Source organism: Stegodyphus dumicola, chromosome X2 (genome assembly GCF_044657685.1).
Source record: "Stegodyphus dumicola isolate Sdum_Otavi_A_Nest chromosome X2, ASM4465768v1".
In the NCBI taxonomy this organism is placed as follows: Eukaryota; Metazoa; Arthropoda; class Arachnida; order Araneae; family Eresidae; genus Stegodyphus; species Stegodyphus dumicola.
This window is the reverse complement of record NC_140781.1, coordinates 68,904,491-69,192,848: the sequence shown is the minus strand read 5'-3', so window position 1 is coordinate 69,192,848 and position 288,358 is coordinate 68,904,491. Positions and strand designations below refer to the sequence as shown.

Here is a 288,358-nt window from a genome sequence, read left to right as displayed (position 1 = left end):
GTTAATTTTCAATTGAGAAACCTACAGTTTTGAACATCTGTACATTCGCGTGATTTTCTTAAAGCAGTTAAAGAAATGAAAACAAAAACGTTATTAATTAAAGACGATTTAATACTTGAAGTGAGACAGAAAGATTGTTTATACGCATTTTATATAGTTTCAGCTTTTTATTATTTCTTTATATTTGTATACTCATAATTAAATAAGCCTTCAAATAATAAATCATTATAATGGATTGAAACTAATAGCTTCATTAAGCTATTTAGTTTAAAATGTTATGCTTTGAATTTAACATTGGTAGGAAAGAAACACAAATAAAGTTTTGCAATAAAAACATTTACTCTATTATATCCAAGATCTCTATAAGCTGCATGCCTAATAGAAGGATTAAATTAATATCGAATCCGGCGAATACGTTAGCTGCATGGGAGACTTCGTGGTTTTTCACTTATGTAACGTGAATAAGAGCCAGTTTCTCTTAGAACGTCCTGAAAGAAGACAGTTATTTTCTATTAATTGTAATTCTAAATATATAAAATTGCAATTAAAATTTTTTATAAGAGTTATAGTAGATTTAGCATAATTAATTATTTTTTTTAATGTGAAATTGTACAGATATAGTTAATTTGATTTTAAGGGGTGCACCTTGATCTCATTACCTCAGGTGATAAGATACCTAGGCACGGTTCTACACTGCTTATTTGTATTTTCGGTATATTTAAAGATGTTTCGTTCAAAAAGAGCATTGTGACCTTGTGTGTTAGTTTTGGGGTGAGAAAATTTGATATCTAAAAATTTTTTGAAGAGTATATTCACTCTTCCTTAGCCATTTCCCCGACACTGATAAAGGCGTAACAAAATTTAGCGAAAGAAAAAAGTTTACACACCGAGAAACCAAATATCTCAGAATCTTAAGTCATTACACTCAATTTATAATTTGCAGAAGACTGCATAGCTATAAATAGGAAGCACATTTGTATACCACAGCTTCGTATGCTACATTTTTAAGGTTTATTTAACTAACACTTTATTTCTTATGTTAAAAATCTGTCCTGCACTTCCATTATTTTGTCTACAGTAGCAGAATATGTGAATAAAACAGTTTTAAATAAGAGCGGCAATCTAAGTTTAGGAGAGAGGTTTGTCAACATTAACTGCCTTGATGATGTGCTTATACAATTTTCTGTTTTGAGTTCTGTTGAGTTCTGCTGTTTTGAGTTCTCTTTTGAGTTGTTTTGAGTAAATGGTGAGTTTTCTTTCATTGACACATTTAAGTTAGTATTTATAGAATAGTTAGAGCCATGTTCTTAGGCTTTAAATTAAAATTTTGACTTTTAAATACTCTAAATCACTGTCGTTTGTCAATTGTACAAGAAGCGAAAATTAATTTTGTTATTTGTTTTCGTAATGTAGGTCAGGCGAAAGTAAATTCTTTTCTTGCTTTGCATAGTTGTATTTATGTAGTGTTGGTATTGAAATGCAAAGACAAGAGAATATAAATCCCATGCTGTAGGACACACGGTATAAAAATTCGTTCGACGCTTCCTTCACTCACGTTTGGACTAGTATTCAGATTAGGGCAAACTGACTGGCCCTTAAACATTTAAATGAAGTTCTCATGCTTCTTCCAGACCTAAAATTAATAATTATTCTTGTTACGCAAAGAAAAAGAACCGACGGTTTAAATCACATGGAAAGTTGAAAAATTCAAACGTCTGAGATATATAAGAGAATAAATTATGTTATTTGTGTGAATTCGTAGAATTCGATGATCCTGTTCTTTCTTGCTACCGTGTGATAACTCGTGAGTTAATTTTCCACTTGTAAGTCACTCGAGAATGTTCATCAACAATGAAGGCTCTTTTCTTACGCTTTAATACCCTGTTTTGAAAACTTTTAATTACTATCGTATTGGCAAGCTACAGACAGCAGAAGTTTAATCTGTTATTCTCTTTATTTGTAAACGTCAAGCTGAAGTAAGAATAAATATTGAATTATTTTTATCCGCTTGTTACATCAGTTTGTATTCTAATACTCCATATTAAGAGGAAACAAAAGGTCGGCCTCCCCTCTAGTGAGGTTACTCAGTTTCGTTTTTAAGTATAATAATAGTGCAACCTTATCAGTTATGCTAAATAATGTACTTTTGGGAGCGCTCAAGAATTTTGGAGCACCGTACGTTTTAGTAAATGAAACAGTTTGCTTATCTATGTATTAATAAATCAATAGTTTAATACTGATAGATGAAACACAGCAAAGCCGGTGATAAAAGCATCGTTATAAGGCTGAAAGATTTCATCGAAACAGTAAGAAAAGTCCACGACGATTTCCATTGCTTTCCAATGCAGATGGAAGTGTTCATATGACCTTGTTTAGAACTCAAAATAATTAGCTTCCAAGAAAGTTGAAGAATGCTGAAAGGAAATGAGAAGGGAAAAGAAAACCAAAACACAGCCTTAAAATAGGCACCGCATTTATTCAGTCAAAAGAAATTTGTTGTATTCTGAACTGAGGGTGCAATGACAAAAAATGCTGGCTAAATATCTATTATTTAACTTCAGGTGACATAAAATGCGGATCGTTATGACCCTTCTGCTTAATTTTAGCTTCCAAGAAGATTGAGTTTCAGCAGGATGCAAATCCCATTTAAATCAGGATGTCTTGGTAAACGCTTGGGGTAGCGGATTGCAACTGAATACGCCTGCTTTACACACATTGCTTACGGTGCCGGACGAAGATATTTTTGTGCCCCCGAGCAGAAGCCATTATGACATCCTTTAACGTGCCCGTTAATTGGCATTAAATTTTGCCTTCGGATAGAAAGAAATCTGTTTCTGAGAAAGATACTCGTATTTTGTCTTAGTTATGTACTAAAGACGGTTGTTATTACGGGATTTTGGCCGATCGATGGAACGTTATAGTGAAAGAAAGTTATGCAAGTCGATCTTAAAATATTAACAAAACTATAAGTGCAATGCTGACTTCCCACTATCTAAATAATCTTAAAGAAAACACTGCTAGTTCTTATGTATTTTAAAAACCTGAGTCCTACATATTGGTAGCGATTTTTCTCGGAAGTGCTGCTACATTTCTGGAACACTTATTTTATATTCTTAAAATATAGTGTCCCAACAACTTTTTTTTTAACATGGCTCAATGCGGCATATTCTTAGATGCAACTATGATATTAAACTTGTGAAGGTATTCTGTAGATAGTGAATAAAAACACTTAAAAGCTATTAGGTATTTAGTGCCCTTGCACTTCAAAACAAGGAAAAAATGGTGACAAATGAAGACTTTTAAAATGCATTTTATACACCTCACAAACCATGCACAGATTCTTACTACAACACACGCAATAATATATCTGAAAGAACATGCTACTTGCGCGTACTGAATATCATATTTGTGAGCATGTTTTTAGAACATTAATTTGAAAGTTTATAATTACGTTCTCTTTGAACAGAAAAATGAACGTACATGCAGTTTGGTGTAACTTGTGTGAAATGTCGACTGAAATGATTTGGTATTTTTCTTGTAAATGGTGCGTGACTGATTATATGCACAAATAAGTGACTGCTTTAATATTTGTTTCAATTATTCAATAATTGTTTAAGCAACCAAATTTTTCAATCGTGTTATTGGCCATTTGCTTCCCAGTGCTTTCCTATTGCCCCTCGGACTATTAACGCTTTCCTAGATCTCCTCAGGTCCCACCGATGGGGAATAACGCCCACGCTGAAAAACTTTACTCTAAAATAGCGGCTCTCAACCTTTTTTCTTTCACGTACCCCTTAATGAAACCTAATTTTCGAACACACTTTAATGAGACCGACTGCAGTTATAAAATACCCCTAACCTCCTACTTAAGAGTCTATAAGTAACTGGCACTCCCTCAGTAATCTCACAATATATCTTACAATGCTATTGTTTTAATACCATAAAATTAATAAACTACAAGTCAGAAAAGTTAATTTTTTTTCTTCAGCGTACGTTAATTTTGAGACTGTTTTAAAGGAATTTTTATCGATAGGACCGGAAGTTGAATTGTCCTTCTCACTTCGCTTGGGCAAGCAATTGTTTGAACGACACTTGGCGGTTTTTTAAGTAACTTCTTAAGCTCCTTTCGTTTGTAAACTAAAGCTAATTTTTCTTTCAAGAACTTTTAAAATGTCTCGAATATTTGGTCTAATTTTTTTGAATGAATGATTCCCAGATGTCTAACTTTTTGAGCATATTGAGCCAAGAACTAATTTTACCAGAAGCTCTGAAAGTAGTTATGGAACAGTTTGGTAATCCCAAGTTCAGTTTATTTAAATTTTGAAACATATCGGGTAGTTACGCAAGTTGAAGTTCCAAATCATTCTTCATTGGAAATTTTCGAGATCATCCTGAAACGGGTGGTCTCTTAAAACTTGCTAGGCTGAGATACTAAATCTAGATTATTTGCGACAAATATTTTCTGTCCTGTGTAAAGATCTCTTTCTTAATCACTATTTATCCATTTTTACATAAACAACACTTTACAGTTCAAACTTTAAAAGAACAAGAATTTAAAACAAACCTCCCCATTGGTTTACATATCACAGTAAAAAAAAAAAAAAAAAAAAAAAAAAAAAAAAAGAGAGAGAGAGCTACGTGACTGAATTGATTATTCACTAATTGCTGAAAAAGGAATGCATATGATGCATACGGAATCGAGTAATTATGAGAAGTGTGGGGTAAATACTAAGTGTAGCTAAAACTCATCGCATTGCCTTCAAACACATTTCGAATAGTAACATTTACACCGGAATTAGTCAAATTGAGTTTTTTTCCTATTCAATGCCAAATTTAAACTTTCTGAATATTTTACTTTTTAATCAGCAATTGCTATAACACTTTGTTATTTTCCGCCGTTACCGAAGTTAAGTTTTTTACCTATCCCTGACTCTATGCCATCACGCAGGCCCAGAGATACGCATACCACAGGTGGAGAACCGCTGCTCTCGAAGCTAATGGCACGTCTTTTTGCAGAGCTTTTTATGGTAATTTATTTTAAAATACGGAACAGTGTTTCCATAGTTGTTTTAATGGCAAATGGAACATTTAACTTGCTGTCTGCGGGTTTAAATACAAGAAGTGTACATGTTTTATGGAAAAATATTTTTACTTATCGCATTTTATAAATTCATTTTCCATGTCTGTTAAATTGTGTTAAGAATCCATTTTCAATAAAGAATTTCATTAGTTAGAAAAAAATTGCATGCTTCTGTCAACAATGCTTAGAAATGCATTCATCTTTCTTTTATATGCTTACATGAATAGCAGTGCACTTTTTAAAATGATAGCGGTAGTATTTTGAGTAAGCAGTAATAAGTATGGCGCGGAATACATTTTATCTGAACAATGATTCTAAGTGCTAGATAAAGCAATGTTACATTGTTAAGTTCTTAATATTTCAAACATAGTGAGTATTCAAAATGTCATATTTATCACTCTTAGGAAACATTTATGCTAAATAATTACATAATATCGGTGTATACGAATTCAATGAAATATACTTCTAAATACTTGGGGTTTCCATCGACAGACTATATGAGTCATTACAGCAATCTAATTTAATTGTTTGAATACAGATTGCATTGAATATAGAATTTTTGTCTTCATCACAAAATGTTTCACTGTTAGTGTTCTTTTAATTGTAGAATTTAATGATGTATACTTCCAATTATTGTAAAGATCTTAATGGAGTAATTTTCAAAGCTTTTCAATTTTTAGCAACACATTTCACCTCTGAATAAGATCATAGTTTTGTACTGTATACAGTCATATGAAGCAAAAGGTGTTACAGAGCAGAATTGAAATAAAAACTTACAAACCCTAAAATATAAAAAATCTGCAAATTTATCTCGCAAATCTGTCATGGCGAATTTTATTCACATTTCAAATGCAACATCAACTTAGATGTACTTGAATTTATGAAACATTATACTTAAAAGTTTCATTTTATCTGTATTGATGAACCTTATCCGTATCTTTAAGATGAAGTTTACTTATTTGTTTTTTTTTTGCCCCCATGCTAGTAAAAAATATTTATTTTCATATGCCTGCTTGTCTTACATCGCAGTGCACTGATAACTGGCAAAGTGTAAAGCTTTTTTTTTTTTTTTTTTGGAATAAATTTAGTTTATCAGCTCTACGTCACTTTGATTATTTTAACGCAGCAGAATTTACTGACTCTTTTCTGTTTTGCATTAAACTTAAATCAAGTTTGTTTTTATTTAATTTAATACCAGTTGGTATCTGTTACTGCATGCAGCGTAAAAACAATGCAGAAAATAGCGATTAATGTTCTTTGAGTGAATCAATGCTCAACAAACAAAACTTGTTATCAAAACTTATATCAGAAAGACAAAGAACAACAATTAATATTTTACTAATAAATTTTTATTATGAGTAAGTATATATATTATATAAACAACAATGCATCTTCTCATTTAAACCTCAGATAAAGTAGGAAGACAAAGTCATATAAAAGCAGTATCAAAAGTTGCTACAACCCTGCTTCTTCTTTCTTTTAATTCACCTCACTTTTCAAGTTCCGTAACATCTGCAATGTAAGTAAAAGCGGAGTTCGTTATTAAGTTCACACGTAGTTCACAAAAATGATATATACACAGCTTAGCAATCCACACTGAGACAATGGTGATATGAACAATCTGACCCAGCACCGTGAAAAATGAACACACACATGGATACACAGACACACACATCATAAAATACATTAAATGAAATGCCATTTTCTATAATACTTTTTGAGGTAATACTGTTCGAAGACTTGACTGCTATTAAATGCTTTATCTTTGTTAAATTGTGTCGCCCAAAGTCTGAGAAGTTTCGTACTAAACTGCCTCATGATCTCTTACCTATGCATTTTTGTTACTGTTAATGTTCCTTATCACCAACACCGCCGCAAATTACAATATATCATTCATGAAAATAGTGTTAGAATATATAACGCTTAAATTTGCTTTAGCCATGATTAAGTTTTTAACACAAAGCTAAAACTACAGGTGAAATCACAAAAACATTTTTTTGTATTTTTTTCAACATCACAAACTAAAACTAAACGGCACTTTGAAGGTCAATGTGACCCATATTCAGAATACTTATGTATGCATAAGATTTTGTAATTCGAGCTCTTAGAAGAATCTTCATGCACATACATTTTATAAATACTGATTTCCAGTTATGGCTGATGTTTATTAAGTTCAGTACATGGGTTAATGAAAAAAAAATAACATTTATCTGATGCCTCAGAACTCCTCTTAAAAATTACAAGCGAAGCAACGTGATCTACAATCATAAATAATATTCTATGCATGGAACACACCATCTTTTTCCTCCTTCAGTTTTCTGAGGCAAACATAGTTGTTCATTTTCACATAATCAACTGCGATAACGTCACAATAAAAGTTCGAAGTACTTCTACTATCACAAAGAGATTCGTAAACTTTTTATTGTTTTATATAAAAAAATAATTTTAAGTATTTAATTTTGCCTTGAATTGCTAAGAAACAGAAAGCTCTACTCTAGAATAATATGCAAAATATAACTTTTCAGTTCTCTCAGCTAATGTGACAATGATAGTAAAAATTAAACTAGAAGTATAAATGGCTGAAGAAGTTCTTACAATGAATTACAAGATTGATGGAGAAATTCAAATTCACAAATGGCTGAAGAAGATTTTAAAATGAATTGCAAGATTAATGGACAAATTAACACTTCTACGAGTTAAGGGAAGAAAGATAGTAATATGCTAAAATAAAGTAGCGCGAATATAGTGATATATTTCATCCATAGAATGCGAATAAATTATAGATTATGGCTTGTTTTTACTAGTAGAGGTAGTTGATGGGAAATAGTTACGCTTTCCTGAAACGTTCGTGAAGTTCAAACCGTTTTTTCCTCCACAAACACAGAGTCTGGACCATAGGATACACTGGGAACAGAAGTGACCAGAGATATTGTGGTACGCACCCCTGTAGAATCGTCATGTTGTTGCTGAGGTGGGCTGCCACCGCTGAAGCTGAGCGCTCGAGGCCTTCTGCACAGTAGTACTGTCTTGTAAGCTTGCCGGTACTGTTTGTTTGTTATGCCATAAATCACTGGATTGATACAAGCGCTCAAGTAGATCAGTAGGTAACCAACAATATGTAACTCTGGACGCTGTACATGCTGGTCAGAAACCTAAAATCATTGAAAAAAAGAAGAAAAGATAAATTTTTGGATTAAATGTTGTTGCACTCCAAAGAGCACAACTTCTCAAACAACATGGTTCGCGTCATTTATTTCTCATGTCAAGTTTTTAAGAGGCGCGATAGCGTTGAGTCGTCTTACTCTAATGGATACAACCATGGATTAGTTTCTAAACAAACAAACAAAAAAAAAAAAAAAAAAAAAAAAAAAAAACACCCTGTTTAATTCAAGCATAGCATTGGATTATTTTCGTGCTGTATTGCTCGAGTTGGTAAGAGTTTGACATCTACTTAAGTATGTTAAAACAGGCTGATTATTGTCACAATATGATAAATGGAAACAAATACTTTATGAGGAAGCATAGTGATAGCTTAATTTGGGATTTAGTTCTTATATAGGCTTTTAGAAGGAGAAATATTCCCAGATTAACATGAAAAGCGATTGCTTATATTTCGCCTTTCCATGTTGTAATGAGAAAATAAATATATATTGAAGGGCCTTATTTATTGGTTCGTTTCATTTATATGAAATCATTAAGACTTTAATAGTATTTTAGTTGGATGAGAACATGAGTACTTTTTTCTGAAGAAAGGAAAATATTATGCTCCCGTCTTTCTTCTCCCTTTTACTCACAAAACCTGTTTATCTCCAGGTGTAATTTTCTTCAGTTTTCTAATAGAATGTGCACAATTTGTGAGTGAATCTGCAGGTGGCTGCCAAATAAAATGGTTAACTTGTGAGAGCAAAAGAAAGATGGTGGCAATAAATTAACGCTTTTATACAACTCCTCGGCTGTAAGATGTAATCAACGTACCAAGAGCGAATAACACACACAGCTCTCACTATAAATGTGTTTTATTAGCATTTTAATTGGAAAACTTTAAATTCAGCAGGGAAATTCCGATTTCTGTTCTGGAAAAGAATTAAATTAGGTCGCTAAATTCAAACGTATTTACTACATATGGTTGGTTTCATTTGATTTTGATGAAATAGCATTGTAGAAAATTTCTTGCTTTAATGATAAGTAATTCTTATAGAGTAATTATTATAATTTCTTATTTTCATAAAAGGTTGCTTTTTTGCCTTTTTGATTTCGTATTTTCTATATGTTTACAGCAAATTTAAATTGTTTTAATTGAAAACAGATTTAAAATGATGTTAATTAAAAACAAATTTAAAATGATGTTAGTTAAAATGAAAACTTAAATATATTTTTCAATTTCTTTAAATTAGCCATAGCTAAATGCAGTAAAACTGTCATTTTCAATTGCAAATTAAAGTGATCACACGATGGCGCAGGACAGCCCCACATCTCAATGAATTGTTGCGGCTTTAAGATATGATCTGAATGATGTTAAGCCTTATGTATACATTTCCGGATTTTGTAACTACAATTGACATCAATTTCGTTAGTGTAGTTCTATGCGACTATGAAGATATTTTTGTGGAATCAGAAATATATTCAAAAATTAGATAATCGCGCCTTCCAGATATAAGTTTCCGAAAGCTTGAAAGGTCCGCAAAAAAGTATCGTTTACAAAAATACTTCTCGATTTCTATTGCAGCTGCATGAAAAATGGATAATGAAATTAAATTGCTAAAAAAAATTTAAAGGAATAAACTTTTGAAAGCAATGTAGAATCCATAGGTGGAAGATAAATTCTCTGATAACACATTAATCAATGAATACTGTATTTAGAATGATTTTAAATACCTGAAAAATTAAACAGTGCTCTCTTAGAACTGAAATTGAGTATAGAAATGATACTGAGCGAAATGGAGAGAGATTTTTCCCATGATCAGAACAATCGTGCTTCTTTCAAATTTGTAACATTAATTACTAAATTCCACTTATTGGGAACAGTTATAGAAATAACAACGTGTTATTTCGATAATGAATGCAGTGAAACATCTGATTGGCAAGCACCTCTAAAAGTTGACGTATTTCTGAAAACATAAATATATTCTGGCATTCAATATCACCGAAAACGAAATATTTAAATAATTAATCCACCTTCATTTAATCTTTACTTAACCTTATTTATTTATTATTTAATTTCTTTTAATCGTATCTCCAAATCTCAAAATGTATTTACTACTTTAAAGTTGGAATTATTCTCTACTGTTTAATTCTTCTATTCTCATTCCAATGCAATTCATACGATAGTGAGTTTTACGCGTTTGCTTATTTGATAGATTAGAGAACCGGGGGCTTGCTGCTTTTCTACAAGTTGGTGAGTTTTTTTTCCCTTTGCTATTAAATATTAAGTAGTAGTTCGCGAAACTGAAAGGAACCATGTACTAGGATTGAATTTTAAACTTGTGAATTATAAAAAATTAGAAATTCTGTTACCCATTATTCATTACGAATGTAAATTTTTGTTCATTAGTTATGTACTTCAAATTTAAGTCAGCAATACATTTTTAGTTAATTTTATTTCTGTTACTTTCACCTAGTGCTCTGATATTTTAACAAATGACGGAACGAAAATCTTTTAGGCTAGAAGGTTAGATTAGTTTTAAAGTAAATTGACTTTAACCTTATTCATGTAAACACTAAATACGTTCTAAATCTGTGACAGAATACATTCATACGTCTGTCAGATTAAAAACACAGGGAAAATTAGAATGAAATAATCATAACGCTTAAGTGTCGGAGAAAAAACATCTAGAATACCTCACTGGAAGGTAAAAGTTCGATGCCCAATAACAATAATACAATATTAGCCTTGCTCTTAAAGCATTACTGTATTTCCTAATATTTTGATCCATTACTAATAATTTTAATTCAAGGTAAGGTAATTGTTGGAAATGGGAATTGTCATGGAGAAACTGTATACAATATTACTGTCACCATGAAGTTAAACTTTAGAGACTTTCAAACCTCTTGAAATATTTGAAATAAGATTTTACATAATATGATATCCTGTGTGATTCTTTTACGGCGTTTAATAATTTATTTATTCACAGTCATAAAGGTACTTTTTGGACAGACTGTAGTATTTTTCAAATTAGGGATTTCTAGATTGAAGAATTACCTGAAATTTCTCTGAGCCTTCACCAGGAATTCAGCCCAGATCTTCAGATTACCAAAGAGAAATACTGATTACTATTAAAAAAAAATAAGAGGGAATGTTTTTGTCTCTTAACATTTTTTCTCACAAGAGCGACTAGGCTTCTGACGCATTATCGTTCACTACTTCCAGATCACATCTAGTCTATGACGAAGGGCCGTTTATCAATTTTGAATTACAAAAATCGTGTGACAGCAGAAGTTTTGGTGTGGTGATTAGAGGACTTAGAAAATTCACTGTGCTTTAGTCAGAAATCACATCTGAAAGAATTAATGTGCTATCGTCAGGTATTGAACCTAAATCTTTCATGGATTCAGATTACCGGGTTGGCACACAGAAACAGTCCTGTAATCTGAGTACATACAAGAAGTAAATACATTGCAGTAAAACGATCAAAGTTTGTTATTTGAAGAACAGGGCAGTTTTAGTGGAGAATTTTTTAACAGGATTTATACAAGATAATTCGTTGCTTCGTATACGCCTTGAACGCAGTTGGGTCAAGACGGTTCCATACAGACAGCCATTTAAGTAGCCGGGATAAAACTACTACTGTTCAAGAGGTTTTATTGCTTCGGCCACTGATGGATCGATAATTTGTAAAGCCAAGCTTTTCAGTTAGTATTTCAGCCTACCTTTGTGTCTATAATATTGATATTTGCATAAATTAAAACTTGTAAAATCGGAATAAATTTATATTATTTTTTGAATAAATATAGTAATGGCCAAAACTGTAGAAACCTTAATGAAGATACATGCTTTAAAATTTGAATGCATAGCTTTGTTAGTTTTCAAGAGAATCCTAAGAAGTTGTGAGTCACTACAAAGATAATTTTATACAAGTTATAATGCAGTTGATTCTTGTGAATTATTTCTATTATACTAATAGTTATAGCTAAATTAAAACAAGGAAACTCAGCTATTCTAATATAAAGAAAGTGGATATTTTAAGCTCAAAACTGTAAGCCAATCATTTGCTGCAACGCCACAAAATGGATTCCGTCAGGTATTGGGAGAAGTGAGCTCACGTCTTTCGCTGCTACAAATAATTGTAAAACATCTTATTTACTTGTTTAATCATCAGTTAATTGATCAGCACATTTTAGTGTTTTTTTCAACTGCTATTTCTTTAGAGAAGGTGTGTAGTTTGTTTAGAATGATAAAGAAATTAAAAAGAGTTCGCATGAATACAGACGCAAAACTGTTTTGTTATTTGACATTTTTATGACATTTGGTATGTATGACAAAATTACTGGAAATATAATTAAAGAAAGAGTTTCTGAGACATGGAGTAGATAGTGAAACACTCACTTTATTGAAAATTAAACTAATAATGGTAGAAAATCCACAACAGCATGCTACAGAAGAATTAAAAATTGTGTTTGAGTGGCAGAAGACAATGTTTTATATGAAAGCGGTGTAAACATAAATGCCAATACTGTACGATTCCTATCAGTTTAAATGCCAAAATTTCAAGGAAAAACAATTCTTTCTCAAGATAGGTTAAGTTATTCGAATGTGGCAAAGCCACGATAGCTATCTGCCCAAGAGAAGGGATGTTTTCATAGAAGATTTTCTAAGGGAAACTGGCTCGTACTCACGTTATACACAGTAAAAACTGCGAAAACCAACCATGCAGGCAGCCAGTTTTCCTGGGATCGAACCCAAGCCAGGTCGAAGTGCCAGTATTCAGCGGTTTTAAATTTCGCAGCAATTGATGGGGCCCCAAACAAAGCCAGGATAGACTAGAATGACTAAAGGCATTAAAAAATGGTCTTTAGAACAATGGTACAGAATACTTATATATTATAGTGATGGAATAAAATGTGTTTGAATAAGAGAAATTATGCTTTCCTGATTGCATAACACCTACTGTGAAGCATCTAGTTAGTGTTACGCTGTGAGGATGTACTACAGAAAAGGTTGTAAAGGTTGAAAAGACTTTCGTATTTCTACAGGAATGTGTGGATTTTCAAGTGAAAATTTTCGGAGGCGGTTGAAGAAGTTTGTAGGCAGAATCCATAGACTAAAGTAGCAATTATACAATCACATATCGTATTTATAAAGCCTGATGGTAAAAAAATCACTGGTTTACCTGGTGAGACATCGTTGTCAGATTCCAGTCGGAGCAAAAGATTATCCAACAAAGTATTAATGGAAATTGTGCGAAATTTAAAAAAAAAAAATGCCTTCTTGCAGTTGAATGCAAGTAACTTTTAAGAAAATGTTAAATTATTTAATAAAGTGCCTTGTATCATGCTCCAAATCAAGCTGCTAATGTAATAATGTAGCGTTTTAGCATAATACTAAAATGCAACAGTATTATAACATATTAAACTTAAAAAATGCATACTTTTTTAAAGGTTTCTGCAATTTAGCCACTGATGTATGTCATATACTAGGGACCAAATTTGGGCAATTTTTCGGAATTTGAAATAAAACTCTTTTGGAAACAATTTAGAAGTAAGACGGTATGTAATATTCATCATCACTTCTGCGGATGAAATTGTCTTAGTCTACATCAAAGGAAAATTTGAGTACTAAGAGAATGTAACATTAGCTTAAAAATAAATATTTAGTATTAGCAAAAGAATAATTTACTGCTTCATATTAAAACAAGAAGTATGATATTTGATTTCTTTAACTACAGTACAAATTTTGTACTTACAGAGAACAACTTCTGTTCTTTATAAATTTAATCTAAAAGAGAAGGTGAAACATTTCGCGTTGCAGTTTGCACCGTCGGTATGTAATAAAACTTAAATAAAGATAAATTTTAAATATCGGAGCTGGAGCATTTATTTTCAATATGTTTTTCTCGAGTAATTTTATTTCATACAAATATATCTAAAAATAGCTTGAAAATTTACAAAACTTTTGAAACTTTGATGACTGAACATAACAGACTTAAAATGTTGGGGGGGGGGGATGCGACTGAGAGAGAACATGTATGTGCTATCAACTAAAACGTAAGAATGCAAGCAAACAATTGTATGGGATCGCTACTGCAATTCTATTGTACCCAATTTCAAAATAACCTTCGGTCAAAATAAATTAAAAAATAATGGTATTTTCAGAAATAGAAATGAAAAGAATACTGAGGAAAATTAAATTGACTCTAAAACTAATTAGATAGATTTCCTGAAAAATTTCTTTCCTACAGTCACTTTGATGTTGACGTTTCTTTTGACATTTGGTGTTACATTTGAAGTTTCGTTTTTATCTCATTTTATTGACAATATAAAATCTGAATGTCTACAGCAGCATTTTAATTAATGCAAGAAAAATAATTTAATGCTAAATTTTTTTCAGAATGAGACGTAATGAGAAAAAGATTTACCCTCATTTCTATTTCTAAAAGCAGACAGCTTTGCAATGAGTACTAGATCGTTAACGTAGAAAATCTTATTGATAACTACAATACGATATTTTTAAAAAAATCTACCTAGAATGCAAAGCATGGTGAAATATTGCTGACCTTGAAAAGAAGCTGATGGGTTCACATGTTCATCTTATTTATGCCTAAATGTCTCCAATTCTCTCGAATTTCATGTTTCATCCATACTTTCGCTTCCGTTTTCCAGTGCCAAATGTATGCGCAATGCAAGTATGTAAGTGTCAAAAAAAGACTTATACGGAAATTGTGGTGTGATCTCATTAACGCAGAGCTGAATTATGGTTTCTGATTAATCCTGAAATAGCGTATTTGAAGAGCTAAGGCACTGTTACGGATGGACAGATTTAGAAATTAGAGGATTACTGACTGCTGATAATCAGTTAGGATAATTTCTATTTCATGATAAATGCATCTGCATGAATCTTGCAGATATATCTGCATGAATCTACTTATATCTACATGAATTAATCTCGAATGATTTTAAGCTCCTCCGGCGACTTTTAATTTATTATCTCTATTTTTTCGTACTGGTTAAAATGCTCAAGAAAGCGTATATATATTTATGACCATCCTAACGAAATCCAGACTTATATGCAAGGTTACGTAATTTCCTCCGTTTATTCCGTATTTTCGTGCAAAACATTATGAACCATACTACTAACATTCATTAATAAATTTATAAATAGTGCACTCGCTGATATCCCGTTTAAAATAGTTTGTTAAGATCATATTAGCATGAGGATTCTGGTCTGCTTGAGAGCTCCACATAGCTTAGATGCTTAGAGGGTAAAAGCACCTCCTTGCCTAATGGACGTTCTGGATTTGAGACGGGGCTCAGGTTCATCAAAATAACAGAATATCTAAATGTACGTTAAAATAGTTAAATACATAAACTACATCGAAATATATAGAAATAACAGAATTCTGCTGCTAATAAATTTTCGGATTAAAATAAATTAAAAAATAATTGAAACAATTGCTTATTGAGATTGATTGCTTTACTTTTTTCAATGGATTATCAAAAGGAATACAAACTTTCTTGAACAGCAATTCAGGCAAATAAATTATTCAATTGATTTGATTATATAATGCGAGGATCAAAACAAAATTAGTCTTCATTTGAGAACATTAACCACTTCGTTCTAAAGCAAGGCCGTTAACATTTCTATACGAACAGAAGAATGACTTATATGATTACAGGAGCGCCTATGAATTAGAAATGAAAGTAAGCAGCATGGAAAAACTCAAGAGTGAAGAATTATTGCCGTTTCCTCATAAATTTGCAATTACCATCAATTTACTACTTTGCTAACAGAGCTGCCCGCAGAAGATGAAGCACAGGAAATGTAAAGAGCAATTTACTCGATCATTCAAAATGGCTTTCGAAGCCGAAAACAAAGAAATTCCAATGAATTTTGATTCGCATCAAGAAGACATGAAAATAAGGGGTAATATTAGGAGATGAAATCTCCAAAACACATTGCTATCTTCCATAATCTTGTAGCAACTGTCAAAAACGAGAATGCGAAAATCTTGAAGATTGCAGAACAAGCTTCCCTAAAGAGAGAAAAGCTAATTCCATTGTTAAACATTTATCTTAAGAATGATGCATGAAGACTTAAAAATCTCCTTATTCTATCTAAAATGTCATTCGTTGCTTGGATGACCGATTTTATAGTTATCCTATAAAATAAGATACTTATAGAACCTTTTCCAAGATAGTTCTAAAACGCATTTGCCTAGGCTACTCTTCTCAGCCAGATACTTCTAAATCGCAGTAGCCATTATTTATTCACTTATATGTTTAATCATTAAATTCATATTACATCGGGGGAATATTTTTCTTTCTCCATTTTATAAATTTATCTTATTTTAAAAATTATATAATTTTAATCTATAATATCCAGAGTTCATTTAGTGAAGCGCAATATAATAACGATCATATATCAAACGTGCTAACTAATTATTTAATTACAGCAATAATTACGAATAATAACTGGCTTGAAGGGAACACTTAAACAACTTTCTCGAAGATTATTTAATTCTTGCACATTAAATCTGGAAAAGGATCAAAATCTCCAATATAAATAGTTTATTCTTCAAGGAGAATTAACGATGGACGAGACTACTACAGTGAAATCTCTCCAGCGACCAGTTCTCAAAATTATCAGCATTTCTGAATGTATAACTAAATAAACGTATTGAGTAACATAAACTGGCCATTTCCATCGAAGGTCATAATAGCTTGGAACCATCGATGATCGTCTTAGATTTCACTGTCGTAACACGGATGCTAGGTAAGTATAAGAAATTTTATATAGTAATCCATTTAGCTGACGATTATTAAGCCCTCCAACAGCCGAGCGATAAGATTCCTGAACACTGGTCATTCATCTCGGAGTCAAATCCTGGAGAGCGGGCTGGCTGCGTGAAAGGTTTTGTGATTTTCCCCACGCGTAGCGTGAATACAAGGCAACTCCTTCTAGAAAGTCCTCCCCAAAGTTCTCTCTTCCCTTAGGCAGATAGATTTTGTGTGCTTTACTATTTTATTGATTATTTAGTATAAAAGATATTACAGTTAGGAAATTCTCTTTCATGAGAACAGCTAGTAAATTAATTCAATTATAAGAAATTTAATTTGGTGAAAACAAACATCGCTATTTAACGGAAAAAAAAGTGTAAAAATATTGGAATAAAAATTCTTAATTTTAATTGGAATAAAAATTTTTACTAAAAGAAAATTCCAGTATTATGAATTGAAGTATTCACGGTTCTTTTAAACGGCTAATTGTTTTTGCCTATGCAAAATAGAGAATTGAGATTTTAACTTAATAAGACATATTAAGAAAATTACATGAAGTTTGAAAAGATTCTTACTATGCTGTATTTTTAATTATAATTATATCCCTCTGGCGGTGCTTCAGACGGAAATCAACGGGGAATATTTTACGGTAAATGGTGAATATGGGAGCCATCATCAAAGCGAACCGTGTGAAGACGAGAAAAGATGTATGAAGAGAAGAAATAACATTCGTCTAGCGATATTTGATACATGCCGCTGAATGGCGTCTTTTAAAAATTTTCAGTGTCCTCTGAGTGATATCTGCACACCCAGGAAGCCACGTAACTAAAATTCACGGGTTACATTCATAAAGACCGATACTGTGAGATATCAACACTTCGGGGGATTAACACAAACGTGGAACTAACATGGAGTAGGAGAGATACTGACACAGGCTCGACAGGCTAAAATAGAATTTTGGCAATGATATAATAATGAATAAAATGGTTACTGCTCATTTGTCACCTTCATAGAGTAGTCGTAGGCATGCATCGGTGGACTGGAATGGCGTGAAACAAATGCTACATTTAATCGACTCGGCGTAGCATTGAAAACGGCTTTTAAGTTGTCTTGTCGATCTTGTGCCGGCAAACAGGCTGTTTGTTCTATGCAGTATCGGTCATATACCGCATTCCCAAATTCACAAGGCGTCAGCTTTAGAGACCAGGATGATCATTCATGCTAGAAGTGACAGTTTATCATTTCATTAGCTCTAAAAGTTTGAGAATAAAGTTGCTTACAGAAAAATTAATGTAGAGCGACGCTTCATCTCCTCTTCATAGATATTTACTGATTTTTAATCGCTCTATTAAGTGCGCGAACATGGGTTTGACAGGGGAAAGGTATGGGATAACAGCTACTGACTACTATCGCCATTGCTTGAGGTAATATTTTCCAAACGACAATAATTTACTTAAAGCAATGATGTATTGCGTTCAATATTTCAGCAAAATAGTTTAGAAATACTTTTCAAAAGAACTTCAGCTGGTTTCAAAATTAAGTTTCCTTAAAACGAAAAAGTATAGCTGCTCTGTGAAATCATTCTGAATTTAAATACTTTTTAGATGCATACGGCAAGTCCGAGTTACGGAACAGTACAAAATGTAGTTTTCTAATAGTTATCGCCTTTTATTTTTCATAAAGAGGAACTGTAATGATAAGTAATAGACAAGTTAAAGAAACTTAGTTTCGACAATTTCCATTCGCACCAATTCCAAAGCCGTGTAAAATGCAATTTTGTCTCACTTTGTGAGAAATTTTAATAAGAACTTCACGAACACATAGAAAAAAACGAGAAAGCAATAAAAAACAACCTACGCGACCACAATACGAATTCTAAATGGGGAAAATTTTCTGAAGAAAAATTGCGAATGTTTTGAAAGATGTGGAGCAATTTGTTTTTAGTTTAATAAAGTAAAATCTTAATAAATAGGAAGTTCCGTATTTCGAACTCTATCTACGTGAAAAAGTTCGCGGAAAATGCTTGAACGTAGTTCGATTTGAAATATATTTCTGGAATATGTTGAAATTCCAAAAACGGTGATCCCACAGAAACCATAACCGAGAACAATGGGAGGTAAAAGGATAAGCAAGGGAGTGAAAAGCTATTGACAGGGGCTTTTCACCCAACATTATTAATCAAGCAGTTAAAAAATTCTCATCTCAACACACTAAAAGCCACACTCTTATTTTAGGAGATTATAAAAATTCTGTTGTCATTCCCTTCTTTCCATCAATTAGCTATAAAGTTGCACATATTTTGCAGAAATTTAACTTTCGGGTTGTTTACTCTCCCATCAATAAAATTCCAACTTCTATACTCAAGGACCCCATTCCGGATATGAATTCCTGGGGTATTTATAGGATTCCTTGCCAGTGCGGTTTAATTTACATTGGCCAAACTAAGAGAGCCTTAAAATTTCGCGTCAAGGAACATGAGGCATATGTTAGAAAAAAGGAAACACAGAAGTCTTCTGTTGCTCAACATTGTTGGTCCGAAAATCACACTTTCAATTTTTCTGCTGCCAAAATTATTCAAAAAACATCTTCCATTGGAGAACTGGATTTTCTAGAGGCATTTCACATTCATAAAAATCTTTCTGTTCTAGTTAACGATCCTAATTCCAATCCAAATTTGCCTTCGGCTTTTAGAGAAATTATGTTTTAGTTCTGGTTTCGCCAACAGATGGCGCCACTTGCTTATTCTTGTCCAGGCTTTATCTTATCTAAACATTATTTCCTATCTTGTTCATTTGCGGTTTTGCAGCTGAAGATGATGGTTCGGTAAAACCATCGAAACTAGTCCTGTGAAAATTTTGTGAATTAACGCTGATTTTTGTTGTTTGACTTCTGAATTAGTATTTATTCGGCGTGTTATTGTGTCTTAATTAGTCGAAAGTTGTTTGAATTCCGTTTGCACTATAAACAGAAAATACCTTGTCTCAGGCAATGCCATTTTATTTGTACTTCTGTAAAGAGTATTCTAATTTAATAACCAGTTGTTAAGTGGATAAGACCGCTGAGCATCGGTAGTTCCACCCATGTTCGAGCTCCGACATACAGGCTGCTTGCAAGAATCCACTCGAAGTTTCTCCAAGTGAGCGCGAGCCAGCTTCCTTCAGAAAATCTTACTGAGATTATCCCTTCTTTTAAACGAGATAGCCCTCACGCACTTCGCTATATTCGATTAAATAAACAAACAGTTTTGAATTGGAAGTATGTGGATTCTATGATCAATATTTTAAAAAAAAAATTAAAGCTAGCTTTTTCAAACATCTTGTATATCAAATTTTTACAGATCTGCTTATGTTGTTAGCTATGACAGCTTGAAAGAAAACTATGTTATTGCTTTCTAGAATGATTTCGGTTTCGAAATGCCCTAAAATATATTAACAAAGCTAGACGAAAGTACTTTTGAGCCCCAGGCAGAAAACCTTCGTCACTCTGTAATAGTTGTTTAAAAATGTATACTTATTCCTTTAATTTATTTCGAACGATAATGAGAAAATTGAGGAAAATAATGTAATAATCATGCAGATTTAAATGTAATACTTTAGGCAAATTAATTTTTTAACGCATTTCAAATCCTAGTGGGATGTCAGACTCCTTTACAAACGACTTCCAATAAAACACGCATTTTAGTACTGTGCTAACTAGAAATATAATAAAAACCACTAGTTTTAGTCGCGTTTTTATAAACATGTAGACGATTTTATTTTATGGGAAAAGATTATGCGAAATTATTATCAGGATATATCTACATTCTCATTTACCTTATTGTTTCTTTTAGTATTATTTCAGGATTATTTTAATGTTTATTGTTGTTTTCAAAATTCTTCCTATACGTAGTCTTAATTTTAAAAGTACAGTTAATTTGATTCCTATCTTCAGGTTTATACTTCCATAAATGCCTTCCATAAACATTCTGTGTCGTCTTGAAGAAATAAATATATTGAAAATTAGTCCATTCTTACTTCTCAACACTTTTATTTTATAGCATTAATTTCTTACATATTAAAATGTCTCAAAAATGTACGAATCTTTCGAAAAGGAAGTTGTTTATAATCGCAGACTTGGAGTAATGTAAGAATTTCTATAATATGACAGAGAATTAACATAAAATACACAAGAATTAATTTCTTTCACTTCTGCTTTTCAGGAAGTTTTGTGATGCTAATGCGAACAAGGCACGTTTACAATAAAGTTAAAAGAAATGTTATTTTAGTTAACCAGATTTGTTCATTTACTTAGCTTTTCCATCTTCTCTCATTTCCCATTTCCTTCCAGAATATTATTTCAGATTTCGCGTGATATGTAAAGTAGGGTAGAAAGGTGTTTAAGCTGGAGTCTGAGTTAATTCAGACACAGCGTGTTCTGCCGTTCGACCACGTTGTTTCTCTGATTTAAGCTTGCTATTTTACGGCCGTGCATTTTAATTGTCGGTTTGTATACGTCGGTAATAGGGGTAAGAGCCAACTGGCATTAATTATCTCTGTGCAGCTTCGATGATTACTTAACTTAGTTTTAATTTTATCTTTCTATTTTGAGTTGCAGACAAAGCAATTAGTATTGGCTAAGTTTATAAGCACTAAAAGTGCAGTCTGTAAATTGCTTCTTGAGTTGAATAAAAGGGTCTTTACAGCCTTCTCACGTCTTGTTATTGATACAGTTTGAACTTGGCGAATGGTAGCTTCAAAGTTCAAGTAAAGATCTAACCAGCAAAGTAACTTTAATTTAGCTAGACCTTACCAAAGTAATTGTAACAAAATAGACTTTCGGTGCCATTAAAATATCTAGAAAAGCAAAGGTTTCTCATTCAATTTGTAAAGTGCCACATGAGTAAAAGAATTTTTCTAGGCATCTTTTTTATAACAGAAAATCCTACAAGGCACTCTTATCTGAGCTCACGCAATTTTTAATATTAAGCTCAACTGTATTCAACTCATTCAAGGTAACATTTGGGTAGCATTAAATCTGGGTTAGGCTTTGTGACAGAGTGAAATCAAATTTCTTTGTCTAAATATTCTTTTATATTAATTCTTGCTTAAAATAATCGGTAAAACTCTCACATCAGTAAACAAAGCACTTTAAGTAGAGAATTAAAACAGAAGCCTATCAGAAATAAACTTATATCTGTTTCAAATGAAAATTTCGAACAAGAAAATTAAATGTAAAAACTTCTGCACCTTGCAATTACTAATAAAATTACCGCAGAATTTAAGTTATTGGAAAAACCTAAAATAAACATTTCAGAATATAATTAAGTAATAAAGCAGAGAGAAACTGCCTGTAAGATTCTGTACTCTGTACTTTAAAATTACAGTTGAGTGTGAAGAATCTTAAGAACTGATAAGCGAATAATCGCTTGAGTTCATGGTACAGGAAACAACAAGTAAGAAAGGTGAAATAACCCTTTATTATTCCAATAAGTTGTAAAAGAACTCCGTCTTGGAGTTGTGCAATAAAGCCGACACTCGAGCTTGAACTTAAGAGACTAAGAGCTAAACTAAACTAATCTTAACTAAAAAGATATAGCTGAAGCTAGAGCAATGGGACTCGAACCACGGACCTCTCGAATACTCGCTGAGCGTGCTGACCACTACACCACGAAAGCATGCTAAGAAGTTGGGAGAAAAGCCTTATATACCAACCCTTTTAAAGGGCGACTAGGGATTACCGGACCCAATCGACAAATCCTGGTGGTGGAGAATCATCATCTACACCGTTTTTTTAATTCAGACGCCACTATTGAGTCATTAGGTTATTTCGGAGCAGGAGATGTGAAAAATGAGCAATGCCCTCGCCGGGGCTCGAACCCCGGACCTCTCGAATACGCGCCGAGCGTGCTGATCACTACACCACGAAAGCATGCTAAGAAGGCGGGAGAAATACCTTATAAGTTAACTGCCTGATATCATTTTTCGGCTTGCCTAGGTAAATTGTATTTAAATCTAGTAATTCTAATTTGTCTAAAGTCTTACTGCATATAAAAGCAAAAGCTTTTTTTATTGAAATTTTAGAGTCATTCAAATTCAAGTTATTAGTTACCATTTTAAATAAATATTGATATTTCTAATACATGACTTTACAACAACACAACAATGTGGAATTTGTACGAGAAATGTGGAATCTGTACACAGCAATGTGTGCAATTTATCATAAAGAGTATCATACCAGATTTTAACTCTAAAGTAGATGGTTTTATGAAATAATTATACATCTGTGATTCTTTTTCATTTACTTTCTCTAACAAATATAAATCTTAAATAGCACGTAAAATATCCAATTATAGTTTAATTTCCCTTCATTTTAAATGTGGCTGTACTTAATAGGTAAAAACTCGCTGTTTCAGAAGCATAACGTTATTAGGTATTTCTCCCGCCTTCTTGGCATTCCTTCGTAGTGTTTTGGTCTGCACCCTGGGCGCGTATTCCAGAGGTCCGCGGTTCTATTCTCGGCGAAGGCGGTTGCTCATTTTTCACCTTTCCTGCTTCCAAAGTACCTAATGTCTCTACAACGTCTTCAGTCATAATCTTATCCTCATTTAATGACGATATGAGCAATGGGAAATTATAAAACTTTAAATTAAGTTGAAAATGTGAGGATATTTTAAACGTTTAATGATACTTTATCTTAATGATAATTACATTAATTGAAGATATCCCTCTGTAGATTTCAAAAAACAATTTTGGATCATGACACATGATATCCCTCTCAGCCGTGTAACTGATGGTTTGGGGGATCAAAACTTAATAATCATGCCTTTATAAGAATAACTCAGGGAATAACTGAAAGCATATTGTAACAAATAAACACTTTATTTACGAGAGAAAAAAGACTCCTATGTTGTTTAAGAGAACAGAAATGTTAACCAAGAAATTGAAAGGAGGCAAGAGACTTACCTTTACGATAGTTATGGGCAAATAGCAAAGCAGAAAGGAGCAAAATATTATAAGCACCATCCTCGTTACTCGCCATTCCTCCTTTCGTCTTTTGGCTTCTCTATCCTTTCGCTGGGCACTAGTCTCGGACGTCGAATGCTTCTGAACTCGAGTTCTACTTTTTCGAACTACCCAAAATATCCGAGCATAACAGATTGCAATGGCCAAACACGGAACAACGAATCCAAAGACAAAAAGAAATGTTTTGGAAGATTGTCCATTAGTTTCCAAGATGGAACAGTTCAAAATAGCCGGATCATAGCCAAATTTTCCCCATTTTCCCAGTAATGTGGGAAGAATCATAGCAGTTGCAAAGCACCAGATGAAGATAACCATCGCAGCAATATACCGTTTCCGATAAACCTATAAGGAAAAAAAAATTATTTGCATGAATGCAATTTTTTGGGGGAAAATCTTTTTTTTATGTTTTTTATTTGTAGTGCTGCAAATCAAAAAGCTGATGAAGGGTTTAAAATTTTTAAGCAAAATTTTAGCACGTAGAAAGGAATCATTACTGAAAAGCGACAAATGATGCGTATTTGCTGCAAAAGCAGTTAACTAGAAAAATGGATAACTGCAGTAATTATAATGAGCCTTTTACATGCGCCTTCCATTACACAGGATTACGTCCCTGAAAGAATTAATATATTCGGAAGCAGCCTAAAATATGAGGCGGCCTAAAATATGATTTTATAGCTTAGGTCAGTCGAAAGTCAAATGATATGTTTCCTTTCACTGAAGCATTCATAAATTATGCAATGGGATTTCAAAGTTTTAAAATGTAATTAAGGGAATTTGAAAACTAAATATATAGGATGCAATCAATAAAAACAAGCTAAAGGCTACTGTAAAAAACATATGGAAAAGGCAATAACGCCGATTAACAGGGTAGCAGCCACAGTCGTAAAGATAATAATTAACATGCATATATAGCATTAGAGCGCATCTCATCAAGCTATTAAAAAAGAGTGTAAACTACCACATGCCCTAGCTAAGCATTTATTGCATACGGTAACTGAAAAATATATTTAAAAACGGAAGAACAGTAATCGGTATTTTACAACGGAAACTGCCATGTTGTTCTTAATGCTCAACTAATATCTTTGTGTTCCTTTTCACTACTCTTTTTCTTTTTCTCCGGAGTTGAAAATAAATTAATTTTTATATAAAAAATAATATATGTAAATTATATGCTTCATTATTATAGTTAAATTTATGAACACTTTTTTTTAAATATAAGTAACTTAGATGGGCGAACCAAATTATTAAGAATTACCTTTGAGTAGAGTGAGGGATGCACTATGAGGATGTATCGATTAATGGCGATGGCAGTGATGGATAGCAGAGACAGGCCAACGTTAACGTACCTCAGGAAGGGGAAGAGGACGCAAAGAGTGTCACCATGTACCCATTTCTGATTAATAAATCTGGAGGCTGAAAAGGGAAGATTGATGCAGCAAAAGATGAAGTCTGCCACGCTCAGGCTGATGATGAATGCAGCCGTGGCACTTCGAACACGTGGACATCGGACGAGAGCAATGATGGTTAGGGCATTTCCGGTTAGACCTATAATGATGATAACGATGACGCAAAATGCGGAAAAGTAAAGAAGACCACGCCGCTCCAAGATGCTGGGTATCGTGGATACTGGGTCAATCTGGAACAAAGCCATCTCCAAAAAGAGCTGGAGCCTGTAAAAGAAAAATGTGCTGATCAGATACCACCGGTTGATAACAGTAGCTTAAATTACTATGTGTGATAAAAATTACTATTTGTTTAATGTCTTTCCAAAATAATCTAATTGCGTGACTTAACTTTTACCCTCATCGCTCATCTGAAAGGTACGATTTTTGATGACGACTGAACGGTTAGGTAAACCGTCATTTTTTTACCATTGAACGGGAAAGTGAGAATTTGTTAAACTAATAATTAAAGAAGATTTCAGTTAAATTTTTGACAAAATAGACATCTGAATAAAATGTACTTTTTTATATGAGTTGCAGTATTTTTTTCTCCTGAACAACTAGCTAATTTATACTCTAAGAACTTTTCAGAATCCTTAAAATATGATCTTTACCATGCATAATACTTATATTAAATAATAACAAAAATTCAAATCCTTTTCTAAAACACCAATCAAATGGAAACAATGTAAGGAATACTAAAAGTCGGAGAGAAAAATATTTCAAAAAAGCTAAGTATTACGTAGAATATTAAAAGATTATAGCTATTAGTTTATTTCCTTGAACGTAGACATGAAAGTGAGAGTCTAGTGAGCATTATGTTTCAAATTAATCGAAATTAATTTTCGATTTTTGATTATTTATTGGCTTAATTAGTTTCATAGACTGCATCAAATAACGAGAAAACCTTTTCCTAATCATATGAGATGGCGAAATATTTAAAAATTAAAAACGCTTGAGTCCCTGTTAAAAGAGTTTGAAACAATATAAACATATATCCTGAATCGCATTTCTTATACACTATATATCTGGTTGGATAGCAACCAATTTCTATCATTTCGGTCTAAAACAAGGGGGGGGGACTTGCTTACTTTATTTTCGCTGCCGTTGTAGTATGCAAGCTGAAATTACAAACGATATTAAATCCGAACTCAAAAGCACCTACTTACAAAGACTCTGTGTCTAATCTTCGGAAAATCCGTGGTTTGTAAGCAAAAGTTCTATGTGGTTAACAAAATACAAAGGAATCTACTATCATTTCCTTTGGATATAAAACCAGCCATTCCATTACATCGAGTATTTGCTGTGGTACAGGATATGGAAGATTAGTTTTAACATTAATAAATCTCAAGCGCTTTTCGAAAGAAGAAAATCTCGAAGTAATACCGGCTCCTGTTTATTTCTTCCAAGAGATAAGTCCTCCATGTCAACAAGTTTGGAGTAATTCTGAATCAAAAGCTATCTTAAGCAATCACATCCGGTATGTCATTATCAAAGTCGAAGGTTAATTAAAGCCGAAGGTTAACGTGGTTGCTGCAATTATTGGATAACTATTGTGCTTTGAATCGGAATCAAAAAAGGCGAATTTAATGGCTACTAAAAGGCCAATATACTTTTTTACGCCTAGCGTGAGTTGCAAGTAGTTCTGATGTACAGAAAATTAAGGTTCAGATAATAATTATTAGCTTATTAATGATATTCACTACTAGAAAATTTAAAAATTGCTATAGCAGAGTGCTTTGTTCGAATCCCGGAGAAGGCGTGGATGTTTGTAAATGTATAGTGTCCTTGCGGCATGGGAGCACTCTAAATATACGAGCCGTAAGTACTCTCGAGAGGTTGGTGGTAGGAGAAGAGGGATGGGAGACTCTCGGATCCGTCCCCTGGAGATGCTCTCCATCAAAATTGCGGGTTCCATCAAAGTTGAGCTAAATCGCTTTGTCACCTGTAAGATGCTCAAGGCCAACGACAGGCGTAGCTTGTGCTCCTTGCCACAGGGCATTTCGTGGGCTTGGGCTCACAATAGGTCAGACAAGTGAGTATTACTCAACAACAAACAACAAGACCCTCTTTGGCAGCTCAAATTTGCTCCCATGCCTATTTTCCTAATATTTTGAGCTACGAAATTATTGACGATGTTTATAATATATAGTCTCATTGTTTCAACTCTTTGAAAGATAACTTCACTACTTAGGACACTTACATTTGTTCTTTTTACTTTTTTAGAACTGTTTCTAAAATTTCTCCAAAAACTTCTTATCAGGGTCTGTATATAATATTAACTTCTCATATTTACATATCTTGTTTGTATTTTACATCTCTGTTCTGCGTTTCCATTCAATTCTGCCACTTGTTAAAACTCGACCATACGCCATTTTTATTTATTAATTTATTTATTTATTATTTTTGTTTTCTCACCAAGCGCGACATCAATGTTCTTCCCACGTGTTATTGCTATTTTGCTCACACTGCAGGCACGAGATGATGATCTCTCTTTATCCCTGCCGCTTCAGTAATCCCCTTAGTGGGAATTATACTAGCCATGTTATTCTTATTAAAATAATCACACACTTTCAAACTTACGTAGCTAAACAAAGACTGATCTAGGGCTATCAATACAAGTTTAATAACGTACCGACATATCAATGAGTTCTTGTTTCCAGCAACATCACCATCTTCTTTACACTAGGCTAGAAGTTATTTGGAAATCAGCCTATATGCGGTCATTTCGTAAATTTACAACCCCTTTTTTTCACGGGGGAAGCTGAAAAGGAGGGATAATCTTGCTCGGGATCTTGAGAAAATGTGGAAGCTCGTTTAAGCATCCAACTTCTCTACATTCAGTTTTATGCAGAGGAAAATACAAATTGAATTCTTCGAATGAATGCAATTTTGTACAATGAAAATGTATTATTGAACGATAAACTGTAAGGTAAATAACATCTTTTTTTTTAAAACCATAGGAGTAGAACGACAGATATTTGTTACATCAATGAATTTGTAGTAAATATTGAGTTGTTCATTTCGAATGCTATGTTACATATACGCGAAGTAGCTAACTTAATCAAAATCTGAAAGCACCTGCAGGAAAATGTGGAATATAAAATATATTCAAATTCTATGAGGATAATGAGCCTAAATATAATAACCCTAAATGTTTGCTTGTGGTTATCATACAACTATTCTGAAGTTATTAAACTCTTTCATAATCTTCGGTTTTAAATCCTGTAGAACATGCATGGCGTGGGTTGGAGGGGGAAAATACGTATATATGACATTTATTCGAAAGCTCTATTAAAAGTAATTCTTATGGATGAATAGAGCAAAATGGAATATTCTTACTCGAAAACATTAGTCAAATCCATGAAAAGTGTAATTTTAGGTATATAAGCGCATGAAAAGTGTTAGTTTAGGTAAAGGATATCTAAAGAAGACTTGGATGTCCCGTTATTTTCATATTTTTTTAAAGTATCAACTATTTCTTTAAAGTATCCGAATACTTATGTGAGTTCATTTTCAGAGCATTTTAAATAAGCTATTTTTTTACCAAAAATGTTTCGAATAACGTTTTCGAAAACAAGTGGGTCCTAAAAAGGATGATAAAAAATTTGCCTGAAAGAAAAACGAAGTCATTTTCTTAATATTTAGGAATTGAAATCTGCAAAAATAAAACTGAAAAACTCAGGTGCCCGAAAACAAATGGGAGCTACTATATTATTATTTTACCTGTATTATCACTTTTTCCTTCGTCGTCTCCCGCCAGGATGTAGTCAAAGAGTTCTTGGAGCTATGGAGAGAGTTTTTGGCAGCGACACTGACCTTCGTGGTATTTTTTACCGAGCTCTCAGAATTACTTAGATCGACTTCAGCCTTCTGTTGGCCCGCGCATTTAGAATACTGAGGAAAATTTTGATAGGGCTTATCTTTGTTAATTCAAATGTTAAATCACTTTCAACTCTACATCAGCATTTTATGTCAGATTAGATCCCGCAAGCAGCGGTGATTGTTTTACAAAGCGCGAGCTGTGCATAAACCTTCTATTGAGTTACTGGGTGCTTTGATAAAATGAGGCGATAAATCGCATAACGGTCTCTTTCGGAACAAATTTGGCGTAGTAAGGCTTAGGTTTTTCACACATCTTGGAAAAAAAGTATGATTCTTTTATTTTTGCGCAGATAGTAGTGAGCCTATAATTTATTTACTAAATAATATTGATTAATTTATTATATTATCTCCTAAGTATAATTATAGTAGGATTATCTTAAAAGAGTGAATCCATACTAGTAAGTTATATTTTGAAAGATGTTTTGAAGTAACTTGAAAGTTAATTGTTAAAAATGTTTTAACGGAGACTGGAATTAAATCATGAATAACAAAATTTCAATTGTAAAAGGAATAAATTAAAGGCAAGAATTAAATTAAATGCATGTAATCATTGTCATTGATCGGAAATTAATTGACTTTTCAAGGGGAACAAACCAACTCTCGTTCAATGAACAATAATTAATAAATAAATACGAAGGTGTTTCGTCTTTACTCGGGCAATAAGGTTAAGCCAAGATACGGATATCTTATTTAAATTTCCTAAAATGCAAGGAAAGAGCAGTAAACAAGTAATACAAAGATAATGTATTTTTCGATTTAAAAGTTTCAGGAGGAACATAAGCAAGTAAAGAACAAAAAATAAAATTTTTAGTGCATAGTAGAAATAAATACAGATTATGCCTCTAATTTTCTAGTTTGGTTTAGTTTATGTTATTACGGCAAAGCCTCAAGGGCTGTCTTGCCTAAGGAAAGGGATGCCTTCGTGGAGGACTTTCTAAGGGGAACTGGTTCGTATACATGTTACACATGGAGAAAAGCAGGGAAACGCACAAGCAGCCAGCCCGTTCGCGGGATTCGAACCTCGGACCGAAATACCAGTGTTCAACGACTTTACCTCTCGGCCACTGGTGAGCCGCCTCTAGTTTTTAATGGAGTGGTTGTGCTTTGCATTGTTTAGTGAACTGAAATTTTAAATTTTATTAATATTAAAACACGAAAGAAGTTTTTTTAACGCAGCAGGAAGTTTAACGCTAATCTGTTAATTTACAGGCCATAAATTTAACAGTTTTTTTTATAAGCTGAGCAAAGTGTATATGTTAGAATATTTATATAAAAGAGAAATTTTAATCAGTACTTTGTCAGAAGGATAATGTTGTAGAAACGTTATATACTGAACACTGAATATTTTGAATAACATTATTTTATGATTCAAAGTGTTAAGTTATTCAATGGGATACTAAAATTATTTGCTGGGTGCGTTAATGAAATAAGTAATGAATTTATCATTAAAGAAGGATATTTTGAGATGTATATTATTGGAATTAATGGCATTTTACTTGCTGATGTTTTGACGTCAGATAGTATATTTAAAGGGAACAGAATTTTTGATTTGTATTGGCGGAAAGTGCTAATGGAATAATAATGAGGAATACTAATTTCTGAAATATAGTCAAAGTAATCCCTAGACATAAAAACAGTACGATGATTAAAATAATAAACAAAAATATCCAGTAAGGTTATTTAATTTATAACTTAGCTTTCTTAAGTCGTAATATTTCACAAAAATTTGAGTGTTATAACCTAACCTAATTTACCATATGAGAGTTCTCTTTGACGTTTAATATAATTCAAAATTTATGTATTTACAAAACGGGGAATATGCAGTCTTAAAACATCATTGAAAGAGAAACCAGGCAAGACGAAATAAAAAGGGAAGTATGATGTATCTTACCTTTACTATTTATTTTACATAACTCTGCTTCAAATAAATACTACAGCAATCCAAAAGGGAAATCAAAAGGGCTGATAAGACGTTTAGCATCCTTTCTCGTGGCTCGTAAAATCATATCATCTTATCTATCTTTCACAAACATATTTTGCTTAAAATAAATATTACAGTAAATTAACGGGAGTTGTTTCCACAAACATAATTGCGCTGTGTGTTTTATGCATTGCTGTTCCGACTGAAAGAAGCTAGTCAATCAACGGTAAAAACGGAGTAAGAAATTTATTCAAGGAAAAGAAAATTCAATGTATTTTAAATCTCGGAGATTATAGCTGTTATCGGGATAAATAAAGCAAAACGTATTTCCAAGTTCGCGTCAGCGTAGATGACAGAAATCACCGTATTGATAACTCTTTCTCGATAAGTTTATTTGATTAGTGACAAATGTTTCTGTTCCGAGTGATGAGACATAAAGCACTCAAAGCGGGGGGGAATCAAAAACACCAGAAGTTGAGATACGATAAAGCAGCTGTTTATCTCCAAATAAGATGTTGCAGCAAATCGCTTTAAATACCATTGTTCAAAATTAAAGTAATTTTGTATCAGCAAACTGAACAAGGAAATAACTCAAAAATTAGGTGAAAATATAAATTTTAAAATCAAATTTTAAACATCTCATTTAAATTTTCTTTATTAATAACAGATGACTTCCCACGCTAGCCCCGTCTGCTGATTATTTCTTCAGTAACTAACTTTTGTTGCATCTTAAATGCAACGGTTTCGTAGATACATTTTTAAAGAGTAAGATTCATATGAGAGAAGCTAATCACATTGAAGTGTAAGGAACTTCAGATGCACCATATTTAAAATATCCTTTAAATACCTGGGAAGACAATTAATAAAATAAAATTATTACCTTTTGGAATAAGATTATTTAAAATCTTTATGGTACAAGAGAGGCTGTTGTTCCATTTTTAATTGCAAGATAACATAGGAAAGTGACACTTAGATGACACACGGGACGACATTTCCAGTATTAGTTAATTGTATTAAATATTATCTGAGTTCGAAGTTTGTTTCGAAAGAGAATCACATCTCCCCTACTTACCCATTATCTCTCAGAAAAGTTAGGTTAAACTAACAGTAAATCACCTTAGGAATCTTCCCAAAGGGCTAATATTATTTCTCTAAGAAGTCAATGGTTAATACTAAAAATGAAAAACAGGGCTTATTTTCTAAAATTAGAAATGCTGAAACCCTATTAAAGGCACACAGGAAAGACGAACAAAAAATAAATAAATAAAATCAACAATAAAAAAAATTTATTTAATAATATGTAAAGAGAGAAGCAAAAATTTAATGAGTTTAAGTTAAGGATAATTAGTAAATAGTAAAATAAAATACCGGACCTACCTCGTCTCTCATTTCGGGTTAAATTTAAGCCTTGAATGTATAGTATAATGCACTATTCCCAAGGAATGGCAGAAACAAAGCTCCTTCTAAATCATCACACCAATAAGAAAAGGTAAATCGGTTAAAACGTCACTAATGAGAGTAGAGAAAAACGTTAGGAATAACGTGAGAGTATGGAAGGAAATTTTAATAAAGAAGTGTAGATATGAAAACGAAGCGAGAAGAATCCTACACTTTCTAACCGAGATCTCCTACATATCTAACACAACTATTAAGTACAGTGTGATAGGGAAAAACTGCCCCTAAATCCTAGAGCTCATCTGCAAGCCGACAGCAAAAATAAGGTTTTGTACAAGCGATCATTTTCATCCCGCGTACTTAGTTACATCCTTTAGAAAAGTTGGCAATGCTGTTTTCCGTGGGAAGTTAGCGTTGGACATGTTTGAGCCACTGACCTTAGCATTTCACTATGTTATGTTTATTGCAATTTGTAGTGCATTTAGGCACATAAAGAACGGTTCCCCTTCCCTATTGTAAATTGCGAGTGATCGAAACCACCGGTATCGAAGCAGAGGATACGCGGGCAAGATCAGGATGATCATTTGTAGCACCTTCAAGAAGAAACAATTTACACGTTCTTAATCAAGTCTCACAAACTTATTGCAGCTCCCGGAAAATAAGATTTTGAGAAGTGGGTCGGTGCTTTTCTTCCTGAAGGTCTCAATCTACGTCCAAGGCTTTGTTTCTCAGGGAAAGATAGGCATCCATTCAGAAGTTAGAATGAATTTTTCAGATTAACATATTATTAAAATAAAATTTTTCGAGATAAAGAAAACTTTCTTCTGAAACTGGAGTTCAGTTTCATGAAACAAGTGTCGGAACCGTTTTTAAGTAGGGCTCCGATGCGCTTCGTCTAGAAGCACGATTTATCTCAAATGATGAGAAGTACTGGAACTAAACTTCGCGTCGCATTAAGCTCTAGTGTAAACGTTTTTATTTACTTAAATTATTTAGTTCTTCATTGTTTTTTTTAAATACGGCGTGAAATGTGATACTAATCTGTTAATTCCACAAATTGCCACAAATTAAAAAGTTCTATGAAATCTAAGCAAAGAATAAGTATTGGGGAATTTATATAATAGAGAAATTTTAAACAGTAACTTGTATAAGGTTTTGAGTTTTTCTTTGAGATGAAACAGAATTGAATACAGTTCATCCGACATCAGGAGAAAGAAAAAATTTCTGGCTGCCATAGTTCAGCAAAGATAATCTTAACGTTAAGCATGGCCATAACATTTACCTCCATGTTTTTAAGCCCACTAAACAAGGTAGTTCGATCCGGGTTCAAATCTTAAAAATTCCTCCACGAAGGCATTACTTCCTTTGAGCAAATAGCTCTCGTTTGCTTTGTCATTATCCAGTCCAATCATCCGGGCTTTATTAACGCGAACTATCTGATTGCACAAACATTTTTGGCTTTCCTTGAGTGTAACATTAATATGGGCTAGTCCCCCCCGAAATTCACTACCATTTAGGTAAAGCCTTGCCATAATTGACTAATCTAATTCAAGCCATTTCGTGTCATTAGAAAAAGCAAGCGTTTAATTTCGTTTGTGCAGCTAAACAGGATATTTACTTAATTTTTGCAGTCTAAGATATTTATTCAGGTACAAAGGGAAAAAAATAAAGCTGCTTTTGGTTTACACCTCATGCCGCCAAATAACCGCAAAACAAAATGCGACTGTCCCTTATTTTCGGAAGACAATTGCACTTTCTATTTTTTTTCACAAAATTTGTATTGCGTCAGAGGAAATTAAAGCCACGCTTCGTTTTTCAACATTAAATTCCAAAGTAATCTGAATTCGTGGATTTATAGTGAAGGTAAATAACCAATAGTCATTATGGCTTACCAATAGTCAATTTTTCCTTTAAAACATAATGAATTTTATGTTAATGGAATTTTTATTTTAAGGGAACCACATAAAAAGTTTAGATTTTGTTACAGAAACATCCCTATTTAGTGTGTATTATTTTAAGAAACCTGGTAACAAAAGTACACGGCTGGGGTTTATGCTTAGGAAAATAAAGCTTATGTCATTTTTGTGTAACTTATTAGCTAATTTAATTTATATTTAATTTTGTAACTAATTACGTTTTTATTTAAACTGCTTTAATTTGCTTTGGTATTAATTTACTTATTTTGAATTTATTGATTGTTTCTTGATTTTAAGAGCTAAAGTTTTTGATTTGAGCTGTAATTGTGTTACTTAAATTGGTAATTTTAAGAGCTAATGTCTTTTATTTGAGCTATAACTGTCTAACTAAGTTAATCTTTATTAACTTTTTAAGGAGAAACCTATTATACTTAATTTCTGTTTGAAAATTTAAGTCTTAATTTCAGTATTATTTGGTTTTGTTCTTTTGAATTATGTTGTTTCTTCCATTTGGTTAAACGGGATATTACCTTTAAGGTTTACTAATTTTAAATTTTGATTTATATTACACTTCATGGTGTTTAAACTTAATTGCTTTACTAATTGTAATTTGTTTTAATTGTCATACTGTTTTTTCCTTAGTAAATGAGTATCCTGCCACCAGAGGATTCATAATGTAACTAGATTCCTGTAAGTATATTTGGAATATACTAAAATGAAAACAGACTCAAAAAATCTGAAAGTTATCAGATCTTATATTACGCCCAAAGGTTTTTTTTTTTTTTTTTTTTAATGTTTTGTGTGTTACGTTTATTTATTAAATATCACGTTCTTCGCACTTACACCATGAAATTCAATTCAACAGCAATATCACAAAATAATTTAAAAAGAGCCATATCTTTAGAATTTCCGATACACAGTCTCGCGCGCTAGAGATAAAATGTTTTCTTTCCCGTTCAGTGTTGCCACTGCTCGCTTTGAAATCGTTGAGTTTCTTAATCAAAAACTCATAAATGCTTTACCAAATATGAAATCGATAATAAAGCAAATTCCGAATTCCAAATTTAAGCTTCCAGATGCCCATATTCGGGTGGAGAAGTATTCAAAATTTGATGGCTTTAGGTATCACTGTTTTATCACAGTGCGAGAAACATACATACATTTATGAAAATTCTTTATTATTTAATTTGGCGGCAACAATTTGAAAAGTGTAACGCCGTTTATAGTGAAACGCCACAAAATGCCAAAACGAAATTAATAGACATTTGGGCTAATAACTGAATGTATTATTTAACTAAACTAGCCTGTTTACTTAGTTGCTTAGTTTACGCAAATAATTTATTTAGAGTGGACTACTTACTGGGTTACAACCTTTAATTTATTTACGTAGCGCAATGCTGTTCCTTATATTTTATACTGTTCTGACATTTTTTACTCTCTTGTTTACTTAAAATTTGAATATTATTGCCAGTTATGTATGTTACACTCGCCAAATTTTAGAAATTGAAATGTTGTGATGATACCTGGAGTATACTCATGTTATTGTTCAAAATGATATAACACCATCTCTGTCTAGCACTGCATATAACCATTTATGTAGTGACACCATAGTTTTATGAGCGTAGTTATCATCGATAGCTTTAGATCAGTGAATAAACAAAATATTTATTGAAACAATTAAACTGCAGTGCAAAAATAAAATATTTATAGCAGTTATTAAGAATTTTATACAAAAATGACATGCCTTTTCTCCTTTTTTGCGCCTTTTTATCTTACATATTCCACCTTATACTCTGCCCTTAAATTGAAAGAAAATGTATTACATACAGGCCATGCAAAATATTAAAAACAGTACATCATAATCATATACGAGTTACAGAAATTCCAAATAAGGAAATAAAATATTAATGTAAATCATCAACCAGCAAAAATTAAAATTAATTGTCATGCCGATAACTGGAGGTAAATCAACTACGCTCAGATAAGAACTGGTAGGTAAATCAACTACGCTCAGAATTTGCTCAGCATCATGCCATTAAGTAAAAGAAGTAGAAGAGGATAATTTTATGCGAGATAATTTTATAGGATATTTACCTAATAGGGCTACGTTGATCTAGTAACTATGAGATGGGCCGAGTAGTGAGAAAATAACACGGCTTCTATTTGTAGGGACAATCAAGCATTAAATTTATTCATCTGAGACGGGAGTTCCCAGTGGGGTCGGTAGTAACCCCCTGGCGATCGATGAAATTTTCAAGGAGGGTCAGTAATGATAAAGGATCGATTACGGGTCGATAGCCGAATGTGTACTGGCAACTGACCGACATAATCAAAATCTCATTGATTACAAAAATATGTTAATAAAATTCATAATTAATTGGTTTCTGAGAGAAAGCTATAACATACAAAGTTAAATTTTTCTAAAAACACACAGGTACGCTATGTTTTGGAATATAAAATTCATCCGAGAAAAATTTCCCAAAACAAAAGTTATTTCCGAATTAAAACGATTGACTTTTCCTGCCTCTTACCTAATGCAAGCAGGATTTTGTCAAGTCAGTAAATTAGTACGGAAAATAAGACATAAGTTGAATATTTTTGAAAAAGGTGATTTAAGAATTATGTCAAATATTAAAAAAAATTCCATCAGTTCTTCAAGTGCAGCCATCACATTAATTAAAATCGAACTTCTGTGCAATTAGAATCTGTGATTTTTGTTTCTAAAAACTTGCTTATATTGGCAAAATTAAATGTAATAAAAGGAAAAAAATCTGAAAGGTTTCAGATTTTAAATTATCTCCAAAGGGGCGTTTTTTTAACGTTTTGTGTATTGCCTTTATTTATTAAATATCCTGCTCTTTGCACTTAAACCATAAAATTCTGTTCAAAAAATTTTGCAAATCGCAAAATAATTTTAAAATGAGCCTATCTTTAGAATTTCCGATACACAGTTCTGCGCGCTGGAGATAAAAAGGTTTCTCCCCCCCCCCCGTAGAGTGTCGCCATTGCTCGCTTTTAAATCGTTGAGTTTGTTAATCAAAAATTCCCTAAAGTTTTACAAAATAGGAAATCGATAATAAAACATATTCCAAATTTCAAATTTGGGCTTTCAGATGCCCATATTCGCAGTAAGATCACGTCATTCAAAATTGGATGGCTCTAGGTACCGTTGTTTTATCACAATGCGAGAAACACATACATTTATACAGGTTCTTCATTATTTAATTTCTTCAAATATAATACAGGGCGATAGTATTTGGTGGGTGATACAGCCTTTTAAAGTTTTCAACGCAAAAATCGCAAAACGAAAACAATAGTCCTTCAGGGACAAAGCCCCTTTGGCCTAAAAATAATACAAAAATAATAAAACATAAATCTAATAAACCGTTATTTTTAAAACTTTTGTTCATATTCTTAGATTTATCGTTAAATTTAGTTTATTTATCTGCAATTATCTGCATTTTGATTATGTTGTATGCTGTATATTAAAGGGGAAAACGTAAGGGGGTCGTTGAAGAAAACCAAATTTTTTAAATGGGATCAATGCAGGAAGAGTTGGAATCTCTAGTCTAAGGGAAAGGGAATATTAAGCGTAACAAGTACTGATTTGCATGCTAAATAGATATAAGCAAGCTCTATAAACATTTTAATCACGTAAATGCTGGAATATATATGATTAAAATACAAAAGGGGGGAGAGAAAATAACAATTTTCAACAGGAACAGTGTCTGCATATTTGAAAACTAAGCTTTGAGATGCAACTTAAGAGCATTGAATCCAGGAAAATATATGAAATATTTTTTTATTGAAATCTACAAAATGTTTCGTTTCGAAGAATCATTAGACAAAAGAAATTAGGAAACGGAAATTCGCTAAATTATTAGAATTATTGTTGTAATCTCCCCCTCCAATGTCTACTCATTTGCTTGTTAAGCATATTAATTAAGAACTAATGCTCTAAGTTTCTGTAACACAGCTCTTTCATGTCAAGCATCTGCCAGGAATTTGCTTGTTAAGCACATTCTTTAATATTTAATGCTCGAAATTTCTGTGACAGACCACATTTATACCTGTTACATTACATACAAAACTGCAGCTGGAGTGAGCGTTTAGCGAAATCTTATAACTGACTGAAGTTTTAAAATGCTTTTAATCTCGGAAGATTTCAAGACCTTTTCTAAATCACCTTTACGATTTTTAATATTGCATCTTCATTTATAATATTCACGGTCATCGTTTTTGAGAGTCAAGACATCCTTGAGCTTCCCCTTTTCTAATATGACTATATCAGAGTGTTCCATTCAGCTGAAGTTCTAGTTCGAAGAAAGTGTTGCATTGGATGCAATTTCTGTGTACATTGTAAGTAAGATCAGTACATCTTGTGGGTATTGCAAAATCTGAATAGAAGCTACAAGACTTTATTCATTTAATAAATGAATTTATATCAGCCACAAGACTTCTGAACTTACTAATTAAAAATGCAATCTAATACGTGGAATGGTTTAACACGGCCATTTAATTAATAAATGGAACTTATTAGTGGATTCCAAATAGTTTAACACGGTCATTTCACAAATGCACAGATTGAAGAGGGAAACCTGGAAATATTTTTCACTGGAAGGTATTTATGGTATAGAAGGTATGCTTACAAAAATCATATCTATAATAGTGATCTCAAGCTTTGGCCGATGCGTTACATATAACATTTTTCATTTGTTTTGTTGAAATTGAAGATATTCTCACTAGTAGACTTGAAGCACTAATTGCGCTTGGGGAAAAAATATGCGACAAGTCTGCGGAAGAAACTATATTTCCTCACCAAATATTTAAATGGATCAGATTGTAGAAGACCATCCTTTATGACCAGTGTCCACGTTTTAACGGAAGCTTCGCTAAGTACTAAAAGCTTCTATCAAGAGGATATGGAGCTAACTGCGGAAGTGTCCCACGATTAGCAGACTGACTGAACATCCTAAGTTAATTAACATATTGAGAGCAATGCCCCTAAAAATTTATTTGAAATTTCATCTGCGTAGATGAGTACAACTGTGCTCATATATATATGTCTAGAAATATGTATAACATTTAGGTTAATAAACAGTCTTATTTTTTGCTTCCTTTTTTTCCACGTATTAATTTAGACGTCAAACAACATATGCATATATTGAAGAACTGTAATTCGAAAATTTATAGACCTGTTTCCATCACAACTTCCGTTTCTCTATCTCTGTTCTTTGTCAAATAGCTACATCAGGCTAAACATAGTGGCCAGATTAAAAATTCGTTCTAAAGCCAAACAACAAACTACTATATTTAAATATAGTAGTTAAAAAAACAGAATGTAAAAATTTAAATATAGTTTTCAATCATAACATGAAAAGGTCCAGACCAGTGTCATTTGTGAATACTGCTACACAAAATCTTACCAAAGGCAATTTTTAAGTTTTGTATCTTCTTCAATGTAAAGTCTCAATTTGATAGAAGTATTGTCTGGATTCTCTAAATAACATCAAAAGAATTTCAATTCATTCAACTTCTTGCATTTATTTTAATTGAGGATACAAGAGATAATATGCCCTGAATTACGGCATAAATAACTGAGGTTGTCAGAGGAGTAAAGGAGGCGATAATTGCGGTTAAAGGCAGATTTGCAGAGTTATAAATTACATTCAGATTCTCTGGAGTTGGCTTTGAGTTTTAATTTTGCGTTTTTTTTTTCTTATTAGGAAATCATTTCTGGTGACTGAAAGGTTAAAAAACTGGAAGTGCTTAATTTAAGAAATAAAAATATTTCCCCCCGAACCTGATCAAAAAAAGAATAATTTTTGAGAGAAAATTATAAAAAAAACTTTCTATAATTTTCATGTAAATAATTTTGTAAAAAATTATTTACATGAAAAATATGTAAAAAATGTTGTAAAGAAAACCAAACAGCCAAATGCCAACCAAACTGGAAGGGGTGGATTTTCCAAATTTGACTTTCAAATGTCAGTCTTGCAAATATGATGCTGTACTGAGTGCAATATGCTCATTTAAAACATTTAAAAAATTTAATAGCTAGATTTAATTTCTCTTAAATTAGTACACTGTTATTCAGAATTAAAGACAAGTGTGATAGTATGTTGACTATACAAAGAGAGATTAAAATTCCACTGAGTACAATTATTTATGGTAATTATATGTTCTTAACATAAAATCTTGCTGCTGAGCCGGAACTTCCAAACAGAATATGAAAATAAGATGAAAACGAGTAAATTATGAAAGGAAGCATGTTCATTACATAGCGCGTATTCATTACATAACTTTAGTAAGTTTGAAACTTTAGTAAGTTTAGTTAAATAACTTTTATAAAGTTTGAAAATCTCCAGACGTTATTAAAATCATATCTGAAACGCACCATTTAAGTAAAGGCCAGAATGCTAGTGGTCGGTAGACTGGAGGCGGGGTAAAGTGAGTGCAAGGTCTCTAGAAAAAATGTTGTTCTTCAGTATATAATATAAAGAATCTGAAACTACCTTTCAAGCATTAGAGTACTTCATCGTCTTACAGGTTAAAAGCGCCCGAAGAATAACTGCAGCATCAAAAGATTATTAATTGTCATTGCAGGGGCAAAGAAATTGCTATGCAACCGCTATACGACTGGCTTGTGACCGCTCAACCACCACCAGTACTCGAATAAGCAGACCTACTGATAATTAAGGGCTTCACAAGCATGACTAGGGAAGAGTATTTAAAAGTGCGTTGCCATCATCAACAATGTAACCAAGATCACTTAACTTCAAAACTATTCATGGTAGGGTATAGGTTCAGTTTAAATAGCGATTTTGAACTGAAACTGAAGCATACCCCAACTCTTATCACATACTCATGAAAGACAATATTTCTGTGGTAGCGGTTTACTTGTTTGGGGATGAATCATGAGAAACGACTGCGTGAACTCCATGTCTGTGTAGATTCTTTAACAGCACATAGATATGTAGTTGAGGTTATGCGTCCCAAGTAAGGTTGTTTAAAAGTGGTACTCTTCAGAATATTTTTCATAGATGAAACTTTTCAACCTTATGCAGCTCCTATGGTAGATGACGCCTTCAAGGTGAGAATCATATCTGAATGCATTGGCATTACATTGTCCTAACTTTAAGATTATTGGACCTGTTTGGGATGTTCTAGTCGGTTCGCCAACTGTCTCTGCAGAGTCTCAAAGACTTAATTTTCAAAGGCTGAGTTTTGTATATTTCCAAGCAATTTTGCCGAGCATTCTGTAATTGGAGCAGAATCTTAAAACTACTAGTTAAGAAGTATGTTTTTCTAAAGGTACTTCTAACTTAATAACTGAAATTAGGGAAAAAAGGCTATGAGCTTCATTTCCCATAATGTTCATCCTATGCATTCCTTAGTTTAAATAAAAGTTTCTCGGCCAATTTAATGAGCAACTGCTAAACAAAAGTTGCTCATTTCAACGATTAACATTACCGTGTTGGGTAAGGAGTAATCGTTAATAAATTTTCAGCCATAAATGTCTATGAAAATATACATAACGTATATTATTGTTAATTTTGCACGAGAAGATAAACAACTTTTCGCGTTCAACTTACTAAAGCATAATGAACATTTTGTTAGTTGGAATTTTCACATTACAAGGACTGCATGAAAAGTTATGTAAATATTTCCACAATCTTCTCATCCTCAGACCCACACTGACAATTCCTAGCTTATTTAAAAAATTTCCTAGCTTATTTCGAGGAATTTGGCAGCTGGAAATATGTCTGGGATCTATATTTAAGACTTTTATTCGTTTTTTATAAAATTTCTTTTCTACGCTCAAAACTTTCAGTAACTCCGGGCTTTTACTTGATTATAAGATATGTATGAATACAGATGTTACTTTCACTATTCCTATGCAATTATACGTTAATTTCTTTAAAAAACTATGATAGGTCCGAATATTTCTCGAAAAAAAAAAGGAACCGGTATAAATTTATTTTAAATAAGTCGTTTTTTTCCTTTTATTCTTCAATTTCCATTGAATTTATGCAGTTCTGACCCTTCCCCAAACAATCAAATGTAAATCAAGAACTTAGCAATAAAATTTTCTAAAACGTCTATGTTCACATCGGTGTAAGGAAAGATAGTTCTCAAAAGTAGATTTTCCAGTAGCTCCAGAGTGAAGTTGTAACAACTAAGAAGCATTTCTAATTAATTAAGTATGTGTATCCCTCTTACAACATTATTTTTCACAACATGGTTTCATTTTACATGTAACAAAACTGCAGAAGCCCTCGTATAACGCTTTTATAACACTTTATGTATGTACATACTTCTATAGCAGAATTTTTATAACAATATAAATATAATAAAAAATAAAATAATTATTTTATAAATTTGAAATTTTTCTACACTTCTAACAAATTAAGTTATGTACTATGCCATCGTGTGTAATACATACTGACAACTTATACACACAAACATAAAATAATACCTGCATTCTCTACATCGAAATTCCTTTCAAATTGAGTTGTGCCCTCCATTTACACAGTATGTAGCTTGTGCTCCAAGTGCTGAGTAGATAGACTGCATAAATTACTTAACTGCCCTTTTAAAAAGATTTTTTAAAAGTTACTAGTTAGTCCTTTTCAGGAGTAATTATTGCGAATTTTTATTTCAATCCCAAACTATGCCTGAAAGTAAGAAAACAACTTTAAAAAACAATATATTTCTTTGGAAATGAAAAAATTAATTTCGAATCGCTTTTCAAAAGCAGGAAAGGCATTTGACGTTTCAAAAAGTCTAAATTTAAATGAGGAAACAGCGAGAATCATTAGAAAAATATTTTGTTTTTAAAAGTTTTCGCAACGCATCCCTTTATTTTGTATCAGCTGTTCGTTTCGTACAACATGGTTCCACACAATATGATATTTTCTAGGAACCTATCTACCAGGTTATAAGAGAGATGCCCGCAACTAAATCAAACTGTCACGACTCAAAGCTATGATGCGAGCTATCACCTGTACCTTACACTAACTCTTAGAAGCACAAACACGCAAACAAGTAAAACTTTATTTTATATCGTAACTTTTTATCTCATAATATATTTACAAAGCAATAGACGGCTTCTTGACTTGAGAGCAAATAAGTGGAACTTACAATTCATCTGGAAACAGTACAAGTATTTCCAGCAAGTAACTGCTTACACAGTCAAATGTCTGTCTACTACAAATTATGCGGTTGGGACAATTCGTACTGTGCTTCTTGCCAAACTAATCTTCATAAACTTTTGGACTGAGACAGTACGTGATAAAACGGCATCAAAGGGGAATGCAAATGAAATTTACTTTTAACTGTTAGTTAAATTCAAATGAAATGTCATAAGATGGACTAAAACTGTAACTAGAAAATAAGCATATCTTTGCGCAGAAATATTAATTTTCTGCATGCTTCTCTAACATACAAATAATTAGATTTTTAAACATATTCAAAATAACTTTGACACCTTATAAAATCATGTTTGTTTTTAAGAAAATAAGTCTAGGTTCACAAGAGTTAAAGGTATTCCTATGAATATGCTCGCATTTAGAAGCAATAATTTTCCCCTTGCATTCTTCTTCCACTTCTCCATTGTCATTCATATGATTATTTTGGCATTAATAATTTGGATACTCATAAAATTCAGTAAATGGTAAGGGTATAGGGTTTTCCTTATTTTGCATAACAAATTTATTTTTAAGTTTTGCTGTTCTCAACTTCCCCTCACATTCTTTCTCCAGGATGTAAATTTAAAGTTAAGTGAAGTGCTATTTAAATGTGTGATTATCTGAGTTTATTCAGAGCGTGTTTCGCTAGCCAAGCGCACGTTTCGTTGTTATTTCGCGGTCACGCTAGTAAGCCTTTTGGTCTTATCATCAGTTTAGTATCACGCCGGTTAGATTTCTGTGAGTCCACACTTTAGGCGTAATTTTGAAGCGCGTTCTTCCACTCGTTTATTTTTCAGATTTGATTTGTATTATAGTCTACATTTAGTTACCGCCGCAAGTGAACGGTGTTTTGTAACACACGAAGTCCGTGCTTTTCTGTTAATAGTTAGTTTCCTTTAATAAAGGGTTATTTTGCACCCTTCTTCTGTGCTGGTATTCACGCCTGTGCGAGAATTCGCCAGGTTCATCGTAGGATCTAAGTTAGTGTATGTGGAAAAGTAGAGATAGGTCTTACAAAGAAAAAACTCATATAAAATTTCTAGTCCTCTGAATTTTTATTTCATTGTGAAACTAAATTTTAAGACTGGATAATATATGATGAACTAAGGGCTATTAAACGTTTCACAGCAAAAACATGAAAAATTAACTGCATCCTCACCGATAACCGAACAATGGGTCTTCCAAATGCTAGCGAAATGGGTTAACTACTACGTTAGAAGGGCATGCATTTTATATGTTAAGAGCTCCAGCAGCGGGTAGTCCTGAGAAAGTGGTCAGGACACCTGAATACTAGTTATTCCACTCGGTGTGCGACCCTAGGTGAACAGGCTGACTTCATGCCGATTTTTCATGCTTTTCTACATGTGCAACATACAACAATTTCCCCCAGAAAGTCCTCTACGAAGGCATCTCTTCCCATAGGTAGCTAGTCTTCGTGTGCTATGCCATAATCAAACAACTTAACCTAACCTAACCTTGCATGTTAAGCATAACTAAACATATTTTTTTTCAGCACAGAGCTGGAAAAGCTATTTGCCTTCAGAGGGATGCATCTTTAAAGGGAAAAAGGCTCGTGTATAAGTTACGTAGCAGCAGCCATAAACTGAACACTGAACGGAACTGCCACCATCAGTAAACGTAGTCACTAGATCACAATTATGTAAAAGTTTACACTGCATTCTTTACATGAATACGAGCCAATTTTTCCTAGAAAGTTCTCCACAAACGCATCCCTCTCTTACGCAGATAGTTCTCGTATACTTTGCCATAATTATTAAATGACAACTTCCTTCTTTTTTCCTTATTTTAAATATATTCCTTTATAGAATAAACTTGGAGCAATTTTTGCAGGCCCGTGACAGAGTGAATTTCGTAAAACTCTAAGCATGCTTTCAAAATGCATCTGTTTAGAGGGTAAGAGAACAAGACTGATACATGTACATGTATTTTTTTTTATTATTATTTTAGAAGCTGAGACCTTCTTCCAGCTCTCGGCCTCATAATTTTTTATTTAAAATAGAGGCCACGTTATTATGCTCTTAAATAGAACGAATTGCATGTAAGTTCTCCTTAACAAGAAGAGAAGGAAAATCAGAGAGTATGAATGTGATTTAGAGGTTAAGGCCACTCCCGGGACGAAAACATTTTTTATATTAGTCATGGCCTCTGAAATTTTGATGAATCTGATAAAAATATTTTAGACAGTTATAAGTAATAGAATACAATATGATGCATTCCCATATTTATATTATTTAAAATAATCAGTAGTAATTATTTTAGTTGTTTGGTAGCCATGCTTACAAGCAGCTATCTCAAGCAACCATTTATTTAGGTTCCTCTTGGATAGAGATTTCTCCTTTCCCTTTTTTAGCATACAATAGTCTGAAATCACTTGTTTTCTCATAAACTATGTCCAAATCTGAAACTGTAGAAAGATTTAATTTTTGAAATGCATAATTGATGGTCTCATCAACTATACATTTCGGTTAGGTGAGGTTTTATTGTATATCATACATGCCTACCACAAGTGGCTGTTCAGGCTTTCATCATGGAAGTAGAAATTTTAAATAGTGGCTAAATTAGGATATAATATCCCTCATTTTCCTTTGCTTGTAGTAAGAAGTTAAATGTTTCTTTTCTTCCTTCTTTCTTTAGTGTGGACCCCAAGGTTTCTCTTTACACTGCCATAAATAACGTTTTCAGATTTAAAGAACTTATTATTTTTTTAATCTGCGGCGCAAAATTTCCTGTTGCAAGGGCAAACAAAGCTTATAGGTACAAAAACGATGAATTTAAACCCCCTTTTGCGTCCAGCAAAGTTAACTCTTTAATCAATCAGATGTAACATCTCTAAACGGCCTGCTCTAAACTAATATTCTGTCAGTTTTAACTACTTCACATTAAATGGCTTAACTATTTGAAGCATTCGTCAAAACAGTTGACTGAGATGTATTCTTTGCTGTTGGTGAAGAAATACAGATGAGATAAGGCAGATGCATACTTTCATCGGTCAGCGTCGTTGAGCACCGACGCTACGAAAATTATACTTTTGCTTGAAACGATTCTAAACAACTCCTAGAGATCCAAAAGACGACGAATTTAAATTTCCTTTTGCGTACAGCAAAATTAACTCCATTTAATCAATCAGATGTAACTTCTAAAAACGGCCTGTTTTAAATTAACATTCTGTCATTTTAGTACATTAAATGGATTAACTATTTCAGACATTTGTGAAGAAAATAGATTAAGATGTTGTATTCTTTGCTGTTGCAGACGAATGCAGCAGCTTATAAAAAACACAGGCGGGATAATGCGGGCAGGGCTAATGCGGATGCATATTTTCACCGGTCAGCATCCTTGAGCACCAATAATGAAAATTAGAATTCTGCTCGAAACCATTCCAATTAGTATTAAAATATCCCAAAGGATGGTAACTGGGAGTCTCTATTACTAGATCCTTAAGAAGATTCTTTTATTGGCAGATTTTAGGTGTAACCACTCTTTATAAACATGGCAAATATTACTTGTTTTGAATCAAACCATGCAGAGAAGCTATATGAGTTATGCCAAGTATTTTTACAACCCCAGACAAAGAAGTAAATACACGCCCGTGCATGCAAATTAATTGTATCTTTATATTTTTATATTGAACAACATTAATTGTACTTAATTGTATCATAGCTTTATGTATTCAGAAAATTAATACGTGTAATATTGTATAATTTTTAAATAAAGACGTTAAAAATAGCCTTTTGATAAATAGTGAATAACACTGAAATAATATTTAAAAATACTGTATTGATATTCAAGATTTTCTTGTAACTTAATTTTTCTTGCTTTTAACGAATAAAATAGACACTAACGTTTTTAAAATTTCCTTAATTATTTAAGTTTTTGCAGAAAAAATAGTGATATTTGAAAGTTTGTTGGGGCTAAATGAAGAATTTTGCAAATTCTTTTGTTATTTTAAATCTTCTGGATCTTCTTTCACCCTAGCAGTAGTAAGTGAAATAAAAATATTTCGGACACAATTTCTGAATATACACATGACTGAAAAAATTTGATTTTGCTTTAGCGATCAGATTTATTACAGTAACGCAGTTTTTGAAACTAGACATTTTTAATGTTGTCGTGTCTAAATTAATATTGTTTTTAACAATGGTTACTAGAGCCTACTCCGAAGACAGGTTAGATCTCCATTCTCCACCCCCAATTTTGAGGGAGAGCACACGGGGGGATCCGGGTTCTCCCACACCTCTTCTCACCCACAAATCCACACGAGAGGACTTTCGGCTCGCCGCATATTTAGAGTGCCGCCATGTCGCACCGACACTATACATTTACAAACATCCACATCTTACCCGAGATTCGAGCCTGGGCCCTTCGGTACCGTAGTAGGCTCCCCTAACCACTATACCGTCTGGGCGACAGATATTTCTAATGGAACATCTGAATTACGTTATTTAGATATTTAAATACTAAGCTGATTCTTTATAAAATACCTGAGCATTCCCATCCCTCAGGCAGAGAGGCCACGTGTGCTTTGTTAAACTCTAACCTAACCTAACCTAACCCAGTATTTAAAATACCTAAATACAATCACATTCATTTTTCACCAGTCGGAAACTAGAAATCGGAAGCTCGTACAAATTTTAGTATCTTTCTTTTAGATGTGATATTAAAAATATTAAACATTTTCTTTCATATCTACTAATGAAAAAATATTTGTCTGAGAAATTATCTCTTTTAGCGATGGATTTTTCATAATCTGATCTATTTCTCTTTTTTTAAAAAAACTTATATTATATTGATTTATTCATCTTTAAAATTAAATTATCGCATTTCACAAGAATATTTTCTCTCATTTTTAGAAAAGAAAGAAATAATATTTCTGTTTCGTTCCTTTGTTTAATACAGTATGGCAAAAGTGTGAAGGCTATTTGTCTAAGGAAAGGAATGCCTTCGTCGAAGACTTTCTAAGGAAAATAGGCTAGTACTTACGTTTTACGAGGAGAAGGGAAACACCAATGCAACAAACCCCATTCAACGCCATTCGATATAAGGTAAATTCCCCTATGATGCAGCTCCATCAGTGCCCGAGCGGTTAAAACAGTTGTATACTGGTAGTTCGAACCGGCCAGTCAGTGTCTACTTGACAATAAGGCTTACATAACTTTTTATAGTGGCCCTTAAGGTGATACCTCCTTTTATTAAGAAGCAATTTGAAGGGATGAAATCTGGCTAATAAGGGTTATAGAGACATTAGGATTTTTTTTGGAAGCAGGCAAGATGAAAAATTAGCAAACGCCTTCGCCGTAAATCGAACCACGGACCTCTGGAATACCGGGCCAGCGTGCAGAGCCACTACACCACGAAGGCACGCTAGGAAGGCGGGAGAAATACCTTATATACTCCCTCTTTTAAAGGGCGACTGGGGTTTTTAGGGGACCCAATCGCCAAATCCTGGGTGAGGAGAATCATCATCCAACATCCTTTTAGTTCGGGCGCCAATGTAGACACATTAGGATTTTTTTTTTGGCCGGAGAGATGAAAAATTAGCAAACGCCTTCGCCGGGGGTTGGAAAGCGGGAGAAATACCTTATAGGTTAATTAAAACACGTTACATTTTTTATTGTAATAAACTTCTTGAAAGTAGTGTGATGAACAGTGTAAATTTTATTTTTTGCAGTGTTTCGTCTTTGAAGTCTTAGCAATGTATATCTGCTGCTTAAAATCTAGCGAAAAATTTAATCATTTATTTTTTTTTCATTTAAATTTGATATAAATTATTCTTTTTGTAGGTAGATGATATTTTAAAAAACGAAAGCTGAGATGCCAAGTAAGCTGAAATTGATTGAAAAAATTAACTTTTAAGACTCTGCAGATACACCGTTTATTGACGTGAGCTTTCAGTTCGTATTGCAAAACCTTCTGCTGTAACTGGGGCTTAACAATATGAAGAATACACACATACATGCCTTTTTAAATACCATAGTTTTGTTTTGGTCTCAAATGAAGAAATTAAACAGATTTCACGCTATCTATATTACAGAAAAATATAAAAGAAAAATTTTTATCGTTGCGTAACTAGATCATAAATCTTATATTTTTTATAATGTGAAATCTCACTTATTTTCGGAAAGAAAACCTATCGCAAAAAGTGCCTTTTCCCATTAAAGAGCTCCATTCGATATAATGCTGTATATACACAAATTAACTGATAAATTCTTTTTCTCTTCGTAATATTGATAAATTTCTCCCTAAAATTTGTTCACAGAAACATCCAAAAACAATAATTAATACTTTTCATGTTACTACATATCAGGCTTACGAGAGTAGTGAGAGAATTATATTTCGGATAATAAAACTACACTAGATAAAAAAAAAGATTTTTTTTTTTTTTAAATTAAAGAAAGCTACATTTTCATTCGCCAGAAATGTGCACTTAAACGTAGCCCACAATATAACTAAACATTCCCAATTGTATTTCAGACCAGTTATTGCACAGTACATTTTGGGGAGATTACATATCCATTAAAAAATTCAACATTCACAAATATTATCGCACATACTAAAAGCAGAATTATAACCATTTTTTGGTTTATCACATCTTAGACTAGTCCTCTCGTGAAACAAGTAAAAATATTTTATAAGAAACTCAATCAAGATATCCGATAAATTTTTTTCCATAGCTTTTGCTTATTTCAGTTGAGCGATAACATCGAAATTTATGTCTCTTTCAGGTATACAGTACCATAAAATTAACTCTTTAAACTGTATCAGTAAACTTTTTTAATTAGTTTCTTGCAACTACAGAACTAATATCTCCTTTGTATTTCTATTAAATATTTCTCTAATTAAATATTTCTCTGTTATATATTTCATCAAATTTCTACTATATTTCTATTAAATTTGCTACTCTTAAGATCTAAATCTCATCTCTCCCTTTTAGTTTCTATTGAATATTTCTCCTCTATATTTCTATTAAATATGCTGCTATTAAAATCTAAATTTAATCCCTCCCTTTAAATTTCTATCAAATGTTCCTCTAAATATTTCTCTAAAACTCTTCAATTATTTACTGAATTTTCAATCATTAAAATCTAAATCTAATCCCTCCTCCTATATTTCTGTTATATATTTTTCCAATTACATATTTCTCTATTTAAATATATTTCTCTATTAAATATTTCTATAAACTTTCTAGATAAACTTGAGAATGCAAATTTAGTATTGTCAAACGTTAATTAACATCCTAGTTACCCTTTAACCAATCGTAACGTTTAATATGAAGTTCGTAAATTTTAGTTTAATGTTACTTAATCCGAAATAAAATAAAGTTTTATCGCAGACATATATCGTAAATGAATTATTTCTCGTAACTTTAGCAGGAAAGTAGTTAATTTTTTCTGTCTAAAATTCTGAAGTGTGAAAGCGTAAATAAATCGATGTGTTGGACCAACTAATACTGAAATTCAAATGAAGCAGCGTTGTAAAAAATACGAAGGAAAAAAAAACCGAAAACACATGCACTTTTAAATTCTCTAAGACAAAAATCTGCATCTTTTTTAAAAGTCATATAACACAGTTTCATCTTTAAACTGTAAAAATACTAATATTTGCTTTTTAATCCTAATAATTTCAGGTGCTTTCTTATGTCATCAGCATTGATTACGCTTTAATTAGTTTACGTATGAACGCAATGCCAAGTGTCATTAAAACTCCAAAATACCGGCAAAATTCAGTTCGAACAAAATTCGTGTATAACACTGAAAAATGGTCAAACGTTAATTTAGTAATTTTACAACGAGCAAATTCAAGCCAAAGAAGGGGAGCGAAGAACAACTGATACTGGAGGGAATAAATTAAATTTGATTGAAGTATGAGCAAAGATAACAATGTTGTAAACGTTAAAGAAAAGCTAGTAAAAACATTTATTTTTGCCTCAACGAGTAGCACGGGAATAACCCTGAGCTGCTCTCACATGATCGATCTGAAAGCAATAAAATCCCTTTTTCAACCTTTGAAAAATTTTTGTAGTGTTTCAAAAGCAGGCTGGTTCACAAACTAATACTATTAGTCACACTGTGTTTACTAAATCCTCAAATTTATACCTTTTTCTGAAGATACAATTAAAAAAATTATTTCGTTTTATTTTTAAAAATGAATGTTCAAAGTTGTAACAATAAATATTTCTGAGAATAATGCTGACTAAGAAGACTGCCTTCAAATTAACAAAAGCCTAAAGCATTAACTTATTTAGCAAAGCACTAAATAAAAATAAGTTGCGGAATAGCAGTTATTAATTAGTTAATGGAACGGAAATCTTATTCAGTTAAAGGGAAGAGATTATTGTTAAACATCTATTTTACACTTTTATTCACTATATTTGGAGTTAAGAGTTAACAGTTTAGCAATATATTCCCACACACCTAAGTTATTTGAACATTCAATGAATACTTAATTAATATCAAAATTTAATTTAAACCTTCATCGCTTTCCAAATTTAAAATTTAAATGAATGTACTAATTATTGGTTGCCGATTATTAATTATTACACTGGAAATTTCGTATCTTATAATAACGTTAATCATTTACGTAATAATATTAATATTTTAACCCAATTATAACATTTATTAATTACGCTACACATGTATATTTTCTTGAAGAAAAATCGAATAAAAATTAAACATAGAAATCTAAAGCTTATATTTAATGAAAAAGTGATAAATTTCTTTTGTATAGTTATAAGTTGAGAGAATACAAGAATTTTTCTTTAAATGAATACTGCTAAACTGAATATTAATTCTGGAAGTTTATTCTAAGTTATTACGTTATTCTAGACTCAAAATTTTATTTAAAAAAATTTTATTTCTCTACATCCTTTACATTTTTATATATTAGTAACGAGGTTAATGGAAATAAATCAGCGTAAACGAAAAATGCTATAAAGCAAATGTGAACACTCCGATTCTCAAAGCGAATTCATTTGACCTTGACTATGCAATAAACTCCGAAATGAATTCACGAGTTGAATAAAGTAGAAAAAAATTGAATGGGATGCGTGTATACCTTAGAGCGCTCTACTTTTTAATTGGATTCTTAAATAGATTTCATATAAGTAAAAGATATTAAAATATATAATTGTATCATCTTTAATGTCCTCAGAAACCAAATACTCCTTACGCTTATCAGCCTTCCTCATGTACTCTTTCGCTAAAATCAACACACTTAAGTGTCACTTAGATGTGTTTGTAGTTAATAAAATACGTATGAAAATAAGGTCTATATATGCAAAATAAATAGTTTATGGCGGACACATTTAATGTGGTACTTTTAACGAGTTCAGATAACTAAAAAGTACTACGTGGTCTGATAACTATGTCAACAATATGTAGTAGATTTCCCATTATAATAAGTGTACAGATAAGTAGACAGATAAATAGGTGAAAATAACGAGGTAAGTATTCGTATGTTTGTGTATGTTTATGTGCAAAATGAATTAAACGAATGTAAGGTACAACTACAAATAAACTTTGGAAAAAGTCGTAAAATGCTCAGATTAAGTTTTTCGTGAAACAAATAAAATTAAATAATTATTTAATTAATACTTTGATTATTTATTAATTAAGCAATGAGTATTACATCGCAAGACTTTCATTTGTTGATCTTTAAAACATTTACATGTTACTCGTAAACAACTGATGTACATCTTGCGATTACAAATTCTGAAGATTAATATCAATGTACTAATGTATGGATTTTATAAAAACTGTAAACATCAGAAGATTTTGCGTGCCCACATCCATTTCAATTAGTTACATTTACGGAAACAAATGCAAAAGTAAAAGCAAAAGGAAATTACATGTAATTCAAAATTAGAAAACTGAATCAAGGAAAATAAAACAAAGGCATACTTACTTAAAGCAGCGAGCTTACAGGACTGAGCAAATTATGCGAATGACACCGCATTGTAAACTCATAGGGTATAGATCAGTACGAAGTCCACTTTCCTAGATTCTCCTTGCCTGTTACTGAATTAATCACTTCCGAGAGCTATTCTCTCTTTCTGTTTAAATCGTGTAACAATAATCCTTTTTACTGCCTTCTTTTGCATAAACGGAGCTCTTCGGTATGGTGGAAATGTAAGCTGTTATTGGTTACGTTTTAGCCGGAACTGAAAGGAGAGATAGTTATTAAGCTACATGTGTGGAATACTCCCCCCTGCAGATCGCGTTTCAAAATATAAATAGACCGATTTATATTTTTATCATAATATTTAATCCTTTACTTATGTTATCTGCTAATAATTCTCTTATAACGCAGAGACTGAAAAGCCGCCGAGCAGGTAATTCTTTCATTGTGATGGTTCATAGACAACATAGCTGTAGTGATTTGTTTACGCCAGCATAAAATGGTCACTGAGAGCAATGCATCACACTTTTCCAAATCGGATAAGTTTTCGACTTGCTTCTTACTCCTTCTGAGTTGCCGCACGTGAGTTCAGCTGAGCACACAGAGTATGAGCAGTGACGCTATAGAGAAGCATTTTTCGGTTAGTAAGAGAAGAATTTTATTTATCAATAAGCTGTTAAAATTAAGTCATGTTTTGCACCGCATAAAAGAATATTCATGTAAGTCACGGGAGGTTAATCTAGTTAAAAAAATTTACGACATATCCAGTGTTTGGTTTTTGACAACAAGTGACTGCGCGAGTTCTTAAGAGTGTCCGAAGTCGGAATTAAGCGTGGTTTTTAAAATAACAATGGACGGTCATTGTGCAGAAGTTATTCAAAAAGCGATTCGCGACCATTCATGTGTGCCTCACAATTGAGAGAACTTATAAAAAGTAGCATCTGATGAGTGGAAGCTCTCCTTCGTGACGTCATATTTCACAGTCGACGTCCCACGTCAGGAGACGGAGAGCATGAAGACAGGATGCTTATCCGATGGGTCCATCCGGTGCGCCCGCCCATGAGAATGAGGACGTAGAGGGGAGCTCGACCTCGCTGCTTAATTAGTGAGCCTACTTCGTCTATTAACGGCGTCACGTGGCAAGGATCTGCAGCTAGAAGCCTAAATAAACACTTTTGTTAGTCATCATTATCACTGGCTATTTCCCTCTGTCTTCTTATCCACAAACGGAACTTAACAGCTTCTGTTGTTGGTGATATAACTCGGCACACTCCTGCTTATCTTTGGTTTTTCACTCTTAAGCAATTATTTCCTCATCAGTAGAAGATAAAACTTAAGCCTTTTACATTCAAAGAGTGGTGTAGGAAATTTTAATTGATGACAATTTGCAAATGAAAATAGGTTGAAATCAAAATTTGATAGTTCATACCAATAAATTAGCTTTATTGTTGACACTTGTAAAAACATTATTGCGTTTAGCCGTGCATGATATCATAGTATAACTGGTAGCGCATCTAGAAAGCAATTAGAAGATCCGTAGTTCGAATTCTGGAGAGGGAGATCCGTAGTTCGAATTCTGGTTCGAATTCTTTATACTTTTCGAAGCCAGGGAATTTGAATTATCACATTCCCTGGCTTCGAAAAGTATAAAACATAGTCTATGCTGTGGCTACCGAACTAAAATACGGTGGATGACAATTTGTCATCTCCTAAATTTTAGTCGACTGAGTTTCGTTTTTTATAAGTGGGAGGGGGGATATGAAGAATTGTTGCAGCCCCTCGTGAATTCCGGAGAGGGCATAATTTAAATTCTCACATTCCCTGGCTCCGAAAAATACTAAAAATAGACTCTGTTGTGGCGCCCGACTTAAAATATGGTTGAATATAATTCGTCACCATCTGAATTTGAGTCAACCGAGTTCCGTTTTTTAAGTGGGGGAGAATATGAAGAATTATTGCATCCCCTCGGGCATGCTGTCGTGGTAGCAGTTAGATGATATGTGGTTTGAATATCAGCAAGAGCTTTATCGCACTCCCTGGCTCCAAGGAAACTTAATGTCTCGATACTTTCGCTGTGAAAATAATTAATCTCACAGTGAATCTTAGTTTATTAGCCACTCTGGAGGGTACTATTGTTAGGACAGGCCAATTGTTTCTTAAGGTGGTTCGAACATGAATAGGACATGGACTTCTCTGTCTCTAGGGAATGGTAGAATATAAAATCTATTGATAAAAAAGCTCTCCAGAGAGAGTGATAATAGGGAAAATGGGATTCGAGACCTTGTAATTCACTCTGCGTGATATTCTCAGTCAAAATTGTGATGGAACAAAAAGAAAAACCTTGTTGCTTTTTCTTAATAAAATAATTCCTTTTAGTCTATAATGCATTAGCCTTTTCAGAAGTACTATGCGCTATTCAAGATATATTTAAGTTAACCTTCCAAAATCCGATTTAGAGTGAAAGAGGTTACATTAGAAGTTAAGTTATAATAAATAAAAGAATAATGTTTTGAAACTCGAGTTTCAAAACCTACTTTTCAATATTATTTTGTTTTATTTTTATTACTTATCTTCTTGTTCTCAACAGAGTGTACATGAGGTTCATACATTTACCACGGCCAAGAGGAAAAGTTCGACTGTCGTTGGCCAGGGCCCTGGGCACATTATAGGTGATAGTAATACTTGGCTTAGTTCCGTCCAAGTTTTGGAGGCCGATTTTTATCGGCCAGAAAGTTTCAGCATACTCGTATATTACATTACATTACTCTATAGCAATTATATAAGGGATATCAGACATTATGAAACAGCAACGTATAAAGAAATGCTTTGGGTAAATACTGTGGCATTATTTATAATGGCTGCGAAAAGTCTTTCTGATTTAGATGTGAGATGGGATTATGCAAGTTTGTTGTGAATATCTGAAAATCTATCCGAAATGAAAAAAAAATGCAAAGCAGACATTTGATATTTACCTTTACGTTGGTAGAGTTTTAAACGTACAAAAACTAAAGCTAACTTATTATCAGCTTGTCCTTAATTAATGAATATAAAAAATGAGTAATAATATGTTTTTATGAAAACTAATTTAATATTGATACTCCGCATATTTGGAGATCAGGTCGCATTTTATACTTACACAGAGGGTTTAATTTCTAAAATCAGATGTCTCAGAGTCCTAAGTTAAACAGTTAGGAATGATGCATAAAAATTGGTATGAACAAAATAATAATAATTAAAACACTAAATTGCGAGAAATTAGAGTTAAATACAATATAAAATACAATATTAATTGCTATTAAATAAATTATCAGTGGATTAATAATCAATTAAATAAGTAATAAATATATTATAAAAAAATTAAATCATTCGTGAAACAAATGTGATATGAGAAAATTAGTAATGCGTTTGGTTACGTAGGATAAACGATGAGTAAATACAGTAAATAATAAATTTCGTTTTTTTCATAATTGGGATATATGTTTTTAATTCAGTTAATTAATATTGATCTTTATATCTGAATAACAATATTTGTCCTAAATAATTTTTCGATAGAAATACAAAATTTAGTAGTTACATTTTTAAACACAGTTTTTTTTTTATTTTATTTATCTTCACACCAGTTATATTTTAAACATTAAATTTTATCAAAAAAAGTTTAGTAATGACCATTAAATTATTACATAATTATTTCCAAACCTTACGCTTCAAATTACGGCAAAAAATACCGAAGATTAATATGTGCTTCTTAAACTTAAGCACAGTCCACTAGCGGCTGAGCGGTAAAATCACTGAACACAGCTAGTTTGATCCGCGGTTCGAATCTCGCGATCAGGATGGTTGCATGGACGTTTTCATGGTTTTCCTCATATGTAACGTGTATACGAACCAGTTTTCCTTAGAAAGTCCTCCACAAAGGCGTTTCTTCCCTGAGGCAGATAGCGCTCGAGGCTTTGCCATAATCACATAAACCAAACCAACCTTAAATTCAAGTCTGTTATCAATAACTGTTGCTAAAAGATAAAATAAGTATTTTATTGTCTCATTTTTGCACGAAATTTATTTGAAAGTTCTTTAAGAAATTATATTTTGATGACATTTAAACTAATATGCACTCTTTTGCAAAAAAATCGAAGCACTGGGAAGGAAGTGGTTATTTTTGATGAAATTGAATATGTGTATTGCTCATACACAGATAATAAAATGATTAAAAAATCAAGGTCATAGTACCTGTTCAAGGCTCCCAGTCAGCCATTGAGTGTTCAAATTAGTAGTTGGTCGAACCGCCCCTGGCGGCAATGCATGCTTGAAGTCGTCGAGACAAAGGGTGGTACAGGTTCCTAATGTCATCCTGCGACACATTCTGCCAGGCATTCATCAGTTGTCGCTCCAGATCTGCGATATTCTGTGGTGTCCGAATCTGGCGACCTATTGTATCCCAGACATGCTTGATTGGTGGTGAAAGGTCTGGTGACCTTGCTGGCCAAGGAAGAGTATCAACCGCACGGAGATAGTCCAGAGATTTGCGAGCAGTATGTGGCCTGGCATTATCTTCTTGGAAAATGGTACCAGGATGACGTGCCATGAAGGGTAATGCAACCGGCCGCAGGATGGTGTCAACATATCGTTCAGCTGTTAAAGATGTACGGAGGATGACTAAAGATGATCTGCTGTTATAATAAGAAATAGCGCCCCGCATCATCACACCAGGAATTATTTGTTGGCTGTATGCCTTTGTTAAACAAAGGCTGATTGGGACTGCTAGCCCCGAACGCGGTGGTCATCTGCTTCAAGAGTGAAGCGGGATTCATCGCTGAACACTATACGATGCCAGTGTGAATGGCAGCTATGATGATCGGCTGTGACGCCACTCTAGACGACTCCGCCGATTTTGTGGGGTCAAAGGCAAACGTCTTAAAGATCTCTGTGAGCGTAACCCCGCCTCAGACAAGCGCCGTGATATGGTGGACGGTACCACGGAAGGTATAGACGTGGCTGTAGTGCGTTGAATAGTCAACAATGATACCGCTGGGGCTGTTCGGGCCTGGCGAACTATCATCCTATCTTGCCTCGTATTCGTGCTCCTTGGCCTTCCAGAGCCTTCATTTCGTTGGCAATTTCCTTGTAGCAACCATTGCTGCCAACATCTTTGCACAGCAGTGTCTGTATACTGCAGGTGGCGGCCTATTACTCGGTATGACTACCCAGCTTCCCGCAACCTTACAATGCGACAGGTTCGAAGTCGTTTAGTTGTCTGTAAGGTCTTCTATATCGTCGTAATGGCATCTTTAGTTGCTTCTTTACGGAATTACAATGGCAGCAATAAAAAAAGATAAATTTCCGCCTATGTTATTGGTTTTATACTTTGCGAATTGCGAACTGGAAATGCGTGCTATGATCGCAATTCTTGTTCATTTGCCTTGAAACTTTGATCATTTGCAGGTTCGATCAAGATGTTTTTGCATACCAAATTTCATCACGATCGCAAAAGTCCTTCTTGGTTCTTTGATTTTTTTGCAAAAGTGTGTATTTAACATAAATATGTCGTAAGTAGATTTTAAATTTTTAAAAAAGAAATTGTCCGAGGCTGATTTTTCGCATAATTTAATAATGAGCTCCTGTAACATCTGCAGAAATGCATATATCTTCTCACTAGGATTAATAAAAATATATCTCGGTCAGTTTGGAGTATACGTTTTGTCGACTTCAGTTGTATGATTATAGATTAGTGTTACTTAAGGTACTAAGTTCTGTATTTCACATCGCTTAAAAGCTTTAAAATATGCGGAAATTTAAAAGCTAATGTAAAAAAAGTGTATGCACAACGTGAATTTTAATTTTAATGCACTGTACTAGTTTCTTGATTAAGCAAAAGTAATTAAGCTTCTAAACTTTTAATTATGAAAGCAGAAAAACGATATATAAATAGAACACATATGGAAATAAAATAAAAATATATGCGAAAGACATGGAAGTTTTAAAAATATAAAAATTCGGGTTTTCTGTTAAATTGATTCCAAGTTCATTAAACTAAATTTTTAATAAGTTTTAAACTACTGAGTTCAGTTCTAGTTAAGATTAGTTCTACTTTGAGTCAGTTCAGCTTAAACTACTAAGTTCAGTTTCATCAAAGAATTTGTTATGCAATGATACTTATTTTTAAACAAACAAACAAACAAACAAAAATAAAAAAAAGTTTTGAAAATTTAACATTCTTGTATTCCGCCATACGGAAAAATTAGTTAAATTGATCTTTTTACAGCGCATATAAAGAAGGTTAAATGATATAAATATGCGTAACTGTTGAAACAAATTAGTATAAATGACATTTTTGAGCTTCATATTTTTTAAGTGTTTAAAAAATGTATAAGAAGATTATGCTAATTAAAACGCAGAAATACAAAAGGCAATAAAAATTACAAATTAAGCAATTTTTCCTAAACTGTTAATAATAAATGATAGAAGTATGAAATATAAATATAATATGCACAGTTAATAATAGATAATATTATTAAAAACATAACTTTTTAATACAGTCAGAATTCAGATTTTCAAATAAATTAGTTTGAAGCTTTGTTAAACTGAGTTGTTAATAAGTCTTAAGCTGCTTGAGGTTCATTTTTCTAATACTGTTAATCAATCGCTTTCGTAAAAACCATTTATGAAGAAGGTTACTGAAATATTTTACACAATGCAGTCAAATTCTGGTCTATTTTTTCCTTCCTCTGTTTTCAGTGACTGTCCACTGCGCTGTGGTTACCTGTTACTAGCCACGAACATACAAAAGTTGTTTGCTGAAAGTTTTGACTGAAGGGCCGACGAGTCTAATGAACATCAAAATAGGAACAGTTTAAGTATGAAGAGATGCAGATGCGGTTTGCAAATTCAGTTCATTGTGGAAAATTCTCTCTCGCAGGTATACAGTTTATAAGGTATTTCTCCCACTTTCCTAGCGTGCCTTCGTGATGTAGTGGTTCTGCACGCTCGGCCGGTATTTCAGAGGTCCGAGGTTCGATTCCCGGCGAAGGCGGTTGCTAATTTTTCATCTCTCTGGCTTCCAAAAAATCCTAATGTTCCTACAAGTTTACTGATTAAAAAAGTTTCCGTAACGTAGAATTTATTTCTATTCCGTTAATGTCTTTAAAAACTCTTAAATTCCCTTAAAGTTCTCATTCATTTACGTGAACCTTTTGCACAAATTTTCTGTTTCTTCTCCATATGTTACATTAGGGAGTGAAAAAGACTAAAATTTCGGGTTGAGTACTTGTAAGTTCTTTTATGATTTGTTTCATAATCAGTGCGGATGTTTCGAATAAAACAGTAGTCTACTTTTCACCGAATCAGCAAGACATCTGTATTGTTGACTATACTGAATTTCAGGGAGAGATTTCCAGCTTTTGCTTAGGCTCACAATTTTGAACTTTCTATCCTGAATGGGTACGAAACAAAGAAGAATCGCAGGGGAATCGTAGTGACAGACAGCATTCTCGTTGACCACGACTCCCTGCTAATATAATTGTAGCCATCAAGCGGAATGTGCGTCAGGGGCAAAGACAGTCGTTAATCTGACTCCTAATGAGAACGAACGTCAAGTTGCAAGTGACACTTTTCGCCCCCCCCCGGTGTTTGGTTACGTTAGTGGATACTGTGGGAGCACAATAGTATAGGACGTACTTGAGCAGTTTATCTCCTTATTTCACTCTATTATGCTCGCTGTCACTTAAGGCACAGTTAAGAATATAAATTTACCTTCCTGCGAGGATGTAACCATCGATAATAAAACGATAGATACGATGAAACGATAGATTAGAAATTTACGCGTTCCTAAACAAGCTCTTGTAAATTTATTGCGCTTCTTAAACGGAATAATTTCTACATGTAAGTGAGGGAATTTGTCTTAAATGTCTCACGTTCCCATGAATTTGTCTTAGGGAAACAGACTCTGAAACGTCTTACTTATAGCTAAAATACAACGTTACGATTTCTAATGAATTTTGCCCCCAAAGGACGTTAGCCCAGAACGGCTATTAATTTTGTTTTGGCTTTTTTTAAATGTTCGTTTCACTTTTCAAATTGTTGCCACCAAATATTATACCCTGTGTTATATTTAAAGAAATTAAATGATGAAGAATCAATGTACATAAATGTATGTATGTTTCTTGCATTGTGATGAAATAACGGTACCTAGAGCCATCAAATTTTGAACAACGTAATCCTCCACCGAATATGGGCATCTGGAAGCCCTAATTTGGAATTTGTTTTATTATCGATTTCATATTTTGTAACACTTTAAAGAATTTTCGATTAACAAACTCAACGATTTCAAAGAGAGCAATGGCAATATACGGGGGAAAAAACATTTTTTATCTCCAGCGCGCGAGATTGTGTATCGAAAATACTTTTTCGGAATTCCCCCCCCTTTTTTTGTGAAATTGTGGTTCAGTTTTATAAAAAGAAGTAACGGAGCTCATTTTATTTAGGGCTCCGGCGCAATTTCAGCACTGCTTACACCTGAAAATCTCAAACATAATAAATAATAATAACTCCGGTTTCGTTAAATTTGAAATAAGATGTGAATGCTTATTTCTTTTTCTCTCGTATCATACAATAAAGAGATTTTCTCTCCTCTTTCGCATCGTAAAAATTTTGTCTACAACACATACTCTAAGTAACTTTGACTTTTAACATTTAAAAGCAGTCTTAAATAAATTAATATTATCTGCCGAGTATTAAATTACGAACGAAAACGCGTAAAAGTTAAAGCATACAAAATGAGTGAAAGATTGCAGAAACAGTTAATAAGCAACGTAGTCAAAATTACAGAACTTCGCAAGTGCGAAGGACAAGGAAGTAAAAAGAAAACCCGAAATGATTTTTAAGCATCGCGTTATATGGGTGCAGGTGAAGGCAAGGAGGTAGAACTACTCTCCCTCTCTCTCTCTCTTTCTGTTTTCTCTCCAATAATCAAACTAAATATTTAAAGACAGGAAATGATTCCCATAACTGAGATACCCGGATTCGTTAAATTTGAAATTCTAAAAATGGAAAAAAAAAATATCCCTGCAGCTGCTTTCAGCATATTATTTATATAATCTTCATAGCCTATTCCTTTTATGAAAAATAATGAAATGGGATCTTGAGGGATCATGTTTCATATTCTGGTTGACTTTATAAGGTATTTCTCCCCTTTTTTAGCGTCCTTCGTGGTGTAGTGGTTCTGCACACTGGTCCGGTATTCCAGAGGTCCGTGGTTCGATTCCCAGCGAAGGCGGTTGCCAATTTTTCATCTTGTCTGCTTTAAAAAAAATCCTATGTCTCTACAACTTGACATTCTCGGAAACGCATGTTTGTCAAGAACTGAGTGTTAAAGTGGAAATTATCTTGCATTTGTTTTTGAATAATAATCATAATAATGGAAAATTAATCCTTCGCATTACTCTTTAACTACGGGTAAGAAATAAACACGAAAGTGATGCGCTATTATAAAATAAGAATAAAAGATAATGCAATTATTCGAATGAGTTTCATAGGAAAAGCACAATAGCAAGCAACAAGAAACCCGGTTCTGATGAATAAAGCCTGTGATGAGTAATTTTCAAAATATTCCAAAAAAGAGCAAGTCTTGATACCTTTTGCTCTGTTTAAGAATTTGTGAAGTGAGTCGAACAGACTGATGGCAATCAAAATCGTATTTTAAAGATCCAACTAGGAAAATTTTAATTTTGTAAATAATAATAATAATAATAATAATTACATGCTTCAAACTTTAAAGATTTTTTTACATGCTAAATTTTAAATTTTCTTAGATCGCAGATGTTAAGAGTGTTGAAATAGCTGCTCATTTCTTTTATTAATTTTGAATTAAATGATCCGCACACATTAATAAAATATCTATTATTAAGCGAAAAGAAAATATATCCAGGTTGGTAGATTTGCTTTGAATTGGTAAAATGAAAAACTTGGGCATAATTTTTATGGTCAGTTTCTACGGTTGTGTAAATAAAACCATATGTTCTGAGAACGCTTTTCAAATACATAATTAGTTACTCTTAGAAATGTTTAAGAATTTAAAACAGAACGCACTGAATAGTTTTACTAAACATGAAAAAAGACTAAGATTCTCACAATATTTTTTATATATTAAAGAAAGTCATTGAATGAAGCATGAAGATGCATAAAAACACTTTTTTTAACCTGCAACTATGGGATGCTTCATTCAGTCATTGAATGAAACATCGCTAGGAACCGTATCATACTAGCAGATTGAAGAAATGCTTCTATGCATATATTTTCAAATAATTTTGAATGTCTCTTCCCCGCTGAATCCAATCACTGGCCTTGCAGTGGCGTAGCTAGGGTGGGGCAAGGGGGTACATCTGTCCCCGGGCGCAGCATCCAGGGGGCGCCAAATTAATGCTACGAAATCTTTTAAGGAAATGTTTTCCATTCTTGGCACACAGGAAAGGGGCACAAATTCTTCAGTTGACCCCGGGCGCTGGAAACTCTAGCTACGCCCCTGTGGCCTTGGCTGCTGAAAACTTGGAGTTCATCCTTGGTTCTGCTCCCTGCGACTGAATGATTTGCCTGAATTGAATTTATATGGTTTTTCCCATAGTGGAGCTAATACGAATCACTTTCCCTTAAGAAGTTTTCCCCGAAGGCCTTTCCTCCTAGAGCAAATAGTCTGAGTGATATAAAATAATTACTGAGACAGCTTTTTCAAATCTTTCTCTTTAGTGCAATCGGCAACAAGATCTCATTTATTCCATACGGTATAGTTTAAGTAATAGTATTGGAACAAACGAATTACAGAAGGGGCAAAAAACATAGCTATATTTTTATTATTTTAACTGATCCTTGACATATACTTCCAATGAAAAATTTAATGGACTGTTGTAGAGAATTTCATGAAAACGGTTCCAAAACTCGGAGTAGAAGAAGGATCTTGTAAACATAAATTTCAACTTTTTATATGGTCCTCATTCAGCAAAACAATAAAATGTTCATTACGCTTTCTTATAGTAAATGCAAAAAAAATCTGTTGTATTACTTGCTGATTCGCAGAAATGATCAAGAACAAATTGACTGGTTAGATTATTTTTCAGTTTCTATGACTATTCAAATATTTCCGATCGAATTTAGGAAGGAACTACACAATAATGTTGCTTGTTTTCGGCTTATGGTTTCGTAGTACTCTCTATTAACTGGCCCTATGGAACTTTAATGGTCAATATTGCAAGTAAAGGCATGATACCTCTTGGTTTTGACTAACTTCTTCCTTTAGCAATCCCTAAAAAAAAAACCATCAAGTTATGTTTTATATTTAAGAAATCGTTTTAATTCCTTTGCTGAAGGAACTGTTTTCACAAAATCTAATTTTAACTGATTTCTTTATAAATGGAGATATATATCTTGGATAAATTTATCTTGGATTAAATTTATCTTGTATTTTAAATCTTGGATTTAAGGAAACAAGCCTGCAGTCATCATGGGCGTAGCTAGCCTTGAATTTGGAAGAGAGCACATTTGTTGAAATGGAATTTTTCCAAAACAGGCTTAGAGTCATTAGGTTTATTGGAAGCAGGAAAGATGAAAAATATGCAACCGCCTTCGCCGGGAATCGAACCACGGACCTCTGAAATACCGGCTCAGTGTGCAGAACCACTACACCACGAAGGCTCGCTAGGGAAGTAGGAGAAATACCTTATAGGTTATTTTGAAACAGGGCACATGAAAAATGAGCAATGCCCTCGCCCTGAACCTCGAACCTCGAGCCTAAACGAGACTTGAACCTGAACCTCTCGAATACGCGCCGAGTGTGCTACCGTTACACTACGAAGGCATGTGGAAAGCAGGAATAAGATACTTTGTACGCCTAATACTTTCTTTAAAAAATGACGTGGACACCTCACGCCTTCCTTGTACGCCCTATTAAATTAGAAACATTTTTTGCTGCACTTCATTTAAACTTACTTTCTCGAATTATTCTAACTTAACTAACCGATCCCTAAAGCAAGTTGAAAATGACATCAAAAGTTGCAAGTTATGAAATTAAATATCTCGGTCAATTTTTTGGTAACGGGAGTCAAATTTAGTATTACTATTTAGTTGAAAAGGTGAAGGTTTATTTATTTATTTATTATTAATTTTTAATTTATCGAGAGTGAAATCTCGCCCATTTATGAACTCATTATCTAACAAGCTCAGCCAATAGACTTCATTGTCTGAGAGGTTCTTTGAAGCATACATAATTTAAACTGTTTTAACTTTTATGCAGTCAATATTTTCATAACGTATTTAACATACTTGTATAATTTTTATGCAATATTTTGAATGTATTTTCGACAACACATGAAACTGATACAAAAAAAAAAAAAAAACTATATATTTCGGTTCAATGTCTGAAACTCTTGCTGTGGGACGGATGCAGACCCGGCTCCAGCACTTTCGGCACCCTAGGCAACTAGTACAGTTGGCATCCAGTATAAATTAAGCATATTAATACTTAAAATAAAATACAGTACCTTTAATTTAGTCTTCAGTTGTGAGCATAATTTAGCTGGTACCCTCAAAAAATCAACTGCTTAGGCAGCTGCATATGTGTCTCATACATAGAACCGGCCCTGAATGGATGTATAACATTATGTTAATTTGACTAAATTGGATTTGTTTGACTTGATTCTCAATTCAGAGTTTCCCTTTATGTATTTAACTTATTGCTATTTACTATCAAATTTTTTTGTGTCACTAATTAGATGTTAATATGTTTTGATCGGATTACTTGATTGAAATGCATTTCAAATCTATTCCCTAATTTTTTATGGAAAGTACCGTAATATAAAATCTATAAATATTATAGGAAACTAAATATAAAGCTTGGGTATATTTTCACTATATTGGATATTTCACTATATATTTCACTATATATATCACTTGGATATTATCTGACAGATGGCTCGCCAGTGGCCCAAAGTTAAAGACGCTGAACACTAGCGGCTCGACATAGATTCGGTTTCAGCCAAACAGGCTGGCTGCATGGGTATTTTCATGGTTTTCCCCATGTGTAACGTATATGTGAGCCAGTTTCCCTTATAAAGTCCTCCACGGAGGGATCCCTTCCCTTTGGCAGATAACCCTTCATGTGCTTTGTCATAATTAAGTAAACCAAGCCACCCTATGAAAGTCCTCCATGAAGGCATCCCTTTCCATAGGCAGATAGGTAGGTATCTCTAGCGTGCTTTGCTAATAGTTAAATAAAGTTAGTTAAATAAACCAACCAATATTATTTGTCTTTAGCGAGCTGCCATCTTAGCCAACAAGCAATTAAATAAATTTGCAAACATTAAAGCAGCGTATTTTAATTTATTTATAGCCTCAACGTTGGTTTTATAAACTCTAAAATAAACTTTATTACTTCTTGCTAATGAGTAGTGAAAGTTAAGATGTCAAAAGTTGAATTGCATTAGCAATTTTTATTACTATTTTCTTAGACTTATATTGCGAATTTTGAAACATAAGAAATGGAGTTCCAAACATAACGAAAACTTTCGCCTAAAACGGTGAACGTTTTCATTCCGAACGCGTGCCGCTCATGTTAACCTGTTCATTTCTATTGTAAGCATAAATACATAATTATTTTGCAAGGAATATAAGAAGTCCGGAACAATGCATCAATTATACCTGCGGCTCGTTGATTCTTTCAGAACTAGGCAAAAATAAATCTTATAATGAATTTGATTTTCGGCTAAAACTGTGTAATAAAAACTATGTTTTAGAAAACCTGTATGCATTTACAAAACAGAAAGGCATGGAAGCTTTTTAATTCAAGTAGCAAAAGTATTCTGCTGAATAAATGCTTGACAGATTACTTTTGCATTTTGAAGAAAGACCGTGTTGTCTTCCACAAAATGATTAGTTTAAAAATGTAAATAGAAACTGTAATTTGTTGTAATTGTAATTTGTTGAAACTGTAATTTGTTGAAACTGTAATTTGTTGTAATTAATGTAAAAACCAGCGTCATTTCTGCCTAATTTTAAGTTTGATCCCAGTTTCTTCTCTACATGTATTCTTTGATTCGACGGAATTTAACTACATCGTAAGTTCATTTCAAAAAGTACAAAAAGAATGGATTTCTTGTAATGAAAACACTGTGCTTACTTTATTAACTTATAAAGAAATTCTTTCGAAGGTATTTAGTTCGGATTCCTTTCGAAGCAAGAAACTTGAAAAATCAATTATGCCCTGGCTGGGAATCGAACCAATGTTTTTCCAGTAGCTAGCTGGACGTGCTACCAGTTACATTAAGAGATAACACACGAGGGAATGCAATAATTCCTTATAATCTCCTCTATTTAAAGGTCGACTGGGTCGAAGGATGAGATCCAGTCGACACAAGTTTAGGTGGTAACTTATTATCGTACATTATCGTACAGCATTTTAGTTTGGGTGCCACTTTAAAGGCATTAATTTTCCTCAAAGCAAGATACTTGACAAGTTAACAATACCCTAGCTGGATTCAGATTGGATCCACGAATCTTTCAAATGTTAGTTGAACGTGCTACCAGTTACACCGTGGGAGTACACGTAGGGAAATGCAATAACTTCTTATAAACTTTTATTATGATTTAATTATTATTTTTATCGCATTCGAATTCCGGCGAACTGGCTAGCTGCTTAAGCATTTTCTCTACTAGTAATGAAATATAAGCCAGTTTTCCTTGCAAAGCCCTACACAAAGGCCCCTTACAACCTTCGCGTGCGTTGCGATATTTTATCGAACAAACAAATTACAAGTATTATATTTTTACACATATTTAAGAATACTTACTTTTTTGCAATGAAGCGAATCACTCTTTCTGGTATTTGATCTTACCAGTGTTTCGTAATTATATAGGAAAGAAACTATATTACATATGGACTGAAATATGTAAATAAAAGCCACAAATTACCAATTACAACTTTACAAAGATAAGAATTGAGCCCAAAAGCCAAGAAAACAAGATAAAATTTAAATGCAAGAAATAATTAATTCAGTTGTAACGAAAAGTGAAAGTCTGTGATTTTTACAGAAACACCATCTCTCAACACTGATTATATCTCATGTCCTTTCGCTACTACCTCCTTCGAAAAAATTGAATTTTTTTCTCATTTAAAGTGAATATACAATTGATTCCAATAATACGATTAATGGTTATTTAACTTATTGGCCGATACAAAAACTAAGTAAAGCATTCAATTTATTTCAATACTTTCCATTCGTATTGCCCGCTCTTTTATTGTTATTTCTGCAGCGAGAATTGCACTAGCAAATGAATTTTTTTTTTTTTTAAGTTTTACTTTCTAAAATCAATTTATCGATACATCTTAAGATCAAAATTATGGTGCAATTCCTGTGCAAATCTCCCCTCCACAAGCTTTTGTCAGCTTTCAAAATTTGTATCTTCACTAGTAATAAGTATTCAATCAATAACTTAAACTGCAAGGGCAAATGCACATAAACCAATTCTTATTAATTAAGCAATGCATAGAAAATCTTACCTTAGACTCAGACTAGAAGCATTAACTTTTAAATCATGGTTAATTTTATTATCCTGGAGGGAGGGAATATTTCACCCTAATTCACAGGATAGACAAAGAACTCATACTTCGCGCAAATTAGTTTTTCTCGCTCTTATGCAGTACAACTTTCCTTTGTTCTTTTGCTAACATTTCTGCTTTCTTATCTTTTTAAAAACAATTAATGCCTGTACCGAACGTAGCACCTTCTTTCTTCACAGGCTGATTGCACTGCAAATAATTGAAATAAGTATGGTTGTCTTGGATTCTATGATTCATTTGCGTGCACAGGAAACATTAATATTTGCGTGTAATGGAAATGTCTTCGTTAAACTATAACTCAAAGTGTTACAAAACTAAAAACTGATGGAAGTATATTTCACTTGAAGACTTTTTTTTTTTTTTTTTTTTTTTTTCCAAATCTCCAAATTACTCCGCTCTGATGCACAGAGATGACAGCAAGATTTAAGTGCCGAAAAAAGATAAAAGTTGAACACTATGCGAAACAGACCATTTGCATGCAATTCACTACTTTTTTGTCTCTCAGGTCTTTCAGATGTCGAATCTGATGTGACAAAGGTCCCCAAATTGGAGAAGGCCACTGGTGCATAAACGCACATAGCCGGGAATCACACCTCAGTCGATTCGATTGCCTGCAACACGTCGTTACTCAATCGAGAACGGCCATCCTCTTCAAATCTAATCCAGGCACCTCGAGGTTAACCTTAGCGTGAAATGATGGTCCTTCCTAAAACGGTGAACGTTGTCATTCCGGACACGCGCCGCTCATGTTAACCTGTTCATTAGGCGATTGATGGAGTAGCCGTAACCTGATCCGTAGGAAGTAAACGTCGAATGGCTTATTACCCCAATGATGATCTGAATCGCGAGTTAATGATTCTGAAAACGTATGCTAGCGAACTTGAGCAAAGAAACAGGCGTGCAGAGAGACAAGATATTCTTTTCGATCAGCAATTTTTATTCGACCAGCTATGCAAATGAATGTATGAGTGGAATGTTTGGCTGTTTTCATTTAATAAGAGCTGAAATTCCCATGCATTTTAAACGACATTTTTCCTTTAATACTTGAAGAAATGTGAGGAATTTTACCTTCAAATTTGATTTATATTATTTTAGTGAAATAACTCTCTTAAGATACTTCAGTTGATAGAGGATACTTATTGGCTTGCCTGTAGCAGTCATTACATGGGGAATTCAAGTGAATTTTTGTTTTATGATTACCTAGCAAATGGCCTTAATTAATTTGGGGAAACTTAAGAGGTAAACTAAAGAGATAAAGTTAATTTGTGATTCTTACTTTCTTAAATTTACGTCTTCTAACCACCACAGACTTGGATTTACCAGGATTTATGTTAATTTTCCATTGGATGCACCATAATTTGCTTAAGAAAATTTCATTTTGCAGCCTAGATATTGTGCAATTTGAATTCATGGCCCTTATAGTTATTGCAGTTATCATCAGTATAGTACAGAATGACATAAATGAAATTTTATGCAAATGTTGAGAAGTCATATGCACAAAGAATACGCAAAATCTGCAGAATGGATTCCTAAGGATGGTTTGGTTTGTTTGGTTATGATATAGCACGATCGCATTATTTGATTATGGGTCATCTGCCTAATGATAGGGGTGCCTTTATAGAAGACAGTGTAAAGGAAATGGCTCATATCCATGTTTACACACAGGGAAAATCAGAAAAAGCCTATTCACTGGGATCTCTAGCCCGGTTAAATACCAGTGTCTTTACCATTATTATATCTTTTATTATGTTATTGTTTACATTATATATTTATATTACAAAAGTTATATGGCTTTAAATTAAAAAAATATTGAGCACGGTCCTAAGAAACTAGGTATTGCTTAGCACTTCGTTACGTGTACATCGGATGGCTGATACGCTTTGCACAGCAATAATTGACATATTCAAATTACGCTTGCAATAAGTACTGAGATCTTCTTTGTAAACTTTTCAGTTTAACAGCCTATTTGCGCCAATGATTTATGCCCAGTAATTGATTTATTTACATAAATTGTAAGTATCAAACACATATTTTTCTATTGTAATTCACAGAAACGTCTGTGGTTGTTTTCTAGCATTGTCTTTTAATTTTCGTGTACCTATTAAAAAAATCAAAGACATTTTTCTTACGTACTTGTGTGGTGTACTTGTCAGAACACCCAACATACTCATATTTAGTGATGTAAATCAAATCAAACGACAAATTTTAGCTTACTTCATAGTGCAACCAAATGGATACATACTGTTTACGTATATAGTTTTGAAAGTTTCAGTGTGGTGGCACCACTAACGGTGTAACGGTCATTACTGTGAGTTGATCTGTAGGCTGTGGACATCATTTGTGTTTACTAATTTTTTATTTTGTTTTTGTTGTTATTTTGATGTATTCAAAGTTTTAAAATTATTTGAACAAGTTTGTAAGGTATGTATTATTACATAAAATTATTTATAACACATTTGTCTATCTTCTTTTTTTTTTTTTTTTTTTTTTTTTTTTTTGTAAAAGTAAATAATATTTTTTCAAAAATTGAAATAAAACATTATTATTTTTTAAAGTATTTTTCCAATTTTATTTGATATTAATTCTAATGTATTTTTGACTTTAAAAATTCATGCATTTAAGGTTTAAAATTCTACACTGCTTAAATAACTCAGCAATTTAAAAGAAATACATGCGTTATATACCCACTTCCTTCATAATTTATATTTTATATTTTGTTTTCAATAATTTTATCTGATACATAATGTATCTAATTGACTGGCTTATTGTTGTTGTTGTTACCAACCTCACTTGTTCGACAAATGTCAACACAAGCCCACGACATTCATGGTGGCAAGAAGTCACATGCGCCTGTCGTAGGCAAGAGCCTTAAACACCGTATAGGTTACAGCCCGAATTTAGCTCAGTTCCCCCCACCCCGAATTTTGAAAAAGAGCACCCCCGGGAGGGGACGGGTCTGTTGATCTGACACCTCTCTTCCCCTACCGCCAACTTTCGACTTGCCGCATATTTAGACGGCTCCCATGCTGCACAAGCACTATATATTTACAAAATTCCATACATTCTCCGGGATTCGAACCCGAGCCTTTCGGTACGGCAGTCAGCTTTGCTAAAAAAACTACCTCGGTTGGCTTGACGGTCACTGGCTTGACACACATAACTGATAATCTCAATAAATATCGCAATTAATATAAGATATTTTAAAGCCATATATTACATATATCGATGCAGAGTAATTCTTAACAAACTTACTTACAAAGAAATGTAATCAAGGTTCTTTTTAATCGTATTTAAAATTTTAGGTTTATAATTATCTTTTACAGATTCCTTTCTTTTTAGCCTAAATGGGCGTCAGTCCAGAAGGGCTATTAGTCTCGAAACGGCATTTTGCGCCCAATCGCTAAGGCTGTATCACTTTTCAAATCGTTGCCACCAAATATTATCGCCCGGTATTGTATTTAAAGAAACTAAATAATAAAGAATTTACATGAATGTATGTGTGTTTCTCGCATTGTGAAAAAACAACGGTACCTAGAGTCATTACAGATCTAAAAAGAAGATCTGAAAAGATCTAAGAAATCTAAAATGATCTAAGAAATCTAAAATGATCTGTTCTTAGAATTCAGAAGCTTTCCAATTTCGGTTTATTTTATATAAATAATACACGAGTGAATATTTTCCAATGTGAAAATTGTGAGACTTAAATTTTTTCATTTACGTATGATACGTTCGTACGATAAATAGATGTATGTATACACGTACCATACGATTTAAGTATACAAGGGATTCTCCTCCCCCGCTTCTTTGATTAATTTGCACGTTTAACACTGAAAAAGAAATTATACTTTCTAACGTTAAACGGGAATCTGAAAAATTACATTTGCTTTCCTTACTAATTTACCAGATTTATTCAGATTGAAATCTATTAAATCAAAATTAAGTCAAAATTTCGCTAAATAAAGAAACCCATAATTTAATGGAATGAATGAATTTTAAGCAACAGAATTGGTTTGTAATCGATTTCTATAAATTTTAAAAACATGATTTATAATTCTTTTAACCACTCTTTTTAGTAACTTTTTATAGTTTGAAGCCCACCAGCGGCCGAGCGGTAAAGTCGCTGAAAACTTATAGTTCGGTCCGACTCGCGAACGGGCTGGCAGCATGGGGGCTTTCATGGTTCTCCCCATGTGTAACATGTATACGAACCAGTTTCTCTTAAAAAGTCGTCCACGAAGGCATCCCTTAGGCAGCTAGCCCTCGAGGCTTTGCCGTAATCACATAAACCAAACATTATATTTTTGAACGTTCAGTGTTTTGCAATTGTAATAAAATAGAATGAACCCCAAGACGTCCACTTACATTATGGAACAGTATTGAACGTTTTCTTTAATTACAGCAGTCAACAGGGATATTCTTTTAGATATATTCAAAGTATTTCGAAACAAATGTCTAAACTTTGAAGCTTCCATTTCTCTTAGAGATACACATTCCCTCACCCACATATTAGATGGGATATTGTAAAAAGACTCGGTCATTTGAAATTTCATTATAACGGACTTCTTCTTCAATAAATTACGACATGTATTTTATTCATTACTTATGTTAATTAACCTATTTTTATCATTTTAATCTGTAGTATACAGAGTTTTGACTAGTATGAGTAGCCTAAATTCGAAACTAAAAGTCAAACTCCTTACAGACTGAAAAGATGTGAGGCTCACCAAACGAGACCCACCGTTGGAGAGATTCATTCTAATCGCCATTGCCTCCTGGATATACACCACAATAGCCTTTGAGAACGCTGGTTTGGAGCGTTCTCAAAGAACAACGTCTGGCTCGTATCTGATGATATGTGCAGATACTGCTGGACATTCTTAGTATGTGACGTTCAATTCACTCACAGTAGAATAAGGATAACTATGCACCCTTCTCCTAATACTGCGAATTGTCCGAGCAACAGTATGTAACAAGCAAACAAAAAAAAATGGTGAAACAATATGACTAAATCTCTTGTGGACTTAACATTTGATTTTGCAGCCAACAAAATTTGGTTTTGAGAGTTATATGAACATCGTTTCTCTGTTCTTTGCTATAGATTCTAGAAAACTATTTGCTGGAATTTTCTTCCTGTGAAGAGTTTCCTAGTACTGCAAGACGTATGTTAGTGATGAAGAAAACTCTTGAGTTGCTGTTATTCACAGTTCTGTGCTTGTTACCTACCTTAAGATTGATACCTATCTCACTTTTGCTTCTCATCTACCGCGAAATGAGGAACAGTTATGCAGTATTTTCAAAGTCTCAAAAAATAAACTTATTTAGTCAGCAGCTGTATACCAGTTGGCGCTGGAGAAGCTGCAGTTTTAACATTTTTTTTTTTTTTTTTTTCTGCTGATAGAGTCCTTTTGAGATTTTAAAACGATTAGATAAATATACTCCTATTTATGCATACATTGCAATTTTATTTATTTATTTACTAGTTTTGGTGTTTTTTGAGCAGAGGAATTCAAATCGACTCCTCATGTTATGTTGAAATAATCTAACCATATTAACATTTGAAAAGTACTGCAGTAATTCAGTTATTTTTAATGGTATAACTGTTAACACGCCCTAACTAATCTACATTTGTAAAAAGGTTCGAATCCTCTAGAAGGTATGATTTTTTTTTTAATGTACAGTATTCTTGTGTCATTTGAATACTTAAAATACTGTCTAGCCTAAAGGCTACTCGAGTATTGGGTGAGAGAGGTACGAGACGCTTATATTCTGTTCCCAAGCGAAAATCATTCCCTGTCTCCGTTGGTGAATGAAGCGCATTTTTTAGCTTGACATTCAAGTCTTGGATACCTTGTATTAATTAGTAATTACTACACAAGGTATTTTCTCCCTCCTTTCCGCGTGCCTCCATGGTGTTATTAGAACCACAGTCGACGCGTATTCGTGAGGTACAGGGTCCGAGTCCCGGCGAGGAGACTGCAAATTTTTTCCGTCTCCTATTTCAAAAGAAAAAAAAAACCTAACGGCTTTACAGTGGCACACGAACTAAAAGATGGTGGTCGATAATTGGTGGTCCACCAGGGTTTGAAGATTGGGTCCCCAGTCGCCTTTTAAAAGGGAGGCATATAAGGCATTTTCTCCTTCCTTTTTGCATGACTTCGTAGTGTAACTGGAAGCATAGTAGAGGCGTATGCGAGAGGTCCAGGGTTGGAGTCCCGGGGAGGGCATTGCACATTTTTCACGTGTCCTTTAAAAAAAAGAAAAAAAAAAGAAAGGATTAAAAAAAAAAACTAATGAGTCTTACAGCTAAGGGAGCATCTTTTAACTCGGCGTTTTTCAACAGAGTTTTTCCAAAAACCCTAGTATTCCAGAAAAAATTCGTGGAAGTTTTATAGGAAGTTATGGTAAATTGGCTAAGCATATGAGCATGCAAGCCCTTAACGTAATGTTTATATAAGGCTCCCGAAAGCCTAGATAGTATTTTAAGATTATCGAGAAAGGCTGCTTTAGCTTAAAGTCAATATTAGTTTTCTAATGGTTTTCATAGCGCATATTCTATCACTTCAAGTTATAATCACTGAAGAACAGGTTGCACTGTCATTATTTATATGTATAATAAGATCTATAGCTATATATATATATATATCTGTGTATGTATAATAAGATGTATAATTGAAATTCGTGGCATATCAGTATGAAGATCTTGTAGAAATTTGAATTTTTTTTATAGGCAGTATACTGAAATTTGAGACTTGCTGTACATTCTGTTATCTATCTCTCGAATAAATTCGTAAAACATTATATAAATTTAGTTTTTTTATTACGGTTATTATGTACATGTAAATCTGATATATTACACTTGCACTTATAACAAAAGCTTGCAGTCAGTTCACTAATTCATTTAGAAAAAAAACAAGAGTTTTTTTTTTTTTTTTTTTTCAAATGGAATTCTAAATATGTTACTGCAAACACCATGTCAATATTTAAATTACGGATCATATACCAAAATAAATTTTTCGGAAATTGTAAACTTAATGAAAGCTCATTATTCAATGCAATAATCTTAATTATTAAAGGCTCTAAAATTAACTACATCATCTACAAGAATTTTAACTACACCAGACGACAGAATTTTTAGAACATGGATTCTGAACTACAACTACAGCAATTGTTGACTCAGCTGCTGTAGTTGTAATTCAGCGCTAATTTAAGTGATTTAAGATTGCTACAAAATATCATTTTTCTGAATATTTTCTTTACTTATTTCATAAGTCATATTTTTAAGAAAAGGAAGTATATCAGATCTATTTAAATTTCGAAAGTTGTGTATATTTTCACCAAGCACTTTTTTTTTTTCTTTTGTTGTCAGTAAATCCTCTTGGTCTAACCTGTTTGTTCTATTAAATCTAATCACCCACTCATCTTTAATACAGCCAGTACTGTAATAGGAAGATTTACTTGTAATGCAAGAAAGTGAAAGCAACTGAAGAAGGTACTAGCGCATTCATGCGTAGTCTTCACGGATCAGTTTGTATTTTCTCTCTCAACATGAAATCTTTACAATCGTAAAACATTATATAAAATTAGTTTCTCTTAACATGAAATCTCCGTAAATTTAAACTTTACGGAATTCTTCTTTTATACCACTTTTGAACAGGGGGAATTTCCATGCTACATTTTAAGATATAACAGAATAAACTTCAATTATTAATTAATTGACTTCAACGCGTCGAACCCGCCTTGGCCTCTTAGTTCGGAAAGTCATTCTCTTGGCTATTAACGAGCAAGATCCGATAAAAATAGATATTATTGTATGTCGACACACGTGAGGACATGATGTTGAAAAGTTTTACTCAGGTAATCTGATTCATAGCTAGATAGAGCATTATTTAATCATTAAATTTTCTGTAAATCATTTTGATTTTTCTTTGAATACAACCATAGGTAAAATTAAGCTTATGTTTAATAGTTTGAATTTCTTAAGCACAAGACAATATTTGCATTAACAAATTTATGAGGTATTGTCTCCCTTTTTTCCACATACCTCTGCGTTGTAACTGTAAGCAACCTCGACGCGTATTCGAGAGGGGTTGTGTTCGAATCCAGGCGAGGGCATTGCGAATTTTTTCAGTTTTCTGAGATCGAAACATTCTAAAAGACTACAAGTGGAGTCCGAACTAAAATAGGATGACGATAACTTATCCCCATCAGGGATTTTGCGATTAGACTGCCTAACCCTATTCACCATTTAAGGGAGAGTATAAGGTATTTTCTCCCTCCTTTCCGCATGCTTGCGTAACCTAGATACGTATTCGGAAGGTTCGAAGTTTGAATCCCAGCTAGAGCGCTGCACATTTTTCACGTTTCTGCATCGATATATCCTAATGACTCTACAAACTGGAAGAAAAAATAATGTAGCAAGTGATGCAAACGCTTGAAATGAAACACAGTCACTTACCGATTATCTGGTGGGGTTTAACTGGGTTGTGGATAATTAAGCCTTGTCTAAAAAAATTAAGACCTTTCTTAACAACTAGACCCCTATTATTAACCGTGACTTTGGGTTAATGCGGATGTTGTCTCCGATATTAACCCGGATATCTGGAAGTCTATATAGTATTTAGTTCTTTATGAAATTAACACGTAGAGAAGGTGGAAAGATACTACAATGTAAGAATGGTGTTTCGGTGTATTTAATTATGGCAAAGCACACTAGGGCTATCTGCCTAAGGGGAGGGATGCCTTCGTGGAGGACTTTCTAAGGGAAACTGGCTCGTATACACGTTACACATGGGGAAAACCACGAAAACACCCATGCAGCCAGCCCGTTCGCGGGATTCGAACCTCAGACCGAACTACCAGTGTTCAGCGACTTTACCGCTCCGCCGCTGGTGGGCACAATGTAAGAATGAAACCAAGAGTAATGAAACAAGTGATCCTATTTGGACACCGTATGTGCATTTTATCTTATCACAACAAGAAACTCAAATCTTTTCTTCAAATAAGAATTCCGTAACTGAAACGAGACACAGTTATCATTTACAGTGCTCCTCTTAACACCATGGTCACAGACATAATCAAAACGTTCTAAGACAATCTAGAAAGGACTGAAAGTACAATATTCTCAAGAACTCTGCAAAGGCAGTCAAAAACATCGAACAAGTTACAGAGTTTCGTTTTTATGGAGCATACACTAGACAAGGGGTCTTCAACCCGTGGCCCGCTGAAGGTATTTTAGTGATCCCACATTTAAATTTGAAGAAAAATTGAAAAATTTTAAAGAAATTTTGATTTTAAGAAAAATTGCCTTATCAGCTTTTTGTCATAAAAAATAACTTTTTTTCCTCTCTTATTCTTGATATTTAAAACATTTTATTGACATGCCTGTTATTATTTGGGATAAAATTTTCTGAAAATGACTAATTTTTCAAAAATTTCACTTTATCTTATGTAATATGTGTTCCACCTGAACTTCAGTTAGAATTTATAGATCTACAGTGTGAGTCTGCAGTAAAATGCAAGTTTCTTGAAAATCCTACATTAATTAATTTTTATTCGAAATACGTGACGGAAAACAAGTATCCAGGAATTCGTAAACATGCAGTCTTCATGTCTTCTATCTTTGGCAGTGCCTACATATGTGAACAGCGTTTTAGTAAAATGAAAATCCTAAAATCAAAAACAAAAACACGGCTGACAGACAGACATTTGGAAGAAACTTTTACGAATTGCAACAACACAAATTAAACCGGATATTGAAGCTTTAATCAAGCAAAAGCAATGGCACATTGACACCAAAGTAACTACCATCTCCCGCCAGTAATGTGAGTTTTTTTTATTTATTTTTTATTTTTATTTTTTTATTGTAAATGCATTTTGTAATATCGTTCTGTATAGTCAGTCATCTTTATACTTTTTTTTTCATAGTTACAAAAACTTTCAAAACATTTAAATTCGATTTCCGACTTTTGGATTGACTTTTTGGAACCAATGTATACATATACAAATCTGTAAAACTATGTCTTCGCTTAGAATCCATTGTAATCTTGCAAAAGAAACCCCCTTTTTTATATAAATTTTCTGACTACACTATTTTTTTGACAGACAAGTGAGCCGCGGATCTTTGTGAATTTATTGATGTGGCGCTCGGGCATGAAATGTTGAAGACCCCTACACTAGACCGAACCTCTGAAAGATAAGTGGAGAATTATCGCTCTATCTTGTAAATATCAAAGAGAGAGGGAAAGGGTGTAATGGACTTTTTTATTAATTCACATAAAGTTTAGCAGATGGGCACCAACTAGTGCTTACAGAAACCAACGTTTTGCTTTAAATCAAAGATAATGGATAAACTAAAGTTTAAGTCTAGCCTAACGGCTTCACAGTTTAACTAGCGCGCAAGTTGGCTTTGACCGAAGTCGGTGTAAAGAAGCCTAATCGCAAGAATAATTCAGCGCTACAGAATTCTAGAAAGATTCTAGAATTCGCTACAGAATCAAAGTTAGCAACGTGGTATTCAATCAGGCAGAACAGATTCCTTTTTTCTACCTAATTTGAATATCGCGCACACTGGAAATTCGCATTCTGGCAGGGAAATTTAATGAGGTTTGATAACAAAGGAAACTGATATAAATAACGGGTTATAAAATTTAAATGAGCTTTACATAGGGGTTAATGGATATTCCACGGAGTTTGGGTCGCACTAGCAGTAAGTGCAAAAATCCAATAGCTTGTTTAATCTGTGGAGGATTTTAAACTACTGGGACTGCAGCCAACAAATAAAACATTGCATCATATGCGATTACAATAACAAAGACTATGTTACCACTCTAAATACCGAATACGATCTTGAGAGGGAAAATATCCAATCTGCGAAGAAGAAACTAGATTCAATTATTTAATATCCAACTTAAACCGAAGTATGTTGAAAATATATGGAGCATTAGTAAAGACACTAAGCACAATAAATATTCTATAACGAAAGGCGTCTGGTTGCTAAATTAGAACTCAGAGATTATAAGCCAAGTCAGTGTTTGCAGAGAATAAAAAGTCTAGCTACAGTTGATTTTCCTGAAAAAGTGCTAAATTTTTTATGACTGTATAAAATACCTGATTTTGTAAGAAAAAAAAATTCTTCTCGTAATTGAAAAAATTTAGACAGACTGGCTAATAAAATTTGACTTGAAATCTGAAACGAAACTTATGGTGTTTCTCCAGACATTAATGTTAACGATGCTTTATTTGCAAGAGTAGCTGACTTAGAACAAAAAATTGATTCTGTGCAAATAAATGAAGGAGCTAGAACAAAATTTAGATATCATCACAGATATACATCTCAAAGTCGTAGCCTTTCGAATAAGAAATTTAGTGAAAAAAGTAAATATTGATTTTTTTTCGTTTTAAATTTGGCGATCCTTGTCGACCTGGGAAATGTTATGCTTAACGAAACCATGTGCTTAACGAAAGAAGTCGGAAAAGTGGCTACCGTTGTTGCTGATATCAATGACAACTGCAAGTTTCCTTTACTTGTGGAGGACAAAAATACAGGTAGGTTCAAGTGCTGATGTTAGCCTCATTCCTGCGACTCATCATAATATAACAGTAGATAATTTTAAATTATCAGCAAATGGAACGGAAATTCCCACTTATGGAATTAAAATTTTAACTTTAAATTTAGGAATTAGGAAACAAAATCAATTTTCCATTTATATTAACTGAAGTTGATTAAGCTTTTAAAAATATTGATTTGCTAAATAAAGTTAAACTTTTATTTGACATTCATAACAAACAATGTTGGAAATGGAACTAAATGTAAATTCCTAATAAACAAAGCCGAAAATGGAATAACTAATCTGTCTGTGCGAAGCAGTGTAACGACAGTGTTTTTTGCTGATCCTATTAGTACTCTAAATAAAAATTCTAAATATGCTAATTTGTTACAATAAACGGAAAATAGCTTGGACGGATAAGGCCATTGGAAAATGTGAAGAAGTTGTGTTTGAAAAATGCGAAGAAGATTTAGCAAATGTTGCTCTTCTGTCTCACCCAGACCCAGAATTATCTTTTTCATTGTGCACAGATGCTTCGTATTGGACAATATGTTCCGTTCTACAACAGTTTGAAAATGGTAGTTAAAAACCAATCAGATTTTATTCCAAGAAACTTAACCTCACACAGCAAAATTACAGTACATATGATCGTGAACTTCTCGTAATTTATCGTTCCATTAAATATTTCAAACATTCTTTAGAAGGACGAAAATTCCTAGTGTATACTGACTACAAGCTCTTAATCTATGTGTTTGCCCCAAAGCCCGATAAAGCATCTCCAAAGCAAATTCGGCAGCTTCATTTTAAAATTTACAGCAGATTTATAGGGAAGAATGGCATAGTAGTAGATACAAAGAGACTCGAAGGAATCCTCTTAATTAATTACGATCAAATTTCCGAAGCACAAGAGTAGACGATGAATTTGAAACCCTACAGAAATCTACAAATTTGACTTTTAAACAGTATTCCCTTCCATCTGGAAAAACTATGATATGATACTTCAACACAGTATATTAGACTTTTTATACCTAAGATTTACGTATGAAAATATTTGTACTGGCTTTACGGATTATCCCATTCTAGCACTAGATCAACAATAAAATTAATCTCTTGAAAATTTATTTAGTCAAATATCAAGAAAGATGTTCAGCATTGAGCAAAGTCTTGTACTTCATGTCAAAAATCTAAAATATCCCGTCATACGAAATCAATATTTAGCGAAGATTAAAAGCCACCAGAAAGATTTCGAGAAGTTTATATTTATCTTGTTGGATCATTACCACTATCAAATGGTAACACCTACTGTCTGACATATATAGATAGAATTGGATGAAAGCTATTCTGTTCAACAACATCTCGACTGAAACTGTAGCGAAAGTTTTTTACAGCAATTGGATAGCATGGTTTAGCATCTAGTTACTGATCGAATAACTCAATTTTCATTCGAAACATTTCAGACCTTGTCAAAAGTCTGCGGCATTAAGCTTTCGCATACCACAGCCGTGCAATGGCAGTGCAATGGCAAACTAGAACGGCTCCACAGATCACTAAAATTTGCTCTAAAAACTCACAACAATATAATCTGGAGTGAAACGTAATCAACGGTTCTCTTAAGGAGTTATCACATCTAGCGACGGTTCCTGCTAGACGGGACTTTTCTGAGAGACGAGATTCTGGTAGCACTGGTTTAAGCGGGAGGATTCCTAGAAAAAACAGCTCTGCTGGAAGCAAAATCCTGCCTAGATACGGAAACAATGTACCGGCCACTCGGAACGTTTTGAAAACCGAAAATGTTTCAGCTGCAACTCTGTTCCGGGTAAAGATCAACCAGTCAGACGAAAGTTCTGGTTCTGAAGGATCACGTGATCCCAATCTGCGCGGTAATCGAGTACTGTTTGGCGTTGGAGTCTTTTGTAGTAATGGATAATGGTGACCTAGCTACGTAGGTTTCGTGGAAATGTGCGAGTTCTGAGAATTGTCACTTTCGACGTCCAGTCCCTCGTAGCGGAAACATATGTGATTGGGACTTTAAGCCTACGAACAGCAGTCCATGATGAAACTAACTATACAATAGCAAAGATAGTATATGGGGAAAATAAACTTCCTGGAGAATTCTCCTGGAGACAGAGTGAAGCCAGCAGATATTCTACCACAACAGATTCTTAAACAATAAAAACCTACAACTCCAAATTGCATAAACAATGCGCCTGCGCCGAGTGAGATTCAAACGGAAACAACTGTAGCTCAATCCAAAATCAAATCAGCTTTAAGTAAATCCGAACTGGTAGAATTTTTAAAACACTATTGCGAATCAAAAACTGATCTTTTATATTTAAATATTAATTTTGTTCTTATTTTGAGGATAGACACAATTACTTTGGCCCTCTAACTTTCCGACTAACGTTCGTTACTGGTAGGGGAGTAAATGTAACGGCATAAAATGTAAATGGTTAATTTAAAAGTAACTCACAAATATTTAAATAATTATAAATGTTTACTTTGCATATTATTGTATAATCCTTTTTTTTTTTTTTTTTTTTTTTTTTTTTTTTTTTTTTTTTTGGAAACACTTTTTATATTGGATTTTCTTTTTAGAATCCAACTTTCTTTAAAAAATCAGTTTTGCTACTAAAGTAGAAAAATAAAGGATTTGATGTTGATATGGTAGTATACGTAGTTCAATCATAATGTTACGAATTTGGTATTTAAAAAGCTAATGTTAGTTCAATTATAAATTAAATGGTTTTATTTCTCGCGCAGTGCAGCGCGTGACGAATATTAAAAGAAAGCTAAGCCGGAAAATTGAAAATACAAGAGCGCGTGCATTAAATAAATAAATATCTCTTTTTGATTTCGAGAAAGTACTGGAAAATTCTAGCGTGTGATTTTAAAAGCTTATAAAAGGAGGAAAACATCTCAGTTTGTAGTAGTTGCTTAGTTTGTTGTTGTTTAGAAAACTGCTCTTGTTGATTGTAGCGAATTCACGGATTAGCTTTCTTTAGCTGTTTTGAATTACGTTCTATTGGACATTTGAGTAGTTAAAAGATAACTACTGTGAGATATTGTAATACTGCATGATAATTTGAGAAAATTTAAGCATTTTTGTTGTGATAATAATAAATTTCTGTTCATTTTTGATCGGACTTGTGCATTTATTTCATAACGAACCCGTACGCACGCAACAATTTTTGGTGTCAGGAGTGGGGTTTGAATGCCAATAACAAGAGCGATGGAAGAGCAATTAAGGCAGTTGATCTCAGCCTTTGCCTCGTTGAAAGAAGATATGAAATCTAATCAGGAAAGGATTGAAGCGGGACAAGAATCCGTTAAAGGAGAGATGAAAGCCATTCAAGCTGGTCAATTAACTTTTAAAGACGAAATAAAAGCTGTTAAGGAATCTGTTCAAGAAGAAATAAAAGCCGTACAAGTAACGATTGAAGAAAGTCAATACGAAATGAAAAGAGAAATTGCCTGCATAATAGAAACCAAATTCGATGCTATGGAAGGCAGAATAGATGTGGTTGAAAATAAAGTTGGGCATATTGAAGAAAAAGTTTCTTCCGTAAAAGTTCAAATTGAAGAAAGAGTTTCTTCGGTGAAAGAAGAAATAGAAGAAAGAGTTTCTTCTGTAAAAGAACATATAGAAGAGCGAGTTTCTGCCGTCGAGCAACAAATTGATGATAGGGTTTCAGTCGTTGCGAAAGAAGTTGACACTTTAAAGAAGAGCATAGCGAACGAAAGAAGCAATTCTGAGGGTTTTAAATTCTTACCGATGCCTGCTCGTCCATCTCTGAAGCTATCCACATATGATGGGAAGACATCCTGGCAAGTGTATAAAACACAATTTTCTATCGTTTCGGATGCGAATGGATGGGATTCCCAAACTAAGGCCTGTCATCTCGCCGCTTCTCTGAGAGCAGACGCAGCGGATATCCTGCAGACGCTTCCAGAAAACCAAAGACTTGACTTCGAAGCTTTATCCGGCGCATTGGAGCTGCGCTTTGGCGAGAAATGTTTAAAAGACTACAGCAGGCTTCAATTAAAATCCCGTCAACAGAAGCCCACCGAATCACTCCAGGAACTCGCCACAGATGTTGAAAGACTGTCCCACCTCGCCTTTACGGAGTGCCCGAGAGAAACGAGGGAAATCCTGTCCCTGCAGTACTTTATCGATGGCATCCGGGATCCCGAAATACAGAAGGCTCTACGAATGGCAGATGTTAAAGATTTGAAAAGCGCTTTAGTGTATGCCATGAAATTCGAGGCAGCCCAGCAAGCCACTCGTCGAGACCGCCACCCCGTGAGAGCTGCTCAAGTCCAGCAGCCAGAGGATCAAGTCACTGCTCGTCTAGGCGATATAACTAGACAACTCAACGCCTTGAGACGGAATATTGGTGAAAAGAAACTAATTCTAAAGTGCTGGAACTGCGGAGTTGAAGGCCACATACGAAGGAACTGCAGAACACCCCGAGGTACGGAAAATAAGACCATTTCCCAGCAACGACGCAGTAAACAAATTAGTGACCATATCGAGGAACGGAGGTTGCCAGATAATGAAAAACCTTGTTTTAAAGCGCTTAAAATTTATACAGTGAGTGGCAACAGTAACGGAATGTCCAATAATGGGAATATCGATGGAGTTCCTTGCAATATGATCATTGACACAGGAGCTAATGTTACCATCATTAGGAAAGATTTAGCTGAACAGTTTAAAGATAAACTTATTTGGACGCCATCCTGTGTTACCCTTCAGACTGCGTCTGGTGATAAGATCGACATAACTGGGAAGTTAAACGTAAGCATCACGTTTGGAAGTGCCGCCTACCATCACACGGCTTATGTGGCGGATATCACAGATCCATGCATACTCGGATTAGACTTCTTAAGGAAATGCAATTTTTCCTTACACTTCAAAAACAATAAGCTGTTCTCAGCATCTGAAGACATGTCCATCTTCAAAAGGAATCCATCTTCAAAAGGAATCATCCCCTGGAAACGCCGACGGCTCATGTGAAAGACCCTATTCAAAAAGCTGCTGAAATCCTACTAAGGTCGGAGAGAAACATCAGACTACCGGGTATTCACCATCACAGATGCTCTCCGGTCGAGACCTTCGTCTGCCTTGTGACCGCCTGTTTGATCGCCATACGGAGGCGCCTTCATCGCCTGAGGAACACATCCAAGATGTCCAGGCCCGTTTTGAAGTGATGCACCGTTCCGCACGAAAGCGAGTGAACTTGGCGACGGAGAAAGTGAAGACCAAATACAGCACTAGAGCTACTGGACATAGATCCAACAAAGGAGACAAGGTGGGGTTGTGGAACCCGATTCAACGAAAAGGACTCAGGCCTAAATTACAGTCACTTTGGGATGGTCACCACACAGTCCTAAACAGGCTGAATGACGTCGTGGTTCGGATTTGTAAGTCTTCGAACTCTAAACCTAAAGTCGTTCATTACGACAGGTTAGCTCATTACTATGGCCATAGTACATAATGTAAATAATTGTAAATAGTATCAGACCATGGTCCTTTATGTTTTTAAATGCGTATTTGATTTGATTTGTATTTAGTATTTGATTTGCATTTAGTATTTGATTTGTATTTAGTATTTGTTTTGTATTTAATATTTGATAGCATTTGATTTGTTTTAGTTAGTTATTGCATTTATTGTTCATGTTGTTTGATATTGTAATGTAATGTTTATGCCTCAGTTGCATTTATGCCACAGTTGTAAGTTTAGCTTCCTGTCCAGGGATTGTACTGCCCGGGACGTGCAGTCCTTGGGAAGGGGGCAGTGTTACGAATTTGGTATTTAAAAAGCTAATGTTAGTTCAATTATAAATTAAATGGTTTTATTTCTCGCGCAGTGCAGCGCGTGACGAATATTAAAAGAAAGCTAAGCCGGAAAATTGAAAATACAAGAGCGCGTGCATTAAATAAATAAATATCTCTTTTTGATTTCGAGAAAGTACTGGAAAATTCTAGCGCGTGATTTTAAAAGATTATAAAAGGAGGAAAACATCTCAGTTTCTAGTAGTTGCTTAGTTTGTTGTTGTTTAGAAAACTGCTCTTGTTGATTGTAGCGAATTCGCGGATTAGCTTTCTTTAGCTGTTTTGAATTATGTTCTATTGGACATTTGAGTAGTTAAAAGATAACTACTGTGAGATATTGTAATACTGCATGATAATTTGAGAAAATTTAAGCATTTTTGTTGTGATAATAACAAATTTCTGTTCATTTTTCATCGGACTTGTGCATTCATTTCATAACGAACAAGTACGCACGCAACAATAATATAATTAAGGAAGTTAAGCCTTAAAATTTGATTTTATTACGTTGTCTCAACTGAGAACCAACAAAGTATATCTCTTATGAGTATAGCCACGAAAATTTCAAGGATGATCAAGAGCGTCCACAAAACAATAGGTGAAAGATATTATATTTCGCAATCATCCGCAGCACCAGAACAGGACGTATAAAGTGGCACGCTTGCCCGCATTATTTTCACGGTCCAGTATTACTCTAAATGTTAACGTCTTAACCATACAAACAGCCAGATGACTTATCGTCCCGCCTTAAGTAGAATAACATCAAAAGAAAGAAAGAAGTCGGAAGAAGGAGGTTTGAAATAAAACTTATTTCAGACATCAGCTTAATGGTTACACAAGGCAGTTACAAGGTAGTCAGGCTAATTAAGCTAAATCTGATCTAAGTAATTCAGGTACAGGAAAAAGTAATAAAGTGACGAACCGCGATAGGTGCTCACACTCAAGAATTCTACACTTAAATACGTTAACTAAATTGAATGCTGGTGGGAGCCGACAAAAGAAGAAGTGAAAGTACAGAAAAGTAATAATGTTACGGATTTGGTATTTAAATAGCTAATGTTAGTTGAATTATAAATTAAATTGTTTTATTCCCCGTGCAGTGTAGCACGTGACGAATATTAAAAGAAAGTTAAGCCGGAAAGTTAAAAACACAAGAGTACGTGCATTTAACATTTAATCAATAAATAAATGAATATCTGTTTTTGATTTCGAGAAAGTTTCAGAAAATTCTCGCGCGCGATTTAAAATCTTATAAAAAGAAGGAAAACCTCTCAATTCAGGAGTTAGTTAATTTGCTGTTGTTTTAAGAGTTTGTTTAGAAAACTGTTCTTGTTGACTGTAGCGAATTCGCGGATTAGCTTTCTGTAGCTGTTTTGAATTAAGTTCTGTTGAACGTTTGAGTAGTTAAAAGATAACTACTGTGAGATACTGTAATACTGTACGAATATCTGAGAAAATTGAAGTATTGTGTTTTATTTATTTGTGATAATAATAAATCTTATTCATTTTTCATCGGACTCGTGCATTCAATTCAAACGAACCCGTACGCACGTAACAATAAGATAACGGATTAATGAGCATAAAAACCTACACATTTACAGCCACGGACTAGTGTTTCATGAGAAGTGGCAGGCGTATCGCCCGATAGTGATTCTTGTTTGAATAGTGTGATACAGAACACAGTCATGTCTGACTGCTAAAAGGAGCTGTTGTGAAGTAATTAGAACTTTCACCGATTAGCAAAATGGCTTGTAATTCGTAGAATGTGGTACGAATATTAATAACGGAGGTGACTCAGAAGTATCCAACAGACGTCATGGTCCCAATGCACACTGACAAGCAGATTGTACAGAACATGTTTATCTTGACGAAGCAACAAAACTCCTTAGTGGCAACTGCTCGAAAATACAAAACAAAGCAGAATATAGTCGGTTACAGTGGAATAGAAAGTGGCACGAATTCGTCAGTATGTACATCAAATTCCAGAAAGAGCGTAACACGGATATTCGCAATTTATTATAGGTATTTTAAGGTATAGGAGAAAAAAAAGCAGCTATCTCAATTTTAAATCCAGCACGTATTTCCTTCACCGTGTCAAACAAAACTTTACTATGTATAATACTCGTAATACATGGAAAAGCTCTTACCTGTGAATCTAGTCTCTACACATTGACGTTAGAATGTATCAAACATTAAGTTTTTCAGTCTATGTCTGCAAATATTGCGAAAGAGCACACCCTTTATATATCCATATCTGCGGGTTGCTGACGATTGCACTTTGCACGTGTTGCTTTCTTCAAATGTTTGACGTAAAGCTTGCTAGCTTTCATTTTTTAAGGTAATTTTCAATAAAGATTTTATTTGACAAAATAGAAATTATACTCTTTTACCTTTCATCTTCAGTTATCATGAACATAACTTAACTGAAAGATTTTTTAGAAAATATAATGTGGACTTGATCTTTTTTTCTTTTTTGTAATAATTTACAAGAGGCATCTGCTAGCATAATGCGCACGCTAACACTAATTTTTTACCGTTGCATTTTTCAGTGCGCACAATTTCTTTTCATTCGACTGGTGGAATAAAAGAGGAAATCTTTTTGGTCTGACACATTCATGCGCATTATGATTAAAGAGTATTTTCAAATCATTAGAAAATGAAGGCTTTGAGGAGTTAAAATTTTAACAGAAAATATAACTATGAATAAGCTTCATTTTTCTCCTTTAAAAATATTTATCACCACTTTTTCATATAACTTGCCTTCACATTTTGTTTACAACAAGTGCACATTTAAACTGACGCTGTAGGAAAATTTCATTATTCCAAAGTGCTGGTTTTCATCATACGTGAAGTAAATACATCCAGCATTGCTCTATCCATATTTTTTTTACAAAAGTTCTCTGTTTATCCTAATTTAGCAGTGCTAATTATTAAAATAATATTAAGAAAGTTCGAATGACACTCTCTTCACTGTGATAGAAGAGGATATAGGTATTTATCTACTACAATATAACTATGCAAAGAAATAATGTCGAAAGTCTGGCATTATCATAGCAAGAGACAATATTTGTAAAAATAATGCACAAAGAAATAATTCGATAAGATAAACAAAGGTAATTTTAAGCCGGTAGGCAAATATCTCCATCGTCACTCCCAACAGGAGTAAGGAAGCAGCAACGAAAATCGCGCAGAATCAGCACCGAAAAAAGGAAAATTAGAGCACAAAGAACAAATATGTTCCATTTGCGTTGCGGTGTACTCCAACATAGTTAATCTCTTGATTTTAATTGAAGTTAAAAATAAAAATACATGGACAATGCAATTTTATCAGCGAAGCTGAAAATGCTGATCCTCACTGTATGAAAGGTACAGCAGGCGTAAAATATTTCAACTGATGTGCAGCATCAAAACTGGAATATCGAAAGCTCAAAATATTTTGTTTTTCCAAAAGAAATGAAAAAAAGTATAACTTCAAAACAGACGGGAAGAAAAGTATGTTTATTCCGTAATATCAATATTGGTAGTTGTTTGCAACCTAATATTCCACAGCACTCCACCAAGTTGTTCCCCAAATTTTGAAAAAAATTTAGTCTTTAATGCATTTGAGCGTCGATAAGCATCCGTCAAAGAAACTTCTGTTACTTAATATTTTTTGTGTTATAAGACTTTTGCGTTGTGTGCTTATAAAACGCTTTGTGTTGACATCTTAATAAAATTCATATCGTATACATGTAGGCATATGACAAGCAATTTCTCCAGCATATTTCCGTTTTCCAGCATAAGTTACGTTTAAGTCTAGAAAAAGTGCCATTACTCCTGAAACAAGAAAATATTTCTTCTTGTACTTCGTATCCTAAGTTGGCGGTAAGGAAAAGCTTTGGGTTCCACTCATGTGGTGTACTGTGTACCACATGTTCTTCTAACACTCATGCATGAGCATACGAGAAAGATCTCCAGTTGAAGTCTGGAGTGCCCATAGTGTAGCGAGAACCTATTGATCACACAACAAGAGTGCTATTTCTGTTTAAAAACATTTAATTGAAAGGAATACACCAACAAAAAAGTAATAGTTTAGTTTATATAGACATAGTCTGAGCCAGACGCCCGATTTCACATGCTTTCTATATACACCGTGTGCAAAATTCAGAGAATTTGCAAATTATGTTTATTTTTACGAAATGTATTAAACCAAAGGTACTAACTATGCCAAGTAAGAATTATGCAAATATTCAGAGTTAATTCGTAAGCGTACACTTGCGTGTTTGCGAAGCTGTGTTTGTGGAGGGTATATAAGCTACCGAACGAAAGATTTTCGGTGATTTGTGTGCTCGTATTCCTTCACGACATTAGTCGTGTTTCTCGTAAGGATTGCTAAAATTTTATAAAGTATCAGGTAAAGTGAGTAACCACGAACGTATGAATGATTGAATAGGATGGCAGATTGGAGTCAGGCGGCACAAACGCCTCCGGCTACAGAGCCCATTGTTTTCTGCAGTTTGTGGAAACAGTTTCAGGACACTGGATCCATACTTAAAACACCTGGATAAGATCGACCAAGATCCGCAACGAATTAGGATCATTATTTGGCACTCTAAGCGCGACGACACAGGACAGCTATGGTTTCACAGCTATCACGTTAGCTCTATGCTATCACTGGAACCCGAGTTTCACGGTCTGCAGTTGCCCGAAGGCTTCATTAGATAAATCCTGTATCCCAAGAGAAGATCCGCTGTTTGCGTCCCGCTCACTGCAGCACATACGAGAGGACGTTTAGCATGCTGCAGACAAAAAGCGTCATGGACCAGATTTTAGTGGAACAGCGTGTTTTTTACACATGAGTCGAGATTCAGTCCAAACACTGATTCTCGGCGCACCTGTATCTGGAGAGGTCATGAAACATACCATTTTTTCCCTCATCAAGGAAAAGGATCGTCATGGTGATGAGGGTTTAATGGTTTGGGCATTACGTTCGACGGCCCCACACGTCTGCATGGGCTTGACAGATACTCACTGACTGCTATAAAGTATAGATAGGAGATCGTAGAGCCCAATGTTTGACTTTTCAGGGGTGCAGTTATCCTGTGTTCTTGTCAATGGACAAAAACACTCGTCCATATAGGGCTCAGTTGGTCGACGATTACCTGGAAAGTAAGGCTATTCTCCGCATGGATTGGCCAGCGAAATCTCTTGACCTTAACCCTATAGTGAATGTTTGAAACGCTCTTGGTAGGACAATTTCATCTTGCCATTCTCCTCCAAGCTCCATCACCCTACGAGACCTGCCTGGTTGTGAGGTGGGACCATGTCCCATAATAGACTCATTTTAAGTGGATATTGAACATCTCTGCACTATGAACTTTACTGATAATCCTGCTTACACTAAATGACTTCAGAATAGTACGTCTATTTTTCTGTTATAAATGTATATTCATATCAAATTTCATTAAAATCTGTCCATTAGTTTTTCAGAAATTAAAAAAATTTTCTTAATCTCGCGCCCAAATTCTCTTAATTTTGCATTTGAGTGTAATCATACCTCATATACAAGATGGAACAATCTGTGGTTTGCCCACAGATTGTTCCATCTTGCATATATATGATGAAGACGATACAGAGCAGCACTCAACATTTCACGATCATAGGCAGAAAGAGTCATTGCCGTTTTTTCAAACAAAAGAGGACTCGACTTTGCTTTATGGCATCGAAGATCTTTTTGCTCTGATGAATATTTCACATGTGACAGAAGACTCGAGACGTTTTATCGACGCTCCCTAGTTCTCTCTGAAATAAATTTTGTTGCATGAGAGTAAGATTTTTCCTAGGGAACTTATTGTCTAGGCATTTAAGGAAACGTATGAAAACATGAAAGCAATTCTTCAGTACCCAGAAATATAACAGATTAGAAAAGCAAATATTCTGTGACCTTAAGATTATCGCAATATTGCTGGGTTTGCAAATAGGTAACACAAAATACTATTGTTTCCTGCATAATCCTGGGACAGTAGTGCTAGGGATTTGCATTACAAAAAGGAGAGCTAACTATCAAATACACTTTTTACACTCAGTAGAAGAAAAGCTTTACTTCACAAGCTCTTGCAGATGCAGAGATCATATCAAATTAGGGTTCATAAAAACTTTCGACAAGACACAGCAGTAAAATGAACTAACATTTGCATACATACTCATGCAGCGAATTATCAGCCCTATGTTTGCATAAGAAGGTATATTTGTTAGACCACAGGTAAGTGATTTCTAACGTGATTCTTAGTTTGAACAAAGAGCTTGGAATGCATTTCGGCAAGTGTGTCAGAGTTTTCTGGGGAACAAAAGAGTGAAGAATTACAAGCAAACAGTGGAGAATCTTGTGACACCGTATAAAAGAATGGATGAAGAATGTGACTAAAAATATATGCCATCTATTCTAATTTGAATTCTTTACAGGCAGTTGCGTTAATGTCACAAATGACCATGGAGATTTTATCAGCAAATTGAAAAAAAAAATGAAAGAATGTTACAACGAGAACTATTAATCAGTTCCTGTTCGCACATTAGAAATGATAACTATATGTTAGATAAAAACGACAAACTAAAAAGCCCCAAAGTTTTCAAAGCCATAAGCGTTAATCTTTTGTTTAAACAGTTGACAATACTGTTTCTCTATTATCTACTGCCTTTTCTAAACTGTTTAAGTAAGAAAATGCTGATTTTAAAATTCTGCTGTGTCTTCTAAACAAGAGCAAGTCTTAGACGATAAACGGCATATCAGTAATCAAAAGATGAAATTTAATAAGAAAAACGTTTTTCTTTATTTCAGTTATGCCGAATTCTCAAATTACAGGCGAAACACTGCTTTTGAGTGTTAAAATGCAGCATGAGTTTTGCTGTAAATTCTAAACAAAAACCAAGCTTAGAATATAAAGTGCATATCATATTCAGGAAGTGAAATTTAGTGCGACAAAGATCGTTTCATCTCTGTAACAGAAAAAAGTGAAACTTCGCAGAAAAGTGGTACCCTTAGAATTCCATGAAGACATCCCTATGTAGACAGATAGACCTCGTGCCCTGTACGCACATTATCTTAATTATTAAATAGTTCCACAATGTATGTAAACTCGGATCAAAAGCAGCAGAAAGTTTGGAAAAAATTTGGGTCTAAATATGAATAATTTTTATTCAAACAATTTTTTATGTAACCTTCACCAGTTTCTCTTCATTTCCGAATTAAGTGAATAACTTACATAAACGACTGATAACATCTCTGCTTCTTTCTTTTTGGCCCTCAAATGTTCCTTTGCTTTTGGTTCTCTCACCTAACAATTCATATCGTGAAACCTAACGGATGATGCTAGGTTCTCACTGACTCCCAAACGCCTCTTAATATTGCTAGGTTTTCCTTTTCTTCTCCTACATTCTTAGATTTCCCTGTTAAACGAATAACGACAGTTTATGTCTGGCGTTTTTATGGAACTGAGATGTCAGGAAGTAATCTGCTTAAATTTCACATTCACTCAACATACATCAAGTATTCATTAATGCCATTCTCATTACTGCCTAAATCAGCGTTTTAATCAGTGGTATATTTATTTAAAATGACATCTGGCAACCTGTATATCACCGACTATTTTAAACGTTTCAACTAAATATCAAAGCAAAAACGTCCTTAACAATGACTTCTTTTCTACGAACACATGTGCTTCAACAGAATACAACTTTTAACATGACAAATTTAGCAAATTCTTTATACACTTCCTAGAAATGAATTAATGCATAATTTCTTTATTCGGCCTTTAATAATAATTAAATTCAATTTCTTTGGATGGACGCTTACTAAGCAAAACTCAGTAACGACAAAGTTAATTTGGCCGCAAAATACTGCTTAGTTTCCTTCCCAGTTAGAATCCCGTTGTCAGAATAACCTGACTCATCGATTATTCCATGTGCAACGTAATTTTTGTTATATGAAGTCCTCTGAGAAAGCGTTCTAGTTAAGACAAAATAACTTTCTAACAAATTTGCAGTAATAAATTACCTGCTTATTTAACAGAGCTTTAATAAAAAGCTACATGGAAATGTGCACTAAATCAATCACAGAATGCAGTTGTGCTGGGAAGTGGAACTCCAAACCCATTACTTAACGACAATTTGATAGTGTATAAATGCAAGTATTTAAGGTGTCTTACTTCCTAAAAATGTCATTAAAAATGACACAGATGATTTTTTATACCTCTTTCCATATGATGTCGAGATACGTAACAGTTTCATTTCCCTAAAGTAAGAAACCGCCTGTCAGCAAGATATCAATTTTCACTTAAAGAATGTATTACTTTCACTACTAAGTACGTGTGTATGCTTCTTCAAAATTTCATAAATATAATGAATAAATATTTCGTATAAAGCAAACATTTTTCAATATCGCAGAATTATCATCAGTAAATGTTTCACATTAGATGAACACTAATAATACAAAACGTTCTACGGAGAGAAAAAGAAATTGACAAGTACTGTTGAGAATCCAAATGGATCTAATTTGCCAAAAAGCATTCTTCAAATTATTTGTAATGCGAGGTTTACCACTGTGTAATTGCAGTCAAAAGTGAGTAACCTTAAGAACTAGTTAACGAATAATCGCTTAAGTTCGTGTAACAAGAAACAATAAAATGGAAGGGTAACTAACCCTTTATTATTCCAATAAGATTTAACAAAACTCCGTCTTGGATTGTACAATAAAAGCCGACACTTGGGCTTGAATTTAGTTGACCCCTTAACTCTATTTGACTACGAAGCTTATCAAGGGCCTGAGTACGGCCGAGCGTAATAACAGCTTTGAGAGAGAGTTAGCCATAAGGCAGCAAATCAGAAACTCTGATTCTCTCTAACTTAGCAAGTAGAACTTCGCGGTTAAATACCGCTCCTCCTCATTAAGTATTCAGAGTGATTCCAAGACTACGTTCTGAACGGAAGTAGTAAGTTGAAGTTAAGAATTTGACAGGAAAGGAACTTTAACTTAAAATTTAACTGTGAATAAAATTATCATAATCCTTACAGTATATACAAATTCAACATTTATTATTATTGAGCTACTCTTTTAGAAGCAAGGCCGCGACCAGAGCCAATGCAACTGATGCAGCCGCACCAGAAGACAGAATTTAGAGAAGCACCTAGCAGCAAAATCTAGACATGGCAAAATTACTAAGATTTAGAAGAGGCATTAGGCAAGGGAATTTAGGAGCGGTACAATTTTTTAGAATTTAGGGAAGCATCGACAGCGGAATTTAGGACCGGCAGGAGACTGCACTGTGCGGCAAAATGCAAATCTAAAATGATTTACTCTGCATTAAATGAAAAACCTTTCAATTTACTGCAACTTTTCATGACATATTTGTAAGAAGCTAAAAGAAAATAATCTGCAAGAACAGATGCTATATTAATATCTTTTATATGAAATCTAACACAACCTAAAATTAAAATGTATTTGAGCTTAAAGCTGTGAAGTATAATGAGATTTTATATAGTGATAATTACATGAATGCAATTTTACCGATAAAAATCACATTCTACTTTTTTATGTATGGAGAAAATTTCGACGTCTTCTTTTTAAGTAAAGATTAATAGAATTACTATTAACTGTATACATGAAAAAAATCAATAAAAGTAGCAATTCAGCATGGCATTGCCATTATATCATAAAATATATATTCTTTTAAACTTACTGTTCTAAGAATGATATACTATATTATTATCAGTTCTGCAAATAGATTGACTCTTTGCTTTAATAATGGAACATACAGAAAAAAATTTCCAGCAAGATAAATAAATTATTTGCTTAAATGTAAATAGCAATAACTTCATATTTTACACAACACAAAAATTTTTATTTTCACATGGCAATGTACAAATGTTCAGGTCTTGAAATCATTTAATTCAGATTTTTGTTTCTGTAAGTAAAACTTCGCTATTTTTTATCAGTTTCTTCAAATTTCTTGCCAAAATATGAAACTATCAGGGGTAGTTTTGGATAAATTCTATATCGAAATAGTGAAAAAATGTTGGAAGTGCTATTAACTTTTAAACTGTCACTTTATATCCCTCTGATAATAACAAAAATGCTGTGAACATCTTTTCGTCGATTTTGCTTAAAATGTTCAACATTATATCTGGGTCCCCATTTTTTTTATCGTGTAAAATATAAAATGTTCTTTTTTTTTTTTTTAGAAAATTAAAGCTGAAATTCAAAAATGAGAGAAAATATCTCCTTGAATCCCTAGATTGAGAAAGAAAGAAGTCTTTCAAAATGTATCGTTGAATGCAGATATATTTTATGATCGCATAGTACAAACCTTGTGCTTCAGATGAAGGACTTTCGGTAATAAGAGGTCTAAATTGAGCTTCGTTGTTAGGCCACCAGACCTTGCTACGTCACAAAATCTGGTTTAAGGATTTTGCCTAAATGTTCTAACTTTTCACTTTATACATATTTTGTATGAGAATCTTCCAATTACAGCGAAATTACATTTAGTGGACGGTTTCGTTGAGTCAGCTGCCCATTTACGTACGCACAACTTGACCGTTCCTGATTAGCTACGGCTTAAACCTTGTTACACACGTATGAAAGATTTAATGACGTTTACGCTTTAGGCCACAAAGCGTTATTAATAAAAGCCCTCCTCTGAATGAAGCCTACTGACATGTCTTCGAAGAGTGAAGCAATGTATTTAATTTCGAATTAGAACTTATACATCTTATGTAAATTAATAAAATATAAAAAGATGCATACACAAAAAACGACATAAAACTTTTATTGATTTATCACCCCCTGATAAAATATGTGCAAACGTAGATGTAAAACACCGTAAATAATTTCACAATAATAATAGCATAATTTGCGAAATATCAAATACATAGATATATTTATTTAACAGGAAGATGCTACATAAATACGATAAAAGCAGTAAAATAAACCTTGAGATCGTTTCTACAATTTAATGCACCCAATAATAGTCGCATTCCTTATTATTGTATTACGGAAGATTTCGGAGTTTTCTTTGCCACGACTGGTAACTTTTCTCCTTCCAGAAAAGGATTTGTTGGCTGAAATATAATAGTATTACATTAGCAGTAATATTGACAATCGTTGTGGTTTGATCAATTTCGAGATTTTACAAGGAAATGATTTCAAGAGTATTTTATTAATAAAAATAAATATTTTCCAAAACATTGCTTAACTACAAAAATTCATGAAAATAAAATATAAGCAAAGTAAATTTTAAAAAAAAAATGCCTTTTGCTTTCATCCATCGTTGATTATATCCCCCAAGTACATAAAACGGAAATTTTTCTTTGTTGTTTCAAAATTTTCAAAGAATTGGAACTGAAAGAAGCACAGCAACCTTCATGATTGTTTCGTTACTACTAAATAGCTAAAAGGCCTAGAATAATTTTTATTATCGTTTCATCTTTTCTAATATACTTGAAACCTCGTAGAATAATTTTCATTACTGTTTTACTCTCTTTAGCACAACTGGATCTGATTAATACATGATATTCATTTAAATTATAATAGAATAGGAAATTTAGAAAATGCTAGTAATATGGATACATTTTGAATTTTATATAAGACCCCCCCCCCACACACACACACAGAAAAAAAAAAAAAAAAAACTTGTTATGTTTTCTATACGTTTTTGGATTTGCTGCCCTATACCTTCTTCTCCTCTTTTCTTTACTAGCTCGTCAGCTGATATCGATGGTTTAAAAACAGATGAAACATAATCATAATTGTAGGATTCATGCTGCAAAAGCAATAACCTCATTGGAAGGAAAAGATTTAATGACGCTTCTCTCCCCACACTCCAAAAAGACGCTAAACTTATAATAAAACAACTAAACTCATCGTCTTAACCACGTCGTCATTAGCTCGTCGCAAATTCATGTGTTGAATCTAATTCTTTATTCCAGGGAAACCACGGAATTTTCATATCAGACACCCCGACTATTTCATAAGATTCCCTGTTATAAAGATGTCGACAACCTTGCACATGTCTATGACTATTCGACAAGAACTTCACATGGACATCACAGTATCTTCTTGAAGGTTGTCGATGATATTTTAAGCTGAGCTTCAAAAAGGTTCCCAGCACCTTTCCATCTTTATGTTGGGGCACCATTGTGTCTTAGCGAGCAATGGGCAATTTGCAAAAATATACAGTCATTTTTTTACAAACTAGCCGCATGCCGCCCCTGGCCACTTGTATGACGGGTCACAGCTGTACAGCTGGCACGTTACAGCCCGCTAAACTCAGAGGAAATAGCTTTCCTATCTTAAGCTAGAAGGAGCTCTCCTATTGGAAAGTTAAGTTATTAAAGATTTATTTACTTTCGTTTTGGTTAAAGTAAGATGCAGGTAAGATGAAAGTTCCCTTTGGGGTTAAATTAGCACAGTATTAGTTAGAAAATAACTGTATTAGTAACTGTATTAGTTAGAAAGTTAACACATTCTCAGTTCTGCAATGCTTTAATATGTTCCCAATGGTACCTTAGTATATTTTAGTTATTTCTTTTTCTTCTCTTCATTTATTTTAAAACGCACCATTTGATTTATTTAAACATACAAGCCAGTCCTTAGAAATTAAAACCATCAGTAGTTCTATTCATAGTTTATAAAAATGATTTTTTTTCCTAAAGGATTATATAAATTTCTAAAGAATAATTCTAATTTCTAAATAATTTTATAAAGAATAATTATAATTTCTAAATAAATTTCTAAAGAATAGTTCAAAAACTGTTAGTGGAACGTATTACATCAGTTTCCAATGCAAAATTACGTTTCCGCCTTATGGACGCGTAAATACTATTTTAAGTATGATGCCTAGATGAGCGCATTTCTCTAACTGTCAAAAAATTTATTTAATGAATACAAATACAAAAGGTTGCGTGTGCTGCCAAAAAACTGCATCTTAATGCATTTATCTTTTAATCAACATTTCCCAGAAGTACTTCAATATATAAAAGTCAACTCATAATATGCTTGTAATAGAGCTATGTTCTGGTATAATTTATGACGAATGAAATTTGGTGCATTAAGGAAGGCTGTAGAAATTTAACAGTGTTTGATTTTGTGAGGGTTTGGACATATTAGTTATGTTTGTATAAGGTTAATATTATATGTGAGGGAGCAAGTTCTGTTACTCAGATTTACTCCTTGTACTGATAGTAGAGATGAATTAGACTGTACAGTTCTGAACGATATGTTAATCTGTAAGCACGATTTAAAAAAAGTTGCTAATTTAAAGATGTACTCCCCTTTCTCCCGGAATAAAAAATTAAATAAATATCACTCTATAGCAGTGTAGACATAATGTTTCACCAATACTTATATTTTGTGCACAGCTGGTAAAATTACCTTTTCTTTTCGAAATTCCTGATTAAGGGGTAACTGTTTTATTCTTTACACCAAAAATATAGCATGTAGTAGAAAAGTGTTTTGAAAGAGATATATGTTTTAAATTTTATATCGGCATACACGGTATAATTAATAATTTTAAGCTTCTGATTTTAATTTTTAGTATAATTGGTAGCATACTTAATTGATGGTGGATAAAATATGAAGTATTTAGTGAGGAAATATTTTCAAAATAAAAATATTAAAGTAACCTGAAAAGGAGCAATTTACACTTAATACTTAAAGGATCATTTCAACAAACTGTATATGAAATATATCTGGACTGGCTAAGCAGGAAAATGTACTTTAAATTGAAAAAACATAATTTATAAATTTAAAATTTAATGTATTTACTACAATGTTTGAGATACTTCTCTATACCATTAATGATCATCATTTTCTCTATTTTGCTCTATGTGTCCATGATAAAATTTTTCTCAAGCTTTCGTTTCATTGCTCTTGCTTAAAAAGCATAAACCGCAGAAGTTCATTCTTCTGTCTGAAATATTACTAGAAATAGTTAATATTTTAGTTAATTTTTGTCGCTCTGATTATGGATGTAAATTTCAGCAAAAATCGAATGAAAGAGAAGAGAAACCAACCAACTTTAAATTACAAAAGTGAGCTTTAGATAGGGATAAATTTAATTTAGTGCAACAATAATAATAAAAATAAAGTATGTAATAAAAATTTAGACTCAAAGTAATTGACTTTCAAATTTAAAAAAAAATCCAATTTTGGTTAATTTCTAATCATAATTTCTGCATCAGTGGCGTAGCTAGGGTGGGGCAAGGGGGGACATCTGTCCCCGGGCGCAGCATTCAGGGGGCGCTAAATTGATGTTACGAAATTTTAGAATGAAATGCTTTCCGTTCTTGGCACAGAGAAAGGGGCGCAAAATCTTCAGTTGTCCCCGGGCGCTGAAAACCCTAGCTATGCCTCTGTTCTGCATAATTATAGCACTCATTAAAAAAGTAGCAGTTAGCTGCAGTAGTCATTTAGTCAGCAGTTGTTCACTTTTATGCCACAAGATGGCGGCACAAAATTAACAACGTATACTGCTCGAATTCTAATGTTGTTAAAATTAAATATACCTCAGATTCACAGGACCATTAAAAATTTTTTTTCATTTAAATTGACTTTCAATATTTGATCAAAAACGTGTTTTTTAGGAAATTTATTGTAAGGGTTTCTTCCTATATGAGTTTTAGAAGGATTATCTAAGGAGCAAATTTTTGTTTACCTTAGTACAACAAAGTGAAAGAATGATAAAGGTAACTAATATTTGCTATATATTTACATTATATTATATATCTACATTATTTATTTATTATGCTTTATTTAATAAGCGAAGCGAAAGGAAATATAAATAGATCCTTTTTTGCTATATTTTATTATTTTAATAGTTTTTAGGTAGAGAAAATGAAATTTAATTTTTTTGCACCAAAATTGGCTACACTATAGTTCTTTTTCCTTAAATATTGAATTTAGTAATATATGTCCTCTTATTTTCAAATTAAGGGAGAAATAATTGTAGCACGAAGGGTGGAAAGATTCTAAAAAGAAAATCTAACTACGAGTATTTGAACGTGTCTCCGAGGTCAAAAATTCCAATCAGTGTTACTGGATCATACTTACCATCAATCTGTTCCCATCTTATACTCATTATCATAATCATCATCATTATCATCATCATCATCATCATCATCATCATCCTTATTATTATTATTTAAAGTTAAATACAGAAAGATCCATACTGTAAAACTGGGGAAGATATTTCGACAAAATAAGCCATTAACGAATTAAGTACTAAGAAAGAAAGTGTTATCTTATATATGTAAAAATGTAGTATACTCAAAATGATGTAGTGGCACTAAAAAAGCCACGAAGTTGTACTATTGCACAAGTTTATAATTCAACTGAAAAACAAGTTGCTATTTCTACGCCTCTGTAGTTTAACATCCATATAAGGCACCGCTCTTACTTGTAACGTAGGAAAATAACTCGACTGCTTTTTCCTTTGTAAAATTGAATTTATATCATCATGATTTTCTTCCTGTTAAATTTTTGATAGCTGCACCTTCTGATCTATATCAATTATTTTTTATCTGAAACACATTTCCAGTTTTGACAATTTCTTTGTTATAATCCCTTCTATGTTTGAAATACAGTGTCTTCGAATTTATTGCAATCAGTGTTCTATCATAATTTCCAGAAATACATTTTTAAAAAATTCAGCTTGCCTGATGTTCAATTTATCTCGTTGAGAATGCATATATTTGAATGCCTGATTCGTTCTGATTCTTACTAGGGGGACAGAGAGTAGGGGCTTACTATTAGATAATATTGCACGGGAAAGACGAAATATTACATGAGAATAATATCATATCGGAATGCACATCAACATTTTAATTCAATTTACAGGCTCAAAATTTTCGATAAGCTTTCTTCAGATAATGCTTTTGCATTAATTAGGCAATCATATTCGTAACTACTCCCTCACACTTATATTCAGTCCTAAGGATGCAATTTATTAATTTTATAAGACGGCTCATAATTATAATTGAAAGTATAACAACAAAATTATGAGCATTCGCGAAAATTAAAATCCAAATATTTTCTTTAATAATGAAACAGAACTAAAAATTATGTTTACCTGGTGTGTGAAATATTTCTTCGCCACAATTTTGTGCTCCCCCTCAATCTGCAGAAGAAAATAAGAGAAACGCAAAATAAATGATGAAAGTCGTATTGATAACTTAACGATAATTTCAGTTATAACTAAATTTGGTTCTTTGTAAGCTACAAAGCTGTGGCATTTAAAAAGCACGTTATCAGATCTAACCACTTTTAAAATATTTTTAGGATAAAGTTTAATTTGACAACTAAAAAGAAATAAAATTCCTATCATGCATCAGTTTGTGCTTTTCATAAGGAGGGCATTTAAGCTTTAAAACTCCTACCATGCATCCGTTTGTGTTTGTTAGTAAGAAGGGCATTTGAACTTTTTAGTGTGAAATAATTTTTTAACTTTATTGATTCTGGTAGAACACAAGCAATGAGACTGATAAATTTTCAGTCATTATTTAGGTACAACTTAAAATAGTCCAGTGCTTACTTGTACTAAATTTTATCTAGTTGCAAATTAATGAATAAAAAATACTGAAAGTAGGTGTTACTAACTGTTCTTGCCTTCTGCAACTAATGAGTGTCGTGTTTTTTTATTTTCAATTTCCTGTGGCAGAAAGAAATGAAGTTACATTAAAAAAAATTGGAATTCGAATTTAGTCTGAAACAGTGTTTCAAGCATATATATATATTTTTTTAATACTTTGACTTTCTTTTACATCTCGTAACGAAAAGACCTGAATATTTCTATGAGAATTCGAAAATGTATTGTCACGAAAGACAGTTCAAACATTACATATGAAATCTTTTGAATAATTTTTAAGCATATGCTAGACTTTGGTCAAAATCATAATAATGAGACAGATAATGGTGTTATCTAAAGACTAAAGGAAACTAATCTAAACATCTTATAATCTTACCATATAAACAACGAGTTAGAAAATGGCTGTAAGCTTTTTCCTTGAAATATTAAACAAATTTCTTAAATAGAACATATAATTTTATGAAAACAGATTCAGCGTTAGAGATGGGAGGATTCTGTAAATATAACAGCAAAATTTTTATATGATGCACGATGATCAAAAATCCAAGTGCTAAAATATTCTTTACTCTGTAATAAATTTCATTTAGAGAAAGCCACATACCTTTACGCCAAATTCGCAGAGAAGTTAACAGTTAACAGTTTCGTGCCGCCAACTACAAAGTTAATAATGCCTGCTGTTTCATTCAACATAAAACTATTAATTTCTAAAAGGAATATTTTTTGGTAGTTTCCTGCTAAATATGATCAAAATCTGATCGGAATTACTTAATCTTCACAAACTGAAATAAATCAGCAATTTCGTTATCGTATATAATAAGTCGTGAATTTTACACCTAAAAGTATGGAACGCTGTGTTATATCGTCTAGTTTTCTTGGCTTGCGTAAACTGCTACTATACGTACTTTAAAGTCTATTATTAGCGACTAATCGCTAAGACTAGAAGACGAATACAACAGAGGAAGGGGGCAAAAAGACCCTTTTATTGAACTGAATTAATTACAGACGGCACAGTCTTTGTGCTTATAACTTCATCATTCACTAAAGATAATGGCTAAATAATGGCAATAAAACTAAACTAAATTTAAAGACAAGCTAGTAATTTAAGACTGCACAAATTAATTTAACGTAGCAGGTTGACTCAGAAACCTGCACCAGCGTGACATTAAGCTTCGGAGGCACGAATTTCGAAGCCGAGATTCAGAACTTAAACAGCTGATAGAAACAATAACGAGCGCACTCAATATCGAAACACGCTGTGACTAACCCTTTACGCTACTTCAGTTCAAATACACTCTCGTTTACCCCATCTCATTTACGTCCTGGTGTGGAAACGCGAGAGAAGACAGAAAAGGTTACAAATTAAAATCCCACATTGTACTTATTAAAGCTTAATAAACATGGGACTACTTGGACCTTTTCCTTTGAAAGAACCACATAAAAAATTAAATATTGTACTTAGCAACTAACAACAGTGTTGAAACAGTTTACATAAAATTCTCTACTTTGTTTGAGAAACTATGCAACACAGTGTACGTGCTTATGATCAATAGTTAAGAGAATGCAGCTTATATTGACCTTCTACGAACATCCTGTATATTTCAAACTATCAGCAAACGAATCATTTCATTTTCCCTTCCAACTCTTATTTAATTTAAATATTTTACATAAAAATATTAGCACAATTACATGAATTGAAATAACAATTAAACCTTTTGGATATTTATTCTCCATTAATTAAGAAATGGAGATTCTTATATTAGTGAGATATTTCTAATATAAGATATCAATATTTTAAGATTTAAGATATAAGATATCAATATTTAAGTAATACAAGAGATTCTTGGAAATTAAATTACAGTATAACTTTCAGATAATCATTCATCTTAAACTCAAAAATTTTTCGGAATTTAAATATTGATATCACATCAATATTTGCGCTAGAAAATATTGATGATGAGAAAGAGTTTATGGCACTACCACAATTTTCTCACATATTATTCATAGTATGTTTTTTAAAAGCATTTTAAGAGGTTTAATTTAATATGTTGGAACACATCAGGCAAAATGTTTGTTGTTATTAAAATCCTTGATCGAAGTGATTTATTCTTATCTCATTCTGCAGCTGCATAACTTTAATTCCTCCTACATACTAACCTGTAATCAATATTATGCTTATATACAATTGCACATCTAATTGCTGATTATAAATTGCACACACTTCAAGCTTTAATTGAAAGGCAGTAAGTAACCCAAAAGTGTTTTCGTATGTGTTAAACAATGTATGAAGATTATCCTTCGAAGTAAAACTTTAGCGCCATTGCAGACTAAATGGATTGTTTCCATATCAAACGACGAATGCCATTCCACACACAAAAATTTTTAATTTTTTTTTTTAATTTTCCACTCATCATTTATCTACAAGATAGTCTGATTATGAAAAAAGGTTTTACTCTTATGACGTATTTCAGAAGTTTTACATTGAGTTTTCTAAGAATTTTTCACCAGACTACTTCATAATACGTGTGATTAAAAAAAAAAAAAAAAAAAAAAAAAAAAAAAAAAGAGGTTTGAAGAAAAGAGCATATGTCTTTATAACAAATATTAGAAGAAGAAATTGAGCCTAAAAGAAAACAGCTTTACTGAGGATATATTTTCAGTTAACCACCAAGACTTTTTCATTGCAAAGTTTACACTTGTTTTACTCTGGTCTTACCTCCATGCTTTGAATGAGGCGGTCTAAGGCAGCCTCTGCTAGTCCTTCATTCTCAAAAGATCTTGCTAAGGCGTCAATTTCACTTTCTCGAGTGGCACCAGGACAATCAAACATATGCTCCGAATCACACATGCAATCCTCCGAAGCCTGATATTCTCGACTAAAAGCAGCTGTATTCACAAAATCCTCAAGACAACCATCTTCCGCTGAAACGAAGTAGAAAGACTTATTTTTGAATGTCAAATAAATTGAGGCTCACAGATATAACCAAAGTTTGGATCTTTTCGATCGTGACGTTTTCAATAGGCTTGGAAGACATTCTTCGAAATTAAATTACAATATAATTTTCAGATAATCATTCATCTTAAACTCCAAAAATTTTTCGGAAGGTTTATTTTGATCCTATCGTAATTGCAACACTAATATCTAATTTACCTTTTTGTCACTCAAATATTTTTCTAAATAGAACCAGAGGTAGTGTACATCAATAAGTGGTTTTTTTTTTTTTTTTTTTTTTTTTTTTTTCATAAACAGAGTCATCCAAAAGTCGCGCCCATCAAATTTTCAAATTTGAATTCATTTTCAAATTCAAATTCAAATTCAAATTCAAATTTCAAATTCAAGTTCATTTTGAAATCTCTATAATAGAGATTTCAAAATTAATATTAATGACAAAATGTTTCAATGGATGACACCCCTGTATCGTTACAAGCAATATATAACTTGAAATTTTAATTTCAATTTATTTTGTCAGCTTTAAAAACTGTTTGTTTGATGCAAGATGGAAATGAGTTTTTCCCAAAGCCGAAAGAAATTTTTTGATTAGACATTACTTCGTAAAGCATGTTTTCAGTAAAGGTCTTGAAACATTTAAAGCGATCTTTCCGGATGTTCGTGAGCACAATAAGACAATGATTTTCCACTTGGAAATCTAATTTCGAGAAATTACAAGAGTTCATCATAAGAAATAAAATGGTAGCCCGTCTGTTCTGAGTTTGGACAAAATGGATGAAGTTTGAAATAAAAGGATCCGAGTACCAATAAAGAGTGGAAGAAAAATGGCAAATCGTGATCACATTTATGCGTTGCCAAGTAACGCTCAGACATAAAAATTCGTTTTGCTGGGGAAAATCTCATCTCCATTTTCCGCCAAACAAATTGATTTTAAAGTAAACATATTAAACTGCAAATGAAATTTCAAGTGATTTATTTGTGACAGTGTTTTACTTGTGATTACAAGTGATTTACTTGTAACAGCGTAACGGTGTCATTTTTTTGAAACATTTGCCATTAATATCCATTTAGAAATTTCCAAAATTGTTGAAAGCTTGATATGCGCGACTTATTGATCACCTTGTATAAATCAGTAGGAAAAAATTTTATGGCCAGCTATATTGATGTGTAACCAAGGCAAAAGAGGAGATCGTAAAGCACAACATAGTAAAACCAAAGAACGTTCTTTGGTAAAACCCATCTTAAAGCCCTAAAACGCCCTAAGTTTTCAATCTTGAAGACAAATCTTCTCAAATTTGGAGATGTAGATCACACAATACATATTTCAAATGGTTCTCTGTAAACTAATGATTTAAAGATGTGTTCGTCATATCTTCGAATTAGTTGCAATACACGTCAAATTAACTGGAATACACACCAACCCAGTCGGTTAACTCCACGACGCCTGTGTAAATGCATTGCGTCTGGATTAAAAATTCTTTAATTTTCATAACTAATCTTCTATTTTGCATATGATGTGAAGTGGCGATATGGTTTCCTAATTTTTAATTATGGTAGTTATGCAAATTAGGAAAAATTATGGATACAATTTAGGAAAGTCATAATTGTTGAGTTTCTCGCCCTAAATGCTGGCGTAAGTACCAAGTGTGCCTTCTTTTCAGCTTATTTAGTTTTAAAAAACGGGTCTACTACACACATTTCTCAAGCTTCTGTTGTACTTCAGACATAGCGATAAATCGCTTAATGTCAACCAAAAAGGTTGATCACAGTTTCCAGCAGTGAAAGACCTCTAAACCTTATAATGCCATAAATTAAGGATTTGCTGTGTCTTAGCATATATAAACATTTTATTTCAATTTTAAGCATTTCAGATCAAAATTTTATTCAGTAGAGTGTTTTAAATCTCCATATGGGAATTCAGGATGAGAATACGCTTTTTCAATGCAGTATGTGCTCGAAGCGGTTCACTCGCGTTGATAATTTAAGGATTTATGAAGAGGTTCCTCTTCAAAATTTTACTTTTGTGGTGTATTTATAAGTTTTTCTGAAAACATACACCTTAAACCTCAAAAAAAGGGCTTCCAGATGTAGTTTATGTCCTAAGAGTGAAGCTGATAATTTAAAGCGTTATGAATCCTTTTCTCTTAAATCGTGTACTGAATGTTCGGAATTTTTTGATGTAAAAGGAATTTAAGGAGATATGAAATTCAGGAAGTTATTTTTAAGTGCAGCTGTCATGCTTAGAGATATTTAGTTAATTTGATAATTTAAAACAACATGAAGCTTCTCATCTCACAAGTTGTATAGAATGCTCAAACATGTTTTAAGTTTTGAGATTTGAGCTTTAAAGATTTTCAAAGTTAAGTTTGATAATTTTTTTTAAGAAACATAGGAATTTTATTTATAGTAGCTGCTGAAAGAGCTTCTCAAGTGACTATGTTTTAAATGAGCATGAAAATTCTGATCCATGGGAATCGTATCTAATGTTAACGAGTGTTTAAAAAGAAGTCATCTTTTAATATCGCATTCGAGTTAAACGTGATTTGATGCGAACTGTGAAAGAACGAAGAAATATTGACCCTATGAATGCATGCAAGCTTCTTAAACTTGCTTGTAGCTGTCAACAATAATCAACGTTATGCCGTACCGAACTATCATCCTCAGCTGCAAATCTTTTGCAGCTGAGGATGATGGTTTTAGTCCTGTGAAAATTTCAAAATATAACGCTGATTTTTATTGTTTGACTTCTAAATTAATACTTGTTCGGCGTGTTATTGTATCTTAATCTAATCTCTTATCAAACTGTAATATTATCTTACCAAGCAGCTACTCATATCTCGTCCCGCTATCCGGTTCTGCTGCGCCTGAACCGGCTGTTTCATACTACTTTTATTCCGAAATCTATTATAACATTATCTACAATTAATTCAATTTTCTCAGAATTCATAAGTTCTGTAATTATAAATCAGCTATAGAGAGCCGTACAGAGTAACGGGATACTCTCTGATGCTTTAATTCTTATCAGTCACAGACAGGAGAGAACTTTTACCTGTATGTCCAAGGGCGAAGGATTTGGTAGATTATTCTATCCCCCAAATCCTTGGCCCCTTGGATATGCAGATAAAACCAACAGTATTTTTACCTGTATATCCGAGGGGACAAGGATTTGGTGGATTACAATATGCAGGAAGGCCCGAGTCGGATTTTACGACTTCTACATTCTTGATGCTGCCATCAGGTTTCAGTCGCTGGTGACCTTCGCCAGCACCTCCTGTAAAATTCATCAATTTAAGACTCTTTTTTTAAAAAAAAGGTTACATTTTTAATTAATAAATAAATTATACGATTAAAAACTATCCTCATCTCCTTCCCATCTTTTTTTATTCTGCCATCATTTGGGAAAGACTCTCAGCAAAACTTGCCTTTGATGAATTTTAGCATTCCATGTAAAACATTTAAAGACATCAGACACAAGAGGGAAAATTAAAATAAAGCAGTTGCTTAACTGGGAACTTAATTACCGAGTGCTCAACTGAAATAGCTTGAAGAATGAATAGTTGTTTATATCCCTATTACTTGTGTTAGAGTTTCAGAGTAGACACTAAAAAAGTTGCCATCACTGCATAGTGAGTTCTGAATTATCTATAAATGTTATGTAAAAATCAGGTTGTTATTGCAATGAATGTTGATATCACAATTTATTACAATGAATGCGGATTTAAACAGGAATTATAATAACTAGCAACGACCTGGAAGACGCGGTCTAAATTCCCCTCTTTTTTAAATATGAATTCACAATTTAATATGCAGTGATGTAGGCATACTAATTCACAACTCAGTACGTAGTGATATAGGGAAAATTCAAAACTTTGGTTACATTTGCTTTTTCTCATTTCCTTTTGCTGTTTTTATCTAACAGTTAAACACCTTATTTTTCTTCAGTTCGCTAGTACTTGACTCTGTAGGTAAGGGTTGATAGGGCTAATCGGAAATTCGGGAAATTTCACTAGATGCTGTTTTGTTACCTGATACCGATGATTTAAAGAAAATGAAGCATTAATCGTCATTGTATAGCTCATGCAAAAAAAAAAAAAAAAAAAAAAAAAAAATTGATAAAGTCATAGGTACAAAAGTATTTAATGACATTTTAAAAAAATTGAATGGAAAACTATCGGGAACAGTGTTAAACTTAACGTTTTAAGCCCTTCGTCATTAGTTCGTCCCAAACTCACAACTGTTGGATCTAATTCTTTACTCTGTTACAGCAAGGAATTTTCCTGTTCCGCCCCTTGGATAATTTTATAAAGTATTACAAATATATACCCGCACCTTTGTATGCAAGTACGCAACTGTTTGCCAAAATTAAGACCTTCACATAGGTGTCCTGGTAGCCTTGAGGAGGACTTGCTTTCTTCATGATACTGAGCTTCATAAGGAGATTCATAAGGATGCTTCATAAGGGTGTCTTAATTGTCAGGGTACCCTTGTGTCTTGCTGTGCGAAAGTCAATTTGAAAAGGTTCGTACCTTTGTGCAAGTAGGCAGGCCTTAATGAGGGATAGTGTACTCACGATACGGTTCTTTCCCATTTATCGCAAGAACGTTCAGAGAATGTTCGATGCAAATACTTCTGTTACGTGCCGGGAACGTTGATAGCACATTTTACCAGAACGTTTCTGGATGGTTCTGCAAGAAATTTCTAAACCAGGTATATATGTTGGAGTTCAGCAACGGACAGTAGAAGTTCAAATCGTGGCACTACTACCATTTTTGTATAACGTTCCTAGAATGTTCTATGAAAGCTCCAGTATCATTCTAGCAGAATGTTGCTTTAGCGTTTGGAATCACATCAACAGGACGTCAATAGATCACGTTTCGTAATGGAAAGTATAATACTACAAAGTATTACTATTAACAGTTTTGTGAAATATTTGTAGAACGTTGTATGAATGTTCTTGTAAAGTTCTAGTAGAACGTTCCGAAACACATGTCGAAAAATACCAGTGTTTTGCGTTAGAATGTACGGGTTAATAACACGATTGTAACAAGTACTGCTTTAGCACAAACTGTAGAACGTATTTTATGGCACATTTTGGGAACGTTTCGAAAAGTACCAGTGTTTCATGTTGAAATGTACGTCCTAAGAACATGGTTGTAACACGTACCACTTGAGTAGGTTCTGTAGGACGTACTTTACAGCATAAGCATGTTTCAAAAAGTACCAGTGCTGTACGTCGAATTGTACGTATTGTGAACATTCCATTACTGCTTGGGTCTTTGGGCCTTTACGCCATGAATTCCTTGCGCTTCACGAAAGAAAGTTAACTTGAAAAGGTGACTACATTTTTTCTTGCGTTGCTCGCCCACGTTAGTCCAACCCCATCGGCCTTGTTAGGTGACAATTACGATTTTGTTTTGGAGAACCTTCTACCTTGACTGTAAGTACCAAAGGCTTATAAAGACTATTAATTAGCTTCAGAGCTAAAAACATTCTTGTTAAACAGCTACCACTTAATCTTAGCAATCCTTTGCTCATTTAAAGATGATAAAAGTTTTTCCAAAGAGCACTTAATCTTAAAACGATGGGGAGTTAGGAGATTAAAAAGTGTAAATAATGACCTTTCTTTCCCTAAAGAACACAATAAAATAAAAATCAATGTATTTTCTTGAGATAAAAAAATAAGAGCTGTAGAGTCAGAAGGAATTTCTAGTAATAAAAATGTCTTCAGAAATACATTTTGCCTTCTCCCAGAATAGAACTCGGAATTTCGAAGTGGGCGGTTTGATGAGCTAACCGTTGTACCACAATAATACATGTGAAAAATGCCTTTAATTACTTACAAAGAATGTAATTAAGAAAAGCATCACAATTTTAAAGAAATGTTTCCAACTTTACAGCTTGGAGCTTAAACATTGATTTGTAAGACCTAGTCTTCATTGTTAACATACACTGCTACTAGACGTACTTGAAAGTTTATGTAGTGACTTATCGCTAAGACTAGAAGATGAATACAGCAAGGGAGGGGTATAAAAGACCATTTTATTGAACTCAAGTTATTTACAGATGGCATGGTCTTACGTGCTTACGATTTCACCATCCACTGGTGAGCTAAGCTAGTAGTTCAAGACTACACAAATTAATTTAACCTAACAGGTTGACCCAAAAACATACACCGGCGTGATATTAACTTCGGCGGCACGAATGCGAAGCCGAGATTCAAAATTCCAACCACTGGTAGAAATAACAACGTGCGCACTCAACAGCGAAAACACGCTGTGACTAACCTTTTCGCTACTTCAGTTTAAATACACCCTCGTTCATCCTAACTCATTTACATCCTGACAAAGAAACGCAAGAGAAACAAGAAGTGATCGAAAAGGCTAACAAATTAAAATAAATATTTTTAAAAATGATATAAACCCCTATAGATTAATCTCAGTTTTTTATTTGGTTATCTCGTTCTGAATTTACTCAAGAGAGGAATCATTAGCTTGTAGGGTTTATATTTATTTTAACTAACATTTATTTTAAGTTTAAACTATCTTTCCTGTCAAGCCTTACTTTCCGCTGGAATTGCCAATGCCAGAGTATGTAAATTTTAGTAGAACGCGCAAAGTATTCAAATTGTCAGCGGAAGTAATTTGAGTTGAATAAAAAGGGATTTAAACCCTTCTCAAGACTTTGTGTACTTTCCAGTTCATAGCAGTCGCCACTATTGTTGCGTGCAGGTTGGGGCCGCACAACATTACAAGCTGAAACAAGAGGTAGACTAAATATTTCTCTCTCTATTCATTGTAGCCTGACTTTTTAAGAAAATTGCTCGGTTTAGGCTTTAAAAGACAAAAGAGTAGAGTTTGTAATTTTGATCCATTAAATTCATTCTTGTGATTATTTATTTATCTAAAATTACTTTAATTCTAATGAATATTTATGTGAAAGTACTTTAATGAGAATTAGTTTTTTTTTCAATTGTTCAATGCTTTGCAGTACTTCTATATTATCCAATTTATAAGTTAAAACTCAAATATTTAATAAACAATATTCAATTTGTTTCCAAATCTTGCCATTCATTGTTAAATTAAGGGAAACGAATCTCAGAGAAAATTATGGAGTGATAATTGCTCAGTTATTTATTAAAAGCAGCACATAAAGTCGCTGCTAAATCTCATGCGAAATTTTGATTGACTTTCAAATGAATCACAGAAAAACAAGAATCTTGGGTGTCTGTCTTGAAAATCGAACAACTTGAATTGATTTCAAAAAGAGAGTATTGAACAAATGTTCATGAAATGTTTTTGAAACGCAATAGTTTTTAACAAATCTTACTAGAAATACAACGATGTTTTGGTTTAATAATTAATTTAATTTTATTATAACCTCTTTTCCTTGTGCTTTAAAGCATGCACTCTGCACAGTTGTTTCTTACCTTGCATGTATTGGTGACCAAATAATGATGAATGTTCTAAGTACTCCTGGTCTCTAATTGAAGGCTCTCTACCAAGAATTGCATCCCTTCTTGCTTCAAAAGCTCTTCCAGGAAAATCTTTGAGGTCGTGCTCATCCTGAGGAGCAAATTTAGGTGGCAGGCCATAATCATCAAAGTTACCACCAAGAGCATCCTCTGGACTCGCCATTCTGCTCATGACTTCTCGTAGTAATGTATCTGTGAAGGAGTCCAGTTGATCATATCCACTGGCTACAGGGAGCAGGAACGCGGCCAAATAGGCCAAAAAGTTAAAAACTGAAAAAATCATCCTGAAATTAAAGAAAATTAAAGTTAGGTCTGCTTTTATGAAAAGTTTCGACTATTTCGTCATAAAACATGCTTGAATTAATATATATACTAAATATCGAATTTGTAATAGCTATTTTTATTGACTGATTTAAATTTATAACACTGTCAAATAGCCCGAAAAGCGAATCACTGAAAAAAATCATCCGGAAATTAAAGAAAATTAGTATTAAAGTTAGGTCTGCTTTTAGGAATTCGATTTTTTTTCACTGGTGTACTGGTAAAAGAAGGTCTTCGCTCCCCCCCCCCATTGAAATCGTATGCTGTATTGTATATTTTCGGTCTAAATTCAACCGAAAGGATGCTGACCTATTTCTTAGTTTTTGTTGGAAATTTAAGTCCAGTCGGAGCCTCAAATAAGTATAGGTCCTGTATTTTATTTTATTTAACTATTTAAAATTAATTAAATTTTTATTTATTGAATTTTATTTTTATTTAATTATTTTAATTATTAGCCCAAATTTCGTTTCGGCATTTTGCGTTGGTTCACTATAAATGTCGGTTCACTTTTCAAATTGTTACCACCAAATATTAAAGCCCTGTATTATATTTAAAGAAATTAAATAATGAAGAAGCTGCGTAAATTTATGTATATTTATCGCATTGTGACAAAACAACGGTACCTAGAGCCATCAAATTTCGAATAACGTACGTTTCCACTCGAATATGGGCATCTGGAAGCCCAAATTTGGAATCTGGAATCTTTTTTATCATCTACTTCATATTTTATAAAACTTTAACGAATTTTTGATTAACAAACTCAACGATTTCAAATTTCAAAGCCAGCAATGGCAACACTGTACTTAAAAAAAAAACCCTATATCTCCAGCGCCCGAGACTGTGTATCGGAAATTCTAAACATATGCTCATTTAAAAATTATTTTGTGATATTGCTGTAGAGCTGAATTTTATGGTTTAAGTGCGAAGAATATGATATTTAACAAATAAAGATAACACACAAAACATTAAAAAAATCCCCCTTGGGCGTAATGTAAAATCTGAATGCTTTTTGATTTTTTTCTCTTTTTAGTTATTTTATTTCTTTATTTTTTTCATTTTTTCCTAATAGCCTTCCAGAAGGCTCCGGCACTTCTGATTTTAGAAATTAAACCCTGATTTGATAGCTGTCTTTACTCTACCTTGTATTACACGCCTAAACTATATTTCAAATAAATTCATCCTTACTTACGAAAATTGCTTTCTGTATAAAGTTTATTCCAGTATGTCACTGAAGCGTTAAACAAACACTCAATCAACCTATATAACCCTCCAATGTTAAATAATTTAATTGAACAAGTAACCCATATATTTAACAATGCAACATTTAAATAGTTATCACAATTATTCAACAACAACTTTCAATACATATTTATTTAGCTAATATATTTATATATGCTCGGTGTTATTTTGATGAAACATTCCGTAAATTTTAAAAAATAATTTGTACTATATTTCATTTAATAATCAGTTAGTTCCTGAAAGTACTGAAAGTCACATCTATTCAGAGAGATGCAAAAAGGTCCTCACACAGTGCTTGCGTGATGAGAGATTAACTTGCAGCAAGAAATGAAGCTATGTTATATTTGCCTTGTTGCATCATTTATTGCATTAGGAATATAAATAACTGCATATAGCAATTTGGCCTTTTCACGCTTTGAACAAACTGTAGAGTTTTCTAATGGCTATTCGAGTAGTCACTGATAAGCCACCCTTCCGAGGACGAAAGAGGTCCTTGTCAAAATTGTAATACATTTTAGGTATATTAGCATAATTTTACTTGAATTAAGCAGTATAATCTAATTTTAGAACATAAAGGAATATCACATTTTGAATCGAATCATAATTCACTCACATTCTATTTACTTCTGAGAGTATTGTAAACTACTCTGAGATGGACAATTATATTGCGATTTTTTTTTATCCTTCCTTTCACAATAAGTATGAAGCTATAAGCAGACTTTATTTTAGCCAATGATTCGAGATATTTATTTTAATATGTCATTATATTCCAATATTTCATACATAAGTAACAGTCGAAAACATGAGCATATAAAAATATAATTTGGAAATGTGAACTTGATCCAAGTTACATCTCGTAATGACTAGTACGATAATCGAATGGTAGATGAGCTTATCTTCAAGAATCGGCACTCATAAGAACAGAAGTTCAATAACTATTTTCAATAGCTATTATTGATTCCATTTTTTATCGATTAACCCCCTTTAATTTACCCCCTTCCCGAATCGTCTGAACTCTAGCTATATTCCTTGCGAAAATTACTGCGTTAGATATATGATTTTAAGCAGCAGGATAAGCGTAGCACTACCAAATGTAATTTACTTAGTAAAAAATTTAAACGAAAATGTAACGAAACATATGACCTAAAGGAACTTTTAAGGTAAAAAAAAAAAAATAGCATCTAAATAAAACAACAGTTTCTCAGCTGTTTCAATTACTTAATTACTAATTTTTTTAATGAGTCATTTTTTAAGATAAACAGTCGATAATAACTAAGGGCAGAATAGTAGCTGATTTGAAAACATGGAAATACAAATGACTTTATCAAAAAGAAATGTTATGTTGCGTGTAAGCTATTCTGCAAATTTAATTGCGAATTCTACTCATAAAAGGTATGGCATTAATTAACTACTCATGATACAACTGGAAAAGAGGAAATAGGTTTCATTGCAACTAGAGGGAGGATAGGTATGACAAACGCATTTTATTTCAAGTTATCTCTCCCCCCCAGTAAAAAAGTGGATATGATGAATATGATTTTTTTTTTCAATCTAAAGAAATAGATATGGCCAATAAGATTTTTTCTAGTCACATCTTTTAATGGTAGAAAAAAAATCACATTTTTTTTTTTTAAATTTCATGTAAAATCTTCCAATTATTGAATTATGTTATCTTGAGGAACTGTTGGGCGGGTGTTCATCGTCTATTCACCCATCAATCAAACAGACGCATTAATTATTTAATTTCATATACTGTACTGAAGTACAGCAAAGAGCGACGAAGAAATAATAAACGTACAATTTTATGGGCTTTTTACAAGTGAATTTCCATTAAAACGATACATTGAGGCATATCGAAATTCCGCGTTTAAGCAAAATAATACGTACGATTATGATTAAAATTTTGTATTAGTAATTTTTTAATATTGTTGTGTTATAGCACATACAAAAGTGAAATATGTTAACTCGTCACAGAAATCGTCATAAAAATTATCAAATTTATGTCAGAAATGGTCTCAAAGAATGCTATATCCATCCAATTTTCGACTGTGAGATTTACAGGTGACAGGTGACGGAGGACGGGGACGCCTGAAGTTTAACAGAGGTTAACAGGCATATGTCCCGCGTCCTCCCCTGGAGTTTATTTAACAGTTATAAGTGTGGATACATGGCCATACAGGGGCAACTGTTTAACATCTGGCATTTGAAGTACATTTGAATTAACATACAGGCACGGTTAAAAAAAAAAAAAAAAAAAAAAAAAAAAAAAAACTTAATAGGTTATAACAAAAGAAGAAAATTAAACACCTAAAAATGCTGTTCAATTTTCTTCTGCTCCCTATGCAGTCAGAGATTAGATGGTAGAGCATTAAAGTGCATATGTCAGCGCGCAAGTAATGCATGTAAGCCCTATTACTCTGGTTGACAGAGGTCTTGGCCATATGCTGCAATGGTGGTTATTATTTTGCAGATTTTATTTATGGCTGCTCTGTTTTTGGCTAGGAACTTGTGAAATGCTGAGATATTGGCTGGTATCGGGAAGTGGAACTGTTCCGTGAGTGGGCACTGAAAGATGTAATGATCCGGTGACCCCTCACCCCCGCAAACACAGCGATCCGTGGTTGAGATGGTGCGGCGGCAGAAGTAATCCGGGAAGGGACCATGACCAGTAATGAAGTTGGTAAGGGGAGCAATTGCCATAAGGCGCTCCGTGGTTACTTTTGGCAAGAAGCTATGTGCTCTTCTTCCCGTGTCGCCCTGATCCCATTCTCTTTGCCACCACTGGATAGCGGCATTTCGCAGTTGACTTTTGAGGAAAGATGGTGGTGCTGATACTGATATCGGTCTGGCATTTTGGTTCGAAGCAGCCTCTTTAGCGAGTTCATCCGCTGTCTCATTACCCATGTTACCTGCATGGGCTTTAATTCATACTAGGTCAACATGTGCGTGCCGATTATCTTTTAGGATATGCTGCAGTCGTATGATCAGTGGGGAGGCGTGACTATGTTTGTCAAGAGCGAGCAGTGTCGACATACTGTCTGTATAAAGCTGCACATGTGTGATGTTGTTGAGCGCCACGTATTCAATGGCAGCTGTTATGGCAACTACTTCTGCTTGAAAAATGCTATTATTTGGTTTGAGGTACCCTTTCCAATGGTGTGCAGCATGGCCTTGCCTGTAGTATATAAAGGCACTACCTACACCCTCAGCAGTTTTCGAGCCATCTGTGTAGAACGCGTGCATATTAGGGTTTCCTTCTGGTTGACTTCGTGACGGTTTGAGGATAGTGTGAATGCCTAGTCCCTTGTGTGCTGGATGCGTGTGGAGAGGAGTACATGGATGTTCGTAATTTGCAGGGCTATGTAAGGTGCCTGCAAAGGTTGCGTCTTTCTGTAGATGTATTATTTTAGTATATGTGGCCTCTAGCTCCGCTTGGATATGAAGTGGTATGATGCCTGCCAAGCTGAGTGCTGCATAAGTTGCAGTGGTGCGGTAGGCTCTGCATAAGCCTATGGCGAATGGGCGCTGTAGTGATAGGAGTTGCTTAACCTTGCGTGCGGTCATGGGTTGTGCCCATATAGCTGCCGCATAGAGTGCCACCTTCTCAGCTACAGTTTTATAAAGTACCTTTTGAATGTGGGGATTCCTTCCCCAGTTCCGGCCTTGGAACTGTCGTGATCTCCTGGCAATTGCAGATGTTTTAATCTTTTGTGCCTGGATATGCGGAAGCCAAGTCAGACCTGGGTCCCATATTACCCCAAGGTATCTTAAAGTTTTTACGACCTTAATATTCCGGCCTTGTAGTTTGATACATGGGCTACGTGTTGGATTTGTACCCTTTCTTGGAAAGATGATAGCAGTGGACTTTGTGGTGGATATTTTGAGTTTTAGCTCTTCGCAGAGGTTGGCAAAGATAGTGCATGACTCACTGCCATGGGCTTCAAGCTCAGCGCGTGTGCGGCCTCTGACCAGTAATGCCGCGTCGTCCGCGTATGCAACTAACACAGTATGTTGTGGCCACCTTGCCTCTAAGACTTTATTAAAGGTGAGGTTCCATAGCAGAGGCCCTGCACAGGACCCCTGTGGACATCCTCTCACTTGTGTTATTGAAACAGTACTACTGTTGTTAGAGATCATCAGTTGCCGGTCTGCCAGATAGTTGTCCAGAACTTGATAGATATTTCTTGGGCATCTTGCCTCTCTGAGGAGTCCTTAATGATTTCTTATTAAATGTAGGAATTAATTGCGTAGTCTCGTATCCTTAAAACTACTTCTTTCGGAAAGCATAAACGCGAAACTGCTCAAAGCTTTCTACAGGCTTCTAACCGACTTCATATTAAAGTAGGAATTTTGTGGCCGTAACAAACTTATTGTTAGTACTTGCTTTCATGGATATGGGAAAACAAGATTAATCTTTTAACTTTCGATTTTTAATGAAAGATATTCGTAAAGTATGTGGGAAAACTTAAAATGGTTAGATAAGCTGTGTCTGATAGCATTATCAATTTCAGTAATATATTAGCTGAGAGGAAAACAAAAAAGAAGTGAATGGAAAAGTGAAATTTATGAAAGTGTATAACAGAAAATTTTGTTAAAGAGATCAACTGTATCAACTGATCAACTGTATGAATAAATATTTAAGCAGCATTAACTGTGAGGAAAATTATCTTTTCTCCTTACCGTCCCCCCCCAAGAAAAATACATGATATTTTGCCCTATTCATTAAATATCAGATTTAAAGGATACATTTTCTTCCTCAGACAGACATTAGAGTATAGAAAATTTCAGTTTCATACTTGTACACGAATGAAAATTTGCCCGATTTGTTTTGAAATCTTTGAAATCATTTTATCGGTCTTTTAAAAAAAATCTGACATTGTTAACCCGGAGAAAATCAGAACTTCTGTATAAGCTAAACTGAATTACATATGCACAAGCTTATTAACTGAATTACATATAAGTATAAGGGGGAAAAACAGGAAAATGTTTTCCCTTTCTTAACGCAAATAATTTAATCTTTGATAAATTGCTAGTTGTGAGAAAATTTTCAACTGCTTTCGAAAATCTTTATCATAAATTAAGTAATATAAATATTTAGCAAGAGGCTTGCGTGTCCATCATATGTTGAATGAGCTTATAATCTTAGCATATATATAATTATTAGTCTAAAAATCTGTCAGTACTTTCATGAAAAGTAATGCCATTTTCAAAAAGCTACTCATTGAATTATGAATATATTCCTATATGAAGCGTACAATGCAGTGTCTCAATTATTCTGTAACATATTATTTTCATATCTCGTGCAATATCGAGGATGAAAATAAGTATTCTGTTATCTATGTTCTACGATGTCTAGGATTCCTTACTAAAGGTATCCATTATGAAGATCATTAAAATCAAGAAAATAATTGTCATTGCATAGAAATAAGAATATGTGCACCCAAAGTATGTGTAGGTAATGCACAGTGTTTTCTCTCATTTCTTTCCGTTCTCATACATTCTTCGGTTTTTCATTCTGTTTTCTACCAGTGACAGTACTTTTCGTAGCAAAATTTAACTGATCAGGAATGAAATGAATTATATTATGTTAAATGGAGAAATATAAATTATATTCGTAGAGAGATGTGTGTTTGCACCATATCTCTACGTGTGATGTACATTTTATGGAAAAACTTCCTCCACTGCTTTCAGCTATACGCTAGTCCCTATATCTACCTATTACAAAAATATAAATTCCTTATTAATCCTACAATAAAAGAAATATGTTTTGCAGTAAAAACAAATGGTCACTTGTCTGTTAAGAGTGCAAGAAAGAAAGAACTCCTCTACAGCCCTGAATATTCCACTTCAATCTAGCATGGAGGTAGGAAACTTCCTACCTCCATGCAATCTAGCGATCGCGGAATCCAAAAGCAATTTAAATATTAATGATATGCATCGGTTCTTCCTAAAATCCTTTCTTGCACACAGAATCACTTATGCAGTAAAATTATGGCATAAATATTGCAACCGCTTATAGTTAAGGAGAACTGGAAACGCTTACCTGTGGCTTATGTTTGTCCTTCTTTGATGCTTTGACCCACAAGGACCAAATATGGCGTAAAGACGTATCATGCGCCTGCGCCGATCGATATCGTCGCCGCAGACGACCATCCTGACAACGGCACGCGTCTTATACGGGTGGAAGAAAATTGCCGACTCTCCATCACCTGCCGAATGCTATTAATGCATTTGCTTGAGATTTCTCCCTGGAGCTTCTTCCCGTTTCGATCTGTTTCCGCAACTTGAACCTCTCTAGCTTCTCTTAGAGAAATCCTATTTTTAGATGTTATTGCAATACTCAGATAGAGACTGCATTATTTAGCAAATGCAGACTATAAATTCGTAATTCTCTATAAATATTATTTGGTGTAAAACTGGAAACTGAATTAATCGGGCTGCTCAGAAATTGATTTTTTGCTGCACAAATAAAATTTTCAAAGGTTGAATAATAGATATCAGCGATAGTTTTTAAAGTTATTCTTTATCCAAATTAACTATTCTCTATAAAGGTATTCTATATTTGTTAGATATTTTCTTCCTTCTTACCGACTGCCTTCGTAATGTAGCTGAAAGCATGTCTGGCTTGCAGTTAGGAGGTCTGGTACTCGAATCCCTGCTAGGACAGTGCACATTTTTCATGTCTCCTGCTCAAAAAAAACTTATGACTCTCCATATCCTATGACACGAAATGGTCTCGAATGCCAGATATCGTATGCTGCAAAGAACAGCAACTGTAACTAATTGAATACAAGATCAATGTAATTGATCAAGTTCTATTTCATGCAATCTCCAAATCTCATTCATATTGTTTGTGTGAAAGTCGTATAATCTTGATAAAATATTTGGGACAATTTTGCATACTATGAATTGGTTTTCCCCCTAAAATGTTTAGTAATATATTAAAAAATTTATTTGTCGGAAATGCCTTCGTACAGGGTGTGTATAAAAACTCATATTTTAAATATTTTTCCTGAAAGGTGTCACGCAACCAAAATTTTCGTAAATCTGAAGATCTTTGATTCTAATGAATCAGATATTGATTCATTTCTTAACTAGAGCGATGTATCCGCAACGAAGACCTAAAAAAGTACTTAGTTTTGCAAGCTTTTAAACATCACATATTTTACCATGTTTTAGTTTATATCCTTTCTCAGTTGACACTTTTAAGTTTTAGCTAAGCTAAAATGACGAAACGTTCCAGATTGCCCAGGACAGACCCGTAATTTAGTATATATTAAATATTAGCATATATTTCAGAAAATGTCCCCTATGCAGACTCCTTTCTTCAGGAATACTTCCCCCTTCCTCAAAAATTATTTTAAACATCCTATTCAGACGGGAAATCACATAGCTCGTCTTTCAAAATACGCTGAAACTGTTCTCTTGAAATAAAAACCATACAAAATTTTACTAATTACTATTACAGCCCATCAAAATGCATTTTTTTTGAATTGTGAAAGCACATTACGAATTACTTCTGCTTAAATAATGCAACCATACCAAAAGCAGGGCAGTTTGTTTTTACGGTGCACGCAAAACTTTTGATAGACCGTTTAATTAATTCATTGTTTAAAAAAATTATCTCGTGGTAATATTTAATTTATGATCATTATTTTCAGTTCGTTAGTTATAGAAAAAAAATTGGAAAAGTTTAAGTCAAATGATCATGTCCAAAATCTTGTCCATATATAATAATATAATCTATATCATCTTATCCAGATAAGATATCTCTATCATTCTCATTGATTCAGTTTTATATGAATTTCATACATTCTAAGCATATGCAGTAGTCTCTTATATAAAACTTGCTCTAATGTAAAATATTGGCATATGATACAAATATGCATTAGAGCTTGAGTCTATGAGAAAAACTCGTTAAAATTAAGTAAGCAGTTTAAATTAAGTAAGCAATTTAAATTAAGTAAGCAGTTTATTTGAATGTCAAGCTTTCAAGAACTGAAACAGAAAAAAGCATAGTTAAAGGACCGAAAGCAGAAATGAAAACAGCAATATAATAATGATAATAATAATAATAAAAACCAGCATCCTTCAACCACGCAACTACAGTCTGCTCATAGTAATAAATTTCCTGACGGATGCTAAGTAATTAATTCAAATATTTGATTATGTGAGTTTGAAATAATTTCTTTTTCGCGAATTTTCTTTTCCGCAAATTTAAAGAAGTTCGACACAGTTATAATAAAAAATCTGGATAATTTAGTTTCGCGATGAATTGATTAACTTTTAAATTTTATTTATATTAAATATATCTGTTTACATTTAATCTACGCACTTAGAAACTACAGGATTGCAAAGATCATGGTGACCTTCTGCTGCATACGACCACTTCCGAAAAAATAGATCTGAAAAACATAAACAAACATCTGTATCGTAACTGCTAACCTTATATCGAAAGTGTTTCTGCGCTGCGCGGCGGACTCAATTTCAAAAGAAATCTAAATTGACAGTTTTGAATTTAGCCTCTTTATAACGCATTATTTGGTCTGTTAAACTAGCATTACGTGATTTTGATACAAAACATTTTTTAATTTCATATCTAATTTAATATTCCAAATTTTAACTTTTTTTTTTTTTTTTTTTTTTAAATTTTACTGAAATATTGCATGAATGAAGTCCCGAGTGGGATAAAAAGGATTTATTTGTCAAATTACTTTTAAATAAGATGAAACTAAAATTAGTAATTAATATGCGTAAAAATCATATGGATAAACTTGGGAATGTACCATTAATAAATTTAGAGCGAAATTACATACAAATATTTACCAATTAAGCAATTAGTCTTCACAGAAATTTCGGCAGAACTCTTGGGAGATATATTATTTTTGCTAATAGTTATTTTAATTTGTTAGCCTTTCCTATACCTTCTGATATTTCTCGCGGTTCCTCACCTGGATGTAAACTAGTTAAGGTGAACGAGAGTGTATTTAAACGGTTGGAGTGAAACGTTTAGCCAGAGAGCGTGATTTCGCTACTGTGAGCGCATGTTGCTATCTCTCCCAGCTGTTAACCTTAATTTCGACCACACATTCTTGCCACCGAATTATTATCTTGCCGGTGTAGGTTCTAAGTCAACCCATTAGATTAAATTGAATCGTTTAGTCTTGTACTACTCTTATCTTCAAATTTAGTATTGTGTATCTTTTAACTTCTCACCGCAAGTGGCCGGTGTTAATTAAATAAGTCCGTTCAGTCTAAGTTATATTGTATTCAATAAAAGGGTCTTTTACACACTTCCCCTGGCTGTGTTCATCTTCAAGCCTATGCGAAAATTCGCAAGGATTAGCACTTAGGTAGATCTAGTTACATTTTATGATAACGAAGAGAACTAAATCCTACACTCTACTAAAATGGATTAAGCCAATTTTAGATAACATAAAGTTTAATAAAAAAAATTTACTTATAAAGCACTAGAAGAGGCTTTGGATTTTGCGCAATTTATGTTTTACTAAGAAATGTCAATGCAGCATCTTGTTAAGATTTTAACTTCAAAATTTTCTTTATAGTATTTATTTTCCCTTCGACAATCAGTGATCAACAATTGTTCTACAGCTGCATTTGAAAGGAATAATCAAAATTCAATTAAATTACAAACTGAGAGATTTTTTTACTTACTGGGAGACCGTAAAATGTGTTGAAACACTTCATGCCTCGTGGTTTTATAGAGTGCCTGTTATTATTAAAACGACCAGTCTTTTCCCCGACAAAGACCATCACATACATGTTCCAAAGCGACTATCCAAATGTATAACTTCTGTTATTAGCCTAAAACATTTCAAGCATTATACAAATCAAGAATCGTATCTCCAGCTCTTATTATAACTGAAAAACAAATTTCATAGAACGCGGTACTAAATAATTTTTGAATCATTAATGATATCCTTACTTCAGAGTGGTGTAATTTATCATCTGAGATCGGCTTTGATACTTTGATACTTTTGATATGCCTGTTTCAGCAGGAATTATATCCCGCTATTACAGGCACCTCAAATAACCCCGGTTAGAGGAGACATAACATACAGTGCTTCGCAGGAATACCTTGATAAGGGACTGCAGGAAGATTGTGTAGATGTGGCCCAAGCCAGTGTAAATGAAGAAGTCATACTTTGAAGCTTCAAAAATTGGCTGGCAGAAGTTAGGACTATTTATGGGGGATTCCGATAAATGTGGGTTGCATAGGGCCTTAAATTGATGTCAATTTCTAGGAGCTCGTACTTAAAATTGTCAGAATAATTTACCTCCGCGTTGGTGATGGCTTTCTTGAAAAAGTTATTATTTAATTTATTGATGAATAACGCCAGATTTTGGAGTTTAAGGTCTCTGTGTAGCTGTTCATTGCGAACGAACCAGGATGCTCCTGTGATTTTTCGTAAGTAGTTGTTTTGGAAAACCTGCAATTTATTTAATACGGAAGGGGGAACACAGCACCATGCAGGGGAGGCATATGTAAGGATGGGTCTTAATATTGATGTGTAAATGTGCTTCTTGCGAGCAAGATCCAGTGGTGAAGAGGCGTCAAGAAAGTTTCGGAGTTTCCTAGAGACTCCTATGGCTTTCCCGATGGTCATGGAAATGTGAGGACCCCATGTAAGCGAGCCGTTAAAACGAACTCCCAAGTATGTAGCCTCTCTAACTTTGGGCACCATTTCATTAAAAAGGGTCAGATCTGCATCAGTGTTTTTTCTTCTATGCCGTCCTATCAGTAATAATTTAGATTTTGTGGCATTAATGGACGTTCTCCATTTGCGACACCATTCCTCTATCTCGTGTGTGTGGTTTTGTATTCTGATCATGGCATGTCGTGGATTAAGTGAACTAGAAAGAATGGCGGTGTCGTCCGCGTAGCAGGCGGTGATGCAGTTTGTATTTTCAATCATAGGGAAGTCCTTAACATATATAAGATAGAGAATAGGCCCAAGGATGCTTCCCTGGGAGACGCCGGCTTTAATTAATGTGTTTTCAGAATAAACATCGCCCTGCCTGACATAGAAGGATCGATCACTTAGAAAGGAGTGAAGAATCAAAATCGTTTCCCTGGGAACATCAAGGGAAGCAAGCTTGTAGATAAGTCCGTTATGCCAAACGCGGTCAAAGGCTTTTGCCACGTCCAGCATAAGGAAAGCAGTTGTCTGGTGCTTATGAATAGCTGCGCTTAAATATTCAACGATTCTGACAAGCTGCATTGTGGTAGACAATCCTTTACGGAATCCAAACTACTGGTTTGGAAGCGCGTTTAGGGCTGGCTGTAGTCTTTTGCAGATAATTCTCTCTAGGATCTTTCCCAGTGCAGGAAGCAAGCTGATTGGGCGAAACCCATCCATTCTTGTATTATCTTTTCCCGGTTTGGGAATTAAGATGACAACCGCTTGTTTCCACTCAGCTGGGAAATATCATAGGTACAGGCAGGCGTTGTAAATGCTACAGAGTTTGTTAATGAAATTACCAGGCAAATGTTTAATCATTGTATTAGAGATTTTGTTCTTCCCTGGTGCTTTTCTATTATGAAGTTTAGCTATAATAGAGCAAACTTCTGTGGGAGAGGTAAAAACAGGGAGATTTTTGACACTGGACTGGTTAATCCAATTATCGACAAACATGTTAATGTGACTAATGAAATTTCGGTCTGAAGGGGTCTCATTTGGAGTGAACTGCTTGGCGAAGTGGGTGGCAAAGGCTTTCGCTTTGTCTTCGTTTCTGTATTTGAATCCAGTGTCGTCCTGTAGAGGTTTGTTGCTTGTTTTTGTCGACTTCATTAAACGGAGGGACTTCCAGAATTCTCCGTCTTCCGCATTTAATTTTTCAATTTTGTTATTCCAAAGTTTAGTCTGGGAGTCAATTAACTTTTTAATATTGCGATTAAGTTTATTAATTTGCGATTTAATTGCTGGGTCACGTGAGTAGGCGAAGATCTTGCGGAGTCTATTTCGTGTTTGGCTAATTAATTTAATTTCTTGCGGAAGTTTGAAGCTGAGCTCGGCTGCCATAAGCAGTCTTTAAATACTTCATCACATTCCTAAACTGTTTATAGTAATCTTTTCGTATCTTAGCGCATCACAAATCAACTTTTAAGTGACACAAACAATCGAAAAATTAAATGCTTCCCGATTACTGGTGGGTATAGGTGAGAAAATCTCAGCTGTTCCTTTAACTGAAGCTCTAAATTTTGCAAACAAATTAAAGCAATGAAATCCTAATCTGATAAATAATAAAAAATGACAGATTTTGATTTCATTTGTCCAGTATTTTAATCAGCAAGAGTTTTTTAAGGATGTCAGGATTTATTTATTTTTATCTAACCAGTTATAAGGTATTTCTCCCGCCTTCGTGGTGTAATGGTCAGCACGCTCAGTAATTGAGAGGTCCGCGGCTCGATTCCCGGCGAAAGCGTTGCATATTTTTCATCTTTCCTGCTTCCAAAGTACCTAATATCTCTACACAGTTATTTTATGTTAAGTAGCTTTGCTGTCATTTTTCCTTTTCGTTTTCCTGCCACAATGCTAATTTTAGTTCACACATATTCAAATGAGGTAAAACGCAATAGCATTTAAATCAAGGTAAGAGCGTGTTTTCCCTGCTTAAGGACACGTCACTAGTTGCATTTCTACTATAGCAGTCTGTCTGCGACGTTGTTTTTATTCTTGCCAATAGTGCTTGTCTCGCCGGTATAGGTTTGAATCACTTGCGCTTTATTCATTTCTGTGTACCTTTTGACCAACTTAAGATTAACTTAGTTTAAGTTTGAACTCATTACTTTTACGCCATAAGTGCTGGCTAGTTTTATAAGCATAAGTAGTACTTTTATGTTAAATTATATGTCGCTTAAACTCCGTTAGAATCCAGCTTGAGTCTCAATTTAGTTTATGCTTCCCAGAAGGTGAGACTCTACAAATTTATTAAACAAAATTTAAAAAAAAATACGGTTTTTAGCATTTTTTGGCGGGAGGGGATTCTTTGCCGATTAGATCTGGTCTCCACGTCTTAAAAACTTATGGCTTATATTAAACAGAAAATTAATCATAAGATAATTTTTTATTTTTTTCCTAGGTTTCATTTTACTGCTACATTATTCATTAACTACATGTATAGTTAATTCGTAGTTTTATTAACAAATCCATGTAACTTATTTCTACTTCAGTATTATTTTAACCTAAAGCATAGAAAAGAAAATCAATATGAAAATCAATAATCATCGACAGCCAATTTCTCTAAGACGAACACCTCTCCAGGTGACCAAAATCGTGTGGAACTGTGTGTGGTAATCTTAGAGGAGGCTCAATATATATATATATTTACTTTTATATTATAAAAATATATAAATTGCTGAATAGTCTGAATATGTATTTAAAAAACGTTAACAAAATTAGATATAAAGAAAATATCCGTATACGCTTAAAAACCTGTAGCTGCATTTAATTTCTTGACATCTCGAGTTAAACCAAAATCTAGAATGTAACATTTTTTTATTACAAAGTCTTTATAAGCATTTATACTAATATTCTGAAAATTTGTTTATGCAACCTGATAAGTACCCTATAAGTAAGCCTCTCTCTTACACATTTGACTAAAAGCTAAAAACGTTAGTAATAATGAAAAGCTATTAATTGATCCACTTTGAAAAAAGAATGGAATTAGAACCCAGTTACAACCCTTTCTGAAGAGAGTGAAACTAATTTTTGCTGTTATCTCAGAAAATTTATTCCAAGGAAATGCTAAATTTCGCGCAATCTGGTCAAGATTTCACATTTTAATTTTAATTAAGAAATAAAGTATTCGTTGTAGTTGACAATTTGGGAGGGGGATTTTTTTTTTAACTTAAAGCCATAAAAATAGTCCAATGACATCTAATCTAATGTACACTATAGAGTAGCCTAATCTACAATAAATATGCTCGTATTTTGCAAAACTCTCATAAAGTTTTTTCTACAACAAGAGTTTAAATATTTCTAAAAATTTAGTGAATACTGTTAATTAAAAGTGAAAAACAGTATGCTTCAATGAAGTATAGAATATTTTATGTTAATTAACCAATGATGATGATTTAAACCTTTATTAGTACTTCTCTTTTTATATAGTATTTTTCCAAATGAAAACTAGTTGGTAGAGTATTTCTGTCAAGGGTTTTGAATATTTTAATTACAAAGCTTTTAGCAGCGTCGCTTGCAGTTTACGTCCGTCGCCCAGCTCTGCTAGTGAATATCCCGCCTTTAGTCATTTCGTCAGTCGGCGTCAAAACGCGCCATTAAAGCATTAGGCCATTTTGAAATTTCAACTTACATGTTATTTTAAATACTTGCATGAGGCGAAGTTTATTTGTACACACAAATTGAATTTTCGGTTCAGTTAAAGAATCAATAAAAACGTTATCTGAAACTTCGTAGGACTTTGCCTCAGTATTTTTTAAACGAAGCTAAAACTCGCTTGTCATTATAACATAGTCAGTATCATTTTGATTTAATTTCTACACAGGGCCCTACAACATTTTCGCTATAAACGACTCAACAGAAGCATAGGTTTAAAAGAAAATTTAAAACAGTGGTTAGGTTTAAAAGAAAATTTAAATAAGTGAACTCTAACTAATTGCTGGATTTCTGGGGGATGTTACAATAAGATCATCAGTTTCTTTCCCTTCGGATAGTTCTGATAGATAGCAGTCAGGGCATAGACACTTGATAATTTAACAAACAGAGTGTTCTTCAAAAAAGTAATCAAGGTTCTGTGCAAAGTGTTTCTTCTTTTAGTTACGTATTTTTATACCCCAAGAAGAAGTATCTGTCTCTCAGCTACACGTTGCTCACCCGCGCTGCATATATCATGTATCCCACTGAAAGCATATTGCTTACACGGAAAATGATGAAGATTCCTAACTTCGAATAACGGTAGCAGCTTTGCACTAGTATACAGCAGAAATATCGTAAATAGAGCCATTGTAAGTTGAGGGCCAACTTGTAATTCGCCGCATTCTCGCTAAACACGGGTATAGTTTAAATGTATGACTATAATTTTATCAGCTCATAAGACTTGTCACATTTTACTCATTAATTACCTGTTTTTAACTTGAAAATAAAGAATAAATTACTATTATTCTACTAGTTAAGGCAAAAAAGGGGCTTCATAAAAATAGCATTGCAATGTATGATTCTAAAAAGCACTGCCGCTCTAAAGGTAATTACAGCATATTTGCATTGCATTATTATGCATTTTATTTTAATAGATATATTCTACACACCTTTCGGCTAATTATTATCAAATTTGGTTGATTATTTATCCGCCAAAAAATTTTGAAGCCTTTGCAGTTCCCTTATTCCATATTACAGTCGCATGCAAAATTTTAAGACCACACATGAAAAAATCAGATTTATTGGAATTCCGCAACAAAAACGTATGTTATAAATGAAAAAATTATATTAGGTTAATATATAAGAATTATATTAGGTTATAAATGAAAAAATTATACAAGGTTATTGAAGTATAGTCAGTATTTTGTTGGACCTCCTTTATTTTTTATCACTGCCTTTTGGGCATGCTATAAACAAGAGACTGGCAGTAAGCTTGAGAAATCTCTGTACGCCACGCATGATTTATTGCTTCAACAAGTTATGTAGCACTGGATGGTAGCTTCTCTTCGACTTTATTTTTCACAATACACCACAGATTCTCTATGGAATTTAAATCTGGGCTGTTACGGAGCCAATCAATCACTTGCATTTGAGTAGCCCTCAGATAGTCCTTAACATTCCTTGCCCTGTTACACTAAACCCCATCATGCATGAAAATTGAACATTTCTGAACATCCAAGTGAAGTTTAAATTTGTCACGTAACAAATTAAGGTACCGACTGCCGTTCATCGTGGATTTAGGTGGCAGGAAATATACAGCAGCAGTACCAAGCGCAGACATTGCACCCCATATCATCTGGCTTGGAGGGTGTTTCACTGTCTGAATCGTATATCTGTCATCATATCTTTTTCCAAACGGGCGGCGAATACATTTAGCACATGCAGAAAATTGCGGCACACTTGACTCATCGGAAAATAACACTTTACTCCACTGTTGTTCGGTCCAATTCTGATATTGTCTGGCGAAAATCAGTCTTTCCTTTTTCATACTTTGAGTAAGTCAAGGTTTCCTTACAGATTTATAGGAAAATAAACCATAATCTTTAGTCAAACGTCTTGAAATAGTACTCGAACTGACGTTGGTACCCTTTACAGGCAGAGCAGCTCTAATTTTATTGCAGGAGGTTGTTGGACATCGAGTGATCATCCTTCTTATCACACGATCAACACGTACACAAGTTTTTCTTGGACGACCGCTTCTCTTAAGATCCGTATAATTTCTCGAAATTTTGAATTTACTGATAGATTGATGCATTCCTGTCTTGCTGATATTTACCTTCAAACTTATTTCGCGTTCAGAAAAGCCAACTTTGCCCGTTTTTCAACAGTAAGTGAAGATTTTTTATCCATTACAAGAATTATACAAGAGGACTGTGTACGCGAAATCCAAAAACGAACTACTGATAAGCTAAGATAAGTTTAGGCTTCCCTGCTCCGAGAACTCAATCCCACTGCAGGTCTACTCCCCCTTTGGGCACTTAGTGGAAGTTCAACCTCCACTATTACCCTCCAAGAGAGCAGCGCACCACCTGGATATGACATTAGGCAGCACCGGTCGTCTAATGCTCCTACCAGTCGCTTGGGCGAGCCCGTCGCAGCGGGACATTACCCAGCGACCCCGGGGGAGACCCCCGGGTTACTAGAACCACGCCGCGCTAGGACGTGCCACACTCCGAGGCCGGCCAATAAGTGACCTTTCCCAGAGCCTTCAGAACCACCAAGTTCATAAATTTTATACCCCCGTGGCCGAGACTGCCTAGGTACAGATCCTAGCCAGTAGCTTCGCAGAATTCTCTACGTCGACTCCCGGGGGGAAAACTACTGATAAATCAGACCGCGTTATATTTATAGCAGAAGAAAGCGTTTGATGTAATCAACGCATGAGATAACGCAATCACGAGAGAAAAATGGTGCAATTTTTTAAAATACAGGAAAACGGCTAGTGGTCTTAAACTTTTGCACGTGACTGTACTTAAAGACACTGCTTAGGGGGATAGTAATGTCGAACTTCAGGAAATAATATTATGAATGGGAAAATGTATTTGATTTTAATAATATATTTATGTGGATTATATATTATTCTGCTCGTAGCATGGGATATTTTCTTAAAACAGTGTGCACAATCACATCGCAGTAGACGTCATCTACCAGTCAAAAAACGGCTGCAAACTGGATCAGAAGATTATATTGTATTTCTGATGTGAGCTTGAGCCATGTAAAATACCAGCAGTTATCACTAAAGCAATTTTCACTGTTACTTTCGCGAATGCACTATCTACCAATACGTATTTAGACACCCATGCAAATGGCCATATCCGCGGTCCTGATATACGTCACGACCTCCGCCATTTAATATCGCGTAGGAAACAACATTGGCATTAATTGCATGCAAGATGCCACGAAGTGCAGAGTTACCTGATTTCGAGAAAGGTGTAATAGTCGGGAATCACAAAAATGGTCGATCCTTAAGAGGCATATCTAGTAAGCTGAATTACCCAAATCTGAAGTGGCCCATGTGATTCAGAAGTGGAAGGTGATCGGTGATTGTCGGAATGTGCTTTGAATCGGCAGACGCACGAAACTGGGAGAGAGGGACCTACGGGTGCTGTAGATAGAGATTCGGAAGAATTGCACCCAGCCAATGGCTCATACACTCTAGGGGTTACAACAGGCAACCGGAAGTGTCGTTTCGATGAATATCATCAATAAGAAAGCACATCTGCTTGGTTTTCATGCGTCGACAGTGAACCGTTGATCAGTGGAAATGGGTTCTCTGCGGCAACGAATTAAGATGTTCAGATGGCCCCTTCTACAGTTCAGATGGCAGAGCTTGGGTCTGGCGTCTGCTTGGAGGACGCCTCCTGCCAGAGTGCATTGTGCCCGCAGTAAAGTTCGACGGAAGTGGAATTATGATTTAAAAGTGGTATGCACTGAAACCTTGGTCCATATTCATGGTAAACTCAGCACCGACGCCTGCTGCACTATTTTGAATGACAGTGTGCTTCCTACGTTGTTGGCAATTTTACGGATTGGATCCATGTTACTTTCAGGATGAACATTATCTGTTGTCATGTTACGAGGTTTACCATGGATTAGCATGGTGATAATGGGGTAGCCGAATGGACTGACCTGCCTACAGCCTAGACCTGAAACCTATCCAGAATGTCTGGGACGAGTTGGATCGCCGAATTAAGGTGCAGCAACCGTCCAATAACGGTGAAAAAACTTCCATATCTTCTCCAAGCCAAATGGAAGAACATACAATAGCCGTCATACAAGGGCTTGTGAAAAGTATGCCTCAGACGGTTGAGGCTCTAATTTCTACTCATGGAAGTTCTGCCAACTATGAATAAATTTTGCTTTTCTATCACAGGTGTCCATATACTTATTGGTGGATAGTGTATTAAGAGATTCCTAAGATTTCGCGAATATCAGATTTTTTCCTTGTCCTTTTAAAATTTTTATTATAACCATTGCATTATTTTTATCTTTAAATAGTTTTTATGCTACTTCCCATTGGGGTTTCCAAAAAATTACGTTGCAAAATAAATTTATTTCAAAATGCAAATTAGAAAATTGAACTTTAAATTATCTTAAGTTCTGCTAAATGTCTGGTAGACAAGATAAAGTCGTTTCGATATGTTATATTACTGTTATTTCAAATGACCGGACACTTCCAACTCAGAGCATTTTTTGGCAATGGACAATACCTGTTGGTTTTATAAACAAAACAGAAATTTACAACTTTTTCCCCTTTATCCTCCTTCTCTTAAAATCATTTACAGACTTTAAGACAAGTTCGTAAAGTCATTGAAGGTACCAAGATTTGTGTAACAAAAGAATTTTTCGAAGAATTTTCCCCATATGAAATTTAATCATTAGCCAGATCACTTTAGACAGGTTTCCACTAAAATCATTTCAGAACATGTGGTTCTACGAATTTCCTGTGAAATTTAAATCAAATAGTTGACATGGAGAATGCTGACACTGGTGTTGCTCTGATTCAAGAACCCCATTGCTTCAAAGCACACATCCTGGATATCCACACACTTACTTTTCTTCAATTTTTCTTCTTCTTTTTTTTCAATTTGAATTCTGAAATTATCAAGGTGGCCATTATTATTCATTCAAGTTCCACATCTGCTTTCCTTGATTTAGAAAATATTGATCATAACATGGTTACTGTTGATATTTCATTTGCGAATTTTGATTTTTATCTTGTATTCCTATTATTTTGAGCCCTTTACGAACATTGATGCTTATCTTACAAGAAATCACTGGGTGTTTTTCAAGAAAAAAGTTGCAACATTTGATCCTGGATATAGATTTAAATAGTAAATCAGATATATAGTCATTTAAGACACAATAACACGCCGAACAAATACTAATTCAGAAGTCAAGCAACAAAAATCAGCGTTATATTTTCAAAATTTTGACAGGACTAGTTTCGATGGTTTCACCGAACCACCATCCTCAGCTGCAAAACCGCAAATGAACAAGATAGGAAATAATGATTAGATAAGATAAGAAAGCCTGGACAAGAATAAGCAAGTGGCGCCATCTGTTGATGAAACCAGCACTAAAACATAATTTCTTTAAAGGCCAAAAGCAAAGTTGGATTGGAATTAGGATCGTTAACTAGAACAGAAAGATTTTTTTTGAATGTGAAATGCCATTTTTATGATGCACCCTGTATAAACTACTCGTAATTTACCATCAATATCTGATCAAGTCTTCTAAATCTACTTTAACTGAGGTCTTCAAATCATCTCTTGATAATTCTTCATTTGCAATTTCTCCTTTAAGGTCTGAAGTATGAACTAATTCTGAATAATTTCGATAGTATATTACATCTGATTTAATTTCACTGACGCATGTGTAAGGCATCTCAGTTTTAATTCTAGTTCATGATTATTATTGCAGTTATTTTAAATCAAAGTCAGAAGTGCTATGTACTCTTTTAACAAGCAAGTAAAAGAAGCTATTTTTGATTTTTGGTTTCCCCACCCACCAGCATCCAAGTGGGTAATATCGTTTAACACTGATAATTCGACCCAATTTCAAATCATGACAAACATGAAGGTTGCACCTGACTTTGACAATATGTAACGTGCATGCGTGCAAGTTTCCCTTAAAGAGTACAAGGCCATACCCTAAAGGAAATGGCTTTTAGGTGCTTTGCCTCAAACAGCAATCTAGTATTTGATTAACAGATACAACTAACATAAATTATAAAAATTACACTATTGATCATTAAAAAATCAGCTGTCAAATTTTCAATTTCTAAGCGCTTTACTTCAAGAGCAATGCGGTTCGTTGCGACTCGGTAAAAGAAGTCAATAAATAGTCACCTCTGCAGTTCAACACTGAACTGAAGAGCAGAATACAAAATTTCAAAATGTTTAACTTGCAATTCCCATCTATACTTAATGCATTGTAAAACTCAATTTCACTGAGAAAATATTTATATTAAACATGCTTTATGTAACTGCACCTTTTCTCTCATAAGTTTTTCCTATTTCGTTATAGGCTCATAATTATTTTTAAAAATTCACGTTTGTGAAACTTGAATGGCATAACATTTTGGGTCGCTATGCAAGCCCCGATATCAATTAACCTCCCACAAATACCTTTTCACAAAGCAAACTTTTCAAACTGATGATAGTGCTGAAAATTATTCTGGAAACAAATATTCAATACAAGATATAATATCCGATTACTGTATTATTAGTTTTAAATCTTCTTGATTCTTGCATCCTCCCTACACTCTGGTAGGCAAAAGATAGCTGTATCTTTACTCATTATTATCTTGCAGTAAAATCCACTATTAAACCATAAGTATAACAATGTACAATTCCGCACTGAAATTTTATTACACTGCAATTGATATAAGCTACCGTTAAACAGGGAATTTAGTACAGTGATACATTTGCTTATGAGTATAATTCGTTCCAAAGGTGTGCAAAGCAGTTGCATTGCGAAAGCAAATTTTACCATAAAAAAATAATGAACCTCATATGATTCACTCCACAACTAAAAAATATTCATCTAAAAATGATATGCGAAATATAAAGTAAAATAAAATAGAATACCTTTGCTTTTGAAAAGAACCACAGATACTTAGTGGAATCATTGCTCTCTGTTGACCCATGACTCTTTTTTTTTTTTTTTTTTTTTTTTTTTTTTGTATGACTTCAACATGGAACTAATACAATTACAGTTCTTTTTGTCCCCCCCCTTTTTTTGATGATGCCACCACACTGCACTGTCATCAAACTGATTCATCGCTTGCATTGATGGTTTTCTACAAAAATTTACACTCTTTACCATACTTTATACACCTCCTTAATCTCATTTAAAGTAAGGGATTTGTGATGTATGGGTGACGCCAACCAACGAGATGTATAGAGGGCGCTGGCTCTTAATCTGAAGGCGCAAAAAGTTTTAGTTTCCAAGAGGGAGACCGACAGAGAGGTCATACGGAAAGCTCGTGGGAGCCCTTAATGAAAACGAAATTAACTCGTATTACTTTATATGTTTAAGTTATTATTGTAGTTTAGGATTAGTTTTGTGTTTGTGAAATAAATGTTAAAAATACAAAAAGGTGGAGTTATTTCTCTATGAGGCGGTGGATGAAGAAAGGGATGATATCACAGAATTCCTCTATCTTTTTCTCCTTCTAGGATGGTGACAGATTTCATCCCTATGGCTGATGCTCGCAAAAGCAGATCTATGAGTTTATTTATGGTTTGTTCCAGGCTACATTCCTCCATCAGCTCTTAAACGTCTTCCTCATTTCCCTCTGACCTCAATGTCTACCTCCCAGGACACAAATTTATCGACAAATATAAATTTTATTAATGTTCAGCAGACTCGTACTACTCGTATTGCAAAACACTGTTCATTTGTCAGGTTAAAATTTATTATCATCTTGCAAAACACTCGCAAAGCAAATTACAAGCAATCCCGAGGTTTTACTGTACATGCAAAATTTCAAAAATTCAAAGTAATGAAATATTGTTGCAACAGTAAATTCAACCTGTTTCTACTGATAGTTATGCATAATGAGGCTGCCCTGAAGTCTAGAGCTCCCACTACTGTGGGTGCTTAAATCAACACTGTTTGGTATACTGTAACAAGGGTAAATTAACTTATTGTTATTCATGCAAACTTTTTCTTCTACTAACACATCTTTTACTGAAGGCTATGAAGCTTGGAAAAATGTTACAGATTTAAACAACTTGAATTTCAAAGGAACACCATAATAACAAATATAGCAAGAAGTTCTACATAGGATTGGGTACTTTCTGATTATCAACCTGCCAAAAAGTCACAAAAAAGTACTCTCCTTGAGCCAGTATGTTGCCAAAATATTTATATGATAACCCATGATATCACTGAAAAGTATATGACAACTCAGCTGTACACAATGCAGAAGTTATACGGAGCCACAGGTTTGCCTAGTTCTGATTTGTTTAAGCAAAAACACATTGTTATGTACATGCAGAAAACAACAATGCAAAAAAGGATTTTTTGCATATTTTAAGTAATAGTTTAAGTAATAGTAAATATTTGATGGTTTTTAAATTTTACTAAATGACTGCTCTTTCTTGTATGGTATTCTTAGCCTGCTGCCATTTTGAAAATGGCTGTGGCATTTCATGCATTAGATTGCCAAAAAATTAATTGCCAGTGGTTACACAAATGCTCTCCAAAGTCACCAATGAGTTCATGACTTTTCAGCAAGGGGGGAGATGAAGATAATCAGAAGTACCCAAGGTTGTATTAATAAAAATACCACATACTTTATTTGGAAGGAAAAAAGGTTCTTGCATATTATCCCATCAGCCGTGATAATGTTTCCAAGCAATATGATTTAGCACTATTTATGGAAAATAATGTGACATAACACACCGATAACATCTGCAATTTCATTTAATATCACGCTGATTCATTCTCGATAAGCCACCCTTCGTTTTTATGAATGAGGAAATTAACTCTCCTATATTTTTTCCCAAAATATCACCAAACCATAAAAAAATACAGTCAAAAGTCGTTAATTCGGACACCCATAATCTGGAATGATCTATAATCCGGACCTCAAAACTAAAAACTTTCTGCGCATGCGTCGCGTTGACGCGTGCGCGTAAGACCTTTAAGGCCCGTTTTCCCTGCTGCGTATGCGTTTCTCCAATCAGCGAGCGAATTCACTTTGATTGACATCTGCAATCCGGTCGGTGTGCGGTGACGGATGACATACGGATGGAGTTCAACAATGTTCAACTTCTACCCGTATGTCTGCGGTCACGTGGTGAAAAAGGAGCAATCAGGCGCAGTCACTAAAAATTAATGGCGGCAGAAGTAGCGATGAACTCTCGCTAATAGGAAAAGAATGTTTTGCTAAAAAATACTTATTTCTGAATTAACATTATAGCGAGAAATCTGCGTGCTGAAAAAGACAGCAATCAGCTGAATTTAGTTAAAAAGAGATAAGAAAAATAAGATAACTGCAACTACAGTACTTGTTCGCAGATAAAATCAGGCGTTCAAGAAATTCAATTCTCGAAAATCAGCGGCAAAATTTATATTTCCAAGTCCATGAAATAACAAAATTTGTCCTGACAATTATTTCCTAGTTCTGCATACTCATTTACCTTTAATGAAAATGAATGTCTGACTATATCAAACTGCTATAGCAAATTAGATATGATTAAAAGATTTGTTATTTTTTTTCTTTTGAAACAGGTAAAAACAAAAAACGTTAATTATAAATTAAATTTGATAGCCTTTTAAATATTCCTTTGCATTAAAGAGTATGTTAAATTTGTTTTTCTCTTTATAAATATATCTTTTGGCCAACATATATTTGTAAGCACATGAAATATATTTTTAGCAGCCCGTTACCCAATTTTATAAAAGTAATCTTAAACTTTCGATTATGTCACATAGAATTTCCGATGCTGGAGCTCCCAAAGGATCTACGAAAACGAAAGTATGTTTCGATGTTCATCGAACAAAAAGTGGAATTGCTCCAAAAAATGGATAAAGGCCATATCCTTTGTTTATTTAACAGTTCCGAAATCTGTTTATCAATTTCACACTGCTCCGCGCGGGGGGGGGGACGTGGCGGCGCGCAATGAATGTTGATCTGTCAACACTATCGTTATCTTCAGGGCAGATGTTTTTATTTTATTCGGCTTATAATTCCTTATTAAATGTAGTATTTCATCTCGATGTACTTCGTCTTTGATATGATTTAAATCAAATTCCTCGTCATTATAAACATCACGAATACAAATCAAATAGTTTTCTGGTTGCAATTTTCTAATTTCGGCTATGCATAATGTATGCTTTACGCATGCGCGCGTTGAAAGAAATGTTTAATAAAGTAAACAAATAAATATTAAGCTTTTTTTTTTTTGTAAATTTTGATACCTTTTAGATCATAATTGCTCATTATTTTATAAATTACGGTTTCATATTTTTAATTTTATAATTTCTGCATGCCATCTTACCAGATTTAAACTGATGATCTATAATCCGGAATCACTGAAGTCCCGTCGAGTCCGGATTAAAGACTTTTGACTGTATATGCATTAATGGGCATGATATGGTCAGTTGAATATAGCAACAAAACAGTAACAGCTTGGAACCTGTTAGAAGCATGAACTCAACCGATTTTATTCAGAACTTCCTGTAAAATTGGAAAGCTTAACAAAACAGTAGAAATCAATGAAAATCTTTTTACGAAGTTCAAAAACAAAGTGGGTCAAATACTGATAGTTCATTAAATAAAGAGGCATCAGTTCCTTTAGAATCTGCAGGAATGATTAGTGTTACTTTGGCAGGATCTCTGCCAAATTTGATGGTTGCTAACTTTCACTTCAATGAGACAATAGGTAATCACCAAACTATTCCTATGATTTTATTGGCATGCAATCCAACTTTACAAAAGACATGCTGTAATGGCTTACTCCATCAAAGAAAGGGTGACAAAGCTCAGAATATGTTCTCTGTTTGCTTTATATGCTTAAATGCAATACTTAAATCAGAGACAAATTTAATTACCAGTATGGTTTTATAAATATATACTCAAGTTTAAAAACTGAATGCAAATAACTGGCACATTTCTCTAAAATAAGTTAAACAATACTTCCTTTGACTACATCTCTGAGGTAAAGAAATACACTGCTGCAATGATTGGTACAGTGCCTTAGTGTAGCTGACTGCCATATCATTATGCTCATACTCAAATCCTGAAGAAGGCTTCAATGTTTTAAATTGTACTGTTTTTGTAGCAAGGAGGGCATTTAAAATATATGGCAAGCTGAGAAATGATGGATGTGGCAGGATGATCTCGAGTGATTCGGTGGTAGTGGAAGAGAGATGGGAAGATTCTTGAACCCTTCCCCTTGGCAGGTTCTCCCTCAAAATTAGAATAAAAATTGGCAAAGTCGTACTGTCATCTATAAGGCTTTCAACGTCCATGCCAATGATGCACACAATCATCCGATTCTAGATATGAAAAAATTCATGAATTTATTCCAATGTTACTGTCGCGAAGTGAGATAAGTCCCAGCAATACATTTACATTACAAATATACTGTACAGTCTTCTTGTTCTTTTTGGGAGCATATACTGCAGATCCTACTGATGATGAAGTAGCGAAATCTCACTACGTCTTGAAAGAAAACGGATGACTGCAGATGATGGTTATAACAACCTTTTTTATTTAACTAAACTGAAGACAACATGCACTCACTTGGTGCTCACAAATTAACCACCACTTGTGGCTAAGTAACTTGAACACAAAAATAGTTAGTTCTAAGCACTGGTCGCCAGGCCACCTAGCAGGCAAAATCTGCCATATAGCTATGAGGGGATAACACAAAATAGTATGTACAATCCCAATGAATTAAATTTTAGCTACAGGATTGGTTCCTATTCAATCTAAACTGCTTAATCGGCTGCACACAGCATAGCCAAGTCTAGAATATTAAAATAAGTGGCTAGCACAAAATATTCAGCTACAGAGCTACTTTCAAACACGCAACATAAATTCAGAACTAACTCTCGTACTATGAACTCTTAGATTCTGTTACATAAATGCTATTTATGAACTCATTTAGATTTGTATATACGTCATTTAAATTTGCATTCTGGCACGAAATTGAAATCAGAAGGGAAAGGGAAGTTTCTTAAAATAAAAATAATTGTTAGAACAAAATAAGGTCTTTAGATACTGCTCTTTATAAATATACACAATTATCCCATTGATGACTGTGAAAATTGGCAGGACATTCAACCATGAAAGTTGGCGAGATCCCGTCAGGCATTTGTTGCTGTGGAATTCTGAATGAGCTGACCGACACCTCTTTATCTAATAAAAAAACCGTATTCAATCCACTTTGTTTTAGAGCTTCATAAAAGGACTTTAATTGGATTTCTACTATTTTGCTAAACTTTCTGGTTTTACCAGATAATCTATTAGGAACGGGATGAGAACAAATTTCTAGCAGGTGAGCATTCCAGTCTATTATTGTTTTGTCGGCCATATTCAGCTAACAATTTCGTGCCCATTAATACACACTTTTTTTTTTTTTTTTTTAATAGTTCGATCATATAACCTTGAAAATAATTCCCAGGTTGCTCTTTTGAAGAAGGCAGGCTTCAGATTTTAATATTTTTTTTTAAAGGGAGGAGGGAGGAATATGGCAATAACATTTAATTTATATCCTTATTCATAAAATTAAAACATGGCTTATCGAGAATCAAACAGGGTTACATTAAACTAAATTACAGATATTACAGGTTTGTTATGTCATGCTTATCCATAACTGGTGCTAAACTGCATTTCTTGGCGACAGTTTCACAGACAATGGGATAATACTTAAGTACCAAAAAAATACTGAAGAAAGATATTTTATAGAGCTACTGCAACGGTAAAACTTTTAGGAAAACATTCACTTATATTTCATGGCAATAATAAATGTTTCATACATCAAACGGATCAAATGGAAACTACACTGGAGGTTCTAGTTGAATTTGATAAAATTTAGCATCTCATAAATAAAAATGCAACTCTAAAGGAAGAGGAAATGTAAATTGTTTTTATCAACAACATATGATGAATTCATTGAAATTAATGAAAAATTAACATTTTTAAATAGCTTAACAGTAACACTACACAATTTCTCTCAATATATACGATATGTACATGATTTAAGAGGTAAATACACTGAAAGTGAAAATGAAGCACTAGCAATAGTAAGCATCAAATTATATGCCAATACTCAAGGAAGACTAGCAAATGAAAAAGATTTTTTGATGAAAACAAAACAGATGAAGATACAAATTTAATTGGTCAAGAAGATTTTTAAATTAAATACACTTTATGTTATTTGTGAAAAAAAATGTGCAGTTACGAATTACAAGAAATCAGCAAAACATTTCCTTTATTTTTTAATAAAATTTGAGGATATGAAGAATGTATCAAATTACATAAGTGAACTAAAAATGCTTACTTCAATGACAATGATGAAGAATTTGATTATAAGCTGACAATTTATTTTAATGGCAAGAAAACAAAACTTACTGAGCCTGAAAGGTAAGTACAATAGAAAGTAATGAAGCTGCATCTTAACTCACTAATATCAAAATATTGTTAAGAATTTACTTAACTACACGTGCAAGTAATGCAATACAACCAAGATTTCTGTTTCAAAATGAGTTAAAATTTAAGAAAAGACTAAGATCTTTAACAATGTTTATTATACAAAAAGATGTTCTCAAATGGCTAGATTGTAAGCAATTTTTAGAAATGAAAAATTTTTAATTTTTAAAAATTCATTAAGGATCCTAATCATATTTCCTATTATACCAGAAACTTTTATTGTAGAATAATTACTGTATTAGTGTTTGTATTTTCCCTTATCAAGCACTATAAGTGGCATTATTTAAGATATTAGAAACAGCTTATATTTAAGATACCAATTTAAATTTCATCTAAGCCTTAATCAGGCAGAGGATGACTACATTATTCCATTATGTGATGGGTCAAATGATAGCAGGTCTGAAATTATATAATGACATTTTTTTAGTGTCCAATAAATAGAAATTATTTAAAAGTCATACACAGGGTTAAGAGTTTTTGTAAAGTGTCCACAGGAAGAGCAAAATTGTTGTTCTCCCTATGTTATAGAGTGAACTGTTTTCACTTAAATCAGAGAATTTCACAAATTCAGCATAGCACATATTTAGCATTATATATTATTATTCATTTTCTGCATAATAGTTAAGCTTTTCCTGAAGGTTTATGTATCATTAAGTTAAGCTTTTCATGAAGGTTTATGTATCATTGAGTTAAGTTTTAAATGAAGGTTTATGTATCATTAAGGTATCCACCATTTTGAGCTAACTTTTATGCTTGGCACTATGTAACGCCTTATTAACAGAAAAGTATCATCTTTTCTAGCAGCCTAAATTCCACCCTTCCAAAAAAACTGTAAAAGAAATTACGAGTTAAAATAACTTGCAAGAGCCAAGCTGGCAACTTTTTTCAAAAAGATCATCAAATTATTGATATTTATCATAACTCGGCAAACATTTTCAACATATCAAAAAAAAAAAAAAAAAAAAAAAAACACTACAAATAGTTTACAATTAATGCAATAATGAAAATTATACATAATACATGACAGAATGCTATTGTTCTACCTGTGTATTTAATTATCTGTTTTCACTTAAGGGAGAAAAAATCGCAAAACTGTACAAATTCAGCACTGCACACATTAAACATTATGTATATTATGTATACATGCATTGTTGTCTTTTTCCCCAAATACACAGCCCTGCCATTGCATAAATGAAATATTATATACATTACAATTTTCAACTAATATACACAACAATCTCTTTTCACTTAAAAAAACATAAAGAGAATTACAGCAATTTGGTATTGTGCACCCTCCATGATCAATAATAAATTATTAAATAAAAATTATAGAATACATTAAAAAAATACCTCTTTCAAGGAATTTAGTTATCCTCTGGCAAAACCTTCAACCATCATTCTTTCCCTTCAAACCCATATTATCATAGCATACAAAATATTTATCTTCCTTCACAATGAAACCCATTCTACTGTAACAGATATTTTTCTTTTCCACTGGAAGTTACAGAAAAACTTAAAAATATCTTTCCACCATGATGCACACAAACGACATAGAACTCAAATAGGAATTCTATTTTGGCTGATCTTTGGAATATGGTAACAGGTAATTTGGCGACATTTTGGAGGCGATAAAGGTTACTACCTAGGACTTTGGGCAATAATGTGAGAAGTACTCAGTTCCGATAACGCATTATTTTGTGTGAGAGAAATGAGAGATCATGAGATATGTCATGTGACATTAATGGACGAATCACCGTTCTTTAATCGGAAAAAGGGGTATATTTGTAAAAATATCTGCTGTACTTTATAGCAGTAGTTTCATTCTATGTTCTGTGAAACAGTGTTGTTTAATATTTGGAGCCCATGGCCGTATATAAAGTAAATCTGAAATCTTTATTGCGTTTATGTGTAATTGAAAAGAATTGCTTAATTGTGGATAAGTATGAACGTCTAATATGTGGGAATGAAATGAGATCGTGTGAAAGGAAGGATATTACAGATAGTTTGAATGGCGGTGTAAGAAACTTTGTGAAAATGGACATTTTGTGATCCGCCATGCACTCAAGATTCTGTAGAAGATTAGGTAAGTTAGTATTTTTAATTATTTGAAGATATTATTTTTATGCATTGTTCTAAATGTAAGGAGTAAATAAATTAATATGGTATTATTGGAAAATTGTTATTAGCAATGATTTAGTTTAAAGTAATTAGGATTATAAGCTAATTTTTATTAATTTAATGTATGTGCTTATTTATATTTTAAGTAGTGTTTTTTAATTTAATTATAGTTTAATTTAATGATCGTGATTTTGAGAGTTATATGTTTGTAGTATTTTGGAATACGTTTAAGTAGAAGTAAATGTGCATGGAAAGAATTTAAGTATTTGACACTAAGTATTTGTAATCATTTTTAATGTTTTGTTATAAATTCGTTGGTGACATTTATAATAGATAATTTAGAGGTAAAAGTTTTTGGATATTTTATTTATTTTATACATGCAAATGTCCATCCTTGGAAAGGGTATATAATTTTTCGCGATCAGGTAACTTCATATATGTCCTTTTTACCGAATTTAAAGATTCACAAAATTTTCATGCATTTTCGTGAAATTTTTTAATTTATGAGAAAAAAGCAGTGTACATGGATATAGTGAAGAGTGTGCGCAATGCCATTTTTGTGCAATTCTGGGATTTTTTTTTAAGTAAAAATAAGTCGACGTGTACATGGTTTAATTATATTTTAATTAAATGATAGCTATTTTGTGAATTATATGTTTGTAGCAATTTGGTATACGTTTGAGTGGAAGTAAACGTGCATGGAAATAATTTAAATATTTGACACTAAGTATTTGTAACCATTTTTAATGTTTTGTTATGAATTCGTTGGTGACGTTTATAATAGATAATTTAGAGGTAAAAGTTTTTGGATATTTTATTTATATTATATGTGGAAATGTTCATCCTTGGATAGGGTATATACTTTTTCGCAATCAGGTAATTTCATATATGTGCTTTTTACCGAGTTTAAAGATTCGCAAAATTTTCCTGCATTTTCGTGCAAATTTTTGTAATTTATGACAAAATAGCAGTGTAGATGGATAAAGTCAAGAGTGTGCGCAATGCCATTTTTGTGCAATTCTGGGATTTTTTTTAAGTAATATTAAGTCGACGTGTACATGGTTACTGTGTATGTGCGATTTTGAAAAACGCGGCAAGGAGTTTGCGATTCTGCACTTTTTCCCAATTTTGCATTTAATATTTGTCATGATTAAGCAGTTTTGTTCCATAAAATTTCTAGCATAAGTGTAATTCGGCTAGTAGATTGTTGGAAAAAGTGTTCAGTAAATAAAAAGAAAAGAAACATGTCTTTACTTCGTGAAGACAAAATGGCGGCGAAAAAAAAATAGAGGGTTGCTGTAGCAGAGTTGGTCGCCAAATTTTCGCCAAGTTACCATAATCCAAAGATCAACCTCTATTTTTACCATTTAAAAATATAGAATTTTAAAATTAACAAATAACATTCAAAAACAGGTAACACATGACCAAGAGAGAAATGGGAAAGTGCAGAATCACCCACTGCTCGGTGCAATTTCAGGAATTGCACAAACTTGGTATCCATGTACACATCAACCTATTTTCACTTAAAGAAACATCAGAGAATTGCACAAATTCGGCACTGCCTTGACTTTGCCCATGTACACATCCATGTATTTTCACTTAAAAAGTCAAAGGAAATTGACAAAATCCAATTCTTCTTACTCTTTGTAAAAAGTGCTAAATGTAACACGCGATTCTGCACTTCACCCAAGAGAAATATTGTACAATGCTATTAATTCCATGGTTATTGAAAAAAAAATAAGGTTTCTTAAATAAAATTATTACCTAACAAAGAAATCACCACATTAAGCAAACCCCTCATACTTAGTTTTAGCTAAAATTTTAGTCAGGAAAATAGAATTATTTTGTTATCATTTTAAAAACCTCTACATCATATAAATAGCATTTTTTGTTAGGAATAAAACATATTACACCAATAAAAATTCTCGAAAATATTATAACATACTACTTTATCAATGGACCATGTACATCATGAAAGATCAACAATTAACTCATAGAGTTAACACACAAAAAATTACACAAAGAATTTGCAAATGCTTTAAAATATCAAAACTTACTTCCTGCTTCCCAGCGTCTTTCATGTATAGCAATTACACCTATGTTCTTCCTTCAGGGAAACTAAAATACATTTTCCCCAAAATTCTCCAACACAATAAAGGTATAAATTTTTGGACTCACCATGGATAGGCAAGACTCTTTTAGTATATTGTACGAGCTTTCAATTAAACTTATAGGTTTCCCTATCAATGAATCCTTAAAAGTGGTAATCATTAACAATCAAGATGATAATGATAATCCTTCAAATAAGCAAACGGTTCCCAATAATCAATATACTTTGTGCTTGGAAAAATATCAGTAAAACCCGAATACATAAAAATATCCATTATACTCAAAATTGTTTTAACATATTTATACAACTTTCCTTATACTCAGCTTTATATAATACTCATTTATATCAGATTTCTTCAAAATGTCATTTAAATTTATTTTCAGTCCTACCTTCCATTCAATTTGATATCGATCTTACAATTCAGATGTTTACATATACTTGCATCCACTTCCACATTTCTATACTAACCAAACGTTTTTCCATAAATAAATATTATGAAAAGATACATGGAAATGACTTTACCAAGAGTCAATGTGGAATCTTCCACATGAAGAAAGATACATCAGCAAGAATAAAAAGAGATACAAACAATAGTATAAGATATAACAGCAAAATTATAAAGCATTTTATTGCAAATTTTCCCAGTTAGAACTAAGTATTATTCATCTGCAAATATTTCATGACAGATGAAACACCCACAAAAACTGAAATCAACAGCTATTTCAAAATTCCTACTAGCAAAATTAAACAAATTTTCACCAACCTCTTCCAGACAAATATAGACTGAAGGGTACCCCTTGTATTATCACAAAGTTGTCGTTTCATTTATGGTAACCTGAGTAGTTGAATGTTCCATAATTATACTTTTACCTAGAATTGGGTGCTCCTTCGATATTTTAAGTGAAAATATATCGATGAATACATGGACAAAGTCAAGAGAGTGCGCAATGCAAGTTTGTGCAATTCTCCGATGTTTTTTAAGTGAAAATAAGTTGACGTGTACATGGATAAAGTCAAGGGAGTGCACAATGCCTAGTTTGAACACTTCTGCAATTTTTTTTAAGTGAAAATAGGTCAATGTGTACATGAATATCGAGTTTGTGCAATTTTTTGACTTGTTATTTTGTCTTTGTGTAGCGACGATGTTTGGCACTAAAATCACCACTACACAAAGCCAAAACAACAAGTCAAAGAATAGCACAAACTTGGTATTCATGTACCGCCAAAAATCGGCGATTTTCGCCAAGGGATACCCGTAAATATACTTTTACCTCAAAGACTAGTTGAAATAATTTATTTACTTTGAACGATTCACCTAAATAACTCTTTTAAAGTTTATTTAACACTGTTTCTGATGAAAAAATGAAAGTTTGTTACATCACCACCATATTATCTTATAATTCATTAGAAATGAAGGATTTCTCTCAACCTAAAAAAAAAAAATTCTAACATTCATAAATACAAGATCACCGTCTATTTTACAATTACTTCTACAAAAGTAAAAAAAAAAAAAAAAAAAAACATGCAAATAATTACTAGAGGTTTAAACAACACAAATCAGTGATAATTTTTTATAACTTTCAGTACTAATTTCGAGAGTTCTGTAATCAAACCATCAAAACTAGTATTGCAAATTTATAAAAATTATGGGTAAAGTGCAGAATCGCCCACTGCTTGGCATGTTTTTAAGAATTGCACTAACTCGGTATCCATGTACACATCAACCTATTTTCACTTAAAGAAACATCCCAGAATTGCACAAAAATGACATTGCGCACTCCCTTGACTTTATCCATGTACACATTGACCTATTTTCACTTAAAAAGTCAAAGAAAATTGACAAAAATCCAATTCTTGTTACTCATGTAAAAAGCGCCAAACAAATAAGTGTGCGATTCTGCACTTCACCCAAAATTACAATTAATTGTTACTTGAACTCTCTAATAATTACTTTCACTGTTACACATACTTTGGATAACTATTTTTTGAGTATACACAATATAATACCATACTGACTGCAGGAAAAAAAAAAAAAAAAGAATCATGAATAAATAAAAAATAAGACTTACTATTTGAATTATTTTCAAGCCAAAATGGCTTAAAAAATCCTGTAGATGACAATAATTAAAATGATCTACTCGGCAAATCCATGCAAATCAGAATTTTTATTTATGAACAAGTTTTTATAATAGAAATTTATCTTAGGTTATTAACAGAACAAATTTATAAAAGCCAGAGATACTTTTGTAATAACTAATTTAACAAATTCTATTAATTTGAAGAATTTATTTAGAATAACATAGCATATTATTCTTTATATAGAGCCAATATTTTTAACACTTATTATTATTATTATTATATATAGAGCCAATATTTTTAACACTCAAAGGACATTAAGTACTGCCAATAAAACATGTTAAAAAGGGTTTTTTACATAACATCCAACTTACTTAGGGACATTTATAATAAAGCTTCAGACCTGCACTGCTAACATCAATAATATGACAGTAATAACAACATCAATAATACACCATAATCAGTTTTTAACATTTAAAAAACTTCTCCACTCCAAGTTGCACTCAGGAATAATCAAACAAAAAATAAACTTTATTCCAGTGCGACTTTATATCACAGAACACATAAACAGTAAAATTTTCCGAGATGTATACACATCTTGCATTATTATGGCACAATATAATTCTTACAATACAAATGATTATATTCATTTAAAAACAGGAATGAGCAATTCAACACTGAAAACGAAAGCACTCCTCACAAAATGTAACAGCATAGTATGAGCATTTAAAATTGCAATTACTTCATCAAAACAAATGTAGCACATTGACAGAACTTTTCTTCACACAACATGTAAAATTGTTTTTAATTTATTCAACAAAATTCAATACTTTCGCTTTTTTTAAATGTGTCCTTCGAATTGACTATAGTATCACATACTTTCATATCTGATTCCTTTTTAATCATGTTTGAGCATTTGCAAATATCTTTCTTTAAATTAACTTCTTTTACTTGATCAACTGTTTCCTCTCTATCTGAAGGTAAATATGTGTTATCAGAACTATCACTCACATTCTTACATTCTGTACATTCACTTTCAAGTTCTGAAGAATGACTAGGACACAGTTCTTCATAACTATTGGGATAGAGTTGCATGTCATCCACACCACAAACCTCTCTTGATAAAAGCTTAGGTTTCAATTTTTTATTGCTTTGCTTTGGAACATAAAAACTTTCATTCCTTCCAAGCATAGAATTGGAAGCATGTGCAACCATTCTTTTCTCATTAGATTTACCAGAGATGGAATTCAATATTTCATTTTTATGGTGGGATAAACTTTTAGCTGAGTTCAAATCTTCAATATGATTACCTAGAGCAGAAGTACTGGGTTCCAAAGATCCCATAAAAAATGGAAACTTAATTTTGTAATTAAACAGCATTGCAATAATAAGAAATAAGAAAATGGTAAGAGGTATTATAGTAAAAATTGACAACCCATCAAATAACTGTCTTGCAGCAGAGTTTATAGAACGAGAAGCTGCACTCAGAGGTTGAAAGAGCATCGCGGCAAAAGCTTCCGATGCAGCAACAGTGAAGCTTACCTCCCAAAATGGATCAACCATTAATGCTTCATAATATTTCTGACAGTCATTGCTATGAAAGTAACTTTTTATATACTCTTGAATATGTCCAATGATACCAAATTCATCCTTTCTACACTGAGATGGTACAGTCATAGATGACAGCTCAGCATGCTTATATGCTAACTTTTGCTTATACAAATGCATCCAGTGCCACATTATGGAAATAAAGACTAGAAACCAAAACAATGTAAGACATGGATGATGTAACAACCACTGCAGAATAACATAAGAAACAATCAAAATAATGCTAATGGAAGCAAACATCCAAATAAATGGTATCAAATAGGTAATAACAGCTAAATACTCTTTTTCTTTTTCACTCGTAATTACAGCTTTTGAAACAAAATCTGAAATGACAGCATCAAGATCTCCAACATCGAAGGTTTTAGACAACAACATTTTTTGCAATCTATCCACAAAATCCTTATTCATTTGGAAAGTAAAATAATTAATTTCAGACTCTGAAGACGCTTCTCTCTCAACTTTGTGAATAAGTTTCTTAATCCATCTGGAAATGTAAATGCTGTCAAGAATACATGTTTCTAGTTTATCACCATCAGAAATTCTCGTGGATTCTTTGAAATTATTTGGAAAAGTGCTACCGTCACTGACAAATTTATTACTGCCAATCACTTCTCCTTTAATATCACTAAACATAGGTTTCATATCATTATCCATATACACCTCATTCTTAACTGGAAGCGAAGTAGAATAAATTTGTTTAAAAGGCGCAACTACGCCTTCTTTCATTTTGGAATCAAAGTTAGCTACATGCCGCTGCTCTGTAGTCACAATTTGATGATCGGGATAATTCAGCATATCATATGGATCTACCCAATGTTCTTTTCCCTTCTCCAAGTCCTTTAAATAGTTTTCAGCAATTTCTCGTCGTCGCTGCATCTCTAAAGCAGAATCAAATACATCTTCTAGAGATTCCCCTTTCCTTTCAAAGGGTGTCTCTTTCTGAGCACTTTTATCATCTATCAATTCTAGCAGACAGCAATAACCAACACAATATATTAAATAAATGCTTAAAAACCATGACGAATATGACACCAGCTTAGACATAACCTTATCCTGTCACTCAGTCGCAAAAACATGCATTTATAACATTTTCAGCAATATACTCGACATATATTATAACCATACATCATTTGCGAGTAACATCAATGTAGTATAGTATATACGCGTTCCCGCTACCATTTGCTGTTATATGTCACGTGACATTTCAGTTTTTGCTAGTTTATTTGTTTGAGGCTTGGCGGTTAGTGCAGTTTCCCGTTCACGATTAGAGTGCGCCATTGCGCCAACTGACGACATAACCCAGAAAGTAAATCTCATATTACTCCCTCCGCTGTTAAACGAGGTAGTAAATTTTTTTTTTTCTGAAAAATGAGTAGAACATTTTGTTGGCTACGGACGTATAAATTCATACGATTACATGCTGTGCATAAGCTTTTCTTATTCTTCTAATCGACCAATTTTTTATAATAATATCGCAGTAATCTCAAATATTGACCAAGCAAATGTTTTTATGTCATATTTGAAAATTCAATTTTCACCTAACAGCCGTCCGTCAGATGATATTTTGAACTAATGCACCTCAGAAAGTACGCGATTGGCTGAACGCGCCAGTTGCACGAAATCTCCTTACACTGGTTTTCTCCTTCGGAAATCACCGAACTCATTAAGAAAATAAAGAAGCGAAAAGCACCACGAAATGACGGAATCCCCAAGTCTGCCATAAAAAATTTTCCCTTCCCCCCCCGAAAAAAAAACAGCACCTTCAAAACTACAAGCATCATGAACGCTTGTCTTTCTACTTCATACTTCCCCACTACTTATGAAACTGCGAAAATCATCATGCTTCCAAGACCTGATAAGAATCACTCCAAGCCTTATGGCTTCAGGCGTATCAGCCTTTTACCAGGTCAAGGCAAAACTTTAAAAAGGCTCACTCTAGTTAGAATGAAACAGTACTCCACTCTTCTCCGTCCCGAAGAGTTAAAAGCCGTTCCCACTTGGGTTTATCCGAGCTAACGAACACATCTAACGTAGTCGACCCATCTCCAAAACCAGTTTTTCCCCATACGGCAGCAAGTTGAAAAATCTTATCTGCAGGCACAGCGGAGCTAGTCGACACATGGAAGTGACTCCGTTAGCTCAGATAAACCCAGTGGGAACGGGGCTTAGAGTTTCGTGAGACACTGTCAACCACGAAACAGCTGCTTAGGGGCCCTAGTCTGGACACCGTCGAGATAGAAGAACGGATCGTTTTTTGCTATCTACTCGACAGAAAGCGAGTCTGGTGTCATTGTCTCGATCATTACAGAGATCGACGCTTCGAAAATTTTTCCGTCAGCTGGACAGCTGCCGTTTAAGTTTCTGACTGTCGTTTTAGAGCTAAACTGAGGACGACGGAGGTCACGTATTGTTTTTGAAAGTGTACGTAATATTACGTAATAGAAAGTGTACGTAATAACTATTTTTTATGCTTTTGGAAATTACGAGAAATATGTTGGTAATGACAGATATATTGGTTATCAGAGATATTTTGGTAATGCAACAAACCCGTTCGCAGTATTCGGACCTCAGACCGAACTACCAGTGTTCAGCGATTTTACCACACGGTCACTGGTGGGATCGACTTAAAAGGGTATAAATAGGAATATGTATTGCAATTTCCTTTCACTGCATATGTTAAAATATATATATGTGTGTGTGTGTGTGCAAGATAATATGTTTTATGATTTAACCTATAGTTATTTAATTTTTTTAAATTTTTCTTACTATTACTTTTGTTAAATATTTGTTATATTTTTACTCACTGCTTATTAGTATCTACGATACATAGTATATTTGTAGCTACGTGATAGGTAGAATTCCTGAATAAATAAAATTATTGATATAATCATGGGTTGCTAAAAATTAAAATTTTTTTATTCAAATTCATTAGGAATTTTAAACACGCGTACGCGGTGCTATATTTCAATGATTTGACTTATGACGTTGTTGCATAACCTTTTCAGACAAAATAATGTATTTTAATCATAAAATTCCTGTTAACAAATAGTTTACAAACACGTAACCTTTTAGAAAATTTCCATTTTGCAAAAGATCCTACGTAAAATTATGTTTACGTTTCTTCACATACCTGAAGTTTTGAAAAGGCCATTTCTTTCTGCGTTTAAAATATCCATTAACGGTCCCCATTTCTTTTTTCCATTCTCTTTACTAAATCCAGCAGCGTATTTTTAGAAAAATTTCACCATTTACTCGAACTCGATTTTTTTTTCTACCGCCATCCTCAGTAATAAGCACGTGCGAAACAGATCCTTTGACAACAAACTAACCACTTCCTCTGAGCCTGGAGCAATGTAGAGGTGAGATAGACTGGTTGCTATGCAATAAACATCACTTCCGCACGGAATTTCCACTTCACGTTCCGCCGACGGAATTTGAAGGGGCCAGACTCGCTCTTCCTTCTGCTGTCGAGTGGAAACAGAATCCCGACTGGTTTTCCGATATCGATCTCGATCGGTGTCCAGACTAGACCCCTAGGTTCCCCGAAATCTCTGGTGCTTCTCTGCATTCAAAGCTTAATGTAGTGATTCTTATGCTAGATGTAGAGAAAGCTTACGATAGTGTTACCAGAAATTTTTCAACTAACTTAGATACTTAGATACTTATGTGAATTATACTGGGTTTCTACTGCACTGAGGCAGTACTTCCCAGTAGCATGATAGATGTCCCGAAGGAACCTGGCAGTAAGGGTAAATCAAGTGGATCCTGTAGCAGGAAACCTTGAGAAGATGCTAGAGAGGGAGAGAGAGGAGCAATGCGAAATTTCAGCATGTGTCGCCATCTGGTGGCGATGGATGTGGTGACAGAGTCGGGGTTATTTGCAAGAGATGTAAAAATTCATTTTGGTGTATTAGTGCAGTTAAAAGATTTTTTAAGTGACATAAAAATTTTTTATTTTTATATAGGTCCTTTTAATGTGTGGGCCTTTTAATGAAGTTGCGATGGTTTCACAAAACATTCTACGGCAGGGTATCAAACTGCGGATCTCCTACATAGTAGGTACGTGCCTTACCACAGGGCTATGTATTCTGTATGTAAACACATCTGGGAAATGGAGTCTTTTCGTGATTGAAAGGGTGATTTCCTGTGAATAAGGGTGTGGTTAGATGTTTGCGTTGATCATGTTAATGATGTGTGCAGCGTATGGTCTATTGAAATAATCTTCTTCAAAAATTTCGTATGCAAGGATGTTTGAAAAGTTTTCATGGGTGTTTGCCGTAGCTTTTCTAAAGAAATTTGCGTTTAGCCTGTTGATATAATCCTTGTATGTATGCGACGTGGAGATCGTGGTGTAGGTTTTTGTTTCTTATGAAGAAGGGTGCTCCAGTAATTAAACGGAGAAATTTATTTTGTACTATTTGTAGCTTTTCGATCTCTGAATTTTTGGCATTCGCCCATACCCGTGAAGCGTACGTGAGCATCGGCTGAATTATTGAAATGAAGATTTTCTTTTTCCTTGAGAGAGTGAGGCCGGAGGAGTTTGATAGGAGACAGTAGAGCTTTCTGATGATACCAAAAGTTTTTCGCTTGATTTCATTTATGTGGTTCGACCAGGTGAAGGTTCTATTGAAAATAATGCCAATGTATTTAGCTTTATTTACGATGGGGATTTGTTGGCCGAATAGGGAAACTGAGTTGGTGATTCTGTCTGTATGTTTGTACTTTCGTATCAGTAAGATTTCAGATTTTTCAGGGTTTATGTTAATTCTCCATGTGGTGCAGCATGTTTCAACTGTAGACATTTTTTCTTGAAGTTTGACGATGGCCTGGTTTGGGCGGCGGGATCTTTGGATTAGTGCCGTGTCGTCCGCATAACATGCAAGGAGGAAGTTGTGGTCTGTTTTGAAATTAGGGAAATCATGTGCGTAAATTAGATAAAGAACAGGACCAAGGATACGGCCTTTTGCTATGCCTCCTCGGATGGGGAGGGAGTTTGAGGTGTATTGCCTTGCTTGACCTAGAAGGTTCTGTGATCAAGGAAAGATTTTAGGATAAGAATTAGCTCTCGGGGAATTTGTTGTTGTATAAGTTTGTAAATAAGTCCCTCATGCCAAACGCGGTCAAAAGCTTTGGCCACGTCTAGCATGAGGAAGGCGACACTGAGTTTGTTTTTGATAGCAGAGCCAATGAATTCTGTAATTCTGATCAACTGGTGCCGGAAACCATACTGTTCATTCGGTAGAAATCCCAGATACGGTTGGAGTCTTGTTAGGATTAATTTTTCTAAGATCTTCCCAAGTGAAGAGAGCAGACTAATTGGCCTGTAGCTTGTGAGTTTGTCGGGTGGTTTTTTGGGTTTTTGTAAGACAAAGATGTTTGCGTGTTTCCAGATGACGGGGAAGTATGAGTGTGTAAGGCAAGCGTAGTAAATGTCTGCGAGTTTGCATAATACGTTGTTAGGGAAATTTTTCAGAAGATTGTTTGAAATTTGATCTTTCCCTGGAGCTTTTCTGATTTTGGAATGTTTTATGATGTTTTTGATTTCATAGGGGCTTGTCAGTGTGATATGATTTGGGGAAGAGGGGGAGTTTATCCAGCTGTCGTTGTGGGCAGTAGTGTAATGGCTGCCACGATGGTGAGGTTAATGGGCGTGTCGTTTGGAGTGAACTGTTCTGTTCCTGGTTTTGTAAAAGCGGATGCTTTTTCCTGGTTGGTGTATACAAAACCATGTTGTGTTTGGATTGGTGGAGGTTTTGAGATTTCGGATGAAGTTCCAAAAGGATCTTCCAAGTTGAGGTTTTCGATTTTTAAATTCCATTGTTCAGTTCTGTATTTCTTAATTTCATAACTGATTTTTCTGGTGAGGCGGTTAATTTCAGTTTTAATTGAAGGGTCCCATGTGCGGTTGAAGAGCTTGCGGAGTCTGTTGCGTTGGGTAATGATATTACGGATGTTCTGAGGAAGGGTGCCGTAATTACAGGAAGTAATCTTTTCTGTAGTAGCTTGTTTGATGAAGTTTTGAATTGTTTCAGTGAAAGCTATGGCTGCAGTTTCAATGTTTCCTGGAGAATTAAGTCTTCCATATTGTATGGGAGTGGATATTGCAATATTGTGTAGGAGGTCTCAGTCAATAATTTTCTTGATAAAAGCTTCTTTTGGTTTATTGTAGCCTAATTGGGCGATTACAGGGACGTGATTTGAAGATAGTTCAATGAGTACTTCTAGAGTCATAGGGAAGTTGTACTTTGTGAGAAAGAAGTCCAGGATGTCTGGTCGTCTGTTGGTGATATTTGGTCTGTAAGTAGGTTCCTCTGAGGTGTACATGAAAATGGGGTGGTTCTCTACAAAGTTTCGGATTATAAGTCCGTTTGGGTTGGAGCGATTGCATCCCCAGTCAGTGTGTTTCGAATTAAAATCTGCACCTATAATGGTGGGAGTTTGGTCACCTATGTAGACATGAATATCCGCAGTATCGATTTTGTTGTCAGGGGGGTTGTAAATAGCACAGAATTTGGTGTTGCCAAATTTAGGAATGTGTACGTTGACGCAGACAAATTCGTGTCCTTTTGAATTATCGGAGGAGATCAGTCCAGAGTTCAGTGATCGTTTTACATAGATGATCACGCCGCCGCCGCGATGTCTGATTCTGTCACATCTGTATGCGTGGTAGTTTGCCAGTTTTAGGCTGTGCCTGGCAAGTGCATGTGTTTCAGTAATCATGCACATTTGTATGTCATGATTTTCTAAGAAATCGTGCAGCTCGTGGAGCTTTGTAGTTTTGTGCGTTCCATAACGCCACTGAGATTGGTACAAATGATTGGGGTAGATTATTCATGATTGATGGCGGGATCCAGGGCTGATGTTTGTGCGGATGCACTACTAAATTGGGCTGTGGTGTCTTTTAGCATGGAAATTACAGCTGTGAGAGTGGAAATGAGAGTCTTTGCCTCTTCAAGCTTAGCTGAAAGTTTCTGTAGTTCCTGGGAGCGATGCTCCTTGGGGGGCTGCGCACTGTTGGTGGTAACTCGTTCAGAATAGAGTATTCTGTTTGAGTTCTTCTCTTTTGGAAAGAAGGAACAACCTCGAAAAGAGGCTGTGTGACTAAGTCCACAGTTCGCACAGGTAGCAGGTTCAGTAGGGGGTTTTGAGCAAGTGCGAGACTCGTGTCCCTGACCGCACTTTGCACACCGCGCAGGGAGATGGCAGTGGGCTTGGGAGTTATGGAAGTTTTGACATTTGAAACATTGTGTAGGGCCTTTTCTGCCCCTGTATCTCTCAACTTTTATGCGCAGTCGCATCAGGTATTGCAGGTGATAGATTGATCTGGAATGTTCATTACTGGTCAGTGTAATCAGGAACAGTGGCATACGCTGAATGCCAGGGCCGCGTTTACGAGTGAATTGAGAGACACGGATCACTTGATATCCGAGCTCTGTTAGTGCTTCTCCGATTTCAACAGGATCGTAGTAAGTTGGGATGCTTCGGATTACTGCTTTGATGTGTTTCTCGTCTGGTAGCATGTGAGTGTAGTATTTAATTTTCTTAGAGTCCAGTAGACTGGTGATTTGCCGATGTATATCAGATTCGAAGACCTTGAGTTCGAAATCGAAGTCCCCTCTCGTTTTGGCTTTGCAGTCTAGTTTGGCTTTCTCCAATAGTTCATTTAATTGTTTCCATGTGAAGTCAGGGTCTTATATAATGATCGGGGGAATCTTTGAGTTCCTTTTGGGATACTGGAATCCCTCGGTGTCTGTGGGACCGCAGGGCACTTCATTTGTGGGTTCTTCATTGGTCGGAAGTACCGTTTCCATGGGCGTGGCTTCCGGAGTGGATGCAGGCAGGAGTTTTGGCGCTGGGATGTTTCCTGTGTTTTGGGCTCTTCTTGGGCTGCATCCTGTGATTTGGGCTTGGGTAGAGAAGCTGGTTTGGCTTTAGCTTTCTTTTTTATTTTTTGTGATGATGGGGGGGGCTCCAACGAATTTCCTTCCTGACGGGGGCTGATCGGGATCGTCCGATACTTCTTCAAGAATGGCGAATTTGTTATATGTTTTCGGTTCTGAAGTTCTTGGCCGGTGTGGTATTTGGCGCGGCAGTCCGCTGCTGGGTTTCTGCAGGAGAATTGGTATTAAATTCCGGGAAGGTGACAGAGAAGAGATTTTTCATCTGCTTTAAGTTGTTCAGACGTCCTATGTCTGAGTCGAAAAGCTTAGCTCTTCTTGATGTTGATTCCAATTCTTTAATGGCGTGATTGATGAAGTCAGACATCGCCTTCATGATGTTTTCCATCTCAAAATCCGTAAGGTATAGCAATAGCAGGGAAAGCTCTGAAAAATCACGTTAATAAAAAGCGAAAAATCAGACGTCCTACTGTGACTGCGTCTGGAAGCAGAAGCAAAATTGAAAATCAGTAAAATCGCACGAAGGCCTTTTTACTATTCTGTGGTCACTTCAACCTTTTGTGTGCTAGTAACTGATCGTGAAATAAAAATCAAGTAGTCTTGGTAAAAACCGAGAGCTGCAAGGAGAACCTTCACGTGAAAATGAGAAGATGACTGACCCGATTTTCAACTAAAGCAACAAAATCAGACTTAAAAAGTCGCAAATGACGTCAGAGATCACATGATTTTCCGTGACGTCCTAGTTGCGTAGGCTCACATGACCTCTGACGCCATCAAAAATTTACTGTCTATTGGTTACGTAAGTTACAGACTGTACTCGATTCTTAATCTTTTTAATTACATATCTTAGCTTTAACGAAAATTTTAAAAATATTTTGCTAATTGTCATTTATTTAAATGTCCATTTCTTTTCTTATTAATTCTCATTTAATTTAGGTCCCTGTTTGTAAATTAATTTGTGCATATCCATTCTCAAGAGATTCCTCACGTTTAGATTGTTAGCGTTTTTGTACTAAATTATTTGAGTCCGCAGTTAATTTCTTTTAATTCATTTTTGTTCTTGGCGTAATCGTGAATATTTTAATTGAGGAGTGCTTCTCAATGAGATTTCTGTTCTGCGTGGTGGATTCATTTCAGATTCTGATTAAGAAAGTCTTGCTCTTTCGCTGTTAAATTTATTTGTGTTGTTATTTAGAAAAATACCGTTGCTTTGATTTTTAAGTCATTTTCATTGCTTATTTCTTAGCAATATTTATAATCAGGAGAATGAATTTCACTTCTTTCTCTGTTTGGGTACCTAATATATGGCGCGCAAGCTGCGAGAACTTTGGGTTTCATTAGGGGAGGACTGACTGAAAAATAAAAGACACAGGGTCGAGGAGGGGAAGGTGAGAGTCCCAGGCAGATTTTTTTTCTTTCTTTCCCTTTTTTCTCCTTCCCCTATGCCCTTCTTGTTATACCGGCGTCAAACGGTTCAGCCTTGAAAATGAAAGCCCACACGTAAACAAGATTGCCAGATGACAACTTCTATTTAAGCCTAAATAAACTGTTTTTTTAATATAAATTATTTTTAATTGATACATTAGTTTAATGTAAAAGCATTTTACGATATATTAAAAAAATCTTTGAAATCGCAAAAAGTAGCATAAGAAAATGATGGATGTCGCAAAAGTTTCGCAAAATCGCAATTTCTAAAATTTTAGTAGCACAAATTTGTCAAAGATCGCAAATTTGCGAAAAATCGCACGATCTGGCAACACTGGCTTACATCAGCGTCTGGCATGAGGGTCTAATTTACAAACTCATCCAATTGGACTTTGTGAGAGAACTCATCATGATTATTCTTTCCTTCATGACAAATAGAACTTTTAAAGTATTCGTGAAAGACTCATTCTCCACGGAGAGAAAAATGCAAGCTGGGGGTCCCACAAGAGTCAGTAATTAGGCCCGTTCTTTGCCTGTTTTTTGTGGCAGATTTCCCACAAATACATTACTATCATAGTTCAATGCTGGCTTGTTATGCAGACGACACAGCCTTAGCAGTTAAATCTGATAACATAAACCATGAAATATGTAAAGTGCAGGAAAAAAAAAAAAACATTCCGATAATCGAGGAGTTTCACAAAAATGGGAAAATCGCCATCAATGCACAAAAATCCCAGCTGCTTGTCATTAGGAGAAAAAGAGGAATGTCATAATCAACAAAAGCCTGAGTTTGTTCAATGAATGTGTTCCGATCGTAAAACAAACTCACTACCTAGGTGTAATTCTCAATGACGAATTAACCTGGTGGCATCACATAAAACATGCATGACACGAGGCAATTAAAACTATGAAATGCCTCTACCCGTTGATTGGAAAGCATTCAAAATTAGACCTCTCTAAGAAGAGACTCATCTACATCCCCACGATACGTCCTATTATGACGTACGCCTCACCAGCATGGGCCACCGCCACCAAAAATGATAATCAGAAGCTACAGATGGTGCAAAATCGATTCCTCCGCATGATAGCAAATGATCATTTCAATGTGAGGAACAAGCTATTGTATGATGGTCTAAAAACTGATCCAAGACAAGTTCCTGAACAGAACAAATGGAAGATTCTTTAACTCTGCCACCGATTGTGAGCACCTGAAATATTTTAATATATTTCATTATGAGATTCTCAGCGAGGGTAAACATTTGCGAACTTATGCAGCCTTTTTTCTGTACGGTAACCAAAATTTTCCAGCTTAATGTATTTACTTGCTAATCGCAATTCCAGCTTTTCAAATTTATTTTAAACAGCTGCACTGAATCAAGCAGCATTTCTAAACAACAGCGAATGTGCCGGTGACTACACCACGTGACTTGCTACTTTGTAATTTTGTTTTGTTCATGTGAAATATTTTGCTAATTTCAGCGTTGTGTACGTATGTATTTATTTTTAATTTATTCTGCATCTCACTGTGTTCTTACCTACCCACTTTGTAGAGACATTAGGTTATTATGAGCCGGAGAGATGAAACATGAGCAACACCTGCGCCGGGAATCGAACCAAGGACCTCTGAAATACGCGCACAACATGCAGACTACTACACCATGAAGGCACGCTCAGAAGGTGGGAGAAATACCTGGGGTGGCCAAAGTGCGGCTCGCGAGCCTGATACAGCTCTCGCAGGCAATTTGTGAGGTTTATGCATATGAAATATATGTATGAAATATGATAAACTAAAACTATTCAGTGTCCAAAAGAAAGAAATTAATTAGTTTAGACTCTTTTTAAAAAGTTATCAGGGATTTCTTTCTATTTAAAACCTCCTCCACTACTTCTATAATGATGTAAATATGAACTTGTGGCTTTTAGAAAATCTAGTTGCGGCTCTCGAACATTCCTGAATTCAAAAGTGCGGCTCCTACTGACATGAAGTTTGGCCAATCCTGCCTTATATACTCCCCCTTTTAAAGGGCGACTGGGGTTTTAGGGGATCCATTCACCAAATCCTGGGTGGGGAGAATCATCATCCACCACCCTTTTAGTTCGGATGCCACTGTAGAGACATTAGTTTTTTTTTTTTTTTGGAAGCAAGAGAAGTGAAAAATGAACAACGCCTTCGCTGGGAATCGAACCACGGAGCTCTGGAATACACTCCCAGCGTGCAGACCACTACACTACGAAGGCGTGCTAAGAAGGCGGGAGAAATACCTTATATGTTTTACATAAAAATGTAAATAAATGATAAATGCGTTACAGTTATACAGCTTCAAGAGAAGACGAGAAATCGGAGAAGAAAAAATTATATTAAAAGCCAAACAATCAAAAAATATTTTTCAAACCAAATATAATTTTTAAAATTTTTCTATCTGGAAAGTGATGCGAGGAAAAGGTGCTACATTAAGAAATATAGTTATGTTTTTAATAAGCTGTAATAAGAACTCAGACTTTTAGTACATTTCGAAGCTTTGGGAAAATATAAGTGTCTTTAAATAATAAATTCTAAAGAAAGAAAGAAAAATTATGTTCCTTCTGGACAGGTGTAGTACTTAAAAGTGTTTGCAATGTAATAGAATAGGACCATAAAATTTAGATGTAATTAGAAAATGATCATATGATCGCTTTTGGATCATATATAGTATGTTCTGCACTTGAAAGCGCAGTATGTTTGTAGAGTTTTTAGGTTATTTTTTAAAGCAGAAGAGATGAAAAATGAGCAGCGCCTTCGCCGGGAATCGAACCACAGTCCTCTGGAATACGCGCCCAGCGTGCAGACCACTACACCACGAAGGCATGCTAAGAAGGCGGGAGAAATGCCTTATATACTCCCTCTTTTAAAGGGCGAATGGGGTTTAGGAGCCAAATCCTGGGTGTGGAGTATCATCATCCACCACCCTTTTAGTTCGGGCGCCACTGTAGAGACATTAGGTATTTGGAAGCAGGAGAGATGAAAAATTAGCAACGCCTTCGCCGTAAATCTAACCACGGAATATGCGTCCAGCATGCAGACCACTACAACCCGAAGGCACACTAAGAAGGCTGGAGAAATACCTTAAAACTTATTTATATTTGCGTTTTAAAATTGCCATTTTTTCTCCATTAGGGACTATTGGAGAAATTTTCAATACTGTGGACGCTCATCACGTAACCAACGAATGGTATTTATGATTAAGTGAGACCACCTTTTGAGGGACTTTACTAAATCCTCTGCTTTGGATACGCCTTGGCATTTAGGATGTCTTTGTTACTCACGTGACAACTGGTCACACCCCCTGCACCTTCGATGTTGTCTTTTGGATCCATAGTCATGCATTCCTCTACATGAAGCGCCAGTCTAGGCATCAAAGTGATGATAGCCGGGACACGTTGTGCGAAATATCACGATAATCGCTGCTTACAGCGAAACTCTGAACTTGGATCGTGTCTAAGTATTAACTTTTTAAGCAGTATCGAAACCATGTTAAAAATACAGCCTGATCTTGTGTTTTCTATTAAAAAAAGAGGACTTAATAGTAATCAAATTACATTCAATTGTAAAGACTTTATTTTAGCCTAACCAATTATTTTTAGTTTTTTCTTTCCTTTCCCTCCTGTTTTTAGTTTCCTACCGGAATGCAAAATTTTAATGACGTAGTATGCAAATCTAAACGTGTTTCGGAAGCAGTATTTAAGCTGCTTCCGAAACACGTTTAGATTCAAAAGTTCGAGAGTAGTTAGAGTAGTTCGAGAGTTATTACCATGTCTGGGCAAGATCTGCGATAGAGTTATCCAAGTACAACTCAACGATTATATTTCGAAAAATAATGTCATCAAAAACAAACATTTCGGCTTTAGACACGGAAATTCAACTACTACGCAAATTTTGAACGTCATTGAAACAATAGGAGAAACCTTTAATAATAAATTATGCATAGCAGCCTGCTTTTTGGATATAGTAAAAGCTTTTGATCGGATCTGGCATACCGGTTTAATTTAGAAAACGGTTTCATTAAGAGTTCCTCAAGGATTTATCAGATTAATTAGTTCATATATAAAAAATCGAACTTTCCAGGTCAGAGTAGGACAAAAATTGTCAAAAAGAAAACAATCTCAAAGCTGGTTTCGCTCAAGGATCAGGACTTGCAGCGACTTTATTTAATTTATATATGAACGATCTCCCAGAAACACTTTTGTGTAAAAGAGCTAAATATGCTGACGAGACCATTATTATGTCACGTTCATGCAAATCACAACATGCCATAGAAAATTTACATTTTGGATTTAACTTCATAAATCTCTGTTGTAAATTATAGAAATTCAAAATAAACACCAGCAAAAGCAATATCTTCCTATTTAGAAGGTATCGTAAAAATCAGCCAGTTAATATTAACATTACAATACATTACTCCTCACTTCCAGTTCAACAATATATCTAGGAATCATTCTAGATGAACAATTAACGTTTAAAGATGATGTGGCATATGCTTTAAACAAAGCCAGTGCCGCCTTCATGTCGATCTACAGTTTAATCGGGCGAAAATCAAAATTGAATCTCAATATTAACAGAACTTTGCATCTTACGCTAATACGGCCAATACTTTTCTATGCAGCGCCGTGTTGCGCCACCGCGTCGAAATATTATCGTCGCAAGATCGTTGGCCTCCAAAATAGAATCCTTAGAAGCCTAATAAATTCATCTTGGCTTGTCAGAAACCAACAGATATATCAGGATTTAAAAATTTCTCCTACCCAAGATTATATATTAATGACCGCGCAGGAACTTCTTCAGAAGTGTGAAAAATTCAGAACATCACCATATCGCACAACTCGCAAACTATGATCCTATAACTGTGCATCCTTTTAAGCGTTCTCGTACTATTCATCATAACCCTGCATATTAAACTTCGCCAACGCAGGCTAAAGTGCAATAATCTCGTTTTCTCCCTGCTCATAGTTACTAAATCTCATCAAAGCAATAGAAATCAGACTAAAGACTGTTATTCAACTGGCAAAGCATTAGTACTTTCTTTTGAATTCTCTATATCATTTTGCATTTTCCATTTATTATGTATTCAACTTCCATATAACTTGCAAAGAAATGGACTTTGCTCCAGATAAAGCAAGAATAGGACTTTGTTTGTACCTTATTTCAACTCATATTATTACTTCCAACGCATTTTATTATTGTAGTGTTAGCGCATTTATATACTTTGCAAATAATTTTCAGGTTCTCATCGCAAGAATACAGTTTCTTGATATATAATCTACTTCATCTATGTTTATTATGTTTCAACTTTATTTTGCATTTCCCACATAGCAATTAACATTTTCATGTTTGTTTAACTTAGATACTAATCTAAATTGCGCAAAAGCGCTTATTCTTCTGTTTCCAGCCAAAGGTATCAGAGCACAACACCAACTAGAGGTCAAAACTCCTAGCGGTTGATGTCTCTAGAACCACCAGCGATGTCCGATATCCCATGTTCGAGAGTAGTAGCGGAGTTAGTTCCGATGTTTATGCTGCTTGTTTGAAATTAGCTCTCTAGTCGGTGTTAGACACATTTCAGTTTATACGGATATTTCTGAGGAATAAAGATAAAATTTAGATTACCTTTTGTGCACCCAGTAGCTCAGTTAAGTTTCCGAAACTAGAAGGATATATCCTTTAATAAAGGTTGAAGATTTAAACACTAATAATATTCATTGAACTGCATCTAAAATAATATAGCGCGACAGATACATTAGTGTTGCATATAAGCACATACAGAAAGCTTAATAAGAATAAAGAACAAGAGGATCATAGGATATAATAATTTCATGTGGAGGAAGCGCACTCTCCTTGGCATTTCTAGGGTTACCAGAAGTGAGTTAGAAAAACATTTTATTTTATTTTTTAATATGCTTTACCCTGGTATTCATTTTCCCTTGTTTTATAAGAGCTATTGTGGATTTTACGGAGAACACAGAAAATATATAAATAAAATATATTCACAACAGTTCATTCAATTGCGGGCTGCCTCTACCCGAGGCTGGGTGCATTATGAATAAAGACAAAAAAAAATCTTAATAAACCAACACTTCTTTATTTTCATCATAACAGTCTTTTACGATTCCGAGATCAGTTTTTCGGTTCTGTCTACAGGGAAAACATTCGAAATATTCAGCATGCAAGCTGAAGTCATAAACAGCAGCGCGTCGCGCCAGTTATTACTTCAGTTCATTTCACAACATCCTCCTCCCCCGTTGAGACTCAGCTCATAACAAACATTATTTAAAAGATCAAGTCTTTTTAGAGCTTTTACAAGTCGTCCAGAGGAGGAATATTGTTGCATTACCATTTTATCAGGTGCAATTCCCCCTTTTAATGCGCATTCAGCACAAGAATTAGATTCCTCTTCACCCAGTTTCTTATCAGGAATTATGTTTCTATCATCGGCCTGTATCTCCAGAGGAAAAATGTGTTGTATTGGTCGTACAACTGTTGCATGCCGGGTCTTAAGTTTAACCGTGCGAATTTTTCCATCACGTCCAGGGATCAATTCTGTAATTCGGGCTAAGGGCCAAAATAAACGTTTTTTGTTATCATCTCCCATCAGTACTATTTCTCCAACTACAGGTTCCCGAGATCGTTTTTCATTATGCTTTTGAACCAGTTGACTAAGGTATTCTTTTCTAAAGTGCTGTCGCAGATCATTTAACAATTTAGTTCTGTACTTTATTCTCTTATTAAGACTTGACGAATTTAATTCATCAAGACCTTCAACATTGGAATTTCTCTTCTCGATAAGGAACATGGCGGGTGTCACAGGGAGAAATTCCTGTGGATCTTCAGAAACATATGTTAAGGGTCTACAATTAATTATAGTTTCACAATCACAAATAATAGTATGAAGTTCTTCATATGATAACACTGATTTACCTACAGCACGTTTCAGCAATTCTTTTACTGTACGAACCAACCTCTCCCACCAGCCGCCCCACCAAGCTGCAGTAGATGGAATAAATTTCCAGAGTATCCTTTCAGTTCCCGTTTCCTTTAATACTTTAGCCCAATTTAGTCTTGATAAATCATTAGATGCACTCCGAAAATTTGTCCCGTTATCACTATAGATTATTCTAGAGCGTCCGCGCCTAGCAACAAATCGTCGAAGCGCCAGAAGAAAAGCATCAGTAGAAAGAGAATTTACAAGTTCAAGGTGAACGGCACGGCACACAGCGCACGTGAACAACGCGATCCACACCTTTCCTCCATTTTTTTAAAACAGTGGTCTAGCCAAATAAATCCCTATGATTTCAAACGGCGCACAATCCGTAACTCAGTCTGGTGACAGAGGTGTCGGTTCGCTTGACATAGCCTTACTTTTAAATCTTTTACAAACAATACAGTTAAAGAGGACATTTTTAATGGCCTTTCTAGCTCTGACTATCCAAAATCTTTCTCGTAATATACATTGCATCATCTGAAGACCAGAATTACAGTTCTTATTATGTGCATTTCTGATTAATAACTTAGTGAAATCACATTTTTCTGGCAACAGTATTGGATACAGAAAAGATTCATGGTCTTCTATTCTATAGATTCTATTTAGCATTCTCGTTTTAACTTTCAGAATACCATCATCATCAATGAGCGTTTCAATAAAATTATAAGATTTCTTATCAGTCAGATAATAATTTTGAACCAAACGAATTAAAATTTTCTCAGAATTTTTAATTTCCTACTGTGAAACCGCAATGTTTCTATTCTTTTCAGAGCCATCTTTACAATTACAAATCTAAATATCCATGCAAATATTCTAATCATTTTATCATAATTAGTACACTGATTCGATGACCAGGGGGTACGTCTTTTGATAGATCAATATTCACTATTTTTATCTTCTTCCTCTCCAATTCTACTTCTTCATACAAACAAATAATCTCACCTAGTGGGCCAGTTTCCAGGACCTTCTCGCAACCACAAGGGGCCTTCCCACCATCTAGACCGAAGCATTTGCTTCGCAAAACATCCGCGCGATAACAAGTTGGCAATATTCAGTTTCCCTGGGACATGTCTCCATGAATGACCACGTCAACTCTCGAATCTCTTGAACCCTATTTTCGACAAAAACGGGCCAATTTCCTTGCTCTGTTTTCCACCAAAGAGCAGAGGTGGAATCAGACCAGAGGGTAACTTTTAAGTCGGGCAAACTGAGAGTCTTGATAATAGAATTTGCAAGTCTAGAACCTATACAACAAGCCATTAATTCTAAACGAGGAATGCTTAAAGGTTTCAAAGCTTATTATTGAAGTGACACGTTCATTAGCTCAATGCAGGCCAGTAATATTTCTTTTCTGAAGTCACATTTTGTGAATGGGCAATTGCTGACTGAAATCTTTCATCGGATCACAAATGTCCTTAAGGCTCCTCTGAGCGGGTTAGGAGGGACAATTGTCTGAGCAAAATTTTCAATTCCAAGCCGTTGAGGGATCATGGCAATTGTTTTACTCAGAATTAAATACTGATCGAACAAAGACGCTCGCTGCATACGCCCCCTTGCAAGCATCCACAAATACATGTAGTTCAGACGTGTCATTAATAAACAAGCATCGAGGCAAAGTAACATCTTTCAAAATATTAAGTTCTTTAAACCAGTTCAAAAATGTATTTACATCATTTGGAGACAATTCATCATCCCATGCAATTTTCACTTTCCACAATTTTTGCAACAGCAGTTTCAAAAGCAATGTAGTTGGCGTTAATAAACCCATAGGATCAAAAACTGTCTGCACAATTGCCAAAATTGTCCTCTTTGTGATATTCGTATCCCACGTCAATGTATCTGTATCTGTGCAGCACCTCAGCGTATCATTATCCAAATTCCAAATTACCCCCAAAACGGAAGTATTCCCTGAATGATTGTCAACATTTGTACCAGCCACATTGCTTTCAAAACCGCGCAAGTTAAAACATCCATTTGACATGATTAATTTGGAATGTTCCATAAAAGTAAACTGTTCATCAATACTAAAAACAATAGATAAACAATTATCCACATAAAATGACGATTTCAATTTTTGAGCAACTTCACTATAATGACGTGGACAGTTTTCTAATAGATGCATTATAGATGCCTTCAACAAGTAGGGGCTCGAAGAAACTCCAACTCTGCAATGCCTATCAATTAATTGACCTTCATTGCATGGGGAAAAAAATCTGAGAAAATCTCTATCTTTAGATGCGAAGGATAGCAGTAAGAAAGCCTTTTCAATATCGGCACTAATACCTATCGGATACATCCTAAAACGATCTATAATATCGGGTATTAATTCAATAAGATTCATTCCTTTACACAAACATTCGTTTAAAGAGAGTTTCCCTTTCTCAGAGGCAGAGGCGTCAAAAATAGGACGAATTTTTGTGGTTTCATTTCCTAATTTGATTACAGGCCTATGCGGCAAATAATGACATTCATTATTCAAGTCGTTTTCTGGTACACGTTCAATAATATTCATCCTTTCCCATTCCTGGAACACATTTGGATAATCATCGAAAAATTTACTACATCTGAGTTTATAGATCATCTTTTAATACCTTTTCCAGGATAATTCTTTATTATCTGTTAAATGTGCTGTATTACATTTCCACGGAAGTTCTACTTCCTATCTTCCGTCTGGAAGAATTTTCATTTTGTTCTCAAATTCAGATAAAAAAAAGTTAAAGGGACATAGGTTTATATAAAATTGTGTAGGGATGCACCGAAAGAGTCTGCTGCTACATAGAATGCATCTTCAAAAGTCCACGGAATTAAAAACAAAACGGCGTATAGTATCTTATCAGTAATAAATATTGCTGGAGCATTATTTTTGTTTATTACCTTTTTTCTGATTAGAATTAATCTTAAAAAACAGAGCTCGCCTTTTTTTTTTTTCAGCTTTAAATTGCTTGTATAACCAAACTACCATAAACAAAAGACTCGCCTGGGCTTAACAATTATATAATATTTGAAAAACCTTAACAATCACATTAACAATTACATAATATTTGAAAAACAACATGGCACAAAATCATTAATCCGAAATTACTTCGAAAACGAAACTAACATTTTACAAAGATTAGAACAATTGCTAATGGACAGTAATGCTGTTATCACATCTATAGACGCGCGCGCTTACCCGGGACAATTCCGAGAAACGAGATTCTAGTAGTACGGCTTTAAGCGGCAGGCTTCCGAGAAATGTTTCGTCTAACTAGGAGGAACCTGTCCCGGCTACGAGCAACATTTTAAAACTTTTCCCAAAATGTTCCGGCTGGAGACGTGTTCCTCGAACGTTCAACCAATCAGACGAAAGGTCAGCTTCTGAAGGATCAAGGGTAACTTTCAATATGGCGATGGCTCTCACTGTGAAGTGATGGACGGTGGAAATAGAGGCCGAATTAATTATTGCTGTTTTGTTGTAATGCAACTGCCTGAGTCATTTTTTAAATGTGTATATATTCATTAAATATATAATCGTGGAAATTTCAGAGTTGACAGTATTTTACGACGTTCTTGCATTTCGGATTTGTTTACAAATTGTTCGCAGCCAAAAGTTCGCCAAATTTGTCGTATTTCGTGCTGATCGTGTATTATAACACTGTTATATAATAGAATTTTATTTCTTAAATTTGAATAATTTTTTAAAATCCGTTTGTATATGCGCGGAACTGCATAATCAGTGACACATTTTAAACAGCATAAAAGATGCATAAAAAAGAAAAGCATAGCTTATGTAATAATGAGAATACTCATTAAATTTGTCTATTATTTTCATGTTATTAATGAAATACTTTTTGAATTATAAATACATTAGAAACTATACTTTTATTGTAAATGCTACATATTGAAACATTGAAAATTTATGGATTTATTATTATGCATGATGAAAAACATTTGTATATACATTCATTAATATAAATCTTATTCATTACATTAATACTAATAAATATATATTAACAACTTCTAAAACATTGCATCTCTCTATCTGTATGTAAATATATGACTTATGTGTATATATATATATGTATGTATGAATACAAAAATGAACATCGCCAAGAAGTTTATTTGAAGTTACTTTTAATTCAGATAACGATTATGTAATTGGCAGCAACTATAGTTATCAGTTCTTTGCAAATTATTATGGGTATGTAATAATCAGTTGAAAAATAATTGATGAGTATTTGAGTACTAAAGAGTGTACACATTTTGTTATTGGGTTAATTCATAATTATATCATACGTATGATCTACGTAATAAAAACATGACTAATAAATAATAAGAAATGTAACAGCTGTGCATTTATAACATTTGATTACTTAAAACAGCGCACAACTGATTATCACCTTCATGTCTGTTTACATAATGAATTGCACTTTCCAATTAAGTGCAAGGGCCTACTAGTGGCCGAAGCGTAGTTGAACACTGGTAGTTCTGTCTCAGGTTAGAATGCCGCAAACGGGCTGGCTACATGACGTTTCCTTGGTTTGCCCCATTTGTAACTGGTATACGAGCCAGTTTTAAAAAATCTTCTACAAAGGGATCCCTCCTGTTGTTATCCCTCGAGGCTTTGCGGTAATCACATAAAACCAACTGAGCCCACCAGCGGCCGAGCGGTAAAGTCGCTGAACACTGGTAGTTCGGTCCGAGGTTCGAATCCCACGAACGGGCTGGCTGCATGGACGCTTTCGTGGTTTTCCCCATGTGTAACGTGTATACGAGCCAGTTTCCCTTAGAAAGTCCTCCCCGAAGGCATCCCTTCCCTTAGGCAGATAGCCCTAGTGTGCTTTGCTGTAATCTCAATAAACCAAACCATAAAACAAACTCATGATGTGAACACCTAATTTCTAGAGTTGGTATAGTTAATGTGTTTTAGGTATATTACCGAGTGTTGTATTGGACAGTAAACAACTCGCACATGTTTGATTGCTCATGTATTCATATGCATTATTTGATCTTCATTTTGCTGAATAGTATCTGCTGGCTGTGAGGAGGTAAATATCAGCCATATAGATTTTTGTCATTTGAATGGACAGAACAGTAATTATGAGCCATAAAGTTAATCAGAAAATGCTTTCACCAGGTCACAAATTTTCCAGTGAGCCATCAAATTTTCATTGAAATGCAGACAACAGAAAATACACATAAGCGATGTGTGATAAATAGACTTATCCAGCACATGTTTTTAAACTATTCTTAGGTGTATACAGAATTTGGCTATTACTGATGTAATTGATTGCTGTAACCAGAAGTGTGTTTATCTGTTACATGAAGTGCCAGAGTGGAGATCAAAGTGACTAACTTGATAGCAATCACCTTTCTATTATCTTCCATTACTAACAATAAAGTTTAAAACAAAAAACGTGTGAGCGATACAAAACAACACGAAGAAGCGAATGTCACTTGAAAGGAAACGTCACTTTCGCCAATCTGAGCGATAACTGATTCTTGTTTGGCTTCCAGCCTGTTTGCCAAGTGAAGATGGTAACCCTATTTCGCCAAAGGCCGTTTCTCAGAACTGTTGCTACAAACGTTTTGTCCCGGCAACAAACAGCTGATGTGATAACGGCTTAAAATGCACAAATTTAGTAAACATAAACTCCCCAAAATAGAATTTAAGTTTGATAAATCTTCTATTAGTAATATCGGTGATGTCTACAAAATTCTAAATGCTCTGAGAAATTAATTTTCGACTATAGCTCTCTTTGAAAAATACAATCAGATGTATAAGTTATTCTCAAATATTACGAAATAATAATTTTAAATTTTTATAAACTCACAATTCGAAAATGCAGCAAGTATTAGAATGCCTTTTCAGAATAACGGAAACTAAAATATTAATTCAAAAGTATTCTTATTGAATAAAAACAAAATATTAGTGGCACAGTTTAAATAATATACCAGATAAAACCCTTTTTACTTTTTATTCACTTCTATTCTCAAAGAGGAGAAAAATATCCGTTAATACTTATTCATAAAATAAAATAAAACAAAACACACAACTCAGTTCATAGATAGCAATACAGTTATAAAAATACTAAAAGAATTATAGACACCGGAAACATATATCAATCAGAATAAAAACAACATTTTGCAACGTAAATACTTTTCGTCAGAACCGAAACGAAATTTTACTTATGTTGACTTCAATGAAAAGAAAATTAAACTTTAATTAGAACATTGAATTAAAACACAGGAAATTCAAATAAAAGTTAATTATTTAAAAAAATGTAAATCTATATAAATTCTTAAAGTGTAACATATCTAAGAGGAAACACCTAGAGCTTATATATACTTTATGTGTGATTCCTGAAGGAATTGTATGGTTTCAAAAATAAATATGCGCATTTTCCAATTTGTTATCTTTTGTTAATCTATAAAAAGTCAATGAATAAATAAGAAAATCATTTTGAATAAATAAGGAAAACTTAATATTTTGGCCCAATTTAGAACTAATCTATTCGAAATTTTAAAATAAAATACAGTCTTACGTCTTCGTTTCCTTGTTTCAAGGTATGATGGAAATATTTAGTATAATAATATGATATGCAGTTTCAAAATTATTTTTATGAAAGCATACCATAATTTTTTTTAAAACAATTTCCATGATCCCTCAACGGCTTGGAATTGAAAATTTTGCTCAGACAATTGTCGCTCCTAACCTGCTCAGAGGAGCCTTAAGGACATTTGTGATCCGATGAAAGATTTCAGTCAGCAATTGCCCATTCACAAAATGTGACTTCAGAAAAGAAATATTACTGGCCTGCATTGAGCTAATGAACGTGTCACTTCAATAATAAGCTTTTTAATTTCTCAAGGAAAGTCCGAGTCACCGCTGAACGTTCAATAAATTGGAATTTATACAAATAAATACAATACATAAATTTCTATTTCCCCAGAAAGTAAACATAAATATTGAGCAGCATATTGAGTACCTGACTATATTATAGTTGCGAATTTTGTATTTGAATAGGTAATTTTACTAGAACTATAATTAAAATTGTTGTATTTCTCTGTGTAATATAGTGCTCGACAAATTTTAAGAGAACGCTATGCCGGAAATGTAAGATTACAAGGGAAAGTGCATTTAACATTGAGTAAATGAGTATCTCGGTAATTTGTATTGAAACTTGACCACTATGTGAGCTGTAACTGTAATTCCAGCCTCCAGTAATTTCGAGGAGCAAGAAATACTAGAAATATCTGGCGGCCGGTTGAAAGCTATAAAGTCTTGCCCCAACTAGGCGTTTAAGGAAATTGAGTCTCTTCGTAGCACGGTTGTACAAGTCCTCAACAGGTGGCTTCCATGTTAATTTGCGGTCAAACGTCACACCCAAATATTTAAATTTATCGCAAAAGGGGATTTGGGTACCCTCGGCAAGAAGTCCGCAAGTTTCTAAGTGATAATTAAGTCTTCTCACAATTATTTTCTCCGTAGCCTTCCCCATAATACTAGTAAGCGATATTAGTCTATAGTTACGGAGGCTATACCGATCTTTGTCTTTCTTATGTATGGGAATAATGATAGAAGTTCGCCATTCAGCTGGTACAATACCAGTGTTCCAAATTAGATTGAAAAATATCCAAACAGTCTCAAATGCTTTAAGACCAAGATGGTGGAGAAACTCAGAATGGATTCTATCTCCACCAGTGATTTTCCACAAGGAATTCTTCTCAAAGCATAGCTCAGTTCGTATCGAGTAATGGGTACCTCAAAAACTAAATCAGTAGGAGATTCAAATTCCGATTACTGGAGTGTAGTTTTTTGCTTAATTCTGGACGAATGTATTTTTGCATGAGTGTTTTTCTTATTAGCTCTACAGAAATGCTGTGCCAAAGCAATCGCTATAGAAGAATCTGAAGAAAGTTGTTTATCTTTAACTATGAAGGTTTGTTTCGGTGAACCAGCAGGATCATTCATTAGGTTGCCTACAAACTTAAACGTTCTTTTACTATCAGTTTTTAATTCATTTTTGAAATGAAATTATTAAATGAGAATCGTTTACTGGCAATAGGGCCTTTCTAAAGTATGCAGATTGTTTTCTCCAAGCCTGAACGTCGCAGGGTCGGGAGGTTAACTCTGCCTTTCTTCTAAGCCTGTCTCTCTTACCTTTCAGGGAGGTCAGTTCATCTGTCCATACGTATTTACATTTCTTTTGCCTTCCTCTAGGGATGGACTTTTTAGCACAAGATATCATTGTATCCTTGATAATTCTATAAACTTTATTAGGATTTAAAGTAAAGTCAAGTTTATTATGTTTAAGGTCATGTTTCATCAATTCAGTAAAGAGAGGCAATTCGCTTTCTTAAAATTCCAAAAGATCTTTGATGGCGAAAAGGATCTTCGATCCGCTTTGAGTATTTTAACTTCTGCAAGCACCTGTCTGTGTCCTGATCCAAGATCTTTCAAGACACTACGCTTTGTGAGATTAAAAGGTCAGCAGTGACCATCAACATGTAGAGTTGCGCGCCTCCAACCTGCACGCAACCAAGAGGTGACTGTTGAAACTGGAAAATAGACAGAGTCTTGCTAAGGGTTTAAGTCCCTTTTTATTCAACTTAAGAAATTACAATTGCATGCTCTTGACGCTCACAAACTACGCCGACTTGGCGGTAAAATAAAAATAACAACCTGAAAAGAAATAATAACAAGACTCTAACTAGGAGGCTCTCTAAACGTAACTAACCTCACCGCGTTTTACAATATCGCTGCTAATTCAGCAAACTTTGAATATCACGTTGAACGATTAACAATTCTCCGAGGCAAGCACACAGGCCGAAACGCGGGGTTCTTCAATTTCTGGCTAACTACCTCCGCGCTCGTGAAGTAAAAACAGCACACCTCGAACTCGTTTCCTTTCTATTTAACTCAGAATACTTCCGCTGATAATTTGAATCCTTGCGCGTTCTACTAAAATTTCCATACTCTGGCATTGGCAGTTCCAGGGGAAAGTAAGGCTTGACAGGAAAGATAGTTTAAACTTAAAATAAATGTTAGTTAAAATAAATATAAACCCTACATTTGCCGCTGCCAGAATTTGGAAAACTTGGAAGCAGGTCCTACAAACGACCTGTTGTAAAGTTTCTAGAATTCTGAACTAACTCTTAAGAGCCTCGTTTACACACACACACACACACACACACACAAAAAAAAAAAAAAAAAAAAAAAAAAAAAAAAAAAAAACAACTTATGTAACCAAAGGTATACTAAATTTCTGTAGATACTTATATAAATCTCTCTTCTTACAGCAACTTTTCCTGGACTCCAGCAATCAATCTTGTTCTCTTTCTTCCAGCATCTGGAAGGAATAAGTATCAGTATCTTTCTAAATACATTATAATTTACACTTTCTTGACACTCAATAAATTTTTGTTTTTAAACGATTCGTTTTCCTTAGTTGCTGCTTAATTCACATTAATTCAATTATTCAAACATTAATTAACTTTACCCTGGCTCTCCACCATGTGTGGTGTCAAACGGGAATATTCGTGTTTTAGTCTTACAACACTTCCCCTAACCACCATGATTTGTTAGAATTCAACGACCAAATAGACACACCTTACTCGACATTCTACAACTCGATGAGCTACTTTAACATTCTTAAAAATTCAAGTGTAGGTGGAGAACCCTACAAAACGCATTCATTCTAACTTCCCCCTCATTCATCTTTAGACATGCAGGCTTTCGCTCTAAAGCACGATTTTATCTACAGTTTAATACTTAAATTCGAATTCATTGCTTTTAAGCATTTACTTTTAGCATCTAAAATTTTATGCTTCTAGACTAAATTCTACTTTTACATAACTTTCAAGTATTTACGTACATTTACAAAATTTTAATACATATGATTTTTACAATTTACCATAAAATGAATAAGAGAAAATAAATTTTTACTTTACTCATTCTTTGCCAAGCTGGCGGCACTGAAACTAAAATTCTTATTAAAACAAGAATACGAAGTTATTTTTATCTTCGGCCAAATTTTGGCTTTAACATAACAGAATTAGTCTTTCGACCAACAGAAAATGCTTGTTCTTAGATTTTGTACTTAAAGAAAATAATACTTTAGCCTTAGCTAAATAAAGTAAAACAAAACTAAGTCTCAACCGAGACATACTGACTTTCGTCAAAACATAGAACTTCGTACTTACGCATAACATTTCGGAACAAAAGAAAAATTTTATAGAAGATTTTAACTTATCTTTGAGTTTTCGATGATTGAAACTCCGTCATTCTTTTCTGGCAAAACTGTTCCCACGTTATAGGTTTCATGGACGTCAATCTTCTCCTTACTGACCTCCGAGTGTCGGCCACATTAGTTTTTCTTTTGCGTCCTCTGCATGCTGGCCTCTTGGCGTAGCAATCGTCGGGTTGCTGTCTTTTTCGTTTTTCCCTTGGACGGCTGGTCTTGACGTCCTCCGGTCTGGAGTCCTTCTTGAATTTCTTCTGTTGTTGCTGGTATTTTCGTTCCTCCTGCTGTCGTTTTAGTTTCCGGAACGGCGGCCTTGTTTGCACCTGACTCTCTGGCCCTGGGAGCGTTCTCCTTGATGTATAATTTCTACTGCGATACGTTGTAGGTGGTGTTTTCCTCTTTACCAAGGTTTCTTTACGCGGTGGCATTGCATTCTTGTTTTTCTTAAATGCTGGAGTCTGAAAGTTTTCATTTTTTCTTTTTGGTACCGTCGTCTGGGTTGTAGAAGGGCTAGGTCTCTCTTCAGTTCTCTGCTTCTTGGATGGTGGAACGGTTGTCGTTATTTCTGGACCTTCTACTTCTTTTAGGCTTGAGTCCTGCAAGAAACTTTTCAAAGATTTCAAAATCATTTGGATTATAGTATTTTTTCACCTGGTCGGGACTTGCTTTACAGATTTCCCCTCTCTCGTTCTTAAGGTACAATACGACTCCTTTGATTTCCTGAATTACATAGGGGGCCTTCAAATTTTGGAGCTAACTTTGCAGTAAAATTGTCTGGGGCACTTGATAAAGAAAATTTCAGCTTCAATACTTTATCCCCAACTTTAAAATCTGCTTCACGGCGTTTTCTATCGTAATACACTTTTTGCTTATTTCTTGCCGTATCCGAGCTTTTAAGCGCCTGATCAATAAGTTTTTCCACATCTTTCTGTTTAAACTCTTGATCTCTTTGTTGCACAAAGAATAATTTATCTAAAGGCGTAATTAACTTTCGGCCTAAAAATAATTCTGCTGGGGTTTTTCCCGTAGTATCGTGATTTGCCGTTCTTAAAGCATAAGCTAATTCATTTATGTAGCCATCCCAGCGCTTGTGATGTGTGCTAACGTAACTGCGAATTATTTTTACAATGTTTTTATTCACTCTTTCTGCTATGTTTGCCTGTGGTCTATACGGAACCATTTTGATATGGCCTATGCCAAGTCCAGTGCATGTGTTTTCAAATATTTGACTAATGAATTGTTTTCCGTTATCGCTAATGACTTTTATCGGTGCACCGTATTTTAAAATGTATCTGTGTAAGAATGCATCTGCGACTGTTTTGGCTGACGCGCGTTTAAGTGGAACAATTTCTGTCCATTTTGAAAAGTGATCTACAATTACTAAAAAGAAAACGATTTTTATTAACTCGCTCTGGGGAAAGGGACCAAGAAGATCTATGCCTAAAATTTCATTCGGAAATGTAGCGCGAATGCTATTTAAGTACCCGGCCGGGATGTAATTAATATCATTTATTAACTGACATTGATTGCAGGACCTGACATACGCAGTTACTATTTTGTATAATTGCGGGAAATATACCGCCTCGTGTACCCTTTTTAAAGTCTTTCTGAGCCCTAAATGACCCGCTGTTTTCGCGTCGTGTAATTCCTTCAAAATGCTTAATCGAAGCGAGGCTGGGATGACTGGTTTGTACTCGAGATTTTCGTTTGTTGTTTTCGTATAAAATAATAAATTATCTATTATTTCATAGTTTTCTGCTCTATTTCTTATCGCATCGATATCTGTGTGCTCAAAGCTTTCAGAGTCTTTCAAATATGCATAGATATTTCCAAATTCAGGATCAGCTTTCAGTTCAGTGATAATCGTATCTCTAGAATCTAAAATTTTTGAAGTCAACACAGCGCATTTAAGTTCATTTCCTTCATCGTCCAGTTTTATACGAGAAAGTGCGTCAGCTACATTGTTTTCCTTACCCGGTTTATATTTTATTATTAGATTATATTCTTGGAGTTTTAAAGCCCATCTTATTAACCTGGGCGTTAGGTTTTTCCCCGAGTAAAGTCTACCAACAGCCGCATGATCCGAAAAGACTGTTACTGGCGCTTTGCCGAAATAAACTCGAAATTTGTGTACAGCCATTAATACGGCTAATGTTTCTCTCTCTGTAGCTGTATAATTCCTTTGTGTTTGATTCAACGTTTTACTAAAAAATGCCAGAGGATGGCTATTTTGCATAAGAACCGCTCCCACCGCATAATCCGACGCATCTGCTGCAATTTCCAGGTTTTCGTACCCCTCCGGGAATTTCAAAACAGGGGCATTGATGAGTGCTTCTTTTAATCTTTCAAATGCTGTATTTGCTTCCGCTGTCCACGTAAATTTACTTTTCTTTCTTTTAATTACTAACAGTGGTTCAACAATATTAGCGAAATCTTTTATGAAAGCCCGATAGTAAGAACATAACCCAAGGAAAGAAGAAAGTTTCTTGGCGGTGTTGGGCGGTGGGGAATTCTTGATTGCTTTTATTTTTGAATCTTGCGTTTCTATACCCTTTTGCGAAATTTTATAACCGAGATATTTAAGTTCTTTAGTTGCGAACTTGCATTTTGAGGCGTTAATTGTAAGACCGGCCTCTTTTAATAATTTAAAAACTTCTTCTAGATCTTTAATGTGTTGTTCCAACGTACTACTCGTTATAATTATATCATCTAGATAGATTAAAGTTGATTTTCCTAGGACAGGCTTTAGAACAATGTCCATAGCTCTCTGGAATGTTGATGGGGCCCCACACAACGCAAAGGGCATGCGTAAAAATGCATAAGTGCCCGATTTTGTTATAAACGCGGTTTTATGCATGTCTTCGGGTCTCATAGCTATTTGATAGTAGCCAGATGTTAAGTCCAAAGTAGTCATGTATCTTGTAGATTTGATCCAATAATAATACAATCAATTTCTTGTAGATTTGATCTAATAATTTCCTCTATAACCGGCAAAGGGTAAACTGGGAATTTAGTAATACTATTTAGTTTTCTGTAATCGATAGCAAACCTCCAAGCCCTTTTATCCGAAGGAGGAAACTCGTTCTTTTTCCTACATAGTACGACTGGACTCGCGTACTCACTATTTATGGGCGTTATTATTTTATTCTTTAACATCTCCTGAATATGTTCTTCGATGATTACGTCTTTTTGTTTATCATAACGATATGGTTTAGTCCTACAATGTTTTTCGGCAGTTAACTGTATCTGATGCGTAACTATTTGACAGCTACCAGGTTTTTCTGAAAACAAGTTAGAAAAATTACTCACCACTTGCTGGATGGCTTGACTTTCATGGTCATTCAAATGGCTAAGGTCAACCTGCGGTTGTTCCACAGGTTCCACCACCCTCTGGTCCATCTCCAGCACAACAGAACTGTCTTGAAAATTCAATTTGGCCCTCGCGGCCCTTAAAAACTCCATACCTAAAATATGAGGATTTTGCAGATTCTTCACTACAAAAATTAATACTTTGAGGCTTTCCTCTTTTACCTGTATGTTTAATGATAATTTCCCGATGCAGTGACAGGTTTTTCCTTGCGTCTCTATAATTTCGGTATTTTTGGTTTTAAATAATCGTAACCTATAAAAATTCTTTTTGAAGAATGTTTCGCTCATAAAATTACCTTCTACTCCTGTATCGATGAGGGCTTCTACTGGTACGTGGCCAACCAGAACTTGTATAATTGGTAGATGTGAGTTTTTTACGATGACCGTATTTAAATGTCTTTTTGAGGGTTTTTTTAAAACTTCCGGGGTCTGGATCCTCGCTTTCACAGGCCCCTCTACTCGTTTAAAGCTTTCCTTTCAACTTCTGCCTTCTGGATACGCGGACGGTTTTATTCAAATTTCCTTTTTGGGCCTTGACCTTCGAGGTTCGATGAGTTAGCTTAATAGCTCTTTCCCCCATAAGAGCGGTTTGCCTTTCTGGTCTGGTCATTTGAAGATTGCCTTCGGGTACTTTGAGAATACGATGCCCCTCTAACTTTTTCCGCTATTCTGCGATTTTGAAACTTCACCGCCAATTCGAAGAGCTCCTGCAATGTGCTTGGGTTTCTAATTTCGAAGTAGCCTTGAACAGCAGGTAACAATCTTGGTAAGATTATTTCAATAATCTCCGCGTCGGGTTTCTTCCCATACAGCATATCCGTCAGCTTAATTTTTCGCAGAATGTCCGTCAACTCTTCTATATCCCGTTGATAGAAACTATATAATTCGGCTTCCAGCCTTGCTCGATCTTTCACTATGCGGAAGGCCTTTACTAACGATTTTTTGAAATTTTCAAATGTATATGTCTGGCTTCCAAATTCCCCTAATAAAAACTTGCCTATATTCTTCCACCATAGCGCGGCCTGTCCTCTTAGTGCAGATGTGGCGATGGCAACTTTTTGTCTTTCAGGCACAGCGTAGAGCTGAAAGTGATTTTCTAGGCCTTCTAGAAATATCGCCACCGATTTTTTTCCGTCGAAATTGACGTTTGGCTTGATTGACGCTCTCAAAGTCGGGACCAGGTATCCAAATCCTTCCAATTGGCTTGCCATTTCTAGTTGTTGTCCCGCGGCTTCCATCCGATTTTCGGCCATTTCTGTTCGACAAGTGTTCGGGCGCCAATGTAGAGTTGCGCGCCTCAAACCTGCACGCAACCAAGAGGTGACTGTTGAAACTGGAAAATAGACAGAGTCTTGCTAAGGGTTTAAGTCCCTTTTTATTCAACTTAAGAAATTACAATTGCGTGCTCTTTACGCTCACAAACTACGCCGACCCGGCGGTAAAATAAAAATAAGAACCTGAAAAGAAATAATAACAAGACGAGGTTCTCTAAACGTAACTAACCTTACCGCGTTTTACAATACCGCTGCTAATAAGCAAACTTTGAATATCACGTTGAACGATTAACAATTCTCCGAGGCAAGCACACAGGCCGAAACGCGGGGTTCTTCAATTTCTGGCTAACTACCTCCGTGCTCGTGAAGTAAGAACAGCACACCTCGAACTCGTTTCCTTTCTATTTAACTCAGAATACTTCCGCTGATAATTTGAATCCTTGCGCGTTCTACTAAAATTTACATACTCTGGCATTGGCAGTTCCAGGGGAAAGTAAGGCTTGACAGGAAAGATAGTTTAAACTTAAAATAAATGTTAGTTAAAATAAATATAAACCCTACAAACAGATCTGGGGTTGTACTTTTACCAGTATAATGCAGATAAGTATGGGGATCCTTTTTATCGTGTATTAGCTCGAATGTAGTCGAGCTCCAGAGGTCCTGGAGCTCGACTACATTCGAACATAGAGCATAATAATCTGCTATCTCAGCAGTTAAAGTTTAAAATCAGTATAATTTAACACAGTTTATAATGTAAAAGCATAAAACAGATTTATATGAATTAATGGTGGTGTATTTAATTATGGCAAAGCACACTAGGGCTATCTGCCTAAGGGGAGGGATGCCTTCGTGGAGGACTTTCTAAGGGAAACCGGCTCGTATACACGTTACACATGGGGAAAACCACGAAAACACCCATGCAGCCAGCCCGTTCGCGGGATTCGAACCTCGGACCGAACTACCAGTGTTCAGCGACTTTACCGCTCGGCCGCTGGTGGGCTTTATGAATTAATAATTCTAGTTGTTAGAATAATTATTTTTTCTAAGACTCAGTTACGGAAAAGCTGCAGTAGCCACTTCTGAGAATATACATTACTACTTACTGCCTTCATAACAATGTTTAAATACTATTCATAATTAGTATAATGTTTGTTATTAGAATAATTTTCCTATTCAAATCAGAGAAATCAATGTAAAAGAATTTTAAAGTGATAAACATCTTTAAAATATGCTACATATACCCATGTATTTCCTAAAACTTCATTTTATGTTTTCTCAAACTACTGAGAAAATTTACAAAGGATACTTTGAGCATTTAACAGAATATTACATCCGTTTATCAAAATGCTCTGCTGATCAGCATATTGTTGAAATAAATTTTTTCAATTAGTATTTATATATATTTTGCTGCATTTAAAAAATACATTACAATATATCGATAGAATTTTTTCTGCAAATAAAACTCATATTTCTTCATTCAAATACTGAGTAGTATAACTAATATTTGCAATGAACAAAGCTATGTGGTTGAAATTAATCATATACAATTAGAATTTTTCCGATAAATGTAAGAAAGTTTTTATTAATAAATATAAAGATGTAAAAATATCCATTCACTTCGAAAAACTGTACGAAACTTTAATGCATTCCATGTAAAAATTTTAATGATTCTTTTAACATATTTTATGAAGCTGTTTTTAATTAATAAGAGGTTAATACTCTTTATAACACATTTTATTTTTTATCAACAATTATGTAAATATATACAATATGTTTTTCAATTGGCCTTCATTGAATTTTATAACATGACTCATATATTCATAATATAAGCTTATAATGTCTTCATCAGCCTCCTGAAATTAAATAAAATATGCATTATTATTTTAAAAACTCTAAAGCCATTGTAGGCATTTAAATGAGCAATGACTGTTACAAGAGTTTTAAAACTATTTATTATATTTTAAATTATTTTAAAACTAATTGAAAGCACAAAAATTTTAAATAAATATTAAACAATTGTATGATGGTTAGACTTACTGCAAGAACAAACTCAGACCCTTTCAAATATAAGAATTTATAATACATACAGTTTAGTAAAAGAAAACAAACGTTTTCTTAAAATTTTGGATGATAATATTTAAAGACGGCTTCTGCACGAAAAATTACATAAAATTCGTGTACACAAAGAAATTCTAGCACTCGTTGATAAATATTCAATTTGAATTTATTTTCATATTCATTGTACTTACCTTTCATTTCTTTCTTTACGTTGCTTTGTATACTTCAAACAGTTAGCTGCTGTAATAGCAACTTTCTCATCAGTTATTACAGGGAAATGAATTCAAACTATCTCTGAAAGATACATTAAATAGAAAATTAGCATGAGAATTTTTAATTATAATTACTGTATTTTTAACTAGAAAGTCAATTAAATAAAAGGCATAATTACTTTTTTCAATGAACCTCTCACCATCATCCTAAACATATTTTATCATTATAATCCTAAATTGTGTTAATAATTGGGAAAGCAATTAAAATATAAAAGAAATAACACAAAAGTTATTGTGAAACAATTAATTCTGAAACTGGAAAATGGAAAAAGATTTTGAATGAAATCAAAGTACCAGTTTACAAACCTGACGCTTACAATTCAACGAAGCAAGCATAAATATCTAATTTTTGCAGGTACATTTAAATTTTAACACCGCGCTGCAATTAAAGTAGTCCCAAATCTGTTACTCCGTAGCCCCCATCACCTATGCACAGAGCTTAATTTATGCAAGAGCTTTATGAAACTCCGATGGGACGGCGAACACAAATTAATAGATAATAAATAATAATATAAAATAGAATAAATAATGGATAATTAGAATATGTGTTGTTGTTGTTACTAATCTCACTTGTCTGACGCAGAGCGAAATTTATCATTTATCATCCATCAGTTCCACGAAATTTATCATTGCAAGCAGTACAAGATTTCGCCTGTCATTGGCAAGAGTCTTGAGTATCATATAGGTGACAATACGACTTAGTTCAGTTCTTCCCCAATTTTGAGGGAAAGTACCATAAGCATTGCAAAAATCCGACACACACCTGAGTGAAACTATAAGTTTCTTAACTTGTACTACAATATACTAACTACTCTAGCTTTAGGTCATTAACTTTAATTCTTAAAGTAAAATTATAAGATATTTCTCCCGCCTTCTTAGCATGCCTTCGTGGTATAGTGGTCAGCACGCTCGACGCGTATTCAAGAGGTCCGTGGTTCGAGTCCCTGAGAGGACACTGCTCATTTTTCATATCTCCTGCTTCGAAATAACCTAATGTCTCTAAAGTGGCGTCCGAACTAACAAAGTGGTGGATGATGATTCTACCCCACCAGGATTTGGCTATTGGGTCCCCTAATCTCCAGTCGCCCTTTAAAAGGAGGAGTATATAAGGTATTTCTTCTGCCTTCTTGGCATGTCTTCGGGGTGTAGCGGTCAGCACGCTCGACGCGTATTCGTTAGTGGTTCGAGTCCCGGCGAGGACATTGCTCATTTTTCACATCTCCTGCTTCGAAATAATCTAATGTCTCTACAAAATGAACGTTTCTATTATAAAAGAATGCGTCGAAACATTTTCTTTTTTCTTTTTTTTTTATCTATATATTTTTTCAGATACATTATGTAAAAATTTTTGGTATTTGTGAAATTATTATAATAAGTTAAAGAAATGTCAAAACTGCTAAAATTGTAGGAGACCCACAGTTTAAGAAGCCCTGCTTTAAATATTAGTTTAGGTTTAATCTTTTGGAATGTAAAAGTTGGCTTCTTAAGCTTAGAATTTAAAATCTCAACAAGGTTATAAAAAACCTTTGCTTCGTTTACTTAAATTCTGGCAGGGAGGAATGTAAAGATGCATTTAATTTTAAGCTAACTAGGTTTCGTTCCAGTTACTTACCTTTTCTATCTTCCCTCATTTCCATTTCCTGCCAGAATATTTCAGTTATTCTAAGTAGCTAAGTATTACGCAAAGGTAGGGCAGAAAAATACTATTTAAGCTGGTGCCTAATTTGCTAGACAGAGCGTGTTTTGCAGTTCGGCGGCGTTGTTTCACTGGCTTAAGCTTCCTATTTTACGACGGCCATATTAACTACTGGTTTGTGCAAGTCGATGGTAGGGCTGAAAGCCGACTCGCGTTAATTATCCCTGTGTAGGTTCGGCCGATTATTTAACTTAGTTTTAATGTTACATTTCTATTTTGAATTGTAGCCGAAAGTATTGGCTAAGTTTGTAAGCACCAGGAGTGCAGTCTGTAAATTCCTTGAGTTGAATAAAAGGGTCTTCTCATCCTTCGTACGTCTTGTCATTGTTACGGTTTCAACTTAGCGAATAGTCATTTCACATTACAATTAAAAATCTAGCCAGCGAAGTAAAGTTAAATTAGCTTGAATCTTACAAAGTTAAAAATATTATGAGATTATATGACTTGATATGAATAAATGGGTATTAAAAATTAAGATTTTAATTTCGGCACAGTGAAGGGTGACGACTGTCATGCACAAGGATTTTAAATTTGAATTTGTATAACTATTCCAGAAATTTTAATTTGGCAATAAAATTTTCAAATTAAATCTTGGTCATTAAATGTTAGATTTTGTATCAAAGTAACTTAAAAAAATAAGAACAGCAAATAAATTTTTCTTTTGTGTGTAATTGATTTCTGATATTTACATGCTTACTTGTTGAAATATATTTTTCAGTATCCTCTCCTGCTAGAAAAAATAGAGGCATGCAATTCCTCAGGCAGATCGACTACTTTCGGAGAATGATGATGAATGTGAACTTCATTTTCCAGAAACTTATATAAAACGCTTTTATGAAATCAAGCTCCCCGATGATACAGTATCAAAGTTGGAAATGGGACTCCAAGAAGGAGCAATACTTTTAAAATTTTCCAAATTCGCCAGTGTATTTACATAAACTGCAGGTAAAAGAAAAGCATCTGCCGCAAGAAATACTGCTTCAACTAAAAAGAAACTTCCTTTAGATAGCCATAAAGGATTTTACATTTCCTCTGTTGACTAAAACTCTACAGAAGATTTCCAAACCAATTTGTGTGTGGATTGAGAATTCTCTAGTTAAATTCACTGTATGTGCTCAATGGACTACAGATTACACATGTAAGAAAATTATAACATAAAGATATCATTATAATGGTTATTCTTGTTTTGACTTTTTTATAGTTTAAATATTGTGCATCAAATTGCATTTGGTACTACTGTGCATCACGCTCATAACTTATCTTTGCACGTCTAATTCTACATTATTAATTACATTTGTTATTTTGTCTGATTTCTATATTATCTATTATCATCATTGCATAACAGATCACATATTATGCACTGAAAGATGTTTTCCTTACCAATATTATAGTAAATTCAAATTTACCCAATGTAAAGTAATACCTTATAAGTAATGACATTTTTAGTTGCATGTAATTTTCCTGAAAATGTTTCTTGCTTTGCTCATTGTTTTGATTTAAAACTGATATTTTGCTCTCATTTTTAATTAAATTGGTGAATAGCTGGTCTAATTTTAATTTTTCAGCCAGTATATATATATATTGTTTGTCAAATTAGGGTTTGAAAAACTGTATTGCTGCTCGAAAACATTTTGTAACAAACATAAAATTGTTATTAGTGTAGGAAAATTATTTCAACCGTATTATCTGCCCGTTTAATTGATAAACTGGATTTTATAGGAGCTTTCTACATCCACAGAAATCTCTGTTTTAGGTAATGATCGAAGTTCTCATCTTTTTCTTATTTTTATTTATAGCCGTTTATGAAGTAAATTCTTCCGATACGTTTGTCCCCTTTTCCACTAACTGACAGCAGTAGTTTTGTATTTTTCATAAGTTACCTCTAATTTGCTTTGACCCTGATGGAATCTCTGCTTTTTATACTCAAACCTCAGTACATAATGTTTATAACATTTTTTGCGTATCAAAATCTTTGAAATTACATTACTACCAGCGAAATTTTCATAGGTCCTGCAATTAATGTCTATAAATTTAAAATTGTAAAAAAGAATTATCATTTTTTACTTATGTTGTATAATAAAATCCCTAAAATTGATGATTCTAGGTTATAAACTGTTAAAATTTCCAATTCAGACCTTAAATCTTGTTAATTTAAAATATTTATTATATGCACTTCATTATTTTATATGTTATGCATTATTTAACAATAAGTTAATATGCAAATACTATAGCCAACTTTCAAATGTATGTAATTCTAACTTACAGTCATTAATATAATTTTAAAAAATTTGTTTTTCATTTTTTAAAATTCATGCATTCTTTTACTGAAAGTGCACACAAAATTATTGAAAATGTCTGAATATTGCCCATTTTACGTACAATAATATGCTAATTAAATACGTCGAAGATAAATTATTGAAGATGTATATTGCTATCAGCTTCCTAATTCTGAGTCTGGCAAAATAGAAAACTTTGCCACTTGAGTGAAATATTTGCTGCAAGCCTCGTGACCAAGAGATCAAGTGAAATAAAAGAGCAGCTACGTCTTGAATAGTGATGAAATCTTAATTTACAACGAGATAATTTCATAGCAAAGTTTTTGCTTTTTCTTAATACTTTTCCAATTTGAACAACTCATTTTAAATATAAAATTTCATAGTTTATTTATAATTCCTGGAATATTTAATTCTTACCACTAGCAGCCTGAAGTAATTAACTTAGCTTTAAATTATTTGAGGTCTGAAATTGAAATTCTCATATCACAATAAGTTGTGTGATTTCAGTCTGATAATTTTTATGTTGAAATAAAACTTCTGTAATGTCTGAACACCCGGGTTGGGTGAAAGAAAGGAACTGTTGTATTTTAAATATTTATTTAAAAAACTTAATAAGAATTTCTTGATTAGTAATAAATAACATAATCAACCATTACAGCCATAAATTCACACAATAGCCGCTGGATACAGCCACGACGCTGGATTGCGTCTACTTCCAAGTCTTTCACTACATAAAAAGCTCACACAAAATATCCTCTCTTTCGTTTTATTCAACGCATTGTCGGAAAATACCTGGAATGAGGTAATTATTGTCCGGAAACCGTACCAGGGGATTTCAGCAACACCTTGCCTCAAATTTCTAACTAACTATTAGTCTCTGAAGAAAAACAGGAAGGTCTTCTCATTAATTACCTGTGTGTCAGAGGTGAGTATATGTTACAACTCTTCTCCTCTCCGAAGGGGGTCAGTACTTCAATTTCTCGTACCTTTTGCCACAGCAAGTTCTCAAAAGTAAACACTAATTAATAAATATTAACACTAATATTCTTTTCACAACGCTGGGTTAAGTACCAAGGATAACACAATCAGATCTTATATTGAGGCCAGTAAATAAACATATAAACAACATAATACTATAAACTAATCATACGCATACAATAAAGAATGTACAGTTTTCTGAAATATGTATTATACAATATACATTCCCACACCTAGTTCAGAGCTACTACATTTGACCTTAAAATAAAGGTAGGGTACGAACTGCGCCAAATTTGATCGAAAATCCCCGTCCCCCTCTTTTCTAATCCACGAACTGCACGACGTTTCCTGTCCCCCATTTCTTTCCAAGAAGATTGGATGCTACAAAAAGTCGTTTATCGCCATTAATGGGACATTCTATTGAGACTACAAGCCTTTATTTTCGTTTATCAATATTGTAAAAACTGTGCATGTAAAACAAATATTAATTTAAAGTCTGGCGTGTGCTAAAAAATAAATTTCTTTAACACTCATTTTAAAGTTTTATGATGCTTAAAGGAATGATGAGCCAGATCTTTTTTATTCTCTGTAAGAATTAAAAACTTTCCCAGTTGCAGATTTTAGTCGCTGATATATAAATATGAATATACTAGCAGGTTCGCTGGTATATAAATATATATATACTAGCAGCTTCGCTGCCAGCCTTCGTCTGGCTTTTAAATGTACCGGAAAAATGGCCGAAGGAAACACCAAACGTTAAATTAAAAAACTGCGTAGAATTTTACTCTGCAGAACAACTTCATAAAAAAAAGTTATTACGTATAACAAAATTACAATGAAATAAGCAATATCCCTTAATACAAATATTAATTATCCTAATAAATAAATTAACCAACTTCCCTTTGCAAAATCTTAAGAACTTTGTTAAGAACTTTGTTTCCTTAAAAAATCACTCAAAACTTTTCAATATCTTAAAAACAGTGAAATGTGCAATAAATAGCATAAAAGACTACAAAAAACAAAAACTTCTGAAAAGCAAAGTATAATTAATGATATTTTATCTTATATTTTCAAGAGAAAAAAATTACAATGAAATAAGCTATATCTCTTAATACAAATATTAGTTATCCTAATTAAAAAATTAACCAACTTTCCGTTGAAGGAAAAAAATCATGCAAAACTTTTCAATATCTTACAAACAGTTAAATAAGCAAAAAATAACATGAAAGCAACTCAAAAAAACATAAAATGCCGCGCAGAATTTTACTCTGCAGAACAACTTTATTAAAAAATATCAATAAAAATGCATTATATATATATAAATCACAATGAAATATGCCAATCTCTTAAAAAGAGTGACATAAGAAATACGATGAAAATTGTTGCCAAACCCATATTTCTAAAAGAATGAAACTATTCAAAATGATGCGATTTCATCAAAAATCTATCAACAACAATAAGACTGTTGCCAAAATCACATTTTTAAAGATGTGAGATGTGAGAAGTATACTCGGAAGCTTCATTTAAAAAAATTCTTTAAAAATACAAAATATTATTATTTTTCCAAAATTCTTTTTGTAAAAGCAGTCGCAAGGATGAAAGTTTAACGTGTCCAAAAATCAAAGAAAAATAAACTGTACATTTTTATAAATAAACTTTTTTAGAAAAAATCCCGTTGAAAAGGTGTTAAGCTCCCTTTGTTAAATAAATTCGTATTTAATCGATTTATTGGAACACGAAATTTATTTTAAGTTCGTAAAATAGCTAAGTGCCTGCGTTTCATGACGATGTGAAAAGGGAGTGTGTAGAGCAGGGATGTCAAACTCATAGGTACACTTGGGCCAAACAAACAAGGTTTAACTTTAAGCGGGCCGAAAAAAAAAAAAAAAAAAAAAAAAAAAAAAAAAAAATCAATATTCATAGAAACGTAGATTTATTTCGAATAATAAACATATATATATATATATATATATGTTTATATAAAAAAGAACAAGAAAAATTTAATGTTTACGTCCTGATACTTGACATCTCTTCTCTGCTATTATCTTTCCTATTTCGGGAGAAATTTTGTTCAACGCTGACCCAAGGTGAGCATCGTTAATACGGTTTCTAATAGGAGACTTATTACCTTTCATGACTGAAAATAACTGCTCGCACCGATGGAACATGAAAATAATTTCATATGCGAATTTTCGAATATTTTCAAACCTATCTGGTAAATATTTGTAAAATTCAGGCACGCTCACTTCAATGAATTTTGCTTTCAAATTTGAGTTGCATTGAATCTCGATCACCTCCATTTGCATATGGCTACTGAGTCAATACTTATTGAGAAAATCGAAGAAAACAAAAAAAAAAAAAAAAAAAATTTGTCTTCGAGGGAACTAAAATCATTAAACCTCGTTTCAAATTCAGTTGTTAAATTTGCAATTTTTTCTGCGTATTTTTGATACGAACAAGTATCATCTAAACTTGATTTATTCATGCTGCACTTCGGGAAGTGCGTCAAATCTTCATTTTTAAGTTGTTTTTCCCAAAGAACTAGTTGACATTTGGATGCTTTAATTATGTCAAACATGTTCGTAATGATATGATCTTTTCCTTGTAACGATAAATTTAAATCGGTTAAGTGTTTGGTTATATCAACCAAGAAAGATAAATCTTGTATCCATATTGGATTGTAAAACAAACTTACGTCTTGATTTTTCGTTTTTAAAAACTGACATATTTCTTCTTTCAAATCCCAGAATTGTTTGAGAATCTTGGAGCAAGATAACCAACGTACCTCGGTATAGTAGGACAAACCCGAATATTCACTATCTAACTCACTTAAGAAAGCAGTGAATTGACGCTGATTTAAACCTCGAGATCTTATAAAATTTATAACTTTTTTTATATATGACAAAACATTCACCATATTTATTACTTTCGTGCATAGAACTTCTTGATGTATAATACAATGCATATGATGAATGTTTGAACCGTGGAATTTCACTAAGTTTTTTTCTTAGTAATGCTACGAAGCCCTTGTTTTTCAAGGTCATTGATGGAGCGCCATCTGTAGCTACAGAATTTAATTTTGCCAGAGGTAGATTGTATTTCTGCAGAAGTCCAAAAACACAAGTAAATATATCTTCTCCTGTGGTAGTACCAGGCATCGGTATTAGTTCCAGTAATTCCTCAAAAATGTTAAAATTCTTGTCACAAGAACGAAGAAACACTGCTAATTGAGCTTTGCCACTAATGTCCGTGCTCTCGTCACAGGCAATGGAGAAACTTTCGAAACTAGATGATTTTGCTTTGATCTGATCACTTAAATTCGCGGCTAAGTCAGTAACTCTTTCCGCAACTGTATTTCGAGACAATGAAATTGATTGAAAAGCCTTCACATTTCCAGGACAAACAATTTCTCGAGCTTTCATTAGGCATTCCTTGATGAAATCACCGTCAGTAAAAGGCTTCGAATGTTTAGCTATCAACTCGGACAAGACGTAGCTTGCATGTACCGCGGCTTCACTTTCTTGCAATACTTTACTAATCATGGACTGTTGCTTTTTCTCTCCTAACTTGAGCTCAACTTTTCAACTTCAACTTTTCTTCTCTCATTAATCCTTCGTAATTGTTATATTTCGATTTGTGTTGTTCGTAATGACGTTTAATATTATATAACTTTGGTACATTAATAGTATTATTACATATCAAGCAGATTATTTTATCTTTTATTTCACAGCAAAAATATTCTAATTCCCATTTTACTTGGAATATTCTATGTTTGTCAGCGATTTTTCGTTTAATTTTACTACCACTTGGTTTTGATATAGACATACTGAATACAAAGGGCTGGAATAAACACGGTTAACGTTAAAAAGTTAACAAAAATTTATTCTTTCCACAAGAGATAAATCAAAATGCTGAAATATTTCTTCAAAAATATTCTAACAATATCACAAAATGTCAAACGTTTAGCAAAAATCAATTCAAAACAGAGAAACTAATTCTATCTCACAGCAAAATCGCTACAAATCAATCACAGCATTAAGTAAACAAACAGTTCGCTAGAGCTACAGCTGCTACTGAGATGAGTTGTTTGTTCTCGGCTTTTATAAGCTTTATAATTAATTTCTCGAATATACTGGAAACATCTATAAATATCTGGATTTTTGTGGATGGCAACAGCAGTTACGAGATATTTATTTATTAGGTATTAAATGCACGCGCTGTTCTATTTTTAACCTTCCAACGCAGCTGTCTTTTCAAAAATCGTCTGCGTTGCTAAGGCAATATGAAGAAAATCTAATTTCAATTCTTAATAAAAAAAACTAATTAAATAAATAACTATGAAATCCGTAACAATATGAATTAAGTAAGAATTAATAATAAAGCAAAGTGCATGCACATGCATGCACCAATATACCGTACAAAACTATGATTGGAAAACTGAGACCATGAGTTCGGCCACATTCGGCTATCGGGGGATGCGTACAAGTTCTGAGTGCACGTGTCCCCCAAAAGCCGAAGGTAGCCGAACGCAAGCTACTCACACGCATTTGTAATTTAAGTAGTGTGTGTGTCAGCTCGCTGTGAGTAATCTAACAACACTGAATAAATTATCGTTAATTACTTAGCAGTAAACATATCATTTTTTTCTTCGTCGATATGTTATTATTATATATTATTATTTGCCGATATATTGGCCGGGCCGAAAAAATATTTGTTGTGGGCCGCGAGTTTGACATCCTTGGTGTAGAGTAAAATCTCGCTTTCCTATAGCCCATTATGTCTCAAAATGATCCGATTTCGTCGCAAAACATAAAATTTAAAAAAAATTCGAATTCAAATTTCGAAAAAAACCGCTTCTAGGTGCACTGGCTCTTGTCTTGATGCACCTATGTACCAAATTTCGTAGTCGTGGATCTATTAGCTTACGCGCAGAGCGAACGAAAGACACACACACAGACAGACTCTTTCTTTTATTATATGTAGAGATATCAGTTTTGAATAGTAAAATTGATAGATTAATGACATACACAAAACTGATACATAATCAACGTATCAAATATCGGATTTGTAGCTCACCTTAAATAAGTTTCTTGTCTAGATAAATATTAACAAATCTTCTTAGATTCTTCTTAGGTTTTAACTTTCAAATTTACCATTTTAGGTAAACAGTTCTAATTTAATTATAAAAATTATCTTTATTAAATCTAAAAAATGGACTTCTTAAGTCGCTCTAAATTCTCGCTAATATTATTGCAATATATTCCCGTATTAAGCTTTCTATTTTTAATTATTGAAGTTATTTTAAGGTTATTTAACTTTGTTACAAATTCCATATTTTAATACTAGAAACGTTTAAATATTTATTCTTTTTTCCACCTGATGTACTTTGGCATACATTTAATTTCTAATACAAATTTAATTAATAAATTAATAATTATGAGCATCAGCAGAATTTTCATAATTAACAAAAAAATAAATAAATAAATAAAAATAAACTCTCTTATATTCATATCCTGGGATTTTCAGTTCCCTTTTAATCCATTCCTTTTTCACATATTGTTGTACTGTACTCAAGTTTTCATTGTATGTAGAATTTATATACTTTGTATTGTATTTATGCCAATTTATATTTAAATGATAATTTTTACAAATTCTTGCATCGCAACTCTAGTTAATAGAAGATGTTTCTAACACCTTGGCAAAGCTTAATCTTCAGAATGTAACTTATTTTCCAACCTAGTTTCAGGCTGAATTAGTATTTGTAAATTTAATTACTTGAAATTATTTGTTAACAAAGATGGTCGCTTAATCACGCTAATAATATTTCTAACTGTTGTAATTTATAATGCAACGAGCTCATGTGATTTATAATGTAATTCATTTATAATTTTTTTCAGCAGTATTGAAATTAATAGCAGATACTCATAATGATATACATTTAGATTACAATGATTTAGATTGCCATTGCCTTCTTCGCTCATGCTTTTTTGCTACATTCCTAATATTTCATAATGGCATACAGGTAAGTTTAACTCATTCACCAAACATGTAAATCTCTAATTCAGCCCACTTTTGTTCTTACGTGTGCTGTATCTTCTATTTTCTTTAATATATTGTTCAGCCTAATTTCAAAAGGTCTTGTGGAAAAGTCACTAAACATTGGTAGTTCGACCCGAGTTTCTAGTCCCAGTGATCCCCCAGCTCTTTCTTTTTTTGTACTTATTTACTTAAAAAAATTTAGCGTAAAAATTTCTGTTCATGAAGTAAAAATACTTTTTTAATTTATTCTTTAAAAATATTGCAAAAATTTTTACCTTTACCTTAGCATATCTTTTTACAAATCCCTCTAATAAGAAAAAATAAGGAAAGAAATTAACTCAGTTTCGGTGATTGATACCTCGGTGCAAATTATATGTAACATTTTTCCAAAAGCATAGAGTTTATATGGATATCAATAAATTAAGGATTATTTCTCCATCTAATTTTCTTAACATGTTTATTCCAGAATTTTCTTTTCACACTGTAGCGCTTAACTTTATGAGTTTTCTATAATCATTCAATTTCTCCAGCCATGGCAACTTTGCATACCTTCTGACAAGTAGTTATATTTTTAACCACTGTATTTTAATTCCTGTTGGCTATCAGTACCTTATTCACTTGTTTCACAAGTGCAACTTTTATTTTATACTCAAATCTACGTAAAATAGCATTAAAACTTCACTTATGCGGAGCTCCTGATCAATTGCTTGTTTTAGATTGAATGAAATTAAGCTTAATGTTACTGCTAATTAGCTTGTTATTAATTTAATTGTATGTTTCTAACTAATTATATGTTCAGATATTTCCAAGTATATTACACAAACTTTTGCATCCTAATTTTTAGTTTTTGGTTAAAAAAATAAGCTTTTATTGAGAGGCCTGATTGATTATATTAATTTGCAGTACTGTTTATCTAATTCTTTTCTTCTAGATAAATTTTAGAAAAACTTCTTAACATAATAATTTAAATTTATTTACAATTTATACGTCAGTGATCCAAACGCATAGTAATGTTGTTATAATAGATTTCATGCTAAGCTTTTTTTTTTTTTTTTTAATTTAACTATTAATTTCTGCAAACATTTACATGATTGCTTTAATTAACGAATAATATTTCTAGCACACTTTAACACACTTTGATACGGAATAATTTTTTGCACTCTATTAAATTTTCCAGTCTAGTTCAGACATCTTGACTATTATTGATGTAATTTATTATAAATATAATTTGTATGCTTTATAATTATTTAATTTATGATATTATTATCATAAATGAAAGATGTTTGTAATGCTAATATGTAAGTTTACCAATACCTTTTATTTTCTTTGTTAGCTCTCGCATTTATTACTGTTATTCAAGTAATTAGCCTGCATGTTAGGTATTTTTTACTTGTTTTTGTGATATGTAATTCTATTTCTTTATTTTTATTTTTCTCTTGGCTACAATTGGCTTGGAAAAGTTAAATTGTGACCCTGTAGGCAGCAGGGGGGAAGAAATTTTGATTGGCGCAGTTGGACTATAGCTCGACCCGGGGGGAGGATTTTCATTAGCGCAGTTGGAGTACACCCAAAATAAATATATACCTTTAATTTAGCATTAACATCAGAAAGAACTACTTCAGTACAAGTTGGATTTACATCATTCATGAAGTAGCTATATTTACTCCCTTTTGACCCTTCAGTATCACGCACTAACCTAGATAAATGATGAATAAGGGATTCTTTTTTTTTTTTTTTTTTTTTTTTTTGGTAAATTAACACTACTCGGTGTCTTGAGCAATTCTCTTATGGAGTTTTTAGGCATTTGCAAACCTACCGAGTCTGGTTGGTACGAAACATCATTTGGCATATCTACAGTTTCTTGTTCGTGCCGAACCGAAAAGGAAATTTCTAATTTGTAAACATTTTCCAAAGGGTTACTTTGATCGTTTAGTCACCTTTCTTTTGTAGATCAGCTAACTGCGTCGGGTCTATTGTAAAGCAGTGACAGTTCGTTCACCTCGGTTTCAGGCAGAGCGAAACTGGATTCCTTCAACCCTTTTGTTTGAGAGAAAACGATACTTCTTCCGATAACATGGAGGTAAGAAAGGGAGGAGGGGCCATTCCGCGCTAGAAGTGAAGCACTGCTTTGAAGCTTGGGTCACCAGACGGGGTGTTGTTTGTTTACATTCAGAATCTCGCTTGACAAGATTCTGATAGTATTTCGACACACGGCAGTTCCATAGAAACTGAAAAAGGGGACACTCTCGCATGAAAGAAACATTCATAGTGTAATGGATAATAGCAATTTGTATAGTTTACTGACATTTACGCAAATATCACATCTTGGTTATTTTTCGATAACTAACAACAGCGATTTTGATTATGAATTTGTTTTATAAAATTCTAAGCTGTTGCACTACAAAAATATAGATTTTAAGAAAATTGCTAAAAGAGATCTGCCAAAATTTATTTTCTAGAAGATTTGAAAAGTTTGAAACTTGATGGCTAAATGTAAATATAAAATTATGTATGTTAAAATATTTGTAATTAGGCACATAGGTCAGATTAAGTTTTTATTAAATAGAGTAACGCATGCAAGGGCTATCTGCCTAAAGAGAGAGATGCCATTGTGGAGGAATTTTGAAGAAAAACTGACCTTTGAGTGGGTATTAAAAATAATACTTATAATTTTCACTCAAATTATATTCATATATATTTTTTATGTAAAACTTTCGGGTCTATGCTAAATTAGTGTAAATTACTTTACACGAAAAATATAGTGAATGCACAGAAATTAAAGATTTGCACATGCCGGAAATGATAAATAGGAAATATGTATGGGTATTTATGCATGTGCTTGCAAGAAGCATGTATCTGCCTTTGACAAAATACTTAAATATTCATTAAATTATTTATAAATGTATTTGAAATGAAGAATTTATTCACTTATAAACAACTGTGAAAGTACTGTGAAGAAATCTAATGATTAAATGTGTCTAATTTATAATGATTATAAATGTTATCTAAATATATAATAACCTTAATATTGAATTGTAAACATAAATTGAAATCCTGTTGACAAATACGTTATAAAACTATTTAAGCAAGAATTCTTCGTATTGGAAAGCAATCTGTTAAAAGGTATTGTAAAGCAAATGCTATGAGATGCGCACTTAAGAACGTAATAAAGAGTTTTGGAATATGTATTGTTGAAATGAAGGGTAAAAAAAAAAAAAATCTGATAAGTATAATTAAAAGAATTATTCACTTTACATTTTATAATAACTCAGTTACAAGTTTTAAACAATACTTAAAAAAAAAAAAAAACTTATTTTATTCCCTTTCAGAAATGTTCAGAGAAAGTCAAATACTATTTAATTCCTAATAATTCTCTAATTTAAAATGAACCGAATAGAGCATTAATTATAAATTGACTTACATTTTTCGATTTAAAAGAAGCCAAAAAATCATGTCATATTTAAGAAAGTATTTTAGGAAGAAGCGCTATAAATAGAAAAGAAATAATGCATAATTTTAATATTAATAATACAATAAACTTCGATCTTAATTTTTGTACCTTAACCGAATAAAACCGAATTACCTTAATTTTTTTTTCTAATGTAATTAACGAAAACTTGTGAAAATATTTCATTCAAATTAAACCATTCTGAGAAAACTGTCCTGTGAAAAGTATAGCATTTAATTCCGTTCAGAATGAACTGTTGTTTAAAAATATGTTGTTTTCACATACTTAGGGCTCTTAAGTGTTGTAGAAAAAGAAAATATATACATTTATATGTATATTTGCGACGTAATTACAAAATATTTACACCCGAACGCGTCAAATTCCATAGAACTCAATGGTAAATGACCCAATGTTTTGGTCACCACGTAGGGATCGCCGGTGCTTCAGAGCAGGGTACGGAGAAACTTGTTTAGGGCGACTCCTTCTTACTTCCTACCTCCATGTCCGATAACGAGGGGAGAATTTTCGCCGGAGGGTTCGCGTTCCAACTCTTGCTGATAACTTCCCCCGATTTCGTTTTTTGACTGACGGAGTTTCTGAGCTCGGGTCTCCACTGCGTTTACTTGAAAGGAAAGTCTGTCCAGTTCATCTGATTATATTTTCGCAGCCGTTCTGTTCCCTAACAAGTATCGGCCTTGATCCAACTCATTTCGAATGACCGCTGCTTTTGTTATTACCCGTTCAAACTTTCCTTCTATTTTATCATGTGCCAATTGAGGCCGCATCAAACGGTTGTTTTACCCAGTCTCGCCCGTCAGCATCCAAGGAGTGATGTATTTGTTGCATGATATGTCAATGCATTATCCGGTATCTCTCAGAATTGGGAGATCAAAACCGTTCACTTTAGCCATCGTTAAATACGGGGATAAACAATCTTCTTCAAGCTCCTGGAGTCTATTTACAATAAATGGTGATTTGAAATCCTTTTTAACTATCGGGCATTGAGGCCTTAAGTGTTGAACCACAGGCAAAATACTTAAGTGGTTTACGGACATCAAATTGACGTTGATTCTGATTTCGGAAGGTTTCTTTTTTTTTTTCGGGGGGGGGAGTGCATATCTCGTTTTCTATCCAGACTGGTGATACTTTTGCGGATCTCTTGAATTTAAATGATTTTTATTGCCCCTTTGTGACTCCGAACTATGAACAGGAGAGTTCTTCTTCCGGGGTTCAAGTACATTTTCATACTCTTCTAGCATTTCTGCTAATTTATCTGGAGTCGTTATCTTAGACCATTCGTCAATAAAATGCTGTCGCACTTCGACATTTACGCGACGTTTCATTTGGTCTGTTACCATGAAATCTTTTAAAGGTTCAAAATCTGTAACTTCCAAACCTGCAATCCATTCTTCAAAATAATTCCTTAATTCAAAAGCAAAATTTCTCCAAGTGGTTTGAGTGTCTTTCTGGGATTGTACGAATTTGATGCGAAATTTTTCTGGACTAAGCTTAAACCTTTTAAGCAGTATCCCTTTTACGTAAGCATAGTCATAAGCCTGCTGCTCTGGTTCTCGCATAATCAGCTGAACTTTATCAGTTGGTAAAATTGTCAATAAAACAGAAACCAATTCCGATTGATGAAGATTCGCCCGCTTGGCTTGGCGCTCAAACATAACTAGATACAAACCAATATCGTTGTCTTCAGGATCAAATTTTGGAATTACATTTTTAGATCGCAACGGCTTTTCGTAAGTCCATTTTTTTCATTCCCTCCATTTACAGAGTCATTTCCGTTCGCGGCTAGTAATCTTAATTTCGATAATTCAAACTTCATTTCTTCTCTCCTAATTCTATCCTGCCTCTCTGCTTCTTCTCTCCTAATTCTTTTCTGCTTCTCTTCTTCCTAACTAATTCTTTCTTGCCACTCTTCTTCTTCCTTACTAATTCTTTCCTGCTTCTCTTTTTTTTCTATCCTAATTCTATCCTGCTCCTTTTTTTCTCTCCCAAGCCTCGTTAAAGTGATATTTTCTAACAGACCTTTCACTAGTTTCTCCTCATAGGATTCATTTCCCATAATCAGCTGTCTTAAATCCAATATCCTAAGTCAAGGGCTGATTTTTCCCCTTAACTCTTCAGCTAAGGTTTTAAGATCCTCTTTCCTAACTTTTGCTAAGAATGGCATGATATAAGCCGAAGTTATAATAACAACCTAACAATTTTAGCACCCTCACACTGTCACACTACCTATATATAAGATTGCTTTAAACAAATATCATTTTCACAAAGAGTAAAATTGAAGCCTTAATGTTTTTCACAAAGTATTCTATAGATCTAAACAAAATGCAAAACAATTTACAACATAGTATGCGCATTATAATTTGTTACTTGAGAGCTTCAGATTACAAATACTGTTAACGTTTTACAAACTTAAAATTCAGTTGCATTAACTCAAAAGCTTATGATAAAACTGTATACTTTCATCAAAATTTGAGATATGTTAAAATATGTATTCAAAAGTACAATAAATTACACAACATATATCCACATGCTCATAATTAAACATTGATTTCGCACACACAGTTAAAATAAGACACGGGGGTTTCTAGCTTCCCCTTTTTACCAGTTCAGCAGAGAACAAAAAAGAAATGTTCATTCTTAAAATAAAATTTTACACCTCACTGAAAATTATTAACATTTAAAACATTCAATTTTATAAGCTTAAAGCAGCACAACGTGTAACCTTTCAGATATTAACTATCTATGAACACAGATTCACACCTAAATTTTATGCTTCTTAATATAAAAATAAACGAAACACCTTTCTTTAAGTTTTACAGAAAACAGTGTCGACTGAACAGTTAATTTACAGAAATACTTAAATTAAACTACTTCACTGCCTCAAGAATAAAAAAAAAAAAAAAAAAAAAAAAAGAGAGAGAGAGAGAGAGAGAAAAGAAAATCTAAGGTACTTACCCGCCTGGATTTGTAGACTCTTGGTGCACTGGAACTGCACTACTGATGATAAATACTAATGATATTTGACTCTTTTATCACTTATCACACAAATCACACAATTTGCCATGATGATTCAGACAGCTATATCATTTTTATCACTACACTACAAATTCACAATAATCTGATGATCTTCGGACAATGACTGTCCCACACACTTCACTGAACTAAATTTTCTCGGGCACAAAGATGATTGAAGAAATTATAAAAATTGCTGACGTTATCTTGACAGCCTAAATTCAGTAGATCGAAAATCTGTGGATTTTCCTGTGGATTTGCTAATTCACCTGCTTCGAAGAGCTGTAATCACTTTAACCGGACTGTCGTCCGTAACCTTTTCGTGGATTTCCTAATCACACTTGCTTAATGAATGACGTGTTCACGTTTTCGAAATGATGTTCGTAATTTTTCGTGGAAATTCAGAATCTGATGGTCTGTAATCTCTGCATGGTTCTCATCTGTACCGCTGCCACCATTTTTATAAAGCTGTAACGTCTGAACACCCGGGTTAGGTGAAAGAAAGGAACTGTTGTCTTTTAAATATTTATTTTAAAAACTTAATAAGAGTTTCTTGATTAGTAATAAATAACATAATCAACCATTACAGCAAAAAATTCACACAATGGCCGCTGGATGCAGCCACGAAGCCGGATTGCGTCTACTTCCGAGCCTTTCACTACATAAAAAGCTCACACAAAAGATCCTCTCGTTTTATCCAACTCGTTTTGTCGGAAAATACCTGGAATGGGGTCATTACTGTCGGGAAACCGCACCAGGGGATTTTCGCAACATCTTGCCTCAAAGTTCTAACTGGCTATTAGTCTCTGAACAAAAACAGGAAGTTCTTCTCATTAAGAGGTGACTATATGTTACACTTCTTTCACTTTTTCAATTCTTAATGGTAGATGTTAAAGATGTCAGACTATTATCCGAAGTTTTCAGTTTTTTATAATTGTTTTGTTTCAGACTAATTTCCTTGTTGATTAATCTAACACCCTTTTGTGTATCTATAATACACACAAAAGTTTGAAGCAATTGAATATAGTTTGAATATAGGCTACTATATTCAATTACATCACTGATATGTTGTTTGATTCATATATATTTATTTATTATGTAGTTAAATTTTTATCAACATCTGCTGGGAATAAAATCTGTTTTTTTCTTTAAACTCAGATTTAAGTAATATCTCATTTATAGTACATGCTTTCTTTAATTATCTAGGAAAATGAGTATCCCGAACGTTCAATTGTGTTAAGTTTTCGTACCTTAAATTGATATGCATAACAGCGATGAGTGGTGAGTTATGAAAATTTTAACAAAACCTCACAATTTATCCTACGAAACCAAAATAACAAAGTCTAATAAAATGTTTATTTTTAGTAACAGAAAATACAAATAATTTCCCTGAACAAGAACAAAATCTGAAATTTAAAAAAAGCAATTAAAAGTTTCATAAAATAAAAAAAATAGTAATAAATTAAACAAGATAATTCCTTCACGCTCTCCATCGTCAATACCAGGTCTTTTAAAAATTCTAAAATTAGGAATTTGTTTAAAAAAATCTTTACGTGTTTCTTTGATGAAAAATTCTTTAATAAATCTGAATAGTTTTTTACCTATAGCAAAAGCTATATGTAAATTGCATTCTGCCATCACGGTCCAAGCACATGGTCAATTATTAATATTTCGACTCATGCGTCTTTACTAATGTAATTTAATTCTATCTGATTTGGAAGGGGATGACGAATGATTCAAAATAATTTATTTAATTTATGTTTCCTATTGAATCTTCTAATTTCAGTTTGATAATCTTCTAATTGCAACTTTGATTGCAGCTTCCAGTTTTCTTCCCTCTTCAGAATTCACTTCAGGGCGAATTGTATTTAAATGATTTTTCTAATAGTTTTCAAGAGATCCATCTGAGTTCGAACTATTAATTATACAGCCATGTATACATTAAGCAGAAGTACTTTTTATTCCGAGCAAAAAGAACAAAGGGCCTTCAAACTGAACAAAATTTTAACAAAGTGGTCACTCGAGCTTCCTATAGCTCAACACTGTGTGTAACAGTAAAAAAGAATACTGTTAATATAGTTTCAGGATTATTTATTTAATTATTGTTATAATTTTTTATTAAATTTATGTACAAATATAAACTTTTTGTTATTTAATTGAGCTTGTTTCTTTCATTGCATGTCTTTAATAGTTGAAAAGGAGATAGTAACTGAGAATAAAAAAGTAAATAGTTACTGAAAGGTGTATGTGTATTTAATTACGGCAAAGCACACTAGGGCTATCTGCCTAAGGGGAGGGATGCCTTTCTAAGGGAAACTGGCTCGTATACACGTTACACATGGGGAAAAACCACGAAAACGCCCACGCAGCCAGCCCGTTCGCGGGATTCGAACCTCGGACCGAACTACCAGTGTTCAGCGTCTTTACCGCTCGGCCGCTGGTGGGCTCAGTTACTGAAAGGAAAAATGAACTTAATTTTATTTTACATAGGTAATGATATTTTTGAAACACAGTAGCAAGCATATATTAGGTATTCTGATATTAAACTGGCAGTATTGCATCAAATGCATTAAACTCTATCAATAAATAATCAATTCAATGAATGGATTTCAGTTTGTTATTGTTATATTTTTTTATTAATTTTTTTGCGCAAAAATAAAAATTTTGTTATTTAGTTGAAATTATTTCTTTCATTTCAAGTCTTTGGATAAAAAAGAGATATTAACTGATATTAAAACATTAAATAGTTACTGCAAGAGAGAATGGACTTAGTTTGCATAGATAATGATATTTTACAAACGCAATAACAAGCATACATTAGATATTCTGACAGTAAACTGGCAGTTTTGCTACAAATGTATTAGACTCCAGTAAATAATCGATTCAATAAAAGATAATAAAAAGTTATTCCATTATAAGATAACTCATTTTTTCCATTATAAGAAAATGGATCTTTTCCATTATAAGATACACACATTCCATTACACACGCAAATAGTTTTTTCAAAAAAGAATTTGAAACGTAACAGCGAGAAAATATCAGTTCATTATAACTGCAGTAAAATTTTTCGAAGCGTAAGAAATACATCTTTTAGGTTATTAAATGTAAAACAATGATTTACTTTGAAAACTTATTGGCTGCACTCAAAAAAAAAAAAGACTACTGTTTTAAGTAATAAGAGTAATATATAATTTAACCCTAAGTCAACAGCCTGATATCTGCATGCATAACTTTTGGGAGAAAAGTGTTTGCACATGTAATCTTAAAGCGAAAAATATCTATAGAGTTTTTTTAGTTAAAATGTTGCATTTACTTGTTAGAAGTTAGTTTAAAACACGAGTAGAGCTATAATTAAACATATATTGAACTAGCTCGATTATGATTTTTACTACCTCTAGTCTTTAATTATGACCAATATAAAAAGTGTTCAGAATACTTAACTCCATTTAAATCTGAATACTATATAAGAAACTTGTTATATTAATTTGAAACACAATTCAGTCCTTCTAAAATAATAAAGATATGTAAATTTTTAACAGAAAACGATAAAAATATCAAAATCAAAGAATGGAGCGGAAGGATAAAAGTGTACGATCACACGGAATTGAAAACGTTATTGGATGACGTTTTGTGCCAAAAGCAAGTACAACTTGCATTTACATTAGGACTGGCTCAGCAAGCAATTTCACATCGTTTAAAATCATTGGGAGTGATTCAAAGTCAAGAAAAATAGTTTCCATATGAACTGAAGCGTAGAAATGCCGATTTTTTTGCATCTGAAATGCTGCTTGTCAAGCATAACTGGGGATGAAAAATGAATCCACTACGATAACTCAAAAAAAGAAGAAACCATTGGGACCACCTGGCCATGCTTCAAATTCGACAGCCAAGCCGAAAATTCATGGAAAAGAATCATGTCCTGTGTATGGTGGAATCAACTTGTTGCCAACTATGAGTTGCTCAAACCGAACGAAACCGTTACTGGGGCTCTCAACCAAACACAATTAATGAGATTGAGTTGAGTTCTCAAAGAAAAATTCTCCCATTCCTACTTCAGGCATGACAAAGTTATTCTCTTACATGATAACTCTCATTCACATGTTGCGGCGCCTCTCAAAGCCTATTCACAGAAACGCTCAAATCAGAAGTCCCCCCCCGCCACTGTATTCAATAGATATTGCACCTTCTGATTACCGATTGTTTGAATTGATGACGCATGACCTGTCTGAGAAGAGCTTCAAATCATATGAAGATACCAAGAATTGGGTTAACTGGTGGATAGTCTGGAAAAATGAGGCGTTCTTCCGACGCGGGATCCGTTTTCTGCCAGGAAGATAGGAAAATTAAGTGCAAGCGATGGACAATACTTTCAATAAAACATGACGTACCATTCTTTACCAATAAATGGCCAATTTCAGATTAAAAACAATGGAGACTTATTTTTACTCCCGATAGATAAACTTTAATTCATTAATTTTTTAAACAATCAAACAACTGTACAAGTTATTTAATAATTTTAAAATATATGTGATAAACGAAGCATTAAAATGTATTAATATATTTGTCTTGATCTTGGCGAAGAAATTTAGAGAGTGTTTCATAATTTTCACCCGCAGAAGCATTTCAATTCTACCCACGGATGCACTGCAGTAACAAAATAAATGAAAATGGAAAATAAATCGAAGCGTTAAAGTTGGTCTAGGACCTATATGTTTTCTTAAATTATCAGTAATTCTACATGGAATTACATTTTATTCAATTATGTGCTATTTTCAATTTAATACGCTTTGCTATACCGCGTTAATAAAGCAAACAGATATTTTGCGAATACAGGTAACCCTCCTATAACACGTTAAGTAGGTTCCTAGAAAATGCCGTGTTGGGTGAAACTGTGTTGTACGAGACTCAGATCCAGTACAAAAAGGAGGGTTACGTTCCGAAAACTTATTAAAACCAAGTTTTTTTTTAATTCTACGTAAATAACTTTAATTTTTATTAAAAAATATTAATGTATGTACAACATAAAACAAAAATGTTATTTTAATTTAATTAATTTCTTTGTCGTCATTGCTTAGTATAATCAACCGAGAACGTTTTTTCGGTGGAATGAGATCGCTTTTATTTCAGAACTTTTTTTCTTCGTTTAAAGTTCTGGCGCCTTCTTCCCTCTTTAAAAAATCTGTAATTTTACTTTGTTTACTAGGTCTTACCAAGTCATTGAAAATTTTTCGATATGGAGCTAGACGGTTTTGCAGATCCTTTTTGAATTTTCGGCTTCTTTCAGCGGAAAGGTTTGATTCAAGAAAAATGACTCGAGGTTTTCAGCTAAGCTTAGGCCTTCTTTTATTTATTTATTTTTTTTACTGTTAAATTATTAACTGCACAATCTTCATCAGTGCTAGTGTCTTCAGAATCAATTTGATTTACAGCTTCGGATGCCATTTCCATCAGATCCGCTTCGTCAATTTCTTCTTCCACGAATAAATCTTCAATGTTCTCAACAGCCATGTCCAGAAAATCTTCGCCTCCGATTGACTTAGAGTTCTAATATGCCATCAATTTCATTTTCTGACGATTCACGCACGTTTTCTACTTCAACTGAAGAGGGTTATATCTTCTTTCAACACACATGTAACGTTGATGTTTTCAGTTCTTTCGGTGACGACGATATGAAGTCGATACAGTGCTTTTTTTTTTAAAATTTACTAGGTCTGCTTTTTTTTTTAAATTTCTTCCAAGCTTCGATTGCATTAATTAATTTTGAATCGGTTACGTCTAAAATCTACTGTTTGCCAATTGAGCTCTTCTTATGTAATACATTTTGAAGGCATAAATAATACATTGATCCAACGAAGAGTGTTACATGAGTAACGAAGTAGTGTTAGGTGGCAGGAACAGTAATTTGACGTTGGGATAATTCAAATCTTGTGGGTGACATGCAGCATTATTTAATAGTAATTAATAGTGTCTTGAAGCATAAATTTTTCTGCTTTGTATAATGTTCAATATCTGGCACAAAACAGTTTAAAAGCTAGTGTTTAGATTATTTGCGGTTACCCGAGCTCTTGGATTTGCTTTCCAATATACCGATAAGGCGTTTTTATTTACGCCTTTAAGCGTAAGAGGATTTAAAGATCTGTAAACTAACAAGGGTTTTGTCATAAAGTTCCCCGACGCGTTACTGCACAAACGTAGTGTTAGGCGATCTTTAGAAACCTTAAATCCGGATGAAGGTTTTTCTTTTTTCGATATAAAGATTCTACTTTGCATTTTTTTACCACAGCCCAGTTTCGTCGGCACTCAATAGTTGATCTGCTGTTTATCCCTGCTCTACTATAATATTTTGAATTTTTTCAGGAAACATCCTAGCAGCTTCACAATAATCCAATGCATATTCTCCTTGAATTCTTATGCTATGAATGGCAAAACAGTTTTTGAAATTTTCGAACCAACCTTTACTTGCCACAAAATCTGGGTTGACAGAGGATTCTTCATATTCTTTAAGCTGCTTGTAAATTTTGTGCTTTTTGGTTAATGATATTACCATTCAACGGAAGACCTTTCTGACAATTATCATCAATCCAAATGCTGAGTGCCTTTCCATCTTCTCAATTATTGGTGCCGGGAGCGAACTGCACGTTTTGAGGATGTCGAAGATTTTTCAGCAACTGCACTTCTTATTTCTTTTCAATTTTTCTTAATAGTCCGGACTGTTGCTTCATTCAAATTAAGACTTTTTCCAATGTGAGATGTCTTTTCTCCCTTTAAAAGACGATCCAAGATTTGTATTTTTACTTGTAAAGAAATAAATTTTCTCTTAAACGTTGTTCTTTTATCTTAATCGGGCATATTTTGGCACTGAAACTTAATGTCTTAATGTAAAAAAGGTCTTCTTTAACACACTGTGGCACAACGCAGACTGAGGACCAGCGGTATGAAACACTTTTGTTTTCAGGCCACGTAGAGGAGGATTCGAATTTTGGAAGCCGAACTCTGTGACACTGTGACCTGATGTCGCTCAACATCTGCGATAGTGAGGTTCCTTAATTGGTATCTGGGGGCTGTGGTCTTTTGTGACTGAGTATTGTTTCTATTGTGCTATACTTTGACGGTCATGGAAGGAAACAATTTCCCCTTGTTACCGGTTAAAAATTGAACGGTCGGTCTCCACCATGTGGCTCGTATTCCTGAGGATTTTTGTTCTTACGGGAACCGGATCTTGGAAGACAATTGGCAGGACTTACAAAACAAGGATTTTTATGTATTAACCCTTAAAAGACTGAAAAGTTTGGAACGGTTTACTTAAAAGAACAAGAAATAGGAAAAAGACTTCCTCCCTTTCAATTACTATTTCTGTGTGAAACTACTACTCTTTTGAAACCTTTCCTTTAGGGTATCGCCTTTGTTAATTTTCAGGTAACAGACTAGGGCGAAAGCACGAAGGTCATCGGACGAGTGGCAGGGAAGGTTGTCGGACAATAACTATCCCTACACCTTGAAGGGGAAGGGGGAAGAATTTCTCTGACCGATATTTAGGTCAGAGCCTTTTTTTGAGACTCTGCAGATCTGGCCTATATTTCCGCCACCGTTTTCAAAGTGGACTAATGTTGGTATCCTGCTCAACATGGAAAAACTTCGTGCGGAGTTCGTTAAATTTCCTGGGATTGTTTGGGCAATTTTCTTATCATGTTAGAGCAAAACCATGTTATAGGATGCCGTGTTGTAGGGGGGTTCTCACAATTTATGATTCGTGTTATAACGAAACGGTCGTGTTACAGGATGCCGTGTCGTAGGAGGACTACCTTTACCTTACCCCGATCTGCTACTACGAAAAATCCATTAACAGGGTAAAGTATCGCAGTTGTCTCCCCCAGAGAAAGTACGTCATCGGATGACAAACATAGTCTGATCTAGCATAACAAGCTGTTTCTCCTTTCTTTGGCTTCAAGACTGTTCTTCGAAGACTATCCTTCTGATTTCTTGATCTGAATTTATATGAAGTAGCTACAAGTGCTTTGTTGTTAAAAATCACTGCTTTGGCAACTGTATACTTTTTCGTACAGTGACGTAATGTCTGGGTAAGTCTTGCCAATAATCCAGTTTATTTTACTGGGTTCAGTGCATTTTCCGACCAATGCCGAATCGAACCTTCAAGATTTATCTTACTGTTTATGTTGAATTCACTACAGAATTGAGAGTCTCCTGTTTCTCCAAACATCGCAATTAAATATGTTATCCGATAAGCGATATCCATTCATTCAAGATTTCCAGTCATGAGAAATTAAAAAAAAATAGACAGTAAAATAGAACTAGATCTTATACACTGGTGATTCACTCGAAAGCCCACCGTAGTTAAGGCTCCTCTATATAAGGCCCACCGTAGTTAAGGCTCCTATATAGGCGCCTTAACCGTAGTATACGCCAACACCGACTGTACTGTGGTCGGTGTTGTCTACCACAACTTCTATTTGCCAGATTAGCTATTAAAATTTCCAGCAAAAGACCTTAAATGATTGTAAAATAGGTGTGCACTACGAGGCCGTCAAGGCGTGAATCCATAACTTAGCAATAAATTTAGTTATTAATACCTCCTAACAGAAGGAAGAACGGAAGTTTACAGAACCTAACACAGAAATTTTAGCTATACCTTCTCTTCTCTTAGGGGTGTTCGTTTCAGACCCCCGTGTAGGGTAGATCGTCTATTTAAAAGAAGCTTTCGGCTGTATTTGACTTTACTTCTATAAATATCTTTTCATGTTTGGCACCAAGGGGAGTTAATCGCTTCACTCATTGTGGTTACACACAAGTATATTGCTTCTTTGTCCGCTGATGGAGGACTTTTTTATCGATTTCTTTCTTCGCCTATCGGCTTTCTTTCCTACTGTCTTTAGCTTAAACTTTCTCTAATCTATTTCATTATTTTCTCAACGACGATGTGGAGGTTATTGCATTTAGTTTCAAAGGTACTCTGTAAAAATTACGCCTTGGTCCTTGGTCCTAAGGCAATCACAAGTAGAAACGTGTATTCTGGGCAGGACGGAAGGCCATGAAGCTTGAAGCAGGACTCTCAGGTGGGAAGTTGCAATTTGTAGTCATCACCTTTGTAGATTAGCATAGGTAGAATTTTTTGTGAATAGCAACGAGCACTAAAATTGCAGTCACGTGACGGCACAGAGCCAATCGTGCGTTTTAGATTAAAGATTTTTCTGATTGGTTGAAGTACTGTAAAATTTTTTTTACATGAAATACGCAATATAAAATGCAGGAACAATAACAGTACGTAAATATTCTTCGTATTACGGAGTACATAATAAATTGAATGTTGTTATCCTCATGCTGAACGTAGCGAAAGCTTTCGACCGCGTCTGGCATGAGGGACTCATTGCAAAACTAATCAACCTTAATTCTTCTGATCGTCCTCTCATTTATCTCGGACAGGAGTTTTAAAGTGGTGTGAAAGGAGCTTACTCCTCAGAACATAATATGCAAAGTGGACTACCTCGAGGGTCATGTTTGGGCCCTATACTCTATTTATTTTATGCTGCAGACTTCCCTAAACCCAACGGTAATGACTCCACCCTTGCATGTTACGCAGATGATACTGCCCTGGCAGTTAAGTCTGCGACCATAAACTTCTCTATTAAAAAACAACAAGCTTTCATTCCAACATTCATTACAAGCATTCTTAGAACTTGAAGTAGGTAAATATAGTAAATAAAATATTCAATCAGCTTTGTCAGTGATCACTCGAGAATAAAATACGATCTTAGTCTTAAGAAATTCAAACGAAATCCTTCAGCTCTGTTAGGAAACACTGTACTTAGTATAAAAACACTTGGATAATAAAAACTTCAAATATACTTGGGTAAAATAATGAATATAAATAAGGTAAATAAAATACAATTTTCTAAAGCCCATCTGCTTTTGCTACTAAAGCTATTTCCCCGTCTCCCTTTATACCCTGTGTACGAGGTGTTTGGGTAAGGCTCCTATATACTCTTTAGAGGAGCCTTATGTTTGGGGCAAAGGGGTAAGGATTTGTCCCTATACTAGATTCTGAGTTTTAATCTGTCTACTTTGTCTGTCTGTCTGTCAAAATTCGGCAAATCGGAACCCGGAAATGTGTTCGAAGTCGTCACCGGATATGTACCTTTAGATTCTTTGGTTTGGGTGTTTCGTCTTCTACATAGTCGAACATGATTGGCTAAGGAGGTGTCGATCGAACATGGTCGTGACAATATAAACAGATGGTTAATAATTCCTTTCAAGAGTCTGCAAACGAGTAAAAAATAAGTGTTTTTCCGAACTCATAAGTTTTTCTGAATATAATCGTCCAGATACAGATCTGAAAACGTCATTTTCTGCCAGCCACATCAGTGATCCTCCAAGTAATTTTACGGTAGGTTAATATAGGTTGTTTTATGTGTATATGTGTGTACTTGTATAAGTATCCAAAAAAGTACTGATTATTAATCGATCATAATTTTTATTTGTTTCCATACTTTTAAATCAAGTAACCATACAAATATAAAGTAAAATACAATTTCCCACGTTTTTATTAACCATTTATGAGATGGTGTAAGGAAATAACATTTTTAATGTTTATATTTCTATTTGAGTAATGTCTGGAATCGTTATGACAAAAGTAACAAATTCAGATGTTCTTCCGAGGATTCCGATTAGCAGTTTTCATCAACTTGATCAAAACTTAATTTAGTTTAAATATAACGCTGAATAACAATCAAAAACAAAGTCCAACAAAAAGAATCAGCGTAAATTTAAAACATTTTTTTGCAGTGCTAGTTTCGGGGAAAGTGCTGAATCGCCCACCTCTTGGGACGTTTTTAAGAACTCGGTATCCATGTACACATCGACCTATTTTCACTTTAAAAAACATCCCAGCATTGCACAAAATGGCATTGCGCACTCCTTTGACTTTATCCACGTACACATCGACCTATTTTCACTTAAAAAGTCAATGAAAATTGACAAAAATCCAATTCTTCTTACTCTTGTAAAAAATGCCACTTAAATAAGTGGGCGATTCTGCACTTTAGCCCTAGTTTCGATAGTTTTTGAACTACCTCCTTCAGCTGGTAAGGGCAAGTGAACCAAGTAAAAGGGTATTTCACTTAGCAGCTGAAGAAGGTAGTTTAAAAACTATCGAAACAAGTACTGCAAAAATTTTTAAAAAATTTCTGTTGATTCTTAATGTTGGATTTTGATTTTGATTGATCAAAACTGTTAATCGGAATTAATTTTTTCTGTGTAATTTGAATCTAAAGTTCTGTTTGAAATTCTGCTGTTATATTTCAAAATTCATATGTCAGAATTTATGTAATGGAATGTTAGTTGCTTTGGTGTGCTGTAATAATCTTAAGAAAGAAAATGTTCGTTTATTCTTATTATTCGTTTCATTATTCTCTCTATTTTAATTTTTAATATTCTGATGATAGAATTAAGACATTTGGAATGTATGGAAGTGATCATAGAGAAAAGTTTATTGTAAAATCATAGCAACAGAATATGAAAATCAAATATGAAGCTATAATAGTATAATAAAATCAGGTATATGGAAAAACTTAATGAAAGTGAAAGTAATTATAGAGTCTTCATAAATAATATACGTAAGCACATTTTGGTAAAATCCTAGTATATGGTGCAGCCTTGGCGCGATTTTGAAAATTATCACCAACACCAAAATGACCCATTTAACTACTCATTGTATATGTCCCGTTTACTGCTCATCATAAAGTCGCCAAAAGTAGACAAATCCCTTGTGCACCGGATACTAGGATTAAACCCACATTTTATGTATTTAATGCTTTTTCATGAAGTTCTGAAGATCTCTTCAGCAGAGTCGTAGCTAGGGTTTTCAGCGCCCAGGGACAACTGAAGATTTCACGCCCCCTACTGCTTGCCAAGGATGGAAAACATTTAGTTCTAAAATGTCGTAACATCAGTTTGGCGCCCCTTGGATTCTGCGCCCGGGGACAGATGCCCCCTTTGCCCCCCTCTAGCTATGCCCCTGCTCTTCAGAAAAACAGGCATTCGAGGCCTGTCTTTCAAAGAGATCTTCAGAATTCACATAAATAAAGAAGAGCACTCACAAAGCATTTTTTCTTTTTTCATTTGCATACAAATAATTTTAAAGAATGAGAATGAATATCTTAGAAAGTGCTGCATGTTGTAGTTTATAACTCTATATTTATGTACTTAATATAAGTAACATATATATATTAAGTTCATTTCTCTTTTATTAATTCAAGCATGAAAGAGCTAACAAAATAATTTGAACTATCAAAATAACTCTATTTATTATATATTTTGTTTATATTAAATGGAAATGATTTATACTGCTTGTTGAAGTCTGCCTTGAAAATTCAAAGGTGTGGTATTTGTATGGCATCAATCTGGGCTGTGTAAAGTAGAAAGATTTCGCTTTCAGTTTGCTGTATATTGTATATTATTGCCTCTTTGAATGACATTCTTCTTTGCTGCAGTATCAGCTTATGTCGCAGCTAAGAACAATATGCAACTGTTTCATTAGCTGATAGTTGGCAGATATCATTATCTGTCCATATGCCATTATTATCCTATGGCTTTATGTTCATTATCGAACACGTGTCAGAATATATTCATTTGCAACCCAAAACAAAAATTTTTCATGATTTTTCTCAGCAGTGGCTATTTGAGTATCTTCTTTGGTTGAGAAGATGAATTTTCCTGGATTTTGTTCTTGCTATAGAGATCATTATTGTGTATGTGTAGCATATAACTCTTCGAATAAGATAATATAATTTTCTTAATAATGTTTCAAGAACTAGATGGCAACTTGCATAATTTTTTGCTTGTAGAGATTTATAAGCGATTAGCGTCTGTAACATATAAAGGTTTTTCACCTACTGATAAACATTTCATTCATTCATGCATGATGGATTCTCAATACTGAGCCAACATAACATCATAGACATATGAAAATTTCACTACTTTACATCATTACCTTATATCATTTTGTTTACTATAGTGTGTTACTCTTGAACTGTATGCAGTTGTATGATATAACCTCAACACACCTGCTCTCACTGCTACTTGATTAATCAGTTATAACTATATGTGACTGAATTTCTTATCCATTCTACATAAAGTGTTTCATTGCGTTAGTTGCTATCTCTTGTGATTACTATTTTACAGACTACTGTAATTTTTCATTAACTTATGTGTACATGTAATATAAATTTTGATGTGATGAGGATGATGCATAAGCATAGCTCTGGAGCACAGATTTTTCACTACTTTCTGATTTTATGCACCTCTGCTGAAAAGTTGAGAAAATATATTCACAAGGCAAAGCAGTATGATGCCAAAATAGTTATACAGCAAACCAATGATTTTAATCAAAAGTATTTATGTGACAACCCAAGTAGCACATGTCATTTTGATTACCGTGCAAAACAGAAGTTGTACAGAGTCAAACTTATGCAAATCTCTGATGTTTCTTTAAGCAAAAATACGTAGCTGTGTGCATGGGGTAGGGAATATCAGCATAGAAAAAAAGAAAATTTGTTGGAAAAGGGAAGTGCTTTGTTACTGATGTTTCTTATTTTTTTAATTTGGTTGATTTATTGCTGTTATGTGAAATTTTTAGAATGCTGTCATACAGAAAATGGTGTTGTGTTTCACTTATAAGTTTGGTGAAAAATTAGTCGCCAGCAATTTTGCAAATGCTGTAGTCACCAACAAGTTTTATTCTTTGGTGGAAGATGAGACTAATGAAAAAGTGTCCATAATTTTCTAATTACATACAATTATAAACATTTGAAATAGTGCTTTAATTAAAGCATAGTTTTCCACAGTGTATTAAGTATTCAATAATGCGTGTTTGATGAGAGATGCAAATGACTCTTACTTAAATGCTGTAAATAAAGTTTTATATCTTTATTTAGTATATCGACTAATAAGATGTTTTTAGATTGTTGACTTTTTGTTTACTAGGCCAAGGCAGCTATTTGAAGAAGAAAGAGTTCAACTTGAAAATTACCATTTAATTACCGTGTTCTTTACTTTTCTCGACAGAGAATTTTTTTCAAATTATATTATTAGCTATTAATGACATCAGCCTATAGGAAACTGAATGAAATTTCAGCAGCTCTTAAACTAAATCCTCCTGAGTAAAAGCCAGTAAGTAAAGAATAAGTGTGTTGCAGATAAAAATGTTTTGTTTAGCTAAACATTTTCTTGGAAAGGCCTCTAGTTTATTATGACATATTAAATTTTAATTGAAATAAACAGCATGATATGTAATAGAAATAGATGAAACTTGAAAAGGAGAATTTCTTAATTAAAAAGTATTAAGAAATCTCAAATTAAATTGATAATTTGGAAATTTTGAAAACTTTGAAATAATTCAGTACAGTTATAATCATGGCCAATGGTTGTAGATGTTGCTGCCATATATAATGCATAATTGTGTAGTAAAAGAGTGGAACTTGCAGACAAAATTTATTAAAGGACTAAGCATTTATTTAGAGACTAAGCATTGGCGCAACATTATTGAAAGAATCATCTGTGCTACTGAGTTTTTCGCCAAACAAAACTTAGCCTTCCGGGGTTCCAGTAACAGGTTATTTGAAAGGAATAATAATTTTTTAAACTGTATAGAAATGATCGCAATATTTGACACTATCATGTCTATATATATTAATAAAATTCAAACTAAAAAAATATGCGCCATTACCTTGAAAATAAAATTCAAACTAAAAAAATAAGCGTCATTACCTTGAAAATAAAATTCAAACTAAAAAAATAAGCGTCATTACCTTGAAAATAAAATTCAAAATAAAAAAGCTTATTAGGAGATAATATAAAACAAATTATTTTAAGTAATGTCAAACAGGCAACATATTTTTACTTCCCTGTACGAAGTAAAAGGGAAGTATTGTAATCGCAAAAAGTTTCAGGCAGCATATTTCAACGAAAGGCGAGATCATACTACTGCATCAACCTGCTGTTTCCAAGGTGATTTATGCTAAGCAGCATGGCGTTGTGTAAAAGGATTAACTGATGATGCATATATGATACATCCATTGTGAAGATTTTTTTTTTTCCTAATGGCAGATTGTGAACAATTACAAATGTAACCCAGTCCATTAATCTATACAAGGCCTGATGTGGTGGTCTCTTTAATATGGAGGCACCTAATAGGTGGGCCACCATCGCCTTTCCTATGAAGGGATGGAAAGTTACAACCATGCCTTTTCCGGGATTCGAAACCTGGCTCTTCCGCATCGCAGTCAGCTTCCCTGACCACCATACCGACTGGGTGTGAAGGGTTTAAATGAAAAAATAAAAGTGTCAATTAAATTATGATCACAGTGACATAACTAAGAAAGAGTTCTTTACTGGGAGAGAAGTATATCAGACTTTTATTTCTCTTACTGCTTGGGAGAATGAAAGGCCGCTTTACAATCTTCTTCCAAAATACGATCATCATATTGTAGTTTCAAATACTGTGATAATTCTTCACATCACAATAACTGTAAATATTACTTGTGAGAGGAATTTTCCTAAATACAAATTGGTTACAAGCACTTAATAATCTAAAAATGAATACCTTGCATTTAAGAGATGTTAACTGTACAATCTAAAGAAGAATAATAGGAAGGAAACAGAATGTTCATCAATGATTTTGCTAACAGAAAACAAGCGAAATGGCATTTTAAGGGTGTTAGAATTAAAACTTTATTTCAAAAACAAACACAGAGTTATTGATTTTTATTTCTCTAGATGTTATTTAAAATTTTATAGGCCATTTGATGTCCTTGAGAGTGGCAGCAAGAGCTTTGCCTTTCTACTGCTACTAGACCATCCATGGTGGCCCTTTTTTTTATGTTAGCACATCATTTTAGTAACAAAACACTTTCTTTTGAGGTTCTGTTTGATTTTTCCTTTCTGCCAAACTTCTTAAAATATATTTCTTTATATTCTTAATCCTCTGAGTAGCAGCTAAGTGATAAAAGATATATATCTGTATATTTGCAAAGAAGAGGAAAGTTCAAAAGCTATTGCTGAAAAGTACATTTGATACTGCAGCTCCTGAGTAAAATAATTACACCATGTAAAAACAACAATACAATACTAAAGAAGTCTAAGTTATAGCGTAAAAATTTATTGTAAAAATTACAAAACGAGATAACTTCAAAAAGAAAAAGTGATGTGAAAAAACTAATAAATTAAAAACAAATTTTTTTTAAAATGCGAAAATAATTAAAAACACTTCAGACACAGAAAATATGTACAAAGAATTGCAATAAATGGTAAATTAGCCCAACTCGAGGTTTAGGCTGGACTTATCAAGGGAAAAGTGTCTCAAAACTCGAATTCAGCTAATAGTGTTAGCACATTTCGTCAAACGAAAAACATTGAGACTGAAAGCGGAATTTCATTAATAGAATAATCAAGCTAAATTATCTTAATATAGCAAGTCTCAATGGTTTTGTTTCTTTTCCCGACGTGCCTGCAATTATAGCTTGTATATATATATATATATTGTAAATGCTTATAAATATTGCATTTAAAAGGCTTTGTGTAATTCAGTATCGGCATGCAGAGGCATAGCTAGGATTTTCAGTGCCCAAAGACAACTGAAAATTTTGCACTCCCTTCTGTTTGCCAGATGCAATCGTGAACATCAGTTTGATGTTCTCTGAATGCTGTGCGGAGGGGGACAGAGGCTTCCCTTGCTGTCCATAGCCACGTCATTGCCAACATGTGTAGAATAAACAATATAAGCTATAATTAAATACACAGAATATTTAACTGTATCAATATATACAATGTTTATTGTTTCAAAATGCTAATCATTTGATGCAGGTTACCTGCTCTATATAGACTTAAAAAAGAAAAGATGTAACTATATTCTTTCAAAATGTTCTTTTAAGAACAGAAGTTTGTGTATCTCTCTCTGTGTGTGGGTGTGTATATCATCAATATAACTGCTATAAGAAATGTACGTTTTAAAATTGGTACTCCATTCAATAGAATATGATGACATATAATCTCTTCCAATATGTTATATGTAACAAGAAGGTGCATGAGTAGAAGAAGCATGCACAAATATCTTGCATGCACACGTGACTATATAAACCTACTCATTTTAGACTACACGTGACCTTATAAACCTACTCATTTAGTCATCTGCTGAAGTGTTTTTTTAAACATGCATCCACTTCTATTACCATTGACAAAGCATAGCTTATAAAGGCATTACATTTTTCTACTTAACAATCACATTTGAAATATTGAAATTTTATTTAATGCAGGTTCAAAATAGGTTCTACTGTAATATTTATCTTACGTTGATGTATGCAGTGTAATTGTAGATTATGTTTTAGTTATCACTAAGCAGTAAATCACACATAATTTATATTTTGTTCTTAATGATGACTAATGAATTGTATATGAAGTATTTCATGTATTTTTAATTCTTAATTGCTGTAAAAATTTTTAATCTTAAAAAAATTAATTCATTATGCATGCCATATTTGCATTTGAAGACTTAGAAATTATTACTTTTAATTCATCAGGAATTTTCTGTCATGTCGGTGTCTCCATCTTCTCCACCTGCAGAGAATGGCCAAGTTTATCCAAGCATAGGTATGTATTTCTTAGTCATTTTAACTTTTGAGATTGTATTTATGTGATAACTTTGAATTTCCTTAAGTTGTGTGAGAAGATTTATATAGATTGGAAATTACGGTATTCAGAAAAATTTTGTCAGTACCAAGTTCATAATACAATGATCTTTCTGGCTGCATTGGATATTGCTTTCCTAATGTCTAATGTAAATGGAAGCCATTTTCCTTATTAGAGTCCTTGCGAAAGCACCTCTTCTAAAGCAAATATAGGCAGGTAGCCCTTGAATGCTCCGCCATAATTAAATAAAACAAACGTCTAAAGCAAACCAACATCTAAAGCTAAATAAACCAAACATCTAAAGCAAATATACCTTAAGTGTTTTGCTGTAATAATACATTCTCATCTCAATCTAGCATGGAATATTACAAATACTTTTAATTTCTTTTGCCAAGTGTGTTATGATTATTAACTTATGTTCTGGTATGAATTTATAATAAAAACATGTCATCTACTTCGATTTTTGCTTGCTCTTTGCCATGAAATTAATCAAAGGAAATGTGGAAATGCATGGCTAGCTGCATGGGGTTTCACATCAACATAAGGTAGTTTCTCGTGAAAAGATGTATGCTAGAGCATTTCTTCCATGACAGACAGCCTATGCATGTTTCGTCATATATAAATCAACAGGACCATCTCCAGGGAAATGGTCATTTAATAACATGCATCAGACTTCGCCAGTTCTGAGTTCCTTAGTCAGCAAGTTTGCTTATTAGATTTTCTGATTTCATGATTTGAGATTATTTAATTTTAAAACTATCATATTCATCTATAGGAAATCTGATATTTCCAAAATGTCACAGCTACCATTATCAGCTAGACCAATAGGATTAAAAATAGTTGCAAAAATACAAATGATTTTCTTTAAGAATGAGTTTTACTTCATGATAAAAATTTCAAACTGTTTCATTAAAAAACAACAAACTACACATTACATCTCTTTAAAATTTATTTTATGAATTAAAGGATTCACCTAAACCTTACTAAGGAGTTAAATACACTGGATGTTTAACATATTTTGCAAATATGTACATCATCCAGTGCTGTCTCTTTTACTAACAAATAGGCTAGTTTTTTTATTCCATTTCCATATAAAGCTTTGTAAGATGATGGCTATTAACATTTTAACTGCTATGCTCCTCATGAATTTTTATTAATTATCATAAAAAATTTTCAATGCAGCTTTTTGCAAGAAATGCCTTTGCAAAATTTAAACTTAAATAGATTTAACTAAATGAAACTTAAGAGTGCTGTGCCTTATTGAGATGAACTTTTCATTTACTAATTATGATGCCAAAGCATTTCCACAGTTTATAACCTAAGCCAGTGGTTTAAAACTCAAATTACACGTGGGCCAAATTTATAGCATAAAAGCAGCCAATGAGTTAGATTCCCCCCTTTTTTTTCTTTTTTTGGTGTTAACGAAATGAGAATGAATATGCAAATTTAAATATATATGTAATAACACTGTGCTATTATTGTGATAAGACTGTGTTATTATTGTAATAAGACTGCATTATAGTAAGATGACTAGGGGAAAGTAAGTTGCAGCGGATTAGCGGTGGCATTAAAACTTGAAGAAATTTTACTGCATAGTTAAAACGCTGGATGCATAAACCAAAAAACTGGTAGACATGGCCTAAATTCCACAAATAATTTTATTCATGGATAATGCACATTATCACTGTGGGTGGGCTATGCACTCCCAATTTTGTACAGATTACATCTTCTTAAAGGATCAAAATTAGAAAAATAAACTCTCTGTAGATAGTGGCAAGGCAACACAAGCATCTAGAAGCAGAAGGGAAGAGAGAAGGGGGACTTACGATGCAATTACATTTTATACCATTTCATATCACATGACAGATTAATGTCCGATTGTTGGGGTTGGGTTCAGATTTCATAGATAAGTGTTCAATACAGATTAGATGATGGATCGTTTTCGTTTAGTTAAAGAAATTATTGCTCTATTATTTTTAGAATAAAGACAGGAGTTAAAGGTTACTATTTGAAAGATGGGTATTTTATATTTTACATATATAAGCAGTGGTTTTTTGGATACTAGTATATCTGGATACAAAATGTTCAGGATATGAGCCTAATGTTCAAGCAAACTTTTGTATCTGGATATGAGCTCAAGTGAGGGATTCACTGCACTGCCACTAGTTGCTGTAAACAAAATGAAGAGGAAGCTTACTCATTCAGTACATGCGGTTACCCCGTGTCAGATGCATATGTGTAATATTTTGTGTTTGCTTTCATGTGTTTGTGCAGTTACTTTTGTCATCATTATTAAGATATAATCAGTATAAATATATAATATATAGAAACTTAAACATTTGGTTTTACTTTTCGTTTTGAATTTTACATATACTCTTGCTTATATGGATGACGAAACACGAATTGAGTAATTGAAGAGTTAGGTTTGAAGGCAACTTCCCCTTGATAAGTCTGTCTCCTGCCTGCTCAACAATTATTCACTTATGCAAATTAATTTGGTCTTAAAAATTCATTAAAAAATTTGAGATTTTTTGGGGGGGAAGAATACTATTTTTTCATGGTTTTAGATATGTGCACTTAATTTACATGTGTTCTTAGAATTTAAATGGTATTGTAAATTAGTTTGCAGCAATAATTAATCTTTTATTTTTGAAATTAAAGTTTCTTAATTAAATTGTAAATTTATGTTAGCTTTTTACGAATAGAGAATATTTGTTAAATTTAAATTTAACTTTACTATATTCTTGTGAAACAAATAATATATAGAATATGTATTTACAATTAATACAAATATATATTTATAATCATTATTAAGATATGGGCTGTAAGAAAGTGAGTAATGAAGTGGATGGTTTTTCTTAGAATTTAAGTATGAAATCATTGATAATCATAAGAAAGATGTGCTTGTAGTGTATTTGGCCAAGCAGTACAAGTGTAGTACTTCTGCAATATGTAACAATATTGAAATAGAAAGAGGCAATGAAATGGATCAACCAGGTCTTTGGTGTTAAAAAGTATATGGAAGAAAATTACCTACCCTAACAAGCCCATCTTGCATTCAACAAACCTTCTGTGCAACCACCGAACCTCGATGATGACATCCTTGAAGAGTTAATTTCATCTAGGCTCTCTAACTTCTACTCAGCACCACCTCTACAGCTTATTGACTGGCAGATAATTTCAAATTTAAAAATCTGTTTACCTAAGACCTCTTTTGTTGCTGCTTTGATGTGATGGAGAGCACCAGCCTCACCATATGGAGGTTCTGGAAAGAACACTATAGTACTATTAATAGTAAGAGTATAGTACTATTAATAGTAAGAGTATAGTACTATTAATAGTAAGAGTATAGTACTATTAATAGTATAGTACTATTAATAGTTAATTTCATCTAGGCTCTCTAACTTCGACTCAGCACCACTCCTACAGCTTATTAACTGGCATATAATTTCAAATTTAAAAATCTGTTTACCTAAGACCTCTTTTGTTGCTGCTTTGATGTGATGGAGAACACCAGCTTCACCATATGGAGATTCTGGAAAGAACACTATAGTACTATTGTAAGCTTAAAGCATGGCAGGGTTTTTGCATTATGTATACATTTTATTTCATTATTCAACATACAGCCGCTCAAAACATAAATTTCCTTTCTTACATATAAACATTCTGTTGCTGGAATCAAAAGTTCTATGAAACTGTTGTGTAGGAAAATTGTGACTGATTGATTCATGAGCAGCACTGAGAGAAAATGGCACATGGTATTTCAAGAATGACCTTCGATTGAGGATGGAAGAAGCTGTGGCCTGAGATTTTGTCTGAAAGGAATTTTAAAGGATTCAAAAGTGAACCCATAGAGGCCATGCTGGAGGAGATTTTGTCCCTTGGAAAGGCCATGAAATGGAAGAGTGAGGTGGAGGAACTTAATTGTGAGAGGTAAATGAACTATACATTGAGGAACATAAGAAGATTGTGATTTGGTTTGTTTTATTTGATTATGACAAAGCACACTTGGGTTTAACAGCCTAAGGGGAGGAGGGGTGCCTTCATGGAAGACTTTTTGAGGAAAACTGGCTCAGATCCACATTACGTATGGGAAAAACCATGAAAAGGCCCATGTAGCCAGCCTGTTCACCTGGAATCGAACCTGTTTAGCTACTTTCAGCCACTGATGGCCAGGGGAAAAAAGAATTTTGATGAAATAAATAGCGAGCAGAAGGTAGTGGTAGAGAAGCCCATCTCTTAGCTGAAATTAAGGGTATTTTAAGAAACTAGGAGGCAGCTGCTGCTGAGTTCATTGGAAATAAAACACATAGACGAAATTGCAGCATGTTGTGTTACGGTACTGTATAGTAACACTTGTTAAACACATTTCAGAAACATTCTTAAAAGAAGGATGAAACAAACTTCCTTGGGCAAATTTTTATTGAAGTTCACTTTAAATGAAAGTGGAGAAAAAGATAGCATAATACAGCAAAGAATAATGAAAGTACAATGTGTGTAAGTAGAATATAGTAATTAAACTTTATAAAACCAGTTTATTTCTTTGCATTGTCTTTTATATGTTTGTACTATGTTTAATAAAGTTTTCATTAGTTTTCTCTACCATACAATGTATTTTTCCTTACATTTTTATTTTTTCCATCACTTGCAACTTTTCACTGTGAAATTCTAAATGATTTTGTGGATATGTATTCCAAAACCGAGAGAGAGAGAGAGGGGGAATGAAGAGCAACTGGGTGTGAGTATTTGTGGGGAAATCAAAATTCTTTAAGTGCTTAGGGTCTCTGATGGTCTTAATCTGGCCATGGGGAGCCATAATAATGTGGAGCTACTTAAAATTATGAAGCTGCAGTGAATGAGGTAAGAAAATATTATCAAAGACTTATTACATGATATACAAAGTCCGAAATCTTGACATCCACTATCCAGAATGATCTAATACCTTGACCTCTGGACCAGCAGTGACCCCCGCACACTTACAAACGCTAGACATTTTAATTCTTAGACGAAAGGTGTGTCATAAAAAATATTGCTTATTCTCCAACTGACATTCCTCCATATCACTTTCAAACCTTTGCTGGGTAGGGATTTACTCCATGACCACTGACAATACATTGATGTGGGCCACAACCACATTTTCAGCCCTCGAGTCATTGTAGGAGTTAGCAATTTTCTGTTTGATTTAAACAAGTTAGCCCCAAGGCATATTTGTTTAGAGTGGGATGTTGCTTATACAGTACCAAGTCTGGACATCCAATATGTGGAATGATGTAATATTTAGACAACTGGAATTTGTTTCATAACTTTTTTTTTTTTTTTTTTTCTTTTATAAAGGCTAGGAATGGAGAATGTAATTCTAAAAAAGTATGCAAGCAATTTTTTTATGTTTAACTGACATTCTAGCATGCCACTTTCAAACAGCTGCTGGCTAGAAAATTGTACTGTGGTCAGTGAGCACATGTTGATTGATGTTGGCCACAACTACATTTTCTGCTCTTGAGTAGTTGGGGGAAGTTGTATTTTTCTATCTTACCTAAGCAACAAGTGAAGCCCCAAAACATACTTTTGCTTGTACTGGTTTTCTTTTGTTGATGTAGCAGCAGAGAAAAATTCTGAGGAACTCATTAATTCAATTAAAGCAGTAATTAACATAACATAACAATTAACGTAACAAATTACTCCTTAACTCTTTCTTAACTTTCTAATTTGATCCAGCTTATTTTTATTGAAATTAAAGTTTGAATTTTCACTTTGTAGAAAAGAGTTCCTAATTCTAGATCTGCAAAGCAAAAGTTTGTTTTGACCTTGAATCAGAAAAAATGTAATTGTTGGGAGGGGAGCAAAAAGAATTGCTGGGGGGAGGAAGGATAAAGGCATATCTGTCTCAAAATTTTGCGAGAAGTATGGCATTGGAATCTTAACATTATATGAGAAAAATAATGTGACAGCCCTGTTCCTGTAACAATGAATAACAGAAAAATCAAAATGTTTCATTATGCTAAAAGGCATGGTTGAATGGGCGAGATAGTGTTGCAGCAAGAGCATGCCATTGACGGGCCCAGTGGTAATGGCTCAAGCCAAAATGTTTTATGAGAAAATGGTCTTATAAAAACTGAGTGCACATATTCAGTAGGTCAATTAACTAAATTAAAATCACCGTGGTGTATGGCAGGTAAAAATTTCAACTGATTCTGAAGCACCTGAATAATTTGAAGACAAATTAATTTAAATCATTAATAGTGAAAGTTATTGCCAGAATAAATTTATAGCACTAATAAAACAGATCTTTTCTGGCAACGTGTAATCCAAAACACATTGGCCACTTTTACAGAAAAGGCTTCGGTGCCAAAGATACCAAAACAATATTAATCGATTTTAACTTATGCAGTTATTACAAGAATGCTGCAAATATTGCAATGCGGTAAACTGTTTTTAAGCAGGGGAAGAAAATACTCTAGGCCATTTAAGGGAGTAACAATTTTCCTCGCTATTCTTCAAGCTAAGAGCATAAATGGCACAGACTTTAATGAATGATTGGTTTGAAATAATTCCATTGACGAAGCTTTGAAACTTTTGAAGTTTACTTGGTTTACTGAATGGTGCAAAAATTGTTCCTGATTATCAAAAACTTGGCTCATACTTCATTTAAAATCTTAGCTAAAGATAACGTCTTATTCTTTCCTCCAAGTTATATACATTCATCATTCTGCCAATGGATATCAGAGTACTGCACATGCTGAAATGCATATATAAAGTAGCCTTTCTAAAATCTGCACCAAAATTTCTGAACAGTGCCAAGACTATTCAAGAATATTTGAAATATTTTAACATAAAATCTGCTGTATGAAGCATTGCAAAGTAATGGGAGGACAGTATCTGTAGATATTATGAATGATGCTTGGCAAAATGTTATGTTCAGCTGCCATATTTCATGGTATTGATGATCGTAAATTTAAAGGTTTTCGGATATCACAAGCAAAATTCGAATTTGCCAGTTAATGGAATTTGTGAAGAAATATGTAGAAATGATAATAAATGAAGATGATGTAACAGGAGCTTTCCATTGTCCCAGTCATCCATCACCTAACGGATGGGAAGAAAAATATTGCTGCCAGTAGTGAAGAAAGTTACCAAGAGGTTGTTGAAGATTTCAATTGGCAGTTTAAGTGGAAATTCTGCACACAGCAATTACAGGACTCAAACTGAATCAGAAATAAAACACAAATTAAATTAGCACAAAAAATGAAACAGCTTAAAGAACTTGCATTGAAAGAAATGTTTAATAAAGCAAATTAATTGAGCTTTTTTGGGGCTAATTTTGATTTCCTTGAGGTCATAAATGTTTCATTTCTTTTACAAGCAGTTATTACATATTTTTAATTTTATAATTTTGACATATCATCTAATTGTATTTAAATTGATGATCTAAGATCTGGAAATTTCCAAAGTCCAGGCAGCTCCAGATCTTACACTTTGCACTTTTGTGTTCTTGTGTTGAAATCTAAAAAGAGCTAACATGCTCTTTTTTGAAGATGGCCTTCAAAGATGAATCTGTTGAAAATTCAATGAGTGTTGTAGGGGGTGAGAAACAGTAATTCTCACCCCCTACAACACTCAGAGATTGATCATTTTGAGGCCACTTTAAAGAAATTTTTAGTTAAAAGGATCTGAAATTGAGTTGCCCTTCTATCATTTGGTAAAATAATGTTTAAATGACATTTTCTAGTCCTTTTAAAGGGTTATGTTTTGTTTGGAAGTTGAAGCTCATTTCTTGATAAGAAGTGCAGAATATCTGAAATGTTCCAGTCAGAATTTTTTCCCCCCTTCAGTCCATTCATGCCAGTCTTTTTTAATTATGGAATAAAATTTTCTGTTCCGTGGAAATAATTATGAAATTGTTCTCTAATCCTAAAGTGAGTTTATTAATTTGGGAAATATATCAGATAGGTGTAGAAATTCTTGAAGCCGTTCTTTGTTGAGAAATTTCAAGCTTAATTGAAAATATCTTTTTTTTTTTTTTTTTTATCTTACTTTTTTAATTTAATCTATTCAGTTATATAGTCTTCTTTGGTAGCATAGATGTAAAATCTTTTAAGATATTAAGTGAATTATCACTATGTGTTGTAAAGTATCACAGAGACTGAGAAAGGTTGTAAAAGACCCTTATATTTAATTCAAATAAAATTTAACTGAAGGCACCACTCATGCTTACAGGTTAGCCAGCATTCGTATTTTAAATATAAAGTAAAGAATTTGACTTTATGAAGTAAATGTAAGTTAACCCAACAGCTACATAGATAGAGAAATGTGCAAGTTGGCTCTGACATCAGCATGATAAGCCTAATGGCGACAATGCCGCATATAATGCAACGCCTCAGAATACAGCTCTCAAGACAATCAAATTAGCAATGTAGTATTTAGCAGGTAGAACACGCTCTTATTCCACCCTCTAAAAACCTTCCTTTAAATTCTACCTCATTTGAATACACACAATCTAGAAATTTTTGTTCTGGCACAAAAATGGGAAATGAGAAGGACAGGAAAGCAAATTATCATAATATGACTGGGTAAAACTAAATGAATCCTTACACAGTATTTTCCATCTTGACAGTTACCTTACTTCTGTATGCAGAAGTAGTATAGTATGTATGCTATGATACCTTGAATAGAGTGGAGTTTGCTGCATTTGATTCAACAAAATTAATAACTTTTAGAGCATTAATAACTTCTATAGGTTTGTTATCTCTCTCTCACTGATTCTAGTAAGTGTTTGAAAGCTAGGCTTTGCTTATGGATGCAGCATTGGTTTTAAACTACATGAGTTGTGTCTTTATTGATGCGCCTCCGCTAGCCTTTGTAATATCCTGCCATGGAATTTTTCTGATCTGTACAAACATAACATCAGTGAGCCCAGAGCCCAATCAGTGTCCATTAAAAAAAAATTTGAATCCATTAAAAATGCCCTTCGTTGTACATATTTCTGTGTTTGGAGAGGATTTCATAGTAAGACATTTTCTTCAAAATTTTTGTCGTTTATATACCTTGCAATATAATGCAAGGTTGAAAGGTTGGATTCATCAGTGCTGTTTTCAACCTGTGTATACAGTACAAAGTCTTTAATCTGGATGTCCATAATCCGAAAGGATGTATAATCTGGACCTCAAAGCTACAAACTTTCTGCACATGCGTAGCGTTTACGCATGCGCATAATACGTTTATGCATGCGCGTTTAATTTAATGTATAACGGACGGTATAAGATAGGCTAAAATTATCTATTTTAGTTAATGTTGCAGATTGCGTTGTTCCTTAATCTTCTAATTGGGATCCGGCTTATTATTTTTTGCAGACTGTTAGAGCAATTTTATAAAACGTAAGCTTGAACTTTCGACTTACAGGACTTGAACAGTGGAACTGAACAAGAAATTATGTCTGTTTATAGAATTAAAGAGAAAGTATTAGCACAAAAAATGAAGCAACTTAAACAACTTGCATTGAAAGAAGTGTTTAATAAAGTAAACAAATAAATATTAAGTTTTTTTTTTTTTGTTTTTTTTGTTTTTTTGTTTTTTTGTAAATTTTGATCTAAAATTTTTGTAAATTTTAGATCATAATTGCTCTTTATTTCATAAATTACGGTTTCATATTTTTAATTTTATAATTTCTGCATGCTATCTTACCAGATTTAAATTGATGATCTATAATCCAGAAAAACCCCTAATCCAGAATCGCCAAAGTCCCGATGAGTCCGGATTAAAGACTTTGTACTGTAGTAGAGTTCTACAGACTGTTCCTGATTGCTCAAATCCCGTAAAACTCTATCATAACTTTTATTAATCACTAAATGATTTCTACTGTCCAAGCAAAACGTTATCTTAGAAATAATATGGTGGTTTATTGATACCTGGATTGTAATAATTTCTAATCTCGCTTGTACGGCTGGAATTAAAAATCACTCATTCAGCTGAGAAACCCTTCGTCAATCATAAATCTGCTGAAAAAGGTTTTCAGTGTTTTCATCTCCTTGAGACCTAAGGATGTCTGTCAATTCTAACTGGAAAAAGTTTGTTGTTGCATATAGTGAATATTTTGATTAAAAACCTTTCTATTTTACAACAGTATGGCATTTCTCTTCCATACTTGAAAGTCCAACATTTCGTGTTGCCCATATTAATATTATAATTGCACTACAGTTATTGAAGAAAAATTTGATTATTTTATTTTAAAGTGTTTATTTTAATATGAAATTTTAATTGTAAAAATTATTTCTTAAAAAAACTATTACAAAATTAACCACTCAGTATGAATGAACAGCACAGAAGAAAGAATAAATTCATTAAAAAGTTTACAACCAGCTTTCCATTTAATAAAAAAAAACTGAATCAGCAGCGCATGGAGGATTTTAAATTTCCTGCGCAGAATAAGCAAGGATAGTGTATCTATTGTATACTACAAGTTTGCTCTTCTCAACCTAAGGTCAGCCACCGAGTTCACATTGACATCCTGCTCCAAAGCAAGGTTTCTCTCTCTTCTGTGAGTGAAGTGACATCACTGAGCAGATACACAAGGCCTATGTGATACTCAAGCCCTGGTGCGGAGCAGAGTTTTGGAGGTCATGTGATCAAGAAAGGCTGACAGTAGAGAGTCCCCTTCGGTTTAATGTTAAATTATTTCTGTGCAGCAATTTCAGCTTGCGATGTCTTCTTAAATTTTGCTCCTTTTTTCTTTTAAATACTTTAGGAACAATAATTTTACAAATGAGAATATTTCAGCAATTTTGTATTATTTCTATACTTTTAACATGATTATTCTTTGGATTTCCTGCTATCATTGCATTTGCTGAAAAATAGCAGTTCAATAAATTTTTTAAGCTCTTTCCTTGAATTTACAGAAATGTAGGTAAATCTGCCAAATATTTGGTAAATCTCTCCCCCCCCCAAGACATAGCATTGTTTTAAAGTAATATTTATTTCGTTGTATCTGTATTTCAAATAAAACGTTTAAATTATTTTCAAATCTATAATTATATTGCAACTAATAAACTTCTTACTTAAATATAAGCTAAAAACAATAATTAAATATATATATATTTTTGGTATGAAATGTTGAATTCATTGCTTTCTTCATTTAATCCCTGTTTATTTGTGAAATTAAAACTGCTATATAAAAATATTTGATCATTTAAGTGCACCCGATGAGAAATTATGTGATAAATTCTAGTTTGAAACACATTAAAAATACATTGATGTTTGCTATTTATACTTTTATTCCAAACTAATATTTTATAAATTAATAAGACATAAAATATTACCCTTTTAAAATAAGGAATTGTTAAGAAATTCAGAGAAAATAGTATTTTCTAACATTTAAGACTAGCAGTGAAATATAAATTAACAAATAGTACTGAATGAAATTTAAGAAATAAAAGAAGTAGCTGAAATAAAACAAATTCGCATAGAAAAAAAAAAATACTTTACTAATATTACTTTCAGTAATGTTTAATCTCTTCAATTAAATTGTACTAATACAGTCCAAAAGATTAAACACCAGCGAAAGTAATATTCTATTTGCAGTACCTGTATTTGAAAATGTCATTTCACATGTGTACATAGTGCCAAGTATTGAAATTAGCTCAGTTTTAAAAAAATCAGGATAGTAATCTTGAGATATTTATTGATAAAACTAATAAACTTTCACTATGATATTTACCTTAAAGTGCCACATAATTGCTTATTGGTTAATTTTCATATGTGCAGCAGATAGCACACACTTAATGAATCTGTTTAATGTGTGCATAATCTGCTTAACACTGTGTGTTAGGATCAAATAAATTTTTAAATAGCTTTATATCCGCTGCGTAAATATAAAGATCAGGAAATTGATTTTTAAATTCCCAAATCCTGTTGTTAGAACTTTCTGCACAATCCCTGACATGAAGTTCTAGATACTCCATGTTGCTTTAATAAATTTACTCGGCATAAAATATTTTTGTAGGACTTTTATGTTTTATCTGTATCTTAAAAACTTAAAATACTCATTATACAATCTTTATTTTGGATATAATTAATTGTAACTAATGAGCATTATTAAAATGACATTAATGAATAGAAACCAAACTTACCATTTATTCAAATATGTACACTGCGAGAAAAAAAATGGGACAGTTCCTATATCTCCCGTTCTACTCGACCGTGACGAAATTCAACTTTCATTTTCCATGTCTCGAAAGCGCGATACGTATTAGATTTATATATGGCATTGTTCTAATATAGGTATTTTGACACAAAATCGGACTTTTTCTGAGATAACATATCAATTTTTTTCCATACTTCAATTCTACAACTCAAATTATGCCAAACTACCAAGTTTTGTAAAAATCGCAGGAGTAGTTTTTAAAAAATTAGCTCTCATAATTTTAGTTTCTCAATGTTAATTGAGTTTGGTATATATTTATTAATCTCTCTTTTTTTATTAAACTTATTTGATTCTTCCTTTCACATTTCGAAATTCAGGTTCATTCCAAATAAAATTCACCCATTTTGATTTATCTTTTAAATTTGTATTTTTAAATAATTTTCATAAAATTTTCAAAAGAAATTTGTTTATAATTGATAAAATTTTTACCCTCATCTTAAAGTAGACGTATTTATTCTAAGCATACCTGCAAAAAATGACAGTTTTTTATTCAAAATTTCTGAAGATATATGTGAATTTATATATTGCCGCGTTTTGAAATTTGACATATTTGTTGAAAGCGATAGAACATAAAATGTGGTTTAGACACTTTGCTAAAATTATTTGAAAGTAAGAACGATGTGACTTTTTTCTATTCTAGCACAGTGTGAAAAGGTAAGAATGAGGTGCCTTTTTTTCTGCTCTGAGATAATGGAAGGGAAAGGAAAATTGGTTGTCATAAATTAAGAAATGCGCCAATACTTGGCACAAACTGAAAAATTTGCGCCAAGATAAATTTTTAAATTTCTCCGTAAATTTCGCACCAAGTTTTACAAAGTTTAATATCTAGGCATAATTTGAGTCGTAGAATCGAAATATGGAAACCAAAATTGGTATGTTATTTCAGAAAAAGTCCGATTTTGTGTCAAAATACCTATGTTAGAATAATGCTATATATAAATCTAATATATATCCTAAGTCGCGCTTTCGAGACATGAAAAACTCAATTTGAATTTTTTCAATTGGTCCAGTAGAATGGAGTCCCCTTTTTTTGTGCAGGTTAAGGAAAGACGCTGGATTTTAATATTATGTGAAACTACAATATCCAAAATTTCACTGAAAATTAAATCAGTATTTTTTGTATCAAACTATCCTTGATCTCTCGATTGGCGAGAACGTCCAATTGATTGCAGATACAATGATGACAGGCCTGGAGGCCTGGAAAATCTCCGTGAGAGTTCTGCTTCAGTTTGTGAGTCAAACCGGAAGGTAGGTGGGAATTTTACCAAAGGACTCCCATGTTCTAGTTTTTCTCAGGAACAGAACAAGGTTTCTCCTTTGGACCACCATAAAGGAAACAAAGACTTGAGAATTGTACGTGATTACAGGTCATATTCAGCTTTCCCAATAATTGCTAAATGTCCGTTTGGGAATAACCTTCTCAGAGAATTGCTGGGTGGTCATCAGAAAATAGCTGAAGACTTTACAGTAGCTATAAGATTATATATACTAAATTGTGTAAGAGAAGTAATTATTATCTATCAGTTTTATTTTGTAACTGAAATATTTCTGTACTTGTCCCCCAAAAGTAAGTGCTTGAGTTACATAAAGTTTTAAAAACTGCTGTCTTTGGGGTTATCTTACATATATATGCAGGCAAAATGTACATATAATACAAGTGAAGTAATGGTCCAAATTTTGCAAAGAAAGAGTATGAAAATTGTTTTGCATACACAGTACAAGTTACACAATAATAAGTATGCATCAGAAAGCATTATAGCTTTCTGAACATATAAAATTCCCACTGATAAACATGCGATTTTTGCCACTGAGCCCATGTGATTACCTTTTTCACTGGCACAGTCATTTTAAGTAATAAATAAATAAAGAAAGAACTGCATTAGATTTTGCAAAAAATAGTGCGAAAAAGAACTCTGTGTACATAAAACCAATCTAGAAAAGAATACTTCAGGATAATTATGTCTCATATTGAAAAGTGACAAGTGTATAAAATTTTCTTTTATGCACATGCATAGGACAAATTCCTATTAGTTTTGCTTTATATATATTCAAACATTAATAATATATCTGCAGCAATTTTAATCAATTCATGTTAGTAAATGATGCAATTATTTGTGCTTCATAAAATAATACTTCAGAAAACATGGAATATATATTTAAACAATATGCAGTTGGTTTAGTTAACAAATACACAGTAACTGATATATAGAAATAACAAAATCGTACTGGTTTAAATTTTAGACAAGTATAAATGTGTGCAGTAGTGCAGTTCTTAGCTATTTTCATAAATTCTATTACACGTTCAAATATTCTTGCTACGATTCAGGACAAATTCATTACAGATGTTACAAGAGATTTAGAATTAACAAGAATGTAAAAACAATATAAAAATATAAAGTAACAAAAAAAAATGAATACATACAGAGCACCAGGCTATCAGATTGTTTTTAAAAATTATGTTTCTCGATGATACAAAAATAAAAAGTTTATCCTAACCTGTGAGATAAAATAGAGCTGATTTTACACTAGACGAAATTTTTTTCACTTTTCTGTTCGAGTCCATTTTAATATTTTTTTTGTCATTTTTTAATTTTATCAGAATTTTTAATGTAAATAAATAAATGCTTATCATTACAGTGATGCACCTAAAAGTACAGGTAAGCCATATATAGTAAGTTGAGAGAAAAATGCAGGTCATAATGCTTGTATTACATCTGAAAGTGAGGAAATTCAATGTTATATACATAATATGCACTATTTTCGGTCCATTTCAAAATATGTAATGTTGGAAAATTCATCGCTAATTAAGCATGCAACATAGAATCATATGGAATCTTAAATATTCTTATTTGTAGCATCATCAAAAAAGTCTTAAGTATTTTTTTTTTTTTTTTTCCCCAGTCTATACCACCTCATTCAGTTTTTCCTTGAGAAATAGTTTTTTAAAATTTTCAACCCATATGCGAAACAGCTGCGATTTGTTTCATGTTAATGACGATTCACAACTACGTACACCAGTTTTGTGAGTAAGTGATGTGTTCCTGTGATTTTTATATAGCAGAATTTATATTTGCTGTATCATCAGTGTAACAGGCCAAGAGAGAGTTTGAATTTTCAATTGCTTGAAAGTCCGCAACAAAGAGTAGAGAAGAGTATTTAGCTTTGCAGAACTCCTGCTTTGATTGGCCAAGATTCAAGTAAGCTTTCCTTTGTGAAACTGTGAATTTTCTGTGTTCACCAGAAAGGATTTAATAAGCTGGATAATCTCTTTCTCAGAATTTTAAAAAATAAATCTGAGTACCTCATACCAGACGCGATTGAAAGTTTTCGACACGTTTAACGTGACAAGGCAATACATTGATGACTATGTAATACTGTTCCTGAAAGTTTTCCAAGCCCCGACAAAAAATTTATTGGTCTCTTTTCTTCGGGTTTTGTAGAGTCTTTTACCGATTTTGGTGAGAGAATGGTCTTAGCCATTTTACACGATGATGGAAACTTGGAATTCGTCTTACATGCATTAATTATACTTATAATTTTACTTATGGGTGTTCCAGGGAAGATTTTGCAGTACTGTATTCGTAATGGCATCGTAGACTAGTGCTTTTCTAACTGCAAGTTTTCTGACAATGTCGTTGACCTTTCATTCTTAATTTGAGCAACACTTGGCAACATTACTCGTATTTGGCATGATGAAGTCTCCGAAATGAAGGAAAATAAATGAATAAAAGGACTTTAAAAAATAAAACTTAGATAAATTCTAAGCTTGGTTTTATGGAAAGAAAGCTAGCTACAATTAATTTCTTTTTTTTGCCCGCAAGAAAGACAGATTTTAAAATAAGAACGTTGATTTTAGGTGAACGGAATGTGAAAGGTTTGTGGTATCATCTATCGTTTTTGTTCAAGATCTCTAAAGATTGTGGTATCATCTCTTATTTTAGATTCGGAGAAGCTATCTCCATTTCCTTGAGAATTCCATTTTATGGGTACTTTATTCACAAAACTATTTATATTACAGATAATGTCATGCTTTACTTTGGAAAAACTTAACTCAATTAATTTGTTAAATATATAATCTCAAACATTCATGTCCTTTAGTGGCATGTTAAAACATTTTTCTCCAGTTATTACACAAATTATTAATGTCAGTAAGAATTACTCATCTGCTTTTTAAATCATTCCGCTGAATGGCTTCTAAGTTTCCAGTCATTTTGATGAAACAAAATAACAGCAATATCAGTTCCACAGATTTCAAAAACAGCAGCTTCTTGTACTCTATTTTCTGGAAGGGAACCAGTTAAAGCTTCTAAATTTTTTTATGAATGTCTTTTGCACATAGTGCTTTTATAAATATCAGATCTAACTGTTTTCCAAGAATTAAGAATCCAAGAGTGGTCTTGTAGAATGTTAATTAACAATTGCATTCTAGCATGTGCATTTTTCTCATGGTAATGAAGCACTAATCACTTAACAACTTCATGTTTTCATGGAAGAATAGCAAGCATAATAAAATCGCCTGCATCTTGATGAAAAGTAAGTTTTATTTTCAGTCTGATGATACCATTCGTGTCTCTGAATGGTCCTAAAGTTTTTAGCTTATCGTCTTGATCATCCTGAAAAGAACCATCTTGTATTATTTTTAGTATTTTTCGGCTTCGAGAATCTCTTCAGCAGGCAAATAACATTGTTTCCTTTCCGGTTTCTCCAGTCGACAAAGAATCTAAATGTCCATTCCATTAAATTCACTGTTTTCCTGTATTTAAAAGTAATGATAGTACCAATTTCTTGTAACCGTGGAGCATGTTGACACTAAGCATTTCTTTGCAGGTAATACTAAACCTTTGCTCTTCTGTTTACTAACCTTGTTTTTATCAAAGTGAAAATCAGTAACTAGCCAGTTTTCACGTGGTAAATAGAGCCAACTAGGACCTAGCCACTATTTGATCTCGGTAAAGTTTTGGCTGAACAACCTCTGACAGGCAAGTCTGCAGGATTCATAGAACCAGGTACATGCCTCCATTTTTCTTATCTGACGTCAAATTTCTTATTTCTCTTGCTGTATTTTAAACAAAAATATTCCCTTGCTTCTCGAGTAATCCATGTAAAAGACTGTGGATGACTACATCTAAAAGTAAACTTCATACTTCTGGCAAAATTGCAAGGGATGGTGTAGAGGCGGTAATAGCTGCAAGCATTTCAAGTCTTGCGATGGTAATTTCTTGACTCTCTGTTGGAGACACTACTCCTGGCTTGTATAAGATGAATTTTAATAGCACCAGAAGTCTCTATTCTGATTAATGTAGCCATTGCATAAGCCTGCTTGCTGGCATCACACACACACACACACACACACACAAAAAAAAAAAAAAAAAAAAAAAGTTATGGATCGAAGTATTTTCATTAGTATTTGTGAGACCAAAATATCTAGGGAAATGGATTTCTTCAACATAAACAATATCTCTAATCTATTTCAAAAATTTGTTTTTCACTTTGAAATCTACTTCTAAATCCCAAGTTCTTCAGTTCCAAGTCTTCCAAATTTCTTTAAGTAATAACTTAGGCATAAGGATAACTAGACAGATTACTCCAAGAAGATTGAACAGTCTATGTGCGGTAGATAAAGTGGTTCCTTTGGTTACCTTCTCAAAGTATAAATCTTTTAAAGATCTTGTATTTATGCACAGAGTGTTGGACTTTCTATTCCAAACTCAACGCTCTTGTTTCCGTGGGAGTTTCAGGATCGGCGTGTTCTCTCTGCTGAGATCGAATTTTCTTTCCGCCATTATCTCAGATGATATTTTAATGAGGGCATTAAGCTCTTTTTTTGCTGCTAAGTGATAATTATTGGTCAAATTTAACAGAAAAGGATTGTACAGTACATCAAAACCTACTCAACAGTGCCTGTATTCTTTTAATTTCCTTTATTTTCAGTCCATAAAAACTTCAGATAATTCCTGTCTGCACATAAAAGACTTTTAAAAATGCTTTTCTTATATCAGTAATGACACCTGTGGTTTCTTTTCAAAATCTTATCCAACAATTCGGAACTAAGACTAAGATGTCCTTTTACTTCAGCAGATGCATCGAATACTGCATTATCCTCGTGGTGTTATTTTATTTTAGGCCTCTATCTGGAAGGTTAAGACCTTGTGGTGGCTTTTTGTTTTTATCAACCTCCCTTATTTTCCATCTTTAAGAAATTCCTGAAAACATTTTCATAATCTTCGCTAAGGGACTCTGACTTAAGACGTCTAACGTTAGCATTCAATTTCTTCAGTGCCGACCCATAATAATTTGGAAGTGGGGGATGATTTTACAGCCATGGCAAATTTACTAGAAAACTGTACTCAGCAACATGCACTGTACTTAGAAAGTGTTGTCCAACTTAATTTGATTTTTGCTAAGTGAGGGGTCAGTAATACCAAGTGCGTCTGAAATCCACAAACCTGTTATTGAGTTTATCATGGATAACATGGTTGTCACTAATAAAGATGAACACTTTCCTCTCGAGGTATCAATTATTTGCCCCATAACAGATCATCCAAACCTCATTTCAATGGCAACAAGACAATTGTTGAAGCCCACCTGTGAGAAGTTTTCCGGCGACATCTGCTCCAGTTAAGATTTCAGTGGGACCTGTATTGTCATCTATATCATTTATGTTAAAAGCTGCTAATTCTTTCAAACAAAGCTTGTTAGAAACTGGTGGTACAGATTCACAAATAACTTACGGGCTAAGAACTTTAAAACTGCAGTTATAATCTCCTCGAAAAGTAGACAAATACAAAATAAATATATTGTGTTTACATGCACCTGTGTTTTCACCTCCAAACAAGAAATGTTGAAGATATTCGTAACTCTAGGGGTTTATACCTTATTTCTGGTGCTGCATTAATTCCAGGTCTCGATATTTCTGTTGTACTTGGAACATTATTAAAATACCCAAATTTAATTTTATTCTTTCCATTCGTATGGAAATTTGTTGGTAATTTTTACATCAATTTTTCATTCAGAATTAAAACTCTGCAAGTCTAGTTGAATTCGTTCTTCTGTCTAAACTTCATCTTGTAAAAAATTGAATATACAGACTAAAATCTTTTTCTCTGTTACCTTACTCGCATCAATGTCCTCTCTCTGCATTGACTTCTCTAACCCGACTATGCGTAGATCTGTAGCGTTCTCACGTAATCAGCGTATCCTCTGGCAAAGAAAATTCTACTACTAGAAATAACATAGCTGCGTATTTTCCCCTAGTAACTCCTAGCAACTCAAGTGAACGGAGTTTAACTTATAACGTTCTTAAACAATGTATAGAAGAATTTTGCCTTTGAAAACTAAAGTTAATAAATCTCTAGCATATACTTGAATCACTGTTATCTGTCAAAACACATTTCTACTTGGTTTCGAGCTTTTTCATAATTATTGCCACCAGGTTAAAAGCTTTGAATTAACTCCTCGGCGGGACTACCGTTTTCCGTAGCTTGAGATAGCTATGATAAATTTACCATGTAAATCAAAATTAGGATCCTCATCTATTTTTTTAATTGTTTCCAATAATATAGCCAATTTCTAATATTACCATCATATGTTGCCAACTTTATTTTAGCGTAATGCAATAAAGTAATGTATTTTGCTGACTAACAGTACTATTTTGCACTAAATCCGCATCATGTTTTGGCGATGATTGATTCCTCAATAAGCATTCTAGTTCCTGTTCAAAAGGTCACCAACGATCAATATTACATATCAGATCCATCGATTTCCCTTTTCGATTTCTGTATGAGAAACTTCCTCAGCATAAAACAATTCCTTATAATTTTTTTTCGTATTCAGTCATCAATAAAGCCCTTAATAACCGTAACTTTTGAAATTTTGTCAGCAGTTCTGAACTGACGTTCTTCAAATTCATTACACGCTCGAGTAAATAGCCGTCGAAGCTGTTTTCTGTCTCTTTCTAAAAGTTCCATTATTCAAGTATACTTTCGAAGTAAATTTCAACGTACTCAAAGCAGCCATGTGCTGTCACGGACGCTAGATGACGAATTTTAGCTCATGTAATGCTAGTTTCGAAATCAGAAGGTTGTAAATATGTCTCAAAAAATTGTACACAGATAAAATATGGATGGATATATAACACGAATACTTGATTCGTAAGACTAGATACATTACAGATTATATTGTTATGAATTTTGTGTATATTTAAATAATTTTATTGAAATTTCATGCGAAATTGTAGTATTTTTGTATTTTATTTTTATTGTAATGTGAAAGGACTGAAGAGTTTAAGCTGTGCCAGAAAAATAAGATTACAGGGCCAAGTCTATTTAACATTAAGGTAAATGGCTATCTCGTTAAATTTGTGAGATAGTACCAAGCTGGCAGTGGTTTTGGCGACTATTTTTTGTCGCCAAATGTGGCGAGGAATCACAAAATATTACCAAACTTGGCGACCATTTGTCAACATTTGGGTCAGGTCCCTGCGTAACTGTAATTGATCCCTATATGTAACTGTAATGGTACCCGGCCCTTATATGTAACTTTAACTGCATGTAGCTTCCAGTAACTTCAAGAAATGTAAGATACTAGAGATTTCTCGGCGGCCAGGGGAAAACTATATAAGGCCAGAAACAGCATCAAGTGTCAGTTTTTCAGTTCACTGCTAAATTCGGTCAATACGAAATCAAAGCAGATATGCATCGTACGCAAAGGGGTGCTGAAACATCGTAGTTAACGTTGAAGATACAAAATAAGAATATATATTTTTAACTTTTTTAAAAAAATAATCTGAATTAAAAATTTGTATTTTATTTTTATTGTCATTGAAAAGTTACATGCACCACTTTAACATTTAATACCATCTTTAAAATAAAATACAGTTGATGTATAACGTGTAGTCAGTAATAATTTCCCCTCTCCCCTTATGCAAAATAAAATACAGTTGATGTATAATGTGTAGTCAGTTATAATTTCCCCTCTCCCCTTATGCAATAACAAGAGTAGTTTGTGAGGCCGATGCTATTCGCACCAGTCCTGATTCGCACCAACATTAACCACGCATGCGCATTGAGTTGTCGGATCCGACATTTGAACCCAATCATTTGGCGACTTTCAAAAGATTAGAAAGGAAAATGGTTTCCTTTTCTTGTATATATAGAAAGAAGGAACACATTTCCTTTTATTAAAGTATATATAAGAAAGTGCAGATTTTTATGTTCACAATGTTTATCGTTTCCGGAGCGGTTGGAATCACTGGTTTGGGGGGGGGGACAAAACCTTGTTTACATTTTTTGTACTTCTTAGAATACATTTAGCTTCAAAGATATGTTTTGCATCAAGACTTTAATTCATTCCTCTTTGAAAATTTTCGTCTTAGAAAAGATAATAAAAATTAGACAGAGGATTTCTGTCTAGAAAATTTAGACATGAAATAAGTTAAAGGCGATTATATCAACTATTAAATGAATAATTAATCGTATAATACTGGTTATTAACAATTTTGTATTGCTGTTTATTTTTTTATAGAAATACTTGGCAATTTCAGGACACAAAAAGTATTTCAAAGAACATTGAAATATTAGTACAAACACATTAATAAATTAAATTTAAAAAATAATGGGATGTAATTTAAAAGACAAAAATAATTTAATGTAAGAGATTTAGATTTAAAAATTTGCACACATAAATTATTTATCAAAATTTATAAGGTTTTATTTCATAAATAACTCTGATTTTTAAATATGTCTTTAGAACATATAAACATGTGTGGATACTGAAAAAGTGATGAATATATAAGAATATTATAATGTTCAGTAAGTTTTCTTATTGAATAATAAATTCTGACAATCGTATGCTATAAGACTAGGGTCTAAGTTTGCATAAAAATTCCTCTGATAAATAAAAGAGTTTAAGTAATTTCTGAAATTTTCTTTTTGTCAATACCTTAAAGATTTTTTAACTAATTACACGTCCTCGCTTGCAATTAGAATCATCATTAAATCCCTATTTTATCTAATCATTTCCTGAACATTATCATGTATATAGAATGACCTCGTCTTTGTAACTGCTAATTATTACTTGCAAATTATTCTCTTCCTGGTGAACTATTAATAACCCTTTCTACTGAACTATTAACAACCCTACTGCTGAGTTAGGGTTAACAACCTTCGCTCTCGCTACCGCCTGCCTTACGGAAATCGGCGTAAAATGCTGGTACCTGGGCTGATTGTGCGCATGCGCGAACGTAGGTGGTGTGAATAGCTTCTTGACTATTCGCACCGTCGGTGCGATTAACCACTGCGAGTTTGTGATCCTATATCCTTTATTTCATAGGTTAATTAACTGTGTTTATATTCTTGTAATATTTGCATTCAAATTGTTCCTTATGATTGTATATTATTAGAAAATAAAATGTCTAGTCTTTTTTTTTTTTTTTTTTTTTATATATTATTTTTGTTAATATAAGCATCCTTAAATTTCAGATGTCGTTGAACTAGTTTGCCCCTAGCCACTTAGACCAATCCCGGATTTTTTCCGTTATAAGGCAACACGCGCCAGAAATTTTTTTTGTCTAGAAAAATATGTATGAGAACTTAATATTTCCAGCGAGAAAACATAACTGTCGTCGTTAGCTATTTTTGACTCTGATAAAACTTTTTATGAGAACTAGATTGAATTTGTTGGATTACAGGAGAGCACTCGAGGGCAGTTTGCCTAAAGGGAGTGATGCTTTCGCGGAGAACTTTTTAACTCTTTGACTACGAATTTTATTAACATTATTTTGTTACAACATTATACATTAGGCAGCTCATATTTATTCTTTTCTCTATGTTCATCTGTGTACAACGATTACAGCGGCGTCTTAATTTTCCAAGTATTGGAAGATGATCCCCAACATTCAGGAGATTCTAAGTACTTTTAACCCAGCAGTAATTTTTAACCTTTTAGTGGGACATATATGTCCCCGTTAGTAGTCAAAAGGTTAAGAGAAACGTCTTTATATTCACGTTGCGTATGGTGGAAGGAAACAACGGAAACACCAATGTAGCCAACCCTGTTCGCCAGTATATGAACTGGGGACGAATAATCAGTGTTCAGCGATCTTAGCGCCTGGTGGCCCACTAGCGGCTGAGCGGTAAGTCCCTAAACATTAGTAGTTTTACCCGAATTGTAGCCCGGCGAACGGTCTGGCTTCATGGAAGTTTTGGGGGTTTTCCCAATTCGCAACGTGAATACGTGAGTGGTTAAGACCACTGAATATTGGTAGTTTGACATTGCCTAGATTCAAACCGAGGCGAACGGTCTAGCTGTATGGTTGGTATTCGTGGTTTTCCCGGTGTGTAACGTGAATACGAGCTAATTTCTGTCAAAAAGGCCTTCTGTCAAAAAGTCCTCCACGAAGGCCTCCTTTTCGGCTGATGGCCCTTGTAGCTTTGCCATATTTAAATAACTTAATCTAACGTAACCTAACCTAACCTAAACGCAGCCAAAGAACGCTAGAATTGCTTTTCCTTAATCAGTTAACCTGACCTAGTTTTAAGCTCGGTCGTTGGTTGCCTAACATAAGAAATTTATCTCTGAGGTTAGCTGTTTCAATGAACAAAAAATGAAACAGAATACTACACTCCGAAAAACTTTTAATTGACTATACTTACTTTAAATAACAAGTCTACTATTGAAAGGAATAAAGAAAAGTAGTGTTGATACATCTTTTTGTAGAAAACTGTTTAGCACGTGTTGACCTAATGAAAAAAATTCCTAGCCTCATTCGGCCGTGATGCAAACATTTATCAATTTCATAAATGATTTAGAAAATAAAAAATTGTGAAAAAGGTAAATAGAAATGTTGTTTCAATATAAGCTAAAACTTTATGAGGGCCGGATTAAGACCTTTAGAGGTCTTAAGCACTTAAAAAATTTTGGTGTCCTCATGTATTGTTTTTACGCCAGTTTTTTTTTTCATTTCTTCTCTCTCTCTCTCTCTCGGTTTGGTTTAGCTGCATCATGCACTCCATGATAAAACATGCAATGAAAAATATTTTGATGCCTCCTTTTCTGAATACCTGAGTACCTTTTTGTGGGCCCCTTTTCTTTGTTGCCCTAAGTACATGCTTATATTGCTTGATGGTTAATCCAGCCTTTCTTACAGTGTATATACTCTGGAGCTCCGAATTTGTATTGCTGTTTTCATTGTGATTGGTAACTGATGTAACAGGTCCAGGCTTTTACCGAATTTTTATGGTGTAACGATCGCAAACCTGCTTGTAATTTGGTGATCGGTTTTCAACTGATTTAATTTATTAATTGAGTGCATTGAAACTCTAAAATAATTTAGCCAACTTCCAAAGATTTTTAAGGATTTAAATAATGGTTTCATCATAATTTATTTGCAGTTTCCCCCTTTTTTTTTAATTTGGAAATTAAGGGGTATAAAACTTATTTTATTAAAGCATGACACCTGACAAAGATTAGGCTAGATGGCTGTTACTGCAATTGCATGATCTGCGATCAAACGTTCAATAGATGTGTAGTCGTGCAGTCCTTTTGAAACTGCCGGTGTGTTATTATTGTGCTTGTTGACTTATAAACAAAATAAGAACGAAAGATTTTCCCGCCGTAGGCAAAGATATTCGCGGCAGTGGCTCCAAGCAGAGCCTTTTCATTTATATAAGTCATTTCAAATTACAGATGGATAGATTAACAAAAATAATTCAATAAAAGTTTATGAAAATAAATTGTAATATTTTAATAAATTTTTTGAAAGAATAGAATTTGACGCTTTGTTAAACTTAGCGGCCAGGGATCTTCATTTAGTGTTCCTTTGTTCTTGAGCATTTGGTGTAAATATATGTTATCTTAATTTTTGTTTGTATTAAATGTTATGTATAATATGTAAAAATTAAAATTTAGGCTCATGAAATATTTATCTGTGAACTTTATAAATACCTGAAATCTTAATATGAACTTGTATGCTGTAAATGAGAAATAATAATTTCTGTCTAGGCATGTACTTGCGTAACGGCGAATGTGAAAGTAAAATCTTATATATTATCTTATATAATTCAATCATATTTTCGACTAAATCGATCATTATAAAGCTAGACTGCGTAATTTATATACTGAGAAATATATGTAAGCTCATCATTTGTAATCTAATATCAACTATACGCTTTTCGCTCTTCTTACGCCTGTGTTCTTCTAGTTAAAATGTTATTTGCGATCTCTTCTCGTTTCTATCACCAGCCATAATACTGTGGATGTCGCCTCTTACGCTATTTCAACTGTATATTAATTACTTCAGGTAATATTATGGAAAATTATGTTTGAATAACGGTAATCACCATCTACATTTTCACGCTGCATTTTTGTTATTACGTATTTGTATTACATATGTACTGGTAATATTTATTAAAGGATAAATATGTTATTAAGTTATATTTAAAAGCTAGAAATGCTTATCCATACGAAGAGGGATCCTAAACATTTCGGGATAAGTAATCTTTTATTTGTATAAATAATACAGGTATACTTAGTGGTTATTTATTTATTTAACCAGATTAAGAGATGTATGTTTTTTGTCATTAAATATTACGCTGTGCAAGTTCTTTCTTGATGTTGGACGTCTCACGGGAAAATATTCGGAGTGCACCTTTTGTAACTAGTTGGGATTTTGAGCTTGGAACTAGTATGATTAATAACGAATCGGTATAGTGACCTGTGATGGTGCGTGAAATCCCTTCCATTTTGGAATAGTTGTCGCGGTGCCGCAGCGCCTGACGTCAGGGGTGCGGATCGATATTTTGAGTTGAAGCGACAGAGGAGATGGCGCATCGTGAAGAGGAGGACGCTCCGGCCCGCCGGCCTTTGTCTCTTGAGTGCCCTCCACGCTACCAAGATTATCTTCATATAGCGACTTTTGAATCGGGTTAGCTCTTTATTTTTTTCAACCTCTAAAAATTAAACGGTCACAATCTAGTTCCTAACTTTGATTTATCAGAAAGCATAGTTTTCGGAGGTGTCATCGGGCTGTGTTGTCATACTTCCACCCACAAACTGTTGGAGATGTGTTTTTGATAATTATTTTGTTCTATGACTTGCGTTATCTTGCAGTGGTCAAAATCTCTTTTGCATTCTTTAGCACTGTGTTTGATGGTCAGTCACTTGTTGATTCCTCTTTTTGCCATTAGGGAGAACTATTTTTCCCCCTTTCGTTTTATTTTCTTATTGATTAATTATTCAAAGGATGGTAAAAATAATTTTTGAATGTTAACTTTATCATGAAGTTATTTCGTTGGATAGTGTTTTCATATTTTAAAATGTGTTTACTTTTTTCTACTTTAAAAAAGATGATGGGCCCCCAGAACGCACTTTGATCAATTTTGTTTATATAATGAATTTAATGACGCTATTTTTAAGGCTGCGTAGTTCTTACTTTTATCATACCCTTCTAGGTTGATTAATTTTATATGTCATACCGTACCTGACCGTTTTTTATTACCATAAGTTTAATTTTCAGCTATTTTGATGATGAAAAAAAATTTTTCCCCATATTTCTAGATAATTATTTTGAGCCATCAGAGGAGAAAGCATTTGATGCAACTCCTGACAGTGGAATACATGATCTCAGTGCGACTGATCCTGAACAAAGAGCCAAGCTTGAAGAAGAGTGGAGAAATGAACTGGCAAAGGTTTGTTCTTTCTTCACTTAATCTTAGTTTGCAGTGTTTTTCATTATAGCTGGGAGAGAAAAGTTGATGTTGTTGAACCTTCTAGAAGTTAAATCTCGGAAATAATAGAGGTTTTTTATATATATATAGAGAGAGATAGATAGATAGATTTAGGTTTTAAATTTTATACTTAATTGAATTATATTTGAATATAATGTTTCTTCCAAAAATTATAAAGGTCTAGCTATATTTCTCTCTTTAGGATTATATATATATATATATATATATAATAGATTCTGTAGTAGAATGCAGGCGGTTGAATCCATAATGAACTGCAAGAATTTTGATGTCTGAAATGCTGATTCACAATCAGTAAGAAATTTGGCAGTCGAAGGTATATTTAATTCAACTTTTATTTCAGTAAACGTGTTGCGGCCACAATCAAGTTGGCACATTAATTGTGCCTATTCCAAAAAGTTTACATTTTAGATAAATTTGCAGCAGGAAAGAAACAGACAGAGTGCGAGCAAGTGTGTTATGTTCAGGGTGAAGTCTTAATTCAGACTGAGTTAGTTTAGGTTCTCAATACATTCTGATTGGATAGTTAATATTGCTGTTAAATTACTATTGGCTATTTTAGTTCCATTTACATCATCATAATTATGTAAGAGTCATATGACATGGTTTAGTCTCGAAATGATGCAGTGCAAATAGAGATTACTATTTTTAGAATAGAGAAGGAAAATTAATTTACGCTGCTAATTTAATCATTTACATATTCTTTATTTTTCTTACATATTCCCCCCTTCAAGGAGAAAAAGGCGTAGTGACAGAGAAGCCTTTTAATAAAAAGCATTAAAGCACTAGCAAATGAAGAAAAACGTAAATCATAAAATTTTGATCAACATAATTAAATAACTATAAAGTATAAATTTTGAATGTCAATTTTTGAAAATAAATTTAATTTTAGAGTTCTTTTAAATTTTTCAGCATTTTAGTCCAAAAGACTTTTTGTTTGAGAGTTCATATAATCATAATTCTTCAGGGAAGGCTTTTATTATCACAGAGTATCACAAATAAAAACTTTTACATAATCATTACTTATAATTAAATTCAAGACACATAAATATTTATGATACTAATTTCCATATTGATAAATTATATTTTAACACCATGTATATAATAGTAACATTTTCAGAAATTATGGTTTCACCATTATTATCTTTCATTTGCAATTCCTGATTTTACCAAACTGATAGGCATCACAGTACTTCTAAACAAACATTTCCATCAGTAGAGCTATCCTCTTGAGCTAAGCAGTGTTTCTTTTGCACTAGTGGCTCAGGAGTGCTAAGGCAGTTACTTGGAAAGGCCTCCGTTCTTTGCATAAGGTAACTGGTCTTTGTGAACTGCACTAATACATTCCATAATTAAAAAAAGTATAATAGTATATAAAAAAATTACATTCACTCATAAAATGAGAGAACTTCAACATTATCTATATGAACAGGGTAAAAGGAACAACTGTACAGAGGTTGTAACAGGCCTCTGTTTTGAGACCAGTATTCTCTCAACATACTCTATACTTAACATACAGTGACCCATAAATTTTAACATGCATTTACCATAATTTCATATTATTTATCTGTATTAATTTCACTTATTTCTTTAATGTTTTCAAGATAAACATTGAAGAAATTCATATAATTTAAAATTTTCAAACAATAATTTAATTCTTAAAATATTTCAAAAATTCAAAAATATAAATTTGGAGACATTTAAACAATAATACGAAAATATGAATCGTATTAGGAACTTTTTCTAAGTGAAATCTTAAAAATTCTGTACTTAATTTTTATCAAATTCAGTATCTTTTAACTCAAATATACAAAACTACATTATAAATTATTCATAAAAATTTTTAATTAATGACTTTTCATCTTAAAATGATTTAAACAAAATATTACTAGCAATAAATCATAAAGCAATGCAATTAACGTTTAAATGCAAAGTTATTTTAAAATTTAATTTACTTGACGAAAAAACGTTGGCTTCGTAACTAAAACTTATTAGCTCTTCAACATCTTAACTTTGATGATATTCCATTCTTTGAATCAGAAGAGTTCTGAAATGCAAATGAGCACAAAACACTGTTTGGTACTTCACATTTCACCAATAAGGGTTGTTAAACTTCAGAACACTTTGAATGTTTAATTTACTTTTACGCCATGATCGAAAATGCATAAACATTGCAAATACTTGAAGAGAACAAGAAGTATTAACCATATTTCACTATTCTGCTACTCTGATCAAATGACCTTGATTCAAAACACTTTTTCTTCTCTCCTTCAAAGAAGTGCACTGTGATGTACTTTATTTTTCTCTTTTAGATTTTTGAACACACCGTTAAATCTCTTTCATTCTTTGATGCAAAAAACCAGTTTGATGATATCTAACTTTTAGAATGACAAACTTGCAGATACTTTTCCTCTGGAGTTACAGGCAGCAGGTACATACCGAGTCGACTCTGTTGTAGAAAGTTGTGGGGGGTCTTCTGGTTTTGTGTAAAATAAGAAAATTAGAAATGTAGTAACAACAGTAAAAAAAAAAAAAAAAAAAAAAAAAAAAAAAAACATAATTTTAGTAATACTATAATAAAATTTATGATGTTAAAATATAAGTTATTATAATGAAAATTGGTTATGTTTTGAAAGTTTTTGAATTTTTTGTGATCATTCAGAATATATAATGTGTGTGCAAAATTTTTACAACTGTGATATTGTGTACAAAGCTTTGCACTGCAAATCTGAATAACAAATTAGCTATTCTTAATTCAAACAGCACTAAAGTGTACTCCTTTGGCCTATAAAAAATATTTTTTGCATTTACAAAGAAATTTATCGTAAGTTTCTCCTTGTCTGTGATTTGTAACATGGTTGGATAAGTCTGGAATTCTCACCAAGCATGAGGTCAACATAAAAGTTTACCATGCTGTTTGCCATTCAATTACTAATATTTTTTTTTAAGTGGTTTTAGAGATCACTCTGTGAGTTGATACTCGCATGGTGGTAAAAGCAAAAAATGATCAAAAATTATTCTCAGGTTGATGTTAAGTTATTCAGTAGGTGTAAAATCAACAATGGATAGAATAATTTTCAGTTTGTGGTAAATGCCAAGCAGAAAGGCAGCTATAGAGCCAATAAATTATTGATCATATAAATTTAAATTAATAAATGATTGTGTTTTTTCAACAAGCAGGTGTTTCATTTAGTGATAAATTGAAATTAAGAATCAAGGCTTTCAAAGTACTTATTATGAAAAAATGTCTCCTGCGCATGCTGGAAGCATTAAGCGTAGACTAAAGTAAGAACGGTACTTTCAAAATATGATTCACCCCCCTTTTTTTTTTTGCAAAAAAAAAAAAAAAAAAAATCCTTAAAAATTATTGTTGGTGATTCGGAGGTTTGAATGTTAGATCAGTCCAGATATTGGACATAGAAATTTAAGACTTTGTGCTGTGTTCTAGTCTTGGCATCATGTAATGATATATTGCATAAATTTTCATAAATAATTTATTAAAATTATGTTCCTAAATTAATTTAAAGATTTAAAACAAAATTTTAATTTAAATTATTTGTAAGAATAGAACTTATTAATATCTATATTTTATTGAAAATCAGTTTTTATTTTATAATTCTTTTTTTACTCATCTAGACTGAAGAAGAGATAGCTACACTGAGACAAGTTCTCTCAGCTAAAGTGAAATATGCTCAAGATGTTAAAAGAAAACTTGGCATTACTCCTTGGAAAGAATTACGAGAAGATGTTGAACAAAGTTTACGGAATATTCAAGAGACGCCTGCGTGAGTATTCATTTGCTGTTTGTAGAGTTGTGGGAATAATTTCTTAAACAATGAATGTTATTTTTGTTAAAGATTTGCTAAATTTTGCTGATAATATTATTAAAATGTCTTGATAATATTGATTTTTATTAATTTCCATGTCTGCCTTTAATATGGTTGAGATTCCTTATTCATTCAATACCTTAAAATGTAAGAATTCTATGAAAATTAAAATGCACAAACATTTGAACTCGGTTGCATGGTAATGGGATTAAGACTAGAGCACTGAAATTAAATCCTGCTGTTAGTTCATTGCTGAAAATGTTTTGATGGTAAGAACTTTCAGTAATTCTGAAATCAAGTAATGTCAGTAATTCTGAATTTGTGCAGTAAATATGTTCATCTTACAAGTGTTTTTCATTTCACTTTCTCTTCATTTTTCTAAATATCAGCAATATAAACATTTTTCTTAATATTATCTTCATATTTATTAGTGCTTATAACATTATTATAGTTTAAAGATGCTCCTAAGTCTGTTATGAACTTGAGTTTAGCAATTATGTGTTAATAATTCATTGTTAGAAATAGGCAGGGAATTGCTGCCTCAGAATAAAAGTAACCTATTGCCAGTATAGGTTTAAATTTTCCACAGTAGCAGTTGCAAAACAGCCATGCCAGTGACTAAACTGGTGAAATACTGGTAGTTTGCCCTGGGTCCTGTTTTCAGCAGTTAGATGGCTTAGCTGATGTTTTTCTTCATGTATAATTTAAATATGGGCCAACTTCCTAGCAGTCTTCCATGTATGGAAAGGACGCCTTGACTTAAACAACAGTGTGTTCCAGACGGAGGTGCAAGCAATTATAACCGCGGTAGATTACATTTTCAATAATAATATAGAACGGGCGAAAATTTTCACTGACAGTATGTCAACGCTTCTAGCACTAGATAATCACAACCACACCTCGCCCTTGATCATCAAATTACAACAACTTTTACAGCGCAACCCGCAGAAACATCTCTCCTTAACATGGATCAAGGCACATGCAGAAAATGAGGGGAATGAAGCAGCTGATAGCCTGGCCAAGCAAGCAGCCACTGATCCAGAAGCTGAAAAAATCACAATCCCAGCCCCTCCTTAATACCTCAAAGGGCTATTACGGGGTCAAGGCCTAAATCTTTGGCAGGAAGACTGGACGCACTGCACAACTGGAAGACGTACATACAGCTACCTCCCGAAAGTCAGCACTGAACACAACATTGCAATAGCTCCTCTTACGGCTTATATTACGGGACACGGCCCATTCCCGACCTACTTCAATAGACATGGCATAACAACCACGGACATATGCGCCTGCGGAGCGGAAGGCTCCCCAGACCACTATGTTTTTGAATGCCATCTGACAGCAGGAAATCACCTCCCTCTTCCTATCAACAATAGTGAAGCTTATCACCGCTTCCTTATAAAGCACAAACCGGCAGTAAATACAATTTGCAAAGTTGTTAACAAGCTCAAGAGAATGGGCCAAGATTTGTGCTCTCCTCATTAACCAAAACTCTCAAGACATGATACACTAACTAAGTCAGCATGCAGTTCCACATTCTCAGACACATAAGTCTACTCCTAAAATTTACATAAGTCCCTATTACAGACACCTTTCAAATAATGTACAATCAAATGTATTTAACATTTCCTCTTCTGTATATGCATAATACTTAATTTTTTTTTTATTTTTATTTATTTTATTTTATTTATTATTTATTTTTTTTTCCCCTATGAGCCTGTATTTTGATCCTATTATTTTGTAACTGTATTTTTGTATCTGTATATTTAATTTGTATTTTTATTAGAATTTTATTGTGAATGTGCAAAATTACCATAGCAAATTGCAACAACAAATGTCAAAATGGTAAAACGAATGCAATCTGCCCTTGTATGGCCATGTAAATGATCTTGTTAACATCCTAAAAAGCTCCCGAGGCGGCCTCTTGAGGCCCCAGGGAGTTGTTCCTGGTTAGTGGAGGGCGCGGGACACATGCCTGTTTACCTCTGTTAGACATCAGGCGTCCCCGTCCTCCGTTACCAACCAACCAACAAAGGCATTATTTGTTATGAGCTGACAACTGTAGTGTTCTTTGCTGAGTTCACCTCAATATTGCAATGAAGTTACCTTCCTAAGCTTTGAAGGCTTACCTTACCTGTGCTGTGTAAAATTTTTCTCCCTTCCCTCTCTTAATGGTAACTTTACCACTGATTATTTTGCTGTAGCTTCATCCGTGTAGGTTTATTGCAGTTCTTCTGTCATTATTGATTTAAAAAATACATTTGACAAGAAACAAAGGGACTAATTGTCATTATAAAGGTAATTTTCGAAATGTGACCATTTTAAAGATTACCAAGATTTTTCTTTTTTCGTGTCCCCCCCCCCTTTTGTATGTGCATGTGCGATGTGTGTGTAAAATGTATAGCAGTTTCTTCTAAGGAAAAGGTAAAGTAAAAATGTTATAAATAAGAGGAGGGAACTATCTCTAGCTTATTAATGCTTTTATTAGTGTTTTAAGTGTACAAGAAAAAAGTTTCTTTTAATTGGTTTTGAATAATTTTTATATAATTTTATTTCAAGAATCAAGGAAGTTGGAGGCAAGCTTGTTGAATGGAATAGTGCTATCACGAGTGCACCCATGTAAGTCTTCTTGTCTTACCTTTTTAACTATATTTTTAGTTTCCGATTTCATGAGAAACATTATACATATAAATCTGGGTTTAAAATAATAATGCAAATTGAGCTGAATCCCTACTGCACCATTTACTGAAATGCATGACCCTTACTTTTAATGTTTTAATAGACAAAGTTAGTAAATGCTATTAACATCGTGTAGCCATTTTTTTTTTCGACCAAGTAAATATTTCAAAAATGTTATAACATGCAACTGTTAAATATTTGAAGAAAAAAAAGGTGACAGAACTGCTTTTAAAATCTTTGTATTTTAGAATTTCATTTCATATTGAGATATTTTCATATTGAGATTGACATTGGACACTGCTTAATGTGACGAGCATATGTCCACGCCTGTTTTGGTAATGTTAACTGATTGGTAACATTAAATGATGAGGGACAAAGAAATTCTTCAACATAGCTAGAAAATTTAACTAATTTAATATACTAAATATAACTTGAAACGTATAAATAGGTATTTTGCAGCGTTTTAATTAGAAAAAGGCAAGTTTTTTGTGAACTGTTCTTAAGATTTCTGGATATTATTCGACTGATGCTGTATCCCTAATCTTAACACTTGAAGAGCATCCCTCATCGGAAGAAGAGTCCCCAATGTAAAATTTAAAATTTGGCAAAAAAAATGTAACCTTAGTTTTGCATAGATTTTGTCTGGTAATTTTTATTTCAGTATAAAAAAAAAATTGGAAGAGGGCTTTGTGTCTGATTGCTCTCAAATTGATATTGTAAATCTATGCCAGTTTACATTGTTTTCTTGCAGGGCTGGTGTCAGGGGTTTTGCCACCCAGTGTAAACTCTGCAGTTTCTAAATTCTGCTGTCTGGTTCATAAGCACCAGCTCTGCTACAAGCCTTGCTTTTTTGCCTAATTTGAAATTATCCACTAAACTCAAAACTAAGCTGTTTGGCTACTTGATTTCTTATTTGGAATCATTCCCTACCACTTTGTAATTTTAATTTTCAATTTTGAACTTACTTGGCTAATTTACTTCAGAATAAAATAATTTATTGTATAGTATTTTGATCATATTAACGGAATTTATTTTTATTACAATAAGGGATTCATTTTCCATGCTTTCATATGCAAACGGACGGGACTTCGGCAATGCAGTAACAATATCCATATGATAGATAACATTAGCAGTGATCACATTAAGTAGCATCCTTTTGTGATAAGCTTTTATATAAGTTTTTGCACATTTCTACCATTTATAAAATTACTTCACTTGGTATAATTAGCAAAAGCAACCAAAAGACATTTGGATAGCATCTATCTACATAGATAATTTGCATATAAAATTAGCAATAAGACAATTATCCATGATTCCAGACAATTTGGTTCTTTTGTGGAGGTTGTTTCCGGAATCAGTTTTTCTCTAAGTCCTGCATGAAAACATCCCTTCCTTTAGGCTGATACTTCTCATGTACAGGGTGATTATAATTATGTTCAACTTTCAAAAGTCTGTAAGAAATGAACCACAGGTCAGAATGACCTGAAAATTGACCTGAATATACGTGAAGCAATGAAAATTTGAGGTAGCACGTTGTCATAATAGGCTAATTAAAAGACATCACTTATGCATCACATATTAGACTTTATAAAGACATGGAGTATATGCAGTTCCTATTATTCTGTGTCTGAGAAGCTCATCATGACTTTGTGAATGAAGAATTCAGCTCTGAAGCTTTTTTAAAGAATGGTGACTGCTTTAACTTCCCTGAAGAAGTACCAAAAATGTTTTCAAAATTTATGATATATAACATTAAATTTAAAAATAAGAGTACCCCTACTAAATTCAGCTAAAAAAAAAGAGGAAACTAAGTCTTGGAAAATTTTGCTTATTATAGATCAGGTGTTCCCAAGCTTTTTATTACATGAACAATTTTCTCCACTGAACCCCTTACATTTTTCTCTATACAGCATACAACATAATCATAATACAAATAAGGTTTTAGGAAAAAAAACCCACAGGAATATGCTCACAGGATAAAAGCCCACATAGAAAAATACTCGCATGGAAAAATGCTCACCTAGAAATATGCTCACACGGAAAAAAGCTCACATAGATATATAGATATATGCTCACATGGAAATAAGCCCACTGATAAGTAAAATACATAGAAATATCCTTACATTAATCAATCAATAATCAATCAATAATTAATCAATTTGAACACCTACGTGAATTTTTTAAAGAAAAATTATTTGATGATTTGAAAAAGTTATTGGACAAATGCTCATATTAACCTTTTCAGAGGCAGTATATAGAAGAATGAAAATTATAGTAAAATTTTTCATGTACTGTAATATTTTTATACCACTGCCCCCTGTACAACATTTTTTCCCTGTAACTGCCAATAGTTTATTTTTGTTTTTTATTTACTCTATTTTTGCATACTTTTGATGTGTATCTATAGAAATTAATATTTGAATATAGTTATTTAAGTTTGGAGCGGAAATGTTCTAGAAGACCACAGTATAGTTAGATATAGTTTCCAATTGAAGTGTGGAATCATTATGAAGCAGCTTTCGAAAAATCTCCTAAAACAACAAATTATTATGAAAGCTTTCATAAGGTACTAAATTCATTATTTAATTGTAGCCATCCTAGTATGTGGTTTTTGTTTGACGAACTGAAAAAGATTAAACCTGTCAACGTTTATTACTAGCTGTTCTAAATACAGAGCATACTGAAGTAAAAAGAAAATATGAAAACTTACATTTGGTAATCGCAAATCATGTAAGAAACTATGATGAAATCCATGATAAAATTAGATATTTACATCTATTAGCTAATATTCAGTAAGTTTGTAGAGACATTAGGTATTTTGGAAGCAGCAGATATGAAAAATGAGCAATGCCTTCGCCGGAAATCGAATCACGGATCTCTGGAATACACGCCCAGCGTGCAGACCACCACACCATGAAGGCATGCTAAGGCTGGAGAAATACCTTAAATTAAGTTTATGTGAAATATACAAGATTTATATATAACAAGGTATTTTACATAATTTAAATAAAATAATTATTTCTATTTGCATATTCTTCTAAATGTTTATATTATAAAATGTGTAACTTATACTTACTATTATTTTATTTTTTTAACAATTAAAATTGTAATAATTTTTCGCTGTATATTGTGTTTCATTTTTTCTTTCTTCCTCCTCTATTTTTCCTAATTCAAAATGGCCCATTTGTTAATCCTATATAGCAACTAAATCTACTCATAAGTTGTTTTTGATATATATATATATATATGTTGTATGATCTTAAATTCATTTAGTGCGAAAGCAAGTTACTACTACTTGCACAATTGCTGTATATACTATAGATGTTTTGGTAATTTAAATAATTTTTCTTTGAAAAATTCAAGTAGGTATGCAATGTTTATATCGATTAATTATTGATTGATTAATGTAAGGATATTTCTACGTATTTTATTTATCAGTGGGCTTATTTCCATGTGAGCATATATCTATATCTATGTGAGCTTTTTTCCATGTGAGCATATTTCTAAGTGATCATTTTTCCATGTGAGCTTTTTTCTATGTGGCCATACTTCTGTGTGGGCTTTTTTCCTGTGAGCATTATTCTGTGAACATTTTTCCTGTGGGCATTTTTCCAGTGACCTACAAATATGCATAAATAATTTAATAATAAAAATTAGACTAAAATTATGAATAAAAATTTAAGAAAGGTTTGTTTTTTTATTTTTGTATTATTTTTAATTTTAACTTTAGATATATAAACAAGTTTTCAAAAACAAAACCACAGATTATAAACTATTCTAACATTTGACATTTTGTAATTTTTCTAACATTTGACATAAAATTGCTTAATTCTCAAATCACCTCCTTCAGAAATGCACAACCTCCCTTTTTTCCCATTGTAAATCACCGACTTGACTTAAGCCTACTTATACTAAATGAGAAGGGGGAAAAGACAATATTAGCTGGGTAACAATTTTTATTTTGGGAATATTTCTCTCGTAAGACTTTTAAAATCCAAAACTTGGCATTTATGTACACTTTTATTATCAATGGAATCTTCACTACGCAGATTGTCACTTATGTATTTGGCTGTTGATGCCCAGGTCATTATTGACCCCCTATAAAATTTCAACCATTCCCAGGTGGTCAATACTGATCCTATTGGGAGACCTTGATAAAGTGATCTGATTGCAAAAAGCACTATAAGCTAAGTAAGTGAAGTAGCAAATTTTCAAAAGTGCAATAGTTTGTAACAGCACGTTTTAAACATGTAACAGCCTGGAAGAAGAGTATGTTTTGAATATTCTATCAATTTGAAGAAATAAAAAGAAAAATGGAGCAGTTGTGTACAAAGTAATTAATATAAATCAAAAACTGATATGATATTCTAAGAATTTAAACTGAAAGTTTCTTTTGATTCATAACTTTTATCTTGAAATAATTCTAAATATTTAAATTTGTTGTATTGATGTATAGGCACTTAAAGGTTACGTGAAATAATCCCCAAAAATATAAAGTACAAATAGACTCTTGAATTTAAAAGTGGATGTTTCAAAAGTAAAATTAAATAAACTAGTTAAAATTATTCGAATAAAAAGTAATTTTTGGATTGCATAAAGCATAAAAATCTGAAACATTTCATATTTTAAGATCGCCCAAAATGATTTCTTAAGGTTTTCAACACTCTCATTAAGCTTGCAGCTGTTGCAGTCACTCCTGATAAACCATATATTTTTGTCTTTTCAGCTTTTTCATAAAGCCTCATTTTCTTTGCACTTACACCAGATATAAATTAAACAGCAAAATTACAAAAATTTTAAAAGCAGCTTAGCAGCAGATGTTTAGAATTTCCGATGCACTGTTAAGTGTTGGCATACATTTTTCTATTTTTTTCAGTTTTTCTCAGTTCATCATATTAGTGTTCAGTTTTCTTAGTAAGATTGCTTGCAAAACTTTTTTTTTCTTTGTCTTTTTATCAATAGTATTATCTGTGTTAACTTTACTTGTTAAATACGATGTTCTTCACACTTGCATCACATAAAATTCAATTCAGCAGCAAAATCACAAAATATTTAAAAGCAGCATATCTTTAGAATTTTGGATAGACAGTCTCAAATGCTGGAGAAAAGATGTTTTGTTCCATACCATGCAAACTCGTCGTGGATGTCTTTGCAAAAACGTTGCAATATGTCATCTTTAAGACGCCCAGATGTCCGCAAAACTCCACTGTTTTGCAACCATTGCAAAGACATCTTTATTACATCTTTGCAGATGAGGTTTATGTTGAATAGACATCATTATTGCATCTTGTTATATTTTGTTGTGAAAGCATCGTATCACGACGCCTAAATGTTTGCAGAATTTGACCTTTTTGCAACAGTTGTGGAAATGTTGTTATTATGTCCTTGTGTTACATAATGATTTAAAATTTTGTATTCCTTGTATTTTTCTAAAGTTTCAATATTTTATCATTTCCTTAAAAACCAGAAGATAATACATTTTTTTCTCTTTAGACTAAATATACATAAGTAATAATAGTCTTGATTATTTTCAGTACTTTAAACTATATTTTTTAAGCAACTTAAATTCTAAGTTACGATTATTTAAGATTTCATTATTTTTTCCTTAATCCTTTAGTATGTAAGTGAGAGTAATTATGAAAATGGTTATTATAAATGTATAACAATAATAGTAGGTTTTAAGAAAATAAAACTCAATCAGACATAAATAAAAGTAAAACTATGTATGTGAGTAAAAAAAAAAAAAAAAGAACGTTTCTGATTATAACAGCAATATCACATTTATTTCTGTTAAATCTCAGACACAATAAAAATTGCCCCTGTCATGATAAATTAGGAAGCATAAGGTAACATAATCATTATTTTACGTGAACAAAAGTATAAATTTATTCGCATTTCATAGTAAAAAATATAACCATTAACTTCTATATCTCCAAGATATGCAAATGAAAGACTGTATAAAGTAGTTACTAAATGTGATAAAAAATATACCTAAATCTAATAACCAAAAAAACTTCCCATATTCATATCTAAAATGAAATAATAACCTAACAAACAACATACATGACAGCACTTTTTAATAAAAAACATGAACTAGCAGTGTTTGAAAGTATAAATAGCAGAAGGAAGGTAACAGAACTAAAATTTCCAATTAATAAACAAATATTTGTGTTTTTCAATAGTAAGCAATTAAAAGTGCAATAATTATGGATTGCAGTATTTACTAGTAATGCTGATGTTTCTTAACACCATTTCTTTTGATCATATGTAAATGTATTATTTTTAGTTTCTACATTTTAGAATAGTAATGATCATTTCATGCACTTTTTATAATCAGTAACTTTCCTTTTGATACTGTACAGAAATAATTTAAGTAATATAGAATATGATAGTAAGCTAAATACATTAAAGTAAGCTTTTTTGTTAAATAGCACACAATGAAACTTTCTGTTTATGATGAATTTCTTTGTTATCACATGCACATAAAATGTAAGCGAAGAAAATATACTTAAATTTAATAAAGAGTAAAACCTAATTTCCAACATTCATTTATTGAGATAATCTAATAGACATACATAACAGGAATATTAAAAAAAAAAAAATGCGAATTACACAGTGTTAGAAAAAATGGATACCAAATGATAAGTAATTGAACTTCAATTTGCAATCAATAAAAAATATTATACAATTAAATATCGCATAATTATAGATTACAGTATTTCATAGTAATACTAATGTTTCCTTAACACTATTTTTTAGATCATATGTGGAAAGTCAGAGCACCAACCTATCATTATGAATACAATAATTGATTAATATGAGTGATATACGATATAGCACTTACGACGTTATAACCGAATCCGTGAATCCAAATATAACGTTAATCTGTGTATCCAAATATTGCACCACTGGAACACTGAAGATTGGAGAACACCTAGATATGAGTTTAATCACCAGAAACATATAAACACCAAAACAGAACACTATTTAACTGTATAGACAATTTTAGCACGTTGCATTGTAGAGCAGATATTCACAAACAAAATAAGCAGAAATTTGACATTACCACTATGATTTCTCCTCAATTCAAAATAAACTGCCATCATTATATTCTTGTACATCGTTCTCTTGCTGTATTCAAGTTCATCCGTATTTAATTCCGGCGATGAATTACAAAACTGTGAAGAAAATATTCCTAAAAATAAGATGAAGTCTGAAATTATTGCGCAGTTAACTAACTTGTTTGAATTCGGCAGCTAGCCAAAGCTTGCAAACCTCGAGTTCAGATGTTCATTTATATAATCATCCACTAAATAATATACATGAAATGTCAATCGGTCAAACTTCAGTGTAACTTTTCAGCGATTTATATGAGTGCATTAAATTTTTCGATGGTTCTTCTGATAATTTAATAGAATCTTTTTTAAATGGTGTAGAAGAATTATTTCAGCTGAATAAAATTACGAACAATGTTCACAAGATTATATTTACAAAAAAGGATTTATCGTGCTTGCTAAACCATTTGTAATGTCAATTGTCGCCAAATTCCGAGTGTACCGTATACTAGGATTAAACAAAGCATTTTTGAATGCATGGAGATGGACAAAAACGTAAAAACATAACAAACAGTTCATCAGAATTTTTATTGGTGATGAATTTTGTATTTTTTTTCGCAGTTTCTTTAATTTTGATGTCAACATTTATTTGTAATATATCAAAACCATTAATTTTGTCATTTTCCATCAAAAGTGTTAATATTTCTTTTTCCATTAATTTTTCCGTTCTGCTTCCCCTGACTGTCAGTAAGTTTTCCGTCAGATATATTGGACAGTCGTTAAATATGCATGGATATGCATCGTCTTTTTAACATTGGCCGTTTTCTCGGTATTCTTAAAATCACCCCATTTTTATCCATGAATACATCTTCATGCACAATCATGTCTTCGCAAAAATTGTACTTTTTGCTCTGTATGCGGTAAAATGTTTCATATTCTGTCAGCATATTAATTCAAATAAATTCGTCCTTACTTCAAAAATAATAAATACAGTCATATTTCAGCAGTGAAATAATTGCTAACATGTGATTTGCATTGATTTTGGAAATATAATTTTTTAAAACATATAAAATGCATAACTTAATAACTTGCTTTATAGATTAGTTTCATTTTTAAATATTTTGCTCTAATATTTATAAAAAATATTTTAAGTATTAATTATTTTAATAAGATTTTAAACAATAATTTAGCATGTTTTTTGATACTAATTAAATTTAATAGTTCAAGTATTTATATTAAATTTATATATCATTAGATGAATCTACCTTATATATTTAGATGAAATAAAGTAATGAAACATTGCAAAATAAATCTTATATGGTTTTCAGATTCTTGAAGGAGCAGATTTAGTCTCTTTTCATTCCAAAAGTAACGCTAATGAACTATGAAAAAGATGCTAAAATGACCACGTCTAAAAGCGGTCAGTTTTAGCGACGTCGATAAATTGCCAAGATTCACCTGCAAATATTTTGCGTCTTCGCTACGTTGTAAAGGCGTTGTAAAAGTTACCACGACCACTTTGTAACGTCATGTGCTACTTGTGCTGCAACTGCTTGCTTTTAAATCGTTAAGTTTGTTTGTAAAGCAATCATTAAAGTTTTACAAAATATGACATATAAAATTCAAAAGGCCAAATTTCGGCTTCGAAGCACACATGTTCGGGAAGACAATGTTATTCAGAATTTGATGGCTCTAAGTAGTGTTGTGTTCTCACAATGCAGGGAATATACATACATGCAGATTCTTCGTTATTTAATTTCCAAAATTTTTAAAATCCCCTTTTGTTCTAAAAATTCAATTTCACTTATAAAAATATTCAAGGGAATTCCAGAGCCTCAGCTCTGCACAAGTCTCTTTGTTTCATGTATAGCTGCCGATGTTCTCTGAAGCACCAATATAATGCTTTTTTAAAAGAAGTTAGCCATATCCGACAATATTTCTTGCCCTTGATAACAATAAATAATACTAAACAGTCGATCCAAAAATTATACTCAAATTAAATCTTTGTGTAATGGTTTCCATTTATAAAAGAAACTAATGCATTTGTAAATTGCTGATGCCTAACAAAGAATTAATTAAATATTAGTTACTCTATCATTTAAACAAATTAAATTTAAATTTTAAAAAACACGTATAAAAGTAAAAAAGCAAATTTAAAGCCAAAATTTAAAAAAGCAAATTTAAATCAAAAAAAAAAATTTTTTTAAATGTGTAAACATATAAAAGATTTAATTCTCGAACTAATCTACAATATCATTTAAATTCAGAAGCATAAGTAAATCAAGTGCAAAACCAATCCATGAAAATAAATTCACTAATTTAGTAAATTAAAATTAATCCAAACAATTTTTTAAAAATGCATAAGTGAATGACTGTTGAGCAGGCAGGAGACAGACTTATGAAGGGGAAGTTGCCTCCAAACTAAACTCGCCAATCATTAAATTTGTGTTTCGTCATTCATGCAGGCAAGGGTAAAAGTCAAAACCAAAAGTAAAAAGTGAAGAATATCCAAAAAGAAATACCAATAAAGTGGTACCCTTAGAAATTAGCATTTAAGAATTAAAGGTCTAAAAGGAAAATACTAATGAAGTCTTTTGAGAAACAAGCAAGTAAAGTCAAAATATTCTGCCATATCTACCAATAACAAAATGGAGTATGAAGAAATAAAATTTAATTTATATTTTAATTGATTAAAAATAATTACTTATAATTTTAAACAGTCAAACATCCTTTTGTAGATGCTTTCAACAGATATAAAAGCAATCCTATAATCACTTCCTCTTAACTACTTCAGGAAAAATAATTCTTAATTGCTATTTATGCTTACATTCTTAATTGCTACTACTACTAATTCTTAATTGCTGTTATTTTAAATACTCTAATTTTGAGTATATAAGTTCCCTGGCGTTGATGCCACACACATGATAAGTGATAGAAAAATTAAGGTTCATTGGATTAGGCTCAGCAAAGCATTCCAAAACATGGTACTTATTATTAATTTATTTAGTAGCTGCTCTCCATATCGATATAATCAGGATTTTTAACATTTATAGCATATGTATAAAAAGTAATATTTAAATAAATAAAAAGTAAACAAGCATCTTACCTTAAACATACGAGAAATAAATTCTGCTGGTTTCCATTAGATGTTATTTTTATGGTTTAGGTAAACTTTGCTTATTGCCACAAATTACCATATTATGAAAAATGTCTACATAAATCAAATAATCAAACGGAATTTTATATTTAAAATAAACTATTCTTGTATACAAAACCTTCACAATCTGACTTTATCAATGTCAGAGATAAATAAACTTAACAAATGAACATCAAGGTCACTTTCATTACCCTATTCTAAATCATTTCTTTCAATGTTGCTATCGTCATTTTCATTTTCTTCTTCAATAATTTCCAGCTTGAAAGCTGGTACAATCGTATTAGCTTGGACTAATTGCCATGATTTATGGATCCACTAGGCAACCTCCTCATATCAAGCTTTTCTCATCCATCCGGAATTTGGAAAGAAATGGAGTCTGCTTTGCATCCATTCCTTCCACTGCTTTTGTAGTTTATGCTTGAAATTTTTGTTGATGGTGAGATCCAGTGGCTGTAAAATTTCTGTAAGCCCACTTGATATCACTGAAACATCAATGCTAAGTTTTTTTCACTGTGTTTTTTACAGTATCCACTAAATAGGATCACAGTGAATCCAGGAAACTGAATCCCCCCAAGGTTGTAAAAAAGCATGTTTTTTTTTTCCTTCAATAAGTTTCCCTTAGGCAAAGCAATACAACTTCCTTGCAGATTCATCCTTTTTCATTGACACGAATAATGACCCCTTTAGAGAAGTTTCCTTTTGGAACTTTTTTTCTTTTGAAAATTATCAAAGGGATTAACTTCGCTCGGATCACAAGTAAATGAAGTCTTTTCATTCCTGGTTGTTTACACAGAAATAGTTTTTTACATTGGTTGAATGACCTGTTCTATTCAAAGGAGAGTCAAAAGTAGTAGTGGGCACTTCATCCATATTAATTATGTTTCCGCTATTCAAATTTGGTTCTTTAATTTTTCTTAGATGTGTACTTCAAAAAATCTATCTTTTTTTCATGCCAGTAGATGGAAAGCTTCTGTCCAACTGTTATTTGATCCTGTGGATAGCTTCTTTTATTTCATAAATCTAAAACACCAATTAGGTCCACCAGCAAAGTTTCTAGCACTCATTTAATGAGCAGTTACGTTTTCTTGAAGGCGGATTCTAACTGTTGACACTGATAATCACTTTTCTCTACTCTGTTGTCCATTTCTCTTAATTCTCTTTCAAAACAGACCAGGCTATGGTGCCAGTCTGACATGATCTTTAATTCTTAGGGATTTCTCTAATTCTTGTTTGGATTTCTGCTGAATGCATCTTTTGTCAACTTGGAATTCTCTAGCCACAATGAAATATCCAATTTCTATCCATTTCTTCAGTTCAGAGAGCTTTAAAGCAGCTGTATGGCTTTTTCATCAAGTAGGAGTCATGAGAATTTTTTAAAATTCAGCAGAGATGTGAGCAGTAAAACAAATGCTGCAATAAGTAAGCAATAATGAGCAAGCCACAAAGCTGTGAGGCATGTGTAAGAACTTGGTGAAGTAAAAGCTCATATGGTCCATTGAAAAAAAAGATGGTCATCAGAAAATGTATACAAAACCACGGCATTCAAATGAAAGTACATACATTAAGGTATATTTACACCGAGTGCCCCTGTTAGGTGAGTTTCATGCAAGCTTATATGTGTTGCACTTCCTCAGCGCCACCCAAGCGATCGTTATCAGGCTAAAATATAGCAGTGAATTTTGCATTAACCGTTTCACTCGTGTATAACTTACAGTATAAACTAGAAGTTTTAAAAATAGAGGAACAATAAAATTCCTTTGACTACGCCGCAAACCTAAGTTTTCAACTTTTAAACAGGTGTCAGCTGTGGCTTATCTACCTAAAATTAAGGTACATGGTATTAATAAATATATTCATAAATTTATGTCAAGGAAAAAATATGCATTATGTTATTTGTTAAAATTAGAACCATTCTGTAAAGTCATTTCTTTTTGACCTAAAACTTCAAAGAGACATGATTTTGCAGGATTATCAGAGGGTTAAGAGATCAATAAACAAAAATTTATTCCCAGTTTGACAGAGAATATGCACAGAATTTCTTAACTTTTGAGTGATTTATGCTAAACTGAAATGAGTACTTAGAGCAAAATCTGTAAATTTTTGTCATTTTTATAGCAGCTTTGTGCAGCAATTGTTACACTGTGTATAATAAGCATAGCTATTCAAGTTCAATATATATTATATGAAACACAGAAAAACAAAACTTTTAAATACTAAGTTTGCCCAAATAACCATACATGCAAACAGAATTCTTGATAACATGGCTAAATAATGAAAATTCAATGCATCTTTATCAAAAATACATCTTCTAAAAAGGAAAGCTTAGATAATGTCTCAAAAAGGCCTAATCAAAGAATAAGATTTGATAAACCAAAGTTTTAATTAAGAAATAAAAAAAACTTGCTGCTGAGTATTCCAAATGCATTTTTAAAGGTATTCAATTACTTTAATTTTGCACTAATTTACAGGGAAAGTTTCAAAATCAGCATCACATTTTTGCAGAAAAAGAAAACTTTCATATAAATATAATTTATATTTATAAAAAAATTCTAATGATAATTTGAAATTTCTGTCACTTTTGCTGATGATTGACTGTGTACCAAGATTTTCATCTGGAATAAAACTAATAATTTAGTTTCACACAACAGTATTTAAATTTTCATGCCAAAAATATTTTTAAAAATGTGTCAGATGAATTATGACTTATTTCTAATGTTTACAAAAACTAGAACAACAAATTATGTTCCAATAGTGATGCTGACAAAGCTTTTACATGTATGAATTTTTTACTTATGCTTCTCTTTATCTTTTGCATTATCATTGAACAATTTATAATGGTTAAAATTAACAAAAATAAATTTTATTATTGCTTTACAATATACATTATACGAAGTATTTTGTTTAATAAATGTATCAAAACATTACTTACTCAGGGTCATAATACTAGGTATAATTTCCAGTCCATCAGTTTTACATCCTCAGCTGCTAAATTACAGTACATTCTATGTTATGCATGAATACAGAAACTGCTACAGATAGGCTGAATGCCACCCATAAAATCATCTCTGTATATTATATCCATGTAGAGAAAGCGTTCCATGAGTTTCCTGCAGAATGCATGCAATATAGTATTTTATATTTACAGATATGCACCTAATACTATAAACCATGTTTTTTACCTGAGAATATGCAGAAATCTCTTTTTAGAGCTCTATTCACCTATGTTAAATAAAGTAGTAGCAATAAAATGCTGAAAATGTGCTTTAGCTCTGGCACAATCCACACCAACAAAATTATTAAAAGTTACTGCGAAAGTGTCTTAACAGCTATTTTGTATGTTAAGTTTCATTAATAAGGATATGCTGGTGGAAAATCTTCAGAAAAATTCTTTAACAGCAATGCAAACTATTTATGATGCTATAAAAGTGAATGGAGGTGTGATGAATATCTGGTTGTAACGAAAGTTTTCTGCCCAAAACCGTTTTGCTGTGAGTGGTCTGAGAGACCACTGAGGATCTTCTAACCATCATTTCCACCTCTAAAAACAGAGAATGATCCCTTTCCTTCCTTCTACCTTCCAAAACCAGTCCCACAAGTTCACACATCCAGTTTCAAAATTCTAGCTTTATTATGGTGTCAGTTAACTACATTTGTTTACCTTTTAACCTTTTAACCCGTTAACTGTCAAGTTATTTTGATGATTTGGGTACACAAATTGTCAAATTTTTTTATTGGAAAATTCAAATGTTTAGTACAAAATAAAATATGCTTAAGTAGTTAAAAATTTATATTTTGAAGTACATGGGTAAAATTTTAAAGTTTTGTAGCCACTGCATATTTGCTTGAGGCGGCTGCCACTCAACATGGCAGTTATAAAGTTCGCTTCTAGTGAAGCATTATTTTCTAAAAATGAAAAAAATTAATTATTTTCTAAAAAATAAATAAATATAGGCGAATACCTATTAGTAGTTCAGTAATTCAGTCTTGTGTGGTACAACTGGAAACACTTTTCCAAGCACAAACCAACTCCATAATCACTGCACCCGAATCGTGTTTCCTTCCTTATCTTTTCCCCATTTTTTATCCTTTTTCAAACAACACACTTTGCACTGTCTTGAAGGCTCACGTTTCGGAGGAGTAGGAGGAATATGGGATATAAAATGTCTTTCAGTAAGACGGGCAGGGTTATCTATTGTAGGTGGTCTGCCAACATTCTTTTGTCAAGAAGCTGCATCATCATATTTATGTAAAAGCTCTTCTACAACTTGGATTCGAAATTCTAAAAATGTAATACGTTTCCCAACTACATTTTTATAGAGCAAATATGAGTTCCAGAGTACCTTGTCTAGTAAATGTAAAAATATCTTTTTATAATATTTTTTCTGACATTTCCGAATTGTTGGATGAAAGGATATTTCCTGATTACAGCGATCTACACATCCCATAGATAGACTGTAATTAGAAACAATCTTCGGCTTGAGTATATCTCCATTTTTTTATTTTTGAGGCTGACCATGGAAGTATCATGAATACTGCTCATCAAACACACATTCTTCATCTTCGGTTGAGGAATCTAAATCATCTATATAACGTTTCAAAGAACTGGACGCCATTTTACAACAAAAAGATCCCGTTCACTTTGAACCAAAGAACTTATAACCTCTAACTTTTGAAATCTTCAGTAAAGTGCTGTCATCTATTGAATTGAGCGACATTAACTTTTCCCGAGATACAGTCGGGTTTGACAAAGAGATGAAGCCGAAATAAATGTCTCCCGATATATATTCGGGTATAACAATACGATGCACTCAAAAAAAAATTACCCCGAGCAATACTCGGGCGTGACATTTTCGAACACCACTCGGGCATGACAGTTAAAAGGTTAAGTGGTCTGGGAGACTGCTCACAGCAAATGCGTACCAGTGTTAGTGGATGATAGGCGTTATTTATTGGATGCTTGTTTTTCGTAAAAGTGATAAATATGGCTCCAAATTTTACAAGAAAATGTCCTGTATATATCACTCAAAATGAAATTGAATATCTTGTCAATATTTTTTTTTATGTAGAATACTCTGACTCTAAAAAATCATGTAGGGTTCACAGCAAAAGCAAAATATGAGCTTTCCACAGATGAATGTGATAATTTTTCTAATGACTGTAAACAAAATGAAAACTTTTATGGGACTTCAAATGATGCAAAAAGAGCCATATTGGGCGGTACGAACACCAAAGCATAACATAATTATTCAGCTCCCTGGTCTGAAACATCCTGCAAAAATAGGCTCTAAAGCAGTGCCTGTAGATATTTGGAATTTATATTCATACATATTGTTTCAGTGATATCCTTATGCTACAAAACTGAAAAGAAAAAATTGTGTGCCTTTATTAGCCAATCAACTTTTTAAACCATATCTGAAAATTAAGATAACTGCCGCTTTTTTCCATGGGAACTGAAAGTAACAATTAAAAGAATCTTTGGACAGAATGAAATTAAGAGGATGAATGTATTAAATCAAAAAGAAAAAATTAGAAAAAAGAAAAAACATACAGTCTGTGCCCATCTTGTAAGAACAGAAAAACAACATACAAATGGCTAGAATGCAAGGGACCAGTGTGTCTTCAGTGCTGTCAAAAATGTGTTTCAACTGCGTATCATCTTATGATTCATTCTTGTAAACAAAGGTATACTAATATAATGAATAATTTATAATTAAATTCATTTTTGTAGATTTGTGTTTTAATTCACAGTAAATCACACATTTTCTTGCATGCTTAATAAAATTTTTATTCTTTAAAACGGAGAAAATAGTCATTTTTTATATGAATTAAATCACGTAAAATTAAATTATTTATATTTAAAATATATTGATTTAAATGAATTAGAATTCCATAGATATGCATAAAGCATCTATAACTTTCCTAAAAAAGGCATAAAAGTATATATTTTTGCGCGTTTCTTAAAAGTGGTCTGCAAGACCGCTCACAGTAATTATGCCGAAAAAATTGTCACAGCAGTTAAAGATTAATAAAGTTAGAAAAAAAAATAAAAGCAGAACCTTTACTGCAGATAGTAATCCCCACCAAATTGTATGATTTTCTGCCACCATTATGGTAGTTTTTCAAAGCCTTTGGCTCAGAAACTTGGTGGCTGCGAGTTCAAAAACAGTTCAACCTCATTTCGGATGTCCTGTGTGCAATGGAAGATAACACCAGCACGATGTAGCTCCAGGTGTGAAAAAAGATAGAAGTCCAAAGGAGTGATTTCAGGACTATATGGTGGGTCCCAGTCGATCCCAAAAGATCCCAGTCGAGTCCATATAGAATCCAGCCAGTGAATGCAGACATATGTGGTCTTGCCTTATCTTGATAGAACATTACCTCTTTGTCCTGAAACTCAGTTTGACATTTTTCGTTGATAGCAGCATTAGCACGGACTAGCATCTCACTGTACACCTTACTGTTGAAGGTTTTACCTTTTTCCACATACTCTTTGTGGATAATACCACAGCAATCCTAGAAGATACAAAACATTATCCTTTTGTTAGCCAACTTGGGCTTGGTGACTGTCCGACGAGCTCATTGGGCACAGACAAACCACCTTTTCGGCCTGTGTTGTTGAAGTACATCCACTTTTCATCACAAGTGATGATCCAGTCCAGAGTTTTGTCCTTGCATTGATATTCAAGCGGATCTTAACACGTCTGTCTTTATCTGCTTGAGTCAGCACCCAGCGATTGAACTTATATGTCAATTTTATGGGATGCATAGCACGACTAATGGACATGGCACTGACAGCTATCTCCTTAGCAAGCTCTCGAGTGGTTGTGTACTGATCTTCTTCCACAGGTTCTTGCAGGCGGGTCACATCAACATCAGTATGCCAGCCAGAGTGCTCTGCTTCTTTAATGTCATAGTCCTTGCTTTGAACTTTCTGTACCAAACCTTTACAGTGTCATATGATACAACATTTGTACCTAAAGCTGTACTCATGATTTAGCGACATTCTGGAACTGACCTTTTTCAACAGAACTGGCATGATAGTTCCATTTCAGACACCTCGTACTTAATGATAATGATATTTTTTTGAAAATTCCGCAACACAGTGTTCTATAACAAGTCTCTTTCAAATGCAAAAAATATGATTAAACACGCCAACACAAACTGTTTGCACATATAATATTTGCAGTGGCAGGAAACTTTTGTTAAAATCCCAATTCTAATATAACTACAGTCAAGTACTCAAAGATAAAAAGCTATGTGATAATGAAAATTTTTTTTAAAAAATTTATCGGACAAAAGGAAAGCACAAGCATGGATTAAAATTTTTGAGTCAAAAAAAAGTTGAACAGATATGTTTCTTCAATTCATTTACAAACTGCAGAATTAAAACAACCAATATAGTTTTGTGCTAATTTTTTTTTACCATTTTTCTACTAATGTTTTGTTTAAATACTCTAAATGTTTTCCCCCTTCAATTCTAATAAAAAATTGCATTTAATTTGTATTATATGTGCTTATGTTAAAAGTTTTTCATCAAAATTCTATTGACTTCTAAACTGCTTTTTTGACATTTCAGAATTTCACAATTGTTGTAATATTACAGAGGTGATTGTTTGGAATTTTTTTATTTTTTAATTCGATAGATATAACTGTTTCCCCTTTACCAGTTTATGAGCAATAACTTCCACACCAGAATTTATTTGTAGTACTTATTAAAACAATAAAGCTGTCATTCCACAATTAATGGTGGAAAAACATTTCTGATTTTGTTCTTACTTAGATGAAGTGAATTGTTATTTAATTACTTTTGTAAGTATATGCTTTTATACATGTAAAATTAGTTTTTAAGTTGTACTTTTAACTAATTTTATTTGTGCTGACATTCATTATAAATGTATTTCCAGAGTGAGTGAGACTGCAAATATTTCAGATGCACTCACAGTCACTTCTGGTATTATGTACTCTTTTCGTGTAATTAAAAAGGGAATTTACTTTTACTTAACTAATTTTGCGATCCAACTGATTGCTATGTTGGTTTAGAATGTAACTATTATATAGCAAGTTTTCTTAGCTTGTCAAAAACTTGATTTGAAAGTTACTGAGCAGAGCAACTATTATTGTAGTTATAACAGTAGTACTTTGGGAATTCAAAAGTAATTTTTTATTAAAGTCATATGTAATTAGCAAATTTTTGTTTTTCAAGTGGTACCATAATTAATTTATCGTCAGCACAGCCAATGTCTATTGCACAGCTAGACTGGACTTTTCTTAAAACACATCTGGAAAAGTCAGGGAATTTCTTTCTCTTATTTGAGTTATTCCTGTTTTGAACCTTGATTATGGCATTTACAGAACACCTAAATTTTGTGATAACCTTTTTAAATAGGATCCAATGTTGTGAGCCCTATTTTTTCTTTCATAGACATCGACCCTTTGCAGATTGGAGTAGACCCCCCTCACGGTCTGTATAAACCACTTTGGGAATCTATAATTTAAGTGATGTCTTTCTGAGCTAACTACTCCAAACTTTATACTTAACCTTCCACCACGTGCGTAAGCGCAAAATTTACAACAAATTCAGTTTTTAATGCACATTTTTCGCATATCAAAGCTGAGACGTCTGAAGGTCATTTCTGTTCCTCCTTTCTACCCTTCCCCACATCATGGAATGTGGCAACAGGAAGTCATTTGACTTTTTTTTTTTTTTTTTTTTTTTAACTGGGCTTTTGTGCTACATGGCAGCTTTTTCAGAAAAGTTACGACTCGTGCGTGGTCGTGTTTTAAAATTCAGAAAATTTTTTTTTCTCAAATATTTTGTAATTTTGTGTCATTAATTGCCATGTAATATTTTAATTTTAATACATTTGGCTCTGTAAATTTTATATCGGTTTTCATGGCAAAAAAATATGTGCAACCAGCTGATTTTGCTTGGATTCTTCAAGAATTATCTGATGAAGAAAAGGAAGACAAGGAAACCTTTGGGAGAACAATAGCGATTTCCATACAAGGAAACCTTTGGATGGGAGAACGATAGAGATTTCCATTCCTTATTTTCTTTTATTTCTATTTTTTAGAAATAAATAAAAGCATTAAAGTTAGTTTAAAGTGTGTTTTTGTAACCAGTAAGAAGTAAATTACCTTGCACAAGTAAGTAATGCTAAACTTACTTTTTTTCCTACCAAGGTGAATATTAAAATTAGGTTCTATTTTAAAATATAATTATTAAACAATTAATTTAAAACTTTCTATAATGAAATACATCATTGCATTTCCATCTCACTAACTTAAGAACTTAAAAGTAATTTACTTATATTTGAATGTGGTATCATTTGTATTTTGCAATAATAAGATTAATATTTTATTCCTTAACAAATTTATTATCAATATTCATTCATTTCTGTCGTTTTTCGTGCCAAAAAAGGTAAAATAACGGATGTCGTAAAAAATACGATGCACGCGTGCTCGCGTAAAATTGCCAAGCATGTGTGCTGGAAGGTTAACCAACATATGTTAATGTTGTCAAACATATTTCCTTTTGCTACTGCTCACATTTATCTTATTTGCATGTTCAATATGCAAATACCTGCACAGCAGATTGTTTTCAGTAGCATGTAATTATCATAAATTATCCTCAATGGAATTTTCACTGTTCATTGTATAGCTGTCTTTATATATTAATTTTTAACAGCAGTGCCAGTAAATAGTGTACAGTAGAACCATTGACTGCATGGTAGGGCACATAATGGTTCTACCTAAGAGCTTCAATTCTGTCCAAGTATATAGTATTTTCTCAATGCATTTCAAAACAAAAATTTATGTAGAGTTTTGCGTTATGTTGTACTAACATGATTAAGGGAGTTGATAGTAACAGAGGCATTTTATTAAGTGTTTAAATGGAAAATGTATTGCAAAACATACTAATTGTTTTTTCCATTAAAAATAATGTGGCTGTATTATTCAATGTAAAGATTATATGACTTAAGGTCAGTTTACACCTGTCAGAGCAGCTCGGAGCGAGTCGCTCCTTACGATTACTTTGACAATGTAAACGCTCACTTCGACAGAGTACAAACGTAGGGGAGATGAGTCAGCGCTTCCGTTTCTACTTTGAACCTGTTGAAAAATCTCTCCGGGCAGTTACTCCGAGCAGCGTTCGCAGGGACGTCGTGACAGTGAGTTCTATAATCCGAGATTAAGCGATAGCCAAACCATGGCATTTTTTAATGCATACGCATCTTATGAAGTGTTTTACTTCTATAATTATGTGAGCTTATATTCATTTTTCTACAAGCATCCCTACATGAGGATGCAATAAATATATGATAAACTATAAAAATAAAAAAAATTATGAAAAAGATATATAGATGTGTTTTATTGGGGATATTTAAATTTCTTGCTTTGTATAAAAACATTCTGGGCTATAATTCGTTACAATTCAGCTTGGATGTGAAACATGTTCAGCTTGGATGTGTGAGTGCAAGTACTGAAGGTGTATTAAGGTTTATACAAATTATGCGAGATGAATTCTGATCTTCTTAAACTATCCGTTTTAGCATTTTAAAAGTAAAGTATAATCATTGTATTTACCCATTATTAATTTTGTTGATATCACTTTCTGTGTTGTCCAGAAATACAATTTCAGTAGGATCCAAAAGTAACAATTTACGATAAATATCTTCCTCTTTTAACTATGTCATAATATATATTCTTTTACCTGTGGTAATATACATAATGCTCCCAAGTTTTTTGCTACTTTATTTATTTAAGATTTTCTGAATAATTAGGTAGATATTATACAGTTTACTTCTGTCGTGTTAATGGTAGCTTTGAATAAATATTCCATGTGTTAATTTTGCATTCTTCTCTAGAAATAACACAGTTCCAGTCAGAACTCTGCATAATTAATTCATGCACAGAGAGCTACTGATTCTGTGGATTCTGGATGAATAAATATATTCTTTCTATTAATAAATAATAAAACAAATTATTACTTTTATATTATTTTGTAAATGATTAATAAGGTGTAAATAAACAGTTGTATATAGTAGGAAAACTTTGTTAATTTGAATTTCAGTAACCACAGTTGACTAAATAACTTCTCTCAAACTAAGCTTCTTTTAAATTCTTGTATCTAATATGTAATAACGTTTTTGTAACTTTGGACATTCTCGTCCGAAATTCATTTAATAGTTTATTTGATACTCCTAATTCATCGCGGCAAGCTACCCAATCACGTACCCATTTTTTCTTCTTCTTCTTTTTTTTTTTTTTTTTTTTTTTTTTTTTTTTCTCCTCCCAAGAGCAGAAATTAATTCATTTGAAACTGCTTCGCAGACTTCATGCATGTTCAATGCATATTCTTTCCTGCAGCTGCGACGTTGGTATCCATTTCGTAAACAAACGGATGCGAGTTGTCAGTCCACTCTGATTGGTGTAAACAATCTTATCAGAGTACAGGTCCGTTCACTCGGTTCGAAACGCCCAGACGAGCGGTTCGCTACGAGCTGCTTTGACAGATGTAAACTGGCCTTTAAATATTTTTTTTCTTATTCCTCCCCCCCCCCCCCACACATATTTTATGCTGTATATCATTACAGCACTGCAAATGTTGTCATTTGCTTTTTAGTTAGTCATTATGTAAAATCTGAGTGAAGTATCATGCTTTATCTGTAAAATTTCTTTTTTTCAAATGATGCTGCAATGGAATAATGTGTGTTTCTTTTCTTTAAAGCCTTCCTGGATTATTTAGCTCCACAGCGTATGTGTCTGCAATACTGTTATTATATTTTTTTTTTTTTTTTTTTTTTTTTTTTTGTTATAAATTTCTAAATTGTAAATTATCTTCCTTTTTCTGTGTATTGCTGTTGTTATATTCTTATTTTTAAGCTTGGCATATTTATATGTTATTTCATTGAAAATTTTAATAGATCTCAAACCTAAAGCAAAATAAATTCTTATGCTTAAAACTTTGCTTTTATGCACATTTAGACACACCATTAAAAGTTATGTGTTGCATATAAGCTTTTATGCATGCAGTGCTTAAATTGTGCTGTATATAAAAGTGTTTGTGTTTTATGGAATTATGGTTTCTGTGTTTTATGGAATTAATATATATATATATATATATATATTGTTGTGTCTGTACAGGCTTATAATAGATTGATGCACAGAGAACCGATGATTGCTTGATAAAATTTATTTTACTAAAAGAAACAGTTGTCAGTTCTGAAACATTACAAAAACTACTCGTACAGCTCTTCACAGTATCACAGAATACACTCAGTAGTTACAGTTCAAACTGCGAAGAACGTTAAACACAGTGCAGTGCAAAAAAAACATCTAAAGTATGAAGCTAACACAGGTATCTCAATACTCTGAACTCACGCTAAACTAACCAACTCAGAAACTGATGCTTTCTCTGGTCTTATATAGTTTTCCCCAGGCCACCGAGAAGTCTCTAGTATTTTCCATTTCTCGAAATTACTGGAAGGCATACAAGGGCTGAATACAGTTACAGTTGCATACAGAAACACCAGTTACAGTTATAAAGGGACCAGACCAGAATGTTAAGTAGATTTGCTCCTGTATTCTTACTTTTCTGGTAAAGCTTTCAGGGTTGCTACACTACCTGAAAAACCGGAGAAAGTCAGGGAATTCAAAAATTAACTAAAAAAGTCAGGGAAAAATCAGGGAATTTAAATATTTTAATCAAAATCTTTAAAAGTTGGGGAATTTCCTACGGTATTCACCCCAAAAATCAATTTTTACACCAATGTTAGAAGTGATCACTTTTCTTGACAAATTATGTATTGCATGAGCGTCATTCAGGCAACTGATGTAAAGTCAGTTTTCACAGCTCCAATCAGATTGTCTTTTAGAAAGGCAAAGCAAGTTTTCACCAACTTTGGTTTTCAGTAACATCGAGAGATTCGCATCCATATTTTCAGTGCATGTTGAATAAAAGAAAATGCCTTTTCATTCTCATATAAAACAAAGTTGATTCAATTCCAGTATATAGTACAAGCAGGATTTGGCAACGTTATAATGAGCAGTAAACGGGTCACTTTGGTGTTGGAGACAATTTTCAAAATCGTGCCAAGGATGATGTACTGTATACTAGGATTTTCCCACAAAAACTTTTAACTCTTTTTTTATCTTAACACAAATGCCTTATTTGTCATTTTGAAGTAAAATAAAAAAATAGTAAGCAGTCATCTAGGCTAACCATTTAATATAACTAACTATATCCGCCAAAATATTGTTGGTTGTTGTAATTCAATTTTTAAGTAATTAACTTTATTTTAATGTTATTCATATCATTTAATGTTGTTTCTTCCTTTTAAATGCATTTATTATGAGTTAATAATCCTTTCAAATTTTAGGCAATTTTCTCTAACATACTCCTGCAACTAATTCTTGCAGTATGATGACATATCATTACGAAATTTAATGCACATATTTTTTGCTTAATGTATGCTGCTAAATAAATGTAAAATACCTGAATTTGTTTAAAAATATCATTAAGTAGATTTCTTTCTTTCGCTTAGCTGCAAAATATCCCCCAAAAAGACATTTTTTTAATCCAGATTAGGCACATTCTTAATCTTCAGTAGAGAAAACAACTGTGATTATAGTTATAATAGTAATGCTTTAAGAAAGTGATTCATCATATGTGATTTTCAAATTTTTGTGTTTTCAAGTGGTACCATAATTAATTTACCTCTCAGCACAGCAAACGCCATTATGCTGATAGAGTGGAATTTTCTTAAAACACACCTGGTAAACCTGGAAAAGTCAGGGAATTTCCTTCTCCTGTTTGAGTGGTAACCTGAGCTTTGTTTCCTTAGATTTTCTTGTTATGTTATAAAAAAATACTAAATTTCAAATATAATTTCACTAAAATTATTTACATATCTACAAAATTCATAACATTGCCCCTTCCCAAGGACTACACGTCCCAGGCTATGCAATCCTTCGAGAGGAAGCCATACTTTCAACTAAAGAAAATTGGTGCAATACCAAAACAATAGTTTCATAAAACAAATCAAATGCTCTTAATAAATAAATGCGTAAATTTATAAACAAACAGGACCATGGTCTTAATATTCTGTTTTCATTATGTACAGTATGGAGTCTGTGTACTATGGCCATAGTAAGAGGCTATGCTATTGTAATAATATAATGACTTCTGAATCTGAACTACGATGACATACCCCCAATTTAGGACTGTATAAGGACCGTCTCAAGGGGACTGTAGTTTAGAAGAAGTCCTTTCCGTCTAATCAGATTCAACTACCATACCTTGTCACGTTCGTTGAATTGATGTCCTGTAACTTTCTTCTCATACATGTCTTCATCATTTCCATCACCAAGTTGACTCTTTCTCAAGCAAAACTGTGCATCACTACAAACCGTGTCTGGAGATCTTGAATGTAGTTCTCAGGCGATGAACTTGATTTTAAATTTAGTTTAATTTAAATTTAAATATGCTTCAGGACACTTGGTGAAGTAATAAATGATAATATATTTGTTGTCATCAGCAGCTTATGCAGGGATCCATTGCTTCAGTAGAAGCTCTCTTGAAATCTGTGCAAAGTCTTCATTATTCCGAATTGGCCTCCTGTTAGGCTGCTATGTAATAATATATGGGTGGCAGGACTTAACTTTAGATTGGCTTCTTTCATTTTTTAATCATCTTTTTAGGATTTTCTAAATACTTTTCAAAAGTTTTCCCAACGATGATCCAGTATATCAGACGGGCTTCGTAGCGATGACCTCTGAGCATGGTCTCCATGCGGTGGTCGAACATTGCCTGGTGCATTACATAATCCAAACAGCATCACTTTGAACTGCCAGAGTCGTCCTTTCTGGGCCATTAAGGTGTATATCTATTTGTCAATATCCACTCTGTAAATGAAGTGTGGAAATCGCTTCATTCGAGAAAGAGTGTGAAATTATCGTCAGTTCTCAGAAGAGGATAGCTAGCTGCCTTTCTTTGTAACCTATTTGAACCGGTGATAGTGCAAAACCTAGTTGAACCGCTTTTCTTTCTGACTAGGACGATAGGAGAGATGCAAGGACTTGCCAAAAGCTGGATAATGTTGCTTTCTTGCATGTTCTTTAGCAGTTTTTCTACCTCTTTTTGTTTAGCAATCGGTAGATGTCTTGGATGTTGCTTGATTGGTGGATGATTAATCGCCTGCATCAATTTTCAGCTGTGTCAGACAGACTATTTAGATGTACGTCAGAAGATGAGCAGAAGAAATCTTGAATATAAAAATCTGCAGCATTTCTCCCTTCATAGCTGAGTTGGGCATTCTGCAGTTGCAGCATTTCTCCCTTCATCGCTTAGTTGTGCATGCTGCAGTAACTCAAATGTTAGGCTCTCTGAAGGCAGACTGTGGAGAACTATTCGTTTGTTTAATGCAGGTCACTGCAACATGCTGCAACTACTTAGCATTTCTTAATGACTTTAGCCTAATGATATACGTTGGCAAGTCTCACTGGGATGAGAGTCCTCAATAGGTCAGCAAGTGCTGATGCAACTAGTACTTCTTTCGGGCTGTTACAGTTCATAGGATATTATGCCATACCTGAAATTTCTGTTTCCAGCTATGGATTCAGGAAGTAAAACTTATGTTCTTGCTGCTACTGTGATATTGTTTTGAGCTATGATTTAGTGGACAGATTTAAATCTTCATTTTTAATTCCAAACAGGGTTACATCCTCAGAGGCACTATGTAGTTCTTAATTTTTAAAGTCCAAGGAAAAACTAAATTCCCGTAGAAAGTCTAATCCGAGTATGCAGAGGTCGGTAATATTTTCCACATATGCCATGTGATGGTAGATGGCACTTCCAAACATAGCATAATGTTTAATTTTCATTCAATGTTGATTTTATGCTTGGACGCAGTCTGGAGGATACCGCAGGATGCCGTCCAAATGAGTTTACCTTCCAGTTCTTAAGCCAAATCTTTCCAGATGATGGTAAATTTGGCTGCAGTATTAATGGTCATGTTGCAAGAAACTCCATTGATATGTTCCATGATGAAATGTCAGTTACTGTTGCCAATCATTAGAGAAACTAGAAATGCCTTAAAATGGGGCTTCTCATTACGTGGCAGCCTCTGCTTTGCAAGATGGTCACTGTTTTTTTTTCTGCATCCTTGCTGGGAAGTGGTCTGATTTTCTAGCTTTGGTGTTCTACAGTTTATTCGTATGTGACTTTCAGCACTGCAGTTCTGACACTTTAGGCTCAGTATGTTGCCACTCCTGTTCCTCATCAAGGCATTGACCTTTGGTTAAATCTTCTAGATGAGCAGTCAGTTGATCTACTGGCTCCTGAATTTTTAAATTTTGAATGCATGATAACCATATTTTTTTGCAAATGTTATCCTAGTTTGCATTTCTTTCTATATAATTTTTTTAGTTCTGAGTATGTTTATTTAAACAGGTGTGACCAAAATTGTAGTTTAAAACTTGCCCTATTTGACTCATTTACTGAATTAAAGCCAATCATTCTAGTGATATTTACTTGTGTGATCAGCCTCTACAGTGTTTAAAATAAATTTGTAAATAAATGATAAACTTAGTATGTTTGTTTTTTGTGTTGGTATTGCTTCATGTAGTGTCTTGCTTCAATTGCAAAAAAAAATTTATGTAAGAATTTTTGTATAGATGCATGCTCAAAAACTATTTTCCTGATTAATTTTTTCCATCATTCCATATGTATATATGCTCCATTGTTATAGGAGCAGAAACTTGAGTAAAGAATGTGGAATTATAATTTATTGAATGTTTTAGCATTATGCTGTATTAATATTTTTTTTTTTATATTCTGAGTAACGCATCTTTTACTTCAGATTTTTTTTCATTGCTTATTTTTATAGTCTAAATTTCCATTTCATTGCTGAAAATTTTGTATTCATGTGCATACTATTGTAAAAAAATATTTTTTGACTGCTTGATTTTTAAATTTAGTTACCAAAGAACTAGTCAGACTCTGAAGACAGCGACTGAAAGAACGTCATCTGTTCTTGGGTCTTTAGGTGCCAGCATGACTAAAAAGTTGGGAGAAGTGAAGTATGAAATTAAGTTTTTTTTTTTTACTTCTGATATTTAAACATTGATAATTAAAAGTGATCTATATATATATTAGTGTATAAGTGCCGTGTTATGGGTTTTATCGAAGGAGACTAAGTATGTCAGAAAATTATAATCCTCTCTAAGCAGGCCACCATGGTCTGGTTAGAGAGGTAAAATTCAATACTGCTGTTTATATTCTCATAAATAATGATCACAGTAAGGAGATGGTTGTTAATGGCAGAGTTTATTGTATCTTGAATGTGAAGAATAATGATTACAGTTATGCATAATATGCACCGATAAATTTGTGAAAATTGGAATAAAAGTGGAAATGAGAACAGTCATGCTGTAATAAATTTTTTAATCTGACTGATATCATAAAAACTTAATTGATTTAAAACCTTTTAATTTAAAAAAGAACACTAGACCAGCAAAGCAGAGTACTGCTAAGTGAATATTATTGCTCATTTGAAATTGCAAAGTGTTCCACTGTGGAATGGTTGGTATAATGTTTCATGTCTTTACAAATGAGAACATGTGGAATGGACCAAGCTTTTGTAATTATTTTTTGTCTTTCAAAAATATGTTATCCCCCCAAAAAATAAACTCAGCTATTAAGATAATATGGTTGTTATCCTGACAGTTGATCAGTGTTTTGTCATAAAATGGCTTCACACTTTGCTTGGACATGTTCCATAATGATGTCTTGTTGGGGACTAGCCTTTTTTTACTGCTTCCCCCTCCACAGTTTCAACTTTGAGTAACTGTTCCTGTATATTTTACAATGAATTCTTTCCTGTATCGCTGGAATCCTTTCATGAAGATGAATAAAATATAGCACAGAAAAATTAATTTTCCTTAAAAGAGTCAACATTTAAATTTCTGACGACTTATTGCCAGTAATTAACAGCATGGCTGATGGGAGCTATGGGGACAGGTGAAATGCAGCTAATTCTTCCTTGCATAGCTCCTCAGATTCCAGAATATAGAGGACCTTAATTTTGTCTCATTTGCTTGAAAACCCTACTGCACTTGAATGGTGCATGCTTTTAAAAAAGATAAAATTATGTTACATTTAATGCACTTTAGATAAAATTATACATAAATATGTTACTGTCTAAAATATTAAGGGTCTAGTCTAGACCCTCTAGTCCACAGATGGCATGTGATTGATATATATATATATATATATATATTTACGATTGATTAACTTGTTTACTTATATCTTTGATTATATATATATAATGTTGTACTTTTGGCGAAAGATGAAAACCATTCATGTTTAGTCATGGCCAAAAAAACTTCTGCATAGATGACTGGACATAATGGCATAGTGGATGATTGGATAGAATTTTAGAAGAAGCACGACCAGCTTGATAGTTGAGCATCATTTATTCTTGAATGACGAATTTCTTCACACATAACTGGTAGAAGACTAGGGGTGCTAAGCACTAAACTAAAAGACACAATTTCAGATATGCAAATGCATTTTAATTAATAGCAAATATCTAGCAGAGGCTGAGCGACACTCTGTCAGCAGGCAGCCGAAAAGAGAGGGAGACTACACAGTTATTAGTTATTTATAGTACTAGGTGTACAGCTGAGCTGTGATTGGTTAATTTTAGGTTGTTATGTAACATGGAAGGATCTTGAATTTGGGAGAACAGATGAATTTAGAGAAACACCATCAAATCTAAAATACTTATTTTTGAGGTTGCCAATTATTTTTAAAGCGGCCGTCGTGGTTAGTTATATCTTACATATTTATACACACACACATGTGTCTGTGTGTGTATGTATGTATGGAACTAGGCAAAATTTAACTTAATTTTGGTTTTACAGGAAAAATATACAATTCAAAGAAGACTGTCACAGGTTCCTCAAAATGCATAAGTTTTTCTGTGAGACCAACATTAGTCTTGGGTTGAATTTTGTCTAATTTTAAATTTCAAAGTAACATGCCTCTTTTCCTTTTAGTCTGTAATATGCTTTGAATATTTAGAGTAGTATGTAAAGATTAACATAAATTTATATATATTTATTTCTTAGAAATTCATCTACTTTCCGTTCATTTGAAGAAAGAATGGGGTCTGCCTATACGAATGTTCGAGTAAGTTTATTTTAAAACTGTTTTTATAAGATATTGAGATTTTTATATTTCATGTTACTATAATAAATTAATTTTTACAGTCTCGTATGGGGACACCTCGGAGCACCAGTCTGTACAACTTTGAAGATGCAGTAAATGCCTCAGAGAGGCGAGGCACTGCCTCATCGGCTAGCACTCCAATAATTCCAGAGAAGAGTCCTATCCCATAAATCTATTTTTGCTCTTGTTGTATATAAACGTAGAATCATCTGTAGTTTCAATTTCTGCCATATTTTATTTATAATTTGGTAAATTTGATTTAATCATGTTATGTTTGTGTTTATGTTTTAAAACTGTTGAAAATAAAAATTAATGCTATTAATCAGTGGTGCCATAACACAAAAAAAAAAAAATTGCATACTACATTTATATGTATGAAAACATATGGGGGAAAATAAGCTATTATGCTGAAACATTCTTTTATTACACATGGTTTATATAAAATGTATAAATTTTTGTGGTTTGTTTTTAAATTGTAGCTAATTATTTTATTCTATGGGGTTTCACAATTCTTTTTTATTGCTATGAAATACCTACATTGCATTCTGTCTATTTCTGATATATACTTACTAAATATAGGGCTAATTAATATATATATATGTAATACAGAGTTTCATAAAATGCAAAGTGGTTTCATTCACTCTAATCTACTTGCACTTTGAATCAGTAATAGTTCATCAGTTCATAAGTAGACTTTTACTACCTTTAGAATTCTTATGTTTGTCAAAAATGATATGCTGATTTGTTCTATTTCTTTATGTATTGCATTGTGATAACTGATTGAACCATAGTTTGTTAATGTCAGGAAATATCTGAGAATCGTAAAAATTGATGAATACCTTAAATGTAAAATAAATCATCTACATTCTTATTGTACTTTTCTGAGTTTAGTTTGTTATCGCATAAAGTGGATCCAGAAATTTTAATGGAGACTAGTCTAGTTTAAGGTAGAAGCTAAACAGAATGCTGTAATAAGATACTGAATTATATTGCTCAAGACCTTTCTTAGAATTTCAGCATTGTGAGTAAGAATTTGTTCAAACATAAATTGCATGAAATATAAGTAGGCTTGAATAATAAATATGTAAGAAAAATGGAAGCATTCTGTGAGATTTGTTGTATTTATTTAACATAATGCAAAATCTTTTAACTAATCATAAAATTCAGTAGTAGGGAAAAATTATTGATTATAATGAAAAATATTTCTGTTTGCTTACAGATATATATAGTAAAGCACATTTTGAGGCGATTGGTAGTTCTTTTCAGAATGTATAATTTAGAACACTTTGATGTTATATATTTTGTACTGTAAATTTTGTAGTTTGTTATTGAAGTATAAACATTTGTGAGTTAAATATGTATACCAGCAAAATAAACAAATTTTCACTGTCTTTTGATTTCTAAAATTTGAGTAATTCAGATGCTTCTGTACTTTGTTGTTAATTTCTCTCTTCTGTGACATTTCAGTTGTCTAATCATGTGCCAATAATTATTATTTTAGAAAATTGTTTATAATGTAATAAAGTAATCAGCATTATGCATTACTGCCATAAAATTTTAATTTGAAATAAAATGAGATTTCTAATTTTTATTTCAAAAACGTTATAAAGTTTTTTAAAATCTAGAATCATTTGGAGAGTAGCTAGCTATATTTGGTATTGATTCATACACATCACTGCATCTCTGTAATCTTGCATTTCAAGATGAAAATTGTATTAAAAATGTTGGTGGATTATAAATATTAACAACTTTACAGTGATGTTAAAAATAAATGTTTTGTATTTCATTAAAACAAATGATAGTGTAATGTTTCTTTTGAGTCACTACATGGTTCTTTCAAACTATTAACTTTGTGCTGCTAGATGTTATTGGAATTTGCACCTTTCCCAGATGATGAAATCTATTTCTGAATTTATCCGTCCTAATTTGTTTCAGTGGATATGCTTAAGTACTACTGCCATGTGAAAATGAAATACAAGTGTCAAGAAGTCAGGTCCAACAATATGTTAAATTTAATAGTTAAATTACATTGACTTCCTTTTTTAAAAATAAATCTGAGCTTTCTGAGGACTAAAAGAATGCTTTCCGAATTCCTATTTAACACTCTGAATGGGTTAAGTTTCTCTAGTTGAAATTATATTATATCAAATTACAGGTGTATAAAATAGCTGTGTGTAGAATTCTTTGTGTAATAGACATTTTTTTTTTGGCAAAAAAATCCTCTCAATAGTACAAAATGCTTAGGATTACCTTTCTGTGGAAAACTTGATCCTTAGTCCTCTGAAATGTTGCAGATGAACAGAAACCCAAAGGATATTACATCAGGATAAAAGGTGTTACTGCTAAAAGTAATATCTTAATCAAATCAGCATCCATTTTTCAGTACTTTTACAAGGTAATGGTGCTTCTGCAGGTGTTTGCTCTAAGCTCATTTCCCTCCCCCCTCCGATTAGGCAGATGACCGTCATGTGGTTTACCATACTCAGATAACCTTCTAGTAGAATACTGTTATGCATCTTCTTTTTATGGTAGACATAGGCTTTCCCTCCCAAAGTCCTGCTATGCTGCTGTAGTTTTGACTACCAGCATTCAAACTGAATTATAATTTAGAGCAGCAAGAATCACTAATGAATAGCTAAGTTTACTGCTTTATTTTTTAACTATTAAAATGAGGTGCTATTTTGAATAACAATAGCAATAGAATCAAAATTCAAAAGCAAATAATGATGAATAACTACTTGTTGTCATTCAGCATATTAAATATTAATATTAACAAAACATTAATTTTACAAAATAATTAAACACATGCAAAAATGTAAAATACTTAAAGTTAAAAATAATTAGTACTCATTCAGTAACTGAGCCACTACATTAGTCTCTCCACCAGTAACTAAGTTGCATTACAAAAGTGGAGAAATAGGGAGTGACTAGTGTTGCAGTGTTAAACCACTGTCAGAATTTAGATACAATCCTAAAATCTCATAAGTAAACATAGTTCTACGTGTACGAGAATGTTTTTGATCCACTTAATTTGAGTTATGTTTTTGATCCACTTAATTTGAGTTATGTTTTTGATCCACTTAATTTGAGTTGTGCAATTTGTTGGGGTTAGGTTTTGTCAACTGAGAATTCCCCTGCACTAAAATATAAGCTGGTTTCAAGCGATCAAGAGGTATATTGAAATGTTTTCTTTCTATGCTAATAGTAAAATATTTATCTTTGCCATCAATGACAGTGAATGGTCCATCATAAGGACGTTTCAGAGGTTCTTGTTACCCGATCTGTTGTTCGCTGAAATACATAACAACATTTTTAGATTTTATTTACAAATATCTGCTGCAATGACTGAAGGTATTAACAAAAGTCTCTGATGCTGTCTGGATACTTGGCTTGTTGAAAAATTCTCCAGAAAGTCTGAGACTCTGGCCATAAACTACATGTATAAATGAATAATTTGTATCCCCTACCAACAGTACTTTTGGTTTGCATAATTTGTATGCAAACCAAAAGTACTGTTGGTAGTGTATCAGTCCAAGACAGGTTGTTGGGAGCTTTTGATCCTGTTTTTAATTTTCTGTGAAGGCACTCGACTTTGCCATTACACAAGGGGTGGCAAGCATTAGTATGTTGTAAATTGATGCCACAGATATTGGATGAAGCTCGTAATATGTCATATTTAAATTGGGATCCATGATTTTAGTGAGTTTGTTTGGTGTTCTGAAATGCACAATCCAGTTGTAAAAAGCTCTTGCTACAGTATCAGCTGAAATGTTATCTAAAGGAGTTGCCTTCATCCATTTCAAAAATCTGTCAATGCAAGTAGGAAAATAAATATTCCCTTTGGATGTAGGAAGTGGTCCTATGAGATCGATATGAATTACAAAAAAATCTTCCTGGTGGCACTTGAAACTCACATAATTTTGTTTTGGCATGCCAGCTGATTTTAGTTCTTTGCCAAGGAATGCAGATTCGTGTCCACAATTGTATATCTTTCCTCATGTCTGGCTAACTGAGTTTTGATGTCATTATTTTTTTAGTCGACTTTATTCCGGCATGTGATAAACCGTTAATTTGTTTAAAGACTTGTTTTCTGAAAGCTTGAGGAATAGTTTTAGGTGTTGTTATCAGACTACAGGTTTTCCCCAAAGGTAGACAACATTGTTTTAAATTTAAGGAAAAAGTGGTTTGAAAACTTCTTGAATCTGTTCATCAGCTATTGTATCATAATCTATTGATGAAATTTTATTAAACCTACATAATGTATTGGATGCAATATTTTCTCACCTTTTACATGTTTGATATTGGTTGAAAACTAGGAGGTATAATGATGTTGGCACACTTATCTAAGTGCTGCTTTTTCAAGTTTTTGATGAAAGGCGAATATTAAGGATTTGTACTTTGGTTCATGAATTGCTTCTGGTTGTATGTTGTTGTTGGTAATGGCTTGAAGTCTTTTTGGTAAAGGACTGGAACTCGTATATAGGTGTATTTAGGTACCTAAAAACTCGATTTGTTGAACAGCGAACACAGATTTTGAAAAATTTATTCTTAAACCAAAGGTATTTAATCTTTTGAAAACTAATTTAAGATGATTTTCATGTTCAAGTACTGGGTGCAGTAAGTATATAGTCTAAATAGGAGAAAACGAATTCTAATCTTCTAAAGACTGTGGGAATAATTCTTAGGAATGTTGCAGGAGCATTTTTAACAGTAAATCATTACATTAAATGTGTAAAAACAGAAAGGAGTGGGGACAGCTGTTTTACATTTGTTTTCTTCTGCAATAGAATTTGAGAGCTTTGAATAAATCAGTTTTAGAGAAAATATTTGTGCCTTTTAAAATATGAAAATCTTCAATCCGAGCAATTTGACATCGATCAGGTATCATCAGCTTAATTGTGTTAGTGTAGTTAATACGCCAATGTGCGTTAAAGTGCTATGGGTTTGCCATATCAGTCTCTCTGGAATAGGATGGTCTGGTGAAACTATAAAACAAGTAAAGTTCTATGGATCTTAACAGATTGAGTCTTGTCTTAGCCTTCAGAATTCCATTTTCAATGTACAGCTGTATTGTATTATAGTCCTCACGTAATTCAGAAGGCCATTCAGACTAAATCATTTTTATTGGAGTGTTTACTGCCCTTTCTGTATCCTCACATGAAACCTCATCTTTCAGCTTCTTAGAGTGTGCCTTGATGTTGTTACAAAATCTGAAAACATGCAATCATGTGGAAAATTCTTTCGTAGCTTGAAAAACAAAAATCTTTCGCTAAATTTCTTTTCCTTCTTGGTAACTAGATTTGTGACAACTGTCTTGCGTCGTTCCAGAAGTGCTTGTTCTGGAACAGGTAATTGTGATATTTGCCAAGACTCTTCCCTTCTTTACAACCAGATTGGATCCTCTCGCCATTGGTTCTGCAGAAGGTCCGACCAGTCACAAATTCGGGTAGGCAAGTCTGCTGGTTTGACTTCCCCATGAACATGTCTCCAACCTTTTACATTGGTGATTTCCCTGATTTCCTTCATTTTATTCCCAATGAATGTGTTCCATAGTTTTGTGTTCATGATCCACAAAACTATCATCGAATCCGCTCAAAAGTATGTCTTCAAAGGAAAATTCAAAACTTTTGACTATTGTCGAACCAATTCTAGTTCCCACAGCAGCTCTGAAGAGCTCTTGTTACAGAATTGTCGGCCTCTTAACAGAAGCTGTTATAGCGCATGCCAAAATCATTGAGATTTCTCCCTTTTCTTTTCACCGTGGAATAGTACAGCAAGC

The 288,358-nt window shown here is 33.3% G+C and overlaps 4 protein-coding genes and 2 long non-coding RNA genes across 13 annotated transcripts; 2 read left to right on the top strand and 4 right to left on the bottom strand.

Annotated features, from left to right (window-relative positions):
* Positions 1-6,407: 6,407 nt before the first annotated feature.
* On the bottom strand, positions 6,408-54,700 carry LOC118199916 (G protein-coupled receptor moody-like). 4 transcript variants are annotated; one of them, XM_035371793.2, is made up of 5 exons: positions 53,684-54,700; positions 36,316-36,369; positions 25,268-25,682; positions 23,953-24,354; positions 6,408-8,232 (listed from the first exon to the last, which is right to left on the bottom strand). In XM_035371793.2, exons 3-5 carry the CDS (start codon positions 25,661-25,663, stop codon positions 7,936-7,938), a joined length of 1,095 nt encoding a protein of 364 aa, XP_035227684.1. In that variant the 5' UTR covers positions 25,664-25,682; positions 36,316-36,369; positions 53,684-54,700; the 3' UTR covers positions 6,408-7,935. The 4 variants fall into 4 exon arrangements, with proteins under 4 accessions (XP_035227684.1, XP_035227685.1, XP_035227681.1 ...); XM_035371794.2 differs by lacking the exon at positions 36,316-36,369 and having other exon boundaries at positions 6,408-6,592; positions 8,023-8,232; positions 53,684-54,697; XM_035371790.2 differs by lacking the exon at positions 36,316-36,369 and having other exon boundaries at positions 53,684-54,698.
* A 42,728-nt stretch (positions 54,701-97,428) lies between these two features.
* 7B2 (Secretogranin_V domain-containing protein 7B2) lies at positions 97,429-121,434 on the bottom strand. 2 transcript variants are annotated; one of them, XM_035362614.2, is made up of 6 exons: positions 121,280-121,434; positions 113,632-113,960; positions 109,348-109,476; positions 105,972-106,177; positions 102,743-102,790; positions 97,429-97,736 (listed from the first exon to the last, which is right to left on the bottom strand). In XM_035362614.2, the coding sequence occupies exons 1-6, from the start codon at positions 121,387-121,389 to the stop codon at positions 97,659-97,661; spliced, it is 900 nt and encodes a 299-aa protein (XP_035218505.1). In that variant the 5' UTR covers positions 121,390-121,434; the 3' UTR covers positions 97,429-97,658. The 2 variants fall into 2 exon arrangements, with proteins under 2 accessions (XP_035218505.1, XP_035218506.1); XM_035362615.2 differs by lacking the exon at positions 102,743-102,790 and having other exon boundaries at positions 121,280-121,433.
* LOC118191764 (uncharacterized) lies at positions 100,759-187,406 on the top strand. Its single transcript, XR_004758655.2, has 2 exons — positions 100,759-101,360; positions 186,947-187,406. It is a non-coding gene; the product is annotated as an uncharacterized LOC118191764 (long non-coding RNA).
* Positions 149,460-152,196, bottom strand: LOC118191762 (chloride channel CLIC-like protein 1). The gene has a single exon (XM_035362613.2). The coding sequence runs from the start codon at positions 152,039-152,041 to the stop codon at positions 150,203-150,205; it is 1,839 nt and encodes a 612-aa protein (XP_035218504.1). The 5' UTR covers positions 152,042-152,196; the 3' UTR covers positions 149,460-150,202.
* LOC118191765 (uncharacterized) lies at positions 183,921-202,663 on the bottom strand. The gene is made up of 3 exons (XR_004758656.2): positions 201,943-202,663; positions 184,452-184,554; positions 183,921-184,055 (listed from the first exon to the last, which is right to left on the bottom strand). It is a non-coding gene; the product is annotated as an uncharacterized LOC118191765 (long non-coding RNA).
* A 9,525-nt stretch (positions 202,664-212,188) lies between these two features.
* Positions 212,189-284,375, top strand: LOC118191761 (uncharacterized). Of its 4 annotated transcripts, none has more exons than XM_085809790.1 (9): positions 212,189-212,398; positions 219,585-219,654; positions 246,440-246,570; positions 250,264-250,412; positions 253,014-253,073; positions 275,077-275,103; positions 280,326-280,427; positions 282,480-282,540; positions 282,621-284,375. In XM_085809790.1, the coding sequence occupies exons 2-9, from the start codon at positions 219,597-219,599 to the stop codon at positions 282,747-282,749; spliced, it is 717 nt and encodes a 238-aa protein (XP_085665916.1). In that variant the 5' UTR covers positions 212,189-212,398; positions 219,585-219,596; the 3' UTR covers positions 282,750-284,375. The 4 variants fall into 4 exon arrangements, with proteins under 4 accessions (XP_085665916.1, XP_085665917.1, XP_085665914.1 ...); XM_085809791.1 differs by having other exon boundaries at positions 212,222-212,288; XM_085809788.1 differs by lacking the exons at positions 212,189-212,398; positions 219,585-219,654 and adding an exon at positions 245,653-245,807.
* The last annotated feature ends 3,983 nt before the right edge of the window (positions 284,376-288,358 follow it).

Coding starts and splice junctions, on each gene's coding strand:
- LOC118199916 (XM_035371793.2), bottom strand. CDS start 25,663: ATGGCTTTGTTCCAGATTGACCCAGTATCCACGATACCCAGCATCTTG. Junction 24,355..25,267: donor ATCCCTCACTCTACTCAAAG/GTAATTCTTAAT, acceptor TTTTCCTTATAG/GTTTATCGGAAACGGTATAT. Junction 8,233..23,952: donor TGCCCATAACTATCGTAAAG/GTAAGTCTCTTG, acceptor CAATGATTTTAG/GTTTCTGACCAGCATGTACA.
- 7B2 (XM_035362614.2), bottom strand. CDS start 121,389: ATGGTCGTCTGCGGCGACGATATCGATCGGCGCAGGCGCATGATACGT. Junction 113,961..121,279: donor AGGACAAACATAAGCCACAG/GTAAGCGTTTCC, acceptor CTTTAATTTCAG/GATGATTTTTTCAGTTTTTA. Junction 109,477..113,631: donor TGGTCACCAATACATGCAAG/GTAAGAAACAAC, acceptor TGAATTTTACAG/GAGGTGCTGGCGAAGGTCAC.
- LOC118191762 (XM_035362613.2), bottom strand. CDS start 152,041: ATGTCTAAGCTGGTGTCATATTCGTCATGGTTTTTAAGCATTTATTTA.
- LOC118191761 (XM_085809788.1), top strand. CDS start 245,705: ATGGCGCATCGTGAAGAGGAGGACGCTCCGGCCCGCCGGCCTTTGTCT. Junction 253,074..275,076: donor GCTATCACGAGTGCACCCAT/GTAAGTCTTCTT, acceptor TTTTCTTTAAAG/CCTTCCTGGATTATTTAGCT. Junction 282,541..282,620: donor CTGCCTATACGAATGTTCGA/GTAAGTTTATTT, acceptor TAATTTTTACAG/TCTCGTATGGGGACACCTCG.